Source organism: Pituophis catenifer, unplaced genomic scaffold, assembly GCF_029215685.1.
Source record: "Pituophis catenifer annectens isolate HBS135680 unplaced genomic scaffold, rPitCat1.0.hap2 SCAF_6, whole genome shotgun sequence".
NCBI classification, from domain to species: Eukaryota; Metazoa; Chordata; class Lepidosauria; order Squamata; family Colubridae; genus Pituophis; species Pituophis catenifer.
Window position 1 is genome coordinate 65,125,267 of NW_027256886.1, and position 288,358 is coordinate 65,413,624.

Consider the following 288,358-nt stretch of genomic DNA (forward strand, 5'->3'; position numbering starts at 1 on the left):
TACTACCAGCTAGTTTAACCAAGTATGGTTAAACTAGCTGGTACTTGCATTGGAGACCTCCCAGACACTTCAGGACTAAAGGCTTGTCTCTGTCTGAGGTCTTCTCGGGTCAGGAACAAACTTGCCACTGCAATAAGACTACACTTTTGCAAGAGCTCCAGGTCAAAATCTCCCTTCCTGCAGATTAGCTTGCAGCTGCCATCAAGTGTAGTGGAAAATCCTCTCTGAGCCCAGCTGAAGCATTAAAGGCCACCTTGCCCATGGCCTTGGGGAATAAAATACGCAGACCTTGTGTTTTTTCTGTTTGTTTTTTTGAAGAAGTCTAGTTTATTTTAACAGAAGCTCAGCATACTATAAATGTCCCCATTCTGACCAGCAGTTGTGTTTGGAAATGGGAAAGATGCAGGGGTGAAATCCAGCAGGTTCTGACAGGTTCTGGAGAAATTTTTAGTAGTTCAGAGAACTGGCAAATACCACTTCTGGCTGGCTCCAGAGTGGGGTGGGAATGGAGATTTTGCAATATCCTCCCCCCAGGAGAGGAGGGAATGGAGATTTTGCAGTATCCTTGCCCTGCCACGCCCACCAAGCCACGCCCACAGAACCAGTAGGGAAAAATTTTGGATTTCACCCTGGAAAGATATAAAGGTGTGGGCATTGAGATTAGTGTAAATTAATTTTATTTCTGTTTCATTTTATGCCAGATGTGTATGTATCTTTGTGTTACTATTTCCTTTTCTGCCCATTCCATAACGTTACTTATCCCAAAAGGAAGTAGCATAATGGGTTTGTATGAATGCTTGCAAAAAATTAAAGATATGGACAAAAAGCCAACAGAACATTATGCATATTACACAGCAATCCAGCCAATATCATTTTTATAAAATGTATGGGGGAGGGGGGGATGCAGTCATTATTGCCCTAAAGAGAACATTTTTTTTTCCTGTGATTGTGTCCACATATGACCTATATGGACTGATGCATACTCAAACTCAAACTAGTAATAATTGAAAAATAAACTCATCTCTTAAAAAAAAGAAATATGCCACCTCCAAACTGAAACAGGTGAATTTCCACAGTTAAGATTTAATTGCTTTCTTTCTATCCAGAGCTGTCAAGGTGCCCTTTTTCATGTCTTTCACAAAACAATTAACCTTTTGTCATGTGTACAAATGCTGGAAGACAATCCCCATATGATTTACAAAGAAAACTGTTGAAGCTCAATTAATATAAATTGATAGTTTTATGATGTGTTCATTCAGCATCAGTTGCATGGCTTTTCAAGAGCTTAAGTCATAACATAGTACGATCCCGGATATATTGTAACCAGAAGTTTTAAATTTTTTTCCTTCTTGCTTCCAATGAATTCTTACAGCAAAACAAATTGCAAGGAAACAGACGAGATCTAAAAAAAACCCAAAAAACCCCACTACCCTGGATGTTGTCTGAAAAAGTCAATTGAGATTGCTCATAGGGGTAACCTTCCTGTTAAAATGTTAGAATTCTTCTTTGGATGGTAGCTATTTTGGATTCTTCTTTCCAGTAGAGAGGATAAATAAATATTAGTATACTTTAATATACTAAGTGACTCAGGGTCTCAAGGTTATCCAAGCACACGAAAAATCAGAAGGTAAAACTTTGATTGTAAGGTCCATCTTCTTACGGGAGAAAATGCTAAGGATCTTTTTAAAATAACACTAAAAAGCATTGTTCACAGTCCCTGATGTTTATTTCTGCTAGCAGGAGAAAACAGGGAATAACAATCGATTGGAACATATCAGCCAAGCAACGGCACAGCAAGTCAGATTAAAATAAAGTAGAGTAAAGTAAACCCAGCCATTTTGTTAATCCAGTATTTTATATTATCTAGTGCTTGGATTATATTTTATAATAATTATTTTTCTCGCCTGACTGAAATCAGATATTGTATATCCTCTACTACTTTGAAATCGTCTTTTCCGTGTTCTTGTACATTTGTCAGCTTGGGATTTTTCTTTTTTGTTAACAGGCAGTCTACAGATCAATTTAAAAATTCACTCAGTAATTCATTTAGACTAACTGAAGCTAATCCATTCAATATACAGCTGCATTCATATCTTTATTCATATAGTTGAGATTTATAATTTCAGTGGGTTCAATTCGGGTCCCTTGATCTTGAAAAGTTTGTAAAAAAAATGGAAAAGAGACAATGACTGAGTTTACGCAACATTTTCACCCCATTAAACACCCTCTTCCAGTAAATTCTAACCTATAAACACTTAAACCTGCGTAAACTATTGGGCAGTGTCTAAAATTCATCCAATCAGTCCTCCAAGAAAAAGAGTTGGAGATAGAGAGCAGCTCAAATAGCAAACCTCTTTATTGCAGAATGTCCAAGAATTGGTAACTCCCAAAGTTTGATTCACTGCAGTATCCAAGCCAGTAATTGCTCCCTGTCATTTGGAAAGGTTGCCAGGAACACGCCCAAGCCTTTCTAACAATTTGTTGATTCCCAGAGGAGGTAGATAGCAGGTAGTCCCCAAATGGCAAACGGAATCACAAAATGGATCATAGAACCCTTAAGGAAATACAATTGAGTGCCAGTGTGCTCCAGTGGTTAAAGCACAGGGTTAGAAAGCAAGAGACCATGAGTTCAAGTCCTGCCTTAGCCATGAAAGCCAGTTGGGTGACTTTGGGTCAATCACTCTCTCTCTCAGCCCAACTCACCTCATAGAGTTGTTGTTGTTGTGGGGAAAAGAGGAAGAAGATGTATTGGATATGTTTACAAATAACCTTGAGCTGTGGTGGCATAGTGGTTAGAATACAGTATTGCAGGCTAATTCTGCTGACTGCCAGCAGTTCGATTCTCGCCAGCTCAAGGTTGACTCAGCCTTCTATCCTTCTGAGGTTGGTAAAATGAGGACCCAGATTGTTGGGGGCAATATGTTGACTTTGTAAACTGCTTAGAGAGGGCTGTAAAGCACTGTGAAGCGGTATATAAGTCTAAGTGCTACTGCTTATTGTAATAATAATAAAGGTGGGATGCAAATAAATAAATAAAATACAACTAGGTTATTGTGACATAAGAATGTTTTCAGCACAGAACTACAACCCTTGACAGTATGAAAAAAATGCAGCATTTAATAAAAGCTGTGGTAAAATCTCTTGTAGATAGAGGAGGTAGGTAGTTGGCTCACAAATTATCACAAACCAGCTCTGGATGCCAAAGATATAGAAAACCTGCTGTAGTTTATTCTTCCCAGATTCTTTAAGCATTCAGGAAATAGAACAGCCTCTTTAAAGCAGGTCAAACCTAACATACAAAATTATTTTTTTTAAAAAAATTCAAACATAAACTATTCAAATCAAGGGAGAAAAATGGGGCAAGCAGCAGTAGTTTGAGACTTGTTATCCTCCTTCACACCAGCAGATTCAACAATCAGTCAAAGCCCTATTTGTGAAGTCTCTGACCCTTTCCTTTCCTCACATAAAATGCCAATAGATGTAAAATGCCAATAGGGGCACTAGCTTTATTTAGTGCCTAACAAAAACAAGGAACAAGGAATAACGGATGGAAACTGATCAAGGAAAGATTCAACCTAGAAATAAGAAGAAATTTTCTGACAGTGAGAACATTCAACCAATGGAACAGTAGTTACCTTCAGAAGTTGTCGGAGCTTTATCACTGGAAGCTTTCAAGAAGAGACTGGACTGCCATCTGTCAGAAATGGTGTAGGGTCTCCTGCTTCGGCAGGAGGTTGGACTAGATGACCTACAAGGTCCCTTCCAACTCTGTTATTCTGGTAAATAAGCCAGGTATCAACTAGGTATTATAGAATAGTTTGAGAATCTATTCATACAGGCCTTGATATAAGAATTTCCACCACTTCCTCTGCAGGATGATGGGGGTACTGGTATATCTGCCATCTCCATCCCCCTTCTTCTCCAGCCAGCACACCTGCCCTTTTGGCAGTGCAACCCTTAACCTTAGCTAACCCTGGGCCTGCAGGCACTTAGAGTCAAGAACTGTGGGTTTCATAGGAAGAGACTGGTGCTTTCCTTTCACCACAAAAACCTACTAGATCTTTCCTGCTGCCTTAAATTACATATTTTAATCAAGCTTTAGAAACTGGAACAAAAGAATTAAACTCCACACTGTATGCTGCCAACGTGATCTAGGCTAGTAGCCTAGCCCAGTTTCTTACATTGAGGTAATTATTTGAAAGAGCAAAATGCAAATATAATAAGTGTATTGCTACAAGATCCCTTGGAGTTAGTTTTAATAGATGTTTTATCACCGTCAGATTTTACTTTTGTAATCTAGTACAGGTAATCCTCGATTTACGTGAGTTCCTTTAGTGATTCTTTGAAGTTACAACAGCACTGAAAAAAGTGACTTATGACTGTTTTTCACACTTACATCCGTTACAGCGCTCCCATGGTCACATGATCAAAATTCAGATGCTTGACTCACACTTATGATGGTTGCAGTGTCAACCTTACAAACTTTCAGATGTGTGGACTTCAACTCTCAGAATTCCCCAGCCAGCTGAGAGTTGAGGTCCACACACCTTAAAGTTTGTAAGGTTGGGAAACACTGGTCTTATAGAGCAGTGCTTTTTAACCTGTGGTACATGTACCACTGGTGGTACTTTGACACCTGGGAGATGGTACGCAACATCTCCTACACAAGTGTAACGGGGGGGTGAGCTGAAGAGGTGGCAGCGCTGCACAGGCCTGTATAAAAACTAAGGAAAGAAATTGTCTTCAGCTGGACTATGACTTAATTCTATCAGTAAGCCCTCTCCAGCCACGAGGGCAAAGATTAATGTCAGAGAAACAGGCACAAATTTCCCATTAAAAGTGTGATAATTGGATGTACTTTATCACTTTTTTCCTCTTTTTTTTTTTTTTTGGCCATCAAGTTTTTGACACCTTGCTAAGCCACTGTTGGTACTCCAGTATTGCCATGTCATAAAAGTGGTACAATCTGGGAAAAGTTGAAAAGCACTGTTTTAGAGAACAGCTAACTCTCTCCCTGTATTCCAATCTCTCCTAGCTTGCCCTGACCAGGTGGGAAGCAGTGTGTAAGTTTGATGTGTGCGTGCATATTTCCCTTTTCACAATGTCAACTCTAAGCTGTACAGTCTGAAAAAAAAAACCCTTTGGGAAATAGATAAGGGATTAGAACCAGTAAATCGAAAACTCCTTGCGCCCTGCTTGCTAATGTCTTCTTTCAGGATCTTCTGCCAGCTGTGGACAGGAGTTTTTCCAAAGGCAGAACTCTCTGCATGTTCTCTGTTGGGGCAGACCAAGAAATATGTAGCCTGAAGGTCTTCCTCTCCAATCTACCCACTTCTAGTGGGTAGGGACTCTAGGGATTAGAACTACACACAAAAGCAGAAGCTTTCATATTTCTGAAGAGTCACTTGGAGCTAAAAAGCTAACCCAGCTATTTTAATTTCAGAAAAAAAACTTCTGTCAAAATTCAGGTTCGGGATAACGGGCATTCCCTGGATACTTTTCTGCCTATACATCTGATCTTAGAATATGCAATCCTGACTACTTAAGGTTTTTAAAAGGCAACTGCATTAATTAAGGAATCACCATTCTATATATAAGGAACCCCAAAGAGTCAGGGAAAGTTTCAAACAGGGAGGAGGGGATAATACCTATAATTGCCAGGGTGCTTTCTCTTTCTTTCTTTATGGCAGGAAATGTAACAGGAGACCTTAGGGAACCTAAATCTCACTGTGTTCCCACTGGATTGTTTGATGCATCCCATTCACATCTCCTAGAATCTGTTTCAAAACAGTTGCGTGTGGCAGGCTTTTAAAATTACCTGCCAAACGGAAGGGAGGACGATATGGCAGCTAAGCCAAAGAGTGTCAGAACTGGAATACAAATCCTGAAATCCTGGAAGAAGTCTAAGGCCAGTGAGCCAGCCTTATGACATGGAAACAATGAAATGCTGGAAATTCACTCTATATTTCTCCCATCACTGTAAAACAGATAACAAAGAATATGTGAGAATAGAGGATATGAGCATGTATATACTCATCCCATCTTATTTGGCCCAAACAAAACAAAATCCAGAATCGAAAAAGGATATTGGAGATAATCCAACCTTCAAGAAAAGGAATGTTTAAAAAATGTCTGTGGAGATTCTCAGTCATTGAGGTCATGGTTGTCTCAAAGGTGCTTCTGGACCTTTCAAGAGGCAACTGGACTTTCTGGTTTTTCTTTGAAGACATTTCGCTTTTTCATCCAAGAAGCTTCTTTAGCTTTGACTGGATGATGGGGAAGGGAAGGATGTATATTACTTGCAGACAGCTGATCATTTGCTTTCTTTTAGACAGTTGTTGAGGCTCCTTGGAGGTTTATCTGTGTCCTCAGGATTACCTGAGTAGTGCAAATGATTGTGAAGCCTCCTTGGAACTGCTGAAAGGAGTTGTGTTGTAGACTGAAGATAGATGATGTCGTACCCACCCATCCCCACCCCCCATTGAGAGAGGGCTGTTCAATTTTGACATAGATGGCCTCTTTGACCCCTCTTTCAAACCAGCAGTCCAATGCATGGCACAAAATAGGAGGACAAATCCATCAGGACAAGATTCAGCAGTCCATCTGCATTTAAAAGACAAAGGCCACTCTTTTGAAGACAGCAAAGGCCACATTTTGGATAGAGAGGACCACTGGTTTGAAAGAGGGGTCAAAGAGGCCATCTATGTCAAAATTGAACAGCCCTCTCTCAACCAAGGGGAGGGATACAAGATCATCTATCTCCAGTCTACCACACAGTCCTTTCAGCAGTTCCAAAAAGACTCCACACCCATTTGCACCACTCAGGTGACCCTGAAGACACAGATAATGACCCAGATGACTGCAAAGAATATAAATTCTTCCATTTCCCACCAATCAGTTAGAACTGAGGAAGCTTCTTGGATGAGAAGCGAAACGTTTTCCAGGGGGGAAAAAACCAAGAAAATCTAATTGCCTTTTGGAAAAGCACCTTTGGGACAACCATGGAATGGATGATTGAGAATCTCCATAGATGTTAATTAGTAGCTAATCTGAAAATACAGGCAAGCAATGGTGTGTTGCTGAAAGACAATATGGAAAGAATAGGCAGCATCCATCACAGAAACCAAGTACTGAATCTAAGATTCCCTGCATTGCCCAAAGAAAGAGTAATAGGCCTCCCAGACCCACTGCTATGGTCTATTTGTTGATATGAATAAGCCTTTACTTACTCCTCCTCCTTCATGGAAAGACAGCTCCAGGCATATTCTCACAGTATATTCCACATAGACATGCAATCATCTTTACGTTAAGAGATTTCTATTCTTAACACACGTGCAGATTATTCACATGTGAGGTACAGCATATGAACCTTTGTATTGTTGCAACAGTCAAGCTTTGTTCAACAGAAATAAGCCTTTTAGAATATCTGCATTATGTTCTTTAACATATTATTAATTAAATGTATTGTTCACAAAAGCATTTTCTCGCTGCCTGGGCAGAAATAAATCCTAGTGTGTTCAGCATAGCACGTTCTGATTTTTCAGAAAAGTGACTGGTTCTATCAAGCACAATCATCTCCAACCACTGCCTTTCCAATGCCCTGAAATAAAGACCACAGTATTTCCAAATCATTCTGAATTCTTGCTGCCACCAATGCACTCCGAAGAAAACTCTGACCTAAAGCATTATACATTTCCAATTGCACCCAGTTTTACTCTATTCCTTCAAAACGTGGTAAAAGACTGAATTAAAAAACCGCTGGAGAAAGTAAACAAGAAATGCAGATAAAAATGCACTTGCTAGTGATGGAAAAAGCAGCGATAGAAATAATTCAAATAACCAGAGGTAAATTCAAGTAGCCAGGGTTTAAGGTAAGTCTCTAATAAAATTAAAAAGCAGAAATGGATAGAATTTAATAAATCAGTTAATCCATAGTGGGTTACACAGCCCTAGGCTGGAGAGCAGCTGTAGACATCTTAGCCTGTGTACTCTCTGGCTGCAGAGCTGCTGTTGAAAAATGTTTTTGCAAGGCTATCTGGCTGCTGTCATATCTAGTTCTGTTTTCTCTAAAGACGCTGCTTCCTGCCCCCGAATTGCTTTTCTATTTCAGATCTCCCTTTTGCAAAGTTTCCTAACCGCCCTCTTCTCCCAGTCACACCAGTTTGTAGTGTGCCTGTTATTCAGTTTTAATCCAATTTGACTATTCATTCTAATCCTGCTGTTTTTAAATCAGCAGGACTTGGAGATCTTTGAATCCTGTCAGATATTTTGCCCTCTCCTCCCCAAAAGAAAGCTACCTTTAATAAACAGCAATATTCAGATTAATGCAATAGGTCAATGCACCGTTTCTCCTAAAGGGAACTGGACTTTCTGGTTTTTCTTTGAAGAAAATTTCTCCTAGATTTTTGAAGGAATGTTTCAGATTTATTTTTAAAATGTCTAAATGAAATCTGTTTAGGGAACATAGGGTCATTTTTGTCTGTTTCCTGCTTCAGAATGGTGGAGAATTGTGAAGCCTATTTTTGCAATTGCAATAAGAGGCCCTTTAAGGGGTCAAAGTCAAATTGGGATGCCAAGTGACAACATAGTGCTTCAGGTTCCCCATTTGGCCTACAGGCACTTTCCCTTTAGCAAGTAACAATGCTTGTTCTCTTGGCTCAGGATTACATGAACATCACTTTCTATGCAAAAAATAAAACCCAATTTGGCTCAGCCCTAATATTAAGCAAACACTATGAGCAAAACCATTTGCTTCAAATAACAATATCTTAATTTTAACTGTATTTTGAAGCTTTAGTGAGCATCACTCAGAAACAACACAAAGTGTAGGGAAAGATGGATAAGAAGAATACCAAATTTCTAAATAAAATACAATTAATATATTATTTTCCATTATGTCTGGTTTGGGATCATTCAATTAGGAGGATTGCTTAAGTGTCTTAGATTATTCCGTCTCTTTTCTCATGTCACTAGTGAGATCCTTGCATAGGGACATCTCCTGCCTATTTTACTCTAACTGAAAAATCTGTTGAATAAAGATTAATATTCAAACATATAGTCTTTGTAAACAGCAACAACACATACCCAATATTTCCCAGTCATATAACAGACAATTACAAAGATTACGGTGATCTTATACATATTGATTTTACAGAAGACAATGTTGAAAAGGCACTACGCAATCTAAAGCCATCTCTATCTATTGGACCTGATGGACTATGCATACTTCTTAAAAAAGCTTTCCACTGCAATTGCAGAACCTCTAAGCATAATTTTTGAAAAATCTTTCAGTACCAGCACCTTGCCCTACCAATGGTAACAAGCCAAGGTCATCCCTATCTTCAAAAAGAAAGACCCTAGCCTAGTTGAAAATTACAGACCAATCTCTTTATGTTGCGTTACCTGCAAAGTCATGGAATCAATCATTAACCAATCTATTACCCTCCACCTAGAGACAAACAACCTACTTTCTAACAAACAATTTGGTTTCAGAAAAAATGTATCCTGTAATCTACAACTACTACATTGCAAAAACATATAGACTACACATCTCGATAAGGGCAAAGCAATAGACGCAATTTACATAGACTTCTGTAAAGCTTTTGATTCAGTGGTACACAAATTACTTCTAAAATTAAAATCCTATGGCATTTCTGAACTCCTACATAAATGGATAGCTGCCTTTCTGTCAAACAGACAAGTGGTCAAAATAGGAAGCACTCTATCAAATCCTGTACATGTTAATAGCGGTGTTCCACAAAGCAGTGTTTTAGATCCAAAATTCTTCATACTTTACATAAATGACCTTTGTGATCATATTAAAAGCAACTGTGTTCTCTTTGCTGATGATGATAAACTATTCAACACCACCGACAATGCAACCATCCTTCACCCTGACTATATGTCAGATTGGTCTAACAAGTGGCAACTTCAAATCTCAACCAACAAATGTTCTGTCTTGCACATTGGCAAAAAAAATCAAAACATAAAATACAAATTAGATGGACATGACCTTGTAGATGACCCTCACTCTGTCAAGGACCTTGGAGTACTCATTTTTAAAGATCTAAGTGCCAGAGCCCACTGTAATAACATTGCCAAAAAGGCATTAAGAATTGTTAAACTAATCTTGCGTAGCTTCTTCTCTGGTAATGTTGTACTACTAACTAGAGCATACAAAACATTTGCTAGACCAATTCTTTTATATATATATAAAATAATCTTTATTAAATATTTACAATAAAATTAACACACAATAATGATTGAAAAGCAATATAGGAAGCAAAATATAGAAACACATAAACACAGAACTAAAACGAAACAACAAACATGATTAACCGAGAGTTAAGCTCACTCTCCAATTAATATTAACTAATATCATCCTAGCCAAACATTTCAATGCAATCAAGTTCTTTTTACTAACTACAAACAATTGGCCTGTTTTTATCAAAATTATAAAGAGTTATAAAGCCTAGTAAATACTAGTTAATCTAATTAGACGATCTTATCACCCTTCTCCTAAGTTTAACTTTCTTTTGAGCCAGACAAAGCATCTGTCCCAACTTTTATTATATACTGAATCTTTCTTGTCTTTTAAGATATATGTTAGCCTGTCCATCTCAGCACATCGGAGAATCTTGTTTATTATCAGATGGTCAGGGGGCGTATCTGCATCTTTCCACAGTTGAGCAAATGCCATTCTCGCCGCTGTTGAGACATGGACAAATATATACCAATCCTTCTTGTCAATGTAGTCCGGTCTTATTCCGAGTAAGTAGAGGTTTGGGTGAAGGGGAAAGCTCACACCTGTTATTTCCAGCAGCCACTGCTGTATTTTCCCCCAATAGCGTCTAGCTGACGGACAAATCCACAACTGATGGAAGAAAGTACCCTTGGCCGACCCACATTTCCAACATCTATCAGAAAATCCTGGGAACATCTTAGCGATTCTGGCGGGGGGGAGAGACCAACGGTAGATCATTTTATAAAAGTTTTCTTTGAACGGGGAAGAAAGGGTCCGTTTCATAGTTTTGTTCCATACATTTTGCCATGCATCAAGCTGAATTGCTGTTCCAATATTTCTCCCCCAGTAATCATCATGTCCTTTACAATCTCCTCCTCCATAAAATTGGACAGAAGAAGATTGTAAATGTTGGAAATAAATTTCCTTCGGCCACCTAGGAGAAGCTTGTCAAAAGTTTGTAAATGAAGGGAAATACCATGTTCCTGTTTATCCTTAGCGAATCTAGTTTGAATTTTCACATAGGACCACCAGTCTATGTCTAATCCTCTAGTTTGGAGATCGGCTCTAGGTCTAAGTTTCCCGACTTCATCCAACAAGTCACCATAAACCCAGTTCCTCTTTATATTGTGCACAGTCGGAAGGGTCACTGCCTCTAACGGAGACACCCACTTAGGAATCTGTGTGTAAACTTGCTTCTTCACCATTTCCCAAACCCTTAATAAAATTCCTCTAATATAATGATTAGTAAAATGTTTGGATTGTTTGTCTTTCTGAGACCACAAGAAGAAATGCCACCCCTGCTGCAAATCATCTCCTTCAATTGCCAAAATGCGCTTTCTTGAGAGGATCACCCAATCTTTTATCCAAACCAGGGATGAAGCTTGGTAATAAATCTCCCACATAGGGAGCCCCAAGCCACCCCTTGTTTTGTGCTCTTGCAGCATTTTTCTTTTTATACGGGGTTTTTTATTCTGTCAAATAAATTTACTTAGAATTTGTTCTAATTTCCTAAAAAAGTTTTTATCCAATCTTGCAGGAGCCGTTTGGAATAAAAAGATCCATTTTGGTAAAACATGGGCTTTTATCACGGCAATTCTACCCAAAAATGAGATCTGAATATGCTGCCATCTCTCCACTTCATTTGCTGTGTCTATTAATAATTTGGAATAATTGAGCTCTTTGATAGAAGAACATCTATTTGTAAGCCCTAAATATTTAAGTTTTTTGACACAATTAATCCCCATAATACTTTGGATCTGTTCCTTTTGGGCACCTGACAAATTTTTTGTTAACAGTTTGGTTTTATCCTTATTGATTTTTAATCCCGCTACCTCCCCCTATTCATCTAATTTAGTAAGTAATTTTGGTCCCGTAATAAGGGGATCTTCTAATATGAAAACCAAATCGTCTGCGAATGCTTGGAGTTTGTATTCTTCCCCTTTAACTTTTAAGGCCTTAATTTCCGAATCCTGCCTGATCATTTTAAGAAGTGGTTCACGTGTTAAAATAAAAAGCAGCAGTGAAAGAGGGCATCTTTGTCTGGTACCTTTATAAATCTGTATCTCATATGATAGTGATCCATTAAACAGTAGCCTTGCTGACTGTTTAGAATAGATGGCTTGAACTGCCCTTGTAAATTGAGACCCAAAACCCATCACTTCCAATTGTTGTATTATAAAATTCCAGTTGACTTTGTCAAAAGCCTTTTGGGCATCCAGAAAAATCATTACCATTGGTTTATCAGGGTGTGTCTCATAGTATTCTAAGGCGTTCAATACTACCCTTACGTTATCTCTTAGGTGCCTATGAGGCAGGAAACCATTCTGGTCTTGGTGGATAAATCGGGACAGGAACACCCGGAGTCTCTCAACTAGTATTGTCGCAAAAAACTTGTAATCCACATTCAGGAGCGAGATTGGCCTATAGTTCTGGATCAGAGTTTTATCTGTATCAGGTTTCGGGATTAGGGATTAGGGAAATGTAGGCTTCCGTCCAGGACCGGGGTATCCTAGAGTGTAATAAAACCTCATTAAATAGATCTTTAATGTACAAACTAAGTGAGTCAAAGACTCCTTTATAAAATTCACTAGGAATCCCATCCGGTCCTGGATTCTTGCCAATGGCTTGTTTCTTGATAGTTACTGCTATTTCCCCAACTGTAATTTCTGCATTTAAAATTTCTTTACAGTAATCTGGAATGATCTCCAATTATAGATTCTGGAGATAACTCTTGAGTTTATCTTCCTGATGGATTTCTTGGCTATATAAGGAGGTATAAAAATCTTGGGCCACCTTTGCTTTTTGCTCTGTAGTACCTACCAAATTTCCCATAGAGTCCTGTAAAAATTCAATCTTTCTAGATTCTGCCTCTTTTCTTAATCTATATGACAACCACCGGCCCGGCTTATTAGCATGCTCAAATTGGTTTTGTCGACATTTCTGAATTTTATTCGCCAAATAGTTTTGATCTAGGATAGATAACTCATGCCTAATCAGTCAATTTTCTCCTTAATCAAATTATTATGCAGATCTAAACGCAGCTCTCCTTCAGCTTTCTCCAATTCAGCCATTAACTCAATCCGTTTGGCCTTCTTCTTTCTCCATTTGGTAGCTGTATATTTTATTACCAATCCCCTAACTACTGCTTTGACAGTATCCCAAATATTTTGAAGGGAAGTATCTTCTCTTGTTTTTGGTTAAAAAATGATCTAATTCTTTTTTAATCATATTTATAAATCCCTCATCTTTCATGATCTCAGCCCTCATAGACCATCTCGCTCTTCTAGTGGACCCCTTCCATTTTATTACCAGGGGATGGTGGTCTGCCCATATATTCATCCCTATTTCAACCGAATTTATGCCTTCTTTCAAATCTGATCTTGACCAGACCATATCTATCCTAGACCACGATCTATGCCTGGGGGAGAAATATGTAAAGTGCTTTTGCATAGGATGGAAGTCTCGCCAGACGTCTCTTAACCCTATTTCTGTTCTTAGGTTATCCCATGTTTTGGGGAGTACCTTCCTATGCCCTTTTTTATATTTAGGAGAATCCCTTCCTGGATCATAATCAATTGAAGTATCAGCAATCACGTTGAAGTCACCTACTATGCATACATGCTCATAATTTAATTCATTAATTTTCTTATGCAAATCTTTAAAGAAACTCATTTGGTTAACATTAGGGGCATATATATTTACTAACAATACTATTTTTTGGCCAATACTAATCTCTAACATCCTACCTTCTGTATGTGCATATACTTGACGTTTCACCAGGCCTCTCCGATCGTAAACAACTCACCTTTTCTTCTGGTCGACCAAGGATACATACAACTTCCCCAGTTTGGGATAAATTAAAATCTTAGAATGGTCTTTCCTTATATGGGCCTCCTGTAAACATAAAATACCATAATTATCTTTTTGAAGTTTAGCCCAGACCTTTTTTTCTTAGTGGGAGCATTCAGGCCATTGATGTTAATGGAAAACAGGTGGAGCACCTCATCCATACCTCTACTTACCTGCGTTCTTGAGTTTCTGGGATCTGGTCTCGATTTGGAAATTTGTTCCTCTTTCTTCTCCAGATTGGGCTGTGTCTTTGTCATGTCCAATATGCTCTGTGGCTGTTGTTTCCTGGGTTACCTCTTCTTGGCTCTTACCTAGGTCACTCTCTTGGTCACTAAAATTAATATAGGCCTCCGCAAAGTCCTGCGTTTCCTGTACGGTTTCCAATCGTAACCTCTGCTCTTGCCAGGTAAACGTCAGGCCTTCCAGTAGAAGCCAACAATAACGTATCCCTTGTTTCCTCAGCCATGTTGCCAAAAAGTCATATTTCCTCCGAATGTCTCGTACTCGTCTCGGGAGCTGGGGCAATACCGTTAGTCGGTTATCTTTGTAGGTAAAAGCTTGGTCCCTCATTTTCCGAAACACTTCATCCCTTAGTGCTGTTCTAGTAAATTGAACATGGATCTCTTTAGGACCAATTCTTGAATACAGCTCATCTGACTTCAGTAACAGAGTCGTCAATGCCTGGAATGCATTACCTGACTCTGTAGTTTCTTCCCCAAACCCCCAAAACTTTAACCTTAAACTATCTACTGTTGACGTCACCCCATTCCCAAGAGGTCTGTAAGGGGCATGCATAAGTGCACCAGCATGCCTACCGTCCCTGTCCTAATATTCCTTTTTATTTACTCTTTTCATGTATTCAAATTATGTTTATACTTTTACCTGTTATCTTATATATGCTTGACAAATAAACTTATGATTATGGTTATATAACTTCTGATATTAGAAAAGTCCATTTTGCAAGATGTTTTTTCAGGGACAGATAACTATTCCAATCAGAAATAAAATTTGATATTTTTACTTATTTACTTACTTTTATAGGAGCACTGGTGGCACAGTGGTTAGAATGCAGTATTGCGAGTAAAGTCTGTCCACAGCCTGGAGTTCAATCCTGATGGGCTCAAGGTTGACTCAGCCTTCCATCCTTCCAAAGTCAGTAAAATTGAAGATCCATATTGTGGGAATAATATGCTGACATTGTAAACACCCAGAAAATGCTATAAAGCAATACGAAGCGGTACATAAATCTAAGTGAGATGTTGCTACTGCTATTTTATGTCCTTTATTGCTATTTTTAATATAAATAATTCAAGGTGGTGACCATCCTAATATTTCTCTCTCCCTCTATTTCCTCCACAAAAACAATCCTGTGGCCTAAGACACAATCACTGGTTTTAATTTTAAATAAAATAGAAAGATTCGAAGGACATTGGAAAGCTAGGCAAAAATAATCAATGAAGGGAAGTTCAACATGTCCCCATATATTTGTTTCCCTTATTGAACTGATCTTATATTTAGAACGTTTTTCCTAACATTCATTTAGATGCCTCGTGTCCATTAGTCAGTGACCTTCATTCTGTGACAATAAATAATTGCTCATGGACTTATTCTATCTGACAGTCTTTCGGGCACTTTAGCAGAGTTAGCACACCCCTGGGCTGTCTTGGTGAATTCAGAAAACTGGATTCAGACAAAGTAGCCTAACAAGGATAAGATTTACAAATAGAAATGAATGGAACTGGTTATGTTGTGGCCCTTCGGCTGCCAGCAGAACTAGCAGCAGACTCAGATGAGGAGGAGGTTGAGGGAGAGCCTGGGCCAGCTTTGGAGCCTATTATTATTATTATTATTATTATTATTATTATTATTATTATTATTATTATTATTATTATTATATTTCTATACCGCCCTTCTCCCGAAGGACTCAGGGCAGTATACAGCCTATTAAAAGCACAAAGACAAACAACAATTAAAATAATTTAAAATTATTAAATAATTTCGGCTCAATATTAAACCCCCCCAAAATTTAAAACATCCAATTTAAAATCATTACATTAATAGCCCAGCTTGGTGGAACAGCAGGGTCTTAAGGACACAGCGAAATACCCTGAGGTCAGAGATCTTACGCATTTCCGGGGGCAGTTCATTCCACAGGGTTGGGGCTCCCACAGAGAAGGCCCTCCCCCTGGGTGTTGCCAGCTGACATAACTTGGCCGATGGCACCCTGAAGAGACTCTCTCTGTGGGAGCGAACTGGCCGGTGGGAGGCTACTGGTGGCAGAAGTCGGTCTCGAAGATACCCGGGTCCTATGCCATGGAGCGCTTTAAAGGTGGTAACCAACACCTTGAATCACACCCGGAAGACCACTGGGAAGGCTTTAGAAGGCTGTGATAAGGAAACAGCATCAGAGACAGAGGCAGAGTCAGGGTCTTCCATCCTCTCCCAGGTGGAAAGGCAGCTGTTTTGGGGGTATGAGCTGAGTGAGGGGAAGGAACAGATGGGGCCCATCCCAGATGTGCATATGCATAGAGAGGAAAGGAGAGGAAAGCAAAGGAAAGCAATAAGCCGGCTCTCAGGGAAAAGCAGACATAGACTCTAGCCAGCCCCTCCCTGGCTGGGAAATAAATAGTAGACATTTGGGAGTGGCAATAATAATGTTAAACAATAAGTTTACAATTTGTGGGATTGCATTACCAGCTGTCCAGGGCTGCATGCAGTCCGCAAACTGCAGGTTGGACATATCTGGGCTAACAAAATTGTTTAATAGGAGAAAGCTAGAACATGCCCTCTCTGCTAGATCTGGTGGAGTTGGCAGAAACAATGGCAAAAGAGTGTTAAATTTATATTTACCAACAAAGAAATAAAGGGAGACTAGTATAGATCTATTTCAAGCTATTTAGCTCTCATCCGCTAACCATAACCTTCTCGGATTCAAACCTGGGCTGCTTGTATATTAGGTAGATGTATTAACCACTAAACCACAGGTTCTCCTCCCTTTGTCAGCTGTACCAAGGGAGAGATTAAGTGTTTTTTTTCTATCAGGTTAACCTGGTCTTCCCAACTATGAGAAGAGCAGGAGCCAAGAGTCCAGGAGGACCCCAAAATTGTGCACCAACTCTGAGTTGGGAAGTACACCCACAGAGTTAAAGATGGAAAATCCCTAGAACCCAAGAGTCTTAAAACTCACAACAATTCAATTCTCCCTCATCCAAAGCCTCATAGCATCCAGGCACTGGGAAAGGGCTGGTTTACTCGGTCAGCCAAGGAAGAGATGTACAACTGGATGACCTCACCCAATGGCTTCATGGAGATGTTAAATAGGAGTGTGGAAAGAGTAGAACCTGAGGCACCCCACAAAGTAGAAATCTCAGTTTTGGTATACCGACAGTGGCTGGAGCCATCCTTGGAGAAAGGAGATCCACAATATCATGGTACCTCCCATACCCAACTTCCTGAGCTGGCCCAGAAGATACCATGATTGATGATACCGAGTGCTACTGAAAGATCAAGGAGGACCAAAATTGATACATTGCTCCATCTTGAGCTCATCAAAGGTCACTGACAAGGGCAAGCAATGCTGTCTCAACATATTTTTTATTGTTCTATTTTGGTTCTCAAAACTGGACAGAGCACTTGAGGTTTGACCATCACAGAATATAATGAAATTAATTTGGAAACTCTTCTATTAATGTAACCTAACATTGAATTTCTCTTTAAGCAGCCATGCTCTACTACTGTCACCTATTCCTTTTCTGACCACTTACAATTTCAAGATCCTTTTCAGACATAGCATTACCAGACTCCATATTCTCAATTTTATATCTGTACACAATACCTGTGAATTTGATCTTTTCCCCTGCAGTGAAATATTTTCCATTAAAGTTCATTCTGTTATTATTAGCCTTCATCTGTAACCTATGGAGACATTTTCAATTTTGGTTCGATTTTCTATTGTATGTTAGCCATGTCACACAGTTCTGTGCCATCGGAAAGTTTCCTCTAGCTTTTCATCCTAGCCATTAATGAAAATATTGAAAATATCGAACAGCTTCAGACCCAGTGCAGAATGCTTTGGTGTTCCTCTTGACGCATAATTCCAGTTTGATGAGAAGCTCTTTAAGTATAATCTTCAAGCCACTTATGGATCTGTCTTCCCTGATCACCCAACCCATCCTTAACTAGCTTGCTAACAGCATCTCCTAGAGTACCTTTGCAAACACTTGAACCAAAATCAGACATATTATGCTGCAGCACTTCCACCATTTACTAAGGAAGTTAGCTGGTTTTCTATAAACATGAAACAAGATCTGACAAGACACGTCCTTTTTGTCTTTACCAAAACACTCATTTGCAGATGCCGAGGCTTCTGGCTCTTTTAAGTTTTTGAGTCTGCAGCTCTTGGGCACATAAGTAAGGTGCTTCTCTCAGTCTGTCAGTTGCCGATGCCTCTGTGGTCTCCCCAGAGAAGCTCTTCTTTTTCTACATTCTGTTATTTCCTTCCCCCTCCATTTCCTTTCCTCCTGCCCCAACCTTGCTTATCCAATTTCCATTTCCATGCCTGACTTCTCAAATCTCCTTGTCTTTCATTCTAAAGGCTGTCAGACAAGTTTTATAACAGATTTTTTTTTTCAAAATTTAGAAGGAACTAGCTTTGTTTTACAGCTCTGTTTGCGGTGACCTATTTCCTCCAACAACTAAAACATCTTTTCAGGGCAACTGTTCTACACAAATGTTTAAACTCTGTCTGAGATGACACTACGCCTTCTTTCCTAAGTGGCACCTCTCACCCCAAATGAAGCTAATTATACTGCATTTTGTTTGACTCTTTATGAAAATGTTTTGGGTGAGAATAAGGAGAATGTGCTGCAAAATAACCATTAAAGAATTGCAATGCCTCATAAGATAAAGGGGAAGAGGCATAGAATAATAGAGGGATCCAGCAGGAATTTTCAAGTGGTAAATGTCAATTTTTTTAGTACTATGAAGTAGAAGGATGAGAGGTTGGAAAGAGAATGCAACTTTTAGAATTTGTTTCATTCTGTTAAACTCAAATTGTTGAATTTTATGATATTGTACCTAATATGGGGAAAAAAATCTAACCTAAGTGTTACTTTTCCAACAGTTTTTAGAAAATAGGTGGACAATGTTGGTCATCAAGACTGAAATAAATTTATTCTCTTTCTCTCTCTCTCTCTCTCTGTGTGTGTATGTGTGTATAATGTTATTAAGGATTTTTTATAGAACATAAAAGATCAAAACTAATAAACATCGATAGTTAGAAAGAGAAAAAGGAAAAAGAGAAAGGATAAGGATGCAGAAAACAAAAAATATAGAAAGAAACAAAAGTATAACAAGAATGGTATTTCCAACTTATTTTACGAAAGATATAGGGTAAATGAAGCTTAAATTCAGTCCTTAGTTTAAGACTATACTATAGTTTCCATTTTTCAAACAATCAAAATTTACCCATTTTCTCTATATATGATACTCACTATAATTTAATGTTTTTCTTCCCTTGAAATTTCAATTTTTACATATCTGTTCTGTCTAAACTCTGCCGACATTGGATCATACAATCTTAGGCGGTTTGATTTCTTAATTCATCAGCACCTCACAAATAAAGTCCATTAAGTGCGCTAAGTTTTGTGCTACAAGGTTTTCACCAAAACCCAAACTTCTTAAAACTTTTCACTTTGGGTGCACAATCCAGAAAAGATTAAAGAAACAGATTAAATGAGAGAAACTGGCTGATTCTTTAATAAGTCCAATGTTTAAATCTAATAATATTATAAAAGAAACCACATCTCGAAGTAGATTATTAGAAGAACTAGCTTTATTTAATGAAAACTACTGAATTTCATTTACCAAGATCCAAAGCTATTTCAGATCTGGCCAATACCTAAGATTTGTGCTTCCTGAGTGAGATTTTTTTTTTCTTTGCTGTTAAACAGAAACTCCCACTGACGGATCACAAGCTGCTTTTGAAGATCCTATCTCTTTCAAAAAGAAAGTTGCCCTGTGGCAGGTTGGATTATTGTTCAAGAAATCTAAGTTTCCCATGAGCTATGGAAGTGGTTGTGAGTTTGTAAAAGTCAATATATCAAAACAGAAACAGCCTAGAACACCAGGTAGAATTGTTAAAACACATCAGATGTTCAAGCATTCCTCTTTCTCAATTCACAATTTCCCCTATAAGCTAAGAAAGAAAAAGGAAGGAAGGAAGGAAGGAAGGAAGGAAGGAAGGAAGGAAGGAAGGAAGGAAGGAAGGAAGGAAGGAAAGAAGGCCCAACCCAGAAGAAGGAAATATTTGGGGACTATTAAAAAGGCAGGATATTGTATTTCCCCAAAGGGAGAAATGGAGAAACATGCTCTTAAGGGAGACAGAAACCAGCATCAGTCTCCCTGCCTCCAAGCAGAAACTCAGAAGGCCAGAGGTGTATTCAGCAGGTTCTGACCAGTTCTGGAGAACCGATAATGGAAATTTTGAGTAGTTCAGAGAACTGGTAAATACCACCTCTGACTGGCCCCGCCCCCATCTATTCTCTGCCTCCCAAGTCCCAGCTGATTGGGAGGAAATGGGGATTTTACAGTACCCTTTCCCTTCCATGCCCACCAAGTCACACCGACCAAGTCATGCCACACCCACCAAGTCACACCCGCAGAACCGGTAGTAACAAATTTTGAATCCCACCACTGGAAGAGGCCAGCTTTTAGAAATGCAGATTTGGTAATCCATTCAAGACAGGATATTTCAAAACTCCTTGGCAGAATAGTTAGAAAGCAGCCCCGCCCTCAAGATCCAACCCAGGAGGAAAGCCATTAGCCACAATTGGAATTGCCCAACACCCTTTCAGAATTCAAGCCCCTTTATTGCACCACCCCCAGTCCAAATTTCAAAGTCACAGAAACCTATAAAGATACACCCGCTCTCAGCTCCATTTTGTCAGCTGCCCAGAATCACATGAAGTTGGTGATTCTGCTTCATCAATAAACCTTTCTTTCCAATCAGCCTCCATGTTCCCAGTGTCTTTCTCCCAGCTTGAAACGGAACCAGGTGGATATTTCTTCCAGAGGGAGGGAAGGAGGGAGGGATGGAAGGAAAGAAAGAAGGAAAGAAGGAAAGGATGGTAACCTTTGCTAATGTAGAACTCTTCCCAGAGAGAAAATAAAAAGACTTGGTTCTGACTTGGATGTTATCCACAATTAATGACGATCAACTTTTTCATAGATAGGGGCTGCACTTTTCTGGAAGTTAAGCACGTAAATAGCAGTGGTGTAGGGGGATAGTTTTACCATTTAATTTATATAAATCCATTCCATTTAAATGACCTCCCTTTTTTATTTACTGATTCAAATCATCTCAAACAGCAACTAGGCCTCTATTTGGGGGATAGGACTCAGGCCTGTGGCTCTGTGAGAAACCCCAAAATGGGCTTTTCATAATTTGTTTAGTTGTTTCTGATGGCAAGAGAAACTAAGTGGAAGTGATTGAGCAGTAATATGTTGGCATGCCAATTCAACTGTGCTAAGTCAGAATTGTGAAGAATTTTGATTTAGTATGATGTCCAAATGTAACTATTGTCAGAACACACAGACTGCCTTTTGATTTGATTTGATTTGATTTGATTTGATTTGATTTGATTTGATTTGATTTGATTTGATTTGATTTGATTTGATTTGATTCTGCCTTACTCCAAGTTATCTATTTAGAATTGTCTCAGTTCTATTAACAAATAATACAAATGTTTTTTCCAAATATGCTGGAGCTACAACTCCTGGAATTATGTTAACAGATTTCCTTAAAACTGTTCACAAACAGTATTTTTCAGACTATAAGACACACTTTTTTGTCTCCCAAAAGAGGGTGAAAATGTCTGTATGTCTTATAGACCGAATATTGCTGAAGCCCCACCTATCCGCCAGCCATTTTTCTGCCTCCACATGTCCCATTTTCGGGCCTTTTTTTTGGCCCATTTTGGGGGCTTTTTCAGCCCATTTTTGATGCTTTCTTTGGGCCATTTTTTGGCTTTTTTTTGGCCTGTTGTTGAGGCTTTCTTCTGCCCATTTTTCAGGCTTTCTTTGGCCCATTTTTGGCTTTTTTTGGCCCATTTTTGAGGCTTTTTTGGCCTTATTTCAAGGCCTTTTTTGGCCTGATTTCAAGGCTTTTGTCAGCCTATTTTCAAAGCTTTTTTTTTGGCTTATTTTCAAGGCTTTTTTTGGCCTATTTTCAAGGCTTTTTTGGGCAATTTTTTTGGAAAAAAAACATCAGGAAAAAAGGGCCAAAAAACCCTCCAAATGGTCTTTAAAAAGCCTTGACAATGGACTGGAAAAAGCCTCAAAAATAGCCTGAAAAAAGCCTTTAAAACAGGCTGAAAAAAGTTTCAAAAATGGACTGAAAAAAGCCTCGAAAACGGGCCAAAAAGCCTCAAAAACAGCCTGAAAAAAGCTGAAAAAATGGGCCAAAAAAGCCTAGCTAACGAGCAGAAAAACACCTTGAAAATGGGTTGGAAAAAGGCTGGAAAAGGCCCAAAAATGGGGCGCGCAGAGGCCAAAACCTTTTTTTGTTGATTTTTGTTGATTTTGTTGATTAAATTTAGGTGCATCTTATAGTCAGGTGTGTCTTATAGTCCAAAAAAAAAAAGAATGAGAATGAACAATACACTGACTCTAAAAGTCTAAGAGATTCTCAGTCATCCAGGTCATGATTATCCCAGAGCTGAAGAAGCTTCTTGGATAAGAAGCAAAACTTCTTTAAAGAAAAACCAGAAAGTCCAGTTGCCTCTTGAAAAAGCACCTTTGGAGTACACTGGCTCAAAATCATTTTTGAAGATTTCCAAAAATACCAGAAACCAAGCCTAGTATAGTAGTTAAAGCATCAGGCTAGAAAACAGGAGACCAGGAATTCTAGTCCCATCTTGGTTATGAAGCTACTGGATGACTATGGGTCAGTCATTCTCCCTCAGCCCTAGGAAGGAAGCCATGACAAACTACTTCTAAAATATTGCCAAAATAACTGCAGGGACTTGTCCAGGAAGGTGCCAGGAGTTCACACTGATTACAAGGCACCCCATCTTCCCAGTCATAGAGGCTCAAAACACACCATATTTTTCAGAGTATAAAACACACTTTACCCCCCCTAAAAGAGGTGTCTTATACACCAAATCAGGGGTGAAATGCTCCCGGTTCGGACTGGATCACCTGATCCGGTAGCGATGGAAGCGGGTGGTTTGGATAAGGTGACCAGATTTTAACATTGGTAAAGAGGGACATTGTGGGCGTGGCTTATTTTGTGGGTGTGGCTAGCTGGTCATGTGACTGGGTGGGCGTGGCTAGCTGGTCATGTGACCGGGTGGCCATGGCTATGTCTATAGGGTAAGGTGAACAGATTTTAACATTGGTAAGAAGGACACCATTGTGGGCGTGGCTTATTGTGTGGGCGTGGCTTGGAGGCCATGTGACTGGGTGGGCGTGGCTACCTGGTCATGTGACCGGGTGGCCATGGCTATGTGTATAGGGACTACTCAGAGGGCTGAAAAGTCATTTCTGACAGGTCCTCACACTTTTGACTGGTCCTCACACTTATGACCATCCTCACATTTATGCCCGTGCAGCATTCTTAACAACCATGTCACTCATTTCACAACTGCTTCTCTTCAACAAGGTGACAAGATAGGGCAAAAATGTAAAATGTGAGGACAGTCGTAAGTTCGAGGACTGGTCAAAAGTGTGAGGACCAGTCAAAAATAACTTTTTTCAGCCCTCTGAGTAGTCCATATGCATTAAAGGATTACAGCAATAGAGAGGGATGAAGGAATGGAAATTAGAGTAGGAGTGAGGGTAAGAGAGGGAGGAAGAGAGGAGGAGAAGGAGAAAGAAAGAGGAAGTAGGGAGGAGAAAAAGAGGGTGGGGGGAAGAGAAAGTAAGAAGGAAAGAAAAGAGAGAGGTGGTAGGTTTGAGGAGAAAGTTTGCTGTACAATAAAAAAGATGAAAGGGAAGAAAGCCAACCCCAAGCAAATATAAAGATATTAAGATAAAGAATGAATTGTTAAACTTTAAAGAATAAAAGAGAACAAATATGAATAAATAGCAATAATTAGAAACACACATACAAACATACAATGTATTTTCTTTGAACAGAATATTTGGCTGGTTCACAAATTTAAACAGCGTTTAGTCATTTCAATTAAATTTACAATTTCTATATTTCCTTTTTGCCATATTTATTCCTCATCTATTTTTTAAAAAAACCAATATTACCCTTCATCCTCATCTCTAATCTTAATCAAATTCAATTTTTCCCTTCTATTCTATATTATACCCCTTCCCATTGTCATCTATTTTTATATACATCCTCACATTGTTTAATTATGTAATTATGTAATACAGTTGTTTAATACAAATTCAACATTTTAATATAAATCAATTAGTTATAAAACTATCTTTTTTGTATATTAATCAATATGAACATGAATATTCCAATTATTTCCATGCAATCCAATTTCTTACAAATCAATTAATTATATTTACCAATAATAATAAACCAAATAATTTCTCCCATATATTCCTCCGAACCACAACTTAACCATTTCTGCTTTCAACACAATATACAATTAATAGTATCTCAATTATTACAATTCCCTAGTTAAATACAGCTTTTTTTCCTTTGTGTTTTAAAATCTTGAACTCGCCTCCTAAATTTCCCATTGTTTGCAGTTTTTCACCTACCTTTTTTGGGGAGGAAAAATAAAAATAAAAATAAATCTCTCTCTGCCTCATTTTGTCACGCTGCACCAAAGACCCTGGTTTCGGTTTCGTTTCTGAAGCTTAGCTAGGGGAAAAAAAAACTGCTTTACACTGATTGCCTGTAGGGCGGCCCTTTGAAGCCCCGGGCAAGAGTTTAAACAGTTTTTTTTTCTTCTAGCCATCAGCTGGGGCTCAAGAAAAATCGGGACTTTTTTGAAACGCCGCGGGACGCGGGACAAATTGTTCAAAAGCGGGACTGTCCCGCCAAAAGCGGGACGTCTGGTCACCTTAGATTTGGAGAACCAGTAGCAAAAATCCCCACACACACACCCACGCCCAGCTGAGCCGCACAATCATCAGAGGCTTTTTTTTTACTTTTAAAAAGTATTTTTTCTACAACTTCGGCTGAAAAAATGCTTTTAAAAGTAAAAAAAAAAAAGCCTCTGATGATCGTGCGGCTCGTCAAAGGCATTTAAAAGAAAAAAAGGGTTTTTTTCTTTTAAATGCTCTGACGATCTCAGCTGAATTCCCTGATCGGCAGAGGCTTTCAGGGAACTCAGCTTGGATCGTCAGAGCATTTAAAAGAAAAAAACCCTTTTTTTCTTTTAAATGCTCTGACGATCCCAGCTGAATTCCCTGATCGGCAGAGGCTTTTTTAAAAAGCCTTTTGAAAGCATTTTTTTACAACCTCTTAGCCGAAGAGGTTGTAGAAAAAATGGTTTTAAAAGTAAAAAAAAAAAATGGCCACACCCACCCAGTCACATTACCCCCCCACCAAGCCACACCCACAGAACCAGTAGTAACAAATTTTAGATTTCACCCCTGCACCAAATACAGCCGTTTTTGGCCTCCCAAAGCCCCGTCCCACTTGTCTCATTTTTGTGAAAAATGAGTCCGTTTTTTGCAAAAGTAGGGTGCGCAGAGGGTTTGGGAGGGCTGCAGAGTGCTCCTGGGAGCCAGGGAGGGCAAAAATCTTTTTTTTTCTTACTTATGTCTTTTAAATCTTTGCGTGGTTTATACACTGGTGCGTTTTATAATCCGAAAAATACAGTACTTCATTGTCACCAGTTCAGCTCCATGCCTCAATATCTGCTAATTAAATCTGCAGCCCAACCCTCCTTCACTCTTTAATATTTAAATGAATCTATACCTTGAATTTTGGGGGGAGCTGCTTTCCCAAAGTCATTTTCTCCATATTGTGCCACTAGTAGTTCATTGCAGAAATGAGAAAATAGGGAATACATTTCATTAAACAAGGAAGGATACCACATGCATCAATATTGAGAAGCCTTCTTTTTCATGACAGTGGTATGACCTTGAACTTCACTTTTATGTCACTTCCTCTTTTTATAGTATTTTTGGTAAACATAATTAAAAAGGTAAAATCTAAGAAAAAGAAAATAATAAAAAGAAAAAAGAGAACATGCAGGAAAAATAGGAAAAAATATAAAAGAAAGAAAAAATAAGAGTAACAAAAAGGAAAGGAAACATAAAATTGATTTCTCTCTTCATCACTATAAACAATTTTAGTTATCATCTTAAAATATGACAAACTACCTCTTCATCCCACATCTCAACTCTTATTTATTAACAATTCCTTAAACTCTTGTTTATTCCTAGTCAGCAAAAGTTAATTAAGGGTTACCAGAAATAGCAGCATATTTATATCAAATAGCAACTGCACTTAGACTTATATACGCCTTTACAATGCTTTACAGCCCTCTCTAAGTGGTTTACAGAGTCAGCTTATTGCCCTCAACAATCTGGCTCCTCATTTTACCGATCTCGGAAAGGATGGAAGGCTGAGGCAACCTTGAGCCTGGTGAGATTCGATCTGCCAAACTGCTGGCAGCTGGTGATCAGCAGAAGTAGCCTGCAGTACTGCACTCTAACCACTGCACCACCACGGCTCATTTAAACCTACTTCATATTTCTTCCTTTTATTTTTAACTATCTTGATCGTCATCCCTTCAAATAATGTCCTAGAACTTGATTACTTTTCAGTTTTTCTCACCAAATTCTTCAAAACTTTAACAAATCTCTTTGTCTTAATAATTAAAAGGGACATCAAAATTACAATCCAAAAGAGCAACCTCCGTATATTGGATTTACGAAAGGGATTTGTTAAAACCTTTATGTCAGCTCCAAAACAAACTTTGGCTGTTCTGACTCTTTATCACAGAGAAATACTTAGCTCTGAACAATTATTTGAACACTACACTTTTCTATCACCATTCCTGCCCTCCAGAATATCATTCTCCAGTGGTCTATTTGGCTTTGTCTCTTCTTTGTTTTGGAAAGACAGTGAACACCTGGTTGTTAGTGGGGTTTTTTTTTAGCAGGCCCTGGGCCAAGGTGTTTTGTGATCCTGCAGGGTGATGACAGATTATTTGAGATGGCTTTTAAATAAAGCGCTTCCCCAGAGCATTATTTAATAGGTTGCACTTCCTGCATTCTAATTGTTGTTTTCGTTCAGGTTTAAAATGCAAGCCACCCGAGGTATCTTCAGTGTGATGGTCTTATTAATCCAATAAATAATAGTTCTCATAATTATCATCGTATGGAACATGGTATACAGATTTCTACTAATGTCTGTAAGAAGCAAACCAGTGACAATGGAACCTAGCAGGAAGGGAGGTTTACAACACAGTGACAGCTATATTTCACTGTGTAGACTCTTTATTACAGATAGAGAGTAAACGTGATGAATTGTATGTAGGGTGGATAAAGTGCAAGATTAAGAAAAGTGGGACTTTTCCCCCCACTAACATTTGAAATACTTATTAAAGTGTTTTTGCTTGCCGTAAGTTTCTCCCACTCCCCACACCAGTTTAGGGACTCAAACCTTAAGGGATTGCAATAGAAAGGCTGAGGCCAAGATGTAGCAATATCTTTGGTACCTATGCTGTCTAGCTTTCTTAAAGACCACTGAAACTTTTGAAGGCTACACTCCTCCGTACTCAGCAAGAGTTTGCCCATAAACTATTGCTTGCCAATAAAGTTCCCCTAGTTGGTGTTTACTTTTGAACTAAAGTTGTCCAATCCTTTGTGACCTTGGGCTAGATTTTTCCTCACTTGTTAAGCGGCAAAATTTGCTTTGATAATCCCTAGAGAGTTCCTATCTGGGTCCAGGATTTTGCCTGATATATTTGCTGGCATTCATTTGCTGGAATTATGCATCTCTCCCATGGAGGCCGATACTCTGCTCTATCTTTCTCGAACAGCTTCAGTCCCACAGGCACGCTTGGTGATGCACTTTGCTCATCTGATCACTTCTTCTAAATGGATTGCAAAATTGAGTTGTGGGGAAAATGCCCACTTTAAATAAGGGACCAAAACGTTTAGAGAGAGATGCAACCAAATATCTTTTGTTGGCATGCTTGCACAACTACAATGTTCACCGGGCTCGCGCTCCCCCTCCCCCAATGCAAAAGGAGCTAGAACTAGTCAAGGTTATGAGTTAAGTACCCAAGAAATGTTACATAGGAAATCCCAAAGGTGCTTTTTCCAAAGGCAACCGGACTTTGTTTTTTCTTGAAGATATTTTGCTTCTCATCCAAGAAGCTTCTTCAGTTCAGAACTGAAATATCTTCAAGGAAAAACAAAGTCTGGTTGCCTTTGGAAAAAGCACCTTTGGGACAACCATGACCTGGATGACTGAGCATCTCCACTGACATGGGAAAGATAAAGAAAGAAGTGTCACTCAAACCAGGGGTGAAATGCTCCTGGTTCGGACCAGATCGCCTGATCCGGTAGTGATGGCGGCGGGTGGTTCAGAGACCGGTAGCAAAAATCCCTCCCCCCCCCATGCCCAGCTGAGCCGTGCAATCATCGGGGGCTTTTACTTTTAAAAGCATTTTTTCTACAACCTCTTCGGCCGATGTTTAAAAAATGCTTTTAAAAGGCTCTGACGATCCCAGCTGAGTTGCCTGATCATCAGAGGCTTTTTTTTTCCTTTTAAAAGAAAAAGTAGTAGTAACAAATTTTACATTTCACCACTGACTCAAACTATGAACTTTACAATAGGAATGTAACATCTTAATACTACTATCATGGGATGACCTTATTATGACTATCTCAGCAGCCAACATTCTTTTCTAATAATGAAAAGACCCACCCAATGCTTGACTAGGTGGCTCAGTGGCTAAGACACTGAACTTGTCGATCAGAAAGGTCAGCAGTTTGGCGGTTTGAATCCCTAGTACAGGTCTCCTGCATGAGCAGGGGGTTGGACTAGATGACCTCCAAGATCCCTTCCAATTCTGTTACTGTTACTGTAGATCTAAATAAACACTTCCATTTAGCAATAGCAATAATAGCACTTAGACTTATATACTACTTCATAGTGCTTTGCTGCACTCTCTTAAATGCTTTTAAAAGTAAAAAAAAACCCCTCACATTACCCCCCCACCAAGCCACGCCCACAAAATAAGCCACGCCCACAGAACCAGTAGTAAAAAAAATTGAACCCACTCCTGCCCCCACCCACCACAAATTCCCCACCCCTAAACCACCCAAACATCCATACAACAGACCAAGTAATGTTGTCCAACTGATGGTGGCCCTTTAGTTCATTGTTGAGTGCAATTATATCTCTGGGATAAAAACTATTCAGAAAATGTGTAGTCCGAGTTTTAATTGTTCTGTATCTTCTGCCAGAAGGCAACAGTCCAAAAAGATTGTAAGCAGGATGGAAAGAGTCTCTGAGAATGTTATGCAACTTCCTCAAACAACGAGATTCGAAGATGTCATCCAGGGCTGGTAGCTGGAGCCCGATGATATTCTGGGCAGTTTTAATGATTCTCTGTAGAGCTTTTTTGTCAGCTACAAAGCTGCTCCCATACCATGCAAGAATGCCTTTCTGTATATAGAATAGTTTGGCAGTATTTTGTTATACCTGAATTATTTTAATCCCTGTTCTCCTCTGTCTTGACCATCAAGTAAGTAGGAGTTGGCTCTACGAACCTGCAGGCACACTTTTTTTTGAATTTACTAATCTACATGATTTAGAGCAAGGATGCAAGCACCCATCCAACGGTGTATCTTGTAGTAGGTAATTTTTATCTCATAGCCAAGCAGTTTGCCCATGTTGCAAATACTGGATCTTGAACTTTCATGGAATATTTACTATATGGAATACTTAACTATATGGGATACTAAAAATTGCTCAGGATTCAAAGGGACAAAAAAATTTTAATTAACCAACTCAAACTCATTAAAAAATGACTGCTTTAGCCACCACACCTACCTGCTAATCTGTTGATTGCTCCATAGATCAGTAAGGGACAAGTGAATACAAGAATAAGAATCCAAGAGAAGGAAGAAGAAAAATAGAACCATCACTGAAAGAAACATAGAGACAAAAGAAGACTGATTAAGTCAGAGATGGTAGATGAGACTATAGAACAAGGGTGTCAAACTCGATTTCATTGAGGGCCGCATCATGGTTGTGTTTCATCCTGGGGGGGCTGGGATGGGCGTGGCCAGGGTGGGTGTGGTCAGCTCAATATCACTTGTGTTGGGGGTGCCTGTGGCATCCCGAACGCTCAGCCAGTGAAAACGGGCTCCTGAGCTCCGTTTTCAGCTGCGACGGCCTCCTGCAACCCTCTGTCATTGAAAACGGAGCATACCGCATGCAGCCCTCCCAAGCTCCGTTTTCACTGGCAGAGTCACTGCGGGCCAGTCCTTTGCTGTTTCCAGGGCAGCCCCATGGGCCAGATCTAAGCACCCCGCAGGCTGGATCCGGCCCATGAGTCTTGAGTTTGCCACCCCTGCTATGGAAGCATGCATATATACTAACAGAGGAATATCGTTGTTTGCAGCTATGACAAACTGGAGCATAACATTCGTACGTGTTAGCAATGTTTTCCATAAAGTAGAAGTGTAACATGATTGCTTCAAAAGGTGGCATGTCATCTGTCAGAAAAGGAAATGCCACCGTACCAGCTTCTTCAAAACTCCTGGAAGCTACTTTAGGGTACGACGTGTCACCCATTCATTTCGTTGTGCCTGCCATAGGGCCTCAGGCACAGATTAGACTCATTTCTCCAGCCATCTTAAAACAAACATTTCTTCAGTAGTTTTTCTGCCCGTTTTCATTCCATTTGATGAAAGAAAATGTGCTTTAGAGTTTTTTTCAGAAAAAAAGAGAGAGAAAATTGAACAATTGAGGTCCATCTGGGCAGGCTTGGGTGTGTTTGCACTTATTCAGTTGTGAGGCAGCTAAAGGGTGTGTGTGAATATGCTCTATTCCACAGCACAATCATTTCATCTGGGCTATGCAACCTCCGCAGCTTCCCACAGTTTTAATTAAATTCCAAGGCAAGATATAAAGAGCTAAAGGTTCTGTTAACTGATTCTATTTTTGATCCTGTTATCCATCTTTCCTGGGTGGAGAAAAAAAAAACTTCCCAATGTAGTAAATAAATCTGGATTCAAAAATTCACTGCCATTGATCTGTATCATGTTTTCCAGGAATGTCTGCAAGTTTTGTGACAGTGCAGCCAAAGCTCTGCCTGGTTTTTATGTGCATTGTTCATGCACATGCAACAAACATGTACATGCAACACATATAAACACAATGTGGGGCTTCAATTTTCATAGGTGTGCTCTTTCTTGACCATACCTCGTGGACAGCTATTGCTATTTCTCTAACCTGCCACTCAAAATCTGATTCCTTTGCCATGTAAATGTGGATTGTACTGAGTACTTCCTTTTTGCACACTTTTTTTTAATAAAAAAAACAAACAAATGAAGAGTTGAATAATTTCTGGAGCACAATATATCTTCAACATCTGACTGATTTATTCCATACAGTATTTGAGCATATTGCACACCAAGACAACTCTGCAGCTTACATTTACCAACAGCTGTTTTTCTTTCTTGGAGCAGATGGTGCGTTGAATGTTCCATGACATAATTCACATTTGCGTTATCAGTCACAAATGCTAATGTGTTGGAGGCAACTGCATTTTTGTGTTGAGCTAAGATATATTTAGTAGCCACAGCACTTTTTAGCATCTTTTCCAAAACTGTTTGTTAGTTCAGTCAGTAAAAGTCAACTTTTCCTCAAGTTGGGTGGATAACAGTAGCATTTCTCTTTCTATAATAAAAGAACATATTTAATCACCATCTATTTTTAACTGATCTTCTTCCATCACGCTTTACATTGATTAAGAGGTCGTTGTTCCTTGACTATTTCAGTAATTTAGATCTGATGCAGCACTAACTTCTAAAAACATTTCTCTGAGAAAAAGCTGTGGCATAGTGTTAATTTATTTCTTCAGTTTACATGCATAACTACATAATATCTGACCATATGGTATGAAGCAACACTTACTTAGAAAATGTCACATCTAGTTTGGACTCTGGGGTGATTTGAATGCAGAGCACTCATCTCGGTCTGGATCCTACCTATTTCATGAACTGTCCATTCATTTAGCCATTCTAAGAATTAGGAAATCAATATATGCTTTATGGAAATTTTAATGTTTCACATATTTATTTTCAAGAGAAATGTGTGATTTGCCCAAAATAGAATCTGTCAAGGCACAGCTAATTTTCATTAGTATCCACTTCAAAATGTTTCTTGGCTCAAAATGATGTCTGTGGGGAAATTGTACATGAAAAACATATATTGGAAAGGATACAAAATATGCATATTTGAAGAAGCTGCATACACAAAATGCATATTTGCCAAAGGAATATATAAATATATAAAAAGGACAGATTTGAGAAAGTGAAATAAATGTATTTTAAGAGATGTTGCAAAAAAACACAGATATATTAGGAAAAGATGTATACAGAATATGTTTAGTGGGGAAATGACACAAGACAGCAATTTCATATTGCATTTGTGTGTTTATTTTAGTCATTTATAAAATAACTTGTTGCATTTACTAATACTTGAATGGATCTCCTGCTAATGTAGACTAAATTTTGACTGATGCGGTCATCTCTATTCTATAGTCAAACCAAACTTTCTCAGATACTAAGGCCTGGGCTGCCCAGCATTCAATCATGTCCTGTTTTCAATGAAATAAGCTGAAGGCAAAAAAGAAGCAAAGAATTCCAGAACAATTGCAGCAAGAATTTTTTTTAAAAAAAAAAGTGGGGGGGGGGGGTGTTAATTTCCAAAGCTGGAAAAAACCTTTCCTGTCCTTCCTTTTCATTGCCTCATTTAAAAACAACAACAGCCTTCCAGTTTTATGGACACAGTCCAAATCATGCTCTTACAAAGTTTATAAAGTGAAGATAAGGATGTTAGAACCAACCTAGGAGAAATTTCCTGATAGTTAGAACCACTAATCCGTGGGTTAAGGTTAGGGTTCTTCTGCCTCCAGAAGTTGTGAGTGCTCCAACACTGGGAGTTTTTAAGAAGAGAGGGGACAAATATTTGTCTGAAATATTATAGAGTTTTCTGCTTGAGCAGGGGATTGGATTGGAAGACCTCCAAAGTCCCTTCTAACTCTGTTATTTTGTTTCCTGAATATTCATTCCCACAGTCCTCCACCAGTTATGGCACTAGGTCCCTTGGGAGTTATATTCTCTGATATCTATTATCTACCTACATACCCATCAGTCATCTACCATCTATCTATATCCATCTATCAGTCAGTCAGTCTCTATCTATCTACCTACCTATACTGTGCCATCACAGTACATGTTCCTTTCCATCTTTTTTTTAAAAAATTTGTAAACTTTTATTAATTTAAGAAACCACAAAATACATTTATAAATACAAGTAAAACAATATACAACAAGCATCATCTTAATGACATCTAAATGTAATGTCTGAATTATTACACCATCAATAACCTATATTCTTCAGTATATATTCTTTCTCTCAACTTATATAATGATATTATTTTATTGATATCTGGTATTTCTTTATTAAATTTCATTTGATATAGAATTTATTTTACTCTTTTGAGATCTTCCTTTTATTTGATTTTTATTTCTTTTTTTTTCCCCTCTAACCATTGATACCACCTTTGCCAGACCAGATAATATTCAGATTCTTCCTTTCCTTGAATTTCCTTGGTAAGTCTATCCATCTCAGCACATTCCATAATTTTAAATACTATTCTATCTTGAGTTGGGACTTCTTCTTGTTTGCAATTTTGTGCATATGTGATTCTTGATGCAGTCAAAATATGTGTTATTAAATATATTATTTCTTTTTCATATTTACATGTAGGTATTCCTAATAAGTATGTTTCCATCTTAACTAAATGGTTCATTTTTATCTTAACAATTCTTCTTCTTTCCAGAATCCTTCTTGCTCCTATTACCTTAAGAAGCATTGGTTTTTTGAAAAGAAAGAGAAAGAGAAAAAAAATCAAGTGTACTAAAAGTATGAATTGTTCAAAAGTAAGATCAATTTTCGCTAAAAAATCATATAGAGCATCAACAAATATTACTTGGGCTTCATTCCGAGTGAAAAAGTGGATTCTGTTCCCAAAAGTTTTCATAATGAAATGCAGGAAAAGCTAGATTGCTCTTTGTTTTTTTTTTCTAAGTGGTTTGAGGACACCTATAATATTATAAAGCACACAAGCGTGCTGCCATCATCTCACAAATAATATCAGGCAAGCTAGGAAGGAATGCTTAGAAAATGGACAGTTTTCTGAGGATGCTTGCAAATAAGATGATTCCACTACAGATAAGCAGAATTTGCAAAATGTTAAAAAAAAAAAAAAACCAATGCTATTGTTTAATATTTAAAATCTATCCATGGCACAGAAAATGGAAGAATATTTATCTATGAACCTTAATGCTTGTAAATTATTTTACAAGCATTAAGGTAGTATTACCATGTGGTTTATTCTTTTTTCACTCTCTCCCTCTTTTAAAAATATAGTTGTTCAGCTTCCCATACATGACTTGACTATTTCTTCCATTATTTAAATTTTGAATGTTAGATCTTTCACCCCTCCTTTGTTACTTGCAACATATCTGATCTTCTCAGACGTATATATGGTAGTATTCATAGTCACTGTCTGACTTGTTTTAAGGCTGTATTCAGGACTATGAGTCAGTTTAAGTCGAGGATTTTTTTAAGGGGTCTGTAGCAGTGGTGAAATCCAAATTTTTTTACTACCGGTTCTGTGGGCATGGTTTGGTGGGCGCGGCAGGGGAAGGATACTGCAAAATCTCCATTCCCACCCCATTCCAGGGGAAGGATATTGCAAAATCTCCATTCCCACCCCACTCTGGGGCCAGCCAGAGGTGGTATTTGCTGGTTCTCCGAACTACTCAAAATTTCCGCTACCGGTTCTCTGAACTGCTCAAAAGTTCCACTACCGGTTCTCGAGAACCTGTCAAAACCTGCTGGATTTCACCCCTGCTCTATAGGTTTCAGTAGACTCTGAAAGAGCTCACTGCACACAAAAAAGTTTTTTAAAAACTGATCTAGATAAACTATTCTGATTTATTCCTGATTCCACAACATAATTTGTTAGGGGGGGGAATCATATTTCTAGCAACATTTTTTTAAAAAATCTCACTGCTTTAGAAGTGTCTAGGTAGGACAACTTGCCGCAGCCAACTCAATGTGGAACAATTTGCTGCTGGACAACTCAACGCTGTATTAATAGTTTTTGTTGAAATTATTGTAACTCTTGTATTTCTGAATTGGCTTTATTTTATTATTATTGGCCAGATTTCCATAGAAATTAATTTAACTTTTGTATTTGTTGAGTTGTCTTGCAGTGAGTTGTCCCATGGCAAGTTTTCGCATTCTATCTTTAGAATGTATGTTTCTTTCCTTTGCTCTTAAAGAACTGTACTACCATCACCCAAAAGGGATATTTTTGCTGTGCTTCACCCTGCTTGGTCCTGTTCTTTCCCAGTTTCTCTGTTATCTTATCACTTGTCCTACATATTACGATTGGGATATGTCAGTGTTGGCAAACCTTTTCATCACCAAGTGTCGAAATGGGGGGAGGCGCATGCACGTGTGTGTGCCGGAAACCAGAAGAGCAGCCGCCCAGTGTGCATGCGCTCACCGGGAAGATGATCTTCCAGTTTCTGGTCTTCCAGTTTCTGGTGCACATGCACACACAAAGACCAACTGGCTGGTGCGCATGCATGTACCAGAAACCGGAAGATCATCTTCCCGGTGCATGCATGTGCACCGGGCAGCTGTTCTTCTGGTGCTCCCGTGTGCACGAAGGCCAGCTGGCTGTTCCAGCAGAACCCAGAAGAGCAATGGGCGATGGCTTGTGTGCCCAGAGCGATGGGCACTTCTGGCACGCAAGCCATAGGTTCGCTGTCACGGGGATAGGTAGGCGGCTTGTACACAAGAGTACCTTTGAGTTGATATTTTGGGGTAGATTGTGTACCTTTCTCTCTTTTTTCCCCCTTTCTCTTTCCCTTTTCCTTCCTTTCTTCCTCCCTCCTTCCTTTTTTTCTGCCTTCCTTCCCCCACCCCACCCCCACTCTAGTTTAAATTACTTGGATTGGTCCCATAGTTCTTCTGGGTATGGTATATAGTGTGGAATCCTTGGTGCTGTCTGAGCTTGATGGGTTTTTTTTGCAGATGTGCATTAACATCATCATTGCGCTGATGATATTACCTAGTTTGGTAATGAAATGACTGCAAGAAAGCCACCAAGGTCAGAGAGCACCAAAGACCCCACAGTTCAACCCTGAGCTACAAATATTCTCTTCTCTACGGTATATAGTCTAAGATGTGTCACATTACTACATGCATCAATTTACATAATAACGTATTTGAAGATACAAGTACTTTGGATTTAGGTATCATGCAGCTGTCTGCACTCTTGGAGTTACTTAAGGATTCTGTGCATAATGTTGTTCAGAGTCGCAAAGTTCAACCCCCACTCGGAAGGGCTTTTTCTAGCAGATATGAAATGCTGAACAAGGTACCTTTGGTAAGGAAGAGTAGAAGTGCAGAAAGCAAGGAAGATAATGCTGTGAACTTTTCTAGTCAAAAGTTATGCTTTGTCTGCAAGTGGACTAAAATTATCTTTGCAATCCAGCAGCTTGTCAAATGAAATTTAATCTGTTTTGAAGCTGGGATGGGAAGAAAGCATTCCTACCGAGGAAAAGCAACATAGAAAATAAGTAATCCAAATCTGGCATAGGCTGTACTTGAAGAAAGTGATGTAAATGAATTTATTCACTAGCATATCAACTGATTCCATATGAAAGTTATGAATGTAGTAAACTGTAAACCGTGTATTATTTGATTTAATGATGTGCTGTCAAGTTGCTCTTGATTCTTTACAACTACATACACATTCTCACCAGGAGACTCTATCTCCATCTTGGTCCTTGAGGTCTTCCAATTGCCACTGTAATTAAATCCATCCATTTTGCCTCAGGTTGTCTTCTGTTTTTGATTTTTATCTTTCCCAGCAATATAAACTTTTCCAAGAGGTAATCACATAATTCCCCCATATGCAAACATTGTTTAGATATACCTAACCCTAGCTAACAAAAGATGCAAATCTCAAGTAGGTCCAGATGTTGAGTACATATGGTTTGGGGGCAGGGGGGAGTTGTGAAAGAGGATCCAGCTGAGATTGTACAACAGCCTTTTCTCTACAACACACCTTGGTAAGGAGAAATGTCAAAAGCAACTCTCCTGCCACTTATTCACTCATCTCCTGACTTAAAGATGAGTTTAATTCTAGTGACATTAGTTATTCTAAATCCAGGATAAAATGGGTCTAAGCTGTGGCATGAGACAAATCATTGCCTTATGTATTCAGGGTTACAGATGAAGGGAAATTGCTGCAAAGCCTCATGGAACTAAATTTAACTTTTTTGCTCTTATTGCATTTTACAGTGTGGTAAGTGCCAGTATCAAAGAAAGTTACTCTAAAATTCAACTTTTCCAATGAAAAGAAAACACAGTGCAGAAAGGTGAAACTCTATGGCTTTTCTTAGCTTACTAAAGTGTGTGTGTGTGTGTGTGTGTGTGTGTCTGTGTGTGTGTCTGTGTGTCTGTGTCTGTGTCTGAATAGAGGAACGGAATATATTATTTGGAAGTAATAGTCACACCAGCGTGAATAGTTAAGATTGTACTCATCTTAAGGAAGATGAAAAAAGAACATATTGACATTCAGAAACACTTAAAAAAACATAGAAGACAGAAGGGGGGAAAGTATCGCTTATTTCTCCAGTCAGTCAAGGAACACCAAAGAAATGATGGCATAGGAAGCCTTCAAAGTCAATCAAATGTAGTACTCCACAGTAGGCCTGCATCAAAGTTCCATCTCATGGAAGTTTCCAACCAAATTACATGGACATCCAGCTATAATCATAGCTGTTTTCAGCGTCTTTGTTTAATGTTGCCAAGATCAGATTCTTTCCTCTTGTTCTTGAACGTCTTTGCCTCCCCCTACCAAGGATGAGATCATCCAGGTTTAGTGAGTATTTGTTTGTTATCATTGTACTGAAGATGAGAAAGATCATCCCTCTATGTAGGCTCAGGTATTCCATATCAAGTATAATACAAGACGCAGTATAACCCTTTAGTGAGTAAAATAAATGCTTAATTCTGTTTTACAGATTCAACCATTGCCTTCTGGCAGAAGATACAGAACAATTAGAACTTGGACACATGTTTTCTGAATAGTTTTTATCCCAGAGCTATAATTGCACTCAACAATGAACTAAAGGGCCACCATCAGTGAGCTGTTGGACAGCATTACTTGGTCTGTTGTGTGGATGTTTGGGTGGTTCAGAGGCAGGGAATTTGTGGTGGGTGGAGGTGTGTTTGGGGATTGTTATGTGTGTTGGGCCTCGTCTTTGGGTGTTATGTGTTATATGGGTATACTGTGTATATACGTACAATGACAATAAAGTTATACTTGGGTATTTAAAGTGGTAGGCGTCATGAACCTACACATCACTGCCCAATCCCTTCTAGCCAAACTTTTCATGAAACCAACCCCATCACAGAGATGGGCGGAAAATGCCAAGATGGTAGTCATGACTATGCAAACAAAGCCCTATTTATGTGTCACACATAAAAATGGGGTGAGGCTTCAATTATGTGGTTGTGGGTGCGACCTTGAGTTTTTGGACTCTCCCCCAACTACCCATGCAAAGTTCCAAGGGCACATGACATTTGAAGCAACAGAGCTGCTCTGAACAATCGCAAGCAGGCTCTTTATGCCGATTCTTTTTGTATTAGGTCAGACTCGGTTCACAATCTTTTACAATCAACTATGCTAACAGGTTTGGAGTTCAAACCTGCACTCTTTGAAATAAGCATAGCCAGTTATCAATCTTTAGCATGAAAATAAAAGTTTGTTTAAATTTTAAAATAAATAAAAAGTAAGTAAAGTGTTTTGCTATATATCAGGAGTCCCCAACCCCTGGGCTGTGGACCAGCACCGGGCCACGGCATGCCGGAAACCGTGCAGCACAAACAAGCAAAGCCCCATCCGTGGGATGCAGGCAGCACATGAAACCACGCCCCCTCCGGTCTGCAGAAAAATCTCTCTCCATGAAACTGGTCCACGGTGACCAAAAGTTTGGGGCTGCTGCTCTACACCACATACAGACATTGTACTTTCAAGGAACTTTGCAGTTACTTGGGAATTTAATGATCTGATTGTGGGGTTCTTGGTGAGTGGTAGAGTGTCCTAGATGTGGAGCTTTCGCCTCCCAATCAGGAGGCTGTGAGTTCGATCCTAGGTAGAGGCAGCTATTTCTCTCTCTGGGCACAATGAGAATATATCTGCTGAACAAAGCTCTGCATTGGTGACAGGAAGGGCATCTGGCCATTAAAACACTCTGCTAGCTCCATTCAGTTGCCCAGACTCCACCCAGCAAGGGATTATAGAGTCAGTAAAAGAAGATGATGATTGTGGTGTTCTTGGTACTCTCTCTCTCTCTCAGTTTGTTTTTTTTTTCTTGCAGATGGTTCATTACCCAACTAGGTAACTTCATCAGTGCTGGAAGGGAGTGGGGTTTTGTTCTCGGTTTATAGGCAATGGCTTGTCCTGTCTGTATTGATGGAAGTGTTCTTGGTAGTTCCTTCATTAGGCTGTTTGTTTGATTGTTTGTCTGACTCTTTCTCATTGTCTAGCTTTAGTGTTTCTTGACATGTCAGATTCAATAGAGGTAGCAGTTCTTGAACAAATCCCTCTTCTTCTGAAGCCTTAAACCAGCAGAAGCTGAGTCTAGAGCAGGGGTGTCAATCTCAAGGCCTGGGGGCCAGATCCGGCCCATGGCGTGCTTAGATCTGGCCCGCAAGGCTACCCTGGAAACAGTGAAGGATCAGCCTGCAGTGCCTCTGCCAGTGAAAATGGAGCTTGTGAGGGCCATGCGTGCCCTTTCAAGCTCCGTTTTCACTGGCAGAGAGTTGCAGGAGGCTGTCCCGGCTGAAAACGGAGCTCAGGAACCTGTTTTCATTGACAGAGTGCTCAGGCCACCACAGGCACTCCCTGACATGAGTGACATCATGCTGGCCACGCTCACCCTGGCCATGCCACACCCAGCCCCCCCAAGGTCAAACACAACCCTGATCTGGCCCTCAATGAAATCAAGTTTGACACCCCTGGTCTAGGACTTTGTTTCTCAGAAGTCAAGGATCTGATCTTTGGAAATATTTATATTTATCAAGCCGACAGCTCTAGCCTGCAATAATAATCCTTCACCATATGATCCATGCTGCTACTTATTATTAGGTGGGGAGGAAATAGTAAGTTTCGGGGTTACCTGAAAAGTAGCCAACTAGATCCAGAGAATCTGAAAGCAGCTTTGCACCATCACAGTGCAAATTCCACCCTCGTTTCACATGTGCATGATATCACATGAGACCCTTACCGAAAGGTCATTGTTGCATTGTGATGGTACAAAGCTTGGTTCCTCATTGCCTCTTCATTTGGCTCCGCCAAGAAAACCCTCTTGCAACAACCCAGATCATTTGGAGCAGTGAATCTATGCAACTAATAATGGCTGTTAATCGTGAACAACAATGGGTATCTTCATCTATTGTGTACTCGGGGTGAGTTAATAAAGGAAAAAAGCATAAGGCCGTCTCTCTGCGATTCCCACTGAAGATGTCGGTTTCTCTACAGCCTTCTTTTTTCCTGAGGCTGCTAACCTGAGGAAGCCTGCAGGTGAGATATTCCAATTTTGGAAAAAAAAAAAATCAAGCTTCTCAGGAGTAAACAGCTTACAATAGTTTAGCTTAATTGCATTTGCATAAATTAATTATGGATACATTTTCACAATCAAAAGTGGCATTTTGATACCAGGCTCTAATTAATCTAATTCAACAGGACACAATTATGTTCCAGTGTCAAGTTCAAAATTGAACACTGTAGTACACGGAGATAAAACTTGACTTAAGACATGGCCATAATTCTTTACATTCACAGACTGAATAATTCAGATGAATCTGAACATAGAAGCTGTATTTACCCAAACCATTACTGGTTCCTTTATTTATGCAATACATTGATTAAATCACCGCTCTTCTCAATTCAATTTCTTGATCACATTCATGGACAAATGTATCAGGCGAAGCTTGCGCTATATTTGCCATATTTTAACTGGCATATTTTTCATTGTTATGACAGATCTTCGGGAACATTTTATTCATGAAAATGGGATTACATTTCACGAAAGTACTCCGGGTTTTCCTTCTCTCTTTTAATACATTAAAGTCTGATGTTGGCATAAAGAAATATGTACTGGAAGGCATTTCTGACAGTCATGTTTACTAACACATATTTCTTTTTTTAGGGCTGTTCTTTAAGAAAGAAAGAAAAACTGCGTGTAAAAATTACCTTTCAAAGCCATCTTCCAAAACGTCCTTTTGTTCAAGCTGTTTGTTTTTTGATGTTTTGCATATGTGAAATCTCTGAACAAGTCGGGTTGCCATGGAATTGTTAAATATGGATGTTGTTAGTACTGGGAATAAATCAGTGGGTAGAGGCCCATATGTCCTGTAATACTCACCAGACAATAACTGCAACTAGATAATTAGAAAATATGTAGTTAGGGACCATATTCTTGACCAACTTTAATGGGCTTGGTAGCTCATTGGAGGCTCCGTGGTCCATCATTTTAAATGATATTATAGGAATTGTTGGGTAACGTGATGTTTTGGAGGGTAAAATAAAGCCTTTGATCAAATTTTTTTAAAAGGATTTTATTTTATTTATTTTATTTTATTTCAAATTTATATACCGCCCTTCTCCCTGAGGACTCAGGGGGGTGTACAGCCAGATAAAAACATATAATACAAACATTAAAAACAATTAAAAGAAATATATCTGTTTTGCCCCAAATTTAAAAAGACAAAACCAATTTAAATTATTAGAAGAATTTGTTAAGCCAGCCTGGCTTGCTGAAATAAGAAAGTTTTAAGGGCGCAGCGGAAGGCACCAAGGTCTTGGATTCTCCTTATCTCCTGGGGCAGCTGATTCCAGAGGGTAGGTGCCCCCACAGAGAAGGCCCTCCCCCTGGGGGTCACCAGCTTACATTGTTTGGCTGATGGCACCCCGAGGAGTTCCTCTCTGTGGGAGTGTACGGGTCAATGGGAGATCGTCAGTGGCAGCAGTTTAATTTAACAGATTAAAAAAGTTGGAAGGGACCTTGTAGGTGATCTAGTCCAACCACCACCACTCCACCCAAACAGGAGACCCTACACCATTTCTGATAAATGGAATTCCAGTTTCTTCTTGAAAGCTTCCAGTCACGAAGCTCCCACAACTTCTGAAGGCAACTTCTGTTCCATTGGTTGATAGTTCTCACTGTCAGAAAATTTCTCCTTATTTCTAGGTTGAATCTCTCCTTGATCAGTTTCCATCCATTATCCCTTGTCTGGCCTTCAGGTGCTTTGGAAAATAGCTTGACCCCTTCCTTTCTGTGGCAGCCCCTCAAATATTGGGACATTGCTATCATGTCTCTCCTGATCCTTCTCTTCACTAGACTTTCCTTCAGCCCCAGTAATAAGTCATGGAATAATCATACTATGATTTTGAGGAGTTCTTGCATTTTTATTTTTATTTCACAGGCAGTCCTTGTTCAGCCTCCACAATTGTGACCGGCAACTTAAATGAAGCAGTCACTAAGTGAAACCACATCTGTGCTTATGATCTTACTTCAGCTGTCCCAAGTGGAAGAAGTGCTCACAAAATTACTTTTCATCGTCATCATTGTAATTGCGAATGGTCGCTAAATGAGACAGGCAATAAATGAAGACTACCGGTATTATGCAAACTATCATTTTAAGTCTGCATTCATAAAGCAACATCACAGGATCAACACGGCTACAAAATCAATTGTAGCAATGCAAATGGTTAAAAAAAAAACTCTTTATAAACTGAACGGTTCCCAAAATTGCCCATATTGCCCATATATATTTGTCTCTCGTTTGAAAAGAGATTAACTCAAACCTTGATACACAATGTATAGAAACAATCTACAGATGTAACTCAGCTATGCATCTCACTTTCCGTCTGATGTTTAAACAATGTTGTTAGACAACCTTCTGAGCTGAAAAATTCATAAACATTAATATCTAGTTATAGATTCCAATATTGGGATTCCAATACAGCTAAAAATAACATATATGCACTCAACAAACAAGGATTGATCCAGAGTTATATTAACAATTGTTGAGATCAGCATAAAATGTAAATATAATAGGATAAGACCAGTGGGTCTCAACCTTCCTAATGCCGCGACCCTTTAATACACTTCCTCATGTTGTGGTGACCCTCAACCATAAAATTATTCCTAAAACCATTGAAAATATGTGTTTTCGGATGGTTTTAGGCGACCCCTGTGAAAGGATCATTCAACCCCCAAAGGGGTCCCGGCCCACAGGTTGAGAACCACTGGGATAAGACTAAGGGTTGATGGTCCAAGTCTGAATTATATCAACTTCAGCAGGTTAATTGCAAGCAACCATCATTTGTTTTACCAAAACAGGATATTCAAGCTTGTTATATCAAGGGCCATTAATAAATAATAACAATTGATCCAGCTTTCTATTAAGAAAAAATATTGGTTTAAGGACTGCCAAAACTTAAAATTTTGTGAAACATCAGGAACAATTTCATATAGAACAGATAAATTAAATTCTTAAGTTGAACACGATGTCAAAAAAGTACTCGGAGTTAATTTCATATTTTTAATTTTGTAAAAAAAATTTAAAATCAATCTCTTCAAAGTACAAGCTCAAAATACAGATGTATTGTAGACACTATGTTTAAACTAACCTTATTTAAATCCTGATATCAGCATCAAATATCAACTCTTTGCCTTATTTTAGTAAAACCACTTACTATTTTATGCTAATCCTTTAGGGCCTGATTCAACAGAATATACAAACAAGAATCTTTGGCATCAGGTTAAACATAATCTTTACTTCTCAGAGCTATAATCCTATAAAAGAAAAAAATACAAATATATAATAGGGGGACAGAGAAATTGAAAAGTTGTACAGTTAGTACTCAGTATATCATAGATGAAGGATTAACTATAAAAAGCAGAATATATTAAGTTCTTTTAACAAAAAGGGAAAGGATTTAAAAGTGTTTTTAAATGTCTGAGCTGAATACCAATGTGTCCACTATTTTATTATTTAAAGATAAATCTCTTAACAAAAAAAGAGAGAACAGAAAAAAAGCTGGTAAAAGTACTATTGAGTGAATAATATCTAACTTGCTCTTTGTTGTACTCCTGATATTCACTATTTAAAAATATTCAAAATGTTCATGTATTTTTCATTTTACTTCTTTAGCCAATTCTTTTTCCCCTTAAAAACCATGCTCCAAATGTTTCAGTTTGCCATGCTGCTTAAGATAAAATGTACATGGACACCATTCTTGCTTAAATTTGGCCAAACATCTGTTATGAATATATGCTGTTAATTTTGCCATTGCTGTTTAGTTTCCAAGCTTAAGCTCCCAATGGTAACACATCCCTTTTCCAAAGTGGCACAAAGTTTACCCTCAGGACTGTCAACATGTATCTCAGTAAACTGTGAGTTTCTTGTTGTTGTTGATCTGTCGTGGACTTATTCCTAATTTTAAAATCTGACTTGCATTCAAAGTTAGATTCTAATACTTTTAGCATGATGATTCAGATCATAACTTATTATGATCTTCTGTTGGTGTATATCAGAATTTCCCAACATCAGCAGCTTTAAGACACATGGACTTCAACTCCCAGAATTCCCCAGCCAGCAATAGGGTCCTCGGTTGGGTTATATGGAAGACTGAACAAAGGAATTACTGGTATTCAAAACTTTTACACAGTAATCACATCCTCACAAAATAAACATCCTCAATATTTTTTTGCAATTTTTTTTTTTACAAATGAAATGCTAGAATTTCAATTGCATTGTTGCAGGCATCATCTTGAATTGTGGTCCACTAAATTTTGATTTTTATTCTGCCAAATTATGTTTCTATCATGGGCATGAATGTTCATGAAACAGGGGCAGGGGGAAGAATGAAAGTAATTGGCAACAGCTATGTTTGCAGAAGAGTCAAAGAAGTCAAGACGATAGCCAGGACCATCTGGTGAACATGCCCCTTTGTCCATGCATGTGATATCAACATGTGCAAGAAAGTTAAGAGTTTTGAATGGTTGCAGGTTTGATAATATGGTTGTAGATGCCATCTTGATTGACTCTCCATGATGATGCCCCTGTGACAGATCCATAAGCAAATGCTGCAAAAGGACAATACTGTACTAGGAATAGAAATCAATCAATTTGTTGCCTGTCTGAGCTAATCAATGTGATCAATCAGATTTATAATTTAATATGGACCAGGTTTACCTCTGAATAAAATCACCTGCATTTATCATATTTCACGATAACAAAATGTCTCCTACTGTACTCAGCTTTCTGAAATAAATTGCGGAGATAAATAAGTTCAAGCATCCATTCTGTAATTGCAGAGAGAGAGAGAGAGAGAGGGAGGGAGGGAGGGAGGGAGGGAGGGAGGGAGAGGGAGAGGGACAAGGGGAGAGAATTTGAACCACTGCATTAATAGAAAAGTTAGTGTATAACTTTCAAATTAGTAAAGGTTTGATTGGCCAAACTAATTTCTTTACTGAAAAACATTTATATCATATGTTAGCAAACCATGAGTTCTTTCTTGTATATGGTTTGCCTAAAGATATTTGGAACAGTTAAAGTTAGAGTATTTCTCTGTGTTAATTATTTTTGCATAGTTAGCTATTTATTCCTTGTTCAAGTAGTTATTAAAACTAAAAACAAGAAAACATTAAACATTAATAAGCTGAAAATGCAGTAGGATACCATTCTATTATTTGGGCCTTTCAGGTATGTGTTAGAGCGCAGGAATTCTAAAATTGCATCTGGAAGTACATCTGTAGGGCACCAGGTTGAATGTCACTCCACAGACATTCATTTTAAAATATGTTATCTGCATGATTTAGCAATCCCATTATGACTTCCTGCCAGTCTTTTCCCTTTGATTGTATGGTTGTTACAGGAACAGGAAATTAGAACAAAGGAAACATTTCAAAATATCAATTGCCAACTATTCTAAGGAAATCCACACCTACAACAAATATCCATGGTGTATTTAAGATTTTTTTTTCTCAATAATGATAAATATATGCTTTGCAGGTAAGTAAAACTTTGCTTTAAAACAGTGAAATGATAAAATCTTATTAAATTTTCTTTAGGCATTTCTTTCCCAGGGTTCAAGGTAATCCAAGCCAAGGTGTGAAAATATTTCTTCCTCATTTGCAGCACTCAGAAAAATTTTCTGGAAAGAGAAAAAAAGCTCAGTTTAAATAAAAGGAGACAATTTCTGAAACAACTAGATCCATAATTAATGTACTTAGCATTTGCGTTGATCTTGGCAAAAATTTGATAATCTGACTGTCACATTGCAAATGAAAAACATGTTCTTATTCTGCAAAGTTCATGAATACAGAAAAGCAAATAAACAAGGTTCTTTTTTTCCCTCCTAAGATGTCGTATTTTTAATTTGGCATCAATTAGGTCTCTGCAGAACTCTTACTTCATTTCAATCAATTATTTCATAAATATTGCATTTATGTAACATATATTTTCATTGACCTTTAAGTATACTTAATACAAAATGCCTGTTTTGCAAATGATTTCAGACTATGAATTCCATTTCTGTAGTTCTCATTATAGCTTCACTGATCAATAAGGTACAAGAAGCATGAAGTGAACAATTTTAATTAACATTTTAATCAATATATGATTGCAATTTCACCAAGCTCAAATTTCATACTATATTAAAGCAGAACTTGCTTTTTAAAATATATTCTTAATATTACAAATGTGGTTTAAATGTTCAAACATCACACAAATGTAGTTTTCCATAGTTGCCCAAGAAGCAAATCCTGAATGCAAAATAGGATTTTCCAGTATCTTTGCTATTTTTTTTTCAATGTGTCAATTTCTTAATCCTTAAACTAAATATAAAGTTGAGGTCTGAGTAAGCTGAATACATTATTAATTAGTTATAAATAAGAATGCATTCATTTTTTTCTTTTAACCCTTAATCCCTTGCAGCTGGCTAGAATCGGGGCAACTGAATGCGGCTGAGCATTTACTGGCCAGATGCTCTTCCTGATGCCTATGTGGAGTTTACAGCAGACAATTACTCATTGCTCCAGAGAAAGAAATATCTGCTGTTACCTAGGATCAAACTCACAGCTTCCTGATTGTGAGGCGAAGGCTCCACCTCTAGGCCACCATGCTGCTCGCATTCGAATGTTTATTAATAATTAAGAAATTAATTACCAGAACAATAAGCCTGCTTCCTTTTTTTGTTTAACCTCCAGGGTTGCAAGTGAACGTTTCTGCCTTTAATTCAAAATGTGTGATCAGGTTGCATAACTTACAGCTTCTTCTATTGCACTATTAGAAAGCTGCCAAAGAAGGAGGAAAAGATGGAACTGCACGAGGAGAATCTGGTCAGAGACTTTATTTTTGTCTCTTCGGCTTTAGAAGGCAGAGATGTGTTTCTGAATTGAAACCTGGAGATCCTAAATTTGAGATATGGGGAAGTCTCCATGTTTGCTTCTTGAACAATGTATGTCCATGGCTGAGTCAGTCTTACCCTGCAATTTTACCATCTTTACTGCAAAGGCAGACATTCAGTTCTATAACATCCCTTTAAAAAAAGTGTACATAATTTAACCATCCCTGAAATCTTATGCCATAGCACCTACTACCCGTGAATGTCTCAACTCTTTCCATATTAAAATGCAGCAAGTAATATAAAGCAGGAGCAACTCAGGTATTTCCTGGACCAAACCTCCCATTTGTAACATAGCTGACAAATTTAAGTCTAGAATTTTCTTCCCATGTCATTTAGAAATCAGGCAGAGTTCCATGCCAGCAAAGAAGAAGTTAGGAGAATCAGAAACTTAGAACTTCACTTTATAGAACAGGGGCCTGCGGGTCAGATCCAGCCGATCCAGGGTGCTTAGATCTGGTCCATGAGCCTGCCCTAGAAACAGTGAAGGACCAGCCCGAGGTGCCTCTGCAACAAAATGGAGCTCGGGAAGGCCATGTGCTGCCCTACTGAGTTCCATTTTAGCAGAGGGTTGCAGGAGGCTATTGCAGCTGAAAATGGAACTCGGGAGCCTGTTTTCGCTGGCAGAGTGTTGGCAGGCTGCCACAGGCACCACTGACACAATTGATGTCAAGGTGGCCATGCCCACCCTGACCACGCCTACCCTGTCCCCCCAAGGTCAAACACAATCCTGATGCAGTCCTCAATGAAATTGAGTTTGACACCCCTGTTGTAAAAGATTACTTTTGTTCACCTCCATGAAGACAAACCACGCACACACATACAAAGATACATAGAAACATTACATACTGAATGTTCAACCCTACAAACAGGTTTTAATTCCCTCCCTTACCTTCTGGTTTTACCAATTTTCAATCAGTAGGAATTTCTGTCATCCACCCATCGTAACAATAAATAGTGTTAGAAATAACTGAGCCAAAGAGATGGAGAAATATTACTGTTTCCACATACAAGAGATTACAATAATAGTCTAATGCCCATGTTTAATATAAAAGAAGAGAAGTAGAAAAGGAAGCAGCAACAAAGATATCCTATAGCACAGCGGTTCCCAAGCTTTCTGGCTCTGTGGACTGGCAGTGGCGGCGGCAGGTGGTGGGAGAGGGGGCGGTTTCATCCATGTCTCCGCTGCTTGCACAAATGAAATTTTGTGAGATCGCATGATTGCACACCACTTGCACAGCCCAGTTTCCAACAGGCCACAGCCAATATTGGGCCATGGACCAGAGGTTGGGAACCCCTGCTATAGCAGGTACAATATATAAATATTATTGTAGATTAGAGAGAGAGAGAGAGAGAGGAGAGAGAGAGAGAGAGAGAGAGAGAGAGAGAGAGAGAGAGAGAGAGAGAGAGAGAGAGAGAGAGAGACACAGAGAGAGAGACAAAGACAGAGTCAGAGACAGAGACAGAGACAGAGACAGAGACAGAGAGACAGATAGAGATGAGAGAAAAAGAGAGACAGAGACAGAGACAACAGAGACAGAAACAAAAATAGACTTGATATATACTGTATATATGTAGAAAGTATAGATTTCATCTCTGTCCCATTGGATTTACAAGGCTGTATGGAGTCACATGGACACATATTTATCAGTCTGTTTATGCTTTCCACTGCTACAACATCACAATGTCTGTTACAAATTAGTAGGGCTTATATCATGTCAGAGTGATGCTGTTTTTATCAGATCAAGCTGTTTCATACAAGCATACCTATGGACATTGCTGTTTGACTTCATTTTCATGACCAATAGTTTTTTAACCGGCCCTGCCCAAATTATCATTTGAAATACATGGCATTAACAACAAAACTCTCTACAGTTAAAGAGACAAGAACAAATAGATTTCCAATCCTTTCCTTCCATTTCCATTTATCACTACCTCAGGTAGATCCAGCCCTGAATTTAGATAACTCAAAATAATGTGCAAATTAAAGAACACAGAGCATTTTCAAACTGAATTAGCAAAATATAGATTGATCCTTCCAGCAAGAAAGTTAGTCATTACCCCTTTTTAATACAGATTTTTTTCCTGTCAAGTTTCAATAGGATATTGCTTTCTGCAGATTTTTTTAAGCCCAATTTTAGCCAATCAAGACTAAATGTTTTTCAAGTCACAAGCTATCATCATGAATTACTTTAAAGTCACCATTTCAAATTACTCATAGAAGTTAAAACTACAATAATCTCTGTGAGTTCATAGCTGGAAATTACTACCATGGATGTTCCATTTTGGCTAGAGATTTGATGTGTCATTAAATGAAGTGCCTATAGTGAGAATCAATCTCAAAGAGCTTTTTTTGACATTAAGCTCCATGGACTGCAATGTCAACAGCAGGGAATCTGTGATTTGGATGCATTTTATTCAAACTTCTGATTCATTCATTTCCAGTTGGTTCAGTGTGTAAATATGGATGCATTCCCCATGACAGAGTGGGAATATGTCCACATGATTGATGTTCAGAGAAGCATAGATGTCCACATTTTCACCAAACAGAAGGACCACATAAGCAGTGGGTTCTGTCGGAACTAGACTCTGGAGATGCAGGAATCAAGTCAGCAAATGTTAATTGCCATTCAAAATAGTTTGAACCCAGGAAGTAAGGAAGGCAGGCATCCATAAGTCAATGGAAATGAGCCCCCGAAAATGGAATAACCATGAGCTGTGAAATAGTTGCAAAGAGAGAGGATAAAAGTCTAAAACAGACAAAGGAAAGTATGAATGCCAACTGGCCCAATTAACTGAGCTCTTTGGAAGAATGGATATGCAATAACTATAGCTATAGTTATAAAAAAAAACCATCCAGCTGACTTCCACATGTTGCATTTACATGCATTCCCATTGTCTATGAGTTGGCAGAAAAGTATGTCCACATACAATTTATATTGTACTGCTCCCGTGATTGAGCTAAATTCTGTTCAGCAACGAGCACAAAGAATAGTTCTTTCTTTGCAGATTTAATTCAGAACAGATTCAAGATGGCTTTCTATGATTTTTAGGCTTCCATTTCTCTTCTGCCCAGCTTCTCCTGCCAGAAGGAGAAACAACCACCATTTTCCTTAAGTGCACCAAACCAAACCCAACACAGAGACACCCAATATTATATCACTTCTTCACGTTCTGCAGGCAAAGTAGTCATCACTCATCCCCACCACACCTCTATCATCTCAGAATGCTCCTTTCAACTCACAATATCCTGCACTGCCACATCCTGCTATAAAGGTAATCTTCAACTTACAACCAGAATTGGGACCAGAATTTCTGTCTTGAAGCAAAGCTGTTGTTAAGTGAGTCTTGCCCCATTTTACAACCTTTTTTCCAGTGGTTGTTACAGGAATCAATGCAGTTGTTAAGGAAATTAGGTGCTCGCTAAGCAAATCCAGCTTCCCCCACTGACTTTGCTTGTCGGAAGACAGCTAGGAAGTTCATAAATGGTGATAATCTCACCCTAAGATGCCGCAACCATTATAAATACATCCTGGTTGCTGAATTTTGAACATGCAAACATGGGGATGCTGCAACAGTTGTATGTGCAAGGACCAGTTGTAAGTAACTTTTTTTTTAGTGCCTTTGTATATGCAAACACCAGTTGTAAGTCAAAGACTACCTGTACCTATTTTGTAAGAAGGCCTCCAAGGTTCACAGTTGTTATTGACATACGTGACACTTTTATATCATGACAGCCTCCAACTTGGTTTTCACATTAGCCTTTTTAACTTTTTTAGGACATGCAGGCAACTTAGTGGGAGGCAGGGGAGGTAGCCACAGAGGCTTACAGTCAGGAAGTGGACAATTCAAGTTTTTGTCATGCTTGACTCGCTACGCACACTCCCTCGCAAGTAGACAACAGAAACAGGGAAATGGGTTAGGTAGATTTGGAATGCAAGGGAAGGAATTGTGGAATGCAAGAGCTCACTATTGCCTGATGTCCTGATTCCCAAGGTTGAAATATCATTTCCCAAAACAAGTTGACTGTAATTGATTGGTGGACAGTGAACAGTGGGTGGCCCAGGGGAAAAAAGGGGGATTTTAACTACACTGCTTCGTGCATGAAAACTTCAGAATTGGCTTCACTTCTTCTGTGCCTATATGGAATTATCAGTAAAGTTATAGTCTTGGCAAAATAACGTCCCAGAATTTTCTTTTGCTGTGAATGCAATAGGATAGTTGACAGTTTTAGTATTGTAATCAAAAGACTAGACAACCACCAAATGTGCATCACCCACCCAACCTGGTTATGACTGAGTGACATTTTCTTCTGATATAAAAAAAAGGGGGGGGATTTAATGGATACCGTATGTTGGTTATGCAAAGTTCAATGTGTTGAAATATCAAAAACAACATTGACTGTTTGATTTATGAGCCATAGAGACCACTCAATGTTCTAGCAGAAGTTCATAAAAACACAGTGTCTATGAAGCGTATAATCCAACTGGCTTGTAAATTATCACTTCCAGGTGGTAATAATCACTAATGAGTATATATATGTCAGGCATTAATTAGTTTTTTTTAATGAATAAGAGATCATAGGAAAACAGTAAAAATTATTGGTAGGAGCATAATCCAAACAAAAGATGACAGTGAGACTTTTAGCGAAATAAAGCTTTATCATTAACATCTAGGTTTTGTTCCTCTAAAGCACAAATGTGGAGTTTCAGGTTTCCCCTTTAGAATGAAAAGCTGCTTTGATTCCTTCTTTACCAGAATACACCAAATATATGTCATTGATCAGTAGTCATGGCAAAATAAACATTAGACAACAAAGGATTATAAATGTCATAATAACACTCAGTATTTCACCAGTCCAACTAAGTGGTCGTTCACCTAAGGCCTGGCAAGAAAAAGAATTGAACATTATTTCATACATGTAAGTTACATGACAGTCAAGTTATATATTTAAAAATGGGATTGAAGAGTTTAGGCCAGGGGTCAGCAACCTGCGGCTCTGGAGCCGCATGTGGCTCTTTCACCCCTCTGCTGTGGCTCCCTGTCACTCAAAATATGCATCACAACCGCCAATGTGCGACACCCACCAGCACATGATTTATTGAGCTTTTCAACCTCCGGTAGGCCAACCATGGATAAATCCAAGAAAAGAAAAGTCTCAGAAGAAAACAGAACATTTAATTCAACTACATATGCCAGTTTTGTGGCCGCTCAAGAAATAGTCTGGCATGGGAAGGGTTTTGTGGCTCCCGGTGTTTTCTTTTCTGTGGGAAATGGGTCCAAATGGCTCTTCGAGTGTTTAAAGTTCCAGACCCCTGGTTTAGGCAGAAAAATCTATCCCTCTCAGGCGCAAGGAACCATAACAATTCTATGAGCTGATTGGGTTTGCTTCTTTATTGTTGCCTGCCTATTTACAAGAATCTTGCCAGATTAGCTGCATTCACTTGGGGACTGCCAGATAAAGGCTTCAGGGATTTTTTTGGGGGGGGGAGAGGGGGCAAGTCTCCAAGTTTTTCTCTTCTGCAAGAACTCCAATCATGCCAATTTCGTCACTCTCCTCCCTACTGTAACGCTCTACTACGATCCATTTGGATAACAATTAAAACATTTATCAGGAAATAAACCGAAATAAAAATGAAAAAAGATATTTGTGGATTCAGGAACTTGTTAGATTATAAATATTTAATAAAAAGTGAAACCCACATAATTAGCTACCATGCTGGATTTATTTCTCTTAAAAATTTAAGAACAGATTTAATGATTCCTATTAATTGTATGGACTATTTATAGACTTTGGCCAGAAGCCATTGGCTTGTTACATCAGCTAAATGCTGCCCTTCTGGATCACAGATCTGTAAGCGTTCATTATGCACACAACCCAAGACAGAAGAGGAAAAAAAGAAAAAAAAGAAAAAGTAAAGATAATCTCTGTGATACAAGAGAATGGCTAAGGCTATTGCATCTAAGCAAACATGGAAGTTTATTAGATCTCCTCTTGAAATAAACTCCATTATGTTATTTCATACTCTTTAAAAATGGCTCATTTAAAAATGTGGTGGATCTGCCCAATGGCAAAACAATATTGGCAAAGGATCAAAATACAAATAGAGGAAATAACACACCAAAAGATAGAACTAAGACCAGAAAGCTTCTTATTAGGCATAGTGAATGGGTACTATGAAAAAGAAACAACCTATTTAATTATACATATGATAACAGCAGCACAAATACTATACGCGCAACACTGGAAGAGTAGTGATATACCAACACCAGATAAAGTAATCAATAAAATTATGGAATGTGCGGAATTAGATAGACTCACAAAGAAATTACAAAATAGGGAAGAACATGACTTTCACTTAGTATGGGAAAAGTGGTATAGTTGGTTGAAAGATAGGAAAAAGATGAAGCAATAGGAAGTAAATAAAATGACCAAATATAATATGATGGAAACAAAGAACAGAAATAGGTCAACAAAGATCAATATTAGATAGACAAAAGGGAATGACCAAATAAGGAAGAGTCAAAATACAAAGAAAAATGTATATTATAGTTGAGATAAACTAGACATATGTTGAAATGGATGTTTATATGTTTTTATGTTTTGTACGTTTCATTGTTCTATTTAGTTTGTACTTATAAATAAAAATTGGAGGGAAAAAAATGGCTCATGTCCTCAGAAGTAGACCTTTTTGTTCACTTACAAGGAAAGTCAATTCCATGTTGCAAATTCCAGCAAATCACAGCAAGGTTTGGGCCAGAAGTATCTGTAGGAATGGGGGTTTAAAAAGGAGATAGGTCTCCATTCATATTCCCCCTTTTTTTTTAACTCCCTTCTCCCCCTGAAGACATCCCTCTCTGACACAGAATAATTTTATAGTCTCTGTTGAGCCATGATAGAAATTTTGGAAGTTCTGGGTAGGTATGCACTGATGCATGGAGAAACCTAGGAGAGCTGGGAATTAATCAAGGAGCACAGATTCCATTCATGTACTTTCAATATCTTTTGCACACATAAATTAAGCTTGTAGAAATGCACTTGAATAGATGGAGTGATCAAATCACACCCTGTTGCACAAATACCTAGATGCTCCTTTTATTGACATTCACTTTCCTGCAACTCCCAAAATAGCACTTTGAAAGGATTTTTTTCCCCTTGTTCTCGTATTCATTTCAATCCTCTGAGTCTGCAAAATTTGGCAGTATATCTCCTAAAGCACTGAAGAATGAATAATACCGAGCAGAAACATTAAAAAGGGAGATCGTACTGTGGTAACTGACAAGCCTGGGGTGAAGATCACCAGAGAATGAAATACAGTAAATGATCAATTGGAGAGAAGCCCGAAAGTCTCTTCTCTCAAAAATAATTTTCTTGATTCATTTCAATCTTCAATCAAGAGTTTGGACTGGTTTTGGCACTGAAATTGCCTTGGTGGCCCATGGCATTATCTTTGCTGAGAAGAGAAAGTGACGTTATATATATTCTTCTGGACTGGGCTACTTGAAAACTTGCAGCCAGGATATTGTAATAAAGCCATGGTGGTGCAGTGGTTAGAATGCAGTATTGCGGGCTAATTCTGCCAGCTGTCAGCAGTTCGATACTCACCGGCTCAAGGTTGACTCAACCTTCCATTCTTCCGAGGACCCAGCTTGTTGGGGAAAATATGCTGACTCTGTAAACCACTTACAGAAGGCTGTAAAGCATTGTGAAGCAGAATATACATTTGGAAGTGCTATTGTTATTGCTAAAAGAAGCTCTGATAATCTTAGAACCTTGCAGTAGCTCCCCTCATCTGGTTGTCTTCAGATGATACTCAGCGGTTGCTGGTCAACTACATGGCATTTTTGTGCTGAGGTTCTGCAAGACTGTGCTTTAGCCTCCATGCTGTCTAACATAGCAATAGCACTTAGACTTAGAAATAGAGTAGATAAGAATAGAATAGAATAGAATAGAATAGAATAGAATAGAATAGAATAGAATACAATACAATACAATACAATACAATACAATACAATACAATACAATACAATACAATACAATACAATAGGAATTCTTCTTTTTCCCTTGGTTTTCCCAGGTAGGAAATCCTATACCATTTCAAACAAATGGTTGTCCAATCTCTTCTTAAAACATAGGCTTCAAATGGTATTGAGAGACTTTATGTCGGGAAAAACATATGGCTATGTCCCCATTGCTCCAGTGAAGTTATCCAAAGCAAGTAGCATCAGCTATGTCAGCAGCAGAATTCTCTAACCCAGCATTTCTCAGCCTCAGCAACTTTAAGAAGTGTGGACTTCATCTGGGGAATTCTGGGAGTTGAAGTCCACAAATCTTAAAGCTGCTGAGGTTGTGGAACACTGCTCTAGACTATTTGCTATTACCTAAAGGGGGATAAAATTCATTGCCCTCAGACTTCCTTTTAAAATTTTGTGCAGGTTTTTGCACAGTTCACACATTGGATGAGAACGCAAGATAAAATTAATTTGATTATCAATCTATGCAACAGCAATAAATCAAGTTGAAACTCATCTCCAATGAATTCTACCCGGAACCTCTGAAAAGACCTAATATATGCCTCGATCACATTTAGTATCCAAAACTTTTCTGAAGGACACACGTTACAGCTTCTCCTAAAAATGATTTCAAATGGGAAAATAAACAGAGGAAAAGTACACGCAATAATAAAAGGGTCATAAAACGGCAGGGCAAATCCAATAGCATTGCAGTTATGGCTTTTATTAGAGATGAAATATGTAGATGGATAATTGGCTGACAAGGAAAGTAGCTTCACTGAACGTATGGGAGGCAGCAAAAGAAGCAAGGGCAACTGCAGGTCATCAGAGTTAGCAGAAATGAAATAAAAGATAAAATCCAAAAAGGAAAATGGGATAATAGCATGATTTTTGTGTGGGTGTTGTATCAAAATGGGGGAAAGGCAATCGTGCGCTGGATTGTACGGTATATATTTGTATGTTTTTCACTTTGATAAAATAGTCTGCATGGGTAAACAATTGAATTTGCCTCAGGCATTACACTACGCAGCAAATGTAAATTTTATATTTAACTAGCATTATTTCATACAAATATGCACATATAGCTCCTGCTCTGAAATCTAATCTACTCCAAATCCAGCAACAAATATAATGACAAATGTATTGGAAGGAAAGCCATCACTCTTTCAAATAAGATTATAGCAAACTCTGAACAAGGAATTTGGGAACATAAGCCATCAACTATGAGCCCTTAAGAAACATCATGAGACACTGTATTAAAATATGCCATGGAATTTATTCTGATCATTCTGATTATGACTACATTTTAAGCTAATGTGAATCAAGATCCTACATCCTAGTTCATTTTATCATGAAATAAATTTTGCAACCAGAAATAAACACAGCTGTATAAATATATAAAATGAAAGCTTTTTTGCAATATGTAATTTAAGAATAGGCATCCTAATTTATTAAGCCATTATTTTTTAAAAAAAGTACAACAGTAGATTGACAAATTTCTGGAAACCATCCAGATGATTCTCACTTCCTTCCAAAATGTTTATATGCGCACCATGTTTTAATTCTATTTTAACTGAGTCCACATTTCATTAAAGAACCTTTTCTGTCATGGCACTAGAGGTGGCTTTCATCAGGTTCTGACCAATTCTGGAGAACCTGTAGTGGAAATTTTGAGTAGTTTGGAGAACCGGTAGTAAAAATTCTGACTGGCCCTGCCCCCATCTATTCTCTGCCTCCCAAGTCCCAGCTGATTGGGAGGAAATGGGGATTTTGCAGTAACCTTCCCCTGGAGTGGTGTGGGAATGGAGATTTTACAGTATCCTTCCCCTGCCACGCCCACCAAGCCACACCCACAGAACCTATAGTAAAAAAATTTGAAACCCACCACTGCATGGCACATGCTCTTTTCAACATCTTTTCCCAGGAATTTGAAGGTCCCTGGCCTTGTTGGCCTTTCGTCCCAAGACCTAGGAATTTCAATGTGTGGTTTAACCTGTGCAATGGTTGTGCTGATCTATCATTTTCATCTGGGCTGCAAATTACATGTGGTTTTTTTCATTGTTTTATGGTTTTTTAAAACATATTTTACTCATAAGCTTATGGGAGTCTGATGGAGGTCCCACATCAAACTATAGATCACATCATGACCAGCTGTAAGCTGAGGGCATATACCGGTCCAGTATCTGATTTTTTTTAATATAAACAATGCTGCGCTTTGATGGTTAGATGGCCTAGACATTGGTATTTGAACCTAGATCATATTAACATTTCTATTTTACTGGGTTCTACTAATCTAGATGAAATGTTAATATATATTGCTAGTCCATGTATGATATGCCATACAATCAATTAATCAATCAATATGAGGAGATGGGGAATGCAGAACTTGGTTTGAAAAATACTAACTGTAAATTAATTTGTCTGTCAGAGTTCTATATTCAGTTTGAATAATGAAGTACAACTCATGTAGAAAATCCCTTAAACAATGCACAAGCAGATTTGCTCACTTGACTGTAGAACTGTGCATACAAATGAAGGCCACCTATTGAGTCTTCTTTTCCAGTCAAAACCCAACTGAAGGAAGAAAACAAAGCAATTATCTCTTCTTCTTCTTTTTTAATTCTGGGAATAAAACAAAGACAATTGTCTTTCTAGCATGTTTAGAATAAAAACATTCCGTAGTCCGTGGTGGATCTCCATGTTGATCCTGATTTAAAAATATTTTATTGCAATTTTGAATTGCAATTTGAATTGCATATTTCTCTTGAAAAGAGAATCAAATGCAAAAAGAATTTAAACCTGCAATATCCAACAAATTAATTAAGTCTGAACTTGTAATGGATTCCCATGTTGTTGAGGACAAGATTCTTGGAAGTACTTGGTCTGAGACTATGTGGGGATGACCTTGAGATCAATAGTCAGAAGCCATTACAAAAGCATCAAAAGCAGAACCATTGCTTAAAGTTTGGGAAAACAGAAAGGAAAGGAACTAGGCTGACTCCTCCCTGACTTACTGGGATGTAGGGTAGGAAGGAAATTTAAAACACAAGGCAAACCTACAAGATCCTATGAATATAGCCTACCACAATATAGTTTTAATCTTCTTGTGGAGTCAGTTTCAATTTCTAGACAATGCTTGAAAGGTTCATATTGACCAGAACTTCCTCTTATGACAAGATAGATGAGACACAGTGGAAGTTGAATCAACTAGACTCTTCCTTCTTTAAAGTAGGGCCATTATATCCACTGCCATATCTAATTGTTTATATAGAAACGATGGGAAAATATGGGTTAGACAGTATCACCACCAGATGGATTTGTAATTGGCTGACCAACCACACTCAATGTGTAGCCCTTAATGGAAATGCATCTATATGGAGGGAAGGGAGCAGTGTGGTATCTCTGTCTTAGGCACAGTGCTCTTCAAAATCTTGACCAATGTCTTAGATGAAGGGACAGAAGGGGAACTCATCAAATTTACAGATAACATCAAGCTGGCAGGAATAGCCAATATTCCTGAAGATAGGCTCAAGATACAGAAGGATCTTGACAGACTTGAAAAACTAGGACCTATCTAATAAAATGAAATTCAATGTAGACAAAAGTAAAGTTTTACATTTAGGCATGAAAAACCAAATGCACAATTATGGATTGTGCATTAATGGCTCAATAGTAGTAACTGTGAGAGGGATCTTGGATTCCTAGTGGACAATCACCTAAACACGAGCCATGTGCTGCAGCTGCCAACTTAGTCCTAGGCTTCATTAATAGGGGGTTAAAATCAAGATAATGTGAAGTATTAATATCACTTTATAATGCCTTGGTAAGACCACACTTAGAATATTGCATCCAGTTTTGGTCACCATGTTATAAAAAAGATGTTGAGACTTAGACAGAGTGCAGAGAAGAGCAACAAAGATGATTAGGGGACTGAAGGCTAAAACATATGAAGAACAATTGCAGGAATTGAGTATGTATGTCAATGAAATGTTTAATGAAAAGAAGAACTAGGGGTGATATGATAGCAGTGATCCAATATCTAAGGGGCTGCCACAAAGAAGATGGGGTGAACCTATTCTCCAAAGCACCTGAGAGCAGGACAAGAAGCAATGGATAAAAACTAATCAAGGAAAAAACCAACCTAGAATTAAGGAAAATTTCCTGACAGTTAGAACAATTAATCATTGGAACGACTTGCCTCCATCAGTTGTAGGTGCTCCAAAACTGAAGGTATTTAAGAAGAGATTGGACATCCAATTGTCTGAAATGGTATAGGGCCATGATGGCAAACCTATGGCAAGCGTGCCAGAGGTGGCACACAGCACCCTCTATAATGGCACGCAAGCCATCACCCCAGTTCAGCTCCGCCATGCATGCGTGCGCACCTCCTATGGCCAGCTGGTCTTTGGGTTTCTGCCATGCATGCAGGGGGCAGGGGGCATGCGGGGGCCCCGCATGTGCATGCATGGGGGCAGGGGTGGGGGGGGGCGCATGCATGGGGGCTGCATGTGCATTGCATTTTGGGGGTTTGGGCACATTCACGTGCATTGAGCACTCAATCCGGAAAAGGTTAGCCATCACTGGTATAGGGTTTCTTGCCTGAGCAGAGGGTTGGACTAGAAGATCTCCAAGGTCCCTTCCAACTCTATCATGCTGTTATACTAATATTTTTATTTGCACAATGCAAGCATTCACAATACTTGTAGACCACATTAGGAAGATTATTATTCTCAAAGATATGATGCAAATAATGATTACGAGGAGAGGAGAGGAGGCGAGGCGAGGCGAGGCGAGGCGAGGGGAGGGGAGAGGAGAGGAGAGGAGAGGAGAGGAGAGGAGAGGAAGGAAGGGAAGGGAAGGGAAGGGAAGGGAAGGGAAGGGAAGGGAAGGGGAGGGGAGGGGAGGGGAGGGGAGAGGAGAGGAGAGGAGAGGAGAGGAGAGGAGAGGAGAGGAGAGGAGAGGAGAGGAGAGGAGAGGAGAAGAGAAGAGAAGAGAAGAGAAGAGAAGAGAAGAGAAGAGAAGAGAAGAGAAGAGAAGAGAAGAGAAGAGAAGAGAAAAAGATATTTAGATTACAGAGGATCCTACCCATGCGAATCTTGACTGGTTTTAATCATCCACCATTTATAATTCTACAAAAGAAAATGCATATGTTAAATAGGAAAAAAGAAAGAAACCAAGGGGGGAAAGTAAAAAATAAATAAAACACTCTTAGAAAAAAACAATTAAAACATTACTGGAAAACTGTTTGATTTCAATTTCTCTCCCATTGTACTCAAGTAAAATTTCCAATAGACATATTATTCCTGACCACAGTAACTTATTTTGCCCTTAAAAACAGTGTCTAAATTTGCCTTGTGTGATACATGATAGCTAGCGGAGCCATTCTTGCTTAAATTTGGGGTGCTTCTCTTTTGAATGTGGACTGTTAATTTTTGCTATTGCTGCATATTCCTCAGGTTGGTTTCTGATCTGGTATCATTGGAAAATGTCTTTTTTCCAATACTGAGTTAATTTGACTCCATCCAAATTTAGGGTCAAAGGTAAAATATTCTCCTCCCTCCCTAGAGTCAGCTCTGTAGCCTCTGGTTCAAATAACATATCTAGTACTTGAACCAATTGCAACTCATTTATTCATAAGAATAATGAAGATAGCTTCTAAAAACGTCTTGGGAGAGTTAAAGTAAAAAGAATGGTGACAGGGGCTTTAATAAGCAGTCAAAGAAAATAGTTGAAGAGTATCAATTATAATTACATGCTGAATTGTTGCTTTTGGTTGTTCTGCCCAGTGTATTGTGTTGAACATGTGATTTCTTGATGTTTCGTTAAAAGCAAACCAAAGCATTTAACCATGCTATGCATGTGGCTATATATATATATATATATATATATATATATATATATATATATATATATATATATATATATATATATATATATATTTCTTACTTCTTCGTAGGGTCTATGTGTGTTTTTCTTCTAGCCAGGTTTTCCCTACGTAGCCAAGGTTTTTTTGTAGCTCCAGCTCAGTAGAATCTCATCTACTCGGTTCTGGGCTTTTTTCTTTTCTAACACCTAGCAAGCTCTCACTGCTAGGTGGGAGACCTAAATAGATCCATTTCTAGCTCGTTAGCTGTCATCAGTAGGCCACACCCATATCCTCCCTGTAAAGGCACAGTATCAATTTTCTTACTTCTTCGTAGGGTTTATGTGTGTTTTTCTTCTAGCCAGGTTTTCCCTACGTAGCCAAGGTTTTTTTGTAGCTCCAGCTACAAAAAGAAAAAAGCCCAGAACCGAGTAGATGAGATTCTACTGAGCTGGAGCTACAAAAAAACCTTGGCTACGTAGGGAAAACCTGGCTAGAAGAAAAACACACATAGACCCTACGAAGAAGTAAGAAAATTGATACTATGCCTTTACAGGGAGGAGATGGGTGTGACCTACTGATGAAAGCTAATGAGCTAGAAATGGATCTATTTAGGTCTCCCACCTAGCAGTGAGAGCTTGCTAGGTGTTAGAAAAGAAAAAAGCCCAGAACCGAGTAGATGAGATTCTACTGAGCTGGAGCTACAAAAAAACCTTGGCTACGTAGGGAAAACCTGGCTAGAAGAAAAACATATATATATATATATAGCTTTAAGAGGATTTGCACATTGATTGCATAAAAAGTGACTCTGCATTACGAATTGCCAGCCATAAAATTGAATCCTTCTGTAGAAAGCTTTGATATGAATCGCAGCGAATGGTCACTCCTTTTTATTGTAGATAAATGCCGAGATGATTTTAACTCTTGATTTCTAAAGCAGGCCAGGTGCAGACAAAAACACAAATTCCCAGACTTGAAAGCCTAATTGCTGTTCTGCCCAGGGAAATAAAAGTAAGGGAAGCACTTAAAGGGAGGAAAATGTACATCTGTTTAAATGACTCAGTGTTTAATTGAAGTAATGACTATGGGAACAACACTGATCACATTGGAAATCAATATTATAAACTTGGAATCTTTATGTTTACTTTATGGCTAATCCAGTCATTACAGCAGACATCTAAACCAAACACTGCAGCTGTACCATGTTTAATTCATCAATATGTTCGCTCAAGACTGACTGCTTCTCTGTTAGCACTACATAATTTTAGCATCTGCCAAACTCCAGTCTGTAGCATTCCAGTTTTGTAAAGAACTATTAAAGATCCTTTTTTTAGGTTGGCAAGTAAAGCCACTTCTGGGTTTTTTTTGATAATAAAATGGAGTATGAAAACAAACAAATCAACACAAACATTCTCAGTTGCTAGCAAAAGATTTGACAAATTAGGATGGTTTATTAGCAGTTTTGACCAGCTTTCTGTAACTTGTTGTCTTCCAGATGTGTTGAGCTTCACCATGTATTATCTTCAGATAGAAAGCATTCATCTTGAACCTATTTGGAAGCCAGCAGGTTGAGGAAGGCTGGTCATAGCCTACATATATGGGTCTAGAACAATTCACAATGGCCAAATTGCCATGGTCAACTCACCACAGCCAACTCATCATGGCCAACTTGCCACGGCCAACTTGCCGTGGCCAACACACCCCAGAACAACTTACCATGGCGAACTCACAGGAAACTCTGTGGGAAACGTTACACTAATATTACAGAAATGATGGAATAGAATCATTAAAGAAAGGATGCCAAAGGAGGGACAAAATGAAATGTGAATGACAAAAATTTAAGTATTTTTATTTATTTAAAATAATTAAATTGAATTCTGGGAATTGGTCCACAAGCCTTAAATTTGCCAAGGTTAGATATCCCTGCTGTTGATGGAACCCAGAGAATGTATCTCCTGTCAGACCTGATGTGGACCATCTTTAGAAATGCACTCCTTCCAATATCCTGGGTTCATTCCATAAAAGGTTCTATAAGTGACAACCAGCACTTTGAATTGCACCTGGAAACCTACTGAGTGCCACTACAACTTACAAAGCAAAGATGTAACCTGGGCATACTGGAGCACACCTATCATTGGTTGTGTGTCCACATTTCAGGACTATTTGCCATGTCCAGGTGTTCATATAGAGCACATTACAGTAATCCAATCAGGAGGAGATCAAAGCATGACTGACTGTGTGCAGTGCTGCCTGATCTAGGAAAGGGTACAATTGGCATACAACTTGAAGTTGTGTAAAGTCTCCTGGCCATAGCTGCCATTTGCTCCTTGAGCAAGAGATATGAATCCACAAGAACCCCCAAATTGTGCACCAGATCTGTCTAAGACAGGGTAAGCCGTTTAGACTTAAGGATAGAAAATCACTGGGTCCAGGGAGCCCCCCAAAGCCAGAACCATTCTCTCTTGTTAGGGTTGCGTTGAAGGCAGTCCTTCACCATGGAGACCCCATAGCCTTCAAACCCAGGACAGGGTCTCCCCAGCATTGTTGGCTGGCCTGGAGCAGAGATTTATAGCTTAGCATTATCAACATACTGATGATAACTCACCCCCTGCTGGAAATTTTATATGGAATTTTTTTTTTTTTTTTTGCTGAAAGATGAAAGAACCGAAATGATGATTTATGGATTTGAAGATTCAGAAAGACATGGATTATATGAGGAGCTGAAGGGACTTGTATAACATTGAAGAAGGAGGAGGGACAGTAAGATTCTACCGTAACCATCTATTAAAAGAAGATCAGAAGTCATTCATGTATTTTTTAATTTTAATTTTTTCTCTCTCTCACTTGCATGCTCTTATTTCTCTCTTTTCTTTTTTTCTCTTCATTCTATGAAAAATGATCTTAATAAAATGTAACTTTTTAAAAAGGATATCTCACCCCATGCTGTTGAATGACCTTCCCCAGAAGTTTCATACAGATGTAAATAGGAGTGGGGAGAACAATGAGCTCTGAGATACCCCACAAGGAAGTGGGCATGAGATCAATGCTCACCCCACCTTACCCCACATATTTGTGGAAGGAGGAGAATCACCATAGAACTGTCTCCAACTCCTGACACTTGTAACTTGTCCAGAAGTATACCAAGAAGATAGAATGGAAAACTGCTGAAAAGTCAAGATATTTGTCCATCAGGGATAATCCAGAATCACAGTGTTATTTCAGCCTTGTGCCCAGATATGAAACTCATGCTTCACCTAAAGTTAGTACATTGCCCTAACATTAATACTGAAACATGATGAAAATTTAGAAGTTGCCTCTCATGATACACAAGGACCTGCAGAAAGCTGGTTATCCATCTAATTTGCGCAATCACCTGAAGTTATCCCAAAGGTGCTTTTTCAAAAGGCAATTGGATTTTTTCCTTGAAGACGCTTTGCTTCTCATCCAAGAAGCTTCATCGGTTCTGTTCAGTTCTCTTCAGAAATGAAGAAGCTTCTTGGACAAGAAGCAAAACATCTTTAAGGAAAAATAAAGTCCAGTTGCTTTTTGAAAAAACACCTTTGGGATAATCATGACCTGCATGACTGAGAATCTCCATGGACAATCCTCCCCACACCCGAGGTGTTTTTAAATAGTATCAGCACAGCCCATAATGGCCTGCCTCTGTTCATATAGATAGATGCAGTATATTGAAACCAATTTCTGCAGCACAATCCAAAGCCTAGAATTCAATGACACTTTAAAACCAGTTTGCATAGCAACAATTGAAAATTTGGGGTCGGGAGGTTTGAATGCCAGACATGTCTTTAAATGATATGCATAGCAACCATGACAAGTATGTACATTGCTTTAGCAACTTGCATCACTAAGCTAGTGGAAAGGGAGTAACTTTTGTTACTACTTAGTAAACTCTGTTACTAAGTAAGGTTCATCCTGGGACCCTTCCCAATTGATCAGCTTTCTATAGCAGGCATCCTCAAACTATGGCCCGCGGGCCGGATACAGCCCGCCAATGCAAAGTATCTGGCCCACAGAGTGGTGGGATTAAGCCCCGCCCCTCACCATGGGCCTTATCTTCCAGCGAGCCAGCTGGACGGCCAGCTGAGGGCCAGCTGAAGGGTGATCTCACTGGTGCAGCCTTGAAAAGCAGCTCTGGGCTTGTAAAGTACTGCTTTAAATTAAAAGTCTCTAGAAAACAATTTAAACAGGAGCTTAGGAAGGAGAAAGACAAAAAAATGGACTGTTAAATTGGCCACTCCAGTCACATGACCACCTAGCCACATCCACCCAGCCAGTTAGGTTCCCCCAACAGTCTGAGAGACTGTGAATCAGCCCCCTGTTTAAAAAGTTTGAGGACCCCTGTTCTATAGCATTCATGTCAATAGTTTTCCTTCTCAGCATACTTTTTACAATCTGTCTTGCTGCAATACTTCAATACCTTATATGCAGTGCATAAGGCATTGTGTCTTATCTGCCTTATTGTTAATTCCAATAGCCAATGTTCTGACCCAGCCTTAGCAAGTAATGATAAGCTGTTTACTCATGAGTAAATACAAACCCCTTTTCAAACAGGGCAGGAACAATCTTATTCACGTGGATAAACAAAAATCAAACATAATTATTTCCAACAGACCTGGGCAAGAAATCTGAATTGCTTCCTGCATCTTAAAAGCGAACGGTTGCTAAGACAACTGGCCACTCACAAACCCCTACTAGTTATTTCCCAGCCAGGGAGGGGTTAGCATCCACGTCGGCTTTTCCTGGAGAGCCAACTGTTTGTTTTCCTTTGCTCTCCTCTCCTTTCCTCTCTGCACATATGCACATCTGGGATGGGCCCAGTGGTGGGATTCAAATAATTTAACAACCGGTTCTCTGCCCTAATGATTTCTTCCAACAACCAGTTCACCAAACTGCTCAGAAAGTTAACAACCGGTTCTCTTGAAGTGGTGCGAACTGGCTGAATCCCACTACTGGATGGGCCCCATCTGTTCCTCTCCCTCACTCAGCTCAGGCCCCGAAGACAGCTGCCTCTCCACCTGGGGGAAGATGGCAGGCCCCAGCTCTGCCTCTGCCTCTGATGCTGTTTCCTTATCAGAGCCTTCCAAAGGCTCTGAAGATGGCCCAGGCTCTCCCTCCACCTCCTCCTCCTCAGACTCTGCAGCTAGCTCTGCTGGCAGCTGACGGGCCACAATAGCCAATCATAAATAGAGATCATTGCATGTTTAGTTAATGAAGGCAGTTTTAGCCATTAGATCTTTTTCCAAATCAAGATAAGGGATGAGGCCAGGTGAGACCAGGTGAGACCAGGACAAAGAAATGCTTGACACCAAGACAAAGATTACATTTGAATTAATTTAAATGTATATATTCTTAAAGGAATTAAAACCACCAGGACTTGCAAGTTGGACTTACAGAGTTTCCTTTGCTAATATAATTGTACCCTAGACTTTTTTTTTCATTAAAATTGTAATCTATTGTCAATTTTTTAAAAAGCGGCCTTGAACCCAGATGTGAACCTGAAATCATAGTTTTGCAGTCCTGTTCTAGAGGGGACCAGTCTTAATCTAGCACACAGGGTTTAAGCCTTTACCAGCTTAATTTGGTGTGTGTGAGAGAGATGTAAACAAATAATTGTCTCTTGTGTCTTTGTGTTTGTCATGAATGCACATCTCTGTGAATGCACATGAATGCACAGTTATGCAGCCTTTACTTTAAAGAAAATGCTGCAATGTAACTTAAGTGATGGGATCTGCAATTATTTCCCATGGATTAATGATCTTTCATTTATTCAGCAAACAGCAAACATATGCCCATTGCACTATAAGATCCTCCTATATAAAAAGAAACACTTAAATATTCAATAAGATTACTTCTTTAGTTTCAGGAACTTTGCTCTCGTTTCTCAACTAAATGAGGAAAAGCAGAGGTGATATGAAAGCACACAAGTGATAATTAAAAAGAAGCTAGCTTCACATTTGCCAGAAATCTTTTGATTAAAGGTAGATTCTGAAGCAAGCTATTCTCCACTGATGGGTTTTGAGAACAGCACCAGGATCTAAGACTGAATTGGGTTGTGGTTGATCCCAACTGGTTTTAAATATAATGTTGGCCATAGAGTAATTTCTGACATAATGATGCCCTGTCCTTAGTGCTGTACTGTGACATATTATTATAAATATTTAGGATTGGCATATGGAAGGTTGCTTGCAAATGACAGGGCAAAAGCACATACACTCACATCCTTACCCCAATCAAGAGTCAGCTTTAAGATGGCCAAGGCAATCCTAAATTGCAGTAATAGAGGGATAGAATCAAGATCACATGAAGTACTAGTACCACTTTATAAAGCCTTAGTAAGACCACACTTAAAAAACTGCATTCAGTTAAAATGTCCTATAAGTGGCACCTACCACCGGCGAGGCTAGCAAAAATGTTTAAAAATATGTCTACCAAATGTTGGAAATGTGATCAAAAACCAGGCACATATTATCACCTATGGTGGATGTTCCCAAAAGCAAAAAAATATTGGACGAAAGTGCAAACTTGGTTAGAAAAAAATGTTAAGACAGCATATAGATTATAAACCATATTTAGTTTTGTTAGGCATAATACTAGAAAAATATGATAAAGGATATGTATATTTCATATTACATATTTTAACAGCAGCAAGAATTGTATTTGCACAACATTGGAAAAGTGAGGAAACACCTATGGAAGAAGATATAATTAAAAAAATATTGGACTGTGCAGAAATAGACAGATTAACAATGAAGATAAAAGAAAAAGAAGGCACAGAATATTTTCAACCTTGGGACTTGTTTTATCAATGGTTGGATAAAAGAGGTAGAAATTAGGAACTTAATAAGTATTACTATGTAAACAAATTGACCCAGACAGTACGCTGTCCATTAAGCACATATTGTATGTAAAGAGAAAATAATATATATTATTTGAGGGCTGTTCATAAAACATATGAAGAATGGTTGCAGGAACCGGATATTTCTTGTTTAGTAAGAAGGACTAGGTGTAACATGTTAGCACTGTTCCAATATTTGAAGGCTGCCACAAAGAAGAGGCGGTCACCCTTTTCTCCAAAGCACCAGAAGGCAGGACAAGAAACATTGGATGGAAACTAACAAAGGAAAGAAGCAACCTAGAACTAAGGAGAAATTTCCTAACAGTGAGAACAATTAACCAGTGGAATGGCTTGACTTCAGAAGTAGCCGGTGCTCCATCACTGGAAACTTATAAGAAGAGATTGAACAGCTACTTGTCTGAAATGGTATAGAAGCTCCTGCTTGAGCAGGGGGTTGGAGTAGAAGGCCTCCAAGATCCCTTCCAACTCTGCTATTCTGTTATCTGTTATGGGAAATATTTGGCAGCATCTATAACTATTATCTCAAATCTAACATCAAGTTAGTAGGCCTTATTTAAGTGAAATGGATGCAGTATTTTTTCTATTTTGGATTACAGAGAGCTAAAGCCAAAAATCTACTAAAGTGTCTTTGGCATTGCATGGCAAATGAATGTGGGTGCTATAGCCAACTTTCAGTGGTGAGTTCTAATTCAGAAACCTTTTAGTACCTGTGCACTATTTCTTGCTTGCCTAACACACTGCAAAGCCTCTTCTATGATTTGTACCTTTCCCTCAGCAGTAAGAGATGAGGAGGACCACCTCACTCTCTGAGAGATGCTCTCCTTGTGCTCAGAATGAACTTGAAACCTTTTTGCATGCATTTTTTTCACTGCCCTTTCTACACAGCAGGTATATCCTTACTGCTTCCTAACAATAACCAAAGTTGTTATCTTTCCTCTGCACACATTGTAACCTACCATCAATAAAAAAGTTGCTAAACTTCTATTGGTAGTAATTAGCATAAAAAGGCATCATGAAAGCCATTGATGATAACACTGTGAAATGCCCTTTTTTCTTCTATCACATTGCATTTTTAACTTATTTGATTTCTATCTCATCTTATTTGATATTGTTTTATTCTACCTTATTCTGTTCTTATTCTCTTTTTCTGTCTCTCTGGTTTTTATATCCTAATTTTGGGAGTTTATATGACTATTACGCTATTTAGTTGCATTTGGTCATTACTTTTTTTTTTTTTTTGTATTATTATTTGGTTATCTTGCTGGTCAATGACTATAGCTAAATACATTTGATTTAATCTGCCTTGATTGATTGATAATTGCTGGAGATAGGCTAATTGTGCAAGTCATTTGAAGATTATCTTATACTGCATTCATGGAAATATAGCATTCTGATCATAAAATATAATAACCATACTTTATTCTGCACTAGTCTGGCCATATCTGGAGTGTTGTGTTCACTTCTTTCAAGAAAGGAGATAATCTGGAGCATGTTCACAGCAGAACATTCAGAATGGTGAGCGAACTGACATAATTCTATCAGAAATGATTAAGAGTGTTGGACAAGTTATGCTGAGATCCCAGTTGTTGAACCAGCTAATAAAAAAAAACAAAACCTTCATATTTTTTTAAGAAGAGTAAATTACATTCTTATCATGTAACATTTTGGGAATCGGTAAGAAGAGAATGGGAGAATGTTTAAAATGCCATTTTTATTCATTTTTCATTGCTTTCCGCATTTGAGGTTCTTATTTAATTCTGCTTAGTATGCTGCTAAATACCATATTTTCTTTACCCTTACTTCCCAGATAAAATCTAAAATGAAGGAATGAACTCATATGTATACATTAATAACCAATCTTTGGAAAGGTGTTTCAATGCTGACAAAGGAGATTATAATCATTACAAGGGTAGCTACGCTAGGACAGTATAGGAACAAAGTAATCTCTGCACGAAACAGCTACATTCTTCCCTCTTTCTAGATTTTAGTGGGTTTTTTTTATTTAAAAAACCCAATTTTAATCAGTTATCACTGACATGCCCAATATAATGGAATGTGTGGGAAAACAGGGAGAGAGATGCTGTCCAGGAAACAATCAGACAAGAGAGGCAGGAGCTCCCAGTGGCTTAATGGTTAGAGAAATAAACTTGGGAAGCATTTGCCATAAGGAATCCAACAGTCAAAAGTGCTGGTAGGAAATTTGTACCTTTAGATTTGCAAGATTCTGTTAATGTAGCCTTACAATAAAATAGAATTAATTCATCTTGTCATGTTTCCGGTCCGTTTACATAGAAGGACGGACACTCTATTTATTTATTTTATTTATTTTAATTTGATTTATATGCCGCCCTTCTCCGGAGACTCAGGGCAGCTTACAATGCATTAAGCAATACACAACTCTACTTGTGAATTCAGAATAAACCTTGCCTTAATTGTCTCCCATTTATTTAAAAATGCAATTGGAATTTTCCAGCCAATTACTAAACCAGCAGCACTATTAGCAAGATATCTGCCCAGCACCTTGCTGTTAAGATTGGATGGTTCACAGGCCAATGACTAAGGAACAAATCAAATTTCATACAGTATTATATCAAAAAAATAACAGAGTTGGAAGGGACCTTGGAGGTCTTCTGATCCAACTCCCTGCTCAAACAGGAGACCCTACACCATTCCAGACAAATAGCTGTCCAATCTCTTCTTAAAAGCCTACAATGATGGAACACCTAGAACTTCCAAAGACAAACCATTCCACAGGTCAATTGTTCTCACTGTTAGGAAATTTCTCCATATTTTTTGGTTGCTTCTCTCCTTGTGCAGTGAGCAATCTCCTTGCATACTTCTTAAAAGCTTCTGTAAATTTGTATTGCCCCAGGTATATGATTTTGGGAGAGCAAGCATCACTGAGCACAGTGAGAATTAACTTTTGAGCCAGGGGTTTTCAAACTTTTTCAAATGGTGAATCATCTCCTGAACTCACAAAATGGCAGCTGTGACATTTTTCATGGAAAACCATTCCTACCAGTGGTGGGTTGTTCCCAGTTCTGTCCAGTTCTACAGAACCAGTAGTAAAATCGGTGGGAGGCTCCGCCCACCCGGCACGACATCATCATTGGTGATTGCGCATGTGCAGAAGATCCCACTGCGAACCGGTAGTAAAGGTAAGTGGAACCCACCCCTGGTTCCTACCCTTTTCAAAATACCTTAGGAAAAATGCTATGGGTGCCCCAAGATGAATTTGAATTAACTGTCTCTCCTCTCCTCTCCTCTCCTCTCCTCTCCTCTCCTCTCCTCTCCTCTTCCTTTGCCCTTAATTTCTTATGGAACCTCCATCAAGTTATTCTAGAACATGAAATTTCTACAGTACAGTTTGTTTTCAGCAATGAGGCAAGGATCATACAATTATACTTTGGTGTTCCTCAGCTTCTCAGGTGGCCTCTATTCAGATCAGCTTCGCTTCAGAAGAAAAAGTTCCCATGAGCTTCTAAAACATTCCATAGGCTTTGGACTATTACCAGAGGAATACATTTCTTTCCTTTGGATGAAGTATGCGTAAAATTATTTTTGTTTCAGCTAGGCTTTGTTTTCAAGGCTAACTGAATCTTATTTACTTTATTCCTTTGGGGGATTAAGAAACAAGGAAGATGAGAAATTAAGTCTTTTTTTTTTTTTGTACTCTCTGAGATTTTAGCTTCTATTCAAAATTTATTAATCTGAGCACTTAAGAGACAAGTTTTCCTTTCTCTCAGTCATTTAATTAAATCAAATTAAAAGCATTCTATAGGTTGATGAAGTAAATTTTAACAATGATTTTAAACACCCACATTTTACATTCTGGAGAATATAATTGGAATTTAAAATTAAATTGCTACTTTGACTTTAACTAGATATTTTTCTTTCATTAATGTTCTTTCTGAAATGTTTCTCTAAGTGATGTTTTATTTCATATGTGCAATTTTCTCTGTAATACAAAATTGTTTGAATTACTATAAGAGTTCATTTAATTACTTAATACTCACTACAGCCCTTCAAGGTTAAGTCTCATGGCCCTTGTAACAATAGGAAGCAAGTGACAGTGGCATAGTAATAAGAGAATAAAATAAAGAATAAGAGGCTAGAGGCTGGAAAAAGGAAGGGATTAGGCTCAAATCCAAATCCATTAGCTGTTTGTGTATAAATATGCAAGAAACCTGAATTTAAACAGAACTCTGGAATGTTACCTGGTGGTAGAAGCTAGTCTACCACCAGGTCAATAGTTGACAATTTCTATTTCTCAGTGGGTACATCACTTTCCAACAAGAAATCATATAAATATTGAATAATTAGGCAGGAATCTTCTCTTCTGCTAATCTTTAGAAAGGAATACAGCCTCACTTCTATATTTTAAATTTTATTTAATTTATTTTCTCTTTCTGTACAAAACTACTCATGTGAAATATTTCAAGGTAATTGCAATTTGACCTTCAATTTATTTGACAATCAGAGGTCTAATTTTTGCTTAACAGATTGGGGGATGAAAAAGGCACTGAACAGGGGAATGATTGATGAATTCAGTAATGACAGTAGAAAGGAAAAGACATTACCTTAGTTTTATCATATAAGGCATGATTATCCAACATCATTTTCTTCTCATGGGTGGCATATCTGCGCAGATCACGTTCAAATTGCTGCATGCATATAAAATATTCAGTGTTATTATAGCAAAGCCAAATTATCTATCGTCCATCTATAATCTATCTATCTATCTATCTATCTATCTATCTATCTATCTATCTATCATCTATCTATCTACCTACCCACCTACCTACCTATCTTCCTACATATCTGTCTGTCTGTCTCTGCCTATCTATCTATCTATCTATCTATCTATCTATCATCTACCAACCTATCTATCTATCTATCTATCTATCTATCTATCTATCTATCTATCCATCCATCCATCTACTTTGTTTTAATCTATTGTAACACTCATTGTTATAAACTTTTATGAATATACTGTGGATATAAATTTAGGATAAATTTAAGATAAATTGATATTGTCCTGCAATGACTTTTAAAATCCTAAAGTAAAGATGTTCCTGGGAGCTAATATTAAAGATTAGTCATGAGGAAGCCTGCTGGGTCCTCATTACTGCACACATAACCATAAGTAATGTGATATTGCGATATTACATTACACTCTTTCCTATAACGAATGTAGTCTGAAATTCTTACAAGTTTTGTAATGGATGTTCACCCAGAGCGACTCTGTTGGATGTGCGATACTATATCACATTAGCTAGTACTGTCTCCCTGATAATTATAACTTTATAAGAAGAGATGGTTGAAGTTTAATTTAAACACACAGTGGATTTCATTTGCTTCTGACTCACAGAAAGTATCTGAGTAAAGCAAAAATCTTTAGGTGTTTGCACTTTTTCATGAAACATTACAGTTTATAATACGTTTGTTGGTAGCTGCCTAGAAATTAGAAGCAACTATCAAAGAAAAAACAAAATACATACACTATTAAGGGAATCAGTGCAGCCTTCAGCAATATTCAGAAATAAATATCATTGGGTTAAATACCTCTACTCTAGAGGTAATATATAAATTACAGTTATAGTCTACACTTCCTAAATTGCATTTAACAAACTTGGCTGATTCTTTCTTGAAAGCACACTTCCCATTCTTCTGACCACTTCAGTTTTATCATTTTAGGGCAGTGTTTCCCAAACGTGGCTATTTTAAGATGCATGGACTTCAACTCCCAGAATTGCCCAGCCAGTATGCCTGGTTGAGGAATAGTATGCCTGGTTGAGGAATAGTATGCCTGGTTGAGGAATTCTGGGAGTTGAAGTCCATACATCTTCAAAGGGTCAAGTTTGGGAAACACTGTTTTAGGGAGACAGGAAGACATGAACCAAAGGTTATTTTTTAAAAAAATATTCTGCTTTCCATATTTATTCCATAAAGTCAAATTTCTATAAAATCAGAATGCAATACATTTTTAAGTCAAATGTTGTAATGAAGTCATCTATAAAATACATGAATTAATATTTGGGTTTTGCTTTGTTTATTTACATTTTCAAACCCTGAAGTTTTCTGCTTATTAAAATTATATTTATTTATTTCACATTTACTCTAGAATTTTTACACTTCTACTCCCCGTCTTTAGAAATTAGTTTAAAAAACAGAAAACAGAAAATGAAAAGACAAAAGGGTTTTCAAGCAAGTTTTCTCTTAAACATAACTGTTATTTTAAAGAAGCATGGCACTAGTTCCTGTAAGCAAGGAGAAAGGTTTTGAAATATTCAAGGAACAGATTGATGCATGACCTAATGATTCTTCATATGCTTAAAAAATTCAAATTGTAAAAAAAAAAAGTAAGGTGCCATCATAGGTAACTGGTGTCAAACTTGAATTTTCCTGTGCGCAAAATTGTTGTTTTCCTCCAGTGAATTATGTATTTATAGCTTCTCTAAAATACTGAAACTGGATTGGGAAGACCAGATAAGATTTGCAGGGTGGGTTGGGGGGACAAATAATATTTTATCATTTCTTGATGGGTCTGAAAGGTATATTAGACAGAGCAAAAGAACTGAAACAGTTGATGACCCTTACAGAGAACAAGATGGATTGCAAAAACCACGTTGTTATCCTGTCTCAAGTGTGAAAGGACACGCTATATAGGTACAATAAAGGATACTGTTTATGTTCTAGCATCAGTAGAAAGGGGTGAGCATGGAGCCCTTATAGGAATATAGAATTTAGATGGATTGGACCAGAACATCTTAAAGTCATCCCATGTTGTTACCAGATGCTGCATTCGGCTGTAAAGATCACAGCATGATTTATATTGCATTCTGGATAATTTCTATGTTACAATTCTGGGAGACTATAACCTATAACCCTGACTACAGTATTTCAGGACATACTTCTGAAATCTTGTGGCTGGGACCACAGTAATCACTATAGTTGTGCAGGCCAATAAAAGATACTTCATTGCATCAATCAAAAAAAAAAGCTTTGTTTCCTTGTTTAAAGTAGGTATTTTTCCACAACAGTTTATAAAACTCAATTGGTAACCTATACTATTTCAGTAAGTATTTTTCCACCTATTCAGGACATAAAGTAGCACTGGACCCTTCAGAAAAGAAACAAGGAAAAAATTAATATATGTTGTGGCCCATACGCGGCCTGTGCAGTTAGTAGCTGATTCCGACAGCAAGGAGGCTGGTGTGGTGCTGTGCCAGCAGCCTGTACAGCTGGCACTCGAGTCGGACAATGAGGAGGCTGGAGAAGATGTGGTGCCAGAGGAAGGGATTCAGCCAGGGCCTTCAGAAGCTCCAGAAGCTCCCTTAAGTGAAGAGGACAAAGAGGAGGAGCCTCTTCTCGATGCACGGGCACGCAGAGCTGCCAAAAGGCAGGAGTGGCTTCTCAGGAGGAGGTCTCCTCGAGAGTAAGGCTTGGGGCTAATTGGCCACTCCCTTAGCCTATTTAAGGAGGAACGCCGACTGAAGCACTTTGCAGGGAACAACTTAGTTCACATACCTTCATGTCTTGTCTTGCTTATCTTATCAGCTTCCTGCAAATTGTTTCTGGGCATTCTGCCAACCACAGTAAACTTTCAGTATTATTCTTTGAATTCTTGGTGGCTGTTAATGCAGTTAATTAACAGCCGTTGTTGTAAAAAACTGGTTTATTTAGTAAACTAAGGTTTGAACAGACTTTGTGTGTGCTGTGTTCTTTGGGGTCCGTAGCTGGGGCAGAACAATATACAAGCCAAAGAAATGAACACTTTTTTTCAGATGAAATTATTTTATACAAGCTAGGATAGAAATATAAACAGGAGAAAAAGAAGTTATTTACCCTAGATCCAGTCCAACCTAAGAGAGCAAATGCATAATGTTGAAAAGGAGTAACAACCAGATCCACACGAATTGCTTTCCAGTCTTTTGTTTCTTCTTCAGCAAAAACTTTTGATTGGACGGCACTTCCTTCGTTCACTCTTTCCTTATGGACTTTTAAAATTGCAAAGCACTTCTGAAAATGATCTAAAGCATCGACTTTTCTGCTTGGCAACTTTGTACTTTCAAACGTTGATTCGATAAGATCATAATATAAGAGCAATTCCTAGAAGAAAACACATTCAATGTATTGTTATGATGACAGCCAATGTGAGGTAATTGTTGTGTTTACATTAAGTTGTCCTCAACATGAAGGTACATTAAGTGACTTTGGATCAGGTACTCAATCTTAGCCCTTGCCTCCTAGGACTGTAATTGTGTGGAAATATTAGAAGAGGACATGGTATTCCAGCTTGCCATAAGCACCTGGAGTCAAGGTAGAATACCAATAAATATATTAATAAAATAAAATATTTATTATGTTATAATTATATGTTGTTACTTTAATTATTTAACCCATACGTCTCAGAGTATATATGCCACAGCAACAATGTGAATTGAAACAATCATTTGCAAAGAATCTTAAGACTAATTCATATACATTTGGGTGGTTTGGATTTAACAGAATTTCAAAAATATGTATTGCAAAAAATCTTACTAATTGGGCAAAAGAAAACGTTCCTATAACATTGTCAGCATTCCCTAAATAAGTATGAAGTTGGCAACAAAAGTATCACATTGCTTTCCATTTGGTTCTTTCTAATGGAGGCTTTTGACCGTCATGTGATTTATGAACAGCACCTCTGCACTATCATTCTAAGGAATGGAGTTTTAATAACTTGCGAGATTATAACTATGCTAAAATAGTTTTTCAGAAATTATTCATGTATCATGTATGTTTTGATGGGTAGAAGATTTCTACTTGAGCAAATATGAAAACGTCTTCACAGTGCTAAGTGATCACATTCCAGATCAAACATTAAAATCATAAAAGACCACACCTTTTGATGTAGCAGTCAAGAAAATACAGAATTTTCTACATCATGTTGTAGAGTTTTCAAGACGAAAAATGAAGTCCACAGTTTACCATCAAAGTTACACAGCACATTATAGGATTATAAGTAGGACATCCTGGAGTTTTAAGCCCTTAATAGCAAAGATTATTTATGTAAAAAAAAGTGGAAAGGAAAGTTACTATATATTTAATAGCTAAGATTCATATTACTCCCACATATCATAATTCAAAAAGCAACTGTATATTTTTCTAATACCTGAGCCAAAGCTTCTCTCCATGTTTTTCATATTTAAAATTTAGAAGAAACAATACAGCTTGCCAAATATCAGTAGGTTGGCAATCACCACTATTTTGTTACAGTATGCCTACAAAGTTTGCATTCTATAAATACTTATAGCTTTCGGTATAGACGTTGTCAAACTTAGACAGGGGACATTAATTAAAAATTAATGCTTGTCTTCTGTTCCAGTGGAACTTCCTGGGTATGTGTCAATATGCTGCACATACTGTTTAGTTGCTAGATTGCAGGCAACAGTGTGTTGGCTTGAAAGGAGAGTCTAGGTTACAGATTCTAACATGCATAGAATAGCAGCAACATATTTGGGGGCAAAATTTGGGCTTCTTTTTTTCTTAAGCCTAATTCTTTTATGGCAAAAGACAGTAATTGTCTTTACCAAAAGCAAGCAACTGCTGAATGTGGAATGAGCATACTTATAACTAGTAACCTTGTCTACTTTTTCATTGTATTGAAAAGTGTTATGCGACAGAGTTGATTAACCAAATCCATGATGGGTAATAGGCCAATATTATGGATCGGCTGGTGATAACCAACTAGGAATATAAGAGAAGATACAAATTAACAAAAGAAAGGAGATCAGCTTCTTTATTTGTTTGTAGGAGAAAGGGAAAGAGGAAAGGAGAAAGGGAAACCATGTGAGAAATCTGAATAAAGGCAGCCTTATTTGTGGGGTGCATTTGATGATAAAAATTGAAAAAACAATTGCTACCAACCTGCCTTCCATTGAGAACCTGTATATTGTATGAGTCAAAAAGAGGGCTGTGAAAATATTTACAGACCCCTCGCATCCTGGACATAAACTGTTTCAACTCCTACCCTAAAAACGATGCTATAGATAGAGCATCACAGAACATATGCACACCAGAACAACTAGACACAAGAACAGTTTTTTCCCCAAATGCCATCACTCTGCTAAACAAATAATTCCTTCAACACTGTCAAACTATTTACTAAGTCTGCACTACTATTAATCTTCTCATCGTTCCCACCACCCATCTCCTTCCACTTATGACTGTATGACTGTAACTTTGTTGCTTGTATCCTTACGATTTATATTGATATTGTTTCCTGATTGCTTATTTGTACCCTATGACTATCATTAAGTGTTGTACCTTATGATTCTTGACAAATGTATCTTTTCTTTTTATGTACATCGAGAACGTATGCACCAAGACAAATTCCTTGTGTGTCCAATCACTTGGCCAATAAAATTCTATTCTATTCTATTCTATTCTATTCTATTCTATTCTATTCTATTCTATTCTATTCTATTCTATTCTATTCTATTCTATTCTATTCTATTCTATTCAATATGGATGTGGATGTGAAGTTTTGATTATAAATGAAAGAACCAAAGCATATGTCAAAGTATGAGTCGTGGCAACATGTACAGGTAGTCCTCAACTTACAATGTGTCCAAAATTTCTGTTCCTAAGTGACACAGTTGTTAAGTGAGTTTTGCCCTATTTTATGACCTTTCTTGCCAAAGTTAGGAATCACTGCAGCTGTTAAGTTAGTAACAGCTGTTACTGCAGCTGTTAAATTGTTAAGTTGGTGGCTCAGCAGACTGATACCATTGTGATTAACACCAGCTGTCTGCAATTACTGTAAATTCGAATCTCACCAGGCTCAAGGTTGACTCAGCCTTCCATCCTTTCTAAAGTAGGTAAATTGAGGACCCAGTTTGTGGGGGCAATAAGCTGACTTTGTATAAATATACAAAAGTATGACGGCTATTGCTTAACGCATTGTAAGCATATAAATCAAATTTTTAAAAAAACACGGTTATTAAGTGAATCCGGCTTCCCCCATTCACTTTGCTTGTCAGAAGGTTGGAAAAGATGATCACATGACCCTGGCACACTGCAACCGTCATAAAATGAGTCAATTACCAAGTATCTGAATTTTGATGATGTGACCATGGGGGTGCTGCAGTGATTGCAAGTGTGAAAGATGGTTTTTCAGTGCCATTTTAACTTCGAATAGTCTCTAAATGAACTGTTGTAAATTGAGGACTGCCTGTATTAAGAAAGACAGAATTCATAGGCTGACACTGGTTACATGTTTTACTCTAATGAATGGTTCTAATGAAAAATCGGGGGTGAGTTTTGCAGAAAATGGTGCAACATTCTGAATGAATGAGATCCGGGGAAAAGATTATTTTGCGGGCTGACGGAAATGCATGAGTTGGAACTAGATGAAAAAGAACAGAAAAATTGACAGGGCTTTCAGAGCCCCAAGAATGAATGAGAATGGTGATTTTTTTAAAAAATGACTGCTTGTTTTACGGCATAGTTTAAGCATAAATCTATTCATATATTTACCAAAAAAAAAAAACCTACCCTGAATTGAATATAAAGCATGATTGATTTAAGAATTTAGGGTAAAGGACTGAGAGAATTAATGAAGGATTACAAAGGTGATGAGATATTCTGAATCTGGGACAGATCATTTTTGGTAGTGTCAAGAATGAGACTTGGAGAAAAAGTTTACATGGAAGAACATGAAAGAAATGAACAAAAACAGAGTGAATGCTGAACAATTGAAAAAAAAGGGAAAAATGCAGATATGGTATGAAAAAGTGGTAGGTGGTAGGTTAATGTTCCAATAGAATGAAGGGAAGATGTGCATTCTATTATGCACAGAATAGGGTGGAAAATAAGTGTGTGGAATTACACCAATGTGAAATTTGAAAAAGAATGCTTGGCAGACTGATAGTTGGAGGGTGAATGAAAGATGGGTGTAAATGAGGAGGGGAAAAATCACATAAAAGAAGGACTTCTGAAAAAAAAATGAAGATCAAAGAACAATATTGTGCAGTGTGTATATAAAGAAGATAATTGCAAAGAATGTAGTCAGAGAAGAGCAAGGAACTGTTAAAATTAAAAGAGACAGAGAAAGTGCAGAGCAATGTCAATGAAAAGCAAGGGAGGAGAGAAAGAAATATTTTGGAAGTGGATGAAGAGAGACAAGCAAGGAGCCTCTAGCAGAATGAGTAAAATAAAAAAATAAAAAGGATGAAATGATTTGGGATGAAATTGAAGCAAGAGGACGCTAGAAGGACTATTTTAGAGATTTGTATGAGAATGCTCATGATGTGTGGAGGAATGAAACAGAAATGAATGCTATAAATCTTAGTGTCCAAGAAAAAAAATTATGAAAATAAAGTCATAAAAGCCTCAAGAATGTTGAAAAATGATAGGGCTCCAGGTTTAGAAAAAATAATTGGAGAAATAGTTAAAAAAATGGATACATTTTGCTTATGGAGTGGCTGTGCAATTTGTTTAATGTACCTCTGAAGGCTGCATCTGTGCCTGATAATTTTTCCCCCATGGAAAAAGAACTGCAGGGAACTAATCCAGGCAGTTGCCTGGAGTCAACATCGACTCAAAGATACATAAAAACAAGATATATATATATATATATATATATATATATATATATATATATATATATATATATATATATATAACTAATTCCTCTCACTCGTATATACAGTGTGTGTGCATGTGTATACACATACACACCCACGCCCACACACATATACACATACACATACATACACATACATACATATATACATTCAAATATATGCATACATATACATTTAACACACACACACTGAATATATGAGTGAGAGGAATTAGTTTGTTAAGTGTGCCTGAGAAGGTCAAGGCAGAATTCTGATTGAAAGGCTACAGAAGGTGACAATGTGCAAAATTTGGAAGTGCAGACTAGTTTTCTGAGACACAGAAAATTTGCAAGCCAGATTTTTGCTCTTCAACAGACCATTGAGAAAGAAATGGATGTGAGAATCACGGACTTGTGAAGTTGGAAGAGACTACGTTTTGAATATAGATAATTTGCATTGTTGGATGAGAGATTCAGTGATTTGTTGCAAATATTAGATAGGCGGTACACTGTGACTTGGAATATGAATTTGAAGGTTGATGCATCAAAAGTCAAGGTGGTTGTATATTTGACAGGAAAAAGTTATATTCAGATGGTGAAAAACAAGAGGAGTCGATGGTTTTGTATATTTTACTAAAATATTTATTAAAATGGAAACCGGGATGGAAAAATCATTAAAATGTAAAAATGGATGGTAAATGTGATTAAAAAAGAGAATCGGTGGTAGGTGATTGGTTGTACAGTATGAGCGTTTATCAAAATAAATGAAAATGCATGGGTGGAAAAATGTCATTCTGCTTACTGTTATATAGAAACGTTGGGTGGATAAGTCAAGAGAAACATAAAAGTCAGTTGTGCACAATGAGAAATGATACTTATGAAGAGGAGGTGATAAAAGAAGCAGAGACAGGGTCCAGAATGATTGGATGCTGAATGTATGTGGATTGATTACAACGATAAGTGATTCAGGACAAAAGAAGTTACTTGAATGAAGATCAAGTCATAGACCCAGTTTATGAAGGAAGAATAAATGTGTTTAGGATGTTGGAAAAATACTATAGGTAATTTCCAGTGTAATTTGAAACCAGTGCAGTTCCAGACAATCACTATGTTCAGATCAGAGCGAGTGTACATAGAACTCAATATAACTAGCATAAAATGTAGCTTGGTGTTTATTTATTAAATATCAGAAAACATTTGTAAAAATTGGCAAAATGGGATAACAGGGAAAATGGGATAACAGGCAAAAGCAGGCAAGAATTGCAGTATGTGTAAGTGTAGCTGGTTGTTTATCTCAAAGAACTGTTGAAAGCCAATGTATTTACTGTTTTAATGGATCTATTCTAGGGATGTCAAACTCACATCATCATGGCGGCATCACATGATGTACGCAATTTTTTTCCCCTTTGCTAAACCGGGCATGGGCATGGCCAGCGTGTGATGCATCCAGCCTGCGGGTCACGAGGTTGACAGCACTAATCTATTCTGTTGGTCTGATATGACTGTAGGAATTTCAGGTTGATTTTTATAACGTCCATTATAAAAGATACTTTCTACTTATTTTTTTCCATTTTCCATCCAATTAATGTGTTAAAAATATTTAAGCAACTCTGCCTTAGAATGGTTAGTCATAAAACTGACCAAGCAGGCAATCCTAGATTTAACTGTAAATGGTACCCATATCTTTTTGAGATATAAGTTTTCTTAAACTGACTAGAAGCAATGACTTTATAGCAACCAAAATTATTTTACATGCGAGATGAAAATTGCAATGAAAGCCATTACAGTTCTATTTGACTTGAAGGAGGTATCCTCTTTCAAATGAGAGGCTTGGTAAAATGCAAGTTGAAAGAGAAAATCAACAAGGTCAAATCTCTCCAGAATACTTGGAATTATTTAAATCCACAATAATACAATTTATGCACATTTGCATAAATTTTAAGAGGTCACTAAAATGGTCAATGAGCTACACATTAAAAGAGCTAGCTATTAAAGAGAAGAAAGCTTTATTGAAACAATGGAAAGGAGAAGAACAAATATTATTTGAATGGTATAGTGATATAAAAGGGGATTTTGAGAAGCATATCATTAAGACTATTAAATTTAGCAAAGGAGCAATATTATATCAGAAGTAATAGAGAAATTCTTGGATGAAAATAGAAGCACATGGATATTAAAGAAAGATAAAAAAGTGAGGTTGAACAAATTCTTTCCATTTGTCTTCAGTGCTGAAATATCAAATATTTATATGTAATGATATATCTTCAGGAAGAGAATCTGAAGGACCAAAGTAAATAGAGGTGGCATAAGATGGATTTGGGGGAATGGTCAACCCAAATTCCACAAAAATAAGGATGATCAACCTGGGTTCCACAATGGATTTTTATGGTGGAGAAACCAAAAGACCAAAAGAACCATGAAGCTCCATTGTCCAGCCCTATCAAAATATTAATCTTTTCTATTTATAATAAAAATAATAAAAAATATCAATCCTGTGTGTAAACTGTGTTAAAATGATAAACTCTATGCAGGGATGGTAGTGAAATAAATAAAAAACACACAAAATGTATGAATATCACGAAACCCTTCTTTAAATCCATACTGCTAGTACAGATAAAAATTTTAAATGGGTTATTGCAAAGCTAGAAAAATATGGAAAGGGCAATTGAAAGCATCCAGAGCAATGTTTGGATGCCTAGAAGCCATTCATTATTTTATTTTATTTTATTTTATTTATTTTATTTGAAAATTCTGAAGGAAACAATAAGAAGGAGGATGATATAAAACATGGAGTTTATTTTTTTGGAAATGGAAGGGAACTCTTAGTGCTTTAAATTCTATTAAAGAGTTGCACTACAGTTTTGTCAAGTTCCTCTGGCGGAACATGAGGTGGCGTTAAAAGGGTGATCAGCCTAGAATCCCTACAATAGTCACAAGTCCAATCTCTCTTGAATTCTGTTGACCCTTATCTAACTCCAAGTAAGTTCTAATTGTTAGTTAAGTAGATTCCTGTGCACAGGTGTGATTAACAACAAATCAGTTTAATTGGACCTTCACATGTAGAACTAATCTTTCATGCCTGTTGGTTCCATACCACAAGATTTTTATGATTAATTGTATGATTAATTTTGAGCAAGAGTGATCAGAGGATTGTAACTATGTGCCCTCAAGTCATTGTCAACTTTTAACAGTCACATAGGTTGATTCTTTTTCCAGGAGGATCAGTTCCCAACCTGTCCTTCAGATATTCCAAGGGTACAGCCACCATTACTGTAATTGAGCCCATCCACTTTGCTGCTTATTTCCCAATATTATAGTTTATTTAGAAAGCTGTCCTTCACATCATGCGTCCAAAGTAGGGTACAGGTAGTCCTCAACTTATGACCACGATTAAGCCCAAAATTTATGTTGCTAAGTGAGTCATTTGTTAAGTGAGTTTTGCCCCATTCTACGACCTTTCTTACCACTTCTTGTTAAGTGAATCACTGCAGTTGTTAAGTTATTAACATGGCTGTTAAGTGAATCTCACTTCCCCATTGACTTTGCTCGTCAGAAGTTCACAAAATGTGATCACATGACCCTAGGACACTACAACCGTCATAAATATGAATCAGTTGACAAACTTCTGAATTTTGATAATGTGACCATTGGATTACTGCAAAAGTCATAACTATGAAAAATAGCCAGAAGTCACTTTTTTCAGTGCTGCTGTAACTTTGAACAGTTACTAAATGAACTGTTGTAAAACAAGGACTACCTGTAATTAGAGATCAGATGAAAGTAAATCAAAAATTACCCACCACTGAGCTGCATTCTTCTATGAGGAAAAAAATGTTCATACTTATAGCCAGTGGTGGGATTCGGCCAGTTCAGGCAAGTTTGGGCAAACCGGCAGTTAAATTGATGGCTGGCTCTGCCCCTCCCTGCCCCACCCCTTCCAGGAGTCCCCACACACACCATTTTGGCTTCCAGGTAAGTGCAGGGAGGCCTCCAAGGGGCGCTAAAACGAGGCGCAGGGGGTGGCGCGTCCCCCCATGGCCCATTTTTGCTCCCAAGCAGTGGTGGGTTGCCCCCGGTTCGCACCGGTTCTATAGAACCAGTAGTAAAACTGGTGGGAGGCTCCACCCAGTGATCCTGACATCATAAAAACGCTTCCATGCGGCCCCGTTGCGAACCGGTAGTAAAGGTAAGTAGAACCCACTCCTGCTCCCAGGCGGTTGCAGGAGGCCAAATGCTGCCTATGACACCCCCTGGCCACGCCCACCATGGCCATGCCCACCCAGCCGGTAATTAGGGCAGAGAACCAGTTGTTAAATTATTTGAATCTCACCACTGCTTATAGCTCGCTCTTTCCACAAATCGTCTAGTTTTGTGACTTGGGTTTAGCTAGAGAGCATTCTTTTCCTGCTGGATTATTGTAGGTAATTATAACCCATTAAGTAAGTTAGCATGAAAGCTCAAATGAAATACTCAGTTTCTCTTCCTGGTTGAATAATATCAACTCCCATGGAGAATTTCAGAATTAGCAGATCATGCTAAGCAGGAAATGTGATGAGGAGGCCATTTTCGGGAATAAAATACCTCTAAGTTATTCTTTATAGCTTTCCCACCATTAGAAGGCTTTGCAGCTTGGAGAAGGTAAGTAGGGAGAACTATAAAGACTAGCAGACTGCAGACAGACATATCAATGTTTTCTTTTTTAAAAGATGCACTTAAGCAGCAATTACACAGGTGCTGACTTCAGCAAGTAATAAAAATTCGACTCCCAACTCGAAATGCCATTTTTTAAATAGAAATCAAGGCCTAGGGCTAGATCCATTGGGACAACCTTTCTGATAAATCTGATTTGATGACGCTCTGGACAACTCTCTTGTATTGCATTCATGCAGCTGAAACGGCAATTCCCAAGCTGCACTCTGATCTTTTTAGCCAAGCAGTTAGCTGTGGAAATTTTAAGAAGGTCTAATCTGAACGTTGCAGGCTACTGAGCATCAAGTAAATAGCCCCCTCAGCTGATTTTGCAGGCATCAACTCTTATTTCTGATCGCGGATAAAAACAACATGTAGGGATTAATTAACTTTAGCTGAAATATCTCAGTATTAATGAAGGAGTTAGATTCAAGTGCTCTTTGTTAACAAAAGGTCTTTTCCTGGACTCTAAGCCTGCTTTTTAACATTATGAGAGAAAGGGAAAATCATTTCCCTTATTTATAACAATTATTTTGGATTAAAGGATTTAAATTTCACATTGCATCAGCTAACATTCCTTCAGTTTGGTTTCCTGCAAATACTTTACCTTCCTTCAGTCTGAGACATTTTAAAATGAACAGTGAAAATATAAAGTTCCCCCCACGTGCATAATTTTTCTTTCTGTTAAGCTCTTCTAAAGTGAAGGCTTTGAATAGCAGAACATGCAGAAACTGGTCAAAATCAATGAAGTTACCATGCCATTCTCATTCTGCATTCTTGGGTGTTATTCAGTCCACAATGGTAAAAACAAAGTTATATATGAAAAAAAAAAAAATCACCTGCCAGCATCAAGTTAGCTCCATCTTTAATCTAGACATTATTTGGACAGAAGTTCTGTATGAAAGCGTGTGATAATTCTGCTGGCCTTTGGAGTCAATGATTTGACCATCAACTGCCCATTTGACTTGCATCCAATGAACAAAGTTCACAAGAATAACTAATATGAACTGGGGGTGTTTGGAGCAGAGAGAAAAAGCACCCAAATAGTTTCTGTTTCTCCATTCTAATTCTCCAAAGGAGACTAGAAAGTTGACAGAGAACCTTGTAATGTAGACCCAAATGCAGCCTTTGCTTCAATTAATAGATCCATAGAAGGGTCATGCAATATAGAATCATAAAGCTAGAAGGAACCTTGGTGGTCTTTTAGTCCAACCTTCTGCAGGCAGGAATCCTTATTCCATCCCAGATAAATGTGTGTCCATTCTTTTATTGAAAACCACCAACAATGGAGCACCCACAACTCCAGGAGGCAAGCTACTCCATTGATTATTTATTTTATTTTATTATTTTTATTAGTCATATTTCTATGTCGTCCACTCTCCGAGGACTCTGGGCAGCTCACACCAAAGACAGTATACTAAATAGCATATTGCCCCCCAACAATCTGGGTCCTCATTTTACCCACCTCGGAAGGATGGAAGGCTGAGTCAACCTTGAGCTGGTGAGATTTGATCCGCTGATCTGCTGAACTAGCAGTCAGCTGAAGTAGCTGTAGTACTGCATTCTAATCACTGCGCCACCTTGGCTCTCATTGTTCAGAAATTTCTCCTTAGTTCCAGGTTGGATCTGTCTCTCACTGACTAGCTTCCATCCATTGCATCTTGCCATGCCGTCAAGTGCTTTGGAGAATAAATCAACTCGGTGACATCCTTTCAACTACTTTTAGGCTGAATCATACTTAGTTCCCTTAACCGTTCACTGTACGGTTTAGCTTCCAGACCCTTATCATCTTTGTTGCTCTTCTCTAAACCTTTTCTAGGGCCTCACCATCTTTTTTGTATTGTGGTGACCAGATAGAGCAGTACTATCACTTCTCATGTTCTGGATGCTATCCTTCTGTTGATTCAGTCTAAGACTGCATTGGCTTTTTTGGCAATTGCAGCATACTGCTGGTTCATACTTGGGATTGTCCACTAGGATACCTAGATCCCTCTCACAGGTATTATTCTTGAGCCATTCTCTACCTGGGTTTTGTTTTTGTTTGTTTGTTTGTTTTTTGTCTAATGCAAAATCCTACTTTTCTCACCACTGAACGTAATCTTGTCGGATAGGGCCAAATCTTATAAGATCTTTCTTAATCTTTAGTCTACCTTCCAAAGTGTTAATAATTCCCCCCAGCTTGGTGCCCTCTACAAATGTGATGTGCTCCCTTCTATCTCCTCATCTAGATCAGGGATCCCCAACTCCAAGTACCTGGACTGGCACCTGGCTGTGGTATGACAGAAACTGGGCCATGCAAACAAGCAAAGTCCCATTGTAGGATGCAGGCAACACACAAAACCACGCTCCCTCCATCCATGGAAAAACTTTCTCTATGAAACTGGTCCTTAGTACCAAAAAAGTTGGGGGTCCGTGGTCTGCAATGGCCTCCCGCAACCCTTTGCCAGTGAAAATAGAGCTTGGGGGGGGGCTCCCCGCAGCCCTTGTGAGCTCCATTTTCGGCTGTGATGGCCTCCTGCAATCCTGTGTCAGCAAAAATGAAGCTCCATTTTCGCTGGCAGAGGCACCACAGGCCAGTCCTTTGCTGTTTCCAGGGCGGCCCCAGATCAAACCATCCTACGGGGCAGATCCAGCCCCCCAGCCTTGAGTTTGACACCCTGGTCTAGACACTTGAATGGCCCTTTCTTCTTTTGCTGTTCAGGAAGTCAATAAGGACTTGCTATTCCAATAATAGAGAATATATGTACTGAAGGTCAGGATTAAACTGCTGCATTCTCAATATTATCTGAGTTTGGTTGTTTTCTTGCAAACATTTCATTATCAGGCTAAGTAGCACCACCAATAGCAACCTGACACTTGCTATTCAAACAGGCTGAGTACTTTGCTTGACCTTCCAGCAATGAAAGTTCTTGTGTCTGGGCTGATTGTGATTAATTCTCAATATCATATATAATGTCAAGTGTTAGGGAAATCAGGAGATTCAGGCAATGCGTACAAAGGTTTATTGCAAGCTTAAGCTCTCTACAAGAACCTGAGCTACTAGCGGTCAAGGGAAATGAGTGGGAATTAAGAAAGTATTCAAAGTGGGTTGGACTTAAATCTCTTGTGGGTGCGCAGTGACTCATGACTGATGACACATTTGACCCCTCCCTCAGGCTCAGCCTGGTCATCTCCTACATATATGTTATTTTGTTGATGCAAAAAAATAAAACAAATATATACAGTACCTTACTGAAGCAACAGGTGAGAAGAATAGTTTAGACTATCCAGGATTCTGACCAATTCAGTCTATTCTACACCTTAATGTGCTATCCTGCACTATCCAAATTGGATTGGCTTCAATTTTCTAGGTCTGAATTCTGCTTATTTTGAACCCAAGCTGCAGAGTTAATCTAGAACTGCCTTCAATCTGATCTTAACAAGCACAAATGTATTTATTTTTAGACAGCTGCTAAATCAGTTGGTATGACTGAGACTAGTTTCATGTAACAGGAAACTACAGTTCTAGCAACAGGAACAAGAGAAAATTATTAGGCTGGAAAAATTACAAATGGCATAATTTCAGGGTCCATCTAATGTGTAAATCTTAAAAGCTTAAAAATGTCATTTCAATTATTTTTTTTTCAGTGCCTAATCACAGCCTTGTTCAAAATTGATTTTCTGCTACTTCATTTTTAGATTGGGGAAAAGAAAGGAAAAGAAAAGAAAAGAAAAGAAAAGAAAAGAAAAGAAAAGAAAAGAAAAGAAAAGAAAAGAGAAAAGCTACCACAGGTGATATTAGCAATCCTACTAAAATGACTAGAAAAGCAATATTTGTGATTGCTGGATTTTTCAGACAGGAAACATTTTCTTCTCCTTCTTGTTCATTTGAGGTGAGGAAGAGAAAGAATTAAGAAAATCTGTCTAAATTCCAGATAACACATTTTGGTTATCACAAATTTTGTAAATGTTAGGGTTTGAAACCTAGTGGGAATCATGCCAAGCTAAAAATTCTGATGTAGCAATAGCTGAACAACTACTTATAGCACAAATAAGGGGGTGCAGCAATTCCAGTGAGGCTGAATGCAGGCATGTCTCCTGTCCTCTGTTTTTGTGTCTTTGTTTCTGTGTTGGCTACAGATTGGAGGGAAGAAAGAGCAGCAAGGTTACTGAGGCATCTCCTACCAGAGGCTCTTTTACCATCATCTGGCTGCCAACCATTTCATCCAGCTGCACAGGGAGCCGAACTATTTCATCACTTGCCTGATTGATCAGCTGCCTTTGGCTCCCCTCAGATATGATCTCCCTTGCAGTGAGACCCCCAGGCTGCGGAGCAGGAAGAAATATGAAAAAAAGCCATTACCTCTACTAAATCATCGGCTGCCTCCGGTTCTCCCCAACTGCCACCGAGTTGGCAGGCAGACCATCAGTGACCTGAACTGTTGACCTTTCGATTGGTCATAAGAGCTCTGTCTTTTAACGACTGACCCTTGAGCTTATGTCCTCCTCTTTATCAACACCCTTTTTTTTTCCCCTTGGAATTTTCTAGTGCAGACTATAAATTTGAAAGTAGAAGCAGTCTTACATGTAATGGGGTTTGGGAGCCTGTTTGGCTAATTAAAATAGGTTGTAATAAACTGCATGGATAAGAGAGAGAGAGAGAGAGAAGCAAGATAATACAGAGAGGATGCGTGTGCATGTATGTGTGCGTGATTCCATTCTAGTAAGGTGTATAAAAATAATTTCTAGTCTATCTTACCCTAGAAGAGAAGTGGGAAGGTATGGCAACTTTACGACCTGTGGAATTCTGGGAGTTGAAGTCCACAGGTTACAAAGTTGCCCACCTCTGTCCAACTCCAATCGGTGGCCACTGTAATAAAATAAAATTTGAATGTGCAGAATTACACCTTAGAGCTCAACATTCTACACACTCCCAACCGAATGAAATTATTTTATGGAACTAGGAAAAGTAGAATGATGCTTATTCTGCAAAAGCTTCATTGTCTACTGATAGGATTTGTGGTCCAGTTCAAGGTACTATTTGATAGCAATGAAGAGTTATACTGTTTGGGTCCTTATTATCTTCTCCAAATTGAATCTGCCTTGACCTATATAATTTAACTAAGAGAGAATGCTGTGGATACCACTTCTAGAATGATTTGGGATTGGAGAATATCATTCTCAGAAGAAGTCTTTTTATTTACAGTTTGCCCATTGAGGCCTGGCTAGCACCCATCTTTTTATCTTTTAGAAAGCAGATTAATGCAGGGCATTTAATGGAAGAAAATACAGACTCGATAAAGAGTTTAATGTTTTGTTGATTTTATGGGTATTGCCATGTATATAGTTTATAAGCCAGGTAGATCATTTGAATTCGTGATATGAACATGATTTTAATAAATAAATAATGAATGAATCAATGGATTGCAAAAAAACAGCTTTCCTTCTTGCTGAATATAATATATTTTGCAACTGAATACAATTACCTTGGATGGGAAGAAAACCTTCCTGCATTTCTATAGTGTTCACATGTAAGATACTTGGAGGGTGAAATTTAGAGGTCTCAAAGAGGTCTGTAGATATATACATTTAGCTGTTCTGGAGTACTTTGAAGAAATAGTAAAAGTCTATAGATTTTTCAATAGGATTCAGGATATTGATTTGGAAGCCAAGGACTGAGCTTACAAAATGAAAGGCATTATGCAGATCTGGAACTGGCATTGACTTTCATTGGCTATTATTTGATATTATGCTCCATTTTTTTCTGTTCAGAGCTAAAAGCTTGCATGCAGCTGAAGAATGTAAATCAATGTTGCCTTTGAGAAATGAAGCCTGGGAAAGGGAGGAAAAGGCTAATTGCACAGCCACACAGATAAACAGGCCAACAGAGTAATTTCTTTGTGCATATTTTTTTTCTACTGTGCTATATCAACTGCCCCCTTTCCCATGCATTGCATGGCATTCTTTTCCACAATTTCTGAGTCTCCAGATATGTGGACTTCCACTTTAAAGTTTTCAAGACAGTGTACCCACTTCAGAGGAGGTAAAGTTCTGTCATGCACAAGCAACTGGAATCACTTCGTGAATAAGGCCAAAGTAGATCTTTTATTGTTCATCATCTATATTTGTCAGGCACAAAAGGGCAGTTCCAATTAAATTACTGTATTTTTCAGAGTATGAGACGCACCCAAAAAGAGGGTGAAAATCTGGGTGCATCTTATACTCCGAATATAGCCTCGCCCAGCTTCTCAAACAGAGGCTTCAGAAGCTGAAGCAAGCATCAGAAATGAAGCTTCAGAAAAAAAAACCTCCAAACAGAGCTTCAGAAAAAAAGCCTCAGAAACAGAGCTGCAGAGGATTTTTTTCTGAAGCTCTGTTTTGGATGCTTTCAGAGGCAGAAAAAAGGTTTTTTCTGAAACTTCTGAGTTTCAGAAGTTTCAGAGGCAGAAAAAAAAAGCAAAAAAAAAAAAAAGCAACTCACAGAGCTCACAACCAACGAACCTGTTGCTAAAATTCATCTCTGGGAACAGCTGATTGGGGGCATTCTGGGAGGCCGATCCACCCGCCAAACAGCTTTTTTCTTATTTTCCTCCCCAAAAACTAAGGTGCGTCTTATACTCCGGTGCGTCTTATACTCTGAAAAATATGGTACTTTATTGCTAATCATGCCTATGCACAGGAATCTTTTCAACTAACAGTTAGCACCTGCCTGGAGTTCAATAAGTGTCAATCGAACTCAAGAAAACTTGGACTTTTTTTATGACTATGTAGGGATTCTAGGCTAATTCCTCTTTTAACTCCACCCCCAGGTTCTGCCATTCTGTCTCCTACAATATTACAAGAATCTTGTCAGACTGTCTGTCTTTCCTTGCAATGGCAGATATAGCCCTAAGGGCTTGACCTCAGATATTTCCTCCCCCAAGCGGACTCTAAGCCGGAATGTCTTTTTACTCCCCCTTTACTCCTTCAGCCAATGAATCAGAATCCATAACATTTCCACAACAACCCTGCTTCCAGTCTGAAAACTTTGAAATGCTGAGAAGAAAATGGCCATTGGTCCTTTATTTGCTGATTTGAGTTGTTGCAGTTCATAAAGTAACAAAAATTCCTTCACTCCTGCTACTGATAACATGGAATTTGAATTGCTTGCCCTCACCCTATTCATATCCTTCCTTCACATATGTGTTGTCAATATGACTAGGTATATTAGCAGTCCCTTGTTAGGTTACTACAAAGCCATTAAGTGGACTTTTCTTTGAATAATAGGGTTAGTTCAGAAGCTGACAAACAAGACAGTTTGATAAACAGACAATTGCAAGGTTCTTTATTACATGTAATAAAAATTATATTTCCTTCCAGTTGACAGGAAAATGGCTTAAAAGTAATAGAATAAATCTTTGCCTTAAGCTACTTCATGGAATAAATTAGTTCTAATTTATCTAAATTCTAATTTCTAAGTAATAATTGAGTTGCTGAAATTCCTATAATTCTATATTTTTCAGTCTGTAGAGATTCTCAGTCATCCAGGTCATAGCTGTTCCAAAGGTGCTTTTTCAGGAGGCAACTGGACTTCCTTGTATTTTCTTTTGTAGATGTTTTGCCTCTCATCCAAGAAGCTTCTTCAGCTTTGACAGGACAGTGGGGAATGGAAGGATTTATATTCCTTGCAGACAGCTGGTCATTTGCATCCTTTTAGAGGGTCATTGAAACACTTGGAGGTTTATCTGTGTCCTCAGGGTCACCTGAGTAGTGTTCCTGGTTCCTGTAGTCTGAAATTTTTTCCTCTGGAAATCCATTCCTATATTTTTCAGCTTTATAAATCTTGTTAAAAGAAGGCTCCCTGAAAATCTTGGTTTGGAAGGCTTATCCTTGGTTGAGGAAACTACCAAAGGCAGTTAAAAGTCTAACATTAAAAGACTAGTTAATATCACCAGTTCAGAGGTTGGGAGGAATGCTGAAGTAAAACGTCTTGCAAATAAGAAATTAGACCAGTGTTTCTAAACTTCAGCCCCTTTAAGATGTGTAGACTTCAACTCCCAGAACTCTGGGAATTGAAATTCCCAGTATCTTGAAGTTTAGATACACCGAACTAGACCAACCGTAAGCTCCGCAAAACAGTTGATGTATTTAGCTCATTGCCAAACACAGAGAGTTATGTGAAATCATGCAAACAAGTAGCAAATTCTGAATAGTACAGGATCCTGTGCAGAAATGCTTTCTGTCACCAAGATCGGCCTTATAAACAGGCCATGAAAATGGCAACCATCTTCAGTTTATCTACATCACGGGTGTCAAATTTGTATTTCCATTCACGGTGTTGGGGGGTGGCCTGTGTGTGATGCATCCAACTCACAGGCCACCAGTTTGACACCCCTGAAATTTCTACAGGATCCACATTGAGGCTTTCTCTGTGATTCACTAGAATGTCAAATGATTAAACTGGATAAGCAGGGAGGTTATATATAACTATCTATATCCCATGGTCTTCTCACTTACTCTCCATGTCCAAGAAGGTGATCTGAAGAAACCATGCACATGCATTCATGTGAATGTATGTTATCCATGATGCAATTTTACATGTGGTATGAACAGGGGTGGGCTTCAAAAATTTTAGCAAAGAGTTCTCTGCCCGGTTGGTGGGCGTGGCCTCGTTGGCCTCCTGCATCACGGTGGGGGGGTGTTTTTGCCCTTCCCGGGCTCCGGAGGCTTTCCTTGAGCCTCCGGGAGGGCGAAAACGGCCTCCCCAAGTCCATTTCCAGCATTCTCAAACTTCCGGTAGGCCCATTTTTCGCCCTTCCTGAGCCCCCCAAATAATGTGATCAAATTTCAAACACTTGGCAATTGATTTATATTTATGATGTTCACAACATCCTGGGATCATGGATCCCCTTTTGCAACCTTTTGACAAACAAAGTTAATGGGGAAGCCAGATTCATGTAACAACCGTATTACTAACTTTACAATTGCAGTGATCCACTTAACAACTGTGCCAAGAAAGGTCATAAAATGGGGCAAAGCTCACTTTACAAATGTCTCACTTAACAACAGAAATTTTGGAGTCAGTTGTGGTCCTAAATCGAGGACTACCTGTACTAATGCTAGAATATATTCAGAGGACTCCCGTTTTTAAGAGGATCCATTTTGCTTTCATGTTCAGCAGCAGTCACTAAGACAATTTTCAGAAACTCGATGAAATGAAGGACACTGTATAGACTAGATTTACCATATATGGGTTTGCAAAATTCAGGATGAATTTAAATGACAACAAAGAGATACCAAAAACACTAATTCTTTATTGTCACATAATAACCACCCCAACTTTTGCAGCTGAGATCTAATCATTTCCTTAGAAGCATAATGAAAAGATCAACCAGTCTAAAATGTAATTTTAATTTCATTAGCAGCTGAAGAAGGCTGGCTCAGCAATACGGAATGGTGGATTTCCCCCAATTCAAATGAATGGTGCCCAGAGTATCTACTCAAAAGTAGAATATTTACAGTGAGTCTGGGTATGCCGTTTTAGCATACAAACACTCAATTCATAAAGGACACTGTTCTACTTGAACAACTGATCGGAGAAATATCTCTATTAAATTATAATTTTTGTGATGGTGATTGTGCTTTATGTTGCAGCTATGTATAATTTATTTTGCCCACAACTATTCTTCCTTTAGTGGCTTTAAAACCACACAAACAGTCATTTTTACTGAGAATCAAGATAATCTAATATGAAATATTAAAATAGTGAAAGAATACAGATGGCTTGGTACAAAACAGTTTAAATATAGCAGGTATTCAGATGTTCCGACAACAAAAGGTTAAATTACCAGGTTTGCATTGTTCTATAGTTTTGATTGTTTTCTTATATTTGATAACCATTCCAAACCAGCAAGAAAGGTTGAATTAAAAAAGTAGTGTTGGGTTTTTTTTTTAAATGATACTATACATATTTGGGGGGGGGGGAATCTAAAAAATTATGATATTGCAACTATCCTTAGAATGAATAACATTCATATGTAGAGCCAGTTTGATCTAAATACTGGTAGTCCTTGATTTACAACCATTCATTTAATGACAGTTCAAAGTTGCAACGGCACTGAAAAAAGTGACTTATGACTGTTTTTCACACTTACGACTATTGCAGCATCCCCACGGTCACATGATCGAAATTTGGGTACTTGGCAACTGGCTCATATTTATGACAGTTGCAGTGTTCTGGAGTCGTGTGATCATCTTTTGTGACAAGCAAAGTTAATGAGAATACCATATTCACTTAACAACCAGGTTTCTAACTTAACAACTGCAGTGATTCACCTAACAACTGTGGCAGGAAAGGTCATAAAATGGGGCAAGACTCACTTAACAAATCTCTCATTTAGCAACAGAAATATTGGCTCAACTGTAGTCATAAATCGAGGACTACCTGTAGCCAATTTGGGCTAGTGGTTAAGGCACCAGCCTAGAAACCAAGAGACTATGAGTTCTAATCCTGCCTTGGGTGTGAAAACCAGCTGCCTAATTTTAGACTAGACACTCTTTCTCAGCCCAATTCATCTCGCAAGTTATTGTAGTGAGGAAAACAGAAGGAGGAAGGAATATCAGTATGTTCGCTGCCTTGAGCTGTTTGTAAAAATAATAAATGTGTGATATAAATAATAAATAAATAAATAAATGTAAAATATAATAAATGCTAGACGTTTGGAGGGGGGAGAGATTCAGAAGGTACAGGACGCCTTTAAAAAGTGTTCGTTTATAAGCAACTACAAGCCATGAAAAGTTAGAGGTTCTGTATATATCTCTAGAATTATTACTATGTTTCCCGAAAATAAGACCCAACTGGAAAATAAGCCCTACCATGATTTTTGAGGATGCTTATAATATAAGCCCTACCCCCCCCCCCCCAAAATAAGCTCCAGTTAAGATTGTCAGCTAGACAGACCAAGCTGAAGAAACTTCTTGGATTACAAGCAAAACATCTTCAAAGAAAAACCAGAAAGTCCAGTTGCCTCTTGAAAAAGCGCCTTTGGGACATACCTAAGAACATAGATCTTGTGTTCTTTCACTGGCTTTCTTAAACATACAGGTTTTCATCTCAAAGATTTCCAGTGTATCGAAAAAATTGTTCTGATCATAAAAGCACAGCCAATAGATAAGTGATGTAATTTATCAGCACTAGGATTCCACTAGCTTTCTAGTTCTACCTTCATCTGCACATTGAAATATTACATCAGATAAAAAACAGTGCTATCTCTTTCTTCCTCTGTGTGTGTTGTGTATGTGTGTGTGTTTGTATACATGCATACATCCATATGTCTCATTTCAACATTACAAACTACATTGAAATCATGTGAAAAGGCCCATAAAATAGGTTTTAAGTCATTATTGCACAAAATACTCTATTGACTACAATGCAACTTATCTTATTTATTTCCCTTTTAAGTTAAAAGAAGGAGGGGGGTGTTCCTAGACTCACTTATCCCCAGTGACGCTACATCAAAATGCATTGTAGTGTTGACTTACTCCATTTGTTTTCAACAGCCTTTAGGAGGGTTTGGTAATGTTAAACTTCCAACTGAGAGAAAGAAATTCTTCCAAACTATTGGGCCCATGGGAAGGGAGGGGGGGAGGTTTAACTGCCGTTTACAAATCAAATACTGTGGAATGCTTTCTCCAGAAAGCAGATGAAAGAAAGTCAACATGTGACCTTAGCCATACTTTTTGATGCATTTTAGGCTTTGAAGCAATGATACAAAAGCAGAAAAGAAGAGTTAATACAGAGAGAGGCTTGCTGTCAAAAGTATGAAAGTGTTTTCTATGAAAGGTGCTTTGTTTTGTTCAGTTCCCCAAAAGGCTAGAAAAGTATATTTCTTTGCTTCACTTTTTGATTTTTTTAAAAAAAAATAATTCTTAAAGCAAATATTTTCAGCCATGCTATTTGGGACTGAGTTGATAAAAATCCATATGAAGTTACTAGAAATTGGGCTCCAGATTACATGTTGGAATCTGTGAGGATGCCAACCCAACATAAAAAGAGCATTATCTTATTTTTCTTGCCCCTTTGGTTTACTATCTGGTTTTGATATTGCATATTCTGGATTTCCACCTTTGGACCATATTTACCCATGGGAAAAAAATACCCATCTTTAAGAAGAGATTGGACAACCATTTGTCTGAAATGATGTAGAGTTTCCTGCTTGAACAGGAGGTTGGACTAGAAGATTTCCCAAGTCGCTTCCAACTGTTACTCTGTTATTGTTCTGTTGTGTTTGAAAACATAATGAGATATTCTCCTGATAACATATAATGGGGCTTAGTCAATCATGTTTTTCAGAAGGCAAACTCAGCCTTTTTCCAAGCAGATTTGTGGGCAATTGGAAGAAGAAAAAGTGGAACAAAAACTTGAATTGTGGAGAAAGTAGTGCACTTGTGTCACATTAAATGTAACAATCTTTGGATATTTATCTCTTAGGAAATGCTGAAAATGGGCCTTGAAGCTTATAATGTTGTTTTGCATGTACTTCCAATATAATTGGAATATATCCTAGTTGTTTAGGAGATATACAGTTCTTCCTTTGAGGACTGATCAAACTGTAGATCTTACTTCAGAATCACTGCAAGAAGGATTTTGAATGGAGATGTTTTTCACAACAATCTCACTCAGGGACCTTCATTACAGACTTTGATTTACTCTTATTTTAATCAATATTTTATTACCACCTTTAACTTCACAATGGCTGTTTTAGTGACTCAAACAAGCTAATGCCCTTTTTCTCTTATGTGTAGCCAATACTGTATTGAAAAGTACAATAACACGATCATTCATATTGCAGATTGAAAAATGGGTTGGACACAGTGGTGGGTTCCTCTTGGTTCGGCCCGGTTCTGCCCGGTTCTGCCGAGCCGGTAGCGGTGACGATATGATGTCACCGAACCGGTTCTGCCCCTCCTGCCCCTCCGCATTATTCTTACCTTTTATTTGGCCCCACCCCCAATCTATTGCTACCTCCTGAGTCCCAGCTGATCGGCTAGAAGGAAAAAAACTGTTTAAACTCTTGCCGCGGGCTTCAAAGGGCCGCCCTACCTCAGTGTTAAAAGGCAGTGTGGTGGTAGACCGGTGCCTTCAAAAACAAATGAGTAGACTGGTGCCTCCAAAAACAAATGGGTAGACTGGTGCCTCCAAAAACAAATGAGTAGACCGGTGCCTCCAAAAATAAATTGGTAGACCGATGCCTCCAAAAATAAATGGGTAGATCGGTGCCTGCAAAAATAAATGGGTAGACTGGTACAGCTCTGCAAGCAATTAAAAGCCTTGTAGACCAGTACCTCTGCTAAATCCTAAAGAATTGTCACATGACCATCAAGCCAAGCCCACAAAATAAGCCACGCCCACAGAACCGGTAGTAAAATATTTTAGAACCCACCCCTGGTTGGACAGATATCCCGAACCTTGTGAGGCCTCACGTAAAATGGTCGCTACCGTAGGCTGTGACTAGCCTACACAAATGGGTTTGGGTGTCTCATGAAGTTCTAATGGTCATTCATTGACCAGTTCCTCTTGCCATTTGAGCAAGAATAGAAGAGTGCAGTTCTTCTCTGTAAGGAGGGAATAGATTTGGGATAATCAGCCATGCTAATTCTTCCCAGGGTATAATGCAGTGGTGGGTTTCTACCGGTTCACCCCAGTTCAAATGAACCGTTAGTGGCGGTGGCAGGAGGCTCTGCCCACCCGCCCGGACATCATCACGGACGTCATCAGAAGCATCAAACGTGAGTGAAGCGAGCGCATGCACACACGCACTCCTGGTTCAGAACTGGTAGCAAAGGTAAGTGGAACCCACTACTGGTATAATGGTGACAACCAGAAGGGTAAAAGAGATTACCTATCTGGTTTTATGTAAACTCTAAATATTCTTCCAAAATGTTCCTTTTGAATACACAACTTTTTTTTTTTTTTTTTTGCAAAATATATATTCTATTCACCTAGAAAATTCAGGCAAAATAAACATTGCATAAAGTGCCTTGGTTGCTCATACACATCCCACACTAAAATACCAACATCCTGGCACATGGCACAGGTATTTATTCCATCAATACACCACTACCAAAGTGTTCCCTTACATCTTCCAACTAGCCTTTTTCTTTATTTTGAGTAGTTGTAGCTTATCTGTCATTTCTATTTTATTACAGTTATTCTTTTGCTGAGGTTGGAAATAAAAAACGGTACTGTAAGACTTAAGTATCACTTTGCAGCATGGTTCATTTTTTTAATATTGAAAAATGTAAAACATTTCCCTGGATGAGGATTGAAAAGAAAACAAATTATGTCTAATAATGCTCACTAGGAAGGCAGGTATATTTATTAGATTGTTTATATCCTACTTTTATTATTTTTACAAATAACTCAGGGTGGCAAACATATCCAACACATCTTTCACCTCTTATTTTCCCCACTACAGTCACCATGTGAGGTGAGCTGATTTGAGGGAGAACAACTGGCCCAAAGTCACCCATCTGTCCTTTATGCCTAAAGCGGGATTAGAACATACAGCTTCTTAGTTTCTAGCCTGATGCCTTAACTACTAGACCAAACTGGCAATAAGAAGCAAAGATGGCAGCAAGACCCAAGGTATTCTAAAAGGTCTGATTCAGAATAAAAAGTTGATCTGCGATATTAGGCAACAGAAGATACCTTTAGGACATAATAAAATTTGGGAGACTTACTTAAGTGCTCTTTCTGTCTCTCAGGAACTGTGCATGCTCAGCAGGAAAAAAAATAGTTGAGAAATTTGTTAAAAACCACCATGATAGCTAAGTGCTGAGACACAAAAAAAAAATGTAGTGATCTGAATAATCACAATTCCGAGCAACTTTTTAAAGGAGTACAAGACTGAGTTGATTTAGCACCAGTCGTGAATCCACTGTAGACAGATTCAAATTACGGAATGTGAGGATAAAGTCAGAGACAGAGAGCTGAAATGCCAGCTTCATCTCTTGAGACAAGTAGCTGGCTTCTCTCAGATGTGGTAAGCCTTAAATGGAGAGGCCAAGTGTCTGGAGGAACTTGAAACTTTCAATACACAAAGTACTCTACATTTAAAAAGTGACGCTAAGATGAAACTGAGAAAAGGAAGTATTTGAGAAGGGAGAATTATCTATATGAATTTCCTTCTAATTAGGTGACATGATAGATACAGATACTTCCTTGATTATTGATAAGGCATACAGGATCATCAACAAAAGTGGATTTTTTTCAATCAAGTAGAGTCTTATCAGCCATTTAAGAGAGGCAGGAGTAAAACAAATATGAAGATCCCAACCGAGACATGACGTATTGCAAAAAGGAAGGACAAAAGATGTCTTCAAAGTGACAATACTGAAGTGTCACTTTTCTTTTCAGAAAGTTATAGTTATTCTCCAGAACTGAAGACCCCTTAAAACTATAATTCAGATATTTGGAAAGAAAAGTTTTATATAAATCCAGTACAAAACATGTCCTCACAGTGGTGACATGAGAGTTATTCGGGAACTTTTTTAAAAAATGAAATGGGTCTAGTTTTCCTCTTAAAAGTCTCCCATTTTTATTCATCTCCATATATAGGAAATCCTTTCAAAAACAGGCTCAAAATTTGCAGATTTGTTCCCAGATCACTGGATAACCCTTTATAGTCAACTCAGAAATCAGAAATCTATAAGAATTCCCCAAATGGCCTCTTTTCAGATGTTTTGGGCTATTCTGACTTATTTTGCAAAATCTAATTCAGGTAGTCTATTAAACTCAGAAAATCAAATTGAAATTTTAAATTGATTCAAAAAAAGCCACAACGAAATACAACTTGGATTTTGGCATCAAATCATTGACGAATGATTTGATGAATATATGTGTCCCAGGATAATGTTGCAGGATCCAATCTGGGTCAGTCACAGGAGCAGTCACAGGAGCTTGTGAGCTTTCGGAGTCATGCTGGAGCCCATCTTCAGAGAACTTCTCTCTAGCAGAGTGTGTGCTGTTCTTTGTGTGGTATTTATAGTGCCTGTTGTAAGTGGGTTTTTAGATTTGATTGGGGCATGTTGATGGCATTTAAATCATTAGCTGTCATTTGCTTGTGCTGCCCAACCCTTGCCTTCTAAGTACATTACAGGCTGGTGGTAAATCAGCACTCCTGTTTCCCAGGTTTCAATCACTTCCCTGGCTGTTTTTGTGCCTGCTCGTCCAACAATCTTAGTCACTGCAAAGTTGAATGTGTGTCCTTGTTCATTGCAGTGTGAGGCTACCAATAAATTCAGGTCTCCTTGTCTGACCGCTTGCTTGGGTTCTTGCAATCTCATGGTTAGTTTTCTCCCTGTCTGTCCTACATAGTCACAAGGATGTTGCATGGATTGCCCCTGCTAGACAGAAGATCCCTGAAGATTGGCTCCAGCACGAGGTCAAAAGCTCGGAAGACAAAACCTCTAGTCCCGGTGACCAACCCAGATATGATGAAATCATTTGATTGGGTTGACTGGATTCAGAATTCTAAAACAGATTCTGAAACATCTAAATTGGTTCAGTTAGATGATTCACACTGATTTTCTTATTTGATTCAGAAAATTGATTGGATTTTTTTTAACTGAATGAATGACTGTAAATCAGCAAATTATAGACATTCCTACTTACAGCAACTACAACAATATTCTATATATTGTTAGACCATAAAGATAATTTGATTCATCTGAATACACATGCCTTGTTCATTCTTTGAAAAATATATAGCCTGTTTTTCTTCCTACATTCAAAGCAGCTTGGCATTGTGCTTTAATTTTGAAGGATAACTACGCCAGTTAATTATATCAAATGAACCATCCTTTAAGAGACAACGGGAGGCAAAACTGAAGACAAATGGGAAGAATTTTACGAAACAATAGTCCAAAATGATTAAGTTGGCTGAGCCATTTTTATAGCAGTCCAGAAAACAATGCCCTAGGCGAAATGGATGTATTACATCCAGCATAAACAGAAGTTTGAAATTGACTGCTTTAGGGTTTTGGAATTTTTAATGCATCATATTATGGCATGCTTTAGTTTTCACTGGCTGATGAAAGGTGTGGTTACTTTAGGATTCCTAACACCCATGGATATGTTTAAACATATAAAAAAGTAAAAATAAAAAAAAAAAAGGTAAAGGTTTCCCCATCCAGTTATATCTGACTCTAGGGCACAGTGCTCATCTCCATTTCTTGGCTGAGGGAGCCAGTATTGTCCAAAGCCCCTTTCCATGGTCATGTGGCCAGCATGGCTATATGCCAGAGGCATATGAAACACTGTTAAAAAGACCTAGCAACCCCAGAAGAAGAAAAAAACAGGAGTCATCTACAACATACAATGTAAGAACTGTAACAAGAACTGTAACACTGTTTGTAGGACAAACAGGGGGAAAACTGGCAGAACACATCCATCAACACCAACTGGCAGTCAGAAGGCATGACGGAAATTCTTTTTTTTTTTTTTGGATAATTTTTTTTAAAAAATTTTTAAAACAAAAAAAAAATCCTAAAACACATGTTTTCAAAACGAAGCTTTTGCTCCGGTCACAAATTAAAACAAATCATTAACAAATCTTATTTTCAATTAACACAACTCAATATTTTAAACAAATATTTCCCTCAAATCTATCTATATAACTATGCCATTATCCCCAAAAACCTGTTACTTAAATCTTAAATCCTAACCAGTTATCAATTCATTTTTCTCTTTCATTTGCTTAGATGGATATTTTAACAATATAAATCATACAATTATATTAAACAGATTAAACATTCATTTATTATTTAATTATTATTAAACCTAACTTGTGCATTTTATCTTAACTATCACTCTCAACATACACCTCCTCATTTTAATTATCCCACCTCTTTTTATTATCTTTGATGTTAAACCAAACATTTCAGGAAATTCTTTAATTTCACAACATATAGACAGATTTAACCATAGTTTCAATTGGGAAAATGTGACTATCCTAGACCAGGCCAAGTCCAAAAATGCCAGGGAATTTCTAGAAGCCTGGTACTCTGACAAATCAGCCATCAATAGACACATAGACATTAACAACGTCTATAGACTATGCAAAAGAGACAATCAACCAGCCCAAAAGAGAAAAAGATTCCAGCACCTCTCATAGCATAGATTAATTCCAAGGCTAACTTCAGACCAACAATCAAGTAAGCAATACCCCAATCAAGAAACTGCCAAAGGGCTATCAGTAAACAGCCCAACCAAAGAATCTCTAACACCGCCCCAACCATACAGACAGGTAAGACACCAAAATCTAAACTGACAAAAACAGGACTCCATACTAGCACTGATGATGTTACCTAGTTTGGGTAATGAAACATCTGCAAGAAAACAAGCAAGCTCAGAGAGCAAAATGCTGTTATCTTCCCACCAAAGTGGTACCTATTCATCTACTCTCATTTGCAAGCTTTCAACGTGCTAGGTGGGCAGGAACTGAGGCAAAGAACAGGAGCTCACTCATTGCATGGCACTCAGGTCTCAAACCTGAGCTATCAGGTTTCCAGCTGACAAGTTTAGCATCTTTAACAGCTGAGTCATTCTGCCCCAGGAATCTAAACATATAGACTCTATCAAAATATTAGTTGCATCTCATAGAATAACATCAGGTTAAACTTTAAAGTGGTAGGTTTTACAGTTTTCTCTTCTCTACAGGCTGCAACTGATCAATACTGTGCAGAATGTAAAAAGTTGGATTGATGAAGGAATGCGCGCACACACATTTGCGAACCAGGAGGGAAGGTAAGTGAATCCCGCCTCTGGTTACAACCTTTGCAGCATGCCCATGATCATGCAATCACAATTCAGCTGCTTGGCAACTGGTTCATATTTATGACTGTTGCTGGATCCCAAGGTCATGTAACCCCCCTTTGGTCACCTTCTCACAAACAAAATCAAAGCGGAAGCCAGATTCACTTAACAACCGGGTTACTAACTTATCAGCTGCAGTGATTCACTTAATAATTGTGCAAGAAATGGGGCAAAATGCACTTAACTTACCTGTATACACTCAGAAATTATAAACACAGACAGACAGACAGACAGACAGACAGACAGATATGAGAGCGAGAGAGAGATGATAGAGATAATAGAAAGATAGAGACAGACAGATAGATAGATATGAGAGCGAGAGAGAGATGATAGAGATAATAGAAAGATAGAGACAGACAGATAGATAGATATGAGAGCGAGAGAGAGATGATAGAGATAATAGAAAGATAGAGATAGATAGATAGATAGATAGATAGATAGATAGATAGATAGATAGATAGATAGATAGATAGATAGATAGATAGATAGGATGGATGGATGGATGGATAGATAGATAGATAGATAGATAGATAGATAGATAGATAGATAGATAGATAGATAGATAGAGATAGATAGAATGAGAGAGAGAGAGAGAGATGATAGAGATGATCGAGAGATAGAGATAGAGATAGAGATCATAGAGATCATAGAGATCATAGAGATGAGAGAGAGAAAGAGGGAGATGAGAGAGATGATAGAGAGGGGGAGAGAGAGATAGTTTCCAGGGGAGATAGGACTATGTGGAGGGATCCGGGCTCTTATGATAACTGGCTTAGCAAGGTAACTCATGCAATGATATCAGGACACAGCTAGGAGCAATATATTTTTGCTGACAAGCACCAGATTATTATCATCCTTTATTTTTTTTTCCCCTCCTAGTTACAGCTCTGTATTAGGGCTCAAATCCCCTTATTATCCTGAAGCTCACTGGGTGACATGGGCCAATCATACATTTCACAGCCACTTCTATCTCGCAGGCTTACCGTGATATAAATCAGGAAGCAAGAATCAAGTTCACTACCTGGATGAAATGTAGGACAGAAATGACCTATAAATAAATGATTTTTTCTCTTCCATGAAAGAATCAAAGACTGGGGAGCCTTACCTAAGATGCCAACTAGACACTGACCAAGAACTGTTCAGGTCAACTTACATTCAAGACATCTTGCTGCCTCATGTGATGGATCAGTAAAAGAAAATATACTTTGATAGCAATTTTCATTTCTATATTTATTACGTCTCTCTCGGGAACTACTGCTGCTTGATTCTTTTGTAGAATAGAATTTCGTAGAATTCAACCAATAGTATATTTTGCGTAACTCTTCTACCTACCATGCATGCACAGATATACATATTTGTGCGTGCTCATTCACACCTATGCATGGATATGGCTATGTGTATGAGTGCAAGTGGAGAGTGTGTGTAAGAGTTCTATTCCTTGCTGTATGAAAGCCCAAAAATGTGACCTCCTTTTGCGACCTTCTGACAAGCCAAGTCAACGGGGAAGCCAAATTCCCTTAACAACTGTGTTACTAACTTAACAACTGCAATGATTCACTTAACAACTCTGTGGAGCCAGGCCGTTAAATGGGGCAAAACTCACTTAAAGAATATCTCGCTTCGCAACACACATTTTGGGCTCAATTGTGGTCATAAGTCAAGGACTACTCGTACATGAAATCATTAAATTGTGGAAAACAGAATCAAGGCATAGTGTTATACAACTGGAGTTTGTTCAGAAAATTAACTTCAGGTAGGAATAAATACGTATCAACCTCAAAGGAGGGTCCCCTGGTCATTCTAGTAAACAAAAGAACAATTAAGAGTCTATGGCCTGGGATTAGATGAACAGAATGTAATTAGCACCTCTCTTTTTTTCTATCCAGAGCTACTCACAAATTAACAGAAGCCAAAAGTGAGATTGAAAAACAACTACTGTGGTGTTGATTGGCGCAGATAAAGTATTTAGCCCGCAAATATATGGCTTCACATATTTCCATCAAGCAAAAACAGGTGAAGACAAGTGACCTCAGGACAGTTGTTCCTACCTGTGTCTTCCAGATATCAATCACGGTGTGTAACAGTTCCTCTTCCTGCCTTGATCCCGGAACAGTAATCAGAAAGTCTACATCGTGTCCAGCCTGCTTTCCCCTGTCAATTACAAGTAAAAAAAGGAAGAACAAAATCATACCGTTTCTGTGGGAATCAGGCTCTGTTTTCAGAGAGAGAGAGAGAAGCTCCTCTTATTCCCTGCCTGTCACTCTTCCTTGTGAAACAGAAGCTTAAAGTGCTTGATGTACTGTATTTTATCTCTAACTTGAAGCGGATCAATACATGTTTGGGGTAATGGGGGATGTTGCATTTCTTGTTAATCTTATTTTTAGAAGTTTTTTTTTTCTCCACACCCCCATTGGAGATGCAAAACTGAATTGTTCTATTAATACAACTTATGACCACAATAGAGCCCAACATTTCTCTTTTTTAAGTGAAACATTGGTTAAGTGACTTTCTTCATTTTACAACCTTTTCTGGCCACCATTGTTAAATGAGTCGCTGCAGTTTGTCAGTTAGCAAACCGGTTGTTAAGTGAATCTGGCTTCCCCATGGACTTTGCTTGTCCGAAGGTCTCAAAAGGTGATCCCACAAAAGGTTGGGACACTGCAACGGTCATAAATATGCTGAATTTTTAATCACAGGATCATGGGGATGCTGCCAAGATCATAACTGTGAAAAATGGTTGTAAGTCACATTTTTCAGTGGCATTGTAACTTTGAATGGTCACTAAATGAACTATTGTAAGTTGACGACTTACAATAGGTAGCAGTTGCTGATAAATCTGATTGTTTTGTAACAATCCAACATTTGGGTCTTTGGTAACCATTTCATCTATTAATAAGTTGAGAAAGAAACCAATTATCAGTAAAACAGACCTAGCTGTAGATAATTGTAATATTCCTTATTATTCGTCAATAGAGGAACAGACTCAAAAATATCTTCTGTATTTAAAATAACAATAACAATATAGTACATGGAATAAATGAATTAACCAAAATTTTCTACATCTCTCTGTGTTAATATCAAAGAGAACAATGTTGAAAAGTACAAAATGCCACACATTTCTACAAATTGTTGAGGGAATTGGAAGTTGACTATGTATAAAGTTAATATTAATGTTCTTTATTGAAAAAAGATCAGATCTCAAAGGACTCTTTTCCTTTTTTTTGACAGTGTATAAATCCTGTCTTATATTAGGCAGGTTAACTCAGAACCTGGGGTGTGAAGTTCTGGGAATGAACTAGGTGACTTGTACAACCCAAAATTCCAGAGCCCCATTCAACCTCATTTTTTTTTAAAGATGCAGAATCCTGTACAGTAGTCAAGGAAGAGGCAGACCAGAGTCCTCTGTCTATAAACACTGTATGCAGAATCTTTATGAATGTAAACATAGGACAGAGAAGGTAATGGATGAAATATTGGGACATAAGGTGTTGGAAGAAATATCTTTCTAGGTTCAGTTCCAAGTGGGGAAAAAGACACTGGAAACATGGTGGCTTTTTGGAAAGATGGTTTATTGATGAACAGGATCACATGGCTTGAGTTCCTGAACAGAAAAGGGATGAGATGCTGAGGGTGCCTTGGTTTTATGTCCTCTCTGGGCCCCACCCTAGAGCTCCCTGTTCCTGTGTAAGAAATGTATTGTGATTGGTTGTCAGACTCCCAGGAAGCGGGGGTCTTAGCTATCTTTGTAGGCTGTCTCCCAGGCTTGGTTGGAGCTTTGCTGGCTGATGTAATCTTCCCAGGTGCCATGTGGTGATTTCTGTTGCTAGATGGTCTTATTATGTCCTGGAGGCCATGTCTTTTGTGTTGCAGATGAGCTGGCTCAGGCCTTAATGGCCCATTGACAAAGGTGGGGGGGGGCAGAGTTTCTGCCTCCCTTTTAGGGGAAATATTCTGCCCTTTTAATATTTCCCAAAACATTTCATCTTTCCAGGAGAGGGATGGGTGCCAACTTCCTACAATAGAAAATAATCTAGCCTTCCAGGATGGTACAAGACCCATTAAGAAACCTTAACACCGAAGTTTACAGAAAACCCACTCACACAGATCAGTGTTTACATTTTGATTCCCACCCACTGGAGCATAAAATGGGAGTCATCAGAACCCTACACCACCGAGCTGAAGGCCTGCCTACCAGCAAAGATGGGAAAAAAAACAAATGAAAACACCCTCAAGGAAGCCCTCAGAACATGTGGCTATCCTAAGTGGGCCTTCATCAAATCTCAAAAAAACCCCACCCTTAGGAGCTCCTGTGAAGCTTCTTGGATGAGAAGCAAAAGATCTTCAAAGAAAAACCAGAAAGTCCAGTTGCCTCTTGAAAAAGCTCCTTTGGGACAACCATGACCTAGATGACTGAGAATCTCCATAGACATTGGGACATAGCATAGCACACCATATGTAGGAAAACCTAAAAACTAGCCTACTTTCAGTGAAATTTTAATTTTGTCAAGAGAGTCACATTGAGACTACATCCATTTTGACCAAAGGATAGGAGAAGGCCTTCTGTCTCGTTCCTTCTCTCCCTTTCTCTATCTCTCTGTCTGTGTGCCTGTATGTCTGTTTGTGTGTGCATGTGTCTGAATTATTTCCTCAAATCCATCAAATAGGGTCGGGTGTACTCGAAAATTTATCTTGATTCTCTCAGAAATTCCCAATAGTTATTGTCAGAGAGCCAAAGGAAGGGAGATGAAGCAGCAGCTCAAGCGAAGTCTTAGATGTGTGCCATGGAGACTAGGTATTTGGGATGAATATATTCAGGCATACTAAGTAATTCTCAAGGCATCTTGTGATTTTTTTTCAGTCAGCTATTTATTTTAATGAAGTGTATTTGTCAAGGAATAATTATCCAACTCAAACAGAACATTGATTCTCAGGTTTTAGAAATGATTTTATTATTGCTTTCAGGTAAAAGTTTGATAATGCTCTCTATCAACGAAGAACAAAAATAAGAGCAGTAACCCACTCTACCACTGAAAATAAAATATAACATACCAAATAAGGTTCTAACCAGTATAAATCCACTCAAATATCCTCCAGGGTGTATCACTTTAGTACTGATGTTAACTTCAGCCAATCTACACTATCTTTCTCCTAGTAGTTTTGTTTTGGTTACTGCTCTCCATCCATATTATTGTCTATCTAATATTTACGAATGAGGCTATGATCAACTTGACCTCTAGATGGCTCTTTTAACTATAATTTCATGATTCTCCTTTCTAGATTCTGCTTAAACTGCTACGTGAGTAGCATTCCATTTAGATGCTGATTTTAGTCATAAAAATACTTACATTTCAGTGCTCAACTACATAGTTATCCATTCAAAGCTGCAAACGGCAATAAAAAAAGCAACCATTTAATTATTAAGAGTCATGGCAAATAATTGATTCAAATAAACTGGATAGTCCATACCTTCTCTTGGGTAGAATTGAGGAATTGAGCTCTACAACCAACATATTCCCAAACAATACAAAACAGTATGAAAATGTTTTCAAGTAGCATAAAGAAATATCTTTTCTTTAGAAAGAAATCTAAAGAAAGGGGTTTTTTTATGCACACTGGCCCCTAGTTTTGCATAGGGTTAAAAAAATAATAAAAGGGTTAAAAAAAACCCTTTTTTTCACATTTTTCACATTTTTTTCCAAATCAGATTCTCAATACTTTCAGCATCCTTTATACTTACTAAGCTCAGTTGCATAGAAAAAACCAGACCATTAATTATTGTTCTGATTTCACTATGGATCAGGTTATTCCATAATATAAAAGAAGAAGAAGCCAGCATGCCTTTAAAAGGCTGTTTTTTGGGGTTTAATCCCTTTGAGAGTTAAGCAGACCCCATCAAAGAAATAAAACACACATTTACACTTTGCTCAGTGTAACTAGAAAGAGTGCAGAGAAGAGCAATCAAGATGATTAGGGGGATGGAGGCTAAAACATATGAAGAACGGTTACAGGAACTGAGCAAGGCTAATCTAGTGAAGAGAAGGACCAGGGAGATATGATAGCAGTATTCCAATATCTCAGGGGCTGCCACAGAGAGAAGGGGGGGGGGGGGTCAAGCTATTTTCAAAGCACCTGAAGGCCAGACAAGGAATGGAAACTGAACAATGAGAGATTCAACCTGGAAATAAGAAGAAATTTTCTGACAGTGAGAACAATCAACCAATGGAACAGAAGTTGCCTTCAGAAGTTGTGGGAACTTCATCACTGGAGGCTTTCAAGAAGAGACTGGACTGTCATCTGTCAAAAACGGTGTACAGTATGCTTGGGGGGGGGTTGGACTAGATGACCTACAAGGTCCCTTCCAACTCTGTTAATCTGTATCAGTGGCTGGAGTTCTCTGTGTGACATGTACCAAAGAAGACATGCCAGTAAACTAGGACCAGCAAAACGCACACAAACACAAGTCAAGATAAAATCTAACAAGTGGAAAACTTCATCCCCCAATACTACCAAATGAGATAGATCTCCTATCTCATTCCATGCTTCCTTGGTTCCTTTTTTTCAGTTCTTAGAAGCATCAAAATGAGATTTATATGAAAGGATACCATTCAAAATGATATTTCAAAATGATGAGATACGAAGAAAGATGTTGATCCCCGACATAAATCAGCCATTTAAAGGACCTTCTGCTTTGCAATTTAACAGCTGCTTTCATTTACAGCAATCAAGTAAAAGAAAAAAAAATAGCAAAAGGTAAACATCCTTATTATGTATATAGTGTGATTTGAAACACCTTGCATATGACTTACAGCTCTACTGCATTTTCAAAACATGGGCCTATTGTGACTAAGGTTGAAATTGCTATGACTGTTTTTACCAGGGACCCCACTGAACCTCAGCAAATATCCATCACAAGCAAGCAGATCTACGCATGAATGGTTCAAGTTGGCTACTTTATTGTATTCCACCCATAATACTTCAGTCTCCCCAAACTTCTCACCCTTCCTTGGGAACAAAGATGTAAAGTCCCATAGAATTTAAGGGGGATCAATTCTAAGTTTCTTGTGGGTTTGCAACAATTCAAGGCTAACTCACCGCTTCAAGGGTTAAGTGGTGAGTTAGCCTTGAATTGTTGTAAACCCACAAGAAACTAAGAACTGATCCCCCTTAAATTCTATGGGACTTTACATCTTTGTTCCTTGCCTGGTTAGGGACTGTACTGTATCAGCAGTTTACTGGCAGACTTTTCTTCATCCATTAGCTCATAAATGTACCACTTTCTTTAAAGAAGTAATTATTTGGTTTTATTTTTATTCATTATCGTGGAGCGAGTTGAAACAGCATAATAAAAAACATGCATTTTATTAAAAAGATACAGGTGAAACTCAAAAAATTAGAATATCGTGCAAAAGTTCATTTATTTCAGTAATGCAACTTAAAAGGTGAAACTAATATATGAGATAGACTCATTACATGCAAAGCGAGATAGTCCAAGCCTTGATTTGTCATAATTTTGATGATTATGGCTTACAGCTCATGAAAACCCCAAATTCACAATCTCAGAAAATTAGAATATTACATGAAATCAATAAAACAAGGATTGTACATAGAACAATATCGGACCTCTGAAAAGTATAAGCATGCATATGTACTCGGTTCTTGGTTTGGGCCCCTTTTGCATCAATTACTGCCTCAATGCAGCGTGGCATGGATGCTATCAGCTGTGGCACTGTTGAGGTGTTATGGAAGACCAGGATGCTTCAATAGTGGCCTTCAGCTCTTCTGCATTGTTCGGTCTCATGTCTCCCATCTTTCTCTTGGCAATGCCCCATAAATTCTCTAGAGTTCAGGTCAGGCGAGTTTGCTGGCCAATCAAGCACAGTAATCCCATGGTCATTGAACCAGGTTTTGGTACTTTTGGCAGTGTGCCAAGTCCTGCTGGAAAATGAAGTCAGCATCCCCATAAAGCTTGTCTGCAGAAGGAAGCATGAAGTATTCCAAAATCTCCTGGTAGACGACTGCGTTGCCCCTGGACTTAATGAAGCACAGTGGACCAACACCAGCAGATGACATGGCTCCCCAAATCAACACAGACTGTGTATACTTCACACTAGACTTTAAGCATCTTGCAGTGTGTGCCTCTCCATTCTTCCTCCAGACTCTGGGTCCTTGGTTTCCAAATGAGATGCAAAAGTTGCTCTCATCAGAAAAGAGGACTTTGGACCACTGAGCAACAGACCAGTTCTTTTTTTTCTTTAGCCCAGGTAAGACGCTTCTGACGTTGTTTGTTGTTCAGGAGCGGCTTGACAAGAGGAATATGACATTTGAAGCCCATGTCCAGGATCCGTCCGTGTGGTGGCTCTTGATGCACTGACTCCAGCCTCAGTCCACTCCTTGTGAAAGTACCCAACACTTCTGAATGGCCTTTTCCTGACAATCCTCTCCAGGCTGCAGTCATTCCTGCTGCTTGTGCACCTTTTTCTTCCACACTTTTCCCTTCCACATAACTTTCTATTAATGTGCTTTGATTCAACACTTTGGGAACATCCAACTTCTTTTGCAATTACCTTCTGAGGCTTTCCCTCCTTATGGAGGGTGTCAATGATGATTTTCTGCACAACTGTCAGGTCAGCAGTCTTTCCCATGATTGTGATTCCTACTGAACCAGACTGAGAGGCCATTTAAAGGCTCAGGAACTCTTTGCAGGTGCTATGGCTTAATTAGCTGATTAGAGTGGAACACTTTGAGCCTAGAATATTGAACCTTTTCACAATATTCTAATTTTCTGAGATTGTGAATTTGGGGTTTTCATGAGTTGTAAGCCATAATCATCATAAGTATGACAAATCAAGGCTTGAACTATCTCGCTTTGCATGTAATGAGTCTATCTCATATATTAGTTTCACCTTTTAAGTTGCATTACTGAAATAAATGAAATTTTGCATGATATTCTAATTTTTTGAGTTTCACCTGTATATTTGAAAAAAAAGAATTGGGGCAGAGTCTTCAACAAGGCCACAATTATTTTACTTTTTTAGGCTCTGGAAATTTATGCAGATTCTACATCTGGATAAATATTCTGTATATTTATCCAGATTCTGTCCCAATATTTGAGGGGCTGCCACAGAGATGAAGGGGGTCAAACTATTTTCAAAAACACATGAAGGCAAGTAAGAAACAATGGATAGAAACTAATCAAGGAGAGAAACAGACTAGAACTAAGGAAAAATTAGTGAGAACAATTGACCAGTGGAATGGCTTGCCTTCAGATGTTGTGGGTGCCCCAATACTTTCAAGGAGACATTGGACAGCCATTTGTCAAAAATGGTATAGGGTTTTCTGCTTGAGCAAGGGGTTGGACTAAATGACCTCTAAGGTCCCTTCTAATTCTATTATTGTTCTATACATCAGCATTTTTAGTAGAGATAAACATCAAATACCAACAATAATGATGCTCATTTTACACTTCAAAATCTAAATACAATTGTCAACTACTGGGCCTCTACTCTTATAAATCGACTAACCACAGTACAAAATAATAACTTGAAATGCACAGAGACTGGAATTTCTACCTTGCTATGGGGCACATTCATGCTAAAGATTTGAGGGAACCTTCCAAGTGTTCTCTGAAGTGGTGAAAGAATGAGAAACCAGCTGAAAATCTAAATAGATATAAAAGTGTCTCAAAAGTATACAACATTAAACAGATCATTACTCAATGAATTCCTGCCTTACTTAGCGGGAATTTGGCAAAGTGTTTTTCGGAGAGAGGGTCCCTGCTCTCCGATTATATTAAATTAAGTTGAATAAGCTCAAAAAAATATTTTCATAGCATGTGATAATTTGTCAAAACTTGCAAATTATTCAGAAATGTTCACATCTCTTACATAATGGGGAAATTCTCTTCTTCTATTTCTGTGCTTGCTCCCAGGTAAAATACTACCAGTTTGTAATCCTTTTTCCCTCGTGAAGGAGAAAAGAAAGCAAAAACCCAGGTGTGCAAGCATTAAATGCTTGCATTAACCAGAGATGTGGGAAAAAAACCCGTAAATTGAAAGTAAACCCTCCTCTCAGTATTTCAGAGTATGTTCATCACACAAGTTTTAGCTTTTACTTTGTCACTTAATTCCTGGTGGTGGGTGGAAGAAATTAGATTCAAATATTCAAACCCTAATCAGACCTTTCATAAATTAAACAATGTTATCACAGATTAAACACTGTGCGTTTAATTTTCACAAGTATTGCCATTATTTACTATTGATAGTTTATATTCCCAAAATGGTATAAACTGCTGAAGCCTCAGACATAGTAAACTTTCAACAGAAGGTCTCAAAAATATGGTAATGATAAGTTTCAGTTGGAGTATGATATGCAGGATGGATGGGTATGGTAGACCTATCTCAAAGACTGTACTTTAAAACCTACAGTATATTTCAGATACTATTCATAGAGTACAAGATATCCTACATATTAAAATGTCATGAGATCAATGATCAGAAGACAGTCCTTACAAAAACTGAAATATGAGAACAGTACTTTATATCATATTTGTTTACTCTCAGAACGTGCATGCCTCTGTTAAAACAGATCTACCCTAAAACGCACAAGGTTATATATTACTGCTGAAGTAAATTGGATTATTTATGCCATACTTTATATGAGGATTTATATTTAGCCTCTAATCCTATGTGCACACAAAGCTGGAAATAGCTCCCATTTAGAGGTGTCGGGGCGAGGTTTTGTTGAAGGGGGCAACGACAAAAGTCACATCATGTCATTGTGATACAGTCTTCACCTCTTTTGTGCGTGCAGTGTGATATCGTTTGTTATTTTGATGCAAGTGTCATAGCCCATAGACACCTCTATTTCCATTGAAATTAAGAGATGCCTGCCGACAGGAGTTGCTGTGAAAGTTAAAATCTAGCTCATTGCCATAGATTTAATTGATAGTTATGACTTATAGCTATTGGATGAGCCCTTCTGCCAGAAATAAGTAATTGTCCTTTCTACGCAGTGAATCATTTAATATTACAAAAAACAAGGGCATTTCTTCCTTTTCCAATCTTTATTTTTGTATTTATTTCCTTAATTTAATTCTATTTGCAATACAAGAAGGCAGGGGTGGGTTCTAAATTTTTTTACTACTGGTTCTGTGGGCACGGCTTATTTTGTGGGTATGGCTTGGAGGTCATGTAACTAGGTGGGCGTGGCTAGCTGGTCAGAGTCATTTCTGGAAGGTCCTCGCACTTATGACCAATCCTCGCACTTACGACCCAACTCATTTGTTTGCTTTTAACACTGATCAGCTGTAAGACTGCCCTTTGAAGCCCCGCGGCAAGAGTTTAAACAGTTTTTTTCCCTCTAGTCATCAGCTGGGACTCAGGAGGCAGCAATAGATTGGGGGTGGGACCAAATAAAAGGTAAGAATAACGTGGGTGGGGGTGTGAGAGGGCGGGGGGGAGAACCGGTTCGGTGACGTCATACCGGGAGGAACCCACCACTGCAAGAAGGGAATATGAAAGCAGAATACACATAACCTTATTTAATTAAATTACTCAGAAACCTATAACTGCATAGCATTATACTTTTATTGTGCATAATAGATGTAAACCAGGAGACATAAAAATCATCATCTAAATTACTGCAATATTGATATAGAGTTTTGGTCAATATTTCCAGCAGAGAAATTTTTTAACGTATTTGCTACCATAGAAAAATATTCAAAACCGTTCTTGTTTTCCAGCTAGCCACTGGCTGTGTGCCTGCAAACAATAAACCTCTAGCATTTCTTTATGCTCTAAAGTATGATTCGGATTATAAATAAAAATATGATTAATATCATCATCTGAGTTGTAATCTGTCCTCTTTTAATTTGTTTTAAAATACAGTCAAAAACAAACAATTATACAAGGATTCATGGAAGGTTATGTTATTTATTCCTTTATATTTTATGCAACACAGTGGACATATACAGGAATTTATTATGTTATATTTCCTTGGCATTCGATATATTTTATAAAATATCTTTTCCATTAATTTTAATGGTTCTCTATGCCAATTCAATATCCACAAAAATCACAAGTAAAAAGGCTTCTTTATTTTTCTTTTATGTTGTTTTCATCTTGTTTGTTTGTTTGTTTGTTTTGTTTTATTTATTTAACTTTTATGCCACCCATCTCCCCTAGAGATGACTCTGGGTAGCTTACAAACACTAAAAGCCAGTAAAAATTAAACCAATAAATAACAACCACAATAGACAACTGTGGCAAAAGAAAGCAAAGATAGTACCCATAGGGTATTATCTGTCTCCCAAGTGCCCCAACAACTGTTTCCAGTTGTTTTGGAGATGCCTTTGGAGCCCCCAAAACAACTGGCGCACCACTTGAAAACCAACGGCATTGACATAATCGCCATCAGTCAATTGCAAAAGGCAGCTTTACTTGGAACAGCTTGCACCTGCAACAATACTTTTAACACATCAACATCTGCCTATCCCAGGTCCCTCAGAAGGACACAACAGATGGACAAAAATAGCAATTCCAGTCTGAACATCTGGCTGACTGTGTGCTAAACCCTAATTTACAATTAGAAATTGGAGAAGAAGGAAGCAACATGCAACATGGGGAGAGGAGCGGTCTTATCTTAGGAAAACACTTGCTGATTCATACATGCTTATAGAATATTGAAAGGATTTAATTTGATTACTGTTTATTTTGTTTGCTATTGTGATATTTTATTGATTTGTATGTAGTGCTTATGGTTTGGGGGTTTTTTAGTTCAAAATTCTAATAAAACTGTCCATAGAATGGCAACATTAAATACATAGTCCTCAATTTATAACTATTCATATAGTAACCATTTAAAGTCATAACAACACTGAAAAAAGTGACTTCAGCTGGTCGTTGCATTCATGACTATCAGAGCATTGCCATGGTCGTGTGATCAAAATTTGGCAACCAATATGTAATTATCAGCACTGCAGTGTCCCAGGGTCTTGTGATCATCATTTTCAACCTTTCTGGCTGGCTTTCAACAAGAAAAGTCAATGGGGGAGCTTGGATTTCCTTAATAACCACATGATACCTTTAACAAATGCAGTGATTCAGTTAAGAATTGCGACCCCAAAAAATCACAAAATCAGGTGTAATTCATTTAACAGCTATTTTCCTTAACAACAGAAATTCTGGTCCCAATTGTGGTTGTAGGATGAGGACTAACTGTAAGAGCAATGAATCTTCCACCAAAAGACATGTTCTTATTCCAAGTCAAGGCAAGTACAAATCAGATGACTTTGAGTCCTTACAAAAAGTAAACCAAAAGAAATTCAGTTTTTACTATCTGCAAAACATAGTACAATGACTACCCTCATACTTTTACACTAGGAAAATACACATGAGCTGAACTGTAATAGTAGCTGAATTAAAATTATCTGTCCATCTATTTAATGCAGGGCTGTCAAACTGGATTTTTTTTGAGGGCCGGATCAGCATTGTAGTTCTCCTCTGCGGGCCTGCCAGGGGGAAGATAGGACGGACGCCTCCTGAAGCACTCTGCTAGCCAAAACGGGGTGCAGGGCCCCTGTTTTCCACCTGGACAGCCTCATGCAGCACTCTGCCAGTTAGAGTGCTGCAGGAAGCCGTCCAGGCTGAAAATGCGCCCCCCCCCATGCCCCATTTTGGTCAGCAGAATGCTGCAGGAGGCTGTCCAGGCTAAAAATGGGGCCTGCCCCCCCCCCGTGCCCCATTTTGGCTGCCAGAGGCACCGCGGACTGGTCTTTTTCTATTTCCAGGCCGGCCCTGTGGGCCAGATTTAAGTACCCTGCGGGCCAGTCCTTGAGTTTGACACTCCTGATCTAATGATATTGTAGTAGAAAAAGAACAAGAGTGGGGGAAAACAAGCATTCTTTTGCTATTCTTCTCCAGTTTTTACTTATACTACACACTTTCTCTTTATTAAAGCAAGAAGAAACAAAAAAGAGTGTTGCCAGATAAAATCCAAGGCTTAAGAACATATAAGCACTGCATCAACTTCACCTGTGTGTTTGCTACACGATCCTTATTTTTTCATCTGCCAACTGGGGACAACGATGCATGATTGATGACAATGCTAGAGGCAAGATTTCATTCTGTAATTCCTCATGATGTATAGTCAGAAGCTACAGAAAACCATAAGCATATGGAATGACAAAATAGAGCAATGACAAGGCATTGCAAAGGCTGTGTCTAAAATACTTCGTTATATACTCTCAAAACTGCATTCTTTTCCTTAAAAAGAATAATCTTTGCAGTACCTTGGGATTATTACCAAAGAGATCTAATTCCCAAATTACTTTTATGTTTCCAGAGAATGGAACTATATGAAGCAGAAGGTTGAGTAGTTACGTATTACTGTAGCTGAAGGACTATCTATTAATGTCAATTCTAATGTCAAAAAGCAAATGATAAGTTGATTAAAGAAATGCCCAGGAAAAAAAAACATTCCTGCACTTGGCTTGTGCATTGTTAAATTTATTTCATCTTTCCTGACTTTCTAAATTCAACAGCACATATCCATCTGCCTCAGTCTTCCATTCAAAACATCCAACAATCCTTGCAGGCCAAGGTAAGCCTACAGTATAGAAAAGATGTATTCAATTGTTGGTTATATTCAATATTTGATTATTGTAAATATCAGGCTACAAGCTGACATTCACAACCTGCCAATCAATCTGCCTGACAGATGTACTGTAGACATAGAATCAACATCTTCTTGAATATGCTGTTTGCCTCACAGGCACAGAGAGATTATAGCTACAGAATGTTATTTTGACATAAAAAATGGGTGGGGAAGCCATCCTTCATTTTATTTTATTTGAGTCAAATTGTAGGGTTCAAAGACACAATAGCTCTTTCGTGGTATTCCTGGCCATCATTTACAGACTTTTTGAGTAAGATAGATTTTTGTTTCTTCCTAGTGCTTTCCCACAAGTGCGGGGTTTGCTTTTTTATGAATCAACCAAATGTTGCAATAGTAATGGATCGACCAGCTTGTCACCCAAGCTTGATAATGTGGGCTAAGATAGATTGACTGGCTGAAAGTCACCTAGCCAGCATTCATGCTAAAATGAAACTAGAACTCACAGTCTCCTAATTTCTAACTAATAGACCAAACTGGCTCTCTAATATGCAGACATAATAATGGTCTTAAATCGATAAACTCTGTTTATTTGGTTTACATCATCTTTCTCCAACTGATACCAAATAACATTCTGTTGCTAAAATGGACTAGAGTTCCTATCACCTCCAGCTAGTAAGTTCAATAGTCATGCTACATGGAAGATCTTTTCCAGAATGCTACCTTTATTATTCTCTCATCCTTATTACAATTAGCCAACTTATTTGTCTTCACAAAACCTCTGATTTTTTTTTTAAAGAAAATGATCCAATGGCCTAGCTCTAAATTTATGGGATTCCCCCCAAATTAAGATAAATATTGCCAAATGATAGAAATCTGGATATTTATCTACAGTTTAATGCATATTTTCTTTTTATTTTCCACTGAAATTAAGCTATTAACTTATTGCTGTTTCATTTGTCAACTTTTCTCTTATTTCAGTGTGATCTCTGTTTAAGCTTTGCAAACTAGTTGTTCTTACCTATCATTTTTGAATAACTGGTTTACATTGTTTTATTACATTATCATTATAGCAGCATCTTTGAAAGTTTAAACCCTCAGTTCATGTTTTTCACTGTTTCTCAGTATTATTCATTATTACAATGCTTTGTATCATAAGGGTTTTTTTGCTATGTGATGTTTGATGAGGAGTACTTTTCTACTTTTCTTTATGACACAGTAAAAATCCACATGATTATAGATAAATAATAAAGACTTTAGAAAATCTACTGGACATATACTTTACCAAGTATGGTCAGCTTAACATTATGTGCTTGTGAATACTTCTTTAGCTAGGGTTTGTTTGGGTTTTTTTTTTTTTTTTAGTGACAAAATATTTTATTTATTTCTTAGATGTCAAAGTCGGCTGATTCCAAACAAACTTTGAGCAGCTTACACATTTACAATATGTAATATAAAAAAAGAAAGCACAAATGCCCAGACAGAACCACACCAACATCATCCCAAGACAATCACCAAGGTGCTTCTCAAGCACCCTAACCCCAGGCCTAGGAACAAAATCAGGCCTTCAAAAGAGAACATTTGAAGGTGAGATCCAAACATATGGCTTTGTGCACATCCCGTTTGAAATAAAAATGTGATCTGTATAAAAGGTTTGCCTTTAGGCTTACAGGTATAATATTTTTGTGTACTGCTGACTTTCACCATCTTCACTGATACCTGCACACTGCAGAGTGAGGTAGAATCCATCAAACTAAAAGTTACATTATCACTGGAACAAAAGTGAAAAACAATGTTAATATTTGAGGACCTGGTTTGTGGGGGCAATAAGCTGACTTTGTATAAAAAAGAACACCGCTTTGGGGGGGGAGGCAAAAGCCCTACTAAGCAGATATATACAAAAGTATGAAGGCTATTGCTTAACGCATTGTAAGCCGCCCTGAGTCTCCGGAAAAGGGCGGCATATAAATCAAACCAATAAATTTCACATAGAGTTCCAAAACACCATCAACACAGAGATATCAAGTTGTTAAAGCTACAGAGTATGTTCATAATCTAAATCAGGGGTCTCCAACCCCTTGGGCCAGGGACCGGCCTTTAGAAACTGCACTACACAGCTAAAGATGAGAGGCAAATGAGCGAGGAAAACCAAAACAACCCCCCCCCAAGTCCGTGGAAAAATTGTCCATGAAACCGGTCCCTAGTGCCAAAAGGTGATGATAATAACAACTGGGCACTCTCCTCCAACCTGAACAAAATATCAGAAATGTCTTAACTGTAATCCTGCGGTTTATCTCCCGGAGGCTATAGACTTGCTCATATCTCATCTGCCAAGGGGAGAAAGAGGGGGTTAACCTTGGAGGAATTTGGAAATCATCCCCCAGCCTCAGGGAAACTTCCCAGGCCAGTCTTTTCCAATGCTGAATACTTAAGTGAAGAAAGATAAAAGCAGGAGGTTTCAGTAGATCATAGAAAACCCTCTGGGGCCCAAATGGGGGACAATCTGACTCTGAGTTCATCCTCTTCCACTGTTTTATCAAATTAATGGATTTCTGCATTTTATTTAACAGCCAGTTATATACTGGGCAAGCTGAAAATGTGTTAGAGGTTGTGAGATCTGCACATACATCATCTACATTGCTCTGTATTTTCCCCACTTACTCATTATCTTTGGGCTATGAGCAAGCAAGGGTCACACTTAAGCAACATCACCTTGACTTAGTCTTAGACCATCAAATGGATGCTGGTAATATTATCCAGCTTTTCATGTCAGACAACGGGAGATACACTCTCTGGCACTACAGACAGGGTCTTATTTTCTTTTGACCCCCCAAAATATGGCCTTGGCCTTATTTTCGGGGGGGGGGTCTTATTATTTTTGAGGTGCAGGAGGCCCCTAAACTTTGGCCCGCACCAGGGGGATTGGTGCCAGAGCGTTGGCCAGCTGCTTCACCAGTGTTGCTTAGGCCGCTGCCTCCAGCAATCGTGGCAGCTTTTTCGTTGCTTCCTCTGCAAACAGCACGAAGTGAGGAGGCAAGGCAGGGCAGCGGAGAAACGAGACACATGGAGTGAGATGGGACTCCCCTTGTTGTCTCTTCTTCCACGCCTCGCTGGGCATGGCAGGAACGGGAAGTTGGGTAAGACACGATGGAGAAGAGAGACGCTTCTCCGCTGCCCCACCCCTCTCCACCTGCCACTCCCCCTCACCAGCAAGATCAGCAAGCCAGATTTGGGGAGCTGAACGCAATGCCCGGAAGGAGAAGAACGTGAGAAATGGGCTCTCTCACAGCACCTCCTCTCTCTTTTCTTCTCCCAAGTGGCAGTGGTGCATCTGGTTCACCGAATCTCGCTTGCTGATCTCGGGCAGCAGTGGCTCTGACCCGATCTTCGCCAGCAATGCTGCAGACAAGAACCGGGCACGCCGATCCCGCTTCATGGCTGCACAGACAGCCCACCACCAGCCCCTGCTCGCAGCTCTGGCACCAGTCTCCCTCCCTCCAGACCCAGGTCGACAGAGCTAGGGCTGGCAAGAATTTTTTGTGGTCACTCTTTTTGCAACCATTACTAAGAGAAGGGGTGCATGAGCTAGGGTTTGCATCGTGTTGTTTGTGCGGCAGCTGCTCATGCGTCTTAAGTATTGGGGAGAGCTTATTTTCAAGGGAGGCTTATTTTAGCTCATGCGCTCAAAAGCCCAATTGGGTTTATTATCCGGACATGTCTTAGTTTCGGGAAAACACGATATCTGTACATCTTACACAATTTAGCATCCCAAACCAGAGAAGGACTTTTACTTTAGCCCAATATAATGCTCTCCCTTTAGCATTTCTGGCTAAAAAAATACAAAAATATCCTATACTCATTAGGATTATGTCTTTTTGACTCAGGACAGGTAGAAATTATCAAACATGTTCTTCTATATGCCAGTTCTATATAGAACCTCAAACTGTTCAAATTACCCCATACCTAACTAGCAAAACAGTATACAATAATCAACAGTATAAGCAATTTTTACTTTCTGACAGCAATGTTGAATATAACAGACAAGGTTATACCTAAGTATAGATAGCTAGAAATGGTTTGGGCTCAAAATAAACTTTTGGATTTTGAGTGCACATGCCATGTCAGCTCTTGTACGCTATTTTTCTCAGTTTTGACAGTGGTGTGTATATTTTTTAAGTCCTTGTTGGATGATTTGTTTTATTTACAAATATGTGTGTATGTTATGTATCTATGGCCTCGGCAAGTTCTTCAGCATATTTTGATTTAATATTGTCTCTTAGCTATTTTTTTTTTTTAGTCTGTGTGTATTTTTCTTAACTATCCTGACATTGTCAATTTAGTTTTGGATATTTTGTATATTCAAACACCAGTTCTTTTGTGCTGGTTAATGATTGCAATAAAGTTAAGTAGGACACTGTTCTGTTCCTTTGCAATTCTATGCACAGATATCCAGAAGTAAATCCTATCAAATGCAGAGGGATTTACTTTTAAGTAAAGAGGCATGAAATTGATTGGGCTGTCAAGCTTCAAGCGAAAACGTTTCCTCAAGAGCAGCCATACTCTCAAGTCTCGAATGAACGGAGTGTTGATTGAAATGTGTATAGTTCATACGGCATTCTGTAATTGTATTCTAATACAGGTGAGTCCAGCTTCAGTTAAAGGTGAAATCTGGTTCCTAAAAAATCTCCAAAGCAGTTTCTATCGTTGGAATCCATTTCATATTTTATTATCCAACCTAACACTGTTCTTAAGTTTTGACTCCCTGGAAATCCAGCCACAGGTTCATGTAAATAATAGAACTCTACCTGGCAGCCATTCACAATAATGTAAGCCTTTAAAGCTTAAAGCTTATGAAATGTAACATACCAATCTGTCACTGTTTTATATGAAGTCATAAAATACATGGTTGGAGTTTTATTTTTGCTGTCTTGGCAGATCTTGTAAATTGCATTCGTTTCCAATCAAGCATTTCAAATGGTATCATGGCAACTTCCTGAATGCATAAATTTTTGTGAGTGCCAATCAATGCTGAAAGTCAGAAGTGTGGGGAGAGGAGATGGGTCTAGCGGTTCTAAAAAATAGACACATTCCACCGAATATTGATGCAGTTTGGGCACCAGCTGTACTCAGCTGAAATGTTAAAAGCATACCATAATCCATTCTTTCATCTTAAAACATCTATCTGGATTTACATACATACAAAATAATAGTCAGCACATTTTCTCACGCTCGACAGCACATTTTCTAACTGGTGCAATGAAGTAAGGCAACATGGACAATCTAGAATGATGACTTTTGAATATGCAAAATGAACTGGGGGGGGGAACACACTACAAAATAAGGATTACGTATCCCAAGCGAGTATGGATTTTAAAAATAATGAATGTCTCAGAGGAAACTTTTAGGGATGCTTTGTAAGTCCCTCCACCCCCTCTTTCAAAGATGTTCATGTCCTGCAACAGTCTTGCAGGACATGAACATGAGGGAGAGAAAATAAGCTGAAATTAATATTTCAGCTGCTACTACCCAAGCCAATTTCTCCCCCACCCCCATCTCTTCTTTTTTAAGTGATCACCTATAGTGGTTTTGAAATATATAAATTGTTGACTTGCACAAACTAGAACTAATGTCATTGTGTATTCTCTCTCCCCAAATCAGATGCTGGGGGCATTATGGCAGAGAGCACAATCTATAAATGACAACTATCCTCTCATGTATTACTGAAATATTAACCTTGATACTTCAGGTTAAATATCAGGTTATAAATTGCACTTGTACACTCTGTCCCAATCCAAATTCAGTCTCATTTTATGTAAAAAGCCTTGCACTCTACTAACATTTAGCCACTCTGCCTTTTTAAACAGAATTAAAGAATTCAGGGACAAATGGATGAATTACTCCACACATCCTATCTTTACTTATATGATCTGTAACCAATGATAAGTCCTTGAAGTTGACAGCTTCATGTGAAGTCCAGGGAGCTATGAAAGATGTTTCTGCTTTCATCAGAAGAACCATAGCATGTTGTGGCATTGAGCTGCAAGATCCACCCCTTTGGAACACACATACAAATGTGCAACACATGTAAAAAAAGGGGGGGGGTCTGACCTCAGTTACAAAAACCCCAGCACTGCTTTTGTCAGGCTTTATATGTGAAAATGATTTTGAGAGAGAGGAGGAAGACCCACAGTCTAGACCAGTGATGGCTAACCTTTTTGCCATCACGTGCCAGGAGGAGGGGAGTGGGGGGGGTCGCGCGCGCGTGCCCACACCGATAATTCTATGCACCCCGCCGCGCACATGCGCACATGACCCCCCCCGCTCCCCCCACTCCTGCCACACGAACGCCCAGTAGTCCCATTTTTCTCTCTCACCTGGCTCCAGAGCCTCTCTAGGAGTCTGGGGAGGTGAAAACAGCCTCCCCCCGCCAGAGGCCCTCCAGAGGCCAGAAATGCCCATTTACCAATTTCCGGTGGGACCTCACAAGCCTAGACAATAGCCTGAGAAGAGAAGCTCAATCGGCAGCTGTGAGAAAAGCATGGAAGCATTTAAGAAAGGGTTCTCCCTAGTTTTCCAGAGACTAAAAAGAGAGGAGGGGAGAAATACTTTCCATCTGGCAAGATTCTGTTAATGTAACCTTACAATAAAGTAGGATTAGTAGTTCATCTGGGTATACTTGCTCTCTGGATTACGTCTGACAGAATGACAGACTGAGACCTATTCATCTGTCTACGTCTTATGAGAACAAATGCTAGTCAAATAGAATAGAATAGAATAGCTATCATTTATAAGCAGCAATAATATTCTTTTAAAATGTGTAAGAGTAATTCAAAACTGTTAGGAAACCAGCTGTTGGTGTGGTTGCTGGAACAGAACAGAACAGAACAGAACAGAACAGAATAGAATAGAATTCTTTATTGGCCAAGTGTGATTGGACAAACAAGGAATTTGTCTTTGTAACAATCACAAACTTCTGACATTTTGAAAAACAAAAATCGATCAATTTTTACAATAAAATATATTTCATTTTATTTTAAAAAATAAAGAAATCATTACAGTGATACCTTGGTACCCAACTGCTTTGAAACTCATCAAATTTGGTACTCAGTGCATTTTGATGTGAAAATTTGTCCTGGTACTCAGCTTTTGTTTGGTACTCAAGGCACAAGCTACAACTTGTTGGTGTCAGCTGCCTGGTGACTCACTACATTATTCCTTATGGGAAAAAGTAGTTTGGTACTAATCGGTTTTGGTACTCACTACGCCACCCACAACCAATTAACAATGAGTAGAGAGGTACCATGGTATCTTATTGTGAGGTGGTCTTGATTTTTATCCAAATCAATAGAAGTTCAGCTTTTCATATTAGAAGGTTTGATAGGACAGCGTCACTATTTAATTTTATTATTACCAGTTTCCTCAACAAATATTTACTTTAAATATATACATGCTGTATTTCTAAAGTATCAGAAAATTTTATGATAAGTTTCCCTGTTAGCACATTACCTGTTTGTTAGAATTATTAAATGATAAAACATAATAATGGGAAGCCCTAGGCACTGACAGATTTGCTCAAACAATAACTGATTGATTGCTTTAGTTTCATTAATAATGTAGCAATGGAAAAGAGAAAGGTCAGCTGCATAAAAATTATTTACTGAAATAAGTGGACAGTGTTTGAGGTTATTAATTATGAAAGCTCTGTACTTTAAAGGGAGATCTGATTTTATAAAGCTATTTGTTGTGCTTACTCTTTTTGTTTTTGTTTTAAATCACTGGTAGAAAAGAGGTTTTGAAGCAAGACAATTTCCATTTACCAGTTCAGATTTTTATTATCCAAAAGAGAGTTGTTTGTTTTGGAATTACATTTCTATTCTCTTCCTCAGAATCTCATTAATATATATATAAACTAGTGAGTCTGTGCTTTTAAATTTTTCGTGAAGGAAGTAGGAAGAAGACATGTTTCTTTACTGAGGCTCTAATAAAAATAACAAATTACTTAATGGCAGAGTGCTAGCTCAGTTAATGCATTCTAGTCGGCTAGCAGAAATAGACATCCAGTTCTGACTCCCCGCTTTGATGGTTTTAAATGAATTATTTCATTGTCTTGTTTACCACTCCAACTTTTAACATGCTCTTATTGAGGGGACATCAATTTTAGTCTATTGGCAGGCAAAACAATGCTTCTTCTCTTCAAGACCTTCAAAATATAATGTTGACAATCTGTAATTCTGTTCAAGGTCTGGTGCATCTGGGTCCCCCAATCTGGGTTACAAAAATCCAGAGGTTCAGATTACAGATTAACAGAGTTGGAAGGGACCTTGTAGGTCATTTAGTCCAATCCCCCGCTCAAGCAGAAGACCCTAGTCCTATTTGGAGAAGGGCGGTATAGAAATTTAAACAAATAAATAAATAAATAAAATAAATTTCTGACAAATGGTTGTCCAATCTTTTCTTGAAAGTCTCAAGTGATGAAGCTCCCACAACTTCCGAAGGCAAGCTGTTCCATTGGTCGATTGTTCTCACTGTCAGAAAGTTCCTCCTCATTTCTAGGTTGAATCTCTCCTTGGTCAGTTTCCATCCATTATTCCTTGTCTAGCCTTCAGGTGCTTTGGAAAATAGCTTGACCGCCTCCTCTCTGTGGCAGCCCCTCAAATATTGGAACACTGCTATCATGTCTCCCCTGGTCCTTCTCTTCACTAGACTAGCCATGCCCAGTTCCTGTAACCGTTCTTCATATGTTTTAGTCTCCAGCCCCCTAATCATCCTGGTTGCTCTTCTCTGCACTTTTTCTAGAGTCTCAACATCTATTTTATAGTGTGGTTCCCCAAATGCTACCATGTAGATGTAGAAAATGCTCCATTTGCTACTAAGCTGGTAGTTGTCCATTTACTTTTCCAGCTCTGTTGTAAGAGAAATTAAGTAAAAATGACAGTCTTTTTCATTAAATGCTGAGAAGTGGAAAACTGAAATTCACACTGGATTGGATAGGCATTTAACTTAAAATGGGAACTGTGTGTCTTGTCTCCATAAACTGGCACAGGAATAAATATAAGGAGTGTGCAGCTGTTTACACACCTGCTGAAAATGTACCCTTTCTTCCAAATCATTCCAAGAAAATGTAAGTCTTTATTGAAGCATAGCACAACAAATGGCTTAATCACTTGGTATGATGGATTGGGATAAAACACAATGTGGTACAAACTGAATTCTTAGGGAGCAGCTTTCTATGTTTCTGGGCTCTTTCCCATGCAAATTATTGATAGCTTCAGGGGGTAATTTTAATTCAGGAACTGGGATAAAGAAAAGGTTAGACTGTGGCATTGGTCTGTTTAGGGAATCTAAGCAAATACTAAGAGGCATTCATAGAATTGTAGAATGATAGAGCTGAAAGGGATCTCAGGAGAATTATTCCCAAGAAAAAAAATGGGTGGACACAAACGGTGAGGCTATGCCCGCTATCTTGCAAATTTGGACATATGCACATGTAGATGACACTGGAGCTCAGAGGTCATTGGAGATTGCATTTTAAAAAACAGTGAAAAACTAGAAAGAAAAATAGTGCTCCCTAAAATTTAGCAATGACAAAATAATTAAAAATAAGTGTGAGCTGGATTCAGTAGAATTATTTTTATTGCACCAAGGTATCTCCAAAGATACAGGCTGGGCTTCTCAGGATCACTGAGGATCACTGAGGGGTCCTACAATCTACTGTATTTATGGGGTTGCAACCATAGCTGGGAAGAGTAGAACATCAAAGTCTTAATAATGCTGCAAACAGAAAAGGGAAGGCCAGTTCCAGTGATATACTTCCTCTCTTGCTGCATTCTGTTAGTGAAAGAAAAAAAAAGCCTTTTTCCATAGTTGTTATCGGATAATAAAGGAAATTGTGATGGAATTTCACTTTTGTTGCTTTGATTATAAGCAGCTCTATTCCAGAGTCATTACACTTTGGCTAATTGTTATTGTTTCCTAATAACCTTTATCTTAATTTTGTGGCTTTTATTTCTTAGAGATATTAAGGAAAATTATTCACTTAATAAGGTTGGTTGACCAAGTCTTCTGCCTATTGTATTCACCTCATTTAATCCCTGAATAATATTTTACAGATCATCTTTAACTCTAATCTTTTTCTCTCATGAATCTTGGTAAAAGATGACACAATTATGAAAAATTAGCACAGATCAGCTGACAAGGTAGTACAGACTATTTCCTATAGTATTTTAAGCAGAATATTTTCTGTTTAAGTAATAAATGGTGAAGTGAAATGAAACATACCAAAGAGTTAATAGAATTCAAAATATTACATAGTTAATTATGTCAAAAGAAACTGGAGATCCCGCCCCTCCCCCCCCCAAAAAAAAGAATCTGGATAATCCCAAATCAATTTCATTTTGAAACTTTAAATAAAATTCAGAATGGTAAGAAACAAATAAAATATTTTACTACTAAAGCAGAGCTAACAATTTAAATGAAATAAATAGTCTGTTATTAAAGTCTACGGAACATAAATTCCACTGTTTTTAATCATAATAAACCACATATGTATATGCCAATACAATTGCCACAAATTATATTTTTCTACAACTTCTCTCTTTCCACTATTACTGTGTGGCTATATTTTATATTTTGAAGCATATATTTTTATGAAGATTTTAGATAGTACTTGCTATACAGCCACTCAGAACCAGGATTTCCATTGCTAAGCAAGGCAGTTGTTAAGTGAATTGCACCCAATTTTATGACATGTTTTGCTACAAGTACTAAGTGAATCTCTTCAGTTGTTGAGTGTATCATGCAGTCATTAAGTGAATCCTGCTTCCCCCGTTGACTTTGTTGGAAGTCTCCTGTGAAGGTCACAAATGGTAATTACAGGATCCCAGGTCATTACAACCATCGTAACTACAGGTTGCAAACCACCTACATTTTGATATATTGCTCTTACAGTTAGTCCTCGACTTACAGTTGGGACCAGAATATCTGTTGCTAAGCAAGGCAATTGGTAAATGAATTATGCCTGATGTTATGATTTCTTTTTTTTTTTTTTTGGCCACAGTTCTTAAATGAATCCCTGCATTTGTTAAGCAAATCACGCAGTTGTTAAACAAATCCAGCTTTCCCCATTGATTATCCTTGTTGAAAACCAGCGGGAAAACATCACAAATACTGATTACATTATGCCAGGATACTGTCATAAATACATACTGATTACCAAGTACCTGAATTTCGATCACATGACCATGAAGATACTGTGACAGTCATAAGTGCGAGGTTGGGTCATAAGTCACATTTTTGTGACTCCAAACTGTCTCTAAATGAATGGTCGTAACTCCAGGACTACCCGCATATCTTAAATATTTGTTTCGAAATAAATTCTTAGGGCTTCATTTTTTTTCCGCACTGAAATTCATGTCTTAACTTTGCTTAGCTTTTGCTTCAATCAATTTATGAACATTTATGAAGTGAAATACCCACAACGGACAAGCACTTGCTGTGTGTTGTTTCCCACTCTATAAAGCTTATGCTTGAAAAATAAAGTAATGATTAGGAAAACAGCAACAACATGGAAATGTACAGAATGAGGGACACCACTACTAATGGAGCTTTCACGTCCCTATGCTGATATATATTTGCCCAATTTCCACAAAATCCACAAATCTAACTTTATGACATTTATATTTCATAGATTAGATGATCAAAGAAGCTTCTCTGGAAAGTTTTTCACTGAAGGTGCTCGCTGTGAATGGTTTGCCAATTTCATTGTGGAAATCATTTTCCATATTTTCTTTAAAACGCTCCTGCTCTCTGAGGCCACAATTAAATTCCTCCATATGGATCCAAGGGCAAATGGGCTTTGCTGAAACATTGCTAAAACTCTTTTGCAAATTACTTACTTTCATACCCTCTGGATAATAGCTTCAGATGTTACCCAAGTTTCTCCTATGGCTCCCCTGGCATTGTTGGTTTTGTAATAACCAAGCAGGAGCTCTGGCATCAGCAAGTTATCCAGGTAGTAACTGACTTATGCAAACTTTATGCAGAAATATGTTGTAGCCAGTGATGCAAAACAGGTGAGATATTCTTTTGGAAAGTCAGTTCAACTCAGATAATTTGACTTTAAATTCTATTTACCTGAAATGTGAAAATCTGAACCAACAGTTCAGTGACATGCTGTATGATGTGGGTGAGATCTCTCTCCCAAATTCCATGCATAAGAACTGACCAACATGGATGGCAACACTTATTTCATCTGTCCCAGATCAATAGGCAAGTTATTACAGCAAAGTTTATAGCAATAGCAATAGCAATAGCATTTATACTTATATACCGCTTTATAGCCCTCTCTAAGAAGTTTACAAAGTCAGCATATTTCCCCCAACAATCTAGGTCCTGATTTTACCGACCTTGGAAGAATAGAAGGTTGAGTCAACCTTGAGCCGGTTAGGATCAAACTGTTGGCAGTTGGCAGAGTTAGTCTGAGTTATTATCTGCTAATAATTGCCGTATCTGTTGCTTTGATAGGACCTGCCTAATTTTAGCCTCACACAGCATTAAAATAGGTAGGTTAAGAGGAACGTATCTAGTTTTGATTTCATTTGGAAACCACTTCTGAATTTTGTGCTTGAAAACTGAAAAAGAAAATGAATCTTTAATTTTAAATTTGGATGATTAGAATGATTTTGCTGTGATGGAAAGAGCAATTTAGAAATATAAAGCAAAAAGTTGAGGTTGTAACTATTATACACACACACACAGAGCACTAAATACTAAAATAAGTCGGTAGTCTTTACTTTTTTTCTTTCTTTCCTACTTCTTTCTACACTCTTCTTTTTCTCTCCTTAATTTCCTTTATTTTCGCTTGTATTTCTATTTCATCCCACAATAAACTCTAATATGTTACTTTTTTTAAAAAAATGGAAAGTTCAAAACTTCTAAAAAGATTCACTCTTATTAACTTTGAGATGAGTTCCACAAGGAAAGAAAAAAATATCTCTCCGGCAAAAAGTTCCTCAGCTTTACCGAAATAAAATATTGACACTAAAGAAGACATGTATTTATGCATAAAATAGAGAGAAACAAAAGAGCCCTAGAATAGCAAGAACCTGTCAAGCTTTTACTTGCATGCCTCAGGGGAAGGAATAAATGTTATTTAAAGATGAGCGTGTTTCTAAAGTATACATGAATGGATAGAAGTCAAATAAAAAGGAGTTGCTAGCTTGCTAGCGCTTTTGATTAGAGCACTGAGACATTGCGTTGCCCTTTCATAATGATTAATTTTCTCCGTCTTCTCAGTAAATAAGAGCAATGCTAAGGATGATGCCATGGCTACCTTTTTAGATAATTTCAGTATGCACATACAGTACATACATACATGCATACCTACCTACCTGCTAAATGCTTAATGCTAGTGGAGTTGTGGCTTGACAAGGAGCTATTTCTGGGAGTTTACGGCAATATTTCCTGACCTACTTTCATGTTAAGAGGGATGTGATAATAAATGTCAAAATAATCTTGGCAGATCTTAACACTACTGAGAGAGTACGAACAGGAAGAAGATAGTGCAAAGATGGAAATATCACCAGTTATTGGTCTTCAGCATCAGTAGCTATATTTAAAACACAAAGATGCCTAGATCAATTCAGATTCAATTTTTCCCCTATGATTAATCAAATGCATTCTATATTCAGAGAGGAGGGGGAGAGGGAGAAGGAGAGAAGATTTACTGCTGGATATATTGTCCAGCCTTGCCCTTCCACCCTCCTCATACCCTCCTCATACCCATTTCAGAGAGTGGATAGAATAGAATAGAATAGAATAGAATAGAATAGAATAGAATAGAATAGAATAGAATAGAATAGAATAGAATAGAATAGAACAGAACAGAACAGAATTCAATTCTTTATTGGCCAAGTGTGATTGGACACACAAGGAATTTGTCTTGGTGCATACGCTCCCAGTGTACATAAAATAAAAGATACATTCCTCAAGAATCATAAGGTACAACATTTAATGATAGTCATAGGGAACAAATAAGCAATCAAATCAGATTAGGAAACAGTCAATATAAATCTTAAGGATGAGGGATAGATAGATAGATAGATGAATGTTTGGTGCTGGTTTTTTATAAACAAAACACAACTCCTGGGAATTGTGCTTGAAGCTGGATACTTAGACAGCTCAAGTTCCTCTCTAGAAATGTAATTCTAAGAGTAGAAAGGTCAATGACTATTTAACCAGTTTAAGTCATAATTCAGATAAAACCTTTAAAACACTTTGGCAGATTGCCACAATTATAATCCTTCAGCTTTATGCATCAACTCTGCCTTCTCACTACAGGAGGTTTTCTTCATCAGAGAAGCAGCCCTGGAACTACGGTATAAAATGCCTTAGCAAAACAATGACCTCTTTAATAGCTTTTTAAACTGTGGTGATTAGAATGCAGTGGTTAAACAGTGGTTAGAATGCAGTATTGCAGGCTAATTCTGCCGACTGCCAGCAGTTCGATTTTCACAGGCTCAAGGTTACCTCAGCCTTCCATCCTTCTGAAATTGGTAAAATGAGGATCCAGATTGTTGGGGGCAATATGCTGAGTCTGTAAACCGCTTAGAGAGGGCTGTGAAGCACTCTAAAGTGATATATAAGTCAAAGTGCTATTACTAGTTTCATCATGTCATTTCCATTTCTACCTAGACCCCTCTACCTTTAACAATTGTTTATGATGGAGCTCTGAAAGACCCTGGTCATTGCAATGAACTAATATCCTTTCATTTATTTATTTTTTCCCTAGCATTAATCTATGTATTCTATTTTCACAGAGATATAGGATTCAGTTCTGGATATATTTACCAATCTTGTCCTTCCAGCTCTTCCATGTACATACTTCACAAACTAGATAGATACAGCTGAAAAAGACAGCCCAGATGGTAATCCTGTTATTGTCCCAGGGGCATAATTGAGCTTAAATTGTACGCCAAGTATCCAGATGTTGATGCAAATTTGGAAACAAATTGGAATATAGCAGCAGTTCCAGCCTTATCCTCTTGGCTTGCTTGCTTCCTTCCTTCCTTCCTTCCTTCCTTCCTTCCTTTCTTTCTTTCTTTCTTTCTTTCTTTCTTTTCCAGGTTCATGACAAAACTTGAAAAAGGTTGGACTGCTTTAATGAACAGTGAAAAGTGGTAGATTTCTGCAGATTAGGCTGTGCTTTTGTCTAACCTTTTCAAAATAATTGCATCCCTAGTTTAGATGTGTCTTTGATGCATGTAAAAGCCTGTTTTTAAAAACATAGCTTGTTTAAAAAAAATTAAAAGCTATGGATACAGGTAGTCCTTGACTTATCCTTGACCACAATTAACCCAAAATTTATGCTACTAAGTGAGACATTTGTTAAGTGAGTTTGCCACCATTTCTTGCCACCATTGTTAAGTGAATCACTGCAGTTAAGTTAGTAATGTGGTTGTTCAATGAATAGCAATAGCACTTAGACTTATATGCTGCTTCATAGTGGTTTACAGCTCTCTCTAAGCAGTTTACAGAGTCAGCATATTGCCCCCAACAATCTGGCTCCTCATTTTACCGACCTCGGAAGGATGGAAGGCTGAGTCAACCTTGAGCCTGATGAGATTCGATCTGCCAAACTGCTGGCAGACGGTGATCAGCAGAAGTAGCTGCAGTACTACACTCTAACCACTGCACCACCACGTCTCATCTGGCTTTTCCCATTGACTTTGCTTGTCAGGAGCTCACAAAAGGTGATCATATGACCCTGGGACACTGTAACCCTCATAAATATGAGTCAGTGGCAAGCATCTGAATTTTGATCACATGGTGTTGAGGGTAAATTGCCCTCTGCAGAACACAGCGGTATACCAGGCAGCATTGCAACACAGATACTTCCAAACTCTGAACGTTTTAGTAAAAAGAATAGTCTTTACTGTGATAGTTCAAACAAAGCTTCTCGTAAACAAAGATAAAGCTTTCAATACAAAACATTGTTGCTTACATTTCTAGTTCCGTAACTCCGACACAATATCTCTCAGCAATAACATCACGAGTAGGAGTGAGCAGTATCAGCAAAGCATAAGCGAGCGTGCGAAGAAAAAAGGAGAAGGGAGAGAATACTGCTGAGCTTACTGCCTTCCTTATATTTCCAATTCAACCAATTACTCAATTAGTTAATTTACAGTAGTTAAAGTCATAGTACACATTTTTGATATATTGTCTACCCAAATGTAGGATACAGATCCAACACATGGGAATGGTGCAATGGTTGTTAGGTGTGAAAAATTGTCACTTTTTTCACTGCTGGTGTAATTTTAAATGATAACTAAACAAACTGTTGTAAGTCTAGAACTACCTGGATTTACTTTCAGCCTTACAATTATTTCTTCCCTACTGATTCTTCTTTGGAACAATTCCCATGAAATTATAATCTCATGGAAGAAGTTTCCAGTACAGGACAGGACAGGACTAACCATCTCTGTCTTATTACTAGTTGATAATAACAACTCCACGGCACAACATTTTAAATTTCTTTATTTATATCCTGCTTTTATTAATTTTATAAATAATTCAAGGTGGTGAACATACCTAATATTCCTTTCTCCTCCTATTTTCCCCGCAACATTTCTGTGAGGTGCATTGGGTTGAGAGAGTGTGTTTAGCCCAAAATCACAAAGCTGGTTTTTGTGCCTAAAATAGGACTAGAACTCACAGTCTTTTGGTTTTTAGGCCAGTTAACCATTAGTCCAAACTGGCTAATAATACTGCTAATATTATCGTTGAAGTTGTTAAGTTTGCTTACAAAAAAAAAACCACTTGACATTCTTGCTACAGATTTTGAAAATATACTTCATTCAAACCACGCTTTGTTTTGTGTTAATATCAAGCAAAAAATTACATTGCTTACATCTAATAAGAACAATGTTTTTATATTTGCATTATATTCTCACATCATCTTCCTTGGCAATATTGATTCATAAATTATCAGAACACCCGATGAGCAGAAACTCAGCAGAGTTATTTGAAACCAGCAATTCTAACACCTAAATTACCTTGATAAATCAGTTTCAAAAAAGTGAGCATGTACCACCAGATTATCACTTTAATGCAAGTGAATCTTAGCAGGAGCTGATGAGTATAACACTGTCTTAGTAGATATATGTCTTAAATAGAATTAACGTGGTAATTGGTGTTCTATTTGATGCTAAGCACATTTATAGAGATAAACATATATAAATACACTATCTCTGCCTTGAGAAGAATCTATCAATATATTTTGGGCAAGGCTTATCAATATGCAACAAACATTGGATTCAGAAGGAAACTGTGACAGAGTTTGCTAACTACATTTGTTAATATTTAAGATGCCACAAACTCATTCTGTTTTCTTGCAACAGATTTGTATGGCTCTCCCCATATAAATTGTTTTTGTTTTTGTTTTTGTTGTTGTTGTTGTTGTTGTTGTTGTTTCTGTTATCTCTGATTTTTCATGACTGTGGTGTTATGGAAAGTATATTGCCTAGAAAAATAATTAAGAGCCATGGTGGTGCAGTGGTTAAAATGCAGTATTGCAGACTGACTCTGCTCACTGCCAGGAGTTCGATTCCTTCTATCTTGACCGGTTCAAGGTTAACTCAGCCTTCCATCCTTCTGGGGTGGGTAAAATGAGGACCCAGATTGTTGGGGGCAGTATGCTGACTCTGTAAACCACTTAGAGAGGGCTGTGAAGTGGTATATAAGTTTAAGTGCTATTGCTATATTCACTGCATTTGAGTATTTCTCCTACCATACCTTTTTCTCACAAGATGGCAACAGGAATCCAAAAGCATTACTCTCATTTCAGATTTTATCATTTAGTTCAATCATCACAAACTTGTTTGGACAAATTGATAAAAGAAATGAAACCAAATTAGACTTAGGAAAAGATATTAAACCAAAGAGGGCATAGAAAAAGAAATATCATTCAATGATTGATCTGACAAAATCATATAATCGGTGAGATTTACTTATATAAATGGTATCTAAAGTTAAATCAGAGAGAAAGCAAGGTTCTGTAATCTTTGGGGAAGACAAAAGTGACCCAGAGTTGGTAGCCAATGGCAGACAGGTGGGGAGAAAAAATTGGTTCAGTTTACAGATCCTCCGGCTTTAAAACTTGAGCATGTTAACCCTTGTTAAAACTTTTCTACAACTGACTTAAACAATTAAAAATAATGCAAAAACATATACTAAAATCAATTAATCATTACAGCCTGAGGAAATACAGGTTTTTCCTGTATTACAGCACTTTTCAGATTTTCAGTACTGAAAGAGCGGCAACTAACAAAAATCCTGAGACAGTGAATGCTCCATAGCCTAAGATTAAGCAGGACAGTGCCATCTCCCGTATGCCAGTGGTGGGTTGCCCCGGTTCAGACCAGTTCGCAAGAACCGGTAGTAAAACCGGCAAGAGGCTCCGCCCACTGACCTGGATGTCATCATAGGTGATCTGTGCATGCGCAATGCGAACTGGTATTAAAGGTAAGTAGAACCCATCCCTGCCGCATGCCATGAAGATGGGCCTCTGTAGCCCAAAGTGAAGATGTAATTTGAGAAAAAGTCTCAGATTTGACCCTCCCTAATCTTTCTTCTAGACAAGGCAGGGAGGAGAGGGGTGCTTTCTGACTTGCAAGATTGATGTTAGCCATACAAGACAGACAAGACTAGGAAAACATACTTATGAATATGAATGCTGCTCTTATTATAGGGTTACAGTAACGGATGTTTGGGGGAAAAAACAAAAAAAGAAACCAATACATTATATGAAAAGAATAGTAAAGAATAGTAACACATAGCAGTTTTGGTCACCGCCATATAAAAAAGAAGTTGAGACTCCAGAAAGAGTGCAGAGAAGAGCAAGGAAGATGATTAGGGTAAAACATACAAAGAATAGTTACAGGAATTAGCTATGGCTAATCTGGTGAAAAGAAGGACTAAGGGTGACATGATAGCAGTGTTCCAGTATTTGAGGGGCTGCGAAAAGGTCAACCTTTTTAAAAAGCACCAGAAGGCAAGACAAGAAGAAATGGGTGGACATTAATCCAGGACAGAAGCAACCTAGAACAAAGGAGAAATTTCCTGACATTGAGAACAATAAACCAGTGGAACAGCTTGCCTTCAGAAGTTGTGGGAGCTTCATCACTGAAGGCTTTCAAAAAGAGACTGGACAGTCATTTGTCTGAAATGGTATAGGGCTGTGATGGCGAACCTATGGCACGTGTGCCACCTGTATTGGTGGGCGCGCAAGCTCAGCTCTGGTGCACATGCATGTGCCGGCCAGCTGATTTTCAGGCCTTCTGGGCCCACTGGAATTCGGCAAACAGGCCATTTCTGGCCTCCGGAGAGCCTCGGGGGTAGGTGGGTGAGGAAGGCCATTTTCACCCTCCCCAGGCTCCTAGAAAGGCTCTGGCCTGGGAAGGGCAAAAAATGGGCCTACCGGGCCCACCGAGCCATCACGTGCCAAAAACAGAGCAAGCACGGGGGGGTCGCACACACATGTGCAGGGGCAGAGCGCATAGAATTATGGGTGTGGGCACACGCATGTGCAACCCCCCCGTGCTCCCCCCGCTTTTGGCACGCGATGGCAAAAAGGTTAGCCATCACTGGTATAGGGTCTCCTGCTTGAGGAGGGAGTTGGATTAGAAGTCTCCAAGGTCCCTTCCAACTCTTGTTATTCTATTCTGTTAATTCTGTAAAAATCAGAAACCAAATGAAAATGGCCAAGTCATCGAGGAAAAGTATAGATAAGTAACCCAAAACTATAACTATTGCACTAAAACAAAACAAAATAAAATAATAAAATAATAAAATAAAACAAGTGGAGGTTAGAAGAAATTGATATATATATAATACGTGTGTGTGTGTGTGTGTGTGTGTGTGTGTGTGTGTGTGTGTGTGTTCATACTTAAAGGAAAAAGATGGGGGGAATGTATATCAGTTCTCAATGAAAATAGCAAACTGGTAGAAAATAACCAAGAAAAAAAATCAGTCCCTTCCAACAAAAGAAGAACATATTTGCCCAGGAAATGGGCAAATGAGGAACAGGATAAAGGAGATGGATGAAATCCCAAGACCGATAAAACATAAGATAATATTTAAGAGGAATAAGTCTACATTTCCAGCATTGCATCAAGGATACTGAAAGAAATAGATGGTGGTCCTGCCAGTGCCTTTTTAAATTATCTTTGAGCAATTTTGGAGAACTGGTAATGCACATATTGTCCAATATTCATGAAGATGGTACGGGAAGGTTCCCAACAAAATGTAATTTCAGCCCAATTCAAATAGACTCAGATAATTAGTGTCATTCAGTTGTATCAGGAGCTATAGGGGAACCAGCACCTGATTCCTAGAAATGGAATGGAGTTTGGCTTATAACTGAATGGAGATTCCAGACCAAAAGATGATTTCTTCAGCTAATTATCAATCTTTTAGAAAGAATGAATGCATTCTTCCTACAGAGAGGATCACTTCCCTTAACATGAGGCCAGTCCCATCCTGATTGATGAAATCAGGCTGGAGAGGATTTAGTGTCGAGTGAATGAGCAGTAATCATCATCTCTCCAGACCATCTGTTCTCAAGACCTACAAGCCAAAAAGAATCCAAAATTAAAAAATGGTTACCAATACTACATCCCAATGATCTGCTCTAGCAGTCCAAACTGAGAAGGAAAAAATGAAACATGTATGAAAAGAACAATGCATATTGTTCATAACAAGTCACTGACTAGCCCCATTCTCATTTTTTCTTGGGGGAGAAACACTGTGTAGTATTGAACGGCAATACTGCTCTGTTCTTTATGGATTTGATGCTTGTAAAGCACTTTATGCTGGCTCAGAAAAGAGCTTAATGAGCCCCACTCTGTTCTTGATCTGATCCATCACAAGAATTTCTCCATATGTACTCCAGCTGATATCCCATCTGCTTCATTGCTCTCAGCTCTTTAATAAACCAAGAGGAAACCATCTGGATCCATCAGACTTCGAGGTGAAACTGTTTTAACTTGGAAAGATTTATACCAACTGTCTGACTAAAACTGACCAGGGAGTGATTTCTCTGTGACAAAGGGATTCTCATGCAAGGCTTCTCAGTTTTCAGATCATCAGCTCTATCAGAATAATTTTGTTTAAAAATACAGGGTATATAAGGTTTTCTATGGGCCATTGGCATAAATTCATAATTACCCTGGAATAAAAGAAATCCTGAGAAGCAGCTTTTTTTTTTTTTGGACTCTGAAATCTCTCTCTCTTTTTTTTTTTTTTAATTTGATTTATATGCCGCCCTTCTCCGGAGACTCAGGGTGGCTTACAGTGCGTTAAGCAATAGACTTCATACTTTTTGTATATTTTATACAAAGTCAGCTTATTGCCCCCACAAACTGGGTCCTCAATTTACCTACCTTAGAAAGGATGGAAGGCTGAGTCAACCTTGAGCCTGGCGAGATTTGAACTTACTTTAATTGCAGACAGCTGGTGTTAAATTACAGTGCCTTGTCTGCAGAGCTATCCAGGCTCCTTCTTCTTGAACAAGACGTCTAGGATAATCCAATTCCATATCTGAAAGTAGTAGACATTTTGTCTACTCCTGTAACATTTAATAACTGCAGCAACAAATCTTTAAGATCTTCAGATTAAACCTTTCAAACCGCAGATCAGAGAGCGAAGCAATGTAATATTGCAAAGTTCAAAAAAATCATGCTTTATTTAAAATAAATATAGCAGGAAGAATATTAGCCCAGAACATCTTTGGTAAAATACTGATTTGCATATACACGAATCATTCCATATTTGGGATGCCAGAGTTGAGAAGATCTTCTGTTGAATCTCCACAAAATATTTCTCTCCCCAAAGTGGGAATACAGTAAAGGCCTCACGGCAAATTTAACACTTAGGTAAATTATATACAAGAAGCAGACTGATGTCTCGAACCATGTAGAACTTTAAATGATATTATTAATATCTTAAGATAGCAACTTTTTGTATGTGGCAGGACCTATCTGGCCTAATTTGGGCTTGGAAGCTAAACTCAGTCAAGTCATATTAGTAGGTTCAAGAGTAGAGCGTGTTCCCACACATACACACCAAAATACCAATGGCAAATCATTTCCCTTCTGTTACCAAGAAAATTGCATGGCTGTCCCCATGGGGCAGCTGCAGTTAAACTCCACTTTATTCTATTTTTACCAATAGTTTGAATTCAAACAGGAAGCTTAATGACTTCATTTCTATAAAGGTAACGCTTTCCCCTTTTCAGTCATGTCTGACTCTAGGGGACAGTGCTCATCTCTGTTTCTTAGCTGAGGGAGTCAGCATTGTCTGAAGACATTTCTATGGTCTTCAGCATGGCCAGCATGACTATATGCCAAGGTGCACGGAACACTGTTACCGTCCCACCTAAATGGTACCTATGTATCTACTCGCAGTTTCATGCTTTCGAACCTCTAGGCTGGCAGGAGCCAGGCAAGAACAGGAGTTCACCATGTCATACAGCACCCAAATCTTGAATCAGGACTGGCAGCTTTACAGCTGACAAGCTCAGCGTCTTTAACCATCGCAAAGCCCCCCTCCCCCCATTTCTATAGAAGGAGATTTATAAGAGACATGACAGGCGTTCCCACCCAAAGCACAAAGCATTAAACTGAACTCTACCATCCAAACTGTAGCATCCTGGTGAGATCTTGTTTATGTATTTGATCACTTTACTGAGCCACCCAATTTAGAAATTTTGATTCTGGGTAAGAGTCACACCAAAAGCAGGGACAACCAGATAAAATATAACACAGAAGAGATCATTCCATCTATTACAAATGGGCTCATCTGGCCGAATGCCTGTGAGTTTTTCACTGCCTTTACAGACCACCAAATCTTGAGGAGGATGCTGTTCTAAAGGGCAGGGACTACTAAAGAGAAGGCACAATTGCTGGGTTTTGCAAGATGGCCTTGTGTTATAGAAGGGAACTCTATTTTCCCTCTCTCAATTTCCTCTTACCCAGCTTTGTTTTTCTTCTGTCAGGGGATCCTTCTCCTTAGCTGTACAAGCCCATGACCACATATGCTCTCAACCATCTAGGCATTTCTTTTTCTCCATTCCCTATAATATCCTTCATTATACGTTGTACAACAAAGGAGTGGCGCAGTGGCCTAGAGGTAGAGCTCTCACCTCACAAGCAGGAGGCTGTGAGTTCAATCCTAGATAGAGGCAGCTATTTCTCTCTCTGGGCACTTTGAGAATATATCTGCTGAACAAAACTCCGCATTGGTGACAGGACAGGCATCCAGCCATTAAAACACTCTGCTACCTCCATTCAGTTGCCCAGACTCCACCCCACAAGGGATTATGGGGTCGTTAAAAGATGATATGTTGTACAAAAAGTTCTTGGTGCTCTCTGAATTTGGTTGTTTTCTTGCAGATGTTTCATTTGGTATATAAATTATATTAACATATATAAATTAAATTAATATATATTATATAAATTAAATTAATAAATAAATAAAATAAAAATAAAATAAAATTTACCCAAGTAGGTGACATCATCAGTGCTGATGAACACCAGTACTCCACTGATCATGCTATCTAGTTGGGCAATGAAATGTCTTCAATAAATCAACCTAGTTCAGAGAACACCAAGGGCCCCAACAGTTCAGAGTTGAACTACAAATATTTTCTTCTACTGATTAGGTAAAGTTTCTGCTTTTGTGAAAATAAAATAAAGAATAGAATACATTCTCCATCTTAAGGAATAAAAATAAGATAGAAACAAACATTTCCTAATAAGAAAATATTGAACAGCCATGCTGAATTGTCAGCTTGTTGTTTATATTTCAACTTAAAAAGAATAACATTAAAATCTTGGGGACTGGCTACTAATAAGAATATGATGCTGTCCACAAAAAGAAGAAGTGAACCAGTAACAAAGATACCTCTTAAGAGAGAAGTAAATTTAGTAAAATTAAATTAAAGAATAATAGTGTAGTATACAAAATTGCAATTATTTTCAGCATTCTTCCATGGGGAATGGAGAAGTGTTCTAACTTAAGAATTAAGTTTGTGGCTCCTCCTGCTTAGTATTCAAGGCGAAATCTTTCCATATCCTGAATTCTAAATATGAGTAAGGTTTTATCACAGTGGGGGTCTCCACTTTATCGAGACAGTTCTGAGAGCCTGTCGTAAAAAAAAAAAAACTAAATAAAACTGGAGCAATACTATTGTGAGCACACCAAAGGAATACAGTTGCTCTCTCAAAGCATGATCATAATTTGGTTATTTATAAGCCTGTAAGTCTCTAAATGCATAAATTGGCCATGAAAGCATTCAATTAAATCATATTACATGAACACTGAATAAATGGATCTAAAGACCCCAGGGAACATCTAACCTTGTTTGGAGATCATGCCATATGTGAGGTAGAGAGAGAGAGCAAAAGAGAGGGGGGGGAGAGACAAGGAGATGGTGGTGAAGATAATCATAATACTTATGATTTCTATTTCACATGCATCAAGTGGTTTTCACTTAGACAGTTCCCTTTAATATTGGCTAACAGCTTGTTTTTTCTTTCTATTCAATATGTTTTTTTTTAATTCTAGCCACACTTCATATACCTGAACCAAGAGTACCCACACTAAACAAGGACTGAACTTTTTCATTAATAAATTGATGATACGAAGATGAATATTGGCATTTAATATATAATTTTAATTGACCTTTATTTATTCAAAATGTATCAAGTTTGTTTTGCCTTAAAAAGACTAATGAAGAGGCTATTCAGGTCAGCTGCTGGTAGTAAAGTTGACTGAATTATATTGCAATGTTTTAAAGGATGTGATCAGGCAAAAAAAGAAAGAAAGAAAGAAAGAAAGAAAGAAAGAAAAGTAAGCCAGGGCTGTGAAATTTTAATTTGACTGAGCAACACCATTAACATTTCAGTTTTATGCAATGGGAGGCTTTCTAAAAATATGCCTGCATAATTTAACCACCCAGAGTTGCCAAGTAGAGAGTTCCCACATAGAAAAAAAATAGGATGTGTGACCTTAAAGAGAAATTATAGAAAGAATCAAAGGTGACAACTTTATTGGCTCCCAGGGATATCTGACAGACTATCCTTATGAAGCATGGAGATGAATGAATTTTCATGAGTCGCAATGCGAGCAGATGGCTCCATTTTGAGACTTGTTGGCTTTGCATTAACCCCTCTCCTTTTATGACTCTGCCATCTTTTTCCTTAGTGTCGCTGAGAGTTTTGAGACACCACAGGAGATTATGCAAATGGGCAGTTATGGCACTGAGTTAATTACTAGCAAGCATGTGTCAATCTTGTCAGAATCAAGTTAAACATGAGTGCGTAGGTCTGCTCTGGAGAGTAACAGAACAAATACAAACCTGAGCAATAACCATCCATCCTCATGTCTCATGTCATCCTCATATTGGAGAATATGAGTGGCTCATACTAATATAGAAGGGAGTGGGATCACTCCAGATGAAGTGAAGGATTTCATTTAACGTGGTACCAAGCACCTTATATTTCATATTGTTTAGAATTTAGTATAAAGGTATTTTAAGGGAAACACAATTCTGCGGTAAATCAAAGGGGTAGAATCTATGACCAAGCAATGTTTCTAAGCTTCAGGTTCTAGCAACATTGATATGCCCATTGTTCCTGACCTTCTGACTTTTAGCTAGAAGCTAAAGACTGTGCTCAGACATATTTCTCCTTTGCTTTTCACACAGAGGCCGTCACAGATAATTCTGTTATTTTTTTAATTTTTACATCTATCTCTTTCCTGCATTTCAGAAACTCAGTACAGTCTAACTAATTGTCTTTTATCCTTTGCATTCTGTGAGATAGAGCAGGATGATGGAGAGAATGACAGTGATTTCACAGCTGGATGGGAAGTTAAATATGAGTTTCCCGGTTCCTAATCCAACTTTCTAACCATTGCTAGTAGAAAGGGTAAAAACTGCTGCCTTCTTTTATACAGCCCCTTTGCTTTGCAGCAATATTCATATTTATTAATAATTTGCATCTTTATTTTTAAAATTATCTAAATTTATCACAGGGTTAAACTGTGAGGTAGGTACTTTTTATTTGTTCATTTGTTTGTTTTTGTCTGCCTTCATTATTTTTACAAATAATTCAAGGCAGTGAGCATATCCAACACAGTTTCTTCTTGTTGTTTTCCCCAAAACCACAACCCGGTGAGATGAGATGGGCTGAGAGTCACTAGCCCAAAAGCTCCTGGTTAAGGAGGGCCTTGAACCCACGATCTCCTGCTTTCTAGCCTGGTGACTAACAATTTAAGTGTCTTTAAGCCTAAAATTAATTTAAAGTTTGGGTACTTTTAGCCTTCTACCACCTAAAAACCAGATAAAATATACAAGAGGGAAATCACACAAGCTGAAAATTTCAGCCCAACTTTCTCCAGAAATTCTATGATGTCAATGGCCATACTTTTTGTGGTCCACAGGCAGGGCAAAAAAAAAAGATCAAATAAACCCCGGGGCCAAAGAAAGCTGCTGATTTCTATAAGGAGCAGATGGATGGGAAAATAATGAATAACGAATGAGGTGAGAGAATAAATTAGTGCAAATAATCAGCCACAAAAATATCCCCATAAAACTAAACAATTAGAAGAAAAAGATGAAGAGACAAATAAAAGTTATTACAACTTGCTTTGAGTTTGAATGTTTACAGTGATTTTTATTGGGTTCTCTCTTTTTTTTAGTTTTTTTAACACTTTAAGGGCAATTTATTTATTATCTTCTGCAGAAAAGTGATATAATTAAAGGAACAGAGAGAGCACAGAAGTAACAAGAAGTGGATGTCTTGTCCTTGAGTGTTTCCGGCATCAATGAAATTCAGCTCCTTCTGTCATCCACTCTGGAAAACAGAAGGAAGCAAATCTAACTCTGGTTATGGCAGCAGCTTTGCTTTTTCCTTCTTGTCCAGCATGTGAACTGGGAAGGAAAGCTCTAATGAACATTCAGCAGTAGTCTTCAGAGAAAGAAGTGAAACCAGTGAGGAAGATGGTCCATCAAAATCACTGTGCCTAAAGGCATCCAGGACCTACCTTAACAAACATGCACTCCACACATCATGAGCGAAGGAGTAATCCCGCTAAATATTGAGACATGGACACACCATCCATCAGCCTATGATCATCTCTGCTACTTGGAAACAGATAGTGTCTTAAAAGTATAAAGCCCAGGAGAATTGCAGATGAATTGGGTGACTCAGAGACACATTGGAATGCAAACATTTCATTTTTGCTTTTTAGTTTTTGCTTTCTTCTTTCTTCCACTGGTTTAATAAATATGGTTTCGTGTGGCTTTGATTCATCAATTATTGTTGCATTTTACGGCTTGCAGAAGTATTTGTGTAGGAAGCATTATATAAATATGTCAAATAATAAATGAATAAAATCTTGAGGCACAGGTATTTTTGAGATTCTCAAATATTTTGGAGTCAGTTTTATGGTAATCATCTAACACAATATCATTTGCTCTTACCAAAAACTTTTCTGAAGACACCAAAGCAGGGGCTTCTTCTAACTTTAACTGAAAAGGAGTAGATAGAAGCTACTTTGGGAGGTTCTCTCAGGAAAAGAACTGTGGGTCCCTGGAGAAGAACTGCACAGAACTGATATGTGGAGCATGTCCAAAAATTCTTGAAATCTGGTCCTTGACAGAGTCTTCCAATTCCTATAGGACTTTTTTAACTTGGAAGCTTTGTCATTCTCTCAGAGGTTCCTTGAGCAAAATCGCCACAATGAAAACTTGTTTTCATAACAATTTGAAATCAAAACTTGACCAATGTATCTGTTCTATAGCTGGTTTTCATAGAGTTGTCAACAGTGGAAAATGTAAAAAGTATAGTAATTTGAGTTTCAGCATCTCAATGCATTTTTTTTCTGAGTTAGATATAACTGGGTTTTGGAGTGGAGAGAAGAGGGGTGATCGTAGATTCGGTGATAGCAACTTCACTACAAAACAATACAGTAACATATTTTCCAACACTAGGATTCATATACCATAAGGAACCTTAACTCCTTCCTAAGACTGATAGCAACATCACTGCATATTTAAGGCGATAATCTATATCTTTCTAGCTTGGCAATGTAAAACAAACTGTTTTTCTACTAACTGTTAACTTCTGCCAAGCTTTTTAATTCCCCATTCCAGAATCTTGGAACCATGTGACTCCCCACACTATTGTCTCCAAGCTGAGCAGTGTGAAACACACACCATATGCGACAAGGAACTTGTTTTACCTATGACTGAGTTTCCACTGTTGTCTTAGTAGCCTGAAACTATGTGAGCTAGGTGTGAATACAGCATCTGTTGTCATCATTAAACTTAATCTCCTTAGACTGGATTTGCAGCGGAGTTCTCAAAGCAATTGAGATGTCTAGGGGAGAAAAAAAATCATCAAGGCCATCTGGAAAAACTTGTAAAATCATCATTTCTGCTTCCTATTTCAAAAGTGATTCAGCCTCAAGCAAATCATCTTTCGTCTTTGACCCTTCCTGTTCAAAGGAAAGCTTTTCCTCTCTTTTGTATATAATGCTGATGGAAGTTTTAGAACAGCTTGGCTCCTGCCTGGACTGATTCATTACTGAGTTCTTTCTACATTATATAATAGTTCCAGGGTCAAATTTATAGGTGACTTCAAAGGACAAAAAGGTTAACTTTTAATGCTTCCGCTTTTGAAATACTGGCACTTCTTAGAATATATGCATTTATTTTATTTACTACATGATGACAGCAAACCTTCTTACAGGTAGTCCTTGACGTACAACCAATCGCTTAATGACTGTTTCAAATTATAATGGACTCCAAAAAAAAAAAAGTCCTCAAGGTTACGACTGCTGCACCATCCCCCATGGACATATGATTGTATTTCAGTCATTTGGCAACTGGCTCACATTGTTGACTAGTGGCAGCCTCCTATTTGGTGACATTTTTGTCATTTTCCATTTCATTGGCAAAAATCATCCACTGGATAATATGGGTTCAGATCAGAGGTGGTATTCAGCAGGTTCTGACCAGCTCTAGAGAACCAGTAGCAGAAATTTTGAGTAGTTCGGAGACCCAGTAAATACCACCTCTGACTGGCCCTGCCGCATCTATTCTCTGCCTCCTGAGTCCCAGCTTGGTCAGGAGGAAATGGGGATTTTGCAGTAACCTTCCCCTGGAGTGGGGAGGGAATGGAGATTTTACAGTATCCTTCCCCTGCCATGCCCACCAAGCCACGTCCACCAAGCCACACCCACAGAACCGGTAGTAAAAAAAATTTGAATCCCACCACTGGTTCAGACTTACAATTCACTTAACCACCATGTGATTCACTTAAAGACTGCAGCAACTCACTTGACATCCATCGTAACAAGAGTCATAAATTCATGTGTGGTCATGTGATGATTCAACTTACAACTGCAAGTACTTCCAGTCTCAAATGCAGTTGTAAATCAAGACTACACGTTCTCTTCTACCTTTTTTTTTTTTCTTTTCTTTTTTTGGCACATCACTACTCTCACGTTGCCTTATCATTCTAAACTTTTCTCAATTGGCCATTGTATCATCATTGTTTTTCCTTTTTTCTTTTAGACTGAATTCCATATTCATTCCTGTTTCCCTTATCCCAACAGGAAAGAGGCTGAAAAGGAGTCCTATGAGCTTAAAGGAAGCCTTAAAGCAACTATGGATTGAAGATCTAATCTGAAAATCAATTTATATGTCAGTAAATCCAGAAGGTCCCTTTTATTGTAAGTGATCAATTTGAGCCTTTTGCTTAGTTGAAAGAAGTGATAGGAAAGAGGCAATAGGAAATGTACCAGTTTTCCATCTCTGAAGGAAAATCATTCCTTAAAACCAAGAGATAAATAATCTCGGAAATAATGATATGTCAAATCCCCTGTTCACAGATTCTTCTCAGCTGATCTCAAAACAATGTAATCATATCATTTCCTGCTATATTCAGTCATTGAAAAAAATGGATCTTCTTCTTTGCTTGCTACAAGGTCACCCCAAAAACACTTGTTCAGATGTGAGAGGGAATGAAATTGGGGTTGCTATCTGCTCTTCTAGGCTGGATTAATAGAGGGATAGAATCAAGACCACGTGAAATATTTACAAAGCCTTAGTTAAGACCACAGTTGGAATACGGCATCCAGTTTTGGTCACCACGATATAAAAAAGATGTTGAGACTCTGTAAAGAATGCAGAGAAGAGCAACAAGGATGATTGGGGGGCGGGGCTAGAAGCTAAAACATTTATTTATTTATTTTATTTTTATTAAATTTATATGCCACCCTTCTCCTGAAGGACTCGGGGTGGCGTACAGAATTAAAATATATAACAATAAAAACCCTAAAAACAGCCAAATATAAAACCCCAAACAAAATAAAATCTCATAGCAGATCAGGGAAATTGCTAGAACAGCCATTTCTTCAGGTTGGTGCGGAAAGTGCGGAGGTCAGGGGCCGTCCGGAGCCCAATGGGTAATTCAATCCAGAGGGTCGGTGTGGCCACTGAGAATGCCCTCATCCTGGGGGCCACCAGCCGACATTGTCTGGCTGACGGTACCCGGAGAAGGGCAGCCCTATGTGACCGCACAGGGCGGTGGGAGGCCGGTAGGAGGTGGTCCTGCAAGTATCCCGGGCCCATGCTATGAAGGGCTTTATAGGTAAGAACCAGCAGCTTGAAGCAGATCCGAAGAACAACCGGCAGCCAGTGCAGCTTGCGCAGGAGAGGTGTCACATGGGAGTAACTAGAAGTTCCCGTAACAACCCGCGCAGTCTCATAAAACATATGGAGAACTGTTGCAGAAATGGAGTATGTCTAGTTTAATGAAGGACTAGGGGTGACATGATGGCAGTGCTCCAATATTTGAAGGCTGTCACAAAGATGAGGGGGTCAAACTATTCTCCAAAGCATCTGAAGGCAAGACAAGAAACAATGGATGGAAACTAATCAAGGAGAGAAGCAACCTAGAACTAAGGAGAAATTAGTGAGAACAATCAACCAGTGGAATAGCTTGCCTTCAGAAGTTGTGGGTGCCCCATCACTGGAGGCTTTTAAGAAGAGACTGGACAGCCATTTGTTTGAAATATTATAGGGACGCAAACTCAATAGTATCATGTGACATATCACAACTTTTTTTGCCTTTGCAGAGCCAGGGTGGGTGTGGCCTGTGTGTGACGCATCCGGCCCATGGGCTGCCAGTTTGACACCCCTAGTATAGCATCTCCTGCTCGAGCAGCGGGTTGGACTAGATGACTTCCAAGGTTCCCTTCCAGGTCTGTTATTCTATGTTCTTTTCAAAAGCGGCTGAAGCCAGGGAGGAATGCTTCCCACCCCACTTCCCCAAGGCTGAGCACAGCTCATGTTTTTACTCAAAGGATTGTAAAAGTTTACAGCCCTAGAAACCTGAGAGATTGGCTCATGCCTGCATTCATTTACTCAGATGTATCCATGCTGGCATTCCAGCTGCCAGGCTAATTGAGCCACACCTGGCATTTTGAATGACATGCTGAAATCCAGAGGCAGCCTCACCCCATCCAGACCCTTAACATATACAAAAAGCAAATACCAAGACAGAGTGTGTATGGGTGAAGAAAAGGAGACAGCAAACAGTACACAGGCAAGGAAGCAGAGGCAACATGCAGAGATTTACAACTATTATAAGCAGACTAGATGACTATCTGTGAGCTGTGTCAGAACCAAAACAACTCCATGAATAGGCCAAAGCAGTTTCATCGTTGTTAATCACCTATTGACAAGAGTCTCACCAGATTAACTGCATTCTCTTGGGAACAGGCAGATAAAAAGGCTTCAGTAGTCTAGGCTCCACTGCTTCCTCCTCCTAATTATCCAAGCTAGACCACCTCTTTGCTTTCCCTTCTATTTTAACCAATGATTTCAATCAGAATAGAGCTGGCAGGGACCTTTCAAGTCTTCTAGTCCAATCCACTACTAAAGCAGGAGACCCTATACCAGAGGTGGGTTTCAGCAGCTTCTGACCAGTTCTGGAGAACTGGTAGCGGAAATTTTGAGTAGTTCAGAGAACTGGTAAATAACACCTCTGACTGGCCCCATCCCCATCTATTCTCTGCCTCCCGATTCCCAGATGATCGGGAGGAAATGGAGATTTTGCAGTATCGTTCCCCTGCCACCCCCCACCAAGCCACCCCCACCAAGCCACATCCACAGAACCTGCAGTAAAAAAATTTGAAACCCACCACTGCCCTATACCATTTCAGACAAGTGACAGTCGGGCCTCTTCTTAAAAATCTCCAGTGATGAAGCACCTACAACTTCTGACGGCAAGCTGTTCCACTAATTAATTGTTCTCACTGTTGGAAGTTTCTCCTTAATTCCAGGTTGCTTCTCTCCTTGATTAGTTTCCATCCATTGTTTCTTGTCTTGCCTTCTAGTGCTTTAACAGATAAGTTGACCCCCTCCTCTTTGTGGCAACCTCTCAAATACTGGAATACCGCTATCATGTCACCCCTAGTCTTTCTTTTCTCTAGACTAGCCAAATCCAAATCATGCAACCATTCTTCATAGGTTTTAGTTTCCAGTTTAGTTGAGTTTCATCACAACTGCCAGGACTGCAACCTACAGTAAGCAGCATATCCTGATGGCATTCGTGCCTGGAACTCAGCTTTGAAGCTCAGCTGGAATGCTCAAAAGCAACACTGCTTCAGGGCAGAGTTTGTAGCAAGTAGAAGAGAAGCCACCACAGTGAAACAGGATCTCATCTCAACTAGTGCAAGGTTTTTTGGAAAAAGGAAAAGGTTGTATACCACTTTGTAGACTTTGAGACTTTGTTTGAACTGGGTATTACAAGATTGAGTACAAAGGACGGAGTATTGTTAGGGATGGTGGGGTTATTTTATTATTTTTTTTAAATTATTTTTAGTCCTTCTACATTGTGTTTTTATTTTCTGTAAGCCGCCTAGAGTCACCGTGAGTAGGCGGTGTATAAATTTTCCTAAATAAACAAAATAGGAGCCTTGGTGGTGCAGTGGACTAAAGTGCTGTTAAGTAGCACTTAGCTGCCAGCTGCCTGCAATTACTGCAAATTCAAATCTCACTAGGCTCAAGGTTGACTCAGCCTTCCATCCTTCCGAGGTAGGTAAAATGAGGACCCAGATTGTGGGGGCAATAAGCTGACTTTGTATAAAAAAGAATACCGCTTCGGGGAGGGCCAAAAGCCCTACTAAGCAGGTATAAACAAAGGTATGAAGGCTATTGCTTAACGCATTGTAAGCCTCCCTGAGTCTCCGGAGAAGGGCAGCATATAAAACGAACCAATAAATAAATAAATAAATAAATAAATAAATAAATAAATAAATAAATAAATAAATAAATAAATATTAAAGACATATTTATGTGACATCACCTGGGGAATCCCAGAGTTGACTCACAGCAATAGCTTGTGGCTGGGGAAGGTGTGTATTGCAACGAAGTGTTGTGTACAGTTTTCTACACTGTGTTGTGTCCAATCTTTGGAATGCAAAAAACTCTCACAGGATGAATGGATTTGTCAAATCCATTTGATAAACCAGGCAGAATTATGTTATATTTTACAATCAGCCAAACTGTGCTTGTTATTCAAAACAATGCTACAAATATCCACCAAATGGGACACTTTTAAGAGATTAGCCATCTCTCTGAGCCTATGGCTACATATCCCAATTTCTCAAGTGGATTTAATGTCTGCAGATGGGCTGCCAAGCCCCAAGGATCTCTGCAGAATACTTCTTTCATTCAACACCACAGTGCTTCCTTCCATGGTAATAAAAATGAGAAATTGTGGCTTCTTTGCAAATTTCTCTCACCCAAATTTTCAAAGATCTAACAATTAAGCCTCTGCTGCTGTTGCTGTTGCTGCTGCTGCCCTTGGATTCTGGGCTTATTGCCAAGACTTAAACTGGCGGAAAAACACAGATAAAAACCATCTTGCTAATCTACCCAAGGACCTTGAGAAAACCAGAACAGAATCTTTGCTTAGAATGTCTTTATTATGGGCCCTTGCAAGAAAATAAGTGAACATCACAAAGAAATAACACATTCATGTACACAGACAAGCATTTGTTTCTTTGGTTTATGTTCTGCTTTTTTTGTAGAGGACCTTAAGATGGCATATAAAGGACTTCTTCCTGTTTTCCTGCACAGTAACAACCATGGTGAGGGAGGTTGAGCCGAGAGAGAAAATGGGTCAACTATCGAGTGTCTATGATTGAAATGGATTAGAATCAGAGTCTCTCTACTCCTTACCCAGCGTCTATATCATTACACCACACAAACTACACACACACACAGAGAGAGAGAGAGAGAGAGAGAGAGAGAGAGAGAGAGAGAGAGAGAGAGAGAGAGAGAGAGAGAGAGAGAGAGATGTTTCTTATACTATACCAGGGATGTCAAACTTAATTTCATTGAGGGCCATATCAGGATTGTGTTTGGCCTCGGGGGGATGGGTGGGCGTTTGATGTCACTCATGTCAGGAGGGTGCCTATGGTGGCTCGAGCACTCTGCCAGTGAAAATGGGCTCCTAAGCTCTGTTTTCGGCTGCGACAGCCTCCTGCAACCCTCTGCCAGTGAAAACAGAGCTCAGGAGGGCCACATGTGGCTCCCCTGAACTCCATTTTCACTGGCAGAAGCATCACGGGCCAGTCCTTTGCTGTTTCCAGGGCGACCCTGCAGGCCAGATCTAAGCATCCTATGGGTCAGATCCGGCCCACGGGGCTTGAGTTTGACACCCTTGTATTATACAATATGTTGAGTTCTGGGGCAGGCCAGCAAGACTCGAGACAACTCAGTGTAACAATAACCAACTGTTTAATCAAGTAACGCTAACCATACAGTAACTTGTTCGAACGGCTAACACTGCGAGTCAAAGCTCCCTCACAAACTGACAGCTCTTTTATACCCGCGGCTGACAGTGTCTAAACCAATGAGAAGACCCCCTATTTCCCGCCAGCACAGCACCCCCATCTGGCGGCTGCAATTGCCATGCGCCAATCAGGACGTAACACAATACACTATTCGTTTCATAAAACATTATATGGGACCAGGATATTTGGGGAGCTGTTTTTCTCTGTCTACATCTACTCATCCCATCTACTAGGAGAAACAAGGTATAAATCCCATCTACTAAGGAATGTCATCTTATAGAACCTAGGCAGAGAGCTATACTGGAACGTATGAATTATTTGAGGGAAGAGATGAGGCGATGCTTTCTAGGAAAAAAATCAGACAAGAGACGCAAAGAACCCACAGTCGCTTAACGGTCAGCAAAAGAAACTTAGAAAAGACCCACCCTAATGGATCAAGTATTTAAAAGACAGGAAGTTTGCGCATTCAGGCTACAGTCTGTTAATGTAGCCTTACAATAAAGTAGACTTAGGTCATCTTATTGTGTTTCCTGTCTGGTTTACCTGGGAAGACTGACAAGAACCTTTTCTGTTCTGGTCCCCACTCCATGAAACGTAATTCCCCTGAACCCTAAGTAGAACTATGTGCCAGGCTTTAGGAAGAGCTCTAAGCAGCAATCCTTGTGGATTGGGCCTAGCCTAAGAAACATACTCTGTAAACCAGGGGTGTCAATTTCAATTTCACTGAAGGCCTCAACAGGGTTGTGGTTGACTTTGGCGGGTATGTGGTGGCCAGTGTGGGCGTGGCTGGATGGTTGCAGCCGACTGGATGGGTGTGGCTAGGGTGGGTGTTGCTCCTTGTGCACCTGTGGCGGCCCATGCATGGCTGGGGAGATCCATTGTCTCCAGCATCCACCCAGGAGCAGGGTGGGGCCATTCACTCACTGGCTTCAGCGCAGCCCGGTGGATCTAAGGCTGACCACGTTCCAGCACGATGGTCACCACCAAGTTGTAGATCAATGGCTGGCCAGGGGCTGAGGTGCTGGGGGCTGGTCCTTCGATGTTTCCAGGGGAGCTCCACGGGCCAGATCTAACCACATTGTGGGCCGGATCTGGGCCGCGGGCCTTGAGTTTGACACCCCTACTGTAAATTATTGATTACAGATGAGCAAGAGACATGCTTATTCCAAAGCTACAGAGACAAAAATTCCTTTGAAGCCAACCAAAACTGCACCCAAGAACATTTTAAAAGGACCAGATACAGGTAGTCTTTGACTTACAGCAATTCATTTAGTGACCATTCGAAGTCACGATGGCATTGAAAAAAGTGACTTTTGACCATTTTTCATACTTATGACTGTTGCTGTATCCCCACGGCCAAGTGATCAAAATTCAGACGCTTGCAACTGACTCATATTTATGATGGTTGCAATCCCAAGATCATGTGATCACCTTCAGAGACCTTCTGGCAAGCAAAGTCGATGGGGAAGCCAGATTCACTTAACAACTATGAATTGTTGAGTTCACTTAACTCAACAACTACAGTGATTCACTTAACAACTGTGGCAAGAAAGGTCGCAAAATGGGGCAAAACTCACTTAACAAATGTCTCACTTAGCAACAGAAATGTTGGACTTATTTGTTGTTCTAAGTCAAGGACTACATGTATTGCTTAACCAGATGTTGCAGAGCTAATTCCTGAACCTCCATGTACTTTCCTAAACGAAAACTAAGCTCTTTCTTAATATTCTGTCCTGCTCCATCCATTCTAATAGTGTTTCCTAGAGATGGCTTATGCACAGCCTGTTAATAATTCTAAGTGGACTTGTTGGTCTCTAATTAGCTAGATCAAAGCATTCCCATTTTTTACAGATCAGAACTACAATGACTAGACTCTGATCTCGGGGGATATTACACTGTCTGATCAGTACAAATAAAAAGATTAGCCAACATTACTCTTCATCATTCTACATTTACTTTTCTTAATTCTAGTGGTCAAAGATCACCTGCTGAAGGTTTTCCAAGCTGAAATTGGGCTATGAGTTTAATGTCCCCTTAACAACAACTGGAGTCATGGACTTTTCTGTCATTCATCAAGCTCATTTTGTAATTAATTTGATTGTTTTATTCTGTAGCTACATACTTCCTAGGGCCATGGTGGCGAACCAGAGGTGGCACTCAGTGCCCTCTCTGATAGCATGCAAGCCATCACCCCAGTTCAGCTCCGCCATGCATGCGTGCGCACCTCCCACCAGCCAGCTGGTCTTCGGATCTCTGCCACACATGCACGGGGGCGGGGGAATGGACTGCATGCGGGGGAGCCACACTTCTATGCATGAGGCGGAGTGCATGTGAGGGGCCCGTGCATGAAAGTGCAGAAGGCAGGACATATGCGGGGGGCTGCGTGTGCATGCGGGGGTGGGGTGCATGCTGGGGGCACATGCACATTGCATTTTGGGGGTTCGGGCACACATGCACACATTCCCGTGTGCATGCACACGCTTTGGGCACACGGTCAAGAAAAGGTTAGCCATCACTGTCCTAGGGCAATATATCCCCTTTATGGATTGTTATCATGTGTTGGTGAAGGGCCTTGTTCATCCCACTGATGCTCTGAGCTCTACTGCCAGGAATGAAAGAGTCCTCTATTATGAGCCACTGAAAGACAAGAGCTTTCACCATATATAAGAGAGTGGTGCAAACTTGAATCCAAGGAATCTTACAATGAAACGAATACAGTGGAATGCACCGATTCAGAACTTTTAGATGAATAAAGGTATATGGAATAAGCATTAGAGATATATAAGACAAAGACCTCTATGGTCTGAATAACTTTGTTCAATTTATCACAAATATCTTTTCGGTTCAAGTTTCCTGAGATATTTATATAGATATTAAAAGTCTTCTAAATAAACAAATGATAGTTTTCCGTATTTCCGTTCTCCCCGCTCCTAGATTTGTCTTTTTGTAATCAGCCGTCTCAATGAGCAAGGAGTGGGGGGGGAAAATTAACTCCATATACAAGTATTTCCATAGTAATGATCTATAGCCTCACTCTACCATTGCTATGGTGATAGAAAGCCTTCATTAATGATGTATCGCCATAGCGATGGTTGGATGACACCATAAATTGCTTATACAGTATGGAAAACCTCCTTGAAACCCAATGTTAATAAGCATGCATTCGTTGCTTCATTTTGCTCTTAGGGCATCTTCCTTCTGTTGTACTTTCATTTGTTTCATTTGTACAATTTTATTTGTACTTCTATAACTGTCTGGCTCATTATAGCAAGTAAACAGGACAGATATAGACTTCAGTGAATAGTTAGGGCTGCACAAAAAACAATTACAACCAGCCCATCTTCCATTGAGGACCTGTATGCTGCATGGGTCAGAAAGAGGGTTGAGAAAATATCTACAGACCTCTCACAATCTGGACATAAACTGTTTCAACTCCTCCCTTCAGGACACTGCTCCAGGGCACTGCATTGCAAAACAACTAGACGCAGAGACAGTTTTTTCCGTTATGCTATCACTCTGATGAACACCTAATTCCCACAGTACTATCTTATGTCTAACGATACTTACCCATGTAGTATGGCCAGGGCCGGATTTTCCTATAGGCTAACTAGGCTTCAGCCTAGGGCCTCAAGATCAAGAGGGGCCTACATTCAAATTGTTAGCAAAATTAAAATTACACTTTCACTATAGGTGAAAGGGCCTCATAAGTGGAATAGCCTAGGGCCTCTTTTCATCTAAATCCGGCCCTGAGTATGGCTGTATTACTATTATCCTTCTCATCATTTCTACTATCTTCTCTTATTGGTATCGTTATTATGATTACCCTTCAGCATCGATGAAGCTTCTTGGATGAGAAGCAAAATGTCTTCTCCTTCCTCAAGGAAAAAACAGTCCAGTTGCCTTTTGAAAAAGCACCTTTGAGACGTATTTATTAGCTAATGGAATATGCTTAGGCATACACACAAATGTACCATTTATAGGTAATTTGGGGGAGAGGGAGGAAGGAGGTCGTATTTTGGGAAGGCAAGTGAGTAAGAGACTTGTAAGATCTCCCTTCTGACTATCTGATCCCTGACTGGATTAGGTAATCTTTCCAGGAGGGAAAAAACCAGGAAAACAAAAACAGAAGGTGTGTAAGAAAGTTACTAAAACAACAATGATTAGCAAAAGGCATGCTACTGAACACATCTGAGATAAAAGGAGAATATTCATCTCAAATTACTAGTCTGTCAAAATATGAAACCAAAAAAAATATTCAATGCAGTTCTGGTTTATAAAAATGCAGGTTTTATATACTCTTTAAAAAATACATACAGTAATAGAGAAGTCCCTACTGTAATTGGCTTCGTAAAATACTTTGCTTCTGTTTTGATATAAGGAGCTAGCTATCATAGTGCATCATTATATAATATACAGCACTAAATCCAAATACAGTATGCACATACTTTTCAATAATTTATTGAAACATACTCTGATTTCCTTTGTATGGTGTTCAGTCAAGAGCCTTGCTAAGAACACCATAAATTCATTCCCATTGACACTATGGATAGAAAAGATACTTTTAGGTTGTTGTTTTTTAATCACCGTTTTCTTGCTCTGCAATTTTTTTTTAATCACTCAAATAGAAGTGTGATTGCTGAAAGGTGTTTTTATCGTATCCTAACCCAGTGCAGCAGATATAAACAAGTGAAAAGTCACAAGGCACAAATTAATAAAAGAATATTTAGAATTCAGTTGAGTTAGATTCCATGATGCATACATGGCATAATAACACTATTTCCACAAAGCTTGATCTTAAATGCCTTTATTCAGAGCAAAACAAAACAAAAAATCAGAATATTCTTCCAGGAAATTAGTTTAATGTTAGTGAAATCCCATAGTCCTTTGACATCAGAGGAAGATGTCTGTTTTCAGAAAATGGAATCCAAAGTTTTGCCCTAGCAAAAGCTTTGGGAAATAAATGGATAATCCAGGACGTTTCAGGTAAAATTCTCAGATAACTATATCGCATATTACTAATTTAGTCTGACTCCCAACAATTTAGATCAGTGTTTTTCAAACTTGACAACCTTAAGATGTGCATAATTCGCCTTCCAGAATTCCTTATGCTGACTGAGGACTTCTGGGAGCTGTCCACACATCTTGAAGTTGCCAAGTTTGAAAACTTGGTCTCTTTCAACAAAAGGTACTTCCCTGAGTGCAATTCACTATAACTCAATGGGAGGGGAGCATTCAAAGCAAGGCATCCTATATGATTTTAGGATAAAGGTAAGAAGGTATGGAAAGATGGCATTCCTTCATAAGTTCTGAAGTTCTTCATACGTTCATACCAGGACCCAGAACTATAGCTGAATCTAATTTAGACTGGCATCTAGTACTTTACTTTGTTTCTCCAGTATAATATGAATCAGAAACAAAGTCTGAAGCTGTCATACAGCAATCTGTCCTGCAAGACATCACTGCAATATGATGGGGTCCCAGCTGTGCTGAGACTGTTGCCTTCAAATTCTCTCCTGTCTCTAGAACTCTGCAGTAGGCTGCAAGAATAACCTTGGGAGACAGGAGAAAGAGCCACAGGCTAGATAACAGTCTGATAAGGGAAATCTGAGTCTAAAAGAGGGACCCTCCCTAGTTGCCTGGAACACAAAGGCAAGGGAGGGGGAAAGGATTTCCAGACTTGCAAAATTGATGTCAGCCCTTAAGGTAGGATTATTGTAAGATTACAGCAACAGAATCTTGCAAGTTTTGCAGCCCCCTTCCCTGCTTTTATTTTCCATGGAGCTGGGGGGGGGGGCGCTTCTGAGATGTTTTCTCTACCCCATTTCCCCCTTTGGATTAATATTTTATTTTATTTTATAAAGTTGGATTTGAGTCATTTAGTTAAAATTCTGTTAATATAGTTAAATTTTTTACATTACACGCTCTCCATGTATACTGTACACATATAAAGAGCTAATCATTAGAATTATTGCAAATATACATCACACTAAGTTTGTACAGTAATAAACATCGCTGTAATTCACTTTTTTTTTTAATTTGATTTATATGCCGCCCTTCTCCGGAGACTCAGGGCGGCTTACAATGCGCTAAGCAATAGCCTTCATTCTTTTGTATATTTATACAAAGTCAGCTTATTGCCCCCACAACTGGGTCCTCAATTTACCTACCTTAGAAAGGATGGAAGGCTGAGTCAACCTTGAGCCTTGGCGAGATTCGAACCTGCAGTAATTGCAGGCAGCTGTTCTTAATAACAGCTTAATAACAGGGTGCTTTAGACCACTGTACTACCAAGGCTCCCTGGTAGTACTGGTAAGCTATATGCATGTGTCTAGCTTCTTTCGTAGCCAAAATTATCTTCTGTGGTGAAATCCTAATATCGTGTGTGTGCAAGACACAGCTCTTTATAACTGATACTTCCACTTAAAGGCTACATGAGTTGTGATGGCGCAGTATTGCGGGATACTTCTACTGACTGCTGAGCCAGTCTCACTGGCTCAAGGTTGACTCAGCCTTCCATCCTTCCGAGGTGGGTAAAATGAGGACCCAGATTGTTGGGGGCAATATGCTGACTCTGTAAACCGCTTAGAGAGGGCTGTAAAAGCACTGTGAAGCGGTATATAAGTCTTATTGCTATTGCTATACTTGTAAAGAAAACCATACTTTTAATCGTGAATTTCCTGCCTAATTGATCTTACTAAAAAATGAATAAAGAAACAAATAATGAAATAACTTATACCTAATGGAAGTGGAAGAGAATTCATATACAGTCAAGCTTCTTATGTATCAATACAAATATGGATTAAATAAGCTAAAAACCAAGGGAAATGGATAGGGGAAAAGCTAAATATAACAGAGTTCATGTCCAAATTCTTCCATATTTGCTGATAGATTATCTACATCTTTTATTTCCTCAAAAGTCTATAGAGCTTTCCAGAGATCCCACCTCTCTGGCTCTGATTTGTCCATTTGTTCTTTGCCTCCAGTAGGTTCTCCTGAAGAAGTGGGCCTATCCAAATTTGGTCCATCAATGTTGGTTCAAAAGAATCTTCATTACTATGTGACTGTAATGTTTTACCAGAAGGAGAACATTTTAGGCAAATTCATTTTTATTATTGTCGTGTTTTGTTTACATCTCTCACAATTCTAGTTTTATCTTTCTAATCTTCCTCCCTCAGCATAGATCAAGTTCTTCCAAGTGCCTTCCTAACAAATATAATATTGCATTTTTTGCAAGAATGAAGTATTGCATGCAATATCAAGAGGGGAAAATGAGTCCGGTTGTAGCTTCATTACCTTGCTACTATTGCTGCAATATAAGCTAACTATAATAATATTGCTACAATATTACATTTCAATATCAAGTAAAGATCTATTCTTATGCCCCTGTATTCCTTATTGACAGCTGATATTTTCCAAACTTTTTTATTTTAGGAATACCAGTGAAATCAGAACACATGTCATTTTTATACATAAGTAATTCAAATATATAGGAACAGTGCTGATTATTTATTTAAACATAGAAGCCTCCAGTTTTCTCACTCTTTCAATTATTTTCATGTAAGGTTTGTAGTCTGTGATCTGTTGTGAGGAATTCATGTTTGCCAAAAGAAGCAAGAAGTGTTGTGTATACAAGTGTGCTTCTTCCTGTTTTGCTAAATGGATATGGAATGTCAAGAGAAAAATAAGCACCAAATGCAGTGAGGATCCTTTACTTAAGACATGCGCATGGTAGAAGAAACAGAGATAGGGTCAAGAATGAGTGGTTTCTGAATAGATGTGGATTGAATACAAAAATGTGTGATGTTACAACAGAAGTATATGGGCCAGCATTATCATACAGAGAGAATGGTTGAAGATAGAATTGCAAAATAAATATATGGAAGGAAAGAGTGAGTGGGTCAAGAAGAAGAAAGTGAGTTGGTGAGATCTTGAAAAAGAATGAGGTGAGGAGCTTTAAGAACTAAAGACGATGTATGAAGTAGTGCACCTATGTGTAGAAAAAAATAGGAAAAAACAAAAGAAAAGTATTGGAGTAAACTATTTTTGACTATTTTTTTTCTTATTTTGTGCTTTTAATTTCTTAATATTTCATACAAAAGAGCCAATGGCACAATGGTTAGAATGCAATATTGCAGGCTAATTCTGCCAATTGCTATCCCGACCACCTCAGGGTTGACTCTGCCTTCCATCCTTCCGAGGTCAGTAAAATGAGGAGCCAAATTGTTGGCGGCAATATGTTGATTCTGTAAACCACTTAGAGAGGATTGTAAAGCACTACGAAGCATTGTATAAGTGTTGTTGCTATTGCTACTCCTTTTCAGTAGTCTGCATAACATACTTTACTTTGAAAGGAAAACACCAGGATGAGTATGTATTTGTATGACAAGCAGACAGTAGGCCTCTTATTTTTCAGTCAGAAGGGTGTGGGTAAAAAACGGTGTTTGTCCAGATGTCATTTAAGCTACAACTTTGAGCATCCCTCAACATTAGCAATGCTCGTTGAAGTTACTGAAAGTTAAAGTTCATCCAAGCATTGGATGTTCATCACCCACCATTATTCTACAATAGTTTTTTTTCAACCTTGACAACCTTAAGACACGTAGATTTCAATTTCTAGAATTCTGGGAGTCAACCTACCTTGGACCAAGATTAGCTCTAACCCCATCACAGAAAAAGGTAGGAAATTTATAAGGATTTTCTCTCAATCCTTTGGGGATAATGAATACTCCCATGTTTTTGTCTACAAATTGGTTATTTCTAAAACATTATCAACATTCATCCCTCTCTCTCCTGAAATTATTTAGGGTTTTTTTAATGCAAAACATTTGTATAACATATTTTATTTTAAAAATCCAACCTGATTCAACATGGCATTGCCATGGTTTGCAAAAACACTAACCCAGTCCTTCCACAGATAAAATTTCCAGAAAACCTGTATTTTATACTTACCTTCGGAAGCCACCAGTTAATGTTACAACAGCATCGGGTAAAATTTTCCACACTGTATCTTGAACAATCCGAGTTGCTGCATCTGCTTCGGCTTTAGATACAGAGCTAATAAGGTCATCATAGTACAAGAAACCTGAAAAATGATTCTTATATTATACATCTCATATCATTGTACAATTCAAAGTACTGGTTTAATAGCCAATGGCCTGGTTATTTGTAGCACTGCCTCTCCCCAAGGATAACTGCCTGTTCTATTCACTCTGATAGGATAGGTAAACTCTAAATCCCTTCCCCTAAATGTTACCATCTAGTGGGACCTAGGCACTGTGCCTCTTCTGGTGGGCCTTACCCCTTGGAACATCTCCCTGGGATCCAAAAGGCCCCCACTCTCATAATCTTCTAAAAAATCTTGAATATAAGTGGCTTGTCCCATAAGCATGTTTTGGGGTAGTATGAGGGTGTGGTCTACTAAAGTTGTTTGTGAACATGTGGAAATGTGTGGAAGTAGCAGGAGCTTCCATGTTGGCTTTTCTGCTTTTTATTATTTTGTTGCTGTTTATAAGTAATTTAAGATTATGTTGCTTAAAACTACTTACAACTCCCAGATTTTCTGGCGATTCTGATGAGGAACCCTGGGAATTGCAGCCACTATATATCTGGAAATCCTCACTGTTGCAATATTTTCAGGATCAGACTCAATAATGATAATAAGAGTTAGAGGTTTAAATATATTTCTCTTTAATTATAACAGGCATTCTATATTCACTGAATATTCACAGATAGAAGCAAGAAAAATGGTGAAGGTGGCTCCTTATATATACAAGGGGTGGAGCCAAGAATGGGAGTGGTGAATTATGAATACATTAGGAACCAAAGAATAAGTTAACCCCCAATGTCCCATATATACATTATTTACACATTAGGGAATAAGGCATTTACATCTCACAAATCCCCCTCTAAATGCCGGTTCGCTATACAACACCAATTACATTCAGATTCAGGACAATATAAGACATATAATTTTGATGTTAAATATTTGTGCTGTTTAGAAGGTAAAGGCTTCGTCAATATGTCAGCTAATTGTTCAGAGGTATCACAATGCACTGCTTTGATAAATCCATCTTGAGACAATTGTCTCATATGCTTAAATTTTATATCTATATGCCTGGACCTTTGTCCAATGGCATCGGATCTGGATATTTCAATGGCTGCTTTATTATCTTCATGCATAACAAAAGGCAAAGCAGGTTTTTTCCAAACATCTGAAATCAAATCATTAAACCATACAAGGTTATTTGCAGCTTTGGACAAACAAACATATTCCGCTTCTGTGGTCGAAGTGGCTACCAGTTCTTGTTTACCAGTGTACCAGTAAACTGGACAGTCATTTAATAGAAAAATATAACCAGAAGTGCTCTTTCTGCATGATATATCTCCAGCCCAATCCGCATCTGCGTAACATGTAAGTTTTGGTTCTTTATCATTACTAGGTTCTAATACTAAGCAAAAGTCTAATGTACTTTTCAGATATCTTAGAATTCTTTTGACTGCTTCCCAATGATACATTGTTGGTTTGCTAACATATCTTGACAATAAGTTGAGCGGTAATGCAATATCTGGCCTGGTCCAATTAGATATATAAAGAAGTGAACCTATGACTGATCTATAAAATGTATTATCCTTGAATTCAGGGGAAGATTCATCAGTGTTTCTAAGGAAATCAGTTTGCATAGGAGTGTCACAGGGTTTGGCATTGTTTAAATTGCATTTGTTCAGAAGTTCAATGATTTTATCTTTCTGAGTAAGTTTGAATCCCCTTCTAGTTTTGTTAATTTGTACACCAAGGTATTTGTTTACTTTACCTAGAGATTTCAACGAGAAATGTTCGTTTAGCTTATTTACAAAGGTTTCTCTTCTCTCCTTGTGTTTTCCTATATATAAAATATCATCTACATAAATTAATACAAATTCAATATGATCATCACTCTTTTTTACAAAGAAACAGTTATCAGCAGTGGTAGCGTTGAAATCCATGGTCTTAAGTACTTTTACCAAGCAATCGTACCATCTTTTGCCAGATTGCTTTAATCCGTATAGACTCTTGTTCAATAGCCAAATTTCATTCTTATTAGTGTATTGACTGTGTGGTGCTCTTACATATATTTCCTTATCTAGTTTTGCGTGTAAATACGCAGTCTGTATGTCATATTGAAATACATCAAGATTGAGTGCAGATGCCACTACTAGAGCTGTTTTAACACTCTCTGTTCTCACTGTGGGGGAGTATGTGTCAGTGTAGTCCTCCGGATATTTTTGTGCATAACCTTGTGCAACCAATCTAGCTTTGTATAGAGTATTGCCTCCTTCTAGATTCTTAATTTTATAAATCCACCTGGTACCTATAATCGTTTTATCTTTAGGTGCAATCGCAGGTGTAAACACATTTAATCCTTGCAAACTTTCCATCTCTTTTTTCATAGCTAGTTCCCATTTTTCCTTTTCTTCACGAGGGAGTTTTAATACTTCCTCATATGTATTAGGTGTCATTTGTTCACCATCCATATGCATTATGTAATCTCTGTATTTATTTGGTACTTGATTTCTATTGTTTCTAATAGCTCTTTCGGGTTTGCTATGGTTATCATGCAAATATCTTGCTTCCTTTTTTGTTAATGTGTCTGTCTTTATTTTGTGCTGACTATTTGTCCAAGTTTTGGTTTTGTTTTTATTTTTGTTGATATTTTGATTTTCTATTGTCCCTTCCTCACAAGATTTTGTATCTTTGCATTTATTTGGAAATATTTCATTAAGATGTAATTTAGACCAATTGGCCTGTTCATGGAACACAGCTGTTCTGGAGACTATAAATTTGTTATTATTATCAATGAATCTGTACCCTTTGGTGCCAGTTTCATATCCCATAAATCTTAATCTTCTGGATACGTTTTCTCCCTTTCTTCTCAACTGCTTAGGTATGTGTACGTCTGCAGTGACTCCAAATATGTGCATGTGTGCTAATTTGGGTTTCCTATTATACATCACCTCATATGGTGTTTTATTCACAATACTGGACCAGGTTCTATTTTGAGTGTAATTTGAATAATGTAAGGCCTCTGACCAAAATTGTTTGCCTAAACCAGCTAATGTGCACCTAATCATGGTTTGTAGTGTGGAATTCTTTCTCTCTGCAATCCCGTTTTGGAACGCAGAAAATGGACTAGACGTGAAATGTAGCATTCCTCTATCCTTTAACCATTGGGAGAATTCTTTAGACATGAATTCACATCCCCTATCTGTCATAATTTGTTTTATTCTGATATTATGTTGTGTTTCTATGCGTTTGTAGAATTCCTTAAATTTCTGAAAGGTTTCATCCTTGTGTTTTAATGTGTAAACAAAACCATAGCGACTGTAATCGTCTACTATTGTTAGGAAGTAACGTTTTCTATAAGTGATTGATGGAGTTAATGGACCAACTAGGTCCATATGTACTAAGTCAAAAATTTTGTTAGTTGATCTGTTGGATTTTTTTGGTCTGGGACTAGTTTTTAGTTTAGTGGATTTACATACTGAGCATTCCAAATAATTTTCACAATTTTTTATTTTGACACCTTCTGCGTGTTCAGTCATTTTTTGTACTACAGGAAAACTTGCATGTCCTAACTTCCTATGCAAGATGTGAGCACACTCATCATGAATTGGTTTACCTATTCTTGGTTTCTTCTCATTGTGTGTATTTGCGTGATCATGAGATATTTTACATTCATCATTGTCACTGTTACTAACATTTTCATCATCTGCCTCAATACAATCTTCCATATTTGAATCAATGTTATGTAACCATCTTTCTTTTGTTATTAGATAGGGTAGGCCTCCTTTAATCATCACAGTGCCTACATTTGTTTTGTCCTTCTCTAAAGTTGCTTTCCCCTTTGAGAAAACTATATTGATGTCAGAATCTCTGCTTAGTTTTATGGCACTTAGTATGTTATGAGGTATTTCTGGAATTAACAATACCCCCTCTATTTTTCCTAGGCCAGGCAAGGTCACATTTCCTCTGCCTAATACTTGAACCTTTTCTTGATTAGCTACCTTTATTACAAATTTATCTTCTGTAAATGAAGACAATATATTTTTGTTATTAGTGGTGTGGTTGGTTGCCCCAGAATCAATAAGCCAATTATTGTTCTCATTTTGTTGTGTTTTAGTGCTGTCTTGTTTATTTAGTCCATTCAGTGAACCAGATTTTCTCTCTTTTGAATTTTCTCTACCCCCTCTACTATCTCTGTAATTTGGTGGGCTTCTATATTTATGTCTATCTGTGGAAGACTGTCTATAATTGTATTTGCTCCTATACTCTGACCTATGTCTCTCCTTTGAGATTTTGGGACAGTCTCTTCTATTGTGTTCCCTGGACCCACAATTATGGCATTTAAAAGCTTCATTGTATTTTTCCTGGAAAGCTACCTTCCTAAAAGATTTGTGTTCTGTGTGATTGCTGGAACGATTTTTTCTTGAATTGTCTTCTGCTATCAATTTGTTAGATAGACTTTCTATGGATAAATATCCTAGATTGATGGTGTCTAAGTGTGACATAAAACTATCCCATGATGAATCAAGTGAATTGATAATAACACTTTTCATTGTTTGATCTGAAATCACTTCCCCCCTCAAATGCAGCTCAGCTCTTATTTTGTTTAGAGATATCAAATGCTCACTTATGGAAACCCCTGGTTTTACTCTGGAAGAAAAGAAATCCTTAGACATTCTTGTAGTGGTAGCTACACTATCGCTGTGAAACAGATTAAACATGCATTGAATTATTTCTGAAACAGTTAGGTTTGGTTTGATGCTATGATACATTGCAGGAGACACGCTAGATATTATTAAGAAAAATGCTCTATGATGTAAACAATCTATTTTTAAAGTCCAAGGTCTTCTTGGAGGACTAGTGATAAAGAATAGCAAATTTTCTTTCATAAAGACAACCTGGAGCTGTTGATACCATTCTTGCAAATTAATGCCATCAACTCTAAGTTTTGGGAAGTCACTGGGTAAGTTTCCCACATTATTTTGTCCATTACTTACAACCTGAGGTAGTCCGTGGTCTCGCAAGTGCAGGAAATTGCAAAACGGCATGGGGATGCTCGCAACGAGTCTGCGCGGTTCTCTGGCCAGTTCAAGTCTTTCCGGACCGTCTACGTAGTTTCGCACATGCGCGTTGCTCATTTCTTCTTTGGCGTCGTCGTGGAAGGTTCTCTCCATTGCAGCTCGCTCGCTCCGCTCCTCTTCAGACGAGTCGGTTTCTGGCTCGGTTTTAGGAGTTTTGATGGCGGCGACTGCTCTTTTCTTTCTTTTGTGTGCGTTGGTACTTGATCCGGTCTGCGGTGTAGGGCGGAATCGACATGGCTCTCTGGGCTTGGGCGTCGTCGCTCTCGAAGTCAGGATGGGAGCGTGCAGGTCTTGAGGTATCGGCTTGTTCTCTAGCTTCTTCGTTGTCGCTTTGGAAATTTTTAATTTTGGCCCAAATGCAGCAAAAAGCGTCTTCATTGCTGACTTTACTTGGGATTTCGTTAAGTCGTCTTCGCTTTCTGATTCTGGTTCTTCTGAAGAGTTTGAATCTTCCTTTTCGCTTTCGTTGTCTGATAACGTTTTTCGCGCCAGAAATTTTGAACTGAGCATTTTGATTGGCTCTGCTTCGCTCACTTTGGAGGCTTGTTGGAACCAAGATGGCTGCCATTCAAAATTTCGCGCGGGATCACATCTTTTCTTTTTCATAACGACTTTCTCTGTAGTCATATCACTCACAGTTTTTTGGTCTTTGGGTTTCTCTTTAGCAATGTTTTTCTCTCTCGCTGCTCCGCTGTTTTTCAGCATTTCTTGGAGATTCGCGATGAGGCTTTCATCATTCTTCTGGCTTTTTAATAGTTTTAATATCTCTGACCTGAGTTCGTTATTTTCTATTTCGATTTCCTCCTGGTCATTATTTTCATTTATTAGTTCTTCTTCTTCAGTGGTGTATTCTTCGGATTCTCTCGAAATCGCGTTTGTGGATTCGTTGATTATTTCTTGTTCAGTTTCTATTTCTTTGCTGTAGGCCCTGGTGTTGGGCTTATCTTTCTTAGACATCTTTAAGTATTTATTGAGTCAATTAACCATCCTCTGCTACCAGCTTGTTGCAATATTTTCAGGATCAGACTCAATAATGATAATAAGAGTTAGAGGTTTAAATATATTTCTCTTTAATTATAACAGGCATTCTATATTCACTGAATATTCACAGATAGAAGCAAGAAAAATGGTGAAGGTGGCTCCTTATATATACAAGGGGTGGAGCCAAGAATGGGAGTGGTGAATTATGAATACATTAGGAACCAAAGAATAAGTTAACCCCCGATGTCCCATATATACATTATTTACACATTAGGGAATAAGGCATTTACATCTCACACTCACATTAGGGGAAGCTGCATTAACCAAACAGAGCATATTTGCACACCTATTTGCTAGTTTAACTAATGCTGTTTTCAAGACTGAACATACAGTTAGATAATGTTTACCTGCTTTTTGCATTCTTGTCAGTGTTAGGTTCTTGTTACATTTGACTTCTTCCAGAGTTCGTAGTCCCATTTTGTACCATTTGTCAGATGTCTTCAATCCAACTCCAAAAACAGAAGTAAAGAGCTATGTAGAGTAGAAATGTATTCAATTTAATAGTCTGCAGAGCGCTAGGTCATAAGTGTGAGGCAGAGTTTCATATTTTCTCCTGAATTTTAATACCAATGCAAGAGTTCCAGCCACACTGTAATTACTATATTTACTGTATGAAACTCTATGGAAATGCAGTTCCCCCCCCCCACCCCCGCGCCCTCTCTTTTCCTCTTCCTCCGCTCTTTCTTTGCTCTCCACATAATCAAAGATTGTTCTTCGGATCTGTCGCTCACTTCTCCTGCTCCCTGTCTCTATCACTATCCTAGTGAACCCAGTGCCTTGCTAGACCACATGACTACACCAATAGATGGTGAGAAATGCTAAACCCCTCCCATTTGTCCCCCACTTTCTGAGCTGTGGCATCATCAGTCTCTTCCAGCACATTTTTTGAGGATCTGGCAATGGCCATTAGAGTCATTTTTTTTTTACCGGGGCGGGCAGGGGAAGGACATCTCTTCAGTTATGCTTGGGAGATTTGTGTCTGAACTTTCCCGCAGTCAGGAAATGTATTGTCTGAATTTGAGATCTTCACTGCAAAACCCCAGGTGCACATTGCAAATCCACTTGGCTTTCTTGGACAGGAGACTCCTTGGACTCCTCGAGCAGGAGACCTCTGAGGTCCTTTCCAGCCCTAGAATTCTATGATTCTATTCTAAATGGCCACTTCAGGTACGACTGTATGAAATATGAAGGAAATACATTTCAGGTAATGCTCATTTAACTATAGTAATTGGGACCAGGACTTGTGTAGCCAAGCAATGCAGCCATATTGATTGTGCCACTTAGTGATGGCAATTCCAGAGCTTCCAGTTGCCATCATTAAGCGAATGCCATGCTGTCATTAAACACAATGTCATGTTGAAATGTCTTTAAATATTAGTAGCTCGGGTTGATAGTTATATTGTTGGTTTGAGCTCCAAGCTTGGCAATTTGGTTGCAAATGTTTCATCCCCATTCAATGAGACATCTTAAGTGCACTTTGGATTGTCAATCCAAAAGCTTTGGACAATCCAAACTGCCCTGAAGATGTCTCCTCAAATGGGGACGAAATGTTTGCAACCAAATCACCAAGCTTGGAGCTCAAACCAACAAACACAATGTCATGTGGTTGCCATTTGCCACCTCCTGTCATCTTCCCTGTTGACTTTGCTTGTCGGAAGCTGGTAGCAAAGTCAAAGTTGCAAATGACAATCATGATGGAAAAGTCAGACAAGTGTTCCTTTAAGTGAGGACTACCTTCTGTATACCTAAATTTGAAAAGCACGTAGATTGCAGCAAGCAGCTGCAAGTACTCCTACTTAGTAATATTTGCTATAGATTGAACAGCAATGCAAATATTACATTTATTAATAAAAGCAGGGAAGAGTACAAAAGGAAACAGAGACTTTACTAAATCACTAGGGAGGAGAGACAGAATTATTAGATTAGATAATTGGCCAAAGATACAGATGATTACACTGGGATTAATAGTGATAGAATAAAAAAGATAATCACACTGGGATTAACAGTGACAGAATAAAAAAGCTGATTACACTGGGATTAATAGTGATAGAATAAAAATGGATAAGGGGGAATACATCTCAAAAAGGAAGAGAAGAGAAAGAAATTGGGAAGAAAAAGGAGGAGAAGGAGGCAAGGGAATGTGAGAAAGGGAGGAAAGTGTCAAGAAATGGAATTGTGGAGAAATTAAAAAAAATAGGAGATAGTAAAAAGGAATTTAAAAGCTGAATATGTTAAGTTGAAGAGAAGGATGTTAACTTTAGAAATCATATATAAAAAGGAATTTAGAAGGAAGATACAGATTATTGTAAAAGGGATATAAGTAAAGATAAAATGAAACTTGGTAAGTAAGTAAAAAAGAAGAAATACTCTATTTGATGCAAAATAGATCAGTAGATGCAATGTGAAAAACAGAATGGACTATATATTTTGTTGTTGGAAGATGTACAAATTCGAGAGAAATAATAGTAACAAAAGAATTAATTGAAATTAAGGGGAAAATTGAAATGTAAAATTGAATAAAAAGGAAATGTTAATAAATGATGCAAGTAAGAATAAAACAATATATGTAAGAAATAAAATAGAAGAAAGATATTGTTAAGGGTTGGAAGGTTATACTAGTAAAGGATTTAAGATAAAAATGGAATAAATTGAAATACATTGTTAATAATTAAAAGATAAGGGGAATTTTGAGAAAATAAATGAAAGAAAAGTCAGGGTTGCCTGGACACCATAGTGGAAAATAGAAAATTGAAAATTGAAAATAGATACAGCAATAGAGAGAGATGAAAGAGGAGTAGAGGGATGGAAGGGAGGAAGAAGGAGAGAGAGGAATGGAAAGAAAGGAAAGAGGGGAAGAAAGAAGGGAGGGGAAATAAGAGTAGGAGAGAGGGTTAGAAAGGGAGAAAGAGAGGAGGAGAGGGAGAAAGGAAGGGGAAGTGGAGTAGGAGAAGAGAGACGAAGAAAGTAGAAAGGAAAGAAGGGAGGGAGAGATTGAGAAGAAAGATTGCTGTACAATAAAAAAAGATAAAATGGAAGAAAGGCAACCCCGAACATGCATAAATGTACTAGGATAAAGAATGAGTTATTAAAAAATAAAAGAGAATAAATATGAATTAAAACAGAAAAATTAGAATTTGAGGATGAATTAAGATATTGTTTATATAAATAAGCATAGAAATTTTAAGACATGATTAAAAAATGGAAAAAGAAAATTTTGGCAAAAATTGTAACTGAGTAAAATGTACTTGAATATGTTAAATTGTATAAATTATGATATGGCCAAAACTCTGTTCATAAAATATGCGGGTGAAAATGGGAGGGGGGGGATCAATAAAACTTGATTTTAAAAAAAAGAATTCTTTATTGACCAAGTGTGATTGGACACACAACAAATTTGTCTTTGGTACATATGCTCTCAGTGTACGTAAAAAGAAAAGATACATTCATCAAGAATCATAAGGTACAACACTTAATGACAATCATAAGGTACAAATAAGCAATCAAATCATACTAGGAAACAATCAATATAAATCGTAAGAATAGAAGCAACAAAGTTATAAGTCATACAGTCATAAGTGGGAGGCGATGGGTGATAGGAACGATGAGAAGATTAATAGTAATGCAGACTTAGTGAATAGTTTGACAGTGTTGAGGGAATTATTTGTTTAGCAGGGTGATGGCATTCGGGAAAAAACTGTGTCTAATTGTTCTGGTGTGCAGAGCTCTATAGTGTCGTTTTGAGGGTGGGAGTTGAAACAATTTGTGTATGTCCAGGATTCAAGAGATCTGTAAATATTTTCACAGCCTTCTTTTTGACTCTGCAGTATACAGGTCCTCAATGGAAGGCAGGTTGGTAGTAATTGTTTTTTCTGCAGTTCTAATTATCCTCTGAAGTCTGTGCCTGTCTTGTTGGGTTGCAGAATGGATTTGTAAAACATGTCTGACAATGAGTAACATCATCAAGGATCCCAATTAAAACCACTTTCTACCCATTGAAATACAACTGTCCATCCTTTCAGGTCTTCTCTCTTTCCTGAAATACATCACCCAAAAAAGGAGGTTTTTAAGCCTTTTCTCTTTTTCTTGGTTTTGGTAAAAATCATGTTCTAAGAGGTAGTTCTCTCCTAGGTCAAATAAATAGCAACAGCAATAACACTTAGACTGGTATACCACCCCATAGTGCTTTACAGCACTCTCAGAGTGGTTTACAAAATCAGCATAACCCTAACCCTAATCTCAACAATCTAGGTACTCATTATACCAACCTTGGAAGGATAGACAGCTGAGCCAAACTTGAGCTCTGTCCAGGGATGGGCTTCAAAAATTTTAGGAAGGGGTTCTCTGCCCAGTTGCTGAGTGGGCGTGGCCCATGGTGGGTGGGGTCTAGTCAGCCTCCTGCACCATGGTGGGGGGAGCCCTCCCCGGGCTCTGGAGGCTTTCCTTGAGCCTCCAGGACGGTGAAAATTGCCTCCCCAGGCTTCAGAGGCCCTCTGGAGGCTGGAACGAGCCCGTTTCCAGCCTTCCTGAACTTCCAGTAGGGCCGTTTTTTGCCGTCCCTGAGCCTCCATGCGCGCCATGCACTTACCTGCATCCAAAATGGGCTGGCTGGGAACTCCTGGGAAGGGGAGGGAGGGGTGGGCAGGGCCAGCCAGGAGTGGGATTTGGGGGTTCTTCGAACTGCACAGAATCTTAGGTAGAGGTTCTCCCGAACCCCTGCGACCCCCCTCCAGCAGCCCATCCCTGGCTCTGTCAGGATCAAACCCCAGCCTGTGGGCAGTGTTTAATCACTATGCCATCAGGACTCTCAACCATAAAGTTTTATTGGTGCTTCAACTAGAGACTAGTTGATCCTAGAAAGCTATTGAGAAAACAAAGCAATGATCTTCATACAAGCTGATATTTCAGCAGAAGATCAATGCATCTATTATGCATGTGCTTGTAAATGGATTGTTTCTCAAAGTTTCATTGCAAGTAATTGAATTCATTGAATTTTAGAACTGGCTGGAGAGTCCACTTTAAATCTTCCTTTGTGTTGAATCTCCAGGCTTTGAATATGGGTCATGCTAATTTATCTTGTATTTCCAAGATTATTTATTAATGCAAAAACAATAAAGAAAAGAAAAGAATGATTCTGGAATATGTATGGCTTGTCATTTTAGATATAGCAAGTGAAATTATCTACTCTTTGTGAAAAGCATGGTCCTTGTTAGGAAGAGCTATTATATTTTGTAATCTCATTTGTCAAAAATTACTTAAATTCTTATCTATTAATTCTCTAGCATTTTGTTAATAAGATCATGAGAATTCACAGAATTGTTATTAACTCTTGCACAATGGTCAGAATAACGTTTATAAAGCATGAGCTATCACTGGCAGAAAAGGAAACAAAATTAAACTTTTCCATCACTCAGAAATATTATCTGCTTTTTTAAACACTCTCAGTAAAGTTAGATTTCTTCATGGCCATCATCCTGTTGTAAATCACTTTATGTGCAATTAAACTTCAACCTAAACAAATTTACTTGGAAATCAGGCTTAAATGAGCCAACTAAATGGACTTAAAATTAAGGCTAAATCCCAATGATTTATATGCTACTGTTAGCACAATTAGTAACAGATAAATGAAATGGTTAATTAATTAATTACTACACTTGTATCTTGTCTCATTCAATAGATGTTGAGCAGTTGAAAAATTATTCATTAAATATGTTGATTGCTGTTCATTTAGAACAAAGAACACCATGGATTGCCAATGCATTAATTCAAGAAGTAGGTTTTTCAGAGCAGATTCTGAGAGGTTGTGTGTCATTTATATTTGACATCTGGATCAAAGCTTCTCCAGTGTCCAGGTGCTCAAATCCATGACATGGACAAATATTTATTGTAAGTTTTATATCTCAACTTTCGTCTGGAAACTGGAATTTACCAGGCTCTTCAGTTATTTTATGAACACTACAACAATCCTGTTGTTGGAGAAATAATGAGACATCTAAAAAATCACTCAGCATATCCCACATGGGGGTGAGAGGGTTAAATTTGAATGCCAGATTTCGATTCAATGGCACCATACATACAATACTTTTCATATACCTAACATTGGAAAAGTAAAATAGCAAAGTCATTTGTCATTAACTAATTACATTTCATAGGATATCCAGCAGAATTTTCAGACGTCCAACATTTATTACAGGTGGTCCTTGGTCCTACAACAGTTTGCTCAGTGATCGTTTGAAGTTGCAATGTCACTGAAAAAAGTGACTTATGACCATTGTTCATACTTACAACCATTGCAGGATCCCCACTTTCATGTGATCAAAACTCAGACCTCGGCAACTGACTCATATTTATGACGAATGTCCCTGGGTTATGTGATTCCCCTTTTGCGACCTTCTGATAGGCAAAATCAATGTGAAAGCCAGATTCACTTAACAACCATGTTAACAACTGAGTAATTCGCTGAACAACTGTGGCAAGAAAGGTCGTAAATTGGGGCAAAACTCATTTAATAAATGTCTCACTTAGCAACAGAAATTTTGGGCTCCATTGTAGTCATAAGTCGTTGTGGTCATAAGTCAACTGTATTGAACAATGTGTTCGGATGACATGTCCCAAAGGTACTTTTTTCAAGAGGCAAGTGGACTTTCTGGTTTTTCTTTGAAGACGTTTTGCTTCTGATCCAAGAATCTTCTTCAACTCTTCTTCTTCAGAGCTGAAGAAGCTTCTTGGATGAGAAGTGACATGTCTTCGAAGAAAATCCAGAAAAAATCCAGTTGCCTCTTGAAAAAAGCACCTTTGGGACAACCATGGCCTGGATGACTGAGAATCTCCATCAACATTTGGTATAGGGTCTCCAGCTTGAGCATGGGGTTGGTCTAAATGACCTTCAAGGTCACTTCCAACTCTGTTATTCTATGTTCTATGCTTTCAGAATCCAAAACCATTTAGTTTACTTGAAGGGCACCAGATTTGGGAAGGGGATTGCAACTTTCCTAGCCACTGTATTTCCTTCTTAACCAAACCAAATTTAGATTTCCTTTTTCCTTGTAATCCAGTCTGCAGACTCAGAGGAAGAAACACAGAGAAAACTTATATACACCACTTGGCAACTATCAAAAAGAAAAGCATAATCCAACTTACTTTAATTGATCTGTAGTTTTCATCATTTAGCACTGCTTTCACTTTAGAACTCTCCCCTTCTTCTAATATATCCTGAATGCATAGGAGAGACATATTTGTGCAGGTTTATACACATTTCTGTGGTATTTATGTTGCAATCTAATTACTTCTAATAGCCTCTCAGTGCTTTAGCAGTCCTGTTTTAAAATTCAAGCTGAACTCTTACACATACTTAGCGTTGTTGGTTTTGTTAGAAGATAAGCATGCGAGGCATTTTTTAAAAAAATGCTGCTGAGCTTTTACTGTTGCACAATAAACTGAAAGGAGAATCTGAACAGCGATTCTAGGCAGCATTTAATTATAGTGCTCCCCCTCCCCTTCCTTAACATCCATCTACATTGCAAAGAGGAAAATACGTCTGTTGCTAAAAATGATCAGGGGAAGGGGCTGTTTTGCAAATTGTCTTTAATTTTAATGCTTTGGTACAAATGCGATTCCTAGAGACGCTCAACAAAAATTAACACAATGAAATGATCTTGTTTCAAAAAAGAGAATGGGAGGGATTTCTAATGTTTCTTGCTAAGTGCTGGGAGGGATGTTATTGCCTTGAGACAAAGGTTCTCCCATGTACCCAGAGAGAGCTAAACAGTTGTGGGATTCAATTGGTATAACAACCGGTTCGCTTTGCGTACTTTGCGCGCGCTTCGCACGTGTGCAGTACATTTGAAAACAACACCTTCTACTGCAGCTCCGGTGAATAAAACAGCTGAGGCACGGCAATCCGTGCTGCAGCACCGATCAGCTGGGCTTCAAACAAAGGAAATAAAGGTAGGTATAGTGTAGGGGCAGGCAGGCGGGCCCAGCTGATCGTTGGAGTGAACCAGTTCAATCTCAGCTGATCGTCGGAGCTACCGATAGGCCCAAGCTGGTTGGAAACAGCAGACTCCCACCCAGTGGTGGGTTCCTCCCGGTTCGGCCCGGTTCGGCTGAGCCGGTAGCGGTGACGATATGACGTCACCGAACCGGTTCTCTTTGTCCAGGAGCTGGGCCCTTCCGCCCACCCCCGCGTTATTCCTACCTTATATTTCTTTATTTTTAGCCCAGCTGATAGGCGCGGCAAAGTGAATTGCTGCACCTCAGCTGGGCCTATTCCTAACACGCTTGCGGCAATCACACACAAAGCGCGTGAACGAAGAGAACCGGTCGTAAAGCCAGTTAGAACCCACCACTGCTCCCACCCCTGGAGCTAAGCTACAATGTTTGAGGTGTAACATATTAAATATTTTCTTTCTTATGTCAGGGATCAGGTCTAGAACAGAACCACAGCATTCTATTTGCATAAGGTATATTTTATTGTTCCCACCACACCTATCCAGTTTTGAGTTAAATTTTAATTGATTTTAAATTGGGTTGTTTTAAATTACAGCCAAAAAAATATTTAATCATTTTAAACTGTTTTTAAATTTTGTATGTTCTGTTTTTATTTCGGCTGTTCACTGCCCTGAGTCCTATTGGAGAAGGGCGGTATATAAATGGAAACAAATAAATAAATAAATAAAAATCCATATGGTTTTGAATAAGTTGAATACAGTAATCCTTGACTTGTGTCCTCAATTGGGACCAGATTTACTGTTGCTAAGCAAGGTGGTCGTGAAATGAGTTGCGACTGATTTTGTGACCATTTGGGCCCATGTTTGTTAAGCCAATCACTGCCATTGTTGAGTGAATCATATGGTTGTTAAGCAAATCTGGCTTCCCTTATTGACTGTGCTCATTGGAAGCTGGCTGGGAAGGTCACAAATGGCAATCACATGGCCCTGGGATGTTGTAACCATAATAAATACATGCCTTTTGCCAAGCACCCTAATTTGCATCATGGGGTCATGGGGTTGTGGGTGTGAAAGTCATTTTTTTTCAGTGCCGCCATAACTCTGAACAGCCGCTAATGAATTATTATAAATCAAGGATTATCTGTATTGAGAGGAGAAAGACCAACCCAACATGGGCACAAAGAAATAATGGATGGGTGTCTCTGAGTGGGAATGCTTTCAAAAAGCATTATGTGACATTTCACATAACATACCTCAATTATTTCTTTGACTTGTTCTCCCATCCAGGGCAACCCTTCAGTGTCATTCACTTGAACTACAGTGAATGGAAGACACTTCAGCAGGGAAGCTGCTCTTCCAAATGCAAGGCAAAACTCTTTATTTTCATTGAATTCATAGTTTTCAACCAGGATTTCAAACGCATCCTTGAAGCAGGAAAGATAGGAAACAGGGAAAAAATTAGTAACACTTTAGAGCAGGCAGAAAGTTTAAAACTTGTAAGTGGATGAACAAATGTCTTTATATTATGATAAATGTAAATCATAATTGCTAACCCACTAAATATTTTGCTCATGGCTATCTTTAACACCATATCCTGCAATGAACTATTATGTGTTGTTTTAGCTTCCACTAGCCAGAGAATGTGGATCAATAGAATCTGGATAAATTTCCAGAGCCTAAAAAAGTAAAGTAATTGCTACCTTGTTGAAGACTTTACTCCAATCTTGTTTTTTTCAAATATATCTTTTCATGAAAATGTCTTAGTTTGAAGCAATCAAAGATAATAGTTTAAAGCAGGTTCAAATTCCACAATCGGAAGTCAACCCTGCTGAAATAAAAGAGTTGCTGGAGAGTGTCCATGGATAGGTCGAAATTTGCAAGATGGATGGTGGACATTGCAGTCCAAGACCCACTTCTTTTGAATATGCATACAGTATGACCACAAATACCAAAGTGGCAAAGCTTGAATCATGATGCCACATCTACCATCTGTCAGATTTTGATATCCTCTACTCTGAACACCACAGGCTGAGTACCAATTTCAGAAAGAATTTGGAGATACCAGAAGCAGTGAGTAACCCTGACGACATCTCCACAGTAATATATCTTTTGCCATTTGAACATTTCAAATCTCATTATTATCTCTTTTATTCATTAAACATGAAACTCAGTCAACTGAACATTTAAAAATGTGTCACAAATACAATTGACTGGTGCTAATGGTTGATACAGGTTGCTGCCAGCTTCCTAGATGGTATTATTATTATTATTATTATTATTATTATTATTATTATTATTATTATTATTATTATTATTATTATTTGTTCTGGATTTGTTGGATACATCTTCCTTCCTCCCCCCACCCTGGGAATCTTGTCATATTTTACTAATAACTTGTGATAAATGTAAGGCGGTGGTGGTAGAGGAGGAGGAGAAATAATAATAATAATAATAATAATAATAATAATAATAATAATAGTAATAGTAGTAGTAGTAGTAGTAGTAGTAGTAGTACTGAAAAAAATCACGAAGTATTGCGACCTGGCAATTAAAACTACATGGCTATGGATGAAACATGTAACAGTGATACCCATAGTCATCGGGGCATTTGGTACCATGTCCAAGAATTTTATAAGATACATCAACAAATTGCAGCTTCCTGCAATAACAGCAATGGAACTGCAGAAAACTGCGCTACTTGGAACATCGTACATCTCAAGGTACTTGGTTGATAACTAGGACGCTGGCAGCAACCCGTATCAACCAATACCACCAGTCAATGGTATTTGTGATGCATTTTTGAATGTTCAGTTGACTGAGTTTCATGTTTAATGAATAAAGTATATAATAATGAGATGGTGCAAAATTATTGCAAAAGTGAATAAAAAGGTTTTGTAAGCACTTCTGTAGTTCATAGCAATATAGGAAACAAAGATCATATTGTCTTTGCAAAAGGGAGAAGAGAAGGAAACCATCTTGATAGTGCAGCTTGCAGATTAACCACCTTTCAGTGATGTTCTCTAAATAACAGCAGTATTGAGGCATCAGAAACAATATAATTTCCTGCCTCTGCTTCCTCAGCTTCTCCAACCTGCCACAGGACCCAGCAGAAGGAACCTGCATCTCAGCTTCCGCCCTGATTTATTTGATGGAAATTATTTCTGCCCATCATCTCCAATGTGTAAAAACAAAAACAAAATCCCAAAACTCATTTGTCTGACATCTGATTGAGTATTTTCCCAATCCAGGGGCAATGTTTGTCACCTGTCATAGGCTCATAAGGAAGTCTAGCTCTATAATTGTGTGTCTATTTCTCTAAAGTAACTAGGTATATTTCAGTAACAACAGATTTCTTTAATGCTAATTGAATGCTTTATTGCAAATTGAGGCCCATACAAGGATTTTAAAAAAGTAATGTTATTACTATTTTGGACAAATATTGCAAATTGAAACTTGATCATATAAAAAATTCTGAAATCCCTGTGTATGCTGAAATCTTCAGGTTTTAGCAACTTACAACATAGCATATGCTCTAACCGTACACATACAGAAATACACACACATACATACGTAGGTATATATTGCTAGTAAAACATTGTTTGGATGCTCCATCAAACACGATGATTATAAAAAAAGGTGCTAGAGTATGCAGAATCAGATAAGTTAATGAAGGAACTCAAAGACAGAGAGGAAACCATTTATTACAAAACTTGGAATAGGTGGTATAATTGGCTGAAAAAGAAATCTAAAATCAATGTATAGTGACTGTTAAGAGAAGATATTATAGTGAAAATGCAATATTTAATGTATAGTAGGTACGTATATAATGCAGTGATTATATGAATAAGTATGTAACAAACAAAATGCATATGTATACAATTGACCGAAGGATAAAATGGATATTACTAAAGATGCCAGTATTGGAAAGATGTAAAAGTGAAACTAAGATTTTAAAGATGTAAATGTTGAATAAAAAATTTTTTTTAAAAAAAATTGCTTGGAAAAAATGTGTGTACTAGGAAAGGCATGTATAAATATATACTGGGTATATGAATGTCAAAGTCATTAAAAGCAGGGCTGAACATAATTAAAAATGACTGAAATGAGAGCTAAAAACACTGACAGAATCACAGATACTTCACAGTATCAAAATTGTTTGTTTTTTCACAGTTAAAGCAAGAAAACTCAAAATAGTTTCTCTGTACAAGAAGAAACCTAACAGCCATGGTTCGCTTTGACAACACAGTGTGCCGTCTCAGTCCAATTCGTATCTTGGCAAATGAAAGTTAGAAGAGAGGTAGTTGCTAAAATAACATTTATTTCCTGCCTTCTTCTCTATTGAAAAGCCAGTTTGGGTCACTCAGATGCAGGAAATGTTCACAAAATGTCAAAAATATTTGTTAATTAAAATACTGGACTAAAGTGTGCATTATTTTGTTCTACTGGAGGACAATGGAGGTTAAGTTTTCCTTTTGTATAAAGCTTTACTTTCAGCATTTCTTGTAAATGAAATGAATAACCAGCTAGTATTAAGGTTGTAGGCTATTATTAATGGCAAAATATGAGAACAATATTAGGCTCAGCAGGAAAACCACAGGACAATCCAAGAACGTCTAAGACAAGCAATGACATCTGGCAAATTTAGGTAACATACTAAAATGCTCACAGGTGAAATGTAGCATTAAGCCTGTGAAACTTTGAGATCAGTAATGCAGTGTCGCTGGACATAAAAAGACTTTAATTTTACTTTGTCCTTGTTCAAGTCCTGATGTCAAGCTTGTGTCCATTAATATATATATATATTTAATGAAAAATCTGACCTGTTTGTCCTACATAAAATCCAGAGGGGCCTTGCTACAAGGTTACCAAATTTGGAATTTTGTTTTTTAAAGCATCCTGTTTGTGTTAGATTAATATATTTCCAATAGTCCATAGATCAGTGGGTCTATGTGGGTTTCAAAAATTTTTACTACCGGTTCTGTGGGCGTGGCTTGGTGGGCGTGGCTTGGTGGGCATGGCAGGGGTAGGATACTGTAAAATCTCTATTCCTATCCCACTCCAGCGGAAGGTTACTGCAAAATCCCCATTTCCTCCTGATCAACTGGGATTTGGGAGGCAGAGATTAGATGGAGGCATTTTTACTATCGGTTCTCCGAACTACTCAAAATTTCGGCTACCGGTCAGAAACTGCTGAAACCCACTTCTGCCATAGACCCATAGACCAGATCCAGACAACTTGAAATAATCAACATAATCATGAGTAAAGCCTTTTCAATATTCATTTGGTAAACCAATTGCAAGATGTGTTTCAAATTTCCTCCTCCACCACCACTACGATAACCCTTTCTTTTACTCCAAATAGTAGCTTTTCCAACCACTCAGTGGCATTGGAGATCTTTCTCTCTTTGGGGCTTTCCTGTAGTAAGTGAAGAACAAGTTTGGGATTTGAGTACCAGCTGTTCAAGTTCAACTTTGCAAACATTAGCATTCTACACTTGTAAATGTAAGATGATACAGTATATGTAGCAGAGAACTTTCTTTTCCTTATCTAACAAAACTTACTTTGCACCTATCCATGCAACATGCTTCCTATGGTTAAACTGATATTCTTAAGAGACTATTTATACTAACATTGGAAGTGTTAAATAGAAACGTCAGACAAGATCCAGAAATAAAAGGCAGTGATTATCAGTTCCTTCCCCTCTTAATTCAATTGCCTTTTATATTCTGAATCTCTATCTTCTGATCCAGCTGCAGTTCTCACCTGACCCACTCTCATTCCATAATAGACCACACTATAGTTCCTTAGCAATACTGGCAGACTGAAATAATTTATTTATTTTATTTTATTTGTTTATTGAATTTATATTGCCGCCTATTTGTTCATGGAGACTCAAGGCGGCTTACATAATTTAAAACCACATTAAAAAACAATAAAACTAATAAAAGAATCAAATAAATTAATATCATAAAATCACCCCACACCCCACACCTCCTGCCCCAGTGACAGCAGATCACACCAGCCATTTAATGGTCTCCATCCCGCTCTGGATTCCCCAGGCCCGCTAGCAGAACCAGGTCTTCAGTGCCTTCTGGAAAAGTATTGGGGGGGGGGCATTCTAATCTCTGGGGGAATGATGTTCCAGAGAGAGGGAGCCACCATGGAGAAGGCCCTTCTTTTGGGTCCTACCAGGTGTATCTCCCTCATTTACCGTTTCCTACCACCATGTTATTTCCTAAATAAAGCATATTTTTATTTACATAATAATTCTTTCCTGTTCAAGTTATATTCCTAATGTTAGTGTTAGTCTCACCACAAATTCTTTCCATGAAGCAAAGCTAATGGCTACCCAACATCAAGTGCTTTTTTTCCTGGCCTATGTTTGGCCAGCGGGAAAGATATCAGTCAAAATGCAGTGGGAGGATAGTAAAACAGGGAATACACTCACACAAAGTTACAAAGCTGCTGCAATTTGTTTAGGTTTGAGGGACAGGACAGCAGGGAGGTGGTCTTACATGTCTCAATTATTTTAATCAACTTGCTGTAAATCTCACTTTATGTTTGTATCGTCCACTAAACTAATATTGCACTTCCCAAATGGTTTTGCATATTTTATATAGTAACATAAGATATCTGCAAGAAGCCTAGTCCAATATTATAAAACCTACATAATATGAAAATATATTTTCCTCCCAGTAATTATCAATTTTCCCAATTCATTTGATACCTGTCTCCACTTCCATCATAGAAAATACAGCTGATATTTTATTCAGAGACTACATTCTATTTTGGGGCACCTCATTTGTCTCCCTCTGCTTCTTGATTTTCCTATCAACTTCAAATAAAGTTTATTTTATTTCACTTAGACGCAGATTTATATCTAACTTGTCTGTATGTGACCATACTGAATTTTGGCTATTTGTAAGATACCTTTGAAGAATGCAATAATTCAGATTTGGCTGAGTTGGGTTGAATGGGTTGTTTTCTTAATGAGATCATGGATGTTGTAAGAATTTGGTCTCCCTATATTAGATACCAGAAGAACAGAGCAGATATATTACTACAGTTATACATACAGTATACTATAGTGCATCTAGTACAGTGGTGGGTTCCTCCCGGTTCTGCCCGGTTCCACCGAGCCGGTAGCGGTGACGATATGACATCACCAAACTGGTTCTGCCCACCCCCGCATTATTCTTACCTTTTATTTGACCCCACCCCCAATCTATTGCTGCCTCCTGAGTCCCAGCTGATGGGCTATAAGGAAAAACTGTTTAAACTCTTGCCTGGGGTCTTCAAAGGGCCACCCTACAGCTGATCAGTGGTAAAAGGCAGTTTGGTGGTAGACCGGTGCCTCCAAAAACAAATGAGTAGACCAGTGCCTGCAAAAATAAATGGGTAGACCGGTGCCTGCAAAAATAAATGGGTAGACCAGTGCCTGCAAAAATACATGAATAGACCGGTATCTGCAAAAATAAATGGGTAGACGGTACAGCTCTGCAAGCAGTTAAAAGCCTGGTAGACCAGTACCTCTGCTAAATCCTAAAGAATTGTCACATGACCATCACGCCACATCCACAAAATAAACAACGCCCACAGAACTGGTAGTAAAAAAAATTAGAACCCACCCCTGATCTAGTAGTAGTTAAAACGTTCTTAATATTCTGTAATGGTATTTTGAGAGTCTGGGCCAAGTGATACTGCCAAGGAAACAATCAGATTATAGATAACATAACCCTCAACAGGTTAGTTTCTCAGGCTGTAAAGGAGACAAGGGGAAGGACTGTACTTTCAAACATGCAAGATTCTGTTAGTATAACTTCATAATAAAATAGAATCAAGATTGATGTTAGTCTTGCGGGATAAACCAGATAGGAATTGCAACTAGATGATTCTATTATTATTATTATTATTTTGTAAGCCTATACTATATTCCCTTGGCAGCATCTCTAAGTCTTTCTCCCAACGTCTTTCCCACATGCCATTACATGGTCACCGTTGCTTCACATTGATGGTTGTTTGAGCACTGTGAGCTTACCAGCTGCTGTTATGGCTACACACACATTTTCTACCAGTTCTGTCAACTCCCCATTTGCTTGGCCATATTTCCTTCTGTCTGAGCTAATGAGATAAATTCTCCCTTGTAAGCCCCTTGATCTTCTGGAGGAAAGACAAGGTATAAATCTAACCCAGAGAAAGAGACAAACACAGAGGCAGAGAGTTAAAGATATGCAATGATATTGAAAACACATAAGCAAAAAGAAAAGCCAGTATTTGTATTTCCATCAAAGTTCTGTGAGAAAGTTAACAGAACTGTCAGATGCTGTTTATAGCATTGTTTGTAAAATGTAAATTACTAAGGGATCACAGTATGTATGATCCCCTTATTTGTAAAACACTATCTTAAAGTTAGGACAATTGTTACTGTACTCCCAGTTAATTATCATTAGCGTATTTATTAATTATGGAAAGCAGAACAGAATATAGGTATTCATAGACTGACAATTGTTGCATGCTACACTCCAGTTGTAAAACATGGGATGAGACCGTGGGAAAGTAATAAGTATGAGCCAATAATAAATTATGAAAGGTATCATAATGGATCAGTAGGAACAAGACGAGAGAATACAAAAAAAAATTGATTGACTGATGAATGAATAAGGGCTTTGACTATATGATATGTAACCACTTAGCAAAAGTTCAGAGTTGAAGGGTAAGTATGTGTGTGTGTGTGTTTAAGATAAGATTTTAATCAGAATCTATCCCTATGTACACATGGGAATCGATATAAATCTTAAGCATGATGGAGTTGTTATTTATGATGACAGATTGAGAGAATTAGTGAAGGATAACAGAATAATGGGAAATTTTGAATGTGAAACAGACCATTTTTTTTGATAGTGAGAGGAGCTGGTCTTGAAAAAAAATGGATATAGAAAAAGGAAAAGAAAAGTTGAAGCAGAATGACTGCGGGAAGACAAAATATGAGTCCAGAGAGAAAAAGAATATTAATCTCCCAGAAGAATGAAAAAAAGACATAAGGAAAAAAGATGTAGAAGCTGTTTAGAAGAGAATAAAAAGAATTATGCGTCAAAGAAGTATATGGAATTATGCTAAGAAATATTTAAAAGGTGTTTCATGGAATGATAAAATAAAAGTGGCTGATGATTAAAAAAATGGTTATAAGTGAACAATTTCTTCAAAAAATTAAGAACTATTGTATAATGTCTATACAGAGTAGATGAGGTCAACTTTTTCAATAGACTGATTATAGCTTATTTCTTTTTATTAACCACACAAATCTTTTTTGATCCTAGGAAAGTTTAATTGTTTTTTTCTTAAAATTTGCTGGGAGGTTATTGGTCATTATTATTTTTCTGATATTTTTCTGATTAATATTTTATTAGACCTTTTACTTAGTTCTGAACATTTAAGAAAGCTTAATTTTTATCAGTATTTTATCACTGATATCTTATTTCAATTTATTCCTATTTTAATATTTTAATTGTCTCAAGGATTACACTTATCTTTTTTTCTGCTAATGCATCTGCTGGGTTTTTTTTTTTTATCTTAGTTTCTCTTATATTTCATAGTTTCTGTTTTGATCGTGTATTCATTCATTGACATTATTTATTTATTTCAATAAGCTAACTTTCTACGGTATTATAGGCCAGCATATTATATCAAGTAAACTTAAAAAGCATGCAAGAAACTGATCTCTGCAGGTAGGTATTAGCTGAAATGCAATTTATCTGGCCAAACCAGACATCAAGCATGATGTGAAAGAAGGTTCTCTAGAACCTTTGAAAATGACTGATTTTAAAAGTATCAAAGGTTACTTAGTACATTACCAGCATACTAAAGGACTCCAGAAAGCCAGAGGGTTTTTATAAGAAACATCAGTAGCTTCCTTATGGAATAAAAGACACACAGAGGCAGGCAAGAAAAATCATTCATTCACACTATCTGCATAACCTCGCAAGATAAATTAAATAAAACAAAATAACTGGGGGTGGGGGGAAGCAGCATTATAGTTTTAAATTGAGAGGAAAACTAAAATGCTAAATATGTGTAATCAAATATTGTTGGCAATCAATTGAAAGATGTCATCAAGTCTTTCATTTCAAACAGTGCCTTCATTACTCAATGTTTTCTCCTACTATCAGGAACTCATTAAGACATTTTAAATAAAAATTAAGTCAACACTGAATATATATTCCTCCTTCAACAAAACATTGTTGATGAATGCAGAAATAAATTATGGAGTTGCCTTTTTTTTTTCTATAAGGCACATTTTGGCATGTTTTGATTTATTTACTCACAATTTTTTTTAAAAAACTGTCATTATTTCTATCTCTGTTCAACTGGGTATAATTTGAACTGACTGCATGCGCACACACAAACACACACACACAACAAAGAAATAAATACAGCAGTTCAGATTTAACACGTGTTTAATAAAATGAGGGTCTTCTTTTTAGGACTTTTTGGGACAATGTAATATAAACTTTTCCTCTTTTTAAATGGGAATTTTAAATTTGGTTTTAAATTATTGGGGTTTTAAAATGGTTCAGCCAAATTTATTTAATTTGTTTTATCTCTATTTTTAAATTTTGTATTTATATGTTTTATTTTATGGCTGTTCACCGCCCTGAGTCCTTCGGGAGTAGGGCGGTATACAAATTTAATAAAATGAAAATGAAATGAAATGAAATAAAGAGTTATGTGCTTGACTGCTGCACGTTACATAGTAAAACAGATATTCCACTATCATCCTTTCTGTATTAAAAGTAATATTGGTCTGAAAACTACTTTACCATTTCCAAAAGTTGTGTTACCTTCTAGCAGGGCATCTCATGTTTTACTTGTTCTTGTGAGATTTCTCCATTATTCACGTTCTTCAGGAATGCTTTTGTTTTCCGATTGAAAATGGTCCCTGCAAATGCTGCAAATCCCACATAGTGTCACTTCTTGGGCTTGAATTAAAGCTAGGGGAGCTAGAATACAGTATTCTTGAATACAGTTCATCCACCTGGAATCCACACTGTATATCGGACATTAACACAATTGAGCGGGTCCAGAGGTATTTCACAAGAAGAGTACTCCACTCCTCTACTGACAATGGAATCCCTTATGCCACCAGTCTTGAAATTCTGGGATTGGACAATCTAGGACTGCGCCGCCTGCAGTCCGATCTAAGTATAGTACACAAAATTATCTGCTACAACGTCTTACCTGTCAATGACTTCTTCAGCTTCAACCACAATAATACATGGGCAAACAATCGAGGTAAACTTCTCCAAACTCAATTGCAGAAAATACGACTTCAGTAACAGAGTGATCAACGCCTGGAATGCCCTACCTCTAACCCTCACAGCTTCAACCTCAAACTGTCTACCGTGGACTTCACCCCATTCCTAAGAGGTCCGTAAAGGGGGTGTGCATAAGCGCACCAGTGTGCCTACCGTCCCTGTCCTAATGTCCCCATTTATCTGTACTTACATCCTTTGTTTATGTTTATGTTTATACCTATACCTGCTATCTTGTACATGTTTGACAAAATAAATAAATAAACAAAACAAATAAATAAATAAAATAGAAAAGCTATAGATGGCTGTGAAGGTGGTCTGGGTTTATTTCTTTATCCCATCTTTTCTCAACAAGCAAAAGGTTTGTTAAAACAACCTCTTTTTATTTTATTCATGCTAGGTTGGTATGAGAGAAGGTGATAGGTCCAGCCACCCAGTCTGTTTCTAAAGCTGAGGATAGACTTCACTCTGGGTAGTTGTAAACATAATCCAGTACTTCACTTATATACTAGTACAAGTCAAATGGCTGCCCATCAATCACCTTTTAATTTAGATCTTTAAAAAAAAAACCAACCAACTATGCTCCACTAATTAAGTTATCACCAAATCTACAAAGGAACACAATATTTTTATTAAGTTGAATAAAAATAGTCATCTAAAGATATCCATTAATATAATTGCAACTATAGCTTTGTCTGAAAGTGTTCCCAAACCCTTGGAATAAAGTGGAATCTAATAGGACAGGAGAAAATAGATGAACTATTTCTCATGTATGCATTTATGTATTTGACCTATGTCTGTGTACCAACCGATCACCCATCTGCAACCAATCATTTTCTTAAATACATACAAATTCACATACACTTTCCCATAATTCCTTTTCAAAGTATCAAGAAGGAAAAGGAATGACATAAAAGGGCAACATTGTGGGGGGAGGATAAGATACACCAAAGTTGTCTGGAGATACAGGTAGTCCTTGACTTGCAACCATTCATTTAATGATGGTTCGAAGTTACAATGGCACTGAAAAAATCAGCTTATCGACGTTTTTCACATTTATGACTAATACAGAATTTTACCTTTTATCATTCATTTCTTACTTAAGTAACTTTGTTGGTGGTTTGTGCTCTAAACAATAGTTTACTTGTTCAGAACAATCAAATTCCAAGAAACAATAATGTTCCCAGAAATGTATTTTTGGTTACTGTTGTGACACACCAAATGGTGAATTTCTTTTCCCTAAAGACTTTCCACAGTACAAAGAATATTGCTTAGAAGATATATATCTTTCAGTATTCTGCTACCTGCAAGAAGCCAAATGTAACTTTAAAAAAAGCAAAGTGAAGGTGTCTTGCTTTCTGATTTAAAACTATATTAATAATAATTTATTTGTTTATCTCAGTGACAAAGCCGTTTCTCTTTTTTAAAACGTAAATAGAAAAGAAAAAGAATTGCTCTCCTCAGATATAGTGAGACATCAGGAACTCACAGTATTCAAATATACACTTTCTTATTATCATGAGTAATGGCCTGGAGGACAATGCAATTCAAAAGCATTTGTAATGAACTTCAGGATGGCACCACCCTTTACTCCAGAATTAACTAGTTTCTCCTCTCAAAATTAAATTGTATTTGTCTACAAGAAAAATGTCTTTCTGAGTTTATGGCAGTTCACAATTAATATTATCATCCAAACCAACTCCTTGTGGGGAACACGGGTATGGGAGAAAAAATACAATTTTTATTTTACCTCATAAAAATCACACTGCAAATCTGAATTGCACCTTCAGGGGGGAGATGGATAGGCAAGGAAGTTTTTGGTACATTAATGCAAGAACAATAGTTTGCCACTATCAAATAAGTCAGGGGTATTATTAAAATTGCATGATGAAAGTGAAGAAAAATATTCAGCGATCTGCAGATAAATGATTTATTATGTGACTTGACCACAAAAATCATGATTATGCCATTATTTGACAAAAATCAATTTTCTGACTGACAATTTTCAAAGTTCTGATGGTTGAGCTTCCTCCATGATCACATGATTAAGATTTGGACATTCAGCAAGAAGGCTGTAATTATGGCATTTGCAGTGACCTATGGTCACATGACTACATTTTATGACAGTTTTGCTGAAAACCAGCACTTGTTTCCAGTTTTCAGAAAAATCCCATAATAAACCATTGTTTGCATAACAATCATGATGTTCACTTAATGACCACTGCAAAGAGGTCATAAAATTGGGGTCAATCACATTTTATGATCATTACAACCATACTGGGCAAGCTCCATTAGGTTGTATATCAAGGACTACCTGTAAACCAATCTAGGAATGAGGCATCCTTGTTTCCAACCTCCTCAAATATCTACCCAGGGAATTCCCATCTTTCAGTAGGATCAAATAAGGTCATCAAACACGTTTGGCAGATCTGTAGCCTCCATTCCTCCTCAGATGCACTGATGTTTTAGCTGCCATTTTGGCCAGTAGACACATCCTCTTTGCCGGAGTAAGAAGAACTGGTATTGCTGCAGACACAAAGAACACCAGCTCTCAGTTGGCAGTGGAGTCTTAATCTGACAAATTCTCAGGCATGTAGCATGCTGAGAAACACAACAGGCCCCGCACAAGCACACACCTGGACAAGCAGGCATTGGCTTACCTGTATCCTGAACATGACACATTTATAAAAGAGAGAAGCAGAGTTGGTATGGCTTGTGTGAGACTGTGGTACAGGCCTAATGTGCATATTAGTGTTAGCCAGCTCTTCATTGGGATGGATCCAAAATCCATACACTCTTGTTAGTATTTTAAACTTTTATCATCATTGCCCTCACTGACAAAATGGTGTCAGAAAAAAGGAATGTTTCAAAGCAATACCCAAGTCAGAAGGAACTATTTTGTCATCAAGACTTTGCTTAAATAGTGAAATGTTTTAAAAGAAATAAACATCAACAAATGATTCGATGCTATAAACTCTTGAATCTGTTATGAGCAAACAATTCAAGTAATATGAGTAGGGAACAATGGATAAGAATTTGCCTTCTGTATGAATGACAATTCTAGGCAATTATTTAAAAATGTTTTCTAGATGTCATTTCTTTCTTTATGTGAAATTTCTGCCTTATTATTAATTGCAAACACAGTTACTAAATATACTGTAAATATATACATTTAAGGATTAGAAGGAAAGATCTATGAAGTGCTTTAGTTCCAGTTTACTTCCATTCATTATTTAAACACATTCCTTGGTTGGGGTTTGGGAAGACTGTTGACACAACAGTACAAACTTTACTTCAGTTATAATGTTTGGTTTATTTGGATTTCCCCCTTTAGGGCTGTCAGACAGTGTGCCAATGAGGAGAGAAATAAATAAACAAATGCAGGTAATCCTTGATTTACAATTACAATCTGGACTTGAATTTTGGTCACTAAGCAATGTTGTAAAAAGAGATATGACATGACCACATTGTTTACCAACTGTAATCTTGGCAATCCCCATTGCCATCGATAGGGAGAACAGAATAACAAAGTTGGAAGGGACCTTGGAGGCCTTCTAGTCCAACCCTCTCCTCAAGTAGAAAACCCGATGCCATTTCAGACACCTCGTCCAATCTATTCTTTAAAGCCTCCAGTGATGAAGGACCAGAGGTGAAATGCTCCCGGTTCGGACTGAATTGCCCAATCTGGTAGCAATGGTGGCGGGTGGTTCGGAGAACCGGTAGCAAAAATCTCTGCCCTCCACTATGCCCAGCTGAGCCATGCGATCATCAGAGGGTGTTTTTTTTTTACTTTTAAAAGCATTTTTTCTTCTGCACTCTTTCTAGAGCAGGAGTGTCAAACTCGAGTCATCACGGCAGCATCATGTGATGTATCATGACTTTTTCCCCTTCGCTAAACCAGGTATGAGTGTGGCCAGTGCGTGACGCATCTAGGCCATGGGCCACGAGTTTGACACCCCTGTTCTAGAGTCTCAACATCTTTTTATATTGTGATAACCAAAATTTTACTGGTTGTTAGCTGAAGAACCATCCCAATCCAAGCCATTTCAGGCTTGGTCCCCCCTAGCCTTGCACCTCAATAAGATGAGGGACTGTTCCAATTCCGTCCACCCACCAGTCGCTGCCCTTTGGCTATTCTGCATCCTGCCATGTGGAGCAACAAGCAGTCTCAGAATCTCACAGCTCTGTGGCAATTTACCATTCCCCAGAAAACTATAGTTGTCCAGCCCAGTTCCAGTCACCACAGCACATCAGGACCCCTGCTGTCCAGCAAGCTGCTGCCCCAGTTGACCTTCGCTTTCTTGCTCCTGCTGTTGACAAGTTGTTCCCAGCCTGACTGGGGCTGACTTTGTGGTGGAAAAAAGAAGAAGTAGGCCCTGAACCGCAGCCTACAAAACACTGCTTTGCAAAGAGCTGTGGGCATGGTTTTCTTTTTTATTTTTCATAGCATGAAGACAGTGCCAGCCCCACCCGGTCTCGGCACCAAGATGCTTCTCAAGATGAAGCCCAAGGAAAGCAAGAAAACAAGCCAGCTTCCCACCAGCAAAACAATTCCAGCCAAATAATACTCTTTCCCCAAATATTGCCCAAACAGAAACAGCTGCTTTTAGAGTGTGTGAAGCGTCTAAGAAAAAGCCATTGTCGGTTTGCTTTTCAATAGCATATCTCACAATGCACAGACTTCAGGCCAAGCATAATGGGAGTTTTTCCAAAAGTATCACAATTGTGCACACTTAGGACATTAGAGTAGCTTCAGCAATCACAGATCTCTGAATACAGGTTCAAATGAAAGCCCCTGAATTACAAAATACTTATCTAAAAGGCCTTCCCTGCTATTAAAATATAAGTTCACACGGGGTCTGAAAAACGTATGTTGATTATAATTCAGGCTGAAAATTAAATGGAAGTTTTCTCCTCTGGAAGTAAATACTGAAAACTCTGAGCCATTATCTGAGACTGGCTGCCAGGTTAACAAAGCACCTGTTGTCTTGTTTTGTTGTCAGTATGGAAAATGCCACATTTAATTGCCTTTATAAAACAGCTCCTCTTCTACACAAGAGTTCAGAAATGGCATTGTAAAGTCTCAGAGGCCTCCTCGAAGTTGAAAGGGGGGGGAGAGGAAATATCCTGTATTTATCAAAGATTCCACAATCAGCATCTAACATCAAAAGCTAAAAATAAAAATAGAAGGTAAAAAAGATCATCAAGTTACAAAAGGAAGAAAAGGCAATATAGCTATATCTTAAAATAAAGTGATTCTAACAAGATGCTATCACTGACACATAATTCAAGATGCTTTGGACCTAATTTGCCGCTTACATGGCACTCAGCCAGAGACAATGCAGCATTTAATGGTTGAATGCCCACAGCTTGTATAAGTAAATTACACAGATGCCTCATTGAAGCTCCATATTTGCACAGAAAATAATATTTTGGGACATATTTTTCTAAGCATATGAATTACAGTCACAGTGCAAGCATCAGATAAAAACAGCAGGGTTTAAGATTATAAAACTGTTGGTATATTGAATATCTTTTGGGGTAAGTATAAGTCCCCATTTTCCTATACTACATGTCATTGGTAGTCCCCAGGCAATCTGCTGGTCATTTGAGGCCACCTACTCAGCAAATCTTGCTTGTTTTATAACAATTTAGATTCCCATTAAAGAAATGTGGAAGTTGTCCATTTTCTTCAAAAGCTCTTCTAGCCCCTCCAGAGACATCTAGTCCATAAAATTCCTGGAGAGTGAAAATGAGTTTATAGCTCAGAACATCTTTCTCCAATCTGCTGTGCTCCAGATGTGTTGAATACCCAGCACATTTTTGCCATGTTATTTTGAGTATTTGGGGAACTGCAGTCCCAATACATCTGGACAACATTCAGTTAAGGAAAGCTAATATAGCTAAAACTTGTTTTTCAGATGCTGGTATGCTTGTAAAATGAATATGTGTTCATCAAGGCAGCCTACTCTACTCTTCGACCTATTTATGCTTGGAAAAAGTCTCAGGATGACTATGCTCAATTTCTGTGGTTGCTGTCCCAAAGGTGCTTTTTGAAAAGGCAACTGGATTTTGTTTTTTCTTCAAGACATTTCACTTCTCATCCAAGAAGCTTCTTTAGTTCTGACTGAATGGTGGAGGATGGAAGGATTTGTATTCCTTGCAGCCATCTGGTCATTAGCAGTCAATGACCAGATGACTGCAAGGAACATAAATCCTTCCAGGTAGTCAAAACTGAAGAAGCTTCTTAGATGAGAAGCTAAATCCAGTTGGCTTTTGAAGAAGCACCTTTGGGACAACCATGACCTGGATGACTGAGAAACTCCATAAGCATTCTGTTGTTGCTATTGTGATGCAGGAGTCATTCCCAACACCACAAATTCCCAATGTTTTTTTCCTAAGGCAAAAGTTTTCCCACACTGACTGGAACACTTTTTCTTTCAATAGCTATAGTTTCTCCTGTGTATGCTTCTATTTAGCACATTATAACTTTATCAGTTGTCTTGAACTTAACTCTATAGAACACATTCTTCCTCCCTTTGCTAAACTTCTTGTTGGATCTCAAGTAGGAGCTAAGGATTTGTCTCTGGGAAATCCCTGTGGTGAGGTTGGTTTTGGGATTTATTTTTCACTGCACAATTTAAGAACTGCGTGGCTCTGAAAAGCCATGAAATCTTTAGTACCGCCATACAATAGAGGTAGCTTGCAAAAATCCAAATTAATTAGGTATAGCATAATCTCCCTGTGTCTCTCAGTACAGCATTGTTACACTATGGTTTGGGGCATAGTTTCAGTCAAATAAACACAACTGACAAGACAACAGACTCTGTCAAACTCCGTCCCTGAGGGACAGAGGCAGACTAGAAACATAATTAATTAATTAATTAATTAATTAATTAATTAATTAACTAACAAATAAAAATAAAATAAAATAAAATAAAATAAAATAAAATAAAATAAAATAAAATAAATAAAATAAAATAAAATAAAATAAAATAAAATAATAATAAAATAAAATAAAATAAAATAAAATAAAATAAAATAAAATAAAATAAAATAAAATAAAATAAAATACATTGTACATTTCTTACAATGACCACACTATACAGCAGGGATGAAATTCAGCCTGTTCTATCCAGCTTGGGCAAAGCGGTAGCAGCGGCTGCAGGAGGCTCCGCCCACCCGCGCGGATGTCATGAGATTGCTTTTTTGCGACATTTTTAAGTCTCTATGCATGTGCAAAAGGCTTTGTGCATGTGCGGACAACAGCACACGCGAGCGAAGCGAGCAGGCGAGCGAGCGAATGGCACGCACACATTTGTGAACCAGTAGGAAAGGTAAGTGAATTTCACCCCTGCTATACAGCAGTACAGTCAAAGGAATCCGGTGTAGATTTCATCCATTTCGGATACCCTTCAACTTGTGTTTCCTTGTTTGTCCTATCCAAGAGCAAGCAATACAATACTAAAATACACATAACATGCATATAAACATACCCATAGTAAAGGAAGTTGAGTGAAATTGTCTGATGTCAGTAGCATGGGAATCCTTCATAAAAAGGATTGATTCTAGTAGAAATAGTTGAAAGACTAAAGATTTATTACAAATAGTTTGGAAGTCAAAAGCAAAATCTAAGCAAATGCAATTGTCCTCAATTTATTCGGCAGACCTCATTTAGTCTTGAGATGATCATATAATAACAGAACTATTTGATTAAAGCTCTTTGCATGTCTATACTTTGTACAAATAAAGAGCTCTTAGATCATAACATGTGCCAGAACTCAGTATTACGGAGAAACCAATGCAATGGTTTACTCGCTATATGCTTGCTTAAAAATAAGTCCCTTGACTATGCAAATTGTCCTAAACTTACAACTAGTCTCTTTGCAATTGTACAAGTTCTGACGTAGCCCCACTTCCAAAAAAAAACCTATTTACAACCCAGATTAGAAGTTCTGATGTCCAGAGCCTCTTTAGAATCACATGACTGCATTTTAGGCATTCAGTAACTAGCCCACATTAACGAGCATTTGCAGTATCCTATAGTGACATGACCCCAATGTATGATTCCCCCCCCCAGAAACCAGCAGTGATTTTCAGTTTTCAGCAAAAAAACACCCCATAGCAAACAATGGGTTCACCAAACAACTAGTGGCATTCATTTAACAACCATGCTGTTTGCTCTATGACCCGCCACATTCACTTAATGACTGCTGTATGTAAAGTCACAAAATGGGGGCCCGGTCATGTGGTGACCCACTTCATGATTTTCACAACTTACAACTGAAATTGCAGGCTCAATTACGGTCGTAAGTTGAGGACTACCTGTATCCCAAGGAAAACAGGTGACAGAACTTTCCAAAATATAAAGAGTAATTGCCCTAAGTAACATCCCGTTATTAATGGCAGACCTTGACAGACAAACCCTGTTGTCTTGAATCCATCAAATGGGCTTAAGAGAAAGCAAGAGAAAAATTCCTGTTCACCCAGAGGAAAGTTTCTTGATTATTGGATCCTTTGAGCCTTTCCTAAAAGCTGTGAAGAGCAGTCGCAAAGCCAGTGAAAGCTATCATCCGCAAATGCCAGGGTTCACAGCTGCTGATCACTACCTACAGTAAGCACAACTCAGCTGTACATTCACATTTTCCCCCTTGCCACTCAACGTTGAGAGGATAAGTGAAACCTGCAGAGGCGCACAATAAAAGCCTACAAAATTCAGCAAAACTAATGAGCTCAATCAGAATAGGTGCCTCCTGATTGCTCTATTGTCTATCCTATATGCTTTGTTGGTTGGTTGGTTGTTTTGCCGGTTTCAGGTGTTGCTCGGTATAAATACAGAGTCTAGGTATTTGCCTTCATAAGCTTTATGCGTTTATTCAGCTGAATAAAGATAGGTCCCTCAAAGCAAGAGGGGACCTTGAACTCACTTTGACACTCATATTTATATGTTTGCTACATTGTCCACTTCTCCACCCAGAAGCACTGGCACACCCAACCCAGACAAGCTGGCCCACTCTAGATCAGGGGTATCAAATTCAAGGCCTGAGCTTAGATCTTGCCCATGGGGCCACCCTGGAAACAGCAAAGACCCAGGCCCCATTTTTAGGTGTGACGGCGTCCTGCAGCCCTCTGCCAGAGAAAAGACAGCTTGGGGGGACTTCACATGGTACCTTTGCCACAGTGGAGCTTGGGGGGGTCACGCAAGGCCCCCCTGAGCTCTATTTTCACTGGCAGAGGGCTGCAAGAGGCCATCATGGCCAAAAACGGGGCCCAGGGGGGTGTGCAGCCCTCCCCCGGGCTCTGTTTTCACTGGCCAAAGCCTAGAAAATCAAACTAAAAACAAAACAAAAGAAGAAATGTTTCCTCTTTTGCATTTGAGCATGCAAGAACGGACAGGAAATGAGAAAGAGGAAAGACAAAGAAAAAGAAGGAAAAATGGAAAAGAGCAAGGAAGGAAAAATAATGAAAGAAGGAAAGGAAGAAGAAAGGCAAAGAAAGAGGGAAGGAAAAAGAGGAAAAGGACTACAGGTGCCCCCAACATGAGTGATTTCGAGCTGGCCACACCAAGCCCCCCCCAGCCGCCCCAATGTCAAACACAACCCTGATGCAGCCCTCAATGAAATCAAATTTGACATCCCTGCTTTAGATAAAACAAAGAAGCACAGAAATAGTCATCCATCTCCATTGGAGGTCTTCCAAAGACATTGGGTGTCATCTGAGGGACATTGGGTTCCTGAGGAACTTTCCATGACCTTGAAGGCCTGCAGAAGCAAGGGTACCATTTGCACATATACTCCTCAAGGTTATCAATAGATTCCTGTGTTCTGACCTAGGCTCCCTTAAAAAGCAGGAAGCAGAGTCTTGGTCCTGGCAAAACCTCTTTTATTTACACGACTGTGAATTCCTTTCATTCACAGTCAGCAAGACCTGTCCAAACAGTTTTTCAAAGGAATATTTATCAACACAGACCTTATCTCGCTTGGAAGGCTGCCAGGTAACTAGTTTCCAACCGCAGTACAAGGCAAAACCTGGCACAGAGTCTCTCAGAGTCACGGAATGAATGAATTGTTTCCTACAATTCCCACTCCCCATTCACTCCTCTTTTGTTTCCTATGGGAGGGGGCCAATCACCTGCAAGGTGTGGCTTTACTCCCAAGTCGACCCTGCTTTCTGAGTTGTTCTTATCATCTGGCAGCTCTGCGCATGTGCACACTGGGAACAGGCCTCTGCCTCACTGCTGTTTAGCTCCCTCTCTGCCTCCGACGTAGAGCCCTCATCCGAGCTTTCCCTAACCCCCAGGACTGGCCCATATTCCTCCCCAATGTCCTCTCTGTCCGACTCTGGTGCCAGCTCCGCTGGCCACCAGTGGGCCACAACATCCTGGTCAACAGGTCAATGACCATAAAAAAGAATATTTTGTCTGAAGTCGCATTATAATCCGTCTAGGCTAGTTTAACACATCCTGAAGAATGCATAGCCCCTTCCTTCCATTTCAGGTGTCAAAACATCTAGTAACTGTATTTGTATCAGCACTGGCAATGGCATAGCATTCTGAAATGTATCCGAAGACAGATGTTCAGTTTAAGGATGCAAAATTTAACAGAACTGCTAAGGAAATCAGAAAATTTGTCTTAGCTCATTTATCCATTAGCAATTTACAGTAATTCAGGCTTTAGCCCAAGAATCCTTTGAGACTGAAGTGGTTTATAAGTCTCGTTCATTTATTTTATTTTATTTATCAAATTTAAAGACCACCCACCTCACTTTCAGAGTTACTAAATACACAAATAATCACCATTGTACCAACATAAAAAGAGCTCTGGTGGAGCAATAGTTAAAATACAGTATTGCAGGCTAATGCTGCTGATTGCCAACTGCCAGCAATTCAGCAGTTCAATTCTCACCGGCTCATGACTCAGCCTTCCATCCTTCTGAGGTCAATAAAATGATGAACCTGATTTTGGGGGGCAATAGGCTGACTCTATAAACTGTTTAGAGGCAGCTGTAAAGCATTATGAAGCGGTATATAAATGTGCTAATAAGGACAATTCTACAACAATATAAGTGAAGCCCCTTCAACCAGTAGTGGAAAAATGACTTTAAGCTGATAAATTTCATTTTACTTCATTAAGCTTTCCCAGTCTAATATAGTCATCTAATTACATTTCTATAACTTCAATTTAAGGTACGTTTAAGGAAATACAGGTAGTCCTTGACTTATGACCCCAATTGAGCCCAACACATCTGTTACTAAGGGAGACAGTTAAGTGAGTTTTGCCCCATTTTATTACCTTCCTTGTCACATTTGTTAAGTGAATTACTACAGTTGTTAAATTAGTAACACAGTTGTTAAGTGAATCTTGCTTGCCCATTGATTTTGCTGGTCAAAGAGTTGCAAAAAGTGATCACATGACCCCGGGACACTGCAACTGTCATAAATATGAGTCAGTTGCCAAGTTTTGATCACGTGACCATGGGGAACACTGCAATGATCATAAGTGAGAAAAACGATCATAAGTCACATTTTTCAGTGCCATTGTAACTTTGGGGGGGTCACTAAATGAACGCTTGTAAATCAAGGACTACTGTATATCCAATTTCCACACGTCAGTCAAAATCATAGGAAATTGCAATATATATAAATACCATCTTATATCCATAGCACATAAACTGGGAAGACTTGAAAGTTGTTACGGCTTTAAAAGTCAGGATCCATGTAACCAGTTCACCTTGATTTTTCAGGTTAACAGTACATTATGCCGGGATAAATCCTGACAAACTTCCAACAGACTAAGCTTGTCCAGTCATTGAACAGTGCAAAAAATTATCCTTTTTTTTTTTTTTTAAAATAGTTTTTATTGAATATAAATATTAAAAAAGACATACGTAACATATACACAACGAACATTTATACAACATATACACAAAAAGAATATAATTTCTTCTTAAGCATTTTTTCAGAGTGACGTTCTACAATTCTACTTATAATATATTCCTTCACCTTTCTGTAATCTAATAATATTTTTATTACATATATATGTATCAATCGGTAATATATCCCCTATATTTTTTGTATATTTCTAATTTTTAACCAATTATACCAACTATTCCATATTTTATAATAGTCTGATTCTTCTTTTTCTTGTAGTTCTTTGGTTAACCTATCCATTTCAGCGCATTCTAAAATTTTCCCTATTACTTCTGTTTCACTTGGTATTTTTTCTTGTTTCCAATTTCTTGCGTAGATTATTCTTGCAGCAGTTAATATGTGAATTGTAAGATATTTAATATCCTTAGGGTATGATTTGTTAAATATTCCTAATAAAAATGTTTCTGGTTCTTTTTCAATCTGTGTTTTTGTTATTTGTTCCAACCATTTTTTGATGTTAGACCAAAATTTTTTTGCTGCCGGGCATGTCCACCATAAATGATAGAAAGTCCCTTGTGCCTTTTTGCACTTCCAACAAATTGGGCTATTTTTAGGTTGTATTTTTGCCAATCTGGTTGGAGACATATGCCACCGATAAAACATTTTCAGTTGGTTTTCCTTGTACGCCGTTGCTTTCGTTAACTTTAGGTTTTCCTGCCAAAACTTTTCCCATTTTTCCAAAGGTATTGTGTGTTTGATATTTTGAGCCCACTTAATCATCGTTTCTTTGACTGTCTCTTCTTCCAATTTATAGCGTAGGAGAAATTTATAAATTCTACTAATTAATTTATTTTCTGAATCTAATATAATTTTATCTATTTCTTGTTTTTGATTGTAAAAATTATCCTTTTTAAACTTATACAAACTATAGTGTTAACTCCATGTTTCATTTGCTATAAGAACTATGCAAGCAGAAACTCAATAATAACGACACTACATATTCACCAGTCCTAGGATTCACACAAATCTATCTTGCTATTCTAAGTTATCTTACACACAACACTAGTAACTGTCTCACTTCAAAACAAAACAAAAAGTTGCTTCCTCAATTAAATGATATAACGAGAGCATGGATCATTTTCATCCATGCTTAAAATCACTACTGCTCATAAATTCAGTTGCAAATATTTTAAGTTCTTAATTCTTTTTTCTAGAATTCAAGTTTTATGTTCCCTATTCCAAAAGGACAACAGTGTTCTGTTTTTGTAGTATTGCTATCTTATTTTCATTATCTTCTTAACTAATTACTGAACAAAGCACAGCCTGAAACAGATTGAGGGTGTCTACAGTTATTTACTTTCATACAGTAGTAAATCTTGCAACTTCTAGGCTATAAATATTAATTGAAAAATGAAGGGAAAGACATAGCTGTTAACAGTATTGATGCAAATGAGAGAGAACAATATATTCTGGAACAGACTTCAGATGTGTCATGTAGCAGGCACACAAAAACTTTATAATAATGTTCCTGTTGGGATGTCAATTCAGCTAGAAGATGCAAACTAAAAAAAAAGTTTCAAACAACCCAAACAAAGCAATATATCTTAATGTTAAAATATATCTGAAATAATTATGGAGGGGAGAGACAGACAGTGATTGTGGTATACAGTAAATTTCATAAGCGAAGGAAACAACCTAGTAGCGTGAACAATTTCTGAATTATTAGTGATGCGGTGAATTGAAATTTAGCATCTAGCAGAACTTGGTTGCAGTCTGACATTCAGCACAGCCAATCTGTTCCTCATTTCAGTGGAATGATTAGCATTCTTTGCATCCTGAAAATATACATATATTCATATTTAATACACAGAGAGACCCACAGCGATGATTCTTTGACAGTGGCCTTGGTTTATAACTATAGAATCCATTTTCCCAAACCTTCTTGGATATTAAATAGGAGGTAAGGATTTGCCTATGGGAAATCTTACTTGTTAAATGGGTTGATGGTGTTATTTTTTGTACTGCAAGACCAAACCCAGCATCTCCAAAATGCTAAAAAAAGGTGGGTCTGAAAATTATAGTCCCACTCATACTTTAAAGTCATCATACTGCTACCAGCCTTGTGGTCCTTGAGCAGGACATGGAGTAAGGGTGTTCCCTGCTTCGAGATTTCTTTTAATTCCAATACAGACGAGAACTCTGTGCTGACTTTGCACTGAAAAAAATGTTTCCAAAATAATGAAGTTGAGGAAACACCTGCCAGGAATTATTTGTGCATATTACAGCACATTTGAACTGGACTATACTATAGTGTCAATTGAAAGGTTGGCAGTTCAGCGGTTCAAATCCCTAGTGCCGCGTAACGGGGTGAACTCCTGTTACTTGTCCCAGCTTCTCTCAACCTAGCAGTTTGAAAGCATGTAAAAAATGCAAGTAGAAAAATAGGGAGCACCTTTGGTGGGAAGGTAACAGCGTTCCATGAGCCTTTGGCGTTTACTCATGCCGGCCACATGACCACAGAGATGTCTTCGGACAGTGCTGACTCTTCGGCTTTGAAGCGGAGATGAGCACCGCCCCCTAGAGTCAGGAACGACTAGCACATACATGCGAGGGAAACCTTTACCTTTACCTTTATACATAAGATGAGGGCCAGTTCAGCCTAGTGGTTAAAGCATCAGCTAGAATCTGGGAGACTGTGAGTTCTAGTTCCACCTTAGGCACAAAAGCCAGCAGGGTAATTTTGGGCCAGTCACTCTCTCTCAGCCCCAGAAAGCAGGTAATGACAACCTACTTCTGAAACCTTGCCAAGAAAACTACAGAAACTGTCCAGGCAATTACCAGAAGTTAATCCTGATTTAAAGACCAAAAAAAGGGGGGATAAGATATAGGTAGGCCAGAATGTGTAAAATAACTTCACTGACTTTTGTTAGATATACAACTTTGGAAGGGAGAAGGGAGGGGGAAAGTAGATAGACAGGCTACCAGTCAAAACAAAAGGTTTTCTTGTGGGAACCAAGGTCATCCCAACAGGTAGCAAGTGAAGGAGGAGAGGAGTGACCAAGCAGCCTCCCAGCTGCTTTCATTGGACAATGTGACTGGGGAGGGAAATATTTGCTCTTTTAATTAAGGGGAAAACCACGGGAACTTTTAGAGTTGGTTTTCACTAGCTGTGCCAATATGATGTATCCAATAAACATGTTCTTTGAGGAATCTGCCTGCCCCGGAGTTCTGCTTTTGGCGAATGTGTTACTCGGAACGCTGATATTGAAACTTTTTAGAGCAACAGCATCAATCTGGGTTCCATGATCAGAATGGAAGAGAAAGGGGCTTAAGAATGGGACAATTGATAGTATTCCAAAACAATTCCCCTAGCCTCTCTGATAGGGATGCATTGGGGAATTTCTAATGGATTTTTTTTTTTTGTCTGCAGAGCCTCCAGCCAGATCTGATTCATTTTCAGGCTTGATCTTTCTTTTGCGCGTGTGAAAGCTGTGCGCATGTGCGATGGTGCGGTTGCATGCACAGCACGTGGGGAGGAGCCGCATGTTACCACAGATGGCACACGACTGCGCGCAGGGCACGAAGCGCATTCCTGTTTGGCACTCGGTAAGTAAAAGGTTTGCCATCACTGCCCTATATCATTTCAGACAAATGGCTGTCCAATCTTTTCCTAAAAGAAAACTTCTTAAACGTTTTCTTTCAATGGGTATGAGACGCTTCTCACCAGGGCATCTTCTGGCTGCTTTGCTCTCAGTGATACTATTTAGATCAAGGGTGTCAAACTCGCGGCCCCTGGGCCAGATGCATCATGCACTGGCCAGGCCTCCCCCGTTTTAGTGAAGGAGGAAAAAGTCACAATAAGTCACGTGCCGATAACATGATGATGCGAGTCTGACATCCCTGATTTAGATAATCAAAAAATAAAATACTTATTTCACTGACTAACTTAATAATTTTTATTCTAAAAACTTTAATTACATTATTAATTTTCTTCCCCACCCCCACCCCCACCCCCCAAATATGTGGTTGAAATAACAGCATTTTACTTCCAGTTTCAGTGGATTCAGAGTTCCAAGTCAGAATGAATCCTGCAGGGTGAAGAGCTCTAATTGATTACAGCAGATTGTTAATGACTGTGCTCTGAAACAACCATGTGATTGATTCGGTGTTTGCCAAGCTCAGAACTCAATCACTCTTCACTCTTCAAATCATTTGATTGTAAATGCCACTACCAATATTAAAAAAAAAAAATGCAGCTTGAAGATCTCAGCTGGCACACACTAAAACTATCAGAGGTGTGGGAAGCCCCCCACACACAGAAGAATGAAATATTTTGGGAAATATTTAAAAAGGCAGAATATTATATTTCCCTAAAGGAGAAATGGAAACCATGTTCTTAGAGACAGAAGGCAGACTCAGTCTTTCTTTATAGCTCCCAGCAGATATTTTGTGCCCATTAAGAAAGATTGGGCCAGCATATTCACAAAACAAAAGAACTTCCCCTCCAAGAATGTGATTAAAATTTACATTCTCCTCCACCCAAAATTCTAAGAACAGGACATGACCCTTTAGGACATAATAGGATTAACCCACCGCCATTTAACAAAAGACACAAGCCCTTTCATTGCACAGCCCCCCAGAACAGTTCAAACTTCAAAGTTACAGAAACCTATAAAGATCGATCCACTCATTCAATCATTTGGTCAGCTGCCCCAGAACCGCATGCTGCTGGTGGTTTTGCTTCATCAATAAACTTTCTTTCCAATCAGCCTCCATGTTGTTTCCAGCGTCTTTCTTCCAGCTTGGAACTGAACCAGATGGATTTTTATTCTAACGGAGGCCACCACCTATCTTACTATTGGAGAAGAATTTTGACAAAAAGTTTCATTTATCAAGCTTTCAGATGGGTAGTGGTCTCTCCTTTGCAAGGGTGTTTCCAAGCAGATCCTGGAGACCTGTGGAAATACCCTAATTATTAATTTCCTGCATGAAAAAGAAATTGAAATAGATGTTTTACAAAACCCACTCCAGTTTTATGATTGACCGCATGGCCAGCAGTTTTCTAATTGCTTATTTATTGCTGGGTTTGTTTGTTGTCCATTCAATAGCAACTCTGAGCAGTTGCTATACTCTATGTTAATCTTCCATTGCTCTTCAGATCCCAAGAGAGATAAATTTATCTCAGAGATTCCTGCAGCCAATAGCTATGAAGATTTATTTGAGAAAGAAACAGAGCTGTTTGAGTTGGCTTCTCCTGCACACATATAAAGAGAGAGGAAAACACAGAGAAAGAAAGAAAACAGGGTGTGATTCACACTCTCTGGTGTCAGTTTATGATGCTGGGACTGTGTGTGTGAATTGAACTAAGTAACCATGTGGAAAAAGGCTAATGGCGTGCATATTTCCTTCACACTTCCTCCTTGCAGGATGCTGATTAGCTAAGAATGGATCTGTCTCTGCATTTTCTTCACTCAGGCACAATTCCCAGCCATTTGACAAGTAGCTCCAATAACTCTGGATGGATGAGATCAAAGGAACTGTCATTCATTCTCAAGTATCTTTGGCCAATTGTTACCTGCCAATGTATTGGAACCACTATTCTCAGAAAATGTGTTCAAGGTAATAAACTCCAGAAATTATTAGGTTGCAGCTCACATAGAAGCCTCTCCATGCATATCAAAGGCCTCCAGTGCAGAAAATTCCATTTTACCTATGGAGATTCAAGTTCAATGACATCACTAACAATGTGTAACAATGGGAAAAAGCTCCTTGTCTCTCAGTGTTAAATTGTGCACGGGACTGCATCACCTATACAGAGCTTTATGACCAAAGAGTTTGTAAATATGTAAGATTTAATTCAAAATTATCCAAACATTGTATGTTATATTTGCTTAAAAATAAATCCAAATCCTGTAATTTGCAGGAATTCTTTCCAAATGGGGGAAAGAAAAACTGGAACAGATATTTCTATGAGTATATGAACCACAGATTTATGACTCACGACTTCTGTATTAAAATATTAGCAAAATTCCTTTAACCTTGGCAGTAAAACTATATATATATATATATTACCGTCAACTTTTGGTTGTAATTCTTTAAAGTTGTCCTTCTCTGGCAGGCATACGGGGAAATGCGAATTCCACCAATATCTCGAGTAGCAGAATGATCTTCATCTACCTAAGTAGATGGGGAGAAAAGATACCATTTGTCAATCCAACAAGTCGGAGAACAAAGGTTTCAAACCATTTCAAATGAGTATCTTGATCTCTCATAAGTATATGTTCTGCACAATCACCTCCGACCATATTTACAGACCCCTCACATCCTGGACATAAATTGTTTCAATTCCTACCCTCAAAACGATGCTATAGAGCACTGTACACCAAGACAACTAGAGACAAGAACATTTTTTTCCTGAATGCCATCACTCTGCTAAACAAATAATTCCCTCAACACCGTCAAACTACTCACTAAGGCTGCATTACTATTGCTATTGGTCTCCTCATCGTTCCTGTCGCCCATCTCCTCCCACTTGTGATTGCATGACTGTAACTTTGTTGCTTATATCTTTGCAATTTATACTGATATTGATTGTTTCCTAGTATGATTTGATTGCTTATTGTACCATATGACTGTCTCTGGGTGTTGCGCCTTGTAATTCTTGACAAATATATCTTGTCTTTTTATGTACACTGACAGCATATGCACCAAAGGCAAATTCCTTGTGTGTCCAATCACACTTGGCCAATAAAGAATTCTATCTATTTATCTTCTATTCACATTAAAGTGGATACAGATAAAGCTCTTCCTTGTTGTCCCATTTGAAAAATTTTAAGATTTATGGGACGAGTCCAACATATAGAGTCCATGCTCCATGCACATAATTATTAATTTCCTTGCGATGCAAGACCTACAAAATTATAGGAATTAGAAAGTTAGGTAGGACCTATTTATCCATTTGTTCATTCCTTTTGTTAATAAACAGAACACTTGGACACTTAGATAAATGTTTTTCAAAAGAGCATAAAAAACCTGTGTTGGGTTTATGTGTAGGCCTACCCATAGACCCAACCAGTTAACAATCAATATGTGGCCTTAAGGAGAAGCACAAACATTTTAAACATACATATTCATGTTTTTATTCAGGATGTCATCATCCTGTCATCATGCAGGCATTAAGTAGGCAACAAGAAGAATTATATAGAGTTTTCATTTTGGGTTAAGCAATCAGGGCTATCCTAGATCTGCTTAGAATAGAATAGAATAGAATAGAATAGAATAGAATAGAATAGAATAGAATAGAATAGAATAGAATAGAATAGAATAGAATAGAATAGAATAGAATAGAATAGAATAGAATAGAATAACAGAGTTGGAAGCGACCTTGGAGGTCTTCTAGTCCAACTCCCTGCTTAGGCAGGAAACCCTACACCACTTCAGACAAATGGTTATCTAATCTCTTCTTAAAAACTTCCAGTGTTGGAGCATTCACAACTTCTAGAGGCAAGTTGTTCCACTGATTAATTGTTTAATGGTCAGCAAATTTCTCCTTAGTTCTAAGTGGCTTCTCTCCTTCATTAGTTTCCACCCATTGCTTCTTGTCCTGCCCTCAGGTGCTTTGGAGAATAGCTTGACTCCCTCTTCTTTGTGGCAACCCCTGAGATATCGGAACACTGCTTGTTTTATTATTCCTCTCTTTTCCTTTTCTTGTAAATTTTTTTGAGTCCTGAATTCTCACCAATTGTCTAGTCTCTGCCTTGAAATACAATAATATTTCCTTGATTTAGACAGAATTGTTTTCAGGAAAATGGAAGAGTTAACATAGGAGAATCGGATTAAACAGAAACTTTGTACTTCTGACTGAAAGGCATAACTACACTATCCCATATGTACTGTAGGAGTAACACCAATTCAGTTCTACACAAACAGAATGATTAACAGAAATCTCAAATGAACTTTGTATAACCAAAACCCAGAGTAGAATTCATATAAAAATTGTAATGAAATAAAAACAGAGCGAAAATACTCTGCTATGAATATGTTTAAAGCAGCTTGTGATGCTTTGCTATCTGAATGAGCTTAGTGTAGGCTACTTTGCCACCTCTAGAAATAAGGAAGAGTTGAAATAAAGGTTAATTGGTTTTTAAGGGTTTTCAAATTAATTCTGCTGTAATTTAATTGGAGCTACATGAAATAGACATTGCTTATGTTACGATCAGCTAATTTTAGATGAGGGTCAGTGACAAATATTGGACTCTAGTAGAGTGACAAGACCTGCCCACTGCAGAAAGGTCACTCTTACCTAGGAGGTGAGAGAAAACTGCTAGGATTTGATGCTATAATTAGGCAGAATAAGGCAAATTTAGGATATCAGCATAGAAGAGCAAATTGTGTACTTAAAAAAGTATTTGCGTTCTCCACAATCAAGCTCCAATTAGTTTTAACTAGAAATGATAATGTAATTGATCTAAAACAAGGAAATGTTCAGGTAATCAAATAATTACAAAATTGGGGATATTCAAACGTCAGTTGAGACAATAATTGTTTAGTTAATTTATTCAATATACTTATCAGCTATCTTAGAGATCAAAAGAAAAGGGATGTTGTGAGGATGTAGAATAATAAAACATATTGCCTGCACAAAGTCAGTACCGATAATTTAGAACAGCCTGAAAACAAATCAAATTAAAATGGCTCACTCCACCCAATGAGATAATCAAATTAAAACAAATTCCATTCAGCATCTCAGTGGCACCCATAAAAGGAAGCAATAAAGAAAAAAATTATTGTTTTAGCTCTTCTAAGAGACTATGAGGGTGAGATCAGATACTCTCATACATTGTCTACCACAGCAGTCAAACTCTTTTTAGAAGATTAAGTAATAAACTGTGTCATGGAGGCACACACAGAGACGGCATGAAGAAACTATCAAGAGCATTAAACAACATAATAAAGTATACAGAAACGGGGTTGTTTTAACTCACCTTTTAAACATGATCAATGAGGTGCTTAGCTGGACTCCATAGGACAATAAATTCTAGAACCTGGGACCTGCTGAGGTGAACCATTTCTATAGACTAGAAGTTCCCAACCCCTGGGCTGCAGCCCACTATTGGGCTGTGACCTGTTCAGAACCGGGCCGCAGAATCGGGAGGCGAGCGCATGTGCAGCTCCACCTGTGTGATCAGCTGCATTTGCGGTACATGTGCGCACATCATTTGCATGGAACCATCCCCTCTTCCTCCCTACCTCCACCAGTCTGCAAAGCCGGAAACATTGGGGACCACTGCTATAGATGTCCAGAACCAAAGAGATATGTAAAGTATAGCCATTTTTGAAGACCACAATGAGTATGGACATTCAGGTGGGAAAAAAAAATCAATCACATAACTGGTTCAAGATGGGACATGGATCCTCTTAGTCACAAAGTTTCATCTTGTGGAAAATTCTACCCGCATCCCAAAAAGCAAAACCGCTGGCTATTTTGCTGTGGTAGAAAACCCTGAAGTCCTAGCACTAGCCCTTAGACTTATATACCGCTTCACAGTGTTTTACAGCCCTCTTTAAGTGGTTTACAGAGTCAGCCTATTGGTCCCAACAATCTGAGTCTTCATTTTACCGATCTCGGAAGGATGGTAGGATGGGTCAACCTTGAGCTGGTCAGGATTGAATTCTTGGCAGTGGGCAGAGTCAATCTGCAATACTGCATTCTAACTACTGTGGCTCCATGGCGCTAATAATGTCTCTCTCTTTTTATGTGGAAACTTTGTTTGAATTGATGATAATGGGCCAGTCATTTTTTTTTAGTAAATTAACACTCTTTGTAAATTAAAAATAAATAAATAAATGTGATTAGTTTTGGGGCCAAGGAGAAAAAGAAATGAAGGCTGTGATGGATGAAAAAGGAATTCATATCATGTATATGGGTAGAACTGGGAATCTCCACAATTTTCATGTGATGTTTTGGGGATGGTTGGCTGGTTACTTTAATGTGCAAAGCTACGTATACTTCAAAATGGCACTTGCACCACTAAAATTACTAGTTTGTGGCAACAGTACCAAGTCAAATTCATCAACATGCTTGGAGATGTCTAGCACTAGACATGTGCAAAGCTACGTATACTTCAAAATGGCACTTGCACCACTAAAATTACTAGTTTGTGGCAACAGTACCAAGTCAAATTCATCAACATGCTTGGAGATGTCTAGCACTAGACATGTGCAAAGCTACGTATACTTCAAAATGGCACTTGCACCACTAAAATTACTAGTTTGTGGCAACAGTACCAAGTCAAATTCATCAACATGCTTGGAGATGTCTAGCACTAGCACTAGCCCTTAGACTTATATACCGCTTCACAGTGTTTTACAGCCCTCTTTAAGTGGTTTACAGAGTCAGCCTATTGGTCCCAACAATCTGAGTCTTCATTGGATGGTTGGCTGGTTACTTTAATGTGCAAAGCTACGTATACTTCAAAATGGCACTTGCACCACTAAAATTACTAGTTTGTGGCAACAGTACCAAGTCAAATTCATCAACATGCGTGGAGATGTCTAGCACTAGCACTAGCCCTTAGACTTATATACCGCTTCACAGTGTTTTACAGCCCTCTTTAAGTGGTTTACAGAGTCAGCCTATTGGTCCCAACAATCTGAGTCTTCATTTTACCGATCTCGGAAGGATGGTAGGATGGGTCAACCTTGAGCTGGTCAGGATTGAATTCTTGGCAGTGGGCAGAGTCAATCTGCAATACTGCATTCTAACTACTGTGGCTCCATGGCGCTAATAATGTCTCTCTCTTTTTATGTGGAAACTTTGTTTGAATTGATGATAATGGGCCAGTCATTTTTTTTAGTAAATTAACACTCTTTGTAAATTAAAAATAAATAAATAAATGTGATTAGTTTTGGGGCCAAGGAGAAAAAGAAATGAAGGCTGTGATGGATGAAAAAGGAATTCATATCATATATATGGGTAGAACTGGGAATCTCCACAATTTTCATGTGATGTTTTGGGGATGGTTGGCTGGTTACTTTAATGTGCAAAGCTACGTATACTTCAAAATGGCACTTGCACCACTAAAATTACTAGTTTGTGGCAACAGTACCAAGTCAAATTCATCAACATGCTTGATGGAGATTCTCAGTCATCCAGATTATGGTTGTCCCAAAGGTGCTTTTTCAAGAGGCAACTGGGCTTGTTTTTCTTTGAAGATTTTTGCTTCTCAGCCAAGAAGCTTCTTCAGTTCTGACTGGATGGTGGGAAATGGACTTATACTCCTTGCAGACAGCTGGTCATTTGCATTCTTTTAGAGTCATTGAAAGAATGCAAAGGGCCAGCTATCTGCAAGGAGTATAAATCCTTCCATTCCCCACCATACAATCAGAGCTGAAGAAGCTTCTTGGATGAGAAGTGAAACAAGAAAGTCCAGTTGCCTCTTGAAAAAGCAGCTTTGGGATAACATGCTTGCAAGTTTCTGAGGTTGTCATTGATTATTATTGAATTTAAAAGTAAGAACCAATCTTTTGAATTCTGATAAAAAAAAGTAAATGAAAATTCATGCAAGGGATAGACTATTAATGTCACACTGTCTGTTAAGGATATTGTTGTTGTGTTACCAACCAGCAGAGTGTAGAGCACAGAGAAACGTTGCTGAGAGCAATGAATAAGAGATGTGCAAACTAGTTTATCAAAAGTTTACTTTATAGTGAAAAAACAATCTTGTAGTCTTTTAAATCAATCCAAGTCTTTGCCAGTTAAATCAGTCCAGTGATACAAAAACTCTTCTTACCACACAAACAGTAGTTGGTTAGAATAACAAACTCACTCTGGTTCACAAACCACGATGGTAGCAGATCCATCCAACGATGATAGCACAATGGTAGCAACTCCACACACTATGGTAGCTTATCATCAACTGAATATTTTACAGTACCTTTCTTAAATACGTTTACAACTAGTGATTATCTAATTACAGCATGACTCAGCATTACAATGAATCAGCAGGAAAAATTTTAAAGTCACACAATACATATCCATGTTAAAGTCACAGAACACATATATTGCCTGGACAACTTGTTAGGCTCAAACCATATCCTAACACTGTCAAATGACTAAGCTACCATGAGCAGTTAGTATTGAACGGGTTTTCAAATTCCATTTAATGTTTGCCTAGCTAGAGACTTATTTTTCTGCATGAGACTGAATAATAAATGTCAGAGATATCATTGCTGCCCACCCAAGTCAAAGTGCAAAGTATTTAAGCCCAGGCAAGTAATGTTGGCTTCGAAGACCATTCCTGGTAGTCCAACTTGTATTGATGATACAACAATTATACCCCATGACAGTCAGTATGGTGAAGCAATTAAGGCATCATACTAGAAACTAGGGGTCTTTGAGATCTAATTCCACCTGAGGCACAAACCCAGTTGGATAATCTTGGGTCAGTCACACACTCTCAGATCTAGGAAGCAGCCAAGGGCAAATCACTTCTGAAAAACCTTGCCAAGAAAACTGCAGGGACTTGTTCTGGAAGTCGCCAGAAATCAACACTGACTCTTTCAGGCATGCATGCATGCATGCATGCATGCATAAATAAATAAATAAATAAATAAATAAATAAATAAATAAATAAATAAATAAATAAATAAATAAATAAATATCTTTTTTGCAGTATCACCTATCTTCATTTTTTTTCTCTTGCTCCACAAGATCCAGTAGAGTTCCAGTTTCTTCTATGAAACAACATCATCTAATGGGACCCAGAAGACAAGCTTTTTCTATTGTGTTACTTGCCCTTTGGAACAGCATCCCCTATTGTATTTCAAATAATTTGCTTTCCTCTTATGATCTCCATAAGATGCTCTTTACTACCTGCTTATTGTAACTAAGGTAGCCACATCAACGTGAGGTGCTATTCAGCCGGTTTGTACTAGTTCAGGTGAACCAATAGCGGCGACTGCAGGTAGGACCGCCCATCCGCCCGGATGTAATGCCATCCTATTTAGCCACATTTTTGAAGCCGGGCACATGCACGGAAGGCTGGGCGCATGTGTGGATGGTGCACACGCAAAGAGAGTGTGTGCGCATGTTGCGAACCGGTGGTAAGAATATTGGAAACCCACCGCTGACATCAACAATGTTGAATGGTGCCGTGAAATTTAATCAGTGACTATAACAAGGAGACGTATCTACTGCAACATGGAAGTAGATGTGTTTTCAAAGATTACAAAAGAGCAGGAAAAGTTGATTGATTGATGATTTTAATCGGACAGGGATTCTTAACTTTCTGTATCTTAAATCCCAGCTTTCACACCATCAAAGAAACACCAAACCTCCCTTATTTATGTGTTTAAGATGTATAAGAAGTGTGAGAAGCTTATTTATATGTATACAGACATCATAGAATAGAATAGAATAGAATAGAATAGAATAGAATAGAATAGAATAGAATAGAATAGAATAGAATAGAATAGAATAGAATAGAATAGAATAGAATTTTTTTATTGGCAAGTGTGATTGGACACACAAGGAGTTTGTCTTGGTGCATATGCTCTCAGTTTACATAAAAGAAAAGATACGTTCATCAAGAATCATAAGGTACAACACTTAATGATAGTCATAGGATACAAATAAGCAATCAGGAAACAATATCAATATAAATCGTAAGGATACAAGCAAGAAAATTACAGTCATACAGTCATAAGTGGAAGGGGATGGGTGGTGGGAACGATGAGAAGATTAATAGTAGTGCAGATTTAGTAAATAGTTTGACAGTGTTGAGGGAATTATTTGTTTAGCAGAGTGATGGCGTTCGGGAAAATCATAACTTTTATATTTACATTTGTGGTAGGCTGGAATAAGAAATCAGGTTCAATCAAGCTGTATGTTTACTTACATGATGTTATGCGGTTCACTTACTTTAGGTTTATAGATGTCCTCTATGCCTCTCCTGGAACATCCTTAAGAATGGAATTTTTATTATTGTGCTAATTAGCTAGTGACTAATTAGAGTTCAGGCAGCACTGAAGAATAAGTACTGCCATACAGCTTTATCTCTTCCTGCTATAAATGCAGGGTCAGCTGGTAAGAATCATGAGTACAATCTTGGCCCTTTTTATATATCAAAGTGGTTGGGTTGTAGTTGCAGGAATTTAATGTTTTCACACTATGAATGTTTGTGTTTCTTCCATTTCCTTATCAGTTACAAAGCAAATCTTTATTTATTTGGAATCTTTTGCAGTCTGGGAAGATGCTCAAACCATCTTTGATTGATTATCTCTGTGAGATCTGTGTGACCCTGGTGTTTTGCTCTTGGCATTTCTAGGTTTAAGAGACCAAGCAGCCACTTAACCTGCTAATTTTGAACTGAATAAAATGGCCATTTGGACCTTCTCCATTTGCTTGTTTCTTGATAAGTGATTTTTACCAAGACACAATTTTAAGCACTTCAAATTTCAGAGGCTTATCTTGTCTCCCACCTAGATTACTTTTTCAATCCTTTGGTGGTAAGAGTATTATGGATTGAGAACCAAGGCACCAAATAGGTGTTTTTTTCAACCGGCTCTTCTGTAAAAGAGTGGAAACAAGAGTTTGTAGAAATCATCTATAAATGTATGAAATTATTTGTTATAATTCTCATTTGGCCCTGATTTTTAGGAGACATAATTGCGCATCCACTTAGCTACTTTATAAGGTCTGTACTTTAGAATTCACCATTAAAGTATAATTCACTGTTTAAATTATGATCAAGCCTGAAATAATTTTGTTGCAACTTATTGAATCCCATTTAGCTCACTCGCCAGGACAGATTCAGATGCACACACAGTATTTTTTTTTCCTTTCAAAAATACATTGCAAAAATTACAAGTAAATTGAGTTTTTTAAAGATAAAGAGGGGGGGAGGGAGAGAGGGAGGGAGGGAGAGAGAAATCTAGGGGGATGACAGTAAAAAAGCTTCTCTGTGTACCTACTCTTCCTTTTCTACAGTACTTAAATATCTCAGTAAAGAACTAATCTATCTGGAACTACTGTGTTTTTCAAACTGAGCTGTTCTATATAATTTCGAGCTTGTGAAACATATTTTTTAAAGAAAAGAAACAGCATCCTTTTGCTAAACTCTGTGTTTTTCCCACAGGGATACCACTTATCCTCCACTCAGCCTTTTCTTGGATTTCCAGAGCCCAGTTTAAATGTCCCCATGTTACTGTGCCCACTGTCTTGTTGGATGGGGGAGGGGTGGGGTGAATGCATTTACCTAATTTGGGGTATCTTATACAACACACGGCACAGAAATCGCTTAACATCAGACAGAGGCTGAGTTGCCATTGGACTACAAAAGAAGTCATCTCCTTCTGGGGAAAGCCCCCAACTTTTCATGCAAAAGCCCTTTGTTATTCTAAAATATTTCCAAGTAGGGTCAAGATCTTGAAGCATTAACACCAGTATGTATATAATCTTGAATTACCTGTACTTTTCGGAGTATAAGACGCACTTTCTCTCCCCCCGAAAAGTGGGTGAAAATTATGGTGCGTCTTATACACCGAATGTTGCCGAAGCCATGCCCATCTGCTGGCCCCAGCCCTTTGGCTGTTTTCGGCCTCCACGCATCACATTTTCGGCCTCCACACTCCCCATTTTTAGCCTCCATATGTTTCATTTGTGGCTGGTTCCAGGAAGCGGGGATCAGCAGCAAATAGGCCGCGCCAAACGGGCAGCTGCAACAGTGAACAGGCAGCACTGAATGGGCCGTGCCGAATGGGCCACAGCAGCAGCGAACGCGCTGTGCTGAATGGGCCGTGCCAGTGGCAAACAGGCCGCAGCAAATGGGCCACACCAAACAGGCTGCAGTGGCAGCAAATGGGTGGCAAAAGGGCCATGGCAGCAAACAGGCCATGGTGAATGGGCCACAATGAATGGGCCAGGTGAATACCAGATGGATGCTGGGAGGCAAAGGCAGATTTTTTTTTCTTGTTTTCCTCCCCCAAAAAGGTAGGTGTGTCTTAAAGTCCGGAGCGTTTTATACTCTGAAAAATACGGTATATAGTTTGCCTTCGTGTAACAGCTTCTTAAATACCTATGCTTATTCAATCAGGAATGTTGAATTTTTTTTTCCTTGAAAAGACGCTTTTGCAGCAAAACATCCTCTTTTGCAACAAAGAGGATGAACATTTTTTATTTTTATTTTTATTGCTCGGAAGCATTGAAACAGAGATTGGGGAAAATCTCATTGCCAGAGATGCTGCAATTATATCAGAGGGATGAACTAGAATGGGCTTTGTAAAAAGCAAGGATCCCCCTTGGTTTAAATAACTCATATTCAGCAATTCCTTTATAATCAATAGATCTCATCAGTTATAGCATGTCAATAATGCTATACATCTATTTCATTTAAAGGCGATATACAAATCTTAAGTTAATTACAATGAATTCTTCAGAAAGTCTTTTAAAACTCTGGATGATTTCGATGTTGAAATTAATAAATCTGCTGGGAGCATTTGATAGCATTAAATTTCTTTTAAATCCATTTTAGCAAGTCAATGAGAATTGACTGGAAAGATAATCCATAAATGCTGTTATATATGACATGAGATCAATTGTAACTTTTGTAGATTTGTGTTGGGGTAATTGAACAAATTTATACATACCCTGTTTCCCCCAAAATAAGACATCCCCTGATAATAAGCCCAATTGGGCTTTTGAGTGCATGGCAATAAGGCCAAGCACTTATTTCAGGGTTCAAAAAAATATAAGACAGGGTCTTATTTTTGGGAAAACACAGTACTACCATCTTTGGCGTCATTCCTTTTTGTGAAAATGGTTTTCGAGAAATTGGAAAAATTCAACCTCAGGCATATACATTGATGAAACATAAGAAATTAATTCAATTTTCCAACTTATGGAAAATTGAAATACATACACTATTGTATTTCTTAAAAGAACTATATTGTAAATGAAAGAAGATGGGGAAAAAACTCAAGCTGTTAGCTGCAGGTAACTTCACTCTTCAAAATCCATATTTTAATGACATCAGACAAGTATATAACCTTTGTATGGCCAAGGGCTCTACTTGACATGAGCAGTAGCTAGGGAAGCCCACTTCAAAGGTGAGAACAGAGAAAGGAGGTGTGAGGTGCTCTCACATTCAAGTTTCTAACTTAGAGGCAGTTTGGGAGAAGATTTGGGAATTATTCTCTAAACCCTCAGAGATGTACGTAGCCCTAGAGATTCTGATTGAGCCTGTCTGATGAGAGAATTGTTGTCATAGAGTTGATCTTTCTTTGGTCAGCAATTAACTCTGACTAGGTAGACCAACAAACAAACAACCAGGAGAACCTGAGCTGAAAATAAGTCCGAAAAATAAGGTTTTCAGAAAAAGAGCATGTGAAGGGAGAGACATGAGACTAAAAAAGAACTGGAGTAGCCATTAAAAGCTGATGCCCATGGGCAAAAATGAGGACAAGAGCTAGAATCCAGATGCTAGATCATAATAATACCTCTAGTTTAGATTTATGGGTGCAATGGTGCATGTAGAATAATTGAGGAAAAACTGCTGGCAAAAACTGCTAATTCTTAGTAGTACTACTAAAATAGTAGTGCTAGCACTATTGATTGGGCATGTTAATACATGCCACATTAGTTAATTATGGTGGATATTTTACTCTTGATTTGTGTACTTTCAAAAACACAGTTTATTTGTTGTTTCTTGTGTTGCAAAATTCATTCTGAAGTTGGTATCTGCCTCCATGCCAGGCAGTGTATCTAGTCACTAATTTATGCCTACGTATTAAGAAGTCTAACCATACAGCTTTGTACTTTTCTAGGTTTACAATATTTTTTTAACTCTTTTTAAAACCTTTTTCTTCAACAAATCCAGCTGCAATAATGGCTAAAAATATAATTCCTGCAACATTCTAAACAATAGCTCCACCTGGTGGGGCATTTTGGATTCTTGCTGTACGTTTGAATGCAGTAGATCCATTTTTCAGACTCATTCAAAATTCAGTCATTAATTCATAAATTGCCTTAATGCACCCGGAGTGTAAACATACTGTGCTGAATTATACAACACAGTAGCCTGAAGAAATTTCAAATAGTCTTATATTCGCATCAGGTTGTACAGACCAACTGTTACCTCCTGCAAAATCCAGATGGCAAGATCAGAATAGAGCTGGAAGAGACATTGGAGGTCTTCTAGTCCAACCCGGGGTGAAATCTACTTACCTTCCTAACCGGTTCGGAAGTGCACGTGCCATGCGTAACTTCTGCGCTTGGACCCTCTGCTCATGCGCAAACCCTTCTGCACATGCACAGAGGGTAAAAAACAGGTTACTTCCTGGTTAAAACCAGGAAGTAATGATGACTGGGTGGGTGGGCGGAGCTTTGCACCACCATTGCTACCAGTTCTCCGAACCACTGGCCGCCATCGCTACAGGTTATTTATTTATTTATTTATTTATTTATTTATTTATTTATTTATTTATTTATTATTGCCATTTATATGCCGCCTTTCTCCCTGGGGACTCAAGGCGGCTTACAAAATGACAATTTCCAATACAAATCACAATGAAATAAAATTAAAATCAGTGACCCTATTAAAAACAGTTTAAAATTATGGCAGTGTACCCACAAATGGATCAGTTGAGTTGACGAAAGAGCCACGTCTTCAGCTCACGACGGAAGGAAAGAAGGTCAGAGGCTGTCCTAAGCTCGGTGGGGAATCCATTCCAGAGGGTCGGGGCTCCCACAGAGAACGCCCTCCTCCTGGGGGCCGTCAGCCGACATTGTTTGGCCGACAGCACCCTGAGGAGGCCGACTCTGTGAGTGCGCACAGGACGGTGGGAGAGAGGCTGGAGATGGTCCTGCAAGTACCCCGGGCCTAACCCCGGGTTCAGCTGAACCGGTCCAAACCGGGACCATTTCACCCCTGGTCCAACCCCCTGCTCAAGCAGGAAACCCTATGCCACTCAGACCGGCTGCTATCCAGTCTTTTCTTTAAAACCTCCAGTGATGAAGCACCTACAACCTCTGAAGGCAAGCTGTTCCACTAGTTAATTGTTCTCACTGTTAGGAAGTTTCTCCTTAATTCCAGGTTGCTTCTCTCCTTCATTAGTTTCCATCCATTGTTGGATGGAAGTCTTGCCATCTAGTGCTTTGGAAAATAAGTTGACTCCCCTCTTCTTTGTGGCAGCCCCTCAAATACCGGAATACTGCTATCATGTCACCCCTAGTCCTTCTTTTCTCTAGACTAGACATATCCAATTCCTGCACCCGTTCTTCATCTGTTTTTGTCTCCACGCCTTTAATCATCTTAATTGCTCTTCTTTGCACTTTTTCCAACATCACAACATCATTTTTGTAATGTGGTTATATAAACTGGATGCAGTGTTCCAGGTGTGGTCTTACTAAGACTTTATAAACTGGTACTAAGATTCTAGGCTTCTGTTTATACTGCCAATGATTGTATTAGTTTTTTGGCTGCTGCTGCACATTGCTGGCTGGCTTATGTTTAAGTGGTCATCCACTAGGACTCCAAGGTCCCTCTCACAGTTACTGTTTTTGAGCAGGTTTCGCCTAATCTATACTTGTACCATTGGTTTTTCCTGCCTAGATGTAAAACATTGCTTTTCTCCACATGAAATTTCATGTTGCTGGATAGGGCTCATTGTTCAAAGCTATCTTTTTGGATCCTGACCTTGTCTTCTGTGGGGGTTAGCTATTCCTGCTAGTTTAGTGTCATCTGCAAATTTGATTAGTTCCCCTTCTATCTAAACTTGTAATATCCCACTGCTTACTTCCCCCCATGTAGATGTATCATGTACCATGCAGATGTAATGGTCTACTTTGTCGAATGCCTTGCTGAAGTCTAAATATATTTAAAATGTCCACAGCATTTTGCTGGTCTACTAATTTAGTCACTTTGTCAAAGAATGAAATAATATTGTTTTGACATGATCTGTTTTTAACAAACCCATGCTAGCTTTTAGTTATAACTTCATTTGTTTCCTAATGACAAAAAAATGCATCTGTGTTGTGACCCCGACTCCCAAGCCTGTCCTAACAGAGGAAGAGGACTCAGAAGGTGATGGGGAGGAACTGACAAGGCCTCCCTCTCCAGGACCCTCCTCTCTGGCAATGCCTCAGGTTCCATCCGAAGGCCAAGATATGCCAGGAGGAAAGCATATTGGAACAACAACAGATAGGGAGCGAGGATGATGAATCCTGGCTTGATCCCAGGCAGCGTCAGACGGAGAAGCGTGCGCAGCAATGAAAGAGGCGTGGCCAAAGATTGAGCTGAGTCACTGAGCCACACCCCACAAGGAATAAAAGTGGGTGTGATTGCTCTTCAGACTTTGTGACAGTCTAAGTTAAAAACCTGAGAGTCACATCGCGTTATCTGAAATATGGATTGGACCTTGGCCAATTCTTACTTCGTGGATTACTTTTTGCTACTGAATCGGACTGAGGAGAAACTCTCTCTTGCTGACTATGAATGAAAACTGACTTGGCAGGCATTTCGCAGTTTACTGCCAAAACTCTTATCTGCAAGGGTTTCTAGTCTGATTGCTTAATAAAATCTTGGCAAGCGTGCCTGGTTGTGTGTTTGCCTGTGTGGGGAAGGGGGACAGAACAATCTGGATTTTTGTAGTACAGCTCTGGCAGTCCTAACTAATGATAACAGAAACATTATTTGTGAGATTTATTTATCTATCTAATTTACACAGCCACCCACCTCACAGGCAAGTGACTCTGGGCAGCAGACAACAAAATTAAAACATTATTTTGTTCTTCTCTGAGGACACTTAACACATTAGAAAAACTGTTGCAAGTAATATCGCTCTCTCTTAGTCATCCGATCCTATGTACAAAAAAGATTGAACCAAAGTAATGTATTCAGTAAAGACTTTTTGTATATATAATGCTGCCTCCAATCCATCCAAGGTCCATTTAGTCCCACCTTCTCTTTGTCCCAGTGGCCAATCAGAAGCCTAAGAGAAGCCTTAATGAAGAATATAGTCACTTTGCACTGTTTTTGTATTATTGATATTGTTCATCCTGTTTGAACATGTAGAAGATTGCTTTAATATACTGCAGGTTATTACAGTTGGGCAGCAGGAAAATTAAAGTAGCAAAGAAGGGATATATCAAAGACAATTGTCTTGTGTGATTATTAACCTTATGTATTAATAAGTAGTAATTATTATTAATTTTGAGTCCCTTTTCTATTCCTTGAAGAGGTTTTTTCCCAAAGGAAGACATTCTATAGCCATATTTTGACAAAATTTACTGTAAATTTCCAATGGCAAGCAAATTATTGAGGTTTTAACTCATTTAGCATCAATGCAATCAGCTTTGATGTCTAGCTTAACCATCTATCAGTCATGACCCGTCTTTCAATTTCCAGCTCTTCCTATCCCATTGCTTTCACATTGTTCCATTGTTCCACTTGACTTACAGGAAGCTGATATTTCTCAGAATCCACTGGTCTTCCCACCTCCATGCAGGCTGTCAACCAGCTGACATCAAGAATCTTGAATCTTGAGCTGTCCTCCATCTTGTGTTTATGCAGCCATCCGAGGATTTCAGAGCAGGAATTATTCTCAGCCACAACGTGGGTGACACAATCACTAGAAAAACAAGTATAAAGGTTAAACTTCCTCTTGAGAAGCAATAGCAATAGCATTTAGACTTATATATCCCTTCACAATGTTATACAGCCCTCTCTAAATGGTTTATCATCGGCATGTTTATCATCGGCAAATGAGGACCCAACAATCTGGGTCATTTTATCGACCTCAGAAGGATGGAAGGCTGAATTAACCTTGAGCTGATTAGGATCAAATTGCTAGTAGTCAGCAGAATTAGCCTGCAATACTGCATTCTAACCACTGCGCCACCGCAGTGCTTAGCAAGATTTTATAACAGCAAAACAAGAGAACTGCCAGAGAGGGAGGGAGGGAGATGCAATTTGATGTTATAAGAACTCCAAATACGTTAATACATTGCAATGATTTTCTAAAACTCAGACTTAGTATCAATTAACCGCCTCATAAGTTAAAAGTCTGTAGAGATTCTCAGTCATCCAGGTCATGGTTGTCCCAAAGGTGTTTTTTCAGGAGGCAACTGGACTTTCTTGTTTTTTCTTTGAAGACATTTCGCTTCTCATACAAGGAGCTTCTTCAGCTCTGAAACTTCCATTCCCACTATCCTGTCAGAGCTGAAGAAGCTTATTGGATGAGAAGCAAAATGTCTTCAAAGAAAAAACAAGAAATTCCAGTTGCCACCTAAAAGAGCACCTTTGGGACAGCCTCATAAGTTGTATTTTTCTCAGCCATTTCATGACTGCAGTATGAAAAAAATGGCATGCTTAGATCCTATAATAATGAAGAATCTTAATATTACCCCGTTGCCTTGTGAATAAATTGTGTGCCTGGTCAGTGTCTGGAATATAGCCCAAAAAAATCTCTTGGGCTAAATATTTTAAGCATTTCATTGCTAATATTTTCCACTAAACTTCAATCCTCAAAAGTAAACCCTTTGTACATAACAATTTGTTAAGCATACAGGAAACAATCCCTTTGAACTATGTGCTGTATATAGCAAGCAAGCACATCTTTAAATGTAAGCATAACAGTCTGTGCTACACTGATATTTTAGTTGTGGCTTTAATGAAACTTTAATGATTGGGTGACTAGGTAACTAATTATAACTGTTCTTAAATCACTACTCAACCAGACATCCTTATGGCAGAGTCTGGTTTGGCATATTACGCAAAACATTAGAAATGGGCAGGCCACAACGTGCGTTCTCTGAGAGGGTTAGCACAATTGTTTTAAAAGGTATCTGTGTATCTAGAAAATGTGTACCTATAATCCCTTCACTTCACTGGGGGTTCTAGCAGAAGTGTTCTTGGTACATGAACACAAGTGCAGGCAGCTTCAAAACAACCAACTCTTCTAGAAGACACCACTCCAAATACATACTAGAACTATGTAACATTTCCTGCTATTAACCCACAGAATGTAAGTTGATGGAATGACCCCTTTCAGTGGCAGTGACATAAACAGTGACTTGCCAGCACAGTTAATTAGCGTCCCAGGCTTAGTAAACACTGCAAGATGTTATAGTGAAGAACAGAAATGTGAATACTCAAAAGAAACAGAAAACAGAAAAAATCATTGAAAGAATAAAGGCTTTTAAAAGTTCTTAAGGGATACGGAGGGAATGAATAAATATTTTCACGTTTTCTTCCCTTGACTTTCACTCTTCATTGTTTATGTTCTACCTGTATTATTTTTATAAGTAACCCAAGGTGGCAAGCATACCTAATACTCCTTCCTCCTCCTCCTTCTATTTTCTCCATGACCACACCCCTGAGAAGTGAGCTGGGCTAAAAGAACAGGACTAGCCCAAAGCCACCCAGATGCCTTTCATGCCTTATGTCTGTGATGGCGAACCTATGGCACACGTGCACACATAGCCATATATGTGGGCACACGAGTGTTGCCCTAGCTCAGCTCCAGCGCGCATGTGCATGCCAGCCACCTGATTTTCCGGCCTTCCAGGCCCACTGGATATTGGGAAACGGGCTGTTTCTGGCCTTCGGGGGGCCTCTGGGGCAGTGGGGAAGGCCGTTTTCGGCCTCCCCAGGCTCCTAGAAAGCCTCTGGAGCTTGGGGAGGGCAAAAAATGGGCCTACCAGGTCCACCATGCCATCACATGCCAAAAGTGGGGAAGCGTGGGGGGTTGCAGGCACACGCGCAGGGGGGTGGGGCACATTGAATTATGGGTATGGGCATGCGCGCATGCTCCCCCTGCAGTCCCCCCTACTTTTCGCATGTGGCAGCAAAAAGGTTAGCCATCACTGCCTTAGGTGGAACTAGAACTCATGATCTTCTGGTTTCTAACCTGGCACCTGAATCACTGCACTATCTCCACGGTGGCACAGTGGTTAGAGTGCAGTACTGCAGGCAACTTCTACTGACTGTCGGCTGTCTGCAATTTGGCAGTTCAAATCTCACCAGGCTCAAGGTTGACTCAGCCTTCCATCCTCCCGAGGTCGGTAAAATGAGGACCCAGATTGTTGGGGGCAATATGGTGACTCTATAAATCACTTAGAGAGGGCTGTGAAACACTGTGAAGCAGTATATAAGTCTAAGTGCTATTGCTATCTCTGTGGCACAATTGTTGCCACTTGTCTTCACAAAGCATATTGTGTTTCAATGGTGGATTTGGCTTAGAGTGATTTTTTAAACAAACAATTTAAGTAATATGGTAACATAGTGGCAGCTTAGAAATCAATTCTTATTAAAACACCATAGTAACATTAGATTTTATGGATATGAATGGAATCTGCAGATGGAATCCTATCCATCCATCAATCACATCCATACATTCTACCACCGAAAAGCAAGGACACACACTTTTCCAATCAAATATCAGCCACCCAGGACCAATCCTAGCGAAGTATGAAAGTCACCTCACTTTGCAATCATCCTGGAACCCCCAAACTAGCCTCTTGTAGAAAACCCCATCCCATTGCTCAACTGTCCTCTTTATATGGAATAGGAAGACTGTCATCTTCCCTGGCATCTTCCCTGGCATCAAAATGTCTTAAGACCAGCTTGAATCTCTCCGTCCAACTATATATGTGCCAATTATGTTTCTACAACATAGTTAGAACATGGTTAGAAATACAGTGAATTCATTCTGATCTTTATCATTTCACAAATACTAAGACCAAAGAAGCCTAACCTGTGGAAAGGTAATGTTAGTAGTGCTGTATTGGGAAAAAATATTGTGCTTGTTCATTATGAAAATAATTATATAGCGCAATCACATTCGGATCCGCTATCTTGAAAATTCCTTTTTATTCCTTTTTATGAGCTTCCACAGGGGAGCTCATTTCTCTGTTGCAAAGCCAGCAAGCATTGCCCATATCATTACAGGGAAGAAATAGCCAGGAATCAATGATTTGGCCTCATTGTTACTTTAATTTTATTATTTCAAAGCTGTTAGTTATTTTCTGCTGCAGGGTTAGTAGCATCTGCACAGAGCAGGGAAATAGGGCAGGGGAAAATAATTAAATCTCCTCCTTCTTAAACTCTAGTACTCTCACCTGAACTTCCCTTGGTGGTATGATAAATTTGAGGCTAAATCGAAAAAGTTGGAAAATGTGGGAATAGATTTCCTACAAAAAATGCTATTTGGTCCAAAGAATTTATTAGGAACTTTGGCAATAGCAATGCCAGGTGAAAGTTTCAGGCAGGGAAAACTCTTAGTTTCTGTTGTAATGTTATCCATCAAGTAGGTAGAGAATGTAGCATAGAGTCTTAGGTTTTCTGGAAACCCAGTTCTTGAATCTATAGAGTAACCATCAAGAAGGAAGACACTCTGTTTGTAAATAAACAATCATTCCAAAGCATCTGGCCAAGAAGGCCAATGATGAAAGGTCCAGAGCAATGAAATAACATTGAAATAAATCACCAACTTCTAGCTTCCTCGTCACTAATTCAAGTTTTGGTCCTTAGGCTGAGCAACGTAATTGTCAGAATCCCTGAATTATTTCCTTACTCTGCGTGTTTTGTTTTGTTCCTCCATTTCATCAACTGATCCCTAAATATTGGTTTAGTTTAATTAACACATTGGTTACTTATTTGCCACTGTCAGCCCTGCTAAGTAAACCAGACAGAATAACAGAGTTGGAAGGAACTTTGGAGGTCCTCTACTCCAACCCCCTGCTCAAGCAGGAAACCCTATACCATTTCAGACAAATGGTTGTCCAATCTCTTCTTAGAGATTTTATTGTTGTAGTACCTATAACCGTGATGGCTGTCAGGGTGACAATTAATCCCATTCTGCTTTTGGGTAATTGCACCTTGATTTAGAGAAGTGGATCGAGGCTTTTCCCTTGAAGCATACTTTAAGAAAATAAACCCGAAGATATATGGTCTTCCGGGTGCGATTCAAGGTGTTGGTTACCACCTTTAAAGCGCTCCATGGCATAGGACCCGGGTACCTCCAAGACCGTCTTCTGCCACCAATAGCCTCCCACCGACCAGTCCATTCCCACAGAGAGGGTCTCCTCAGGGTGCCATCAGCCAAGTTATGTCGGCTGGCGACGCCCAGGGGGAGGGCCTTCTCTGTGGGAGCCCCAGCCCTGTGGAACGAACTGCCCCCGGAAATTCGTAAGATCTCCGACCTCCGGGTGTTTCGCTGCGCATTGAAGACCCTGTTGTTCCGCCAGGCCGGACTATCAACACAATAGTTTTAAATTGGGGTATTTAAATTTATTGGGGTTTTAAATCTGAGCCACTTATTTAATTATTTTAAATTTTATGTTGTTGTTTTGTCTGTGTTTTTAAATAGGCTGTACACCGCCCTGAGTCCTTCGAGAGAAGGGCGGTATAGAAATAAAATTATTATTATTATTAAATTATTATTATTATTATATTTTCTAAGAAAAACTCATTTATTTGTTATAAAGAAAATAAAACATCTCACTAGCTAATTAGTTACATCTTGGCAAAGTTTTCCCAGCCACCTCTCTTGGCCGAAAGAAAGAGTTTTTAGAGGAAAGTGAAAGAATGTAGACATGCGCAGTTAGCTTAAAGATAAGAAATAAGAACTTGACAAGCTACGGTAAGTCTTAGAGTTCAAAAATAAGAGCTCATCTGGTAAATACAAAAATGCAGTGACAATGGCGAACCTATGGCATGCGTGCCACAGGTGGCATGCGGAGTCATATTGGTGGGCATGTGAACATTGTCCTAGCTCAGCTCCGGCGTGCATGTGCACACCGGCCAGCTGATTTTCGGGCCTTTTAGGACCACTGGAAGTCAGGAAACAGGTTGTTTCCGGCCTCCAGAGGGCCTCTGGGGGGGGGGGAAAGGCCGTTTTTGCCCTCCCCAGGTTCTGAGAAAGTCTCTGGAGCCTGGGAGGGTGAAAAATGGGCCTACCGGGCCCACCATGCCATCACGTGCAAAAAGCAAAGGGAGCTTGGGGGGTCTCATTGGGGGGTGCATTGAATTATGGTGCGGGCACACTCATGCACAACACCCCCCTCTCCATGCTTTTGGCACGCGACAGCAAAATGGTTAGCCATCACTGACCTATAACTTCTGGAGGCAAGTTGTTCCACTGATTAATTGTTCTAACTGTCAGGGAATTTCTCCTTAGTTCTAGGTTGGTTTTCTCCTTGATTAGTTTCCATCTATTGCTTCTTGTCCAGACCAGGAAAGCAATACCACAGGAAAACTAAAACAATGTTTATTGCAATTGGCTCTAATCACACAATCTTGCAATTTTATTGTGCTGTACCTCCTCCAACCTTACACTTCAGTGAATCAGGGCGGTTTCTGTCTGACCTGCTTCCAAATGTTATTTCATAGCTCTGGACTTAAAGCCCCTTTTGCCTAGGTATCAGTTCCTGCATATTTCATCAAGCCTTTTTTCTTTCTTTCTACAGGTTCCCACAGGCAATAAAGCAGCAAATTACTGAACATCCGAAATGTGATTATCTGTTGATTTGGGGCAGGAAATGAAATAAGAGACATCCAGTCTTTGGATAGATTTAATGCATTTTAAATGTAGCTTCACAGCTTGCCATGATAACAGAAAACATAACAGAAGCAGTGACATCACAATTCCTTCCACGCTTGCATTCCAATAATCAGAAGCGGGAGCATGAAGTATGGCATTTGATTGGAACAATCAAATCTCAGCACATTTCATCATTTCCCCCTCTCGGACCTGTGGAGACCCATGACCTTAAATTGCAAAATTTAAAAACCAAGATTGATACACATGTCAGAACAATATCTCTTGTAGTCTATGGAGATTCTCAGTCATCCAGTCATGGTTTCCCCAAAGGGAGCTTTTTTTCAAGAGGCAACTAGACTTTCTGGTTTGTTTTTTTTTAAGACGTTTCACTTCACATCCAAGTAGTTCCTTCAGCTCTGAAGAACCCTTCACCATCCAGTCAGAGCTGAAGAAGCTTCTTGGATAAGAAGCGAAACGTCTTCAAAGAAAAAAACAGAAAGTTCCTCTTGCCTCTTGAAAAAAATAGGGACACATCTCTTGAAATTAACCTGCCCTTTTGCATGATATCATGACATTACCCAGGCTTGCTAGTCCTGATCACTGAAAATAATCTCTCGGTCAAAAGGAAGGATGCTTCACTGCTCATCCCCTTTTCCATTTTTAAATGGAGTTTCTGACTAAAGTTTTATAGCTCTCGTGTTGTTTTCTTTGTGTCTTGAGAACCCTGTGCTTTATGCAACTCGCTAGACTTGAATATCTTTAGGGTATGTCAGCAAAGCTTTGAAAGCTAATCCAGAATTCTACTTTCATATCAGCCCCACCAGCTGTTAACAAAAATGATAGAGATTGGATTTATGTTTAACCCTTTTTTATTATTGTCTGGTCCAACATCCCAGAAGGGAAAATTAGAAGAGCTTTATGCTGTTATACTATATAAATATAAACATACTACAGTATATAAGCAATTTATATCTGTGACAATATAGTATTGTACTATGGCAGTGGTTCTCAACCTGTGGGTCGGGACCCCTTTGGGGGTCGAACAACCCTTTCACAGGGGTCGCCTAAGACAATCAGAAAACACATATTTTCAATGGTCAATGGAATAATTTTATGGTTGGGGGTCACCACAACATGAGGAAATGTATTAAAGGATCGCGGCATTAGGAAGGTTGAGACCCACTGTACTATGGCAACACAGTATATTGTATTTATCCCCTTTTAGACATTTTAAATCATTCTGAGCACTCTTTTACACTGGAAAAGTGTGATATAAGTTGTCCTGAGTAGTAGCCAGTCAATGCTACGGGTATCTGTTCAAAAGAAAGTTCTCATTCAATTCAGTGGGATTTATTCTGGGAAAATGAAACTGAGCCAAAAGGGCTGTGCAGTACTTCAGATTTGAAGTAAAAAAAAAAAAATGCTCTGAGATGTGCTTTTCTATGGATCACACTGAAGCTGTGGAGGGGAGTCACAGGATCCTGGGGAAATTTAAAGAGCTGCCAATTTAAAGAGCTAAAAACAGCCACAAAAGAATTCCTGTGTATTCCATATCACATTTTTGATATGGGCCTGAAATGGTGTCCAGTTCTAAGAACAACTTTCCCCAAACTGGTGTCTAGATATGCTGAGATTTCTGCTTGCAAATTTCTAGCCAGTGCCCAAAGTTGAGGAAGGCCAAAATAAAAAAGATTTTAGCAGAGAAGCATAATCCTGTGCATGCTTGCTCAGAAGTAAATCCCACGGAGCTCAATTAGATTTCTTTCCAGCAAACACAGATAGGACTGTAGTCTAGTATCTTAATGATCAAACTGGTTACACATCATTTTTCAAATCAACATTGTGTTACCTTCCCCTTTAATTAAACTGATGTGCTCTGCTTTGTTGTCTCAAACAACAACAAAAAAATTCAGTTAGAGTTGTTTAACTTCTGCTTCCTGTGGTTTATATCCCTTTATATAAAATGTGCATATTTAATGTATTTGTACATAGCTGAAGTTCTGGGAACTCTGCCATTTCTACACTCACAACAGCAGTTCAGCCAGCATGCCCTAGTTTCTTCTGTTATTTTACAGCTGCGTTTATCCTTGGTCCAAAAAAATATATGTAAGAAATGTAGAATTTCCACAGATATTGTTGACGTTTTTTTTTTAAATAAATAGATTGACAGTTTTAAATTGTCCTGGTTGAAGTGAATTTAAAACGGTTTCCAGTAAAACAAGGGACACTTTCCAGTGCTGGATTAAAAAAAAAAAACGAGAACCGAAATTGTCAAGTTCTCTTTTCTTCTTCACATTTGCTCTGGCTGAAGTTATCAATTTGCTATCAGGGACAGGAAGAGTCAGAAAGAAAAGAGGTTGGTTGCTTTTCCTTTGTCCAGCTAGGAAGCTATGTCTAGCTGACTTCGAAATGTTAAATGGGATTGAATGGGGGTCAAAAGCCTGGGTGGGGAACCCACAGTCCATCCCATTTAGAGGAATCTAAACAGGGGTGGGCTTCAAAAATTTTAGCAAGGGGTTCTCTGCCTGGTTGCTGGATGGGCATGGCCATGGTGGGCGTGGCCTAGTCGGCCTCCTGCACCATGACGGGGGGGTGTTTTTGCCCTCCCCGGGCTACAGAGGCTTTCCTCAAGCCTCTGGGAGGGCAAAAATGACCTCCCCAAGCTCCAGAGATCCTCTGGAAAAAGGCCCATTTCCGCCCTTCCTGAACTTCCAGTAGGCCTGTTTTTCACCCTCCCTGGGCCTCCACGCATGCCCTGCACTTACCTGCATCCCAAAACAGCCGCGTGGGGAATCTTGGGAAGGGAGGGGTGGGCGGGGCGGGGCAGGGCCAGCCAGGAGTGGGATTTGGGGGTTCTCTGAACTGCACAAAATCTTAGGTAGAGGTTCTCCCAAACCCCTGTGAACCCCCAGCAGCCCACCCCTGAATCTAAAAGTATCCCGCAAGAAGACCATGGCAATTTATACTTTCACCAAGAATAGGGTTAGGGATTAAGGGCACAAAAATGTGCCCATGAACTCACCAGCCTGAAGAAGATTTTTGCACTTCTGACTGATTTTTGTCTTTCCGACACTGGCAGCTGCAAATGCCAACTGGCCATTGACCATTTAATAAGTATTTTTGAAAAAATTGGGACACCCTGATGGGTACTAGTGAAGCTACTTTTGTGACCATATTTATTTTTGGGTTAGGCCCAGACCAAAAGTGGGAAAATAGTCCCCAATGCTTTCTGAAAATACTATGTGATTACCTGGTCATTTTGCCCAAAATAGTTAGTGTAAGGGGCTTATTACTTTATTTAATTTACTTATTACTTTATTTATTTACTTATTATTACTTATTACTGCTTAGATATTAAGACATCCCTCTTCCTGCTTGTAAAATCCCACTGAAAGAATGACTGGAATTTAAGGCGGGTAGTTTGGGAATTCAGCAGTACTGTACAAATCCTGAATTGGCCCAGTGCCACATGTGAAGGGCACCAAAACTAAAGTAATAAGCACACCGGTTGGGATTTGGGAAATGGAGATACAGCTTCTATCAATATATTTAAACTGTGGATTACAAAATTTTCGATATGGATTTGTTCCTCTCAACATTAAGTCTTCCTTTATTTATTTTCTAAAATATTTCCACCAGAGGATGGTACATGTGTTCAAAATCAGCCACAGTGTTAACTGTCTTGGAGCAGTGATTTCTTTCCAGTGCCATTGTTTGGTTGGTTGTGAAGCTGTGCCTCTAATTCCCCTGTCGAAAAATGTCTTTCTTCAGCCTCTTTGTAACTTCTGAACTTCAGATCCTATAAGGGGCATGTTAGCTTTAGGCTTGGCAGCTCTGCCTCCATGTCCCAGACAAATTGAGCAGGGGTGAATTTGACAAGTATTTCATTCATTTTCTCAGTCTCTTCAACACCAGACAAAGTCCAATCAGGGTGATTCTCTCTCCTTCTCTCTCCCCTCGTTGTCTTATATGGGATTGGGAGGGGTGGGAAGATTTTTGTTGCTAGAGAACGCTCCTTGTTTTCAAGACAGCAGAAATTAAGACAATCATGGATTGTTTTCAAACAGATGTTGAGGTTTGGGAATGAAGATGGTGGCAATTTGGAAGCAACTTCAAAATTCTGAATTTTAATCCATTGTCATTTCTGCACATCTAAGGGTTCTCTCTCTCTCTTACACACACACACACACACATACACCTTGTTCTTCCCTACTAATACAACTTCTCTGCCACTTCAGATTTCTTCTTCCTGACCCCTGTCTTTACCATCAGTGGTTGGTAAATATTTGAGAAGGAACTGCAGATGGTGGGAGAGGCCAAAACATTTTCATATCAGGTTCAAATGTTTACCAATGTTATTTTTCAATCTTCATTGGCAGCTGGCTGGTTATTTTTGTTGACTTGTTGCCATGGCTGGTTGATTTTAAAATTGGTGTCTATTCCTGGTGAGATATGCAATGCTTGCTTCAGAGTTATTTTGAGAGAAAGGCCTTGTACTCAAATTAATAAGAGGAATGTCATAAGATTGTTTACATGATTTGAAGTCTTGGAGGAGGAAAAGTGGGCTGTATAGCTAACATATTAAAGATGAATGAAAAGAAATAAAAGCAACTATGAAAAAAAGCAATGTCATCTTTTAATTAAAAAAAATAACTATTTAAAACAACAATCTCCCCCAATTATAGGTAGTCCTCGACTTACAACGACTATTGGGAGCAAAATTTCCATTATTAAGCAAAGTGGTCCTTGAGTGAATCATGTCCGATTTTATGACCTTTTTGCCACAGCTGTTAAGCAAATCACTGCAAATGTTAAGTGATTCAGTCTCCCTCCATTGACTTTGCTTCTCAGAAGCCATCTGGGAAGGTCCAAATGATGATTATATGACCCTAGGATATTGCCACCATATTAAATACATGCCAGTTGCCAAACACACAAATTCTGATCTTGTGACTGTGGGGATCTGCAACAGTTGTAAGTGAAGTACCAGTTGTAAGTCACTTTTTTCCAGTGCCATTGTAACTTTGAATGGTTGCTAAATGAATGGTTGTAAGTCATGGACTACTCTGTATAGAGACTAGCAACGCAGTATTGGAAATTGAATTACAAAATGTTATCTCAGCAGCAGCGTTAAAGGCAGGCAAACATTTGGAAATGGGACTTGCATTCCTTTACAAACAACATTACAGCCCCCAGGAGTCACAGGGGAAGAACAGTGATATGGCGACATTGCTTGAGGGGAATATGGATGGCGCTGTGGTCATTTGTCCCTCCTAGAGGGAAGGGAGATTTAATCAAGCTAAAGTATGTAATGTTTATCAGAAACATTTTTCTTAGATCAGGTTTGGAAATTCATATATTTCCATGGACTGCAATGCCTTCATAAACCTCCATGGAATGCGACAACTTGCCACAGGCAACTTGCTGTGGCCATCTCACCATGGCCAACTTATCATGGCCAACTCTCCATAGCTAAGATGCTGTGGCCAACTTACCATGGCCAACTCTCCCATGGCCAACTCGCTGTGGCCATCTCCCCATGGCCACCTTACCATGGCCAATTCGCCATGGCCAACTCACCACAGCCAACTCTCCATGGCCAACTCTCCATGGCCAACTCTCCATGGCCAACATGCTGTGGCCACCTCCCCATGGCCACCTCTCCATGGCAAACTCATCATGGCCAACTCACTGTGGGACAACAATTTATCAATCCAATTTAATTATTTAAAATAAATAATTGTAAAAATAAAAAAAATAAAAAAAATTGTTTTAAGTGTTGTCATTCAGATTTCATTTTGTCCCTCCTTTTGCATCCTTTCTATTCCACCATTTCTTTGCTATCAGTGTAACTCTTATCCTGCAGTGTCCCGAAGTGAGTTGGCTGCGGCAAGTTGTCCCATGGCACCTTAGCCATAGCAAGTTAGCTATGGTGAATTGGCTGCAGTGCATTATCATAGACCTCCTCCAAATATATCAGTGGAAAAGACTGGTTCCCCTTCCTTCCTCCCCAAAACTCTTCCATTCAGGTCAATGTCAGGTCAGAAAACATGAGTGATTGCACCAAGGCACTTAATGACAGGTGAAATGGCAGGTGGGCCTTAAAGACCAAAGGGCCAGAGGGCTCCATATGTTCCAGACACAATGTTTATAATCTCCAGTATCAGCTCTCTAAGTAACAATACATATGTTTATTCAAGATAGATTCATTCTCCGATTTTGCATCAGTGTAACTGATGTGCTTCCACATATGTAACAGATATAATGTTCATGTAATAGAAAAAGGCAGCTGATAGAAACCTTCCTTGTGTAAGATGGCCAGGAGCAAAGTTAATTTAATTGTGGCTATAACATTCAGCACTACTGCTATATTAAGATGCCTGAGTGTTCTTTCAACACTTCGCTAATGAGATTCTCCAAATTAAGAAGGTTTATTTACAGGAACAAGATATTATGCACTGTGATATTATTTTCCTTTAACATCTGCTGTTGCAATTTTCTACATTTGGCCATTTAGTTTAGCTCAAGTTTGCGGGTAGAGATCATTCCATGGATCCCCATTTTAAAAAGCGTGAAATCCAATGTGGATCAGAGGGCTATAACCTTGTCCCCATCCTCATGTTATACTTCTGATCTAGATATTATGCTATAGCTTTGGAAAGAAACCTTCTTTCCAAAACATATATCAAAAATATCTCAGAAACCACCAACAGACTATTACAACCACATGAAATCAGCACAGCACCCAAGCCAACTAAAGCCCTTCAAAACATCCTAAAAAAACCCAGAAGGTTCAGCAGCCACAGAAGAAGAAAAAACAAGAGGCAACTACAACGTACAGGGTAATGACTGCAACAGCGACTGCACAGGAGAAATAGGCAGAAGTCTGGCAGAATCCATCCATGAGCCTCAATTAGCAACCAGAAGACATGATGAGATCTCTTTAATTTCACAACATATGGACAGACTTAGCCAGACTTAACAACTGGGAAATTGTGACCATTGTGACCATCCTAGATCAAGCCAAGTCCAAAAATGCTAAATAATTTCTAGAAGCTTGGCACTCTGACAAATTAGCCAACAATAGACACATAAATGATATCTACATATTGTGCAAACAAACCAAAAAGGAAACAAAAAAACCAAAACATCTCCCCACCAGCAATCAATACCCAGATGATTGAGTTTGAGCTGAGTTTATTTAGATTTATATACCACCCTACTCCCGAAAGACTCATAGACTAACTCCAAGATTAATATTAGACCAACAATCAAGAAGTGAACAACGCCACAATTAAGGAACTGCCAAACAGCTAACAGTAAACAGCCCAACCAAAGGACCTCCAAGTCCATTTCCACCAACATCGATAGGGCAACTACTAGAATATTAATTGAGAGACCCTATCCTACTAGCACTGATGATGTTACCTAGTTTGGGTAATGAAACGCATGCAAGAAAGCAACCAAACTCACCAAGGACCTCTCAAGAATCCTTCTGTTGGCTAGAGTAACAGATTTCTTTCCAAACTAGGTAGCAGTTTCCAAATATTCAGATTTACAATAGTGACAACTAAGAAATATATACTGATGAAGGCAAAAAAGCTTGCAGAGACCCTGAAAAACAAATCCTATGAAGAAGTCTGAAGGTGGTGACTCCACTCATTCTGAAAAAAAATAGCATCTAAGTAGTATATGATAACCACTTTCAAATATTACTCCAGAGTGCTTTCTTCAAGCTGTTACCTTCAGATGAAAGGGAATATACTTTCAAGAATTCTAAACCAACTCCTCAAAATTTTAGGAGTTATTGTCCCAGAACTCTGGAGAACTTCAAGCTGGAGAAAGTTGTTTCAAAAACAACATCAACAACTAGAAAAGTTTCAAATGTAAAAAAAATGAGTTTTGACTAAATGTTCATCAGAGAAACATCCCGCTGTGTAGATAGTTTAGGAGGGAAACAAACACCCCAAATGTAACATATTCTCTTCATAATTGATCTTAAGCAAAAATTACACATAAAGTGTTGATATTGTGCCTTGTAGAAGTAAAGCATTTACTCATTTGGCTTCAGCAATAGGACCACATTCAACTCCTCTCACTCCATACTTGTGGCACCTAAAAAACCTCTCCCTTCAAAATACCACCAAACTTCACTGGCGTATTGCTGATTTTCAGTGACATGGTTTTATATTGGTCTCTTTTTAAGTGGTAGCTTCTTGTTAATCTTAACTGAACCTAAATAACCCAAGCAGGGTAGACCAGATTATTATTTAGAAAATCTCAGGGTCGTAGGGTAGACTGGGAAGTTGAAAACCACATCCTAGAGTAAAACAATAGCAACCTATTTCCATGTTGTGGCCAAAAAAATAACAAGGATGTGTACAACTAGTTTTTGAGAATAAGGGAGATGGCTTTGGTAAAGATTTTCAGGCTCCATAACCTAGTCAAAAGTACAGAATGTGTGAATAATGTTCAGGAGTGGATCAGTAGAGATCTCCTTATAAAAAGGGGAGGAGGTACAGCAGAATCAGACTTGCAAGTTTACCTCATTATAGCCAAATGTCAATAAAAGTTGCAATGTATGGTTGTGAATGTTGGACCACAAGGAAGCCTGAGCATCAAAGAATTGAGGCCTTTGAACTATGGTGCTGGAGAAGACTCCTTCTAGTCATTGGACTGCAAGGTGATCAAATCGGTCAGTCCTAGAGGAGATCAACCCTGACTGCTCTTTAGAAGGCCAGATCCTGAAGATGAAACTGAAATATTTTGACCACCTAATGAGAAGGAAGGACTCACTGGAGAAGAGCCTAATGCTGGGAACGATTGAGTGCAAACGAAGAATGGGACGGCAGAGAATGAGGTGGCTGGATGGAGTCACTGAAGCAGTCGGCATGAGCTTAGATGGTCTCCAGCAGATGGACAGGAAGGCCTGGAGGAAAGTTGTCCATGGGGTCGCAATGGGTCGGACACAACTTCACAACTAACAACAACAATAACAACAATAAAAGTAGTTTTAGCCCTCCCATGGAGCTGATTTCCTGGTCAGATCAATCTAGTTGGGCTGATAGTACTCATCAGGAGTTGCATTTGAGTTGAGAAAGTCTTCACCTAAACTGGTGCATTAGATCTCTGCAGGATTAATACATTTCTTATCCACTGAATAAGCCTTCTCCTGCCTTCTCCAAAATTGTCCCAAAATTTCAAACCTCCCCTCTCTTGAAACATAACCACATACCTAGCCACAGTCTTACACTCCCATGTGTTAATGCACACTCCCAAGAAAAGAGTGGGGGGAAGGTCCACTCTTGTGTTTGGAAACTGGCCTAGATTGCAGCTACAATTGTGGGAAAGCACCCTGATTCCTTCAGAGTAGGATTCCCAATCAGATTTTCCCTCCTAAACAACATCTATTAAAACTCTGCAGTTATTAATTGCCTGTTGAGGTGGTACCATAATATATCTAACTCCTTCACACGCCTTCTCTATTGAAATAATAAGGATGGCTCACTTGTAAAAAGCCTTATTTACTATAGAACACCCACATTACTTTGAAATAGGGCATTGAAATCAGAGCACTGCAAAATGCACAGAAATATCATTATACACAAGACTAAAATCTCATTCCATAATTGGAACATAGTAAAATATGCTTTTAATATATGGTGCTGGAGAAGACTCCTGCAAGTCCCTTGGACTGCAAGGCGATCAAACTGGTCAGTCCTAGAAGAGATCAAACCTGACTGCTCTTTAGAAGGCCAGATTGAGAAAGATTGAGGGCAAAAGAAGAAGGGGACAACAGAGAATGAGGTGGCTGGATGGAATCACTGAAGCAGTCGATGTAAGCTTAAATGGACTCCAGGAGATGGTAGAGGACAGGAAGGCCTGGAGGAACGTTGTCCATGGGGTTGCGATGGGTCGGACATGACTTCACGACTAACAACAACAACAACAACAACAACAACAATAAAATATGCTTAAACTTAACATTATATGCAGAATTAATTATTTAACAAAGAGGGCCTCATTCTGAATGTATAGATATTTACCATAGATATATAGATTGTCCTCAACTTACAACAATTCATTTAATGACCAATCAAAGCTACAACAGCACTGAAAAAAGGGACTTATGACCATTTTTCACACTTACAACCGTTTCAACATCCCCATGGTCATGTGATCAAAATTCAAAAGCTTGGCAACTGACTCATATTTATGATGGTTGCGGTGTTCCAGGGTCATGTGATCACCTTTTTGCGACATGGTGATCAATGAGGCAAGGAAGTAAAGGAAAGTCAATGGGGAAGCCAGATTCACTTAACAACCTTGTGACTAACTTAACACCTGCAGTGATTTATTTAACAACTGTGGCAAGAAAGATCATAAAAGGGGAAAAACTCACTTAACCAATGTCTCACTTAGCAACAAAACTTTCAAGCTCAATTGTGATCATAAGTCGAGGAGTACCTGTACTGCTAAATGCAGTTGTATATTAATAACTATTGTTATAGCACTAAATGAAGCTAAACATAAATGTTGCTCAACAAGCTACTTATTCTAAAGATACATTAATATTTCATATTAAAGCTCGATGCTTTGTTATTTTTCTAGCACTTTTTCAAATGTGGGAAATGTATAAAATTACTAAAAGATCTTCAGAAAAATACCTATATACGCTTTCTGGTACTTTATACACTCAAGATGCACACACCTGTAAGAGTTGAAGGCAACACTTGAGTCCCAAATCATGTTGGCGGAAGCTCACACCAAAAGAAAATGAAGTTGGCAGGACATTTAATAGACACTAATAGAAGTAAATGAGCTTCAGACCATATTATTATTTAATATTTTTTCCATCCTGTCACATTAAAGATTATTAGACTGAGTCATGTTTTGGAGAAGCTCTGGGGTACCTCTCAAAGTTTCCAAGCGGTATCTGTGCTTTTAGTGCTCAGACTGTTCAAACCTTTTGGACACACTTATCTACACTGATATGCATAGACTTGTACTGAACAATTTTTCAACCCAACTCTCCATACAAAGAGCTATTAATTGTTTTCATACCTGAGTTCATTTTCTACTCGGAAGCCTTTTCTTCTTGCTAGATCCATCAGGAAGGTTCTCCTGGTCATTCCCATTTTCCTCTCCACAATGAAAATGATGATGTCCCTAAACTCTATTTTGTAGCTGCTCAGAGGAACTGCAATTTGCATTCTTTTCTGCCTTTTCCTCATGGGACTGAAGTTGGTAGTTTTGATCTTATTCATGACACAACATCTACTTTCCTTTGTTTATTGAAACCTAGACTTCACTCAGGAAAAAATAAAGCTTGCAGTCAATTCGTCTGGCCAACCAAAAGCCTGCTTTTGAAGTTACCATCCAGTGATATCACTTGCTCTCTTCCCACCCACCCCAAAGTCACAAAAAGCAAGTTTTATACTGTAAAACTTGCTTCCCCCCAACTATTTATCATTTTTTTCAGAGTGCTCCTGAATCAGACAACTGCGAGTACTTTCTAGAAAATCAGAAAAGACGGAATTACTGTCTTTTTGTCTGTCCTATTTGAAAGAATAAAACTTATTTGAAGATGATTTTTGTAATAATAGATTTATCTAAGGAACTATAGCAGGTGAATGTCTTATATAAACAAAATAGCTTCACTGTGAGATAATAAACCCAGCTATACAGAAGCTAATTTAGCTAACTAGTCAAAATATTGTCCTCATTTTCAAGTACTAAGTACTGAGCAGGCTTTCAAAGACAGCTTCTTAGTACAATGTCAGTGAGATGGGAACTAAAGTCCTGAGCACAAAAATCCATATGGATTTATAATATTCCTGTTCAAATGCTTGTCCATACAAGATCACATGTAAAATTCCTTACTTCTCCACTGTAACCTTAATTTAAGATGGAAATCTAAAGAGGCAGTAGTGTGTGTGTATATATACACACACATATAAACACATATGTGGAGGAAAGGGATGGCTAAGACGCTGAGTTTGTCAATTGAAAGGTCGGCAGTTCAGCGGTTCGAATCCCTAGTGCTGCATAATGGGGGGAGCTCCCGTTACTTGTCCCAGCTTCTGCCAACCTAGCAGTTTGAAAGCACGTAAAAAATGCAAGTAGAAAAATAGGGACCACCTTTGGTGGGAAGGTAACAGCATTCCCTGTGCCTTTGGCATTTAGTCATGCTGGCCACATGACCACGGAGATGTCTTCAGACAGCGCTGGCTCTTTGGCTTTGAAATGGAGATGAGCACACACCCCCAGAGTCGGGAACGACTAGCACATATGTGTGAGGGGAACCTTTACCTTTACTATATATACATACTGTAAATGCATATATGCCGATATACCTATACTTATACCTATATACATACATACACACACACGTATGAGTGTATGTACAAAATTTCTCAGTGAGAATGTTCTATCAATGCTTTATCAGTTATAGACCTTGCTCACCTAATCTCATGAAGAAATCTCTTTCAAGGGGAATATCAACAACTGGATGAAATATATGGTTCTCTTCCAAATGACTGAGGTAATTCTCTTGATCTAATTAGATTAATGCAGAGTTTTGCAAACTTTTCCTTCCTGACGTATCATTACATGTCGTATAATTGGTCACAGTCAAACAACTGGCCACATTTTCTCCAAGATTACCCGATTTTAGAAAGTACCGTAGCTATTTAAAGTTGTGATTTAGTACAAGATTATTCAGAAGATTGTGGCAATCTCCAGAGATTTCAGCCATTTAATCTGCAAAAGAGAGGCTGTAGATAATAATTTCATAAAAGTTGCAGCATCTGGGGTTGCTAGAATATGCATCACCTCAGGAGTATAAATCCAGAAGACTGCCTAGAAAGTGAAAACCCTTCCTGTGAATTGTTGACAAAGTCATACAATTCCCTTTCTATTCTTCAACTTAAATTCTGGAAGACATTTTGAGGAAAATGGATTTTCTATTGTGATGCTTATATATCTGTAATAACTCCTTTCTATGAGAGCCAGCAAGATGTTCTGGTTAAGGCATCGGGCTAGAAAGCAGGACACCATGAATTCTGGGCCTAAAGCCAGCTGGGTGACCTTGGGCCAGTCACTCTCTCTTAGTCCTTGGAAGGAAGGAACCATTGGCAAACCACTTCCAAAATCTTGCCAAAAAACTGCAGACTGTCCTGAAGACACAAAAAAAAAAATCCTTTCTTCACACTTTGTATCATGGCTTCTAGATGCCACTAATTAATTCAAAAATAATTGTAGAAAGCTCAGCAATCTGAAACAATTGCAGTGTCAGACTTGCCTCAGCTTGAACTTCTAAGTAAAAAATGATCATTAACTCCATTTGTTGACAAAGGTATAGTTTACTAGAAGTCAAGTGAATTACAGTAATGCAAAGCCAGAACTGAAAATCGCGTGCCAAAATCCCCAAGTCTAACTTTCCCTTCCCTTAGGTACCTCCCATTGCTGGCCCCTCTCGTGTCCAATCAAATTCAAAGAAGATGTTTTTAAAACAGTCACTTCAAGTGTGGGTTGGTACACAGCTGCGTTCTAGTTCCATCCAAATGACCTTGAGGTCTGTCTATGGAGATTCTCAGTCATCCAGATCTTGGTTGTCCCAAAGATGCTTTTTGTCAAGAGGCAACTGGATTTCTGGTTTTTCTTTCAAGATGTTTCGCTTCTCATCCAAGAAGCTTCTTTAGCTCTCAGAGCTGTGTGTTAAGAAGTTAAAGAAAAAGTTGTATTAGAAAGTTTTGATTTTAAAAAAGTGTTTTAAAAAAGTTTAGTACTTTAAAGAAAAAAGAGAGAGAGAGAGAAAAGAGGGATTTTTTTCCCTTTTTTTCAGTAAGGTCAAAGAACTTGAAAGAATACAATGAATCCTGTAAATAAAAATGGTGACAGTTCACAAAGTTTATTAGGTGCAGATAGAAATACATACTATTTCCATAGCAAGGAAGATAAAGCAGGAAAGATTAAATTGATTATTTTATTCAAAGAGGAAAATATGTTTTCATTTGAATATCACTTCTGGATCTTGTGCTTGTGATAGAAATAAGAATGAAACGTTGACTTTGGTTTTGTTGATCAGAAAGATTTGTTGTTATAGCAATGGCTAGTTATGTATTAATGTGTAAAAGCAAAAAGTTGAGGTTGGAGTGTTTTTTATCTTATAGCGTGCTAAGAAGAGTCGCAAGTCAATGCCTTTTTTTCTTTTCTTTCTCTCTTTCCCCTTGTATCTCACACTCCCTTTTCCCCACTCCTTTTTTTCCCCTTAATTTCCCATTATTTCTTCTCTTCTTTATATTTTATATAATAAAACTAGTTGAACTGCAAAATATTACCTCCTCATTGACACTTATAAAGAGCGCAGTACCAGTCAGACACTGGCTGGCAAGATTCCAGCTTTGAGTAGCGCTTCAGAGCTTCCTGTTATCTGAGTCATAGTACCATGTGCAATATCTCATTCTTCATTACCCATGATTAGAGATATAAAACCACATTGTGACCACAGAACTGTTTGCAGTGAAATGTATGTCATAGACTTCCTTCAGATCCTCATCAGTGGATTTCCTTGAAAAACATGCGCAGCAGTACCAAAGTGAGGGAGATGAAAACTTTGTTTTCAAAGACGCCTCTGTGCTATGGGGACCTATAAGCTTTCTATGGCAGTTTGGGGATCTGGATAACGATTATTAAGAAGCAGTTTTGGTTGAATTGTGTCTACTGAGGCTTCATACAATAAACAGTAAGGCACCGTTTATCCTAGATTAGATTATGGTCTAACTGTCCGTTGTGTGGATTAACAATTTTATGCCCTCCACTTATTTTAGTCCGTAGCTCCCACGGTCCTCTGTTATTGGTCATGTTGTCTGGATCTCCAAAGTACAAGTAATCCTCAATGTTTGACCATAATTGAACCCAACGTTTCTGTTGTTAAGCGAGACATTTGTTAAGTGAGTTTTGCCCCATTTTACGACTTTTCTTACCATAGTTGTTCATAGTTTATTCAGTTAGTAACACAGTTTTTAAGTGACTTTGGCTTTTCCCCATTGACTTTGCTTGTCAGAAGGTCGCAAAAGGTGATCAGACGACCCCGGGACACTGCAAGTGTCATAAATATGAACTAGTTGCCAAGCATCCAAATTTTGATCATATGACCACAGGGATGCGGCAACAATCATAAGAATGAAAAACAATCATGTCATTTTTTCAGTACCATTGTAACTTTAAATGGTCACTAAACGAACAGTTGTAAGTTGAGGACTACTTGTATCTGGAAATTTAGCAGGTTGCTTGTCTCTAGTGAATTATAAGGAATTACAGATTTCTCCATGGTTGAACATGGTGTGGGAAGAAATATCCATCTGGTTCAGTTCCAAGCCAGAAAAAGATACTGGAAATATGCTTGGAAAGATGGTTTAATGATGAAGCAGAACCACCAGCAGTCCTGGGTTCTGGGTAGCTGACCATGTGGGATTGAGAATGAGAGGTTTTTATACCTTCTCTTGGGTTTTGCACTTGAGCTTCCTGTTCCTGTGCAAGAACATGTATTCTATTGGTTGTGGTAGGGGTTATGTAGGGGTCATAGCCGGCTCTATAGGTTGTCTGAGCTCCCAGGTTTTTGGTTGAAGTTTGCAGGGGGTAATGTAATGAAGGGGTGTTGGGCAATTCCTATTGTGGCTGAGAGCTAATCCTACCTTTGTTCAGACCTTGCTGCAGGGAATTTTTGCCTATGAATAGAGCAACCTAGATACTTGGCTTCTTTCAATAAGTTCTTTATCTCTTAAGTGCTGACATCTGCTGAGGGCCATTAAGAAATGTGGAGGCTGCTTTCTCCCTCTAAAAAACATGTTTCTCAATTTCTCATCCAGGGAAATATAATATTCTGCCTTTTGATACACTTTAGAGTCATAAAGGACTCTTGGTGGCAACATTCTTTTTCTAGCATATCATATCAAGTGGTTCATCTAGAAATGGGAAGGAGATGAAACGGCATTGAAAAAAACACCACTATTTCATAAACCGCTCAAGAGGCCATGAAAGACCCAGGGGCTTGTGTAGGGTTTGGCATCTACTGACATCAGCTGTTAGATCCATGTGTCAATTTATTTCTTTCTCTTTATTTTAGCATCCAAGTTATGCAACATTTAATCTGCCCGAACTAAAATGAAGAAATGGCTCTAAGTACCTAGTTTTTTTTTTCCTGAGATTCTTTTTTTAAAAAAAAAAATTAGCTTTTTGCTATTTCTCTGCACATCTTCACTGTCATGTCTGCAGCCCTTCTGTTATTTGTTTCTCCTGTGAGACTTGCTAGTGGCTTGAGAACCGTTTGTAGGGTTATTTATTTATTTATTCGTTCAATCATTCGCTATGAGCATTCCATCTGTCACTAACACCAGTTAGTGAAAAGTTTAGAATATGTTTGAAAGTATCTTGCCGCCACCACCAGTTCTTTGAAAGATTTTTTAACAAGATCTCACAGTGGGGCAGATTGGGAATGAAAATAGAGCTCATGAGCATTTCTGCCTTTAAAAAAAAAATAGCACAGAGTCGGATATCTGCAAAGATATAGCACCTAGCTGGAAAGACTGATGGATAAGATGCATTCTAAAGTAGTTTTTTAAGTTTCTGTTTCTTTTGTTTTCTTTGTGTTAATTTCCTATCACTTCAGGCATCTGTTCTGATTACCACCAGGGAATCATTCTGCATTCATTACAGCTTGCAACTTCTGTTCATAATCCAACTCGGTCTGAGTAAAGTGTTAATTAGTTGTACTTGCTGTCACTGTTAAGTTGGCAACCCCAGGCATCTACAAAATACAACTGTGGTATCAGGCTCTGAGGATACGGATTATACTCGCTACACACAAAGGATCTGCTTGACTTATAGAGGTAGTGGGCCTTGAGCTGCATCAGCACTGCCTTTGAAAGGCTCAAACCATATCTATCTATTTCTGGAGACAATGTCTCACAGCATTTTCTAGTATAAATGATGATAAAGTGTGCACTGAGGTTTAATTCAAGCACTACACCATTAAAGAAACAGTGTGATGCTCTCCTACTTTAAAATGATGATGACCTCTGAAGTGAGCTAGCAGTAGAGCCGGATAATTGTGCCAGTGAAATTCAACAGTTTTGGATTAAAGCAGGAGTGCGCAACTTTTTGGGGGAGGGAGAGGAGAGGGGGGATTAAGACTGGTTTTGGCTTTTGAATGGCCTCACAGAAGGGATATAAAATGAAAAATAGTGAGCGGAGCTTGGACAACAATTAAACTTAAATTTATTTTGCTTCCACTACACTTTGCAGAATTAAACAAAAAAATGGTATGATTACTCTCCAGCCATCTATGTAATCATTTTCTCCCATTTTAACGCATTAAAGATTATAATTTGTTAACAGTGTCTGGAGGTCTCTGGAATTCAGGTTTTCAAAGGCCTGTTTCAAAAATAACATGTTCCAAAAATAGTTCCTCCTCTTTGATAATGTCAAGGCTCAACTGACAGTTTGTAAATTAATAACTTATAACTGAAAACAAATTGATCCATTAACCAATGAAGGAATGGGATATAGTAGATGTAAGCCAGTTCCCAGTAAGAGCCAGGTATCTAACCCCCTGAGGTGATTTTCGCTCCCACCCACCTGACTTTTTGTAAGAGCTCACAGTTCAATATTTCATTAGGAATCATACTTCTGGTTGAATTCTGTTGATTTCACCCATTTCCAGTTCTACACTTCTTCCTAATACATAAAATGTTGCTCAGCATCCAAACAGGACAGGTACAGACTTCAACAAATAGTTAGGACTGCAGAAAAAACAATTGCAGACAGCCTCCCTTCCATTGAGGATCTGTATAATGCACAAACCAGAAAGAGGCTGAGAAAATATCTACAGACCAGTGGTGGGTTCTTTCCAGTTCGGCCCGGTTCCGATATGATGTCACCGAACCGGTTCTGGCCCCCCCACCCCTCCTCCCACCCATCCCCCGCGTTATTCTTACCTTTTATTTGGCCCCACCCTCAATCTATTGCTGCCTCCTGTGTCCCAGCTGATGGCTAGAGGAAAAAAAACTGTTTAAACTCTTGCTGCAGGGCTCCAAAGGGCCGCCCTAGAGCTGATCAGTGTTAAAAGAAAACAAATGAGTAGACCGATGCCTCCAAAAATACATGAGTAGATCAGTGCCTGCAAAAATAAATGGGTAGATCGGTACAGCTCTGCAAGCAATTAAAAGCCTGGTAGACCAGTATCTCTGCTAAATCCTAAATAATTGTCACATGACCATCAAGCCATGCCCACAAATAAGACACACCCACAGAACCGGTAGTAAAAAAAATTTAGAACCCACCCCTGCTACAGACCCCTCACATCCTGGACATAAACTGTTTCATCTTCTCCCCTCAAGATGCTGCTATAGGGAATGACACACCAAAACAACTAGACACAAAGATAGTTTCTTTCCCGGTGCCATCACTCTGCTAAACATCTAACTCCCACAACACTGTATTATGCCTAAAGATACAGTAGAATAGAATAGAATAGAATAGAATAGAATAGAATAGAATAGAATAGAATAGAATAGAATAGAATAGAATAGAATAGAATAGAATAGAATAGAATAGATTTTTTTTATTCTATTCTATGCTTGTATTCATAAGGATACAAGCAACAGACTTCCAGTTCACCAGACTTTGCCAGTTGCAGCCCTTTCTGGATTGCGATGGCTTGCGCACAGTCAGTCATGCCCTTGTCACCTCCCGACTGGACTACTGTAATGCTCTCTACATGGGGCTCCCCTTGAAAAGCACCCGGAGACTCTAACTGGTCCAGAATGCGGCCGCGCGGGTGGTTATGGGCGCAATTCGTTGTGCCCATGTGACACCCCTCCTGCACGAGCTGCACTGGCTCCCAGTGGTCTTCCGGGTGCGATTCAAGTGTTGGTTACCACCTTTAAAGTGCTCCATGGCATTGGACCTGGGTACCTTCGAGACCGTCTTCTGCCACCAGTAGCCTCCCACCGGCCAGTCCACTCCCACAGAGAGGGTCTCCTCAGGGTGCCATCGGCCAAATTATGTCGGTTGGCAACACCCAGGGAGAGGGCCTTCTCTGCCCTTTGGAATGAACTACCCCCAGAAATGCGTAAGATCTCCAATCTCCGTGTATTTCACTGTGCCCTCAAAACCTTGTTGTTCTGCAAGGCTGGGCTATCAATGTAAGATTTTAATTGGTTTTAAAAATGGGATTTTAAATTTGGGGGTTTTATAATTGAGCCAATTATTTAATTATTTTAATTATTTTTAAATTTTGTCTGTCTTTGTGCTTTTAATCAGGCTGTACACAGCCCTGAGTCCTTCGGGAAAAGGGCGGTATAGAAATAAAATTAATAAATAAATAATAAATAAATAAACAAAGTTACAGTCATACAGTCATAAGTGAAAGGAGTTGGGTGATGGGAACAATGAGAAGATTAATAGTAGTGCAGACTTAGTAAATAGTTTGATGGTGTTGAGGGAATTATTTGTTTAGCAGAGTGATGGCGTTTGGGGAAAAACTGTCCTTGTGTCTAGTTGTTCTGGTGTGCAATGCTCTATAGCATCGTTTTGAGGGTAGGAGTTGAAACAGTTTATGTCCAGGATGTGAGGGGTCTGTAAATATTTTCACATCCCTCTTTTTGACTCATGCAGTATACAGGTCCTCAATGGAAGGCAGGTTGGTAGTAATTGTTTTTTCTGCAGTTCTAATTATCCTCTAAAGTCTGTGTCTGTCTTGTTGGGTTGCAGAACCAGACCAGACAGTTATAGAGGTGCAGATGACAGACTCAATAATTCCTCTGTAGAAATGGATCAGCAGCTCCTTGGGCAGTTTGAGCTTTCTGAGTTGGCTCAGAAAGAACATTCTTTGTTATGCTTTTTTGATGACGTTTTTGATGTTAGCTGTCCATTTTAGATCTTGCGGTATGGTAGAACCTAGAAATTTGAATGTGTCTACTGTTGATACTATGTTGTTTAGTATTGTAAGAGGTGGAAGTATGGAAGGGTTTCTCCTAAAGACTACCATCATTTCTACAGTTTTGAGTGTGTTCAGTTCCAGATTGTTCCAGTCACACCATGAGGCTAGTTGTTCAACCTCCCGTCTGTATGGGGATTCATCATTGTCTCGAATGAGACCAATCACTGTTGTGTCATCTGCAAATTTCAATAGTTTAACAGATGAATCGTTAGAGATCCAGTCATTGGTATACAGAGAGAAGAGAAGTGGGGAGAGCACACAGTCTCGGGGGACCCCTGTGCTAATTGTACAGGTATCTGATATGATTCTGCTTAGCTTCACCTGCTGCTTCCTGTTTATTAGGAAGCTTATGATCCACTTACAAGTGTATTCAAGTACCTGTAGCTGGTTTAGCTTAGTTAGAAGAGTGTCTGGAATGATGGTATTGAATGCTGAACTAAAGTCTACAAAGAGGACCCTTGCGTAGGTCTTTGGAGATTCAAGATGTTGTAGGATGTAGTGCAGAGCCATATTAATAGCATCATCTGTTGATCTATTTGCTCGGTATGCAAATTGCAAGGGGTCTAACAGCAGATCCTTGATGGTTTTCAAGTGGAAAACAGCACTAGCCTTTCAAAGGTTTTCATGACTACAGATGTTAGAGCAACTGCTCTATAGTCATTCAGTTCCTTGATGGTGGGCTTCTTCAGCACTGGGATGATAGTAGAGCGTTTGAAGCAAGAAGGAACATAGCACATCTCTAGAGATTTATTGAAGATTTGGATGAGGATGGGGGTCAATTGGTCAGCACAGACTTTTAAACAAGAAGGAGTTATCTTGTCTGGGCCTGGAGCTTTTCCTGGCTTTTGTCTGTGAAATAGGTCTTGCACTTCCTTTTCTGTGATCACTAGGGGTTGTGAACCCAATGGGATGGGGTCAGTTGCAGGAGGCTTGGCTGTTGTTGGTGTGTCTGAGATGGGGGTTGTGAAGATAGGTGGCTGTAGTTTCCTTTCATATCCGCAGTAAAACATGTTCAGGTCATCTGCCAGTTGTTGATTTCCTTCAGCCTGGGAAGGAGGTTTGCTGTAGCCATTGATATTTTTAAGAGTTTTCCACATGTTTGCTGGTTCATTTGTTGAGAACGGATTCTTTAGCTTTTCAGAGTAGCTTCTTTTTGTTGCTCTGATCTCCTTTGTTAATACATTTTTGGCCTGATTGTACAGTATTTAGCCATTTGGACACCCAATTGCTATTATCCTTGACACCTTCTCATCTTTCTCATTTTCTTTTCTTTCTCACCTCTCACCTTTCCTACTACCTTCTCCTATTGGTATATTATGGTTTATCAATTGTTGTTTGTATCTTATGACTTATCACCAGGGGTGGGCTTCAAAAATTTTAGCAAGGGGTTCTCTGCCGGTTGCTGGGTGGGCGTGGCCATGGTGGGGCATGACCTAGTCGGTCTCCTGCACTACGGAGGGGAGGGTTGCCCTCCCCGGGCTCCCCAGGCTCTGGAGGCCCTCTGGAGGCTGGAAACAGGCCTGTTTCCGGCCTTCCCAAACTTCCAGTAGGCCTGCTTTTTGCCCTCCCCGAGCCTCCACGCACGCCTTACACTTACCTGCATCCAAAATGAGCTGCATGGGGACTCCTGGGAGGGGAGGGGAAGGGAATGGTGTGTGGGTCCAGCCAAGAGTGGGATTTGGGGGTTGTCCAAACTGCACAGAATCTTAGCTAGAGGTTCTTCCGAACTTCCAGCAGCCCACCCCTGCTTATTACTTTGTTGTTTGTATGTACACTGAGAACTTACACACCAGAGACAAATTCCCTGTGTGTCCAATCACACTTGACCAATAAAGAATTCCATTCTAAACGAATAATAATAATGTTTAGAAACTGTGTGACTAGATTTTAATCAGCATTGCTTGTTCCGAATTTCTGAAATCTGCATTCCAACAATACTTTGAATTATTTAGTTCAGAGGCTCTCCTTTCTGTTATCTGAAACTTATTATTCCTTAGATTAGACAAGATGTAAGTGGCACCAAACAGTGATTGAATGATTACAAAGTATTATGTATAATTTGTGATAAAAAGAAACCCCTCATCACAATAACAGATGCAAATTAATGAGCTAAAAAATAAAAGACTGAAGAGAGTTAGAGAGACTTAATTATGATATATTATTTAAATGATAAGGAATAGCATTTTGATGTTATATAAGAGTCTTTAACATATAAATTTGGAGTAGCAGTCAGTTTCTACAAAATATATCAGAGTGAAGCTATGCCCCCTTTTAAGTGCATTAATAGATACAAAGATATGGGGATTTTATTTTACTGCTGTAATGAGCATGTTGACTTTTTTACAGGTAGTCCTTGACTTATAACCATTTCGTTAGTGACCATTCAAAGTTGCAACAGCATTGGGAAAAGTGACTTGTGACCATTTTTCACACCTATAACCATTGCAGCATCCCCATGGTCATGTGATCAAAATTCGGATCCTTGGCAACTGGGTAGTTGCAGTGTCCCGGGGTCATGTGATCATCTTTTATGAACTTCTGACAAGCAAAGTCAGTGGGAAACAAAATTCACTTAACAACCCTGGCAAGAAAGGTTTCATTTAACAATTGCAGTGATCCACTTAACACCCTGTGGCAAGAAAGGTCATAAAATAGTGCAAAATTCACTTAGCTGTCTTGCTTAGCAACAGAAATGTCACTTCCCGTCAGTGGGGGGTAGAAGCGGTAGTAAAACCGGTGGGAGGCTCCGTCCACCAACCCCGATGTCATCAAAACGCTTCTGCGCATGCACAGAAGAGCACGCACATGCACAAGCAAAGCAAGCGCGTGGCCCCGCTGCAAACCGGTAGTAAAGGTAAGTAGAACCCACCCATAAGCTGCATAATGTGTCCTCGGGAACTTTGTAGAGCTCAACTGCTTCTTATAAGGTTAAAAAGGAAACCCACAGAGTAATGTGCAGCTGTACTATGTTTTCCATTTAATAACCTCCAATGGATCTATGAGACCCAGGCCAGAAGCATCCCTAGTAGAAGGTTAAAAAAATAAAGCCAACAGCTTTGAATGCATGCCTACAGCTGCCATCTTCATCATTTTGATCTCCAGGCCAATGCTGCTCTCTTTAATACAACTGAGGAAGGAAGTTTAAAACAGTCAAGCATTTTAATGTAATTGTAGCCGTTTTGCCACTTTTGGGGTGGGAAATGTCTTTGAACGTTTAATCGTTTATTTTAACTGATGTTTAAACAAATTGTTGGAGGGTGCCCAGGAACCATAAGGAGCCATAAAAGAGTGGGTAAAAAACGGTCTACCAAAAAGAAAACAAACAAATGCACAAAGAAATAAATATCAGAATCTGGTGCATGGGGAGCTTCTCATGTCTTCTGCGAACAGTTCGGCTAAATCAATTTATTCTGTCCTTTCATTATTAAGCAAAAGGTGTCAAGCTGTTGTTTATCACTCAGATGAATTCTAACGGATGGGTTTGCTCTGCGTTCAGAAGAGATCGCAGGCACTGAAATGGTGAGGGTGGGAGAGAGAGGAACACATGCCTTGGAGGGGACCGAGCAGGTGTTTAACCATAAGATGAGACATGAGAGTTTCCTCCTCCTGAGTGAAGGTTCAAAATCAATTAACTGTCTCTTTTATTCTGAAAACATGAATTGAACGGCCCACAAAAACTCCAGGAACACCAAAGGGAGAAACAAACTTCCCCCTGAGTTCTGAGAAAAACGACTGTTTAACTAATGCTGGCGCCTGTATTGTTATATTCTCAGGCATTTTATCTCTTTGTTTTAATGTGGAATTAATTGCTAAACCAAAAAAAAAGCATCGCATGCCATTAATGCGCCATTATGAAAGAGTGTTTAATTTTTCCAGCTGATTATTTTTAGATCCTTGGTCATTTTTGTCACAGCAACATGTGAATCCTCTAGTCTAGTGTGTGCGGTCCAGGCCTGTATACATTTAATCAAAAATTAAATCCAATTTATTTCGACAGCGCTTATTCCCAAGAAAAAAAAGCCAAGAGTTAATAGTTTGGCAAACTCAACTATTTTTGAACCAAAGTGCACCAAACTAAAATGCAGTAATCAGAGCTGAGTTCAAAACTTTAACCTTGGAGACTGTGCACATACACAAATGCATTATTTAGTTGTTATTATTTATTGGTTAATCTTTAGTGAGATTCACAGCCTTTGAGGCTGGTTAATAGCTCAGCAGCTCGAGTCCTAACCAAGGACCTAGGAACTGTTAAGGTATCGTTGGAGGATGTAAGCTGTTCCGAGTAAGGTGGTTTTTTGTAGAGTCAAAATGTTCATGTCCAGCAAATTTAGAATTTCTAAATAGCGGGGTAACCCTTTGGGTATTGCTCCGAGGGCTCCAATTACAATCCAATTACAATTATTATTATTATTATTATTATTATTATTATTATTATTATTAGTCATATTTCTATGCCGCCCACTCTCCAAAGACTCTGGGCGGCTTACACCAAAGACAGTATACTAAATAGCATATTGCCCCCAACAATCTGGGTCCTCATTTTATCCACCTCAGAAGGATGGAAGGCTGAGTCAACCTTGAGCCGGTGAGATTTGATCCGCTGATCTGCTGAACTAGCAGTCAGCTGAAGTAGCTGCAGTACTGCATTCTAACCACTGCGCCACCTCGGCTCAGTTAGATTGTCATTCCTTAGTAAGTTACATAGTGGTATATGGCTCAGCAGATTTGATCAGAAGTATTATCTTGAGGTCAAGAGGAATTCACAATTTGATTAACTGGACTTCCTATATTTATTCTGATATATCTAATCTAAAATGTATTGAATATATGTAGGGTATGTGGGATGCTAGGCTGGGCAGACACCAGTCAGGGCATAGAAAAACTCATAGAAGTAGTGGAAGATTGGAAGATGTGGAAAGACCATAGATTGCTAAGGGTTGGACACTGAATGGATAACATCATCATCATTAGTATGTATGAGTGTGTGGGTGATGTTGTGTTGGTGCTGGCAACAGTTACATCCAGTAGTGAAATCCAAAAATTTTTACTACCGGTTCTGTGGGGGTGGCTTGGTGGGGGTGGCAGGGGAAGGATACTGCAAAATCTCCATTCCCACCCCACTCTGGGGCCAGCTGGAGGTGGTATTTGCCAGTTCTCCAAACAACTCAAAATTTCCACTACCGGTTCTCCAGAACCTGTCAGAACCTGCTGGATTTCACCCCTGCTTACATCCCCATGAACTGCACAGCAAAATAATATGTCTACAAGACAATTGAAGCATCTACCAATTGCTCCATACAACTGTTCCCTGAAGTCAGAACCAATGTCCCATCAGCACCACAAAACAATATGTAGCCAGTTTTCACAATACTACCAGAGACAGAGCCTTGGTGGCGCAGCAGACTAAAGCACTGTTAAGTAACACCAGCTGCCTGCAATTACTGCAAGTTCAAATCTCACCAGGCTCAAGGTTGACTCAGCCTTCCATCCTTTCAAGGTAGGTAAAATGAGGACCCGGTTTGTGGGGGCAATAAGCTGACTTTGTATAAAAAAGAACACCGCTGGCGGGGGGGCAAAGCCCTACTAAGCAGGTATATACAAAAGTATGAAGGCTATTGCTTAATGCATTGTAAGCTGCCCTGAGTCTCCGGAAAAGGGCGGCATATAAATCAAACCAATCAATCAATCAATAGGAGATGTGCTCCTGAAAGCTTCCTGCAAATTCAAACTGCATAGAATTTATCCCAAGCAAGTGAAGAAAACCACATTAAAAGAAAAAAGAAAAGAAAAAGTAACATATCAGGGAGGAGGGGAGTGACCTCTTTTTAGATGAGAATGATAAAAAGAATTGCAAGACACTCTGCTGGATCTGATCACAAATTACATTACATAGCGAACTGCTTTGATGGAAAGTGACAAGGAGATGGTACAGATACAAAGGTTTTGAAATGCCAGCCAAGAATATGACTGAAATATATTTTATACTTAATATATTTATTTAGAAAATTAAAACCTACACTTTTCCTTGAACATGAGATGAATGGTCACAGCCAAAGCCTAAAGGTGGCCAGATGGACAGTTGCCATGACAAATGGCGAAGTCATCCCAGTAATAATGTGATCATTCCCAGTTTGCAGAGAACACCCCAAAAAATGACATGGGGCATGGAGAATATTCTCTGGTTTCTCTTCAGATCATAGAAATCTTTTGGCCTTTACTGAAATTACTTATAGTGTACCTAACAATCTTATTTGTTTTAATGAGTGTGGTTATCAGCCGAAACTGTTTTCAAATCATTCAGGTCTCCCCAAAGTCCTTGTTCTTTTATTATTTAGAAGCAATTTGGTTTGGTTATGTCTTACCACAAGATTTTTTTTTATTGTATCATTACAGATATACTAATAATTCATCATTGTATTTTTCATTTGCTTTGCACTGAAATATCCTGGGACACACAAAGACAGCCTTTGAAAATCTTTGCTGATGCAGGCGGAAATTCAGTTTGTATCCTAAAAAGAGGCTTATCTTTATTTTCCAATGGTTATAAACCTGATTAGAAATGAACCTGTATTCCTCAGACCAAGAAATAAATATAATGGGTAGAATGCTATGATGGGTTTCCATAGAGTTTGCAGATTTAGGAAGGAAAAGGGGTGCTTCTCTCCATTCATACACTACAATTTGTTCTAGAGGATGCCTGAAGCTACTGAAGTATATTTTGGAAGTATGGAGACATTTTGTGAAGGAGGAGGACAAAAGGTAGTCCAAGTGTATGAGCAGAAGTCCTTTTACAGTGAATAAAGATAAAGTTTTCCCTGTTAGTCATGTCCAACTCTAGGGCGTGGTACTCATCTTCATTTCTTGGCCAAGGGACCCTACGTTGCCTGAAGACAATTTCCGTGGTCATGTGGCCAGCATGGCTATATGCCAAAGGTCCATGGAATGCTGTTATCTTCCCATCAAAGTGGTACCTATTAATCTACTTGCATTTCCATGCTTTTGAATTGCTAGGTGGACAGGAGTTAGGGTGAGTAACGGAAGCTCACCCCATTGTGCGAAACTTGATCTTAAACCAAGGTTGTCTGCTCTCCAGCTGACACAGTCAATATCTTTAACCACTGAGCAATGAATACCACTCATTAAATCCTGCATAAATTAAATTTTTAAACATAAGTTGTGAATGCTCCAACACTGGAAATTTTTAAGAAGATGTTGGGTAGCCATTTGTCTGAAATGGTGTAGGGTTTCCTGTCTAAGCAGGGGGTTGGACTAGAAGACCTCCAAGGTCCCTTCCAATTCTGTTGTTCTATTCTACCCTAAATATTAACTTCCACATCATTTATAAATTCCATTAATGGTTATGCCAGTGAGATGTCACCCACTCAAATTCAACTAGAGAAACCTTTACTAGTTAAACCTTGCTCACAGCTCTCCTAAAAATATATCAATAAATCCCTTTCATCCTATGTATCTACTTTATCCATTCTCTTCTCTTTCTTCTTTCTCTCAACCTTGCCAAGCTTAATCATTTTTTTCTCATCCATCATCACCTACACATGACCCAAGAAGAGTCAGCCATCCTTTGATCCAAGATCAATCAACTGATTCTTATTTGTGGTTTCCAAATCCACAAGTCAAAAGTGTTTACCTTTTTTTCCCCTCTGTCTTTGCAGCATCCAACTTTCACTTTCATCCAACATACATTACAACAGGAAAAACCATTGCTTTCACTCTTCTGAAATGCCCTTACCTTGTCTAAATTTCTCATCTCTGTTCCTCTAGGATTAATCCCCCCTTTATCTCTCCAGTATAGCATTCATCTTTGTCTATTCTTGAGCCCAAGAAAACAAAATTATTTACCGCTTTCACTTCTTTGCCATCAGTGTACTTTTGCTAAATACACAGATTAATATTAACTTCATTAAATATTAACTGAGATAGTTTAGTGTTCATGATTATGTTCATAAAGAGCTTGTCTAAGTCATTTTTGCCTAATGACATAATGCCATCTGCATATTTCAAATAGTTAATCAATCTAATTTTTATTCTAATTGTCACTTGTACCAGTCTTGCCATTCTTACTATAAATTCATTGTATGTATTAAACATGCACAGGGATATTATGCATCCTTGTCTCACTCCCTTCCCTCTGTTTCTCCAGATTTAGTTCTTGCAGTAGCTTCTTGATCATTTGTAAAGATTCCTCGGAGAATATTCCAGTGAGGTGAACTCCTTGTATCCTTCGGCTCTTTCTAATATCATCTTACATTAGCTATTTGTTCCCATGTTCTTGGTTTGCTTTTTTCTGGTAACACATTATTATTTTTCCCCTGGGTTTGACAAAATCTGCCTGGGAAAAAGGAAAGAAAGAAAGAAAGAAAGAAAGAAAGAAAGAAAGAAAGAAAGAAAGAAAGAAAGAAAGGAAGGAAGGAAGGAAGGAAGGAAGGAAGGAAGGAAGGAAGGAAGGAAGGAAGGAAGGAAGGAAGGAAGGAAGAAAGAAAGAAAGAAAGAAAGAAAGAAAGAAAGAAAGAAAGAAAGAAAGAAAGAAAGAAAGAAAGATAAATCATAGGGTATCCCACTCACAAATCTTCTTCATGTCCTGCCTGGTTTGACTATAACTTTCTTTGGCTTTAATAAAATATAAGTTCAAGTCACAGCTTGAAAACAATCATTTCCTGCGATCTGTATGATTGGCATGTAATTCTTCCATTCACATAGAAAAGTGAGATGGTCAAATTGGGAATTGATTGGCAATATTGCATAACACCATTGATTCTCATCCTTTCTATCCTCTCTATCCCATGATCTGGGATAGATCATGGGATATTAAATATTAAAAACTATTACCAGATAGAAATGGAAGATTCTCTAAATTTTGCTGAAATTCTCCTTCTGACAATTGCAGCTTCTGTCGCAACAGTCCGTTTGTGAACATGGCAGAAATTTATACTGGTATATTTGTACATATAATTGTAGGTTTTTCCCCCTAATGCTATGCATGCTACTGTTTTATACATTTATTTCTATTACAAGAACCTGAATATGTTCCTTCTGATCAGACACACATGGAGACTTACAGCTATAGATAAATATTCATATTATTAACATAAAACACACTTTCACAAAATTCTGAGCAAATCACTGTGCCCTTAAGTGCTTTGGGGATTTCACAAATTCATTTATTATTTGTCACAAAGGAGAAACGTGGAAAAGAACAGCTAATCAGTGATGTTGGTATAAACATGGGTATTGTAGTAGCAGCCTAGAGTGGTGCATTAGCCTAGAGGTGGAGCTCTCGCCTCATAGTCAGGAGGCTGAGAATTCAATCCTAGGTAGAGGCAGTTATTTCTCTCTCTGGGCACAATGAGTAAATATCAGCTGCGAACTCTGCATTGGTGACAAGAAGGGCATCCGGCCAGTAAACACTCAGCTCCATTCAGTTGCCCTAACTCCACCCTACAAGGAATTACGGGGTCATTAAAAGATTTTTTTAAAATTGTAGTAGCAGCCTACCAAAATCTCAGCAGTTACTGCAGATTCATTTGACAGCCAGGCCAAAGAAAAAAAGTCCCAAAAAAACAAGAATACAGAGTCCTAGATATCAGGACAAAATCCTATCCAAGCTCCTTTCTTATTGTTAACATGGAAGGATAACAGAAGACTTAAAGGCCATTTGCAGTGGTACAGCATACCAAAGAGCAATTGGTTTCTAACAAATCATTTTCATCTCTTTAGAAACATTATTGGCTAGAAGATGTGTGTTCTCACCACTCAAAGTAATACTCATTGATCTTCCTGGACTTTGTCTGATAAGGTTTAAGCTATAACCTTTATGAACTCCAAAGTATTCTATAGAAATTATAGAGTTGGCTGTTGTGTTTGCTGTATATTAATTTTGCTTGTTGCCTTCTAGGACTATTATGATACCATGTCAGCTTTATTTCTAGTCTTAAATAAATACCCTTATGACCAGCAGTGAAATCCGGCTGGATCTATCCGGCTCACGCGAACCGGTAGCACCAGTGGCGGGAGGCTCTGCCCACCCACTGGCATGTCATTACATCCCGTTTTTTATCCGCTGCGCATGCGCAGAAGGGTCTGCACATGCAAAGAGACACATGCACACATAGTACACAGATGCTCACGCACAATTCTGTTTCTGAACCGGTAGCAAAGGTAAGTGGATTTCACCTCTGCTTATAATCACAACTTAAGTAATGCAAGATCAGAAGACATGGAAGGACTTGGCCATGGAGAGTAAGACACAACTGAATGGATAACATTATCATCAAGATTACATCTTATTTTAAGAAGTAAACTCATTTTCCTATCTGAGATGGAGGACAACAAAGAGTTTATCTGTATTGATCACTACTATATTTGAGGGTAGAAGAATAATGTAGAGCAGAGATTTTCATACTACGATCTGTGGATCATTGGTGGTCTAGAGGTCCACCCACATGTCTACTGCAGCCTTATCACATTCATTACATTATTCATTTGTGAAAAATGGACCAGATGATTTAAACTAGTTCATTGAAACACATAAGTGGTAATACCGATAGTAACCTGAACACCAGAATTCAGAAGACTGGCAATATTAAAAAGATATCAAGTGGAAAGTAAAAATATGATCTCAACCCAAGCAAATCCCAAAGAAAAAAAAAGGAACAAGAAATATCCAAAAATGAGATTTTACTGAGCTGGAGGTTTACTTGTCCCTCGTCTCTTAGCTTCAAAGATGTTTACTGAAGAATATTTTCAACCACTTTGTGCTAAGAGTTGTTGTTATTATAGCATGTGGTAAATAAAATAATTCAAGAAGTAAATAAATATTTAATTTTGATTTCTTATTTACAAAGTTTAGTTTTAAAGAGGCCTTAAAACTAGAAGAGATGGGAAGACATGGAGAAATGCGAGGGGGAAAATCTTTTTTAGTCATTGAATATTATGAATGCTTTTAAGGCTACAAGTATAAAGAGAGAGATGCTTCTTTAATTAAGTGGCCTCAATTAAAGGATTTATTTGGTGATCCACAAATGCAGAATGTTTGTGAAACACTGCCATAGATGGCCAACACAAACTGCATGGCGCACAGAACATTGCCCTGAATCATATTTATTGATTTGATTTGATGTTTGATTTGAGATTTGATTTGGTTTCTTTAGCCCCATCTCAACAATGTGTGGCAGCAGCCAAAAAAGTCAATGCAATCCTAAATTGCATTAACAGAGGGATACAATCAAGATCAAGCGAGGTACTAATACCACTCTATAAAGCCTTAGTAAGACCACACCTAGAATACTGCACCCAGTTTTGGTCACCACACTATAAAAAACATTTGAGACTCTAGAAAGAGTGCAGAGAAGAGCAACCAAGATGATTAGGGGACTGGAGACTAAAACATATGAAGAACGGTTACAGGAACTGGCCATGACTAGTCTAGTGAAGAGAAGGACCAGGGGACACATGATAACAATGTTCCAATATTTGAGGGGCTGCCACAGAGAGGAGGGGGCACCAGACAAGGAATAATGGATGGAAACTGATCAAGGAGAGATTCAATCTAGAAATAAGGAGAAATTTTCTGACAGTGAGAACAATCAACCAATGGAACAGAAGTTGACTTCAAAAGTTGTGGGTGCTTCATCACTGGAGGCTTTCAAGAAGACTGGACAGCCATTTGTCAGAAATGGTGTAGGGTCTCCTGCTTGGGCAAGGGATTAGATTAGATGACCTAATCTTCCAACTCTGATAATCTGTTAAACAAGTGACTCTGTTGCCATTTTCAACTTGTCAGCATCTGCCACCTGAAATAGTTACCTCATTCTGCTTAATGTTAGAGCTGGCCTTTGATTTATTTATATTTATATTTATAAATATGATTGAATGGAAGTAAAAGTATGCATAGTTCTTCTGTGACTACTAGCATACACAATTCTTGTGGCCAGCTAGCTTATACTGTATCTACTAGCAGATATAACTCTTCGCATATTCTATGAGATTGTTTACCTCTATGCCACTACTATGAATATTTTACTTTGTTTTGAAACAAGAAATCGTCTTCAGAATGTTGATATTTTCAGGATCTGTTGTGAAGAGACATCTAATTTGGAATCTGGGAGACGCTTAACACAATCAAACAAATACAGAACATCAGATCCTGTTTTAACGTATAATTTTATGCACGTTTTAAACTCTAGAAATAATAAATTAACTGGAGTAGTAAACATTCTTTAAACCGATCAAATATACTGTAATAGGGTGTGTATGTATAAAAAACATTATGGCTAATGTGGAGGAAAATACAATGAAGAGCAGAGTGGGTCATTAGACGGAGATTATTGCTTTTCCTCAATTGAGCGTAAGCATGTGAGCTCCCCCTACTGATTCACGTGGAAACTGCATTTTGGTGGCTCGACTTTGTTTTCGAATGTTTGTGAAGATCGTTGGAAGATCCCAGAGATTTCTAAAAATCAGCAGATGTTAGAAACTTGTCAGACTTTAGGAACCCTTCAACACCTTTTCAGCAAAAGATGAAAACTCACGTTTAAAAAAGAGAGAGATGCGATATGCAGCAGTTATGAAAAGTTAAACTTTTCATTTTTTAATATTACACATATTAAAAGATATTAAAAGCTCAGGACTGTATTGGTTGAAAACATGTGGAAAAGGCCTTCATCCTGCAGTGGGTAAACAATGGCTAAAAATGAATGATTAAAAGATTTATTTGCTTAAATTAGCAATAGCACTTAGACTTATATACCGCTTCACAGTGCTTTACAGTGCTCTAAGCAGTTTACAGAGTCAGCCTATTGCCCCTAAAAAGCTGGATCCTCATTTTACCCACCTCAGAAGCAGGGGTGGGTTCTACTTACCTTTACTACTGGTTTACAGAAGGGCCACGCTTGTGCGCTCACTTCGCTCATGCACACACACACTCTTCTACACATGCACAGAAGCATTTTGATGACATCGGAGTTGGTGGGCGAAACCTCCTGCCGGTTTTACTACCAGTTCTATAGAACCGGTGTGAACCGGGAGCAACCCACCACTGCTCGGAAGGATGGAAGGTTGAGTCAACCTTGATATTCAAAAAATATTCATAACCAACACATTATTAAGGTGTAACCCTGGAGGTGTACAAATTGTCTACTGCTTGGTAATCCCATACAGTTTACTAACATGGGTTGTTAAGGAACATAATGAACCATAGAGTTTATGTACAAATACAGGTAATTCTCGAATTACTACCATTTGTTAATGACCATTCAAAGTTACAACAGCACTGAAAAAATATGAGTTACAACCGATCTTACACTTACGACAATCAAAGCATCCCCATGGTCATGTGATCAAAATTCGGGAGCTTGGCAACTGATATCTCTTTACGATGGTTGGAGCATCCTGAGGTCATGTGATCACCATTTGTGACCTTCCCAGCTGGCTTACAACAAGGAAAGTCAATGGGGAAAGCCAGATACTCTTAATGATCACATGATTCACTTAACAATTGCAGTAATTTGCTTAACAACTGTGGCAAAAAAGGTCATAAAATCAGACACAAATCCCTTAACAACTGCTTTGCTTAGCAGTGGAAATATTAATCCTGATTGTGGAAATAAGTTGAGGACTACCTGTATGGAAGAACTAAAAGATCTCTTGAATCTAGTGAAAAGAGTAAGATTCAAGTTGAACCAGGGATTAATTACAATCTGGAAGCTGAATCCAAAGTAAGATTTATTTACTAATATGGGAAAATAACAAAAGATCGAAATGTTCTTAGTTTTAATGGAGAAGATTCACTTTTGCATGCAAATTTCAGTAGATATTTTTGAGATGATACTTGAAACATCCTTTGTTTTTGTCAGGACACTGTATGTACATCATATTTGTCAAGAGGTTGTATCTTGTAGAGAAAAGCATTAGCACACTTGAGATACATCTGGGTTTTTTTTATCATCTGTGGCATACTGAACAATATATGCCAAAACTGCCATTCTCCTTAGTATTAATAGGGAATGCCAAAAGGCTGGTAACCTTTCTTCCATTTTTTTTCTCTGTTACTAAAAACCATTATATAAAAGCTTTGATTGATCGAAGCAGGGGTGAAATCCAGCAGGTTCTAACAGGTTCTGGAGAACCGGTAGCGGAAATTTTGAGTAGTTCGGAGAACCGGCAAATACCACCTCTGGTTGACCCCAGAGTGGTGTGGGAATGGAGATTTTGCAGTATCCTTTCCCCAGGAGGGGAGGGAATGGAGATTTTGCAGTATCCTTCCCCTGCCATGCCCACCAAGCCATGCCCACAGAACCGGTAGGGAAAAAATTTGGATTTCACCCCTGATCGAAGCTATGTTTGGCTCAGAAAATCACTATATATGGGCATATATAGTAATGATCTTGCCATATGGAGATTATGACCTGGACTGGACTGGACTGGACTGGACTGGAGTGAGTGAGTGAGTGAGTGAGTGAGTGAGTGAGTGAATGAGTGAATGAGTGAATGAGTGAATGAGTGAATGAATGAATGAATGAATGAATGAATGATTTTTTTACAAAAGATTTGTTTTGTATACATGAGTCTGATGAGATGTAGACAACACAGACTCATCCCCAACAGCTTGGGCCTGTCTTCAATAGAAATGGGCACAGGGCAGAAAATATCCTGTAGCCAAGAAGGCTCCAAACCCATTTAACCTACTCAGGTGACCCTGAGGACACAGATAAACCTCCAATGACTCTCTAAAAGGATGCAAATGACCAGCTGTCTGCAAGGAATATAAATCCTTCCATTCCCCACCATCCTGTCAGAGCTGAAGAAGCTTCCCAGATGAGAAGCGAAACGTCTTTCAAATGGTTGGTTAATATTAAAGTCTATTCATATACATTCATAAAAAAGGAAAGAATCTAAACTCATGATGGATTTTATTGCTTATAGAACTTAGCACTTAGACCTATACACTGCTTCACGGTGCTTTACAGCCCTCTCTAGGCAGTTTACAGAGTCAGAAACTTTCCCCCAACAATCTGGATCCTCATTTTAATTTTAATCCTAATTGAGGAAATAAATTGAGGACTATCTGTATGGAAGAACTAAAAGATTTCTTGAATCTAGTGAGGAAGGATGGATGGCTGAGTCAACTTTGAGGTGATTAGAATCAAACTGATGCACTTGGCAGAATTAGCCTGCAATACTACATTCTAACCACTGTACCACCACTGCTGTTAACTGTTTATAATGAAATACTGAAATAATCATTGAAGGAAACAAACTTTATGAGAGATTCTGAATGTGGGTCAGCCCATTACTTGGTACTTCTCTTCAGGAATGGATCCGGGTGATGGGATATAAAAAGAAATGAAAAGAGAGCAAAAAGTAAAATGACTGCAGTTGTGCATGAGAACACAACACAGTTTCCCAACTAAATAATAGAATGTAAATATAAGCTGAAGCTGCTTAAAGCAAGTGCAAGAATTAGATTGAGCCATGCTATAGAAGCGTATGGAGTTATATTAAAGGGAGGTAAGAAAAAAGAGGCTTGATGGAATGATGAAATTTAAGACTGAGGAATGATGCTGTTAGATAGCAAGAATATTTTTTTAAATCCTTAATTCAACAAGATAACAACTTGTCAGCATTTAGAGATTCTGTGTGACCTTCTTATCTCATTGATTTCAACAAGTCTGAATAGAATTAAAAGCTCCATTATTTTCTTTCATAATTACCCAAAACAAAGGCCTGTGGAACTCAGTAGGAATTAGTTCTGAAAGAACATGATTTGTTCACTTCTTTGTACAGCTTAAAAGCAAATTAGGAAATCTCTATTGTCCTCCTAAATTGCTTCTTGAGGTTGCCAACAAACAGGAAGATCATGGTCATCCAACAGGAATTGAATTCTTGGAAGATCTAAAAGCCTCCAATAGTTTTTCAGCAACAACTACTGAACAAAGTGATCTCCAACGAAACAGAGAATATGTTCTATCATGGACTGACAAATGGTTAAAAAACAGGAAACCAGTAAGAGGAGTAAATAAGCAATTCTCACACTGGCAAAGATATGCAAATCTCCCAGGGAAGTGCTCTTGAACTTTACAGCTTGTATATAAATGTTCGGTTAGAATCGTCGAAAGAAGGGCCATGTTTGCCGATGACATCAAACTTTGCAATGTGGTAACATGAAAAGGGGATTCCAAAATGACCTTTGGGTGAGCGGGATCCAAATGGCACATGCAGTTCACTGTAAATAAATATAAAGGGACCCAAGTCGCGTATGTTGGCACACACAAAAAGGTTCGTTCATACCTAGAGTCTGATCTGGCAGTGTCAAAGCAGGAATGGGATATCAGAGTGATGGTGAATAGCTCAGGGAAAATGTCTTCCCAAAACACAGCTGCTGTAAAGTCGGGATCTTTGGGGAAATGAATTGAAAATAGAACTGCTAAAATAATCATGATCTTATGCAACCTAGGATGAGGCCAAACAGAGGATCCTGCTTGCTGTAATTTTTTAAAAAATCATCACAGAGCTAAGGAAGGCGCAAAAGGAAGCAAACCAAAATGGCCCCTAAGGAAAGACTACAGATAGTCCTCAACTTACAACAGTTCATTTAGTGACTATTCGAAGTTACAACGGGACTGAAATAAGTGACTTTTTCACACTTACAACCATTGCAGCATCCCCATGGCCACATGATTTACATTCGGAAGCCTGACAACTGCTTCATATATACGACAGTTGCAGTGTCCCGAGGTCATGTTTGTGATCTTCTGACAAGCAAAGTCCATGGGAAAGCCAGAGTCACTGAACAATGGTGTTATTAATTTAACAACTGCAGTGATTCCTTAAACAAATGTGGAAAGAAAAGACATAAAACGGGGCAAAATTCACTTAACAAATGTCTCACTTAGCAACATCAATTTTGGGCTCAATTGTGGTCGTAAGTCAAGGACTACTTGTACAGCAGTTGTGTCTGTTTGTTAATCACATTGTAGACCTCTACAGTCGGAAGGACTCTCAGCTGTTGGGGCTTTTTAGCTTGAAATTCTTAAAAAAGCTGAGGAGAGACATGATAAAGGTAGATAAAATATGCATGGGATAGATACCATGGTTAGAACAAGATTGTTCTCCCTTTCTCAAAACTTGAGCTCATCTAAAGATGCTTTTTCAAGAGGCCACTGGACTTTCTTGTTTTTCTTTGAAGACATTTCACTTCTCATCAGTGGTGAAATTCAATTTTTTTTTACTACTGGTTCTGTGGGCGTGGCTTGGTGGGCATAGCTTGGTGGGCATGGCAGGGGAAGGATACTGCAAAATCCCCATTCCCTCCCCACTCCTGGGGGAAGGATATTGCAAAATCTCCATTCCCGCCCCATTCTGGGACCAGCCAGAGGTGGTATTTGCCGATTCTCCAAACAACTCAAAATTTCCGCTACCGGTTCTCCAGAACCTGTCAGAACCAGCTAGATTTCACCCCTGCTTCTCATCCAAGAAGCTTCTTTAGCTCTGACTGGATGGTAGGGAAAGGAAGGATTGATACTCCTTGCAGACAGCTGGTTATTTGCATTCTTTTTCGAGAGTCATTGAGGCCACTTGGAGGTTTGTCTGTGTCCTTAGGGTCACCAGAGTAGTGCAAATGGATGTGGAGCCTTCTTGTAACTGATGAAAGGATTGTGTTGTGGAGCTGTGCTTTCTGCAAGATGTTTTCTTTCCCTGTGTCCCTTCACTGTTGAACTCAGGCGCAGGCCATTGTCTGCATCTCAAACTGAGGTGCAAGTTGTTCCGGTAGTCTGCAATTTTTCTGGAAGTCTGTTCATACTCCCATACCTTTCGAAGGGTGTTCATCCCAAAGTGCATAGCTAAATGTCTATCGAGATTCTCTGTGATTCAGGTCATGGTTATCCAAAGGTGTAACCATGGGACAACCATGATCTGAGAGACTCCATAGACATTGAGGTCATCCATTTATGGAGATGCAGGAGTGACAGAAATAAATACTTTTTCACACAGCACTTGGTCAAACTCCAGTATTTGTCGTCAGCAGCCAGTTTGATGATTTTAAAAAAACCTGGACAGTTCCAAAGAGGTCAATCTGTCACTGGCTACAAATGTTGTTTATTACCTTCTGAACTATATTCAGCACACCTTAAATGTTGGTTGCTGAGAAGCAACCTTGCAAGAAAGCTACGTATTGCCCTCTGCTCCAGATTTGTGAGCTTCTCGGATACATTCAGTCATTCATTGTGTGACATAAAATCCTGGATTACTTGGATCTTCAGTGATTCACTAGACTTTTAATATTTTGCTTGCTCCTGAAAAGAGAGAGAAGAAGAGCAACTGAGGTAGATGTTACTCCTTCAAGGTGGGCCAGGTGAAGAAACAAACAATTGTTTTATAGTTGTAGGACACTTTATCAAAATCTTGAAAGCCTGTCATAAACAGGACAACAAGGTCGAGACAGGATTGTCTCTGTGCAGGAATGGGTTTCACTTACCTTTACCACCGGTTTGCCAGCTGCACACTGTCCGTGCATGCACCCAGCCTTCCACATATGTGCTTTGCTCGCTCACACTTTCCGTGCATGCGCCAGGCCTCAAAAACGTGCCTAAATAGCACAACGTAAAGCCCAGGCTGGTAGGCAGGCCCACCCGCGATCGCTGCAACCGGTTCGCCCAAACCAGTGCGAACCACCTGACTACTACCTCTGTCTCTGTGTCTCTTTCTCACACTTCTACTTTTCCAGGGGTCAATAACTATTTCCTCTCTGTTATCTCCTTTTCAAGTCCAGTACTAGATTGTTCTGCACAGCAGTATTTACTCATCCCCCACACCAGAGTTTTATTACTGTGATTAAAATACTATATTTTACAGATAAACATTCTTTTAAAGGATGCTATAAATAGTCAATTGGATGCAGTGATAAATCTAACACATTATTATATTCTTCATATAGGCACTAATGTATTCATATCTCTGTCAGCAAATTCTGCTTTGTGCATCAGTTGTTTTGAAATTGGTAAGGATGTTATCTCAGGCCTAATCCTTTTTCTTAGAAAAAGATGATCAAATTAAGCCAACAATAATTTTCCACCCTGTTTCTGTCTAAAGGAATGATAATCAAAAAGTAGAAAATTATTTTTAACCCCGAACAGAAAAAGATAGAAAAGGAAAGGAAGGTGGGATTTTTACATTAAAACCTTGCATGCCTCAGAACACAATAGTCTCGGTTTTGTCACATATGGAAATTAGTAACAACTTGACCGAATAGACCCAGAGCGCAATTCCACAATTAGCCAGTTGGAAAAGTCTAAATCCATCCATTCTTTAATACAGATTCCAAATTCCAAAACAAAATTAAAGAAATGGAATAAACAAGCCACTGAGCTGTATTGCTTCAGTATTCTAATCTCATTGAATGGCACCATTATCTACTCAACAAAATCATGGTAATGAAATGATCTTGCTGCAGGTCAAAGCATCTCTGAAGCAATGATTGCAGTTATTCAGGTACACTGTTAATTCAGGCTCCCATTATCACTTCGTTGTTGATTAGAGAGATGGAGCAGTTTTCTGCATCTTCTTCAAGAACCAGTTTAGCCTTCCCTAAGTTTCCAATTATACGGCCAGCATGGCTAATAGAGGGCAGGATTCTACACAGGAGAAATGAAGCTGGATACACCTTCCCATACGGAAAAAGAAAAGCAATTTGCAAAGCATCCATGAACGAGGCAATCAGTTTGCTAAATCTACTCCTTTGCTATAATGTTAATTAACATATGCATCTTTTTGGACACCTGACACTCTTGATGGATAGGTTCTACACAGATGCACACCTCGTATGGACTCCAGGGTTTTAACTTCAGGATTCAAACTAGGATTATCTGCATCATTTTCCCCTACAAGATTATCCTAACAAAAAAATGAGGAATTTAAGTTTTCGTAATTGAGATATCTAGTTTATCCACAAAACAGGCTGGTTGTAGGAGATGATCAGGCTGAGCCTGAGGGAGGAGCCAAATGCATCATCAGTCATGAGTCCCTGCGTGCCCACAAAAGATCTAAGTTCAGCCCACTTTGAATTCCTTTTTAACTCCCACTAGGGGAAATTAGGACGTGGCAGCTCAGTGGCTAAGAAAGATCGGAAGTTCGGCAGTTTGAATCCCTAGTGCCACGTAACAGTGAACTCCTGTTACTTGTCCCAGCTTCTGTCAACTTAGCAGTTTGAAAGCATGTAAAAAATGCAAGTAGAAAAATAAGGACCACCTTTGGTGGGAAGGTAACAGTGTTCCGTGCACCTTTAGCATTTAGTCATGTCGGCCACATGACCACAGAGATGTCTTCGGACAGTGCTGGCTCTTAGGCTTTGAAACAGAGATGAGCACCGCCCCTAGAGTCAGGAACGGCTAGCACATATGTGCGAGGGGAACCTTTATCGGTACCTTTTCATTTCCCTTGACGGTTAGTAGTCCGGATTCTTGTAGAGAACTTAAGCTTGCAATAAATCTTTATATTAATTTGATTTGCCTGAATCTTCTGATTTCCCAGGCACTTGACATTAGTACAGCCAAGCGTAACTATGAAAGTTTGCCCAGACCAAAAACTGACATTCAAGGGGTTCACATATGACATCAAGCTATGGTTTGCTCAGCTATGATTTGCTGCATACATAGCTATTGTATCTGGCTTCATACAATGCAATGGAGTATAAATTATATTTTATAAGCTGACAACAGTTCAAGCCATAAGCAAACAAAGCATATATATGATCCTTGCTGGAAAAACCTCCTGTTAATGAAATCCTATCTGGCATAAGACCCAGATTTTAGACAGAAAAGGAGGAATGGATGAATGAAAAGTTTTCTCTTCTTTCTATACTGAGGTTGATAATTAAGTACAGTAAGATGCAATTGTTCCAAAATGAAAATTCCTCAAAGCCATTAAGATCATGAACAACAACTTTAAGAGATAAAAATAAATAAATATTGAATTTTCACTTCCACATTATTGGGCTGCCTAAAACAAAGAAAATCCCTCCATATTGATTTTTCCCAAAATTCTCTAGCCAATTATTTGCTTATTAGCAAGGTTAGGAATTGTTATATAAAACACAACCTAATATAAAAATTGGGTTTGTTGGGGAGGAAATATAGCAACAAATCCTTGGAACTATTGATCAGTATAAAGGAGTAAGTCATATGAAACTTCTACCACTTATAAAAAGCTCGGTAAGGATTAAAGTATTATTTCCAACCTATTCTAGACTCAGCTATCAGAAAATGAGTTGCTAAAGCACGGAAAAGCACACTGAGCACCTGCTCAGCACTCAAAGCCGAGTTAATTCCAATTCCCTGGTTTTAAAATCTTAGTTTAGCCACCAAGGCACATATCATTTAATAGCAGTGCTGGAGAAAGATTGAGATTGTTTCAAGAAACAGGTAGTCTGACCACTCAAACTTACAATGGATCTGTCAGGCATAAATGCCTTACCCGTGCCAGGGATTAGCTATAGCTCAGTAGTGCAGGGGTTAACCCAGACACCCACCTGGTCAGCCACTCCCATAGACCCCTCCTTACCTGAATCCCCGCCCACAGGTATAAAAGGTGGGCACACTCCTCCATGTTCCTCATCCTAATGTGAACAGCGATGATGTGATGAACCTGTGAATAAAAGAGAGATATTTTACCTGATGACTCAAGTCTCTTTATTGGGCCCGATCCACCAACCCTCGTAACAAAATGGTAGCAGAGGATGGTTGGTAAGGCCCAGCGATCCCAAGCCGCAAGACAAGGACCCATACCTACCTGCAGAATGGCGACACCCCCGAAGCAACGGGAAAGCAACCCATCGGACTCGCCAGGGAAGGCAGGAACCTCAACCACCCCCAAAACCACCGCAACGGAAGAAAAGGGGGAGATCGAGAAAGGGAAAAGGGCCCACCACGGCGACCAAGAAGAAGAGGAGCTGCGACTCAACGTCCTGCAGCTGTTGAAGGAGAGAGCCGGCGACAAAAACCTCCTTGCCGACCTGCAGAGCTTCATACTCGACCGCGAGGCGGCAAGGAGCGAAGAAGGCTCGGACTCAGAACTCGAGGAGCTGGACTCGGTGAGTGGATCGCCCAAAAGGGCACTTCCAACGGCCACCGAGCCCCAAAGCCCCGCTCTAAATTTGAAATGGCGGCCATCTTTGTCCACGTCCTCGGACAAGATGGCCGACCTCCAACCAATCGGCAGCCAGGATTCAAAATGGCCGGCGCGCGAAAAATGCCGGACCATGAATCATGAAGAAAGTGACCGGGGAGAGGGGGCAGAATCGGACTCGGACCCCTGGTACACACCCAGCGAGCGGCAAGTAGATAGGGCCATGAAGACCCTTGCCGCGGCCTTTGGCCCGGGCCTCAAAATTACGAAGGAGAAACCGGGGAGGCCGAAACGGAAGGAGGGGCGGGGAGAGGTGCAACAGAGCACCCACCGGAGAGCCACCAACGCCCATGCCAGCTCACCAGCCCACCTTCGCACCCCAGGGACACCGCGCCCCCGATCGCCCAAGCCGCGCACCCCGGATCGCGGGGACTGGGGCAGCTACTTACCGCCGTCGCCGGAGCATCAGCGCCGCCAGGATCTTCGCCTCGAGGAAGCAGCAGCAGGACGACACCTTCCGGACCACACCTGGACACCCAAGACCGAAGCCGAGGCCTACCCAACCAGCAGAGGCCTCTACAGCAGAGCCACGATGAATAGATCCTTCCACGACGACGGCAGAGCTGAAATGGACTTCGCGCATGCGCTCTTCTGCCTAGAAGAAGAAAAAAAATTACAAAGCGGGACTTTTAAACTACCGGCAAGCGTTCCCATGCCTTACTGCTGCTATAGGCACATAAGGAACCATGGACAGCAGCCAGCAGTAAGTAATTTTACTAATAGTGCTGGGAACTTACCTGCTGACTTTCCCAAGTTGAGGATGGATGGGGGTAATATTCTAGAGTGGTCACAGCAACTCCAGGTGGTATTCCTAAAAGAGAATATGTCTCATTTTATTAATGACCCCCCAGAGAGACCATGGACTTTAGAACTGGATTGCATGCACCATAGGGCATTCTATCTCTTAATTGCCAGCATATCCCCCATAATTTACCACTGTATTGGCCACAACCTCACAGTATCAGAAATTATAGGGAAAATGTTTGGGTTGTTTTACAGTGAGAGTGTGTCCACCACCACCCAAATTTCCAAAGACTTCTTTTCTGCCAGACTTAAGCCAGGGACCCCCATGAGTGAGCACCTAGTGTCCTTGAGCGGTACCAGAGCAGAGCTACACCTTAGGGGAGAAGTTATTTCTGACCAGATCATGAAGAGCGTGATAATTAACTCTTTAGATCACTCGTGGAATAACTTCTTGACACACTTAGACACCATTAGTCTAGGAATGCTATCCGTGGAGAAGCTATCCAACAAGCTTATCGCGGAAGATAATCTGAGGAGGAGCCGCCCCGGCCCTCCCAGAGAACATAAGAGTGAAAAAAGAGTAGTCTTCCAAGAGAAACAGCACAACACGCCAGAATGCTACATCTGTGGGTCGAGGGGACACATCAAAAGGGACTGCCCCAAGAACTATAGGGAGAGAGGCAGGCCAGAGCATAGATACAGACAAACGGAAAGGCACGCATCTGAAGAAAGGTATAGGCGTAGGGACTCACCCAATCCCAGGGATAGAAGGGGGAACAGAGACAGCTCACGCGACAGCAGGACAGGATCTCTATACGGGATAGGGGAGCACACACACACCACACACCAAGACAAAGACGCCAGCTCGTGGCTCCTGGACTCGGGAGCCTCCAACCACACCACATACAACCAGAAACTACTCTCATCATTCAAGAGGGAAGATTTTTCTATCAAAGTTGCGGACCAAAACCAGGTTAGAGTGACGGGAAAAGGGACAGTTACATTGCCAGGGGTAGGGAAAATAGAGGGGGTACTGCTAGTCCCGGAGATACCCCACAACATCCTAGCCGCAGTAAAGCTTAGCAAAGAATCAGGAGTTGAGGTGACTTTCACAAAAGGTAATGTTAAAGTTAGCAAAGATGGGGAAGATATAGGAAGAGTAACCGTTAACCAAGGGTTACCTTACATAAGTTTCTGTGAGAATAACACCCACAGCGTGTACACCAGTTCAGAGAACACAGAGGACACTGGCCAAAACGGGACTGAGGGGGAACAGGCAGAAGGGAGAGAGATAGATAACGATGGTAACATGACACAAGAAACACAACACAGCAGACACACCCAAAGGAGGCCCTCAATAGGCAAACCCATGCATGACGACTGTGCTCATCTGCTACACCGGAAGCTAGGGCACGCCAGTTTTCCCGTGATCCAGAAAATGGCCAATTGTACCGAGGGCATCAAAATAAAGAACTGTGAAAACTACCTCGAGTGCTCGGTGTGCAAATGTTCAAAATTAAAGGTAAAACCCAGACCCAAGAAGTCGTTACGTGCTGCCAAACAAATATTTGACTTAGTCCACATGGACCTGGTAGGACCCCTAAGGCCATCCATAAATTATAAGAAAAGGTACTTCCTCACCATAGTAGACGACTATAGTCGATATGGCTTCGTCTACACCCTAAGGAAAAAGGATGAGGCCTTCCAAAAATTCAAAGAGTTTTATAAAAGAGTAGAAACCCAAAACAACACCAGAATCAAACAAATCATGACCGACAGAGGGTCTGAGTTTCTATCTAAGGACTTCTCCCATTGGCTCAGGTCCAAAGGCGTGATCCACTTTACATCGTCCCCGTTTTCCGCCTTTCAGAACGGGGTCGTAGAACGACGGAACTCCACGCTCCAAACGATGGTCAGGTGTGCCTTAGAGGACGCGGGCATTGGCCAACACTTCTGGTCCGAAGCCCTGGTCTATTGCAACTACACACTCAACAGAACATGGTCCAGTGTGATAGACAAAACACCATATGAGATCATGTATCACAAGAAGCCACAGATAGCACACTTACATGTGTTCGGTGTGACTGCTGATGTACACATACCCAAGCAGTTGCGCAAGAAAGGGGACAAGGTATCCAGAAGACTGAGGTTTATGGGATACGAGCCAGGAACCAAGGGCTTCAGGTTTGTGGACAGCAACAATAGATTTGTGGTCTCTAGGACAGCGGCATTCCATGAGCAAGCCAACTGGTCCAGAATACACTTAAATGAGGTACCCACCAAGCGAGAGGGCAGTCAAATTGAGCAAGCTCAAAACGAAAGCGAGACAGTGGATAGGCAGGAAGGGAGCAGGCCCAAACCCAACCTCCAAAACGAAACAGTGGATAGGCAGGAAGGGAGCAGGCCCAAACCCAACCTCCAAAACGTTAAGATTGAGGGATGGAAAGAGAATCATCCCAAGATAAATATAGATTCACTGACGCAAAGAGAAGCCAGATACCTACATGACACTGAACAGACAGTAGACAGACCGGTCAGGTCAACCAGAAATCAGCTACCCAGGAGGCTAAATGATTACGTGATGCACATGCACACGAATCACATTACACCAAATTCCTACGAAGAGGTATTGAGGCTACCCCAGGAAGAAAGGACAAAGTGGGAGCTAGCCATGGCCAAAGAACTGGATAGCCTGAGGAAGCTAAAGGTCTACACCCCATCCAAAGTCCCAGAGGGCAAGAGCGCAATAGGCACCCGATGGATCTTCAAGGTCAAGAACTTAGAGGGTGGCCAAAGCCTATACAAAGCAAGATTAGTTGCCCAGGGGTTTGCTCAAAGGTTCCCAGAGGACTACACTGACACATATTCACCCACCGTAAGGACAGAGAGCGTCAAAAGCGCCTTGGTCATTGCATCCCTGCTAGGACTGGAGGTACACCAGTTTGACGTGCAGACCGCCTACCTGCACGCCAACCTAGATAAAGAAATATACATCAGAGCGCCCCACAGCAAAGAAACCAGCAGAGGAGACACCTGGTTACTTCACAAGAGCCTGTACGGGCTAAAGCAATCAGGCAAGCGCTGGTACGAGTGCCTGGTGGAGGCCCTGAAGTCTATGGGATTCACGGCAACCATAGCTGACAACTGTTTCTTCACCAGGAAGGAGGGGGACTCACCAGAGTACATCCTAGTTTACGTGGATGACATACTATACATCAGCAAACACAAAGGGAACCGCGACACCTTCGCCAGCAGGCTGGGCGAACACTTCACCCTAAAATACCTTGGAAGGATAAATTGGTACCTGGGGGTACAGGTCAACCAAACTCCAAAAGGCTTCCAACTGTCACAGAGAGAGAAAATAGAAGAGTTACTCCATAAGTGCAACATGGCAGATGCCAAGGGATGTGATTCACCAATGCAGGCAGACTTCCTAAAAAACATGCATGATGAATCACCCGGATTTGAAGACAACACTCTATACAGGTCAGTCATAGGCTCCCTCCTGTATATCGCTAACTGGACAAGACCGGACATTGCCCTATGAGTTAATTTATTGTCCAGGCACGTGAGCAAACCCACCACATACCACTGGGACGCAGTGAAAAGAGTGCTAAGGTACCTAAAACAAAGTGTCAATGCATGCCTAACCCTAGAAACTGAAAAATCAAACGAACCCATCCTCTCCTGCTACGCCGATGCCGACTGGGCCGGAGACACCAAAGGCCGGAAAAGCACGTCTGGGTACATATTCTACTTAAATAACAGTCCCGTGCATTGGTACACAGGCAAACAAATCTTGGTGGCAACCTCGACTACTGAAGCTGAGTACATATGCCTCTCCAAAGCCGCCAACAATCTCATCTGGTTAGACGACCTACTCGCCAGCGTGTGGTGAGAACCAACCTACCCAATAAATATCTACGAAGATAACAAGGCCGCCATAGAAATATCCATGTCTGACGCTGTAGGGAAAAGATCAAGGCACATAGATATAAAGTATAAGCACGTTAGGCAGCTCTCCAGAATCGGTTTCATAAAAGCCATACACTGCGACACAGAAGAACAGACCGCAGACATACTCACAAAACCTCTACAGGGCAAACAGCACTCACACTTAGTTTCCAAACTCAACATCTGCCTCAGGGTACCAACCAGTCAGTCAGACCTACAGACACGGGTCAGGCATTTAGAGGGGGATTTGTCAGGCATAAATGCCTTACCCGTGCCAGGGATTAGCTATAGCTCGGTAGTGCAGGGGTTAACCCAGACACCCACCTGGTCAGCCACTCCCATAGACCCCTCCTTACCTGAATCCCCACCCACAGGTATAAAAGGTGGGCACACTCCTCCATGTTCCTCATCCTAATGTGAACAGTGATGATGTGATGAACCTGTGAATAAAAGAGAGATATTTTACCTGATGACTCAAGTCTCTTTATTGGGCCCGATCCACCAACCCTCGTAACAGGATCACTTACAACAATTACAGTATTTACAACCTGCCTTCAAAACTATGACTGCAACACAGATGATTAGGGGACTGGAGGCTAAAACATATAAAGAACGGTTGCTGGAACTGGGTATGTCTAGTCTGATGAAAAGAAGGACTAGGGGTGACATGATAGCAGTGTTCCAATATCTCAGGGGTTGCCACAAAGAAGAGGGAGTCAAGCTATTCTCCAAAGCACCTGAGGGCAGGACAAGAAGCAATGGGTGGAAACTAATCAAGGAGAGAAGCAACTTAGAACTAAGGAGACATTTCCTGACAGTTAGAACAATTAATCAGTGGAACAACTTGCCTCCAGAAGTTGTGAATGCTCCAACACTGGAAGTTTTTAAGAAGATGGTGGATAACCATTTGTCTGAAGTGGTGTAGGGTTTCCTGCCTAAGCAGGGGGTTGGGCTAGAAGACCTCCAAGGTCCCTTCCAACTCTGTTATTCTATTCTACCATGGCTGTGATGACATGACCACATTTCAGGGGTTTGACAACTGACACATTTAAAACCAATTGCAGCAAAAATGGGCAAGAAACACCCATTGCATAAGTCATTTATTTAATGACCACCTAGTTTACTTAACAACCATGGCGACTTAATGACCGATATAAAAACACTCGTAAGATCGAGTCCAGTCACATAGTGCCTTAACGTATAACTGCAATGAGTTCTGACCAAAATTCCTATCCCTATTGTGTTCATAAATGGAGGACTACCTGCATATCCCATGATATCTCATTTCAACTATCCCAACCATGGCATCCTCCTGACACCACTTCAAGCTCTAAACAGCTTCTCCAACATTGATTAGGGTAGTGGTTGTCTGCACAGTTAGAATACTGCATCCAGTTTTGGTCACCATATTATAAAAAAAGATGTTGAGATTCTAGAAAGAGTGCAGAAAAGAGCAACAGCAATGACCAGGGGCCTAGAGACTAAAACATATGAAGAATGGTTGCAGGATTTGGGTATGGCCAGTCTAGAGAAAAGAAGGACTGGGGAGGGGGGGTATGATAGCAGTGTGCCAATATTTGAGGTGCTGTCAAAAAAAGAGGGGGTCGACTTATATAGAATATTAAAAATTATTTTAAAAATGTAATAATAAAAAATATTTTTAAAATTCTATTCTATTCTATTTGGCAAAGCACCAGAAGTCAGCACACGAAATAATGGATGGAAACTAATCAAGGAGAGAAGCAACCCAGAACTAAGGAGAAATTTCCTAACGGTGAGAACAATTAACCAGTGAAACAACTTGCCTTCTGAAGTTGTGGGTGCTTCATCACTGGAGGTTTTTAAGAAGAGACTGGACAGCCACTTTTTCTGGAATGGTATTGGGGGGCATCTCTTGCTTGACCAGGGGGTTGAACCAGAAGACTTCCAAAGTCCCTTCCAACTCTGTTATTCTGACACAACACTCTGAACTAACAGATAAGCTCTTCCGATGCTGAGATAATGTCACCTGAAAAGAATAGGGGGTTTGCTTTAAAATATCAAAAATTACAGCTGCCGGTTACGGCTGGAGAAACAGCTTTTATGTTCCTTTTTTGCCTCAAAGCTCTTTTCTGCTCCTACATTTGGAAAATGGGTTAGCTGCAAAGAAATAGCTTGAGCACATCAGACCTCCCCATAAAGCAATGAGAAAAAGAAATGAGAAGTTTTTCTTTATTTTTGGAGGTCTGTCTTCATTCTTGCTTGTCTTTCCCTAAACAGTGCAATGCCTTTGCAGATGTGAGCAATCAGAGTGAAATGAAGCTTGGATTTATGGCTTCATGTTACAGATAGTCCTTGTTTAACAATGCTAATTGGGACTGGAAACTCTCTAGTTAAGCCCCATGGTTGTAAGTTGAAGTGAGACTCTGCCGTTTAACAACAACAATTCTGACAGTCCCACTTGCCATCGTTAAAGCAAGTATTTAATTTTGTTAAGTGAAGTGAGGATCTCATCTGACCACAATTTCTGATTTCCTGCCAGCTTCCCAAATGGCCATGCTTATGGGAAGCCAACAGGAAAAGTCTCAAATCACAGTAACGTGACTGTGGGGACACGATGAACAAATGGTCGTTAAACAAGGACCACCTGTATAAACAGAATGGATCTGGTGTATAGTGAGCCTCTTTGAAAGCACCAAATTAGAGAAAGTACATCTCGATCTTCTGATCCTTCTCTGTGGTTCTAACTGGCCAAGAGTCAGGCAAAATAGATAAGGGGAAATGGCTGCAAATCACATCAAGAATCTGTTTTTAAAAATAGCCTCGAAATCATAATGTTCATTTTTTAAGAAGACATTTAGCATGGCCCTGCTCTTTCAATGTATCTTTTTTCCCCTCTTTTATCAATGATTTTGCACATGTGTTTTGAATGGGGATTTAATATCAAAAATTGCCATAAGCTGCAGGCGCACAGAAACTCAAAAACCCAAGACACAACAGCAGTTCAATACTGCTGAAAATTGGCTTGCTAGCTAAAGAACAAACATAATTCAAAGAAATTGCCCAATTAAACTGAAAAGCACAGTGAAGTGCACACAAAAGGAACAGCAACTTCATCATCAGTCGTTATGAAAGATGAAAGAGATGCTTGATACAGGTGGATAACAAGAGCTTGATGATCATTCTTCTTGTTTTTTTTTTTCTTTTTTGGTCATCCTAGTTAAGCTTTTAAGGCCCCAATCTATGGAAAGTTTATGCGGGGCTTAATTCTGAATAGATCTGCCGAGACTTGCACAGTGGAAAGGCAGATCCTATCATCCAATCAATAGGGCCCAAAGGATGCAAAGAAAAAAGGAAGAGGAAACATGAAAAACAAGGAGGAGAAGCAAGGTAAGGCTAGGCATCCACAATGGGAGTAAGATGAAAGGTAAGTCATACTGTTGTTATGCAAATACTGCATATTAGGTACTTGTGTTGGAGTTCAGACAGAAGGATATAAGGGCAGGGTGTATGTTATGACACCATACTGCATATCAGAGTGAAATGAAGCTTGGATTTATGGCATGTTATAGGTAGTCCTTGTTTAACGATACTAATTTTGACTGGAAACTCCATAGTTAAGCCCCATGGTTGTAAGTTGAAGTGGGACTGTGCCATTTAACAACAACAACAACAACACTTGCTATCATTAAAACAAGTGTTTAATTGTGTTAAGTTGTTAAGTGAGGCTCTTGTTTCAGCCTTCCATTCTTCCGAGGTGGGTAAAAATGAGGACCCAGATTGTTGGGGGCAATAGGCTGACTCTGTAAACCGCTTAGAGAAGTCTGTAAAGCACAGTGAAGAGGTATATAAGTCTACGTGCTATTGCTATCTCATGTGACCACAATTTCCGGTTTCCTGCCAGCTTCCCAAATGACTTTGCTTATGGGAAGCCAGCAGGAAAGGTTTCAAATCATGGTAACATGACTATGGGGACACTATAGTCTATAGGACACTATGAGTCCCAGTCATAACTACCACTCATTCAGCACCACCATAAGTTTGTTGCTAAACAAATGGTCGTTAAACAAGGACCACCTGTATAAACAGAATGGATCTGGTGTATAGCGAGCCTCTTTGAAAGCACCAAATCACATCCCCATGGGCACGTGATCCAAATTTGGACACTTCGCAACTGGCTGATGTTTATGATGGTTGCAGTATCCTGAGGTCAAGTGATCCCCTTTTGTGACCTTCTGACAAGCAAAGTCAATGGGGAAGCCAGATTTACTTAACAACCGGGTTACTAACAATGACTGGAGTGATTACCTGTATTAGGGGCTTTGGTCAGATCTCTGCTAGTCTACATAACCATTTACACATTGACTTCACTTGACTTGACTTGACTTGACTTGACTTCCTGCTTGCTTACTTACTTACTTACTTACTTACTTACTTACTTACTTACTTACTTACTTACTTACTTACTTACTTACTTTTTTGAACTATAAGATGCTCCAGACTAATATAAATAGAAAGAGCAACATATTCAATATCCATATAAACAGTGTGTTGTCTGGTTAGTATTCTTTTGAATAATACTCATCATAGTAATAATAATAATATTCTCTAGTAGTAATCTCGTAATGACAGTGCTTTTCCCTCATAATATTAATACATATTATTAATACTAATCAAAATTAATAAGTTACAATAATGAACCCTAATAGTAAAATTAATCTTTCTCTTGTGATTTTAGAAGTTCTAACTTTTGTTTCTCTTATTTAACCATCGATAGAACAGATCCCGTATCTCAAGATATTCAGTGACTTCCTTTTCTTTAATTTATATTTTAATTTAAAAAAAAAAAAAAAAGATGCTCCAGACTATAAGATGAGCTTTTGAGGAGGAAAACAAGAAAAAAAAATCTGCCTCTGCCTCCCAGCAATTTGCCTCCTTACAGCAAACAGCAAACAGCCTGGTCAGCTTCAGTACAGCCTGATTTAGGATGAGCAGCTGATTGGCGGTTGGATCGGCCTCCCAGAATACAAACTATCAGTTGTTCCGGGCTGTGGGGATCACCACTGCCCATCGCTGTCCATCACCGCTGCCACCTATCACTGCCTAGGCAACCAAAGGGCTGCAGCATACCAAAGCTAGAAGAAATAACCTTGGAGATATAAACAAAGCCCAGACCATAGTTGCAAAGCTGCAATTAAAAATTCTCCACTGACCCCCTCCCCCCTTTTCCATGACAGCAAGCAGCAGGCTAGTTGACATTTGGCTCCCCGTAACAGAGGCTTTAGCCACACAGATAAAATTTATACAAGTAAAAAAAAAAAAACAGATCTCAACAAGGACAATAATTCATTCAGGGTTTGTCGGGGTATTTTCTATGAAAAATCTGGAGTAGTTTAGGTGCCCAGATATATTTAGCACCCACCCATTTGGACTGTGCAGGGAGAAAATGCATTTCCAGGCAATGAGGTATTGGACCTTCCCTCTATGTTTCCTGGAATCCAGAATTTCTTTAATTTCAAAATGCTGCTCTCCTTCGGTTAGAGTGGGCACAGGAAAGGTGTCAGGTGCAGGGCGAAGAGGTGACACAGTTTCAGGTTTCAATAAACTGCAGTGAAACACAGGATGAATAAGTTTAAGATTCTTAGGCAACTTGTAGAATCACAATCGTATTAAAAATGACTGCAGCCAACTTTTCTTTTTACAATAACATTTTTACAATAACCTTTTCTAATATCCAGATGGGGAGATTGAAATCCTAAACACAGAAAGGTGGTACAGAAAGGTACTGTCAATTGACATCCTGTGCAAAGCCCATCAGCTTCACCAAACTATTACTGATCTAAGCACGTCCTTCTTTGGACTCTCCACCATCTCCAGTGGGTATCAGTCAATATCATCTTTTACCTCAAGCAACCACATTTATAGAATCATCACATGCAGACTTGGCAAAATTACAGTGCTGTAATCTCTTAAGTGGTCCTGTGATTGTCATGTAGCCTTGTCATTCATAACTATATCAATACATACTGTCCATCCAATATTTTTCTGAGTCCAAAGCAGGAAAGGACTGCAGTGTTCCAAAAAAGTGGCTAGGGCAGGAAGGAAATTGGAAATCAATATGTAACAGGCCAGATTTTGCCCATCCTGTATTGGAGGGTAATAGCAGGTTTTTGTATGCATATAATATTTTATTGTAGTCCTATTTTACTTCTTCATCGGCTGTAATGTTCCCTTTCATTCCCAATAAAATCAAGTGCTTATTTCTGCAGGTCAAAATGAAGTATGCACAATAAATAAAGTTAAATAAATTTCCCTAATTAATGATCATTACAGAATGGGAAATTGGATTTTAAAACAGAATGTTTGGCTCTACTGAGGCACAAAGAAAATAGTTAACAACTCTTTCAGGGGTTGTGGTAGAGGATTCTGTACCATGTGAATGCATTGATGATTATAAGACTTCTTCTTCTCCAATCTCCTCCTTCTCCTTCTCTTCTTCCTTCTCTTTTTCCTTCCATTTGTTATATGGCATAGTTTACCCATCAATCATTCTCTAAACACATATAGAAGGCGTAGCTTTCAGAAGAATAACCATGATAGCAAGTTCCATGGGGTTTTAAGCATTTGAAAACAGGATCACAGCTATTTGTATATAGTGAATTGCTCTTTAATACTTTAAAGAGCCTTGATAGTACAGTGGTTTAATGCACCCTGTTATTAACACAGCTGCCTGCAATTTCTGCTGGTTCGAATCTCTCCAAGGCTCAAGGTTGACTCAGCCTTCCATCCTTTCTAAGGTAGGTGAAATGAGGACCCGGTTTGTGGGGGCAATAAGCTGACTTTGTATAAAATATACAAAAAGAATGAAGGCTATTGCTTAACGCATTGTAAGCCGCCCTGAGTCTCCGGAGAAGGGCGGCATATAAATCAAATTAAAAAAAATAAAATACTGTGCATCCTTATGTGATTGTTTTGTTTTGGAATACTTTAATGAAATACATGTATGTTGGCTATAGGAATATAAAAACAGTATGTTCATCACAGTGGCCACTAGTGTAATGTCAATATTGATTTTAAAGGCTGCTGTATATTTCATATGTGAAATAGCCATGGGAGCAACTTGGTTACAATTTAGCAAGAAGCAGTATAATTTCCAATTAAGTGCTGCTTTAATGGGTACAGTAAGACATTGCTTTAATGACCAAAAGTAGTCAGGCCATGTAAACAAGAATAAGGAATTTGCTTCCTGTAAGTGGAAAAAGAGTTTAAAATAGTTGGTTTTCAATATTTGGCCTGCCTCCCTCACTTTGAATACAGAAACTGTAAACTGGTAAATAAAAAGCAGACTTTGATGTAATTCCATTCAATTTTAGTTCTTAAAAATAAATTAACAATGGGGGTGGGGGGGAGTTAAACAGGAAGAAGTGAAGCAGGATGTGGAATGGAATATCCTCACTCTTCAATCTTTATGGAAAATTTTACATTCGTTGTGTCACCATGACTCAGGGTTCCCAGACCCAACAAGCTGACCTTTGTCAAAACGTTTCGCATAATTGCTGCGGCTTTATTTTGGAATGGTAAAGTTTCCACTGAATCTTCTGTACTTTCAATGGGATGCATTTGTTTCTTTTTTTTTTAAGAGGTTTTATAGCACATAAAGATGAAAGTCTGTCCAGTTGGGATAGCATCTTAGACCGGGTTATACAAATTACCCTTCAGCTTTGGGAGTTTCTCCCTTTCTCCCACTGGCTATTCTTGATTCTAAATTGAAACCTACGGTATATTGTCAAAAAATTGAAGATACTATATCATGGGTGTCAAACTCACGGCATCCCATTGCCATCACGTGATGCATCGTGACTTTTTTTTTTTAATTTTCCCCCTTTCCCCCCCCCTTTCCCTCCCTAACCCTCCCTTACCCTCCCCTCCCCCCATGGCTTCCCCAGGATGAAATCCAAATCCAAATCACATTATATAATACTTTACCGCCCATCTACTCTATCCCCTCTGTACAATATATTTCTTCCTGACATTCTAGTATTCTATCCCCTGTATGCTATACATTTCTACACAACATTCAACTAAAAGCTATCTGGTACTTCCTAGTTTAATATTTATTCTGCACATAACCTATCCATTTCCTCCACTCCCATACATAGATCTTGGGTCCGATCTTTTATGTATGCTGATATCTTCACCATTTCTGTGAAACTGGCCACCTTCAGAGTCCATTCTTCAATAATAAACCTAACATCCCTTTTCCAATATTGAACAATCAGTAACCTAGCCTATCACCATATACCATATCAATTTTGTTTCACCCACTTTCCTGCAGGTCCACCATATATAATAATTTATAGCTTCTAAACAATCACATCAAATCCTTCTTCCAACAGTGTATTTAATGTCTTTAGCTGCCATCTGCCCCCATCATTGAAGAGTACTTCTATATATAAAAACCCACCGAGTGACTTTATATTTATATTCCGTATGATATCTTCTATAAAATCTTTCCTCTAGATTATTAATTCCATCGACCATGTTAGGGTAACAACCAGATCAACTACAAATGCCCTTGTTCCATAATCCTCTTGCCTCATAGCTATTCCCTTCAACGTACACATAATCCATCTTTCTTAAAGTCTGTAATAGAAAGTTCCAATTCACTCGATTACAGGCCTTCTCCGCATCCTAAAACACCAGCACTGCAGGGATCTGTTTATTCTTCTCAAGATAGTCCAATAAATCTATAATTTGCCTCACATTATCTTTCATATATCTGCCTTCTATAAATCCTGCTTAATCATGAATCAGCTCTTGGATAACTGGCATTAATCTGTTGGCTAATCTGTTGACTTTTTTCCCTTTGTGGAGCTGGGGTGGGCATGGCCTGCATGTGACGCCTCCAGCCCGCGAGCCACCAGTTTGACACCCCTGTACTATGTGGATCAGAAATATCCAACTTTAGGCTCTGGGGCATATTGGTTTTTACCCTGCAGGAAAAGCATTTCAAAATATAGATGGGTCAGGATTAAAGAAGAAAGTTAGGGGCTAAGATAAAAACATCCCTTTCATTACAATGATGTTGAATTAATTGCATTTTATATGAGTGGTGCCAACTGCTTTAATCATTTTCTCTTTCTGTCTCATTAAAAATGACAATTTGGTGGCCGTACTTAGAGATGTTCTGAGAGTCAATTTCAGGGATTCAAGACCCCATATATACCCCTCAGGTTTTGTAGAAATGGATATTATTAGCCCTGGAATAATATCCAGCACAAAGTTGCAGATCATGACTATAAACCATGCATCAGCCACATTTGTATGGAGCAAGAATAAGTGGTTGCCAAATTATTCCATCACCAAAAACATTTTCTTTTCTTTTTTTTAAACGAACAAACAAACATGAAGAATTCTGCAAAGCAACTTGAATTAAAGGGAAGTTCAGAGCACCTTCTCTAACCTGAAACTTCTCTTTTGTCAACTGTGTAGGACTGCTGGCTTCAAAACAGATAATTCTAAGGTCAGTTCTGCCTTTTCCTCTTCAAACATGCTTCCCCGAAGGTCCTAATTGCGTGTTGGTATATGCATGATACAACAAATAGCTTTTTAAAGTTGGGAGTGCTTGTTTTATTTATTTGTTTACCCACCGCATATTAATGTGCCTTTTAACGCAGGTGGTGGCAAGCAAATCTGATGAGGACAACAGTACAGTACAGGCATACTCGCATTATTTGACAAAGTGAAAAAGGGGTCGCATCTTTTTCTTCTTGCGTTAACTGACTTTAGTTGCAGCAACTAAAAGCAGAGAGAAATATCAATGAGTTTCTAAAGCTGAGGTTGAAATTTGTGCACTGATATAGCTGATATACTATATCAGAATGGGATTTGCTTGTTTGTGGCTGAACATGCATGAAGTTTGTGTGTGTCTGTGTTTGTGTGTATCTGTGTCTGTGTCTGTGTCTGTGCGTGCATGCATCTTTGAGTCTGCAGTTTTCTTGGCAAAGTTTTTCAGAAGTGGTTTGTTTTTTGCCTGCTTCCCAGGGCTGAGAGTGATGACTGGCCCAAGGTCACCCAGCTGGCTTTGTGCCTAATGCAGGACTAGAACTCACAGGCTCCCAATTTCAAACCTAGTGCCTCTAACACTATGCCAGACTGGTTCTATGTTAATTTAGCTATTATAATACAACTGGTTCTAACTTAACTGAGCCAGCACTGTGCAGCAGTTGCCAAAAAAGCCAACACAGTTCTAGGCTGCATAAACAGAGGGATAGAATCAAGATCACGTGAAGTGTTAAATACCAGTTTATAATGCTTTGGTAAGGGCACACTTGGAATACTGCATCCAGTTTTGGTTGCCACAATGTAAAAAAGATGTTGAGACTCTAGAAAGAGTGCAGAGAAGAGCAACAAAGATGATTAGGGGACTGGAGGTTAAAACATATGAAGAACGGCTGCAGGAATTGGGTATGTCTAGTTTAATGAAAAGGACTAGGGGTGACATGATAGCAGTGTTCCAATATGCTGCCACAAAGAAGAGGGAGTCAAGCTATTCTCCAAAGCACCTGAGGGCAGGACAAGAAGCAATGGGTGGAAACTAATGAAGGAGAGAAGCAACCTAGAACTAAGGAGAAATTTACTGACAGTTAGAACAATTAATCAGTGGAACAACTTTCCTCCAGAAGTTGTGAATGCTCCAACACCGGAAGTTTTAAAGAAGAGATTGGCTAACCATTTGTCTGAAGTGGTGTAGGGTTTCCTGCCTAAGCAAGGGGGTTGGACTAGAAGACCTCCAAGGTCCCTTCCAACACTGTTATTCTGTTTTCTGTTTTCTGCTAACCAGGACTAGAAACTGCATTGTTAAGTGACATGGTCATAAGTCAAAAAACTGTGTGACCACACCATTTAACAATGGCAGTTCTGGCAGTCCTGGTTGCCATTCGTAATCAAAGTCCTCAAGTGACTGTGACTTGTGACTTTTTGCTGGCATTCCCATTGACTTTACTTGTTGGAAATTCACAGGTCAAACTCGTGTGACAGCGGGATACAGCAAAGGCCATAAATTTGAAGACCAATATAACTATTACTCATTCAGTACGATCATAAATTTGAACGGTTGCTGACACTTGGTCATTAAACATGGGGCCAGCTGTATGTAAAAACATATGTTATTTATTTAGCATATGATGAGAACATAACAAAAGAGAAGTAAACATATATACTGTATACAAAACACATAATTATATAAAACTATGGAAGTGGTCTCATAACTAGATGTCCAATTCAGATGTCCAATTCAGCAATTGCCTAGGATATTGCTTCATGCAGATCTTCTAAAGCTGTAGCCACAACCTTTTGGGCACCAGTGACAAGTTCCGTGGAGAAAGGTTTTTCCACAGACCAGAGGGGGTGTGGTTTTGCATACTGCCTGCATTCTGTGGATGGGACTTTACTTGTTTGAATGGACCAGTTGCTGACATGCCACGGACCAGTGCCAGTCCACGGACCAGGGATTGGGGACCCCTGTTCTAAGGAACCAGAGCTGACTTTGTGCCTAACGGAGGAACAGAACTCACAGGCTCCCAAAAAGTGACCTTGCACTTTTGGGGCAATCTTGCACAATATGTTTAATAGTTTGCATATCAGCACCACAATTGCAACATGGGGAAAGTTTCCATTCCCACTGATACAGGGCAGAGGCACTTCTTCAAGTATCACATGTAATTCTGTTCAATTTCACTCCAGACAAAGTAAAGGCAGGTTAAAACCATGCGGTAGAGGGATCTCTAATGGTCAGGCTATAGGAAGGTACCTTGGACCATTCCTCTCTCCAGGCATTCTTAAACTGGGTAGATGTTAAATGAATAGCTGTTTACCATGCTGGCCTACAGGATTTCAATCCTGCGATGGGCTGCCTATCGTCCTGGTGAATAGGGAGGGCCTTGTTGTTCAGCATTCTTGACTATAGTCCAATGAGAGCTTGTTGTCTTCTAATGTGGGTTGATATGATATTGCCAAGTACTAGTAACCAGTGCATAGGAGTGGCATACTAAATAGATGTAAGACTTAATTACAGAAGAATGTATGAACCAATCAATATATCTTCCAATTCCAAGAACACAACTAAAAATATCCTATTATTATGGATTTATATCTCATAGAGCGTGTGGTGCAGTGGCCTAGAGTGGAGCTCTCACCTCACAATCAGAAGGCTGTGAGTTCGATCCTAGATAGAGGCAGATATTTCTCTCTCTCTGGGCTCAATGAGAATATAGCTGCTGAACAAAACTCCGCATTGCAACAGAAAAGGCATCCGGCCAGTAAACACTCAGCTCCATTCAGTTGCCCAGACTCCACCCCACAAGCAATTATGGGGTAATTAAAACAAGAGGTTATCTCTCAGGGTATGAAGCCTGGAGAAAAATTTCATTTTCACATAGAAATCACTGAGTGTAAACATTTAGAATTCCAAACAAACGTTGGGAATTATAATATAAGATACTTTAAATGTCTCTTAATTCTTTGATACTCATAAAAATTCTCAACCAATATTGATATTTCCGCATAACAAGTCCCACATATAAATAAGATGCTCTATATAAAGAGTATATAATCTCCTTTTATAGAAAAAATCAGCATGGCAATCGCTTAGGAGAACTGAATGAACTTGATGGTGGCCCACCAAGAGTAAGATTTTTGCAACTTGCCTGAACAAATAAGCACAGAATTGATCCAAGCAAAAGAAGCAACAGTAATTGATTCATTTCAATACAGCTCATGTAAAACATTGAAGCCACAAAAATAACTTAGTTGGCTTCGTTTGAATGCACATGCACAGTGCACATGTTTGCCTTCGATAACCAACTGGCAAAGAAAGCAGCTCTTAACAATTAGCCTAAGTCCAGTTTTTTTCCCAGTGTGTGAGTTGACCACAAGAGGAACCTGGTATAGGTCATTCTTCTGCATCCTTTTATGCAGTTCAAAAAAAAAAAAATCAGTAGCATATTAAGAGGATTTGTTACCATATATGTATAATGGAATCGTTTGCATTTGGCAACCTGTTTCACAGCCCAAAAAGACAAAAGCAACATCATTTTGCCCCGATCATTCATTTATTCATTTATATTCTGCATCAAGTTGGTGTACATGGTACAGATAGTCCTCGATGTACGACCACAATTGAGCCCAAAATTTCTGTTGCTAAGTGAGACATTGGTTAAGTGAGTTTTGCCCCCATTTTACGACCCTTCTTAGCCACAGTTGTTAAGTGAATCACTGCAGTTGATAAATTAGTAATCTGGATGTTAAGTGAGCCTGGCTTCCCCATTGACTCTGCTGATCCGAAGGTTGCAAAGGGGGATCACAGGACCATGGGACACAGCAACGGT

General features: G+C 38.9%; 1 protein-coding gene across 4 annotated transcripts; it reads right to left on the reverse strand.

Annotated features, from left to right (window-relative positions):
- Nucleotides 1–46,497: 46,497 nt before the first annotated feature.
- DNTT (DNA nucleotidylexotransferase) lies at nucleotides 46,498–239,358 on the reverse strand. 4 transcript variants are annotated; one of them, XM_070945614.1, is made up of 12 exons: nucleotides 239,156–239,358; nucleotides 221,998–222,178; nucleotides 207,016–207,052; nucleotides 206,624–206,700; nucleotides 178,626–178,796; nucleotides 176,564–176,635; nucleotides 169,774–169,897; nucleotides 163,214–163,346; nucleotides 106,771–106,873; nucleotides 76,437–76,700; nucleotides 73,169–73,252; nucleotides 46,498–46,584 (listed from the first exon to the last, which is right to left on the reverse strand). In XM_070945614.1, exons 1-12 carry the CDS (start codon nucleotides 239,356–239,358, stop codon nucleotides 46,498–46,500), a joined length of 1,536 nt encoding a protein of 511 aa, XP_070801715.1. The 4 variants fall into 4 exon arrangements, with proteins under 4 accessions (XP_070801715.1, XP_070801714.1, XP_070801717.1 ...); XM_070945613.1 differs by lacking the exon at nucleotides 207,016–207,052 and adding an exon at nucleotides 217,527–217,548 and having other exon boundaries at nucleotides 221,980–222,178; XM_070945616.1 differs by lacking the exon at nucleotides 207,016–207,052 and having other exon boundaries at nucleotides 206,624–206,728; nucleotides 222,007–222,178.
- Nucleotides 239,359–288,358: the final 49,000 nt, after the last annotated feature.

Excerpts from the sequence above, each read along its gene's own strand:
- DNTT (XM_070945613.1), bottom strand. The coding sequence starts at position 239,358 with ATGAATAAGATCAAAACTACCAACTTCAGTCCCATGAGGAAAAGGCAG. Across the intron at positions 163,347-169,773 it reads GACAAGAATGCAAAAAGCAG|GTTTCTTGTACTATGATGAC; the intron begins GTAAACATTATC and ends ATCATTTTTCAG. Across the intron at positions 46,585-73,168 it reads CCTTATATGATAAAACTAAG|AAAATTTTTCTGAGTGCTGC; the intron begins GTAATGTCTTTT and ends TTCTCTTTCCAG.